The following is a 281,573-nucleotide window of genomic DNA, read 5'->3' on the forward strand; positions in this document are numbered from 1 at the left end:
ACAAAGTAGTCACAGGGAGGCTCCTGCTTCAATAGGAGCATCATCATTAGTGGGATGAAGGACGATGCTTAACCCTTTTCCCCTGCACTGTTTTCTCAATCTTAAAATTGTGTCTTTGTGCTTTCCTCAGGTGCTATTAACCTTACTTTTTTGCTGGGGGAGAGTGGAAATAATGCAGGCCACAAATACCTCCGTGTAAATTGAGGTTCATCGATCAAATAATTCTTGGAGAAATATTGATTTAAAAAAGAGAGAAGCAAATGAAGGGGCAGAATTTACCAGAATGAAGCTGAACGAGGCAGAGGATTGTCTATGATTAGAACTAGATGATCTGCTGTAGTATAGTAATAAGAGTGTTGCATTGTCAGTATATATTACGTCAGCTTCTGGGTTTTCTGTTGCAATCGTCACATATACTTGTTGGAGATATCCTGACTTGACACGCCTTTTGATCTGTCAAGTCCCATGACATGTAATTTGCACAAAATGGAACTAAAGCTATTATTGATTCTGGCCATTATTTCACACACCAGCCCTACCTGTTCTTTCAGCGGGTTATCAGTCCAAGATCTCTCTGGGACAGACAAGGAAACCCATGCATTAAGACTTTGGAAGGCATTCTAAGAGTATTTAACTGGCGGGTGTGTTTATTTATTTTATGTATTTATTAGATTTATGCTCTGCACCTTCCCCCAAAGGAACCCAGGGAGGTTTTGTTAAACATATGGAAAAATAAACATACGGGGTTGGTGTCACGTGTACCTTTATTCCTTGGTTGTGCATACAAACTGTACATTAGGCCTGACACTCAACCAAGTCTGTGGGTATTCTGTTTTTGCTAATAAAGAGTTAACTCAGTCTTTGAACTGTGCGATTACTAACCAACACACTCCTGTGGCCTGATCCAGGAGGGCTTTTCTTATGTTCTTAAGCTGAATTGGTTTGGGGTTTTCTGAATGGGAGTCGAATGTCTGGAGATAAAATTATTTCCAAGGTAAACTGGTGTCAGGGCTTCAGATTCCACAACTACCTTGTATTTAATTTTGTGGCTGCTGCTTGTCTTCAACTGCACTCCTAGAAAAGCAGCAAAGCAGCATCCGAGAGGCTCTCTCCCTGATATGATAGTTGTCAGCGGGAAGGAAGCGTCTCCCCTGCCCCCAGCTGTGGGGGAGTTTTCAAAGACGCAGCTGAAAATGATAAGAGCCTGGCCAGAACTGTAACTCTTGATCCCTCTGTCCATAACATGCATAAGATTGGTTAGCAAGAAACCCATCCTTAAGAAAGCTTGTGCCGTACTAACCGTTGGGGAGTCGATGATGTAACATTTTGCAAGACCAGGCTAACAACAGCTGCCCTGGAATTCATTTCTGTATTCTCTTTGGGGAAAAAACACCAAAGCACTTTACAGTTCTGATCACCTGGATCAGATTAATTCCAGGGTAGCCGTTTTAGCTGCTGAGTCTTGCAGAAAGGAAAAACGGTGGCATTGCATCGTATAGACCAATAGCTGTCACACTTCAGAGGGAAGGAAGCTGCGATGCCAAAAATGTTAACTCCCTGCCTCATTCAAAAATGACTCAGGAAGAAAAAGGGAGGGAAGGTTAGGAGAGATAACTGGCAAAATATACTGAAGCGCTGTGTGGATTTCAACCTCCTGAAGAAACAGCAAGGCTTCATTTTTTGCTTCTCATTTTTTGCTTCTCATGACTGTTGCACTAACAGTCCGAAGGCTCTCAAGCAGTTTTGCACTCAAAACACTTTTCTGTATGGGCACCATCTAATCACAGTTGCTAAACTTCTGCGGTTAGTGATATACACCCTTGAATTAATTACTTTAATTAAAAAACAAAACCCTAGTCATCAAGCAAGATATTCAAGATGTAAGGAGTTTTCTTCAGGTGTTTGTTTACTAACAATATTTATATGCTGCCCAATGACAAAGCTGGGATATAACAGAGAGGCCACAATAAACAGTAAACTGTTGGCTATTGTGGGAAGTAGTAATTGGTCATTCTAAGTGGAGCTTTGGCCTGATCTAACAGGGCTCTTTCTTTCTTTCTTTCTTTCTTTCTTTCTTTCTTTCTTTCTTTCTTTCTCCTCCCAGCTTTGATGATGCCTACCATTCTAAATGGTCCACTGAGTAATGGACCATTTAGTTTAACAGCTAAACTGGTTTCTCTATCAGTTATTTCAGTCTGACTCATAGAAGCCCAAATAAATTTAATACATAAGAAACCACATACATTTTTCACAATCCAGCGCAGAGTAAGGCACATGTAAGCCTGTTGATATCAGAGTGACTTGTATGTGTTAAACAATAACATTTGTTAACATTTTATGAGAAGGATCTCACTGTTTCATTTATAATACTATTTCATTTGTTTCATTCTGCTCTCTGTCCTTCCCATATGGGATGTCAGGCATAGCAATACAAGAGACAGGGTCTTGGTGGTGGTGATGCACTGATTGTGGAATTCCTTCCCAGCAGAAATTCACTCAAGTTCCCCTAATCCCCTTCTTATGGTGGATAGTAAAGACTTTTAAAAATCAAGCCAGCTTCCAAATCAGTGACCTGCTATGTGCGTTAATAAAGTGTTAATACTGTTGCCTCTCATTGTTTTAATTCTTGCAGGCAGTGTGCATTTATTTATAAAATCATTTATATATTGGTTTGCAGCCCTCAAGGCAGTTTACAACATGGTTGCATTGATATTTTTATTTTTGAATTCATAAGTTTCTGCCTATGACTTGGATCTCAAGCAAAAGGGGAGGGAAGCACAAGGGGAAACAGGCACTGTTTTAGAAGCTTCTTCACCTCTTAAAGCAGATATTCAGGAGCAAGAAAGGGATGCAGGGGGAGAAGGAGACTTACGGTAGTTAAAGTTGCCTCCATCTTCTTCTGCTGGTGGGAGCGTTCTGTGAGCAAACCTCTGCTCGGGCAGCATTCCTTCCAATGGGCATAAACTCAGGGTCCCAACTATTACCCTGTTATTCTGAATTTTATTTATTGTAAATTGATTTGGCTATCATCTTAATTGATAAGTAGTGTACAAATATTAAATAGACTAATCCAAGTAGCCCAGCAAATAAAATACAAGCTGCCTTCCTGGCCTGCCTGTGGGCTTTGCAGAAGAGTCTAGTTGACCACTTTGCGAAACAGTATGTTGGGCTTCAGCAGGGATGCGGGTGGCGCTGTGGGTTAAACCACAGAGCCTAGGGCTTGCCGATCAGAAAGTCGGCTGTTGAAATCCCCGTGGCGGGGTGAGCTCCCATTGCTCGGTCCCTGCTCCTGCCAACCTAGCAGTTCAAAAGCACGTCAAAGTGCAAGTAGATAAATAGGTACCGCTCCAGCAGGAAGGTAAACGGCGTTTCCGTGTGCTGCTCTGGTTCGCCAGAAGCAGCTTAGTCATGCTGGCCGCATGACCCAGAAGCTGTACGCCGGCTCCCTCGGCCAATAAAGCAAGATGAGTGCTGCAACCCCAGAGTTGGTCACGCCTGGACCTAATGGTCAGGGTTCCCTTTACCTTTACCTATGTTGGGCTTGATAGACTCCTGGCTCTGGTGCATGGGTCAGTCTCTCTGCTGAAACTATTTATGCAAGTAGATAAATAGGCACTGCTGTAACAGGAAGGTAAACAGTGTTTCCATGCGCTCTGGCACTTGTCATGGTGTCCCGTTGTGGCAGAAGCGGTTTAGTCATGCTGTCTGCCTGCGGACAAACACCAGCTCCCTTGGCCTGAAAGCAAAATGAGTACCGCACCCCATAGTGGCCTTTGACTGGACTTAACTGTCCAGGGGCCCTTTACCTTTACCTTTTACCTATTTTAGAATGAAGAGTTGATCCGCTACACCAGTTCTTCCTTTTTGCCAACTTTTTTTTTTTTGGCCTGTTTTTGTAACTGTTGGGAAAGGCAACGTCACCCTGAGCCAGCCAACATGCTATTTAAATTAGTAAACAAGGTTGCAATTTGCAATACAAACAGGACAAACCTATGCACGTTTGCTTAGAAGCAAGTATCATTGTGCCTATGGGGTTAACTCCCTATTTACTTGTGTGCTTGGGCTTATAGCCCAACTTAGAAAGAATTTTTAAGAAATAAGGCTTAAATTGAAAGGCATATAATTCTCAGTGACACAGAGGACTGGTTATTTGTCTATCCCTTTTGCAGCTAGGCTTCTGTGTATCTGAAGAATACAAAATCTTTACATTTTAATAAATTATTCTTAATGTGCAGTGAACATCCACATTTTTATTTTATCTGATGAAGAGGTCTGTGCTTCTCACATACTTATATATTCCTTTAGTGAGAAAATGTTGCCATAATAAAAGGGACATGACAGATGCATAAAGAGATATTAAAAAGACAGAAGATTTCTGGGAATTGGGAAGGACAAGTGACTGAATTAAGCCTAGATTTTCAAATTTTGAAAAGCTTCACTATACGGGGGTGGGAGGGAAATAAGCTTGCTACATGACAGTGTTGATTTTGGAAACATCTAAGCTTTCTGTTTGTTTTACCTTTGCTATTCTTGGCTTGAACAATCACTGAATAACATTTACTCTCATGTTGCTGTAGAGCAGGGGTGGGGGCTAAATGCAGCCCCCTATGGCTGAAGGTTCCCCACCCATGCTATACAGAATACAAGCAGGAAACAAACAAACAAACAAACAAACAAACAAACAAACAAACAGAAAAGGCTTTTACCACAAAAGCTTGTTCAATAGATGTTGTGTATTGCAACAGCTTCCCTTCCACATTCGCCCCAAACAGCAGTTGTGAACCAAACTTGTCCATTAGCGTAAAGAGTTATGAAACTCTATTTCAAGATCAATTTGCCTAGAGCACATGTAAGGAATACATAATTACTCAGTGATACAATTTCAAACATCTGCTTTATATGAAGCAATGACAAAATGAGTTACGTAAGTGCTGAGCTAGATGGGACTGCAACAGATTTAAGTATTTAAACACTAATCTGCCCAAGTCATGTAGGTTCCGTGATTCCATTCATTGTCGAAAAAGGGGTGGGAGCCTATGCAAAAGAGAAAGAGGGGCACAGGACCCTAATATTGAAAGTGTGCTTGGTTGGAAGAAACACACTGGGGGTAGGGGGAAGGTGCAGCAAAGTGAAGTGGTCTACACTCCTTACTTCTTGGTACTACAATAGACTCTTACTCTCCAATTCTGGTGTGATTTGAGCACACCAAATTGGTGTTTGCAATTAAATCTGTGTTCACATCCATCTGACCATCATGTTTAGTTTGACCCCAAGTTTATGCAACTAATTCCTTTACCATACCAAGGTGCAACATTTCCTTATAATGCAGAATTTGTAGGTGGGTTTAAAGAAGAGCCACCCCAAGTGCGCTGAAGCAGAATCCCCCCCCCCCCACGTAGGTTATGTTTTGCAATTCAAACTTAATTGAACATCTTATCAAGCTTTGCCAGTCCTTTAAAAAAAAGCATTTGCTGGCACCTTTTGTAAAGAGAAAGTAAATTACACAAGGATGCATTTATTTATTTTACCCATTTACCTTCAGATGAGACCATATTGACAAGGTACCCATCAAAGTCAGATTTGTCCAGAATTGTAGTGGTAAAGGCCTGGCAATCCTGTTGAACTATCAAATCCACATTTGCTACTGGAATTTTAGTATCATTAAGGCCAGAAGGAAATAAGTCATGTGTTCACACTACTAGTTTACTATCTGGCTGGCTAAAAAAAAAAAATTGGCAAAAAATAGCGAGGTAAATATACATGTGTCCTATGTTTAACACTCTATTTATTTAGTAGTAGCAGCCATTACATATGACTTTTTGTATAATTATTACTCATTTGTTGGGTAGGATCCAATCATCTTCTCTTCCTCATCTTCTGCAAAGGGAAGGGCTATCACATTCTTGCAGCATCTACCAATCATTTGTGTGCACAGATAGTTCTAGCAGCAAGTAAGCTATTCCTGTCATTGCTTCCATTTTCTTTTCTAAAACTCTAAGAAGTAGTAATCTTAACATAGCCCTTCTTTTATTGCAAAGCATTAGAGCATGAGGCAAGTACATTTTCATAGCTTTATTGCCTTCCATTTTCTTCTCGACACAATCGCCATCTACTACAAAGAAGCAGATTTTGTTTGCAATTGTGACACAGAGGCAAGAGGTGGAATAGCATGCTTTAGTTCATTTGTACCTTGATGCAGAGTAATCCAGGACAAATGTCTTAATGTGAGAAGTGTTCCGAGGACATTTGGTTTAATTGGCATCTAGGGAAGGCCATTCTTATCTCACTAACATGAATGAGCAGCCCCCTCCTGATGGCAGTGGACCTGGATTGGGTCCAAGATTCCTGTATCTCAATATTAATCAAGAAAAAAACTGCTGCAATGAGAGCTACATCATCCTTTCTGTTCTTACCACAAAAGTGGGCAGGGGAGGGAGATGGGGTGAGAATAAGGGGTTGCAAAAAACACACACACACACCCTTTATAGTATTCTAAATTTTCAGTGGTTGCATCAAATAAACTAGAATGTACACATTCCAAGAACAAAACTACAAAATGCACAAGAGGATTTCCGAGCCTGGAAGAATGTTGCTGGCAAACAAAGGGACTGAGTTGCATTCAGAGACTTTTGTAACCAGCTCTTTGCATCGCACAGCCCAGGTTTAGTCCCAACCCCCATACTCCCTCACCCACCTCGTGAAGGCTTCACAGAAGAGGAAACAATCGATCATATATACAGCAAGTGGGAACACTAAACCACTCTAGTGCAAAGATGACAGAACACAGAATTTCTTTTTCATATAAAAGTCTACCACGTTTATTCAATACAGACATATTAAAGACAAGTCCTGAAAACCAGGAACACAACTCCAACACTCCGTTACGAAGTGTATATATATTTTTATATTTTGTCAACAGCCGCTTCTGCTGATTGAGCCATTGAGGTTCTGTGTGTATTTATTCATTTTTATTTTTTTGCTTTTAATTTTAAAAAGCTCATTTTTTAGCTACCTTCTGTGAACAATGTGCCTCTTCGCCCTCAGCCTCTCACTGCATGTTAGCCAACCACTTTCTAGCATGAATATTCACATTTTTAAACGGCTACATACAGCCGCAAAACAGATTTATGTAAAAGATAAAAATGGTGAAAACCCCGAGTCTCCAAAAAGAGAATTTACACATAATGCAAATGGTTCCAGTTGAGACAATCCAAAACAAGAGGCAACGTTTCTTTTCTCTCTTTTTTGTACGAGGATTGACTCACAAGGGAAATTTGGGGATCATAGACGGTGTAAAAGAGGCAAACCAAATACCCTTGGCTGGGCAGAGCCCCAGAGATTTGCTTATGACTGGCGGGGAGTGGGGGGGAGATTTCTTAGAAAGACGGCTGTAACATGACCTCCTTTCTCAGAATCCTGTTTGTAGGGAGAGGAGGAGCTTTAAGAGAGAGGAAAAAAAAGGGGGGGGGGGAGAGAAAAGCACAACAACTCGGATGGCAACGTGTGCGTCCTCAGGAGACTCCCAGCCGTTACAAAACACACAGGGTTCGCCCACAGCCCAGTCAAAACAAGCTCGGATAGGATTACGATCTCCAACTGCCTGGGGAACGCAACATGAACAAACAGAGCCTGGACGGGGAAGGCAGAAAGGGGTGACCTTGGCAGAAAAGGGTGGGGGGCGCAGCTCTTCAAACCAATTCATATTTGCATTCAATAGTGTACTGGCTCCACCCTCCCTTTCCAATAGAAAACATCTGACATGCCTTTACTGTTCAGCACCCCTCGCCCGCCCCCCCTCAAGCAACACACCGGCGTGTGCGTAAAAATGATTCCACACTAGATAATGCCATGCGGGATGGTCCCTTTTTTTTTTTGCTCGCCCCCCTCTCCAAAAAAGAGCAGGCTACTGCGGCGGTGGGGCACAAGCGTTCAGACGGAAAGCACAAATCCTGGCGCAGGAGGCAGATTCGGGTCATCTTGGCTGGCTCTTAGCTGGTCGACGGGAAAGGCTGCGAGGGCAACCGTCCAGGGCTGCATAGCACCACAATTTTCTTAATAAAGAGAGAACAGTGAGTCAGTAGCAGCCGTGGCTCCGTCCATAACGTCGAGCTACAAAGAATAATAATCGTTCAGTGTCTCGTAGCAAATAGACAAGTCTGCTTCAAGTATATACGGCGCTGCCTCCATAATCCGCGTCTGGGGATTTGCAGTCGCACCTCGTTGCCGTCGCGTTTGGCCTCTCCCCCCCCCCCCGCCCGCCATAAATCCCTGTGTGTAGCGGAGAGGGAAAAGGTGCAAAGCCTCTTCCCATAGTCTGCCCCAAGAGAGGGGGTCTGTCGGCGATCGGGAGGGCACGGCTGCATCCCGGACGGGCAGGGTGGGGGCGTCAGGGCCGGGGCTGCAAAGCGGAGACGCCGTACGCCGAGGCTGCCGCCGAGTCTCCTTCTCCGCTGCTGCTGTGGCAGCAGCAGCTGCCGGTGGACGAAGCCGAGCCGGGGGATGCGGTGGCGGAGGAGGCCTCGGCCGGCGCCGTCGAGGGCGCCGTGGCCGCCAGCTGCAGCCGCCGGACGGCTTCTTTGATGAGGTTGCCGGACAGGATGAGTTCCTGGAGGAGGCGGTGCGGGTCGTCGTCCTCGTCGTCGTCGTCCTCGTCGCCCGCCGACAGCCGAGAGTGCCGCTGGCGCTGCTTCTTCCCGGCGCTCCGCAGCCAGCCCCGTCCGCACCGCTGCTTGGCCACCCGAGGGCTGCTCTCGCGGACGGCGGCGCTGGGCGGGGACGGAGGCGGCAGCAGCAGCAGCGACGCCGGGGACAGCGCGTGGGGCGGCCGGGGGTGGGGGTGGTGCAGCGAGGCTAAGAAGCCGAGCCCCCTCGGGGACGAGTAGGGGGCCGCCCGGTCGCGGCCCTGGCGCTTGGGGGCCAGGCGAGGGGCAGGCGGCGCGCGGCGCTGGGCGCTCAGCTGCAGCACCTCGCCCAGCTTGGCCACCAGCGCGTCCACTTCCTTGGAGCCGCTGCTCGCCCCGACGGCGCCGCCCGGCAGCGACACGGCGTGCTCCAGCAGCAGGAAGCGCTCTGTGCCCGCCCGCCGGCAAGGCATGGCAGCAGCCGGCTCCGCTTTCCTTTCCTCCGCTTGGCGCGCACGCTGCCGCCGCCTCCGCTGCTCGTTCAGCAGCTACCAATGAGGCGCCCTCTCCGCTCGCTCGCTCGCTCGCTCTCAAAACGCTGTTGTTGCTGCTGCGGTTGGTTTGTAAACAATGGGTGACGCGTCCGCGGGCGCGTCCAACTGCTACGGAAGCGAGGGGGGAGCTCCGGCCCTGTTTGCCCACCTCGGCGGCCGTCGCTTCGCAGCCCGGACGGTACGGGGGGGGGGCAGGCTAGTCGCAGCAAGGACAGGCACGAAGGTGTCAGTGTGCGGGAGCGTGTGGTTTTATTACCCCCTCAGACACACCCCTGTACTGTGCGCTCAGGTGGACTCGTCCGCTTTTTCAAACGCCGGCCTGTACAGTAGGGAGGCAGGGAGGAGGCGGGGCTGGCGTGACCGCCGCGGAGTCAGTGAGGTCAGAGCTCGACATGGCAACAAACCAGGCGGCGCGCGTACTCGCACGCGCACGCGCAGAGCCGGCCACGCGCTCGAGACCTGCGGCGGCAGCGGGGTTGGGGGAGGCCGTTAGGTGAGATGCCTCAGTGGCCGCGCTCGCCCAGCCAAATGCCTGTGAGAGCCCACCAAGCAGAGCATGAGCGCATGAGCCGTGGAGGTTAGAGCATAGCCGTCGGGCTAGTAGCCCCTGAGGTGGTGGCGGCCGGCACTGCCTTCCCGGGAGAGCGAGTTCCATATCTCAGGGCTGTCTCCACACTGACTGGCAGCGGCTGGTCAGGATTGCAGGCCAGGGGTCTCTCCTAGCCGGACCTGGATTTGACCCTGTGAATAGTTCAGTCGGTGGTGTTGTTTAGTCGTTTAGTCGTGTCCGACTCTTCGTGACCCCCTGGACCAGAGCACGCCAGGCACTCCTGTCTTCCACTGCCTCCTGCAGTTTGGTCAGACTCATGTTGGTAGCTTCAAGAACATTGTCCAACCATCTTGTCCTCTGTCGTCCCCTTCTCCTTCCGCCCTCCATCTTTCCCAACATCAGGGTCTTTTCCAGGGAGTCTTCTCTTCTCATGAGGTGGCCAAAGTACTGGAGCCTCAGCTTCAGGATCTGTCCTTCCAGTGACCACTCAGGGCTGATTTCCTTAAGAATGGAGAGGTTTGATCTTCTTGCAGTCCATGGGACTCTCAAGAGTCTCCTCCAGCACCAGAATTCAAAAGCATCAATTCTTCGGCGATCAGCCTGCTTTATGGTCCAGCACTGACTTAGCACTGACTTCCATACATGGGAAAACCATAGTTTTAACTATACGGACCTTTGCTGGCAAGGTGATGTCTCTGCTTTTTAAGATGCTGTCTAGGTTTGTCATTGCTTTTCAGTCGGTAGAGACTCTTAATTTCAGGGTTGTGGGTTCGAGCCCCACGTTGCACATTGCAGGGGGTTGAGCTAGATGACCCTTGGTGTCCCTTCCAACTCTACAGTTCTGCTATTCTGCAGCCGTTCCTAATCCAGCACAAAGCATGCTTTTTGGGAGTGGGGAATGCTGAGTACAGTGTACGTAAAGCACGTTTGATTCACATTCCACCCACCAAACGAAGAATCCTGGAACTAGTTCACTAAGGGTGCTGGGGATTGTAGCTCTGCGAGGTATCCCCATAACTTTAAAGCACATGACAACCCCTCCCCCCACAAGAATTCTGGGAACTGTAGTTTCCCCTCTCAGAGCTACAATTTCCAGCACCCTTCAGCTCCCATAAGTCTTCAGGGTGGGGGTGGCATGTGCTTTAAATTTATGGTGTGTACTCAACCTAGATCAGATGACATGGTTCTTAAGCCGTGTAATTTGCTGCATGTGGTTTAGGCCTTCCTTATCAAGACTTTTCTGTTCTGGGCTGCTTTTGTCTTTTATCAGACTGATCATGTTTTTATGTGGCAAACTTTGTTATTTTTTTACTGTTTGTGGGCCATGTTTCTATTTTATACTTGTGTGTTTTATGTGACTTTTATTATGAGAGCGTGGTAATATTTCCCATTATTAGAAGCCACCCAGAGTAAATGCTTATGAATTAAAGGGCATGATATAAATTCTTGAATTTAAAAAATATAACTGAATGAGGCTGGTGGTTTCTGATTAATGTGCTGTCAGTGCTAGGAAGGAGGAGAGAAACCTCAGGAAACACATGAGTGTGGCAGCAATTTCCCCTCCTGTTTGCAAGGAGGATATTGACTGGGTCAAAATGCTTCTTGCAGTCCTTAACAGAGTAGTTGTGGTTGACCATAAGTGATTGTTGGTAGACCTGGATAGAACTGAAATATTCTTCTCAGTTGTCCAGGACATTTATCCTGGGTATAGGAAGTATATAATCTTATACTTTTCAGGCTTGTTGAATACTTTCTGTGTGAGGACATCCCAACTTCTCTGCTCTCCATTCTAGAGTGCAAGTAGCCCTTCTTGCTGTGGTAGGCTATCGGCAACTGGGAAAAGTTGGAATGGGTAAAATATTTTTAAAACTGAAACAACTATCTTTGCATTATCATGGTTAAATATTCAGAGCAAAATGAAATAGTTACAGACAGTTACTTTGATTCTTTTCAAAACAAAGTAGTACAGAATTAATGGTTGATTGAGCTACTGTGCTTCTTAACAAAAAAAAAAGTGATTAGGCATCATTGAAAATATGCAGGTTCCAAAGGTCTTCCAAAGACAAAGCAATCAATAAATATTTGGAAATATGGCAAGTAAGATATTTCTTATGCAGCAGGGTCATTGCATGCACAGTGTTCATGCAGCAAGATCTTATACATGTTTACTCTGAAACAAATCAGACTTAACTCAGTGAAACCCACTTCTGAGTTAGGTCTCCATAGGTCTGCAGCTTTTAATGATAAAGACCAGATAAGACCCCCTTTTATTTGCAAAAATGGAGATTGCTTTGGAAAATGAGTTTCAAACTAGGGTTGCAGATCTAAGTACCTTTTCTAGGAAGTAAGACAATGGGGTAACCTCTGAGTAAACATGGATAAATTCATGCTGCAGCTGACTTTTAGGACATGAGTTTTCACATGCAATATGTTGCTTCAACAGATAGATTGGGACCAACTATTGGGTTGCAGGCTGACCTAAGATGGGTTGGGTTACAACAGCAGCTCCATTAATATTCAAATGTATGGTTAAAAAAAGTGGTGGATTTCGAACTGCATGTTTTGAGTAAACACTTATTCAGGGTATATACATGAAGTTGTCTGAAAAAAGTGGGAGGTATATGCAGCCTTAAGTAGATGTGGAGGGGGAAGAGCATGTGTGAAGCCCTATTTGTCTCTCATATCACTTTCCAAGAAACAAATATTGAGAACAAGTTTCCTTCCTGCTTGGAATGGGTGCCATAGTTGGACCAGTCCCCAAAATGAGCTTGCTTGTGGCTCTTTAATACCTGTGTTCCTATACAACTCAGTGATATAGGCAGATGTGACTGTCTATCACATCAGGATTATGGTGATGATATTTATTGCCAACCGTTCACTAGTAGTTTCCAGAGTAGGTTACAACAAATTGAAATTAAAAACAGCAGATTTCAATCACGGGAATAGGGTGGGCCTTGCAATCACTCATCTCAGGTGTTAAAGGCCAAGGAAAGAGGTACATCTTGAGGATTTGCCAAAAGCTGCATAGTGAAGAAGCCAGATGCACCTCTGTGGGGAGGGAATTTCACAACTTTGGGGAGAATGTCATCTCCCTTTTGACTCTCTTTCTCTACAACTTTTGGATCAAAAGAAAGTAGAAATGCCGTAGCGATAGCCAGTGAAGGGCCCATCTGTCTTCCTACAAAACATACTGTTCCACGCCACCTCAGTCTCTGATTCCATGGGTTCCAGGCACTTACTCAGGGTTCATGTTTCCTTTTGGAAATGAGGCACAGCGGAGACAGTGGTGTCTTTATGATATATGGTTTATTCAACCTGAGCCTGCAATTGAGGTTGGGGGGAGTTTCACAACACTAACTCCCTAAAAGGATCTTGTTTCTCCCATAGCCGCAACCTTGGATTCAGGAAGAGATCCAGCATGGTTCTCTCTCTGTCTGTTTGCTTCTTTGCTTCTAGGTCACATCACTGCATACCCATCTCTATCAGGCTTTGTCCTTCTAACTAACCACAAGCTGGGAGAAGGGCCCCACCCATTTGCTATCTCACACACAGCCTCTTTCCTTTGTTTACTTTAATGCCCTATCACCCAGGCTATCATCTCAACACAGGAAACTGGTGTGGCTTATATTTTAACACTTTCTGGATCCATGTTAGAAGGATCTTGCATGCAGCCTACTCCCTCCCTCCCTCCTCAAACTCATAACAATACAAAAGGAACAATTCCTGCAGATATAGTCAATGGGACTATATCAGCAAGTCCATATAATCTATGCATAGATTACAAGCCATGCACTGAGTTGGTCGCAGCTCTGTTAGTTCATTCTGGAAGAATCTGGGCAATTATCCCATGGTGCCCCTACTAATGGTGTGAGAGGAAAATAAGACAAGCCTGTTTTTCATAGCCTGCCATGGCCTTTGGAGTGTCTCAGAGATGTGGGAAGTAGGATGAGGCAATCTGTTTACATAGGCCTGGAGTCCAGTCGTTAGAAGTTTCAATGCTCTGTTCAATACTGTAAATTTAGAGGGAATGTTTACATTTTTTCCTGCATATATGCTCTAGTGAAGTCTTGCCTTCAAGAGTGCCCTGACATGTTTGCAATTCCCTTTATGGCAATCTTCTGCAAGCTTCCATCTCCATTTTATTTATATTTCTGTTGCCAGATAATTCATAGTTTTCAATTCTATGGTGATATTTCTTGTCTTCTGTATGCACAAACTGTCTTTCCATCCAGCAGTGCATTGATTTACAATTTCCCCCTCCTTTGAGAACATAGCCTGCATTATCAGAGTTAGCAAAAATGACTCAACCAGACAAGTTCACTGCCTGTACAGATTATTTTTGAGAAGTCTGTAATAGAGGACAAGAACGATGCGTGTGGTGTGGTGTAATTGGAATGGCATCTCTTCAGGACACAAATACAAAACCAAGTAAACAAAAAAATTAATTAACAACAACAACAACCAAAAGCTGATTAAATTCAAGCAGTGTGCGATGAATTCATAAAATCAATTTAGTGGTCTGAGTTAGGTACATTGGGCATATTTTAAACTGTCTTGTTTATTTATCATTCAATAATAGGTAGAATACTTTCAGATATATGTTAAAGTTATGTTATATATGGATTGGTTATCATTTACCTAGCTGTCTATGTGTGGCTGCAGTTAGAGCCTCTGATCAATATTGCATTCAATTTTTTTAAAAGCATATTCTCTATTGTCCCCTATTCATAAAATGTTAAATTCTGGGATCACGCAGCCATAGAGAGCAACAAGGTTATTGTATAGGGTAGCTATTAGTTACCTGTGTGCAGAATAATGGCTTAATAAGGGGGTGGCCCCTAATGAAAATCACATTCTGTTCTTCTTCCTGCCTTGTGATTCTACAATATCACAGTCTGAGAAGAAAAAAGGAAAGGAATGTGGCAGAATGCAAAATGAAACAGAAGCTTGCAACAATTTGTACTGTAAACATCAATTTTGCCAAAGCACTTAAGGTTGCTAAGTGATAATAAAGCACTCTCCAATCACAGAGGTGCAGAATCCAAGCACACCATGATAAGGAACTTGTTTTTAACATTTTCCCCACTAAACAAATATGTGGGTGTTCAGTGGTATGCATCTGTTTGGGTGCTTCGCTTGAGAAATTTTAGGGAAGGACTGGCTTCATGGCTTGGCAAACATCTTCATTAGACCATCTAGAAACAAAAATACTTGTTTGTTTTGTCCCTGCATGTGCCTGAATTTGCAAGTTACGGTAATACTGGGTGCAGCCTGCCAAGCACCTCTTTCATTTCAGCACAGCCTCGTGCAGAATCCTTGCACAAACCTCGTAAGATCAATAGGATTGTGCAGAATCAGAGCTGGCAGATTGGGAATGGTGAGGGCACAGGACAGGCGCTCAGGAATTGTTTCCTCTCCCGCTGGGTTGCCAACTGACTGGGATGGGGACACACCTGGTCTGGCTTGGCATCGTGCCTTTAACAACAGCTTGGGGGGCTTTTCATGGCATGGAGTAAAGCACTGCCACCTAATCAAGGTCGGCACATCAGGTTCCTGTTAAAGGCAGTAAGACACTAGAGCAGATGCTGACAGAACAGTTGGCAACCCTGCTTGGAACATATTGCAGCCCATCAGGTCTGTGTATCTGTCTGCTTACGTGGTGTGAAGAAGAGAAAAATAGAGAAGGAACAGGAAATATTTTTGCTTCTTCCCTCCCAGGAGAGGAGGGGAAAGGACATCACACAGAGCCTTCTCTACCAATTACAGTACATTTCTGTGGTCACAGTCGGCATATCAGCAATACGGCTCTATGGTCTTAACCCTTACACATTCTAACTAGGAAGAATATGCATTGTTAGATTTGACTGTATATCTCCCACAAATGTCTCCATTTTTCACATCCAGCTTGTGAAATATTGGTGTGTGAGAGAGAAATTAGATATACAATCAAAAGAGGAAAATGAAACACTGTTTTTAATACAATATAAACCTACAGGTTTCAGATTTATGTATATCACTTAGTTTTTTGCCCCCCTTTAAAAAAACAAAACAAAAAAACCTACCACTAAACCTAACTTCAGCTGAGAAATTACCATGTGAAGGGGTGGAGGCAAGTGGGACTGAGTATACTAACGCTTGCCCAATCCACCCCTGTTTTCATCACCTTTCGCAGGTTGGAAGGAAAATGTTTGGAGTGGGGGAGGAGGCTCTGTGGAGGCTCCTTGTACATTTTGGAACCCCTTTCTCTGGTATCTAATTGCCCCTCATTGCTAAAATATGAAATATACATCAACTGAAAGAGAGACGGATTTACATATTCTAAAGTAAACAGGCAACTCCACACTCGTGTGCATTTGAGCCACGTATGACTATGCACATGCTCACATTGAAGTAGGACCTGGGAGACCAGGGTTCAAATCCCCACTGCTCTCGGCTTAATCTACCTCACAGGGTTGTTGTGGGGATTAATTGAGGAGGGATGATATACACCATCTTGAACTCCTTATGGGGAAGGGGAAAGGTGGGATATAAATTCAAATAAATAATCCGCCTAAGACTGACCAGCCCTTCAGATTAAGGAGTTCTTCAAAGAGACGACTGTTCTCTGACTGCTCTTCAAAATAGAGGACTGTCCTCTGTAAAGTGGAAGGCTCTGCAAATAGAAAGATAACATCTGTAGGCATTTAGATTCACACAGTGGGACGTTAATACTAAATGGTGTTAAGCCTTTCTCTGTTGTGTCAGGCCCTTATAGGTATGTATGTCTATTTTCTTTAATGTTTTATCATTACAGTTTTTCCCCTTCACATGCTGAGATAAAAAATCAGTTAGTGCTGCTTCTTTAAAAAAAAAATCAGTTAGTGCTTCTCAGGTGTTTCCCTTGATGATCTGTTAAGCAACCTGAATTATAATAAATCCTTAAAGTCGGCAATCAATAAACAAGTTAATAATGATGAATCACAGTATGTTGCTTGTGTGGTATTTAGGTTACAAGCTTAGAGATGAAAGAGACTTGTTTTGCGTGTGTTTCAAGACGGTTGTGTGCACTGAAGCACTCATTCCACACAATAATGTATCTTGTTACCTTGGCTCTTAAACTTTGTAAACACAAACTTGCATATATTAATAAAAAAATACATTCAAAAAATTCATTCTGTGAGTAAACAGAAGCCCAAGGAGTGGGGGAGAAGACATGCATTGTTGACTTTCATTCTCTTATGTACACTTTTAAAAATTTAGTTTTAAAAAAGCAGCAAGTACAATCACTTCACTAAGGTTGTCATCTCCCCTCTCCTGCAACTGGGCTCACATGTGTTTAATAATTAAATTCAATAGCTAAAGCCTTCCTAAGAAGAATATTCCCTTGCAGAAAAAACACTGTACCAGCTACATTTTCTGCCCCCAGATGTTGGATTACAACTCCCGTTATCCCTGATCATTAGTCTTCTTGGCTCTGGCTAAATGTGATTTGGAGGGCATCACATGGGGCATCCCTGAAGTCTAGTTGTATTGGGGGGAGGGGCAACATCTCAGTGGTAGAGCACATGCTTTGCAAGCAAAAAGTGCATAACCCCTCCAAATCCATGTAGAGATGGAAAAGACCATTGCCTGAAACCCTAGAGTGTGTTGTCTATCAGTAGATGATACTGAGCTGGATGGACTATGTTCTGACTCAGTAGAACGCAACTTCCCAGCTTCCTAATCATACGTCACAGTTCAGAAATGAAACGTCAGTGGCTTGTAATTCAAAGATGCTACGCATTTGTTGTCATTCGGAACATGTTGCTACCATTAAGTAACAAACAATAAATTAATTGCTCGTGTCACCTTTCCAATGCTGACTGACTGTGTTCTAATTCCATGTAGGTGGAGATGAAAAAGAAGATTGCTTTGTTCTTGAAGGCAGCTGCAGCTACTCACCTCCCAGAGGTCCAAGTGGGGAAGAAAAACTCTCTGATGTAAACAATCAAGACAAACAGTAGTTGGTGATTACATTTTTCTGCTGCCCAGGTGAAAGATGTGTAGGGTCCTTTGTGCTATTGGGAGGAATTCAGATGGAAAGAGGTCAATCAGCACAAGAAGAACCCTCATGCAGTTGATAGTTTGATTATGCACAAACCTGCAATCACAAAGCAATGACTGATGTTTGACATTCTTCAGTGGCTGCTCCTTCAGCAATTTGCCATAAGGCATTTTCACTCAAACAAGGCAGATGCAAAGTTTCAAAATACCAGTGAGCAAGGAACACCTGGAGGCAGAACCAGGTAGGTTTCCTTTATGTTGCAACTGGGCATAATCTAGCTTCTCTCAGTAACTGAGAGAACTGTTTGCATCCCAGGAGATAATCAGACTGAATTCTTACAGCTGCTTAGATGCATTTATTCTTTTGACTGGTGAAAGGGGGACAGATTGACATTGCAGCTTTTAATATACTAACCTGTTCTCTCTCAAAAAAGTTCTTTTGCCATTATTTTAAAGTTCAACCTTATTTTACAGGACTAAACTTTAAATCCCCATGCACCCACTTTTCTCAACCTCTTTCTCTGCAGGTGGGGGGCCCATGCCCAGTATTCTCTAGTGATATATTATCTGATATATTGTCGCTTATGGTCCCCTGCATTTGTTCCCACCTGCAGTTCTTACGTTTTGATAATTCAACGGTAAATTATACATGTCAAAAAGTAAAGGAAGATACTCATAAGTCAATATGGCATACATTATTTGTATACAAAAATAGTTTTAAATAGTCAAATATTTTTAATTTGTTTAGTCTATTAAGTTAAAGGTTGATAAATATATGTGTAAAGTTAAAGTAACATTTCACCATATTTTCTATGCTGTGTGTGGCAGGGGTATTGTTTTCGTTTGCTACTATGTTATATGTTTTGTGATTTTGTATTGTAAACTGCCCCGTGATCCTCTGATGAAGAGTGGTATAAAAATTTAATTAGCAACAACAACAATTTAATAATAAAGGAAAATTGTAATTGTAATTGGTAGACCTGGGTGGAGCTTGTCCATAAACAGTTGTTTCAGTAGAAAAATAAGGAAACACTTTGAATACGTGAAACAAAATAAAAAAATTCCTCCCAGTAGCACTTTAGAGACCAACTAAGTTTGTTATTGGTATGAGCTTTTGTGTACATGCACACTTCTTCAGGTACCATATGCACTGAATATCCCTTGGTCCAATCATGGTATCCAGAATGTAAGAGAACCTAAATCAGATCTCCACTGAGCCCAGCATTCTATTTGTAGCCAACCAGATGCCTCTTGAGCAGTCCACAGGTAGGGCATAAAGACAATATCCAGCAACTAGTGTACAGTACTGCCAGAGAAGATGGAGACTACATATCACCATCATGGCAAATAATAATTGATAGATCCATCCTCCATGAAATTGTCTAATTCCCCCTTTAAGACTAGTGGCTCTCAAGACCTTTGGCTCTCCAGATGTTGTTGGTCTACAGCTCCCATCTTTCCTGACCATTGACCATGCTCACTAGGGCTGATGGGAGTTGGGAGTCCAATATTATCTGGAGGGTCACATCCTCCCCATTCTTGCCATAGCACATTGGTAGCTCATGAAAAAAGTTCCAGGTTTTGCCATTGGCATATTCTGTTAAAAAGTATCAGGTAGCTGTGTAAAAGACCCTTAAATCTAGTCAGCCAGTGTCGGAAGCAGAGTGTTCAACTAATCCGGCCCATAGAGGGATCTCCGCTGGAATGAACCGGCCCAAGCAAGGTAAACCTTGCCGACCCCTGGACTGGATAGAGCAAAGTTCTTTTTCTGTCAAGTTACCTATACTGTTACCTATCTCTACTTTCTCCACACCTTGATTTTTTTAAAAAAATAAATTTCCTTCCCCCCTTCTTTGTTCACTCTGGCTACTTCAATCAGCATCAAGTTTTACTAAATTTTTGCTAGTGACCCACCTCTCTGCCTCCTGACGTTTAAGAAGGATGTCTGTATCTTATGACTGGGGAACTGAATAAAGCATCAAACTGTTGTTTGTGCCCAAACAATATATTACTGTATGAAACTGCCACTTATCTATTCCAAAGGCAACAAAGGAGGCAGCCATAATGAAAGACTGTCTTCAGGTGAAATCGGGAGACTCTTATATAATTGCACAAAAAAAGGGATGGTAAAAAATAGCAGCCACCTCATACATATTCAGCAAAATCAGTGAATCATATTCATAGCCGTGCATAAATAACATAGGTTTCCTCTGTAGCATTTCAGAGTCATTGCATTATGTAGTCTTGATGTGAGTAATTTTATCCTGTAGATTCTCTGTGTAATTGCGTAGATATTTAATAGTCTTAAAAAGTAATATATGATGACTAGCCGAATACCGTTAATTCGACTTGCCGCCCACAGTATGTCAGTCAGATCCACTCTCTCACAGCATTCAAAAGAACTTTCCCCTCTGCTAATAGCTTTTAGCAAGGGAGACCATCCACCAAGCCTTGTGGCAGAATATCTTGCGAGTGGTTTAAATAATACTAGGTGGTGGTGGTCATATCTCAAGGAAAAGTCAAGGCTAGCCCGAGGTGGGAGGGGAACATCAGCTTCTCCCCTCCAAGGCAGGTTTATTACTGGTGGCATGCAACAGAAGCACCAGCACTGAGGGTCATCTGCCATTACCCAAAATGCCCCAATGTAGCATTGCTCCAGGGCATCGTCATGGACTAGTTGGATGCCAAGGAGCGGTGGGAGGCACCAGCTGCAGAAGCCCTCAGGGAACTCCCAAGAGAAGAAAGCTCAGAGCCAGGGGATTGGTGGTGGGACAAGGAGGAGTGGTTACAGATTGGAAGGAGAAGGTGACAGGGTTAAGTGAACGGGAAGAGGCTGCAGCAGAGCACAGTTCAGACTGCGAGGCAGAAGCAGGGGCTGGGGAGGAGTGGGGTTTGGGAGAGGCGGCTGCTGAAGAAGCCAGGGAGTCTCCCGCTTCTGATGCCCTGAAAACAATGTGCATCTGTGGATGGGGAAATGTAGTGTGAACAGAAGCACTGCCCACAATCATCCCAATCATAGGAGCCAACTCTTAGGGGCTGAGGTCTCCCCATAAAATATTTGAGGAAGCCACCCCTCAAATTTGGTGAGCATTGCCATTCAAATGGTTTGTGTGCACCACATCTGCAGGGCACAGTTTAACTTGCCCCCCATATTTTATTCAAGTTGGCAGCCTTGCCCCCATTGTACCCCCTGCATGTAAAGGTAAAGGTAAAGGTACCCCTGCCCGTACGGGCCAGTCTTGACAGACTCTGGGGTTGTGCGCCCATCTCACTTAAGAGGCCAGGGGCCAGCGCTGTCCGGAGACACTTCCGGGTCACGTGGCCAGCGTGACATCGCTGCTCTGGCGAGCCAGAGCCACACACGGAAACGCCATTTACCTTCCCGCTGGTAAGCGGTCCCTATTTATCTACTTGCACCCGGAGGTGCTTTCGAACTGCTAGGTTGGCAGGCGCTGGGACCGAGCAGCGGGAGCGCACCCCGCTGCAGGGATTCGAACCGCCGACCTTTCGATCGGCAAGCCCTAGGCGCTGAGCTTTCCCTTGTGTTGAGTGTGGAAGGCCTGCAACTTTTACTCAAGGTCACTTGAGCATGTGTACAGCCCTCTGTGTGACTGCGGACCCTGATAAAGCAGGGAGTCCTTTCCTGATTGCACAAGGCATTCTTCTCAAATGTAAGTAAATGTGGTGAGTAAAAGTTCCCTGCAAAGATTCCCCTCTCAACACAAGGAAAATTGTGGACTGAGATGGTGGGAAAACATGCACAAGGATGTCAGGGTGGAGCTTGTATGCGCTTATCACACCCTTGTTCCCCACCCACAGTTTTTGTTCAGACAAATTGCTAGATACACCTGCTGACATGCCAGAAAGAAAGGAAATTATTAACTGTCAAAAGAACACCAAAATGACCCACTCGTGTTGTTATTATTTCCCCAATCACCCTATTAGGAGTTCCTCTGTTGGAGGGCTCAGTTCCAGGCATAAAGAGGGAATAATCCTGGGGATTGTGTGTCAGGCAGCTCCAGTTTAGATAGTGAGAGCATGAAATCATTGCCCGTTCCATGCCCTTTCAGTAGCAAAGGATGCTGGATTTAACATATCCATTGGAACCAGCCAGCCACTTCCTCATCTGCAGGCATCAATCTTGTCATATTCAGTCATCAGTTCTTGACTCTCTGTTGGAGGGTGTGTGTGGATTGATGGTCCTGCCTCATCTTGTTCTGTTATTGCCAACTAGGGTGACTGTGTGTCCTACTTTACAGGCCTCTGTCTGAAATGCTCTCTAAGTCACTTCCCAGTTTAAAGGTAAAGAACAGTCAATAGGCAGATCAGGGGCCTTGAGGGTGCCCTTTGAAAGTAAGCTCCTGAACAGCACTACCATGAAATATATGTCTATTTAAATTAAAATGCTCATCCAAAAACACAAAGGAGGACAAGTCTTACTCCACCCCACTTAAAGGATTAGCACCACAGTAGAGGGTAGCTTTACTACCAAAGGACTGGATTAATAAAAATGTCTTAGGCTGGCACCTAAAAACTGACAGTGATAGTGCCAGGTGTGTTTTCCTTGGAAACACATTCCACTAACAGGCTACGGATCAAGTTGATGCCATTTCTTTCTTAAGCAGCACATGGCTCATTAACCTATTTTATTATTGAAAGGGTTTTTTATTTTTAAAAATGGGTATTAGTATTTTTTCCTCTGTGCTGCTTGCCATGCTTTTTTCCTATATCAAGAATGAGCTGTTAAGGTATGCATGTATGTATGTATGTATGTATGTATGTATGTATGTATGTATTTTTTTTACCCCTGCTGCCCACTATATAGTGTTCAAGGCATCTTAAATATATATATCAAATTCATTAGTAACTGAAAATGAATAAAACACAAATTAAAAACAAACAAACATTGCTTCTAGCTGTGTGCATGAAAAACAGTTTTCGGTTGATGCCTAGATGTTCTGTGCACCATTCACTGTTTCTAGAAACGAATTACAGATGAAGTTCAAAACTAAGTAGGTTAAAAAAAGAAGAAGTTTCTGTGAGGCTTTGATTCCTCCCATTGACCCACTGATCCTTCACAAATCCCACAATGCCAAGCACTCAGATCTAGTTTCCTCTTTTGAAGCCACCAGAGCATGTTTATAGTTGTTCCCAAAAAAAGTATTAATACCCCTTGCAGTTATTTATGCTGCTTAATTTAGCAAGGACATATACAGTATGCAGAACCAGGCCAGCACACATTCATCTCTTATTATGTCACCAGGAGAGGAACTGCCTTCTGCCCATCACATTTCTCTGCTTAGTGTAAAATGATCTGGGCTTGAATGGATCATATTATGATGGCTTGCCAAGATAACAGGCATCCTTGATGGTTTTTCTCTCTCTCACCACCAGTACTTATTCCACAGAATCCCTGTGTTTGATTTTTCCACTTCCTCATACTTTTACATAAGCATTTAAAGCTGCTGTTGCTTCTAGCAAAAGGTCTCCTGGCCAAGGATGGCTTATACGGCCAGTGTGGAGAAAGTAGGCACTAGAAAACTGGACATGTACCGGAATATCTGAGTCCTTTTGTAGAAGGCAGGATCTAGACTCAATCTAACTTGAAAGCAGTATATATTGAGGACAAGCACGGATGATTCTGGACTGAGAAAAAAATGAAATTTTTGTTTTATAAACGCGTACATAGCCTTAGAATAATGAATTGTGTGCTCAAAACCAGATTCTATGCCTATCAGTGGCATGACCGAGGAACTGTGGAATACATATTACCAAGCTCAGGGCTGCCTATGGAGAGATCCATAAAAGAATTTGTGCTCACATTCGGCAACAGCCACATGGATGCTGTTAGCCCAGAGATGGAAAGAAGAAATAACCCCAACCAGAGAAGAATGGCAAATCAAGTTGATGGGCTATGCTGAAATGGCAAAATTAGCTGGGAAGCTCAGAAATCAAGAGGACAAAAACTTTTAAAAAGAATGGGAAAAGTTCACAAGACCAGTAAGCAGGTTAAAACATTAGTAGGATTTTAACCACACTTGTAAAATAACAGAAAGTATGGATAATGTGGAAGGATAAAAATTTGGACAAGTGTTGATATGCAGTTGTAAATATTATCATTAGGACCCATGGAAGGATTGGGGGGAAGTCAGGCAGTTCAGAGCAATCTCAATATTTGGATATTGAATTGTTTTTTGATGTATGCTTATATTTTTTGAAAATCAAATAAAAAAATTATATATACAGTGATACCTTGGGTTAAGTACTTAGTTCATTCTGGAGGTCCGTTCTTAACCTAAAACTGTTCTTAACCTGAAGCAGCACTTTAGCTAATGGGGCCTCCTGCTGCTGTTGTGCCACTGGAGCACAATTTCTGTTCTCATCCTGAAGCAAAGTTCTTAACCCGAGGTACTATTTCTGGGTTAGCTGAGTCTGTAACCTGAAGCATATGTAACCTGAATCATATGTAATGCAAGGTTCCATTGTATATAAAAATAATTTGTGCTCTCACGGATCCTGGAACATATAGATCTGTATTCTAGCTCTGGTACAGTTGCCACGACTTAAGAGAACCAGGCATTCCACACACCTGGTGCCCTCCAGATGTTTTAGACTATAACTCCCAACTTCGCTGACTGTTGACCATGCTGGGAAGGCACTAAGTTGTTGAAGGCTGCAATAGATTAATTAAAGCCTGCATACTTTCCGCCCAGAAATCTAGAAGAATATGTCCGTATTGCCTTTGCCTCGTGCTTTTCCAACTGGGACAAGCAGTATCATCACCCAAGATGGCATACTTCAGTGACATAACTCACCTTAGAGAGAACTGGACTTTTAACCGTTGATGGTTGGTGTTACATCATATCCCGTGATGCCATTGCTCCTGCTCATCAAGGCTTCCCTTAAATTATGTAACCCTTTTTTTCCTGTGTGATCACTCATCTCATAATACATCACACTGGTACATCTCTAAACTTCCTCCTTCCCATCTCTCCCCTGCCTCCGTATTTCACAATGACAATAAAGGATCAAACCAGATTATGGGACGTAAACTAAGAAGAAGAAGAAGAAGAAGAGTTTGGATTTGATATCCCGCTTTATCACTACCCGAAGGAGTCTCTAAGTGGCTAACATTCTCCTTTCCCTTCCTCCCCCACAACAAACACTCTGTAAGGTGAGTGGGGCTGAGAGACTTCAAAGAAGTGTGACTAGCCCAAGGTCACCCAGCAGCTACATGTGAAGAAGTGGAGACGCGAACCCGGTTCACCAGATTACGAGACTACCGCTCTTAACCACTACACCACACCACACTAAGGATGTGTCTCTCCTATGCTACTAACTACTGTATAGTTAAGCTAACCCCATACATTGGGGATCAGGTTATTATTATCAGAGTAGACATTTTTACTAGATAAAGGCAGGTTTAACCCCAGCACCTTTCTCTCTTGCTCTTAAGTGAACAGAACCTGGCAGTTTTACCTAACCTTAAGTGTTCCCGGCTCATTATGATGTGATGTGAAAAGCCAGCAAGTTCCAGTGATTATGCAATTTGGGAAGGGATTGCATATATTCCCTCGCTTGATGTTTGGAGGATTTGAGGAAGCATCTGGTCTTTCTTGTTTACTGCAGCTACATTCCCCAGGAAGTTAGATTGAAGGGCTCCTAGGAACATATTTTTAAGGAAATTCCCTTTACTTCCTGAAAATATCCAATTCAGTAACAAACATTTTGAGACTAATGTGTCATCTGCAACTAATTATTTCTGTTATGTGCTTCAGCCTGGGACACAGGAATATATAGCTATTGGGAAAACATAAGGGGCAAGGACTGTTTTCAGGTAAAGACCTGTTCCTGAGCTTCATCAAACTCATACTGTGCTCACATCCTCACGTTGCACTCAAGAGTATTACACTGCGGTCAGAACCTCACAGGAAAACTCAGCACAGCACAGAACGGAGTTAGTAAAGGGCAGAGACAACACTTTCAGTCTTACATATCTGATGTTAGGCACCTAGATCATAGAGACATAAATAAAACAGGAGAGGGGGAAATAAGGCCTTTAAATATGGCTCAAGGTACCTAAAAGGCAGCTAGTGTTAACTTACAGGTATTATTTATGGTCTGGTATGTGCTTGAATAAGTGTCAGCAGTTGCTCAAGCAAGTAGTTCAACAGCATGTTTAAAATGAGCATATTACAAGTAGACCATGTTTTTAAAAAGCATCTTTTCCCCCCAAGTCTGCTTTCCCACCCTAAAGGTATGCAGCTGAACTGCCTGCCATTGGCAATTGTTAAGTTACAGCTGGGGAAAAGTTGCAGAACTTGTCCTGATTTATGAAAAGCAGTTGGCTTTGTAAAAGTCAGGATTCCTTATGGGAGCAAACAACAGCGGCACTTTTTACAGATTGAGAAGTTACTCCCATGTTCTGGGTGCCACTCCTGTGATAACACAGCTGCTGGTTCTCCCAAACATCCTCCCATTGTTAGAGATTTTATCATATTTGTAAGGAATGCATTTTTTAAAAACCCTCAGTATCTCTTTTCAAAATGGTAATAATATCAGAAGACTGTAGATATCCATCATACCAAAACTCTTGCAGTTATGAAGTCTTGCTGCAGGTGTGCAAATGGGACAGAAAAAGGGAAGAAAAAACTATCTCTCAACAAACAGGTAGGTCAGCTATTTCAGGTCCTTTGTGGGGGCATAGAGGGTCTTTGTTAGCCTTTTAAGTCTGGTACTCGGAGCAATTGGTTCTGCTTCCTTGTTTGATGTCACAGCTTTAATACTACAGAGCACCACATAGCTTGCTTCTATGAAGCAATGGGGAAAACATTGGTCCTGCATTCCAAGGCCCATAGAAACTCCCTAATTAAATGGTCAAAACTTGGATAAACATATCAGGGGTGAAGCTTCAGCAAGAGGTTCTGTTTTACTGTGAAGAAGAAAAAGGATGCCTCTGAGCATGTGCAGTATGCCTTTCTCTTACCATGGACTACCTACCACTATGTATCTTTCATGGGTGGTGGGGGGGACTTCTAGGTTAAATGATATGGCTTGTGGCCAAACTTGGTTTCTGCTTCCTTAAAAATTATATCATCTCCCTTGCCCTCCAATCCTGTTCAGAAATCAGATATTATATATTAATTGTCCTAGATATTCCCATGCTGGGCCAGATTTGGAGTACAATTTATAACATCTCAAATCCTCACATTTTATAACTTCCTGTCCATTCACCGATACCCTGATTGAGTGATTTAACACAGCTAAAGGAACTGGAATGTCTTGTGTTCAGTATCAAATGTAAGGGCAGCTTGATCTATAAATGAGGAGGGAGAAAGAAATATTTATTTGAGAAATCAGTTTCTCCTAGTTTTGTGTAAGTGCCCCACTCTGTTTTGTTATTAAGTGACTGGTGTTTTTTCTTAATGAATGAAAATAAACTGAAAAAGCAATGACCTCTAACCAATGCAGTGCAGCACAGATGGCTCTATTTGGAACACAATGTGTTGGAAAAACAGTACAGACAACTATTACGCCACCAGCAGAAACAATGAGTCAGCTCTGCCAAGGTTGTTATGTTGGATGATAAACACAACTGACTATAGATCCAGATGTAAACAGAATTAAGTCAGAAGGCTTGTTATATCACAGACAAGGAAATGTAACATGTTGGCTCTGAGTATTACTCAGGATTGCAAACACTTTGTAAACATCTGATTATGTGGCCCCAGGTTTACTCCTATCTTCTATTTATGCAGAGTACTGAATTAATTAACATGAAAGGAGACCCAAGCTTAGCCATATTCTGTGACCCACATCACTGACCCATAAACCATGCTCTTTCCTATAGGTAGATTTCATAGATATACATAGATACAGATGAGTGCTTTGCCAACATAATATCATGTGAAATTTCTCCATTGCATGGAAGAAACAGATATTTAACTTGTAATGCTGAGTGGCCCACAATTATTGTTATCTGCACAGCTCTAAGGGCAGCTACGATCCACTAAGGCGGCAATCCTAATCTCACTTTCCTTGAAGTAAGCCCTAGTGAATTCAGTAGGACTTACTCTGAGTAGTCATGGTTAGGACTGCAGCCTAAGTTTTTGACCACACAAAATGGACAGAGGCCAGTAAAATTATGTGACATCATTGCCTAATACAATAATTTTGTATTTTCTTATTCTTCCATGGCCAAACTCCTCCTAGTTTTTTTTTAGGTGTTATATGGAACTGATGAAGGAGATAATGGATTAACCCAGAAAATCTGAAAAACCAGACAGTTTAGGGTGGAGAGAGATGGAAATACAGATAAAGGTAACTTGGTAAAGGCTATGAAATGAATGAGAAAGATCATGACACTGATTTTGCATGTGTGTGAATTTGGCCTCATCTGTGCACAGAATCCTAAGCAGCTTCCAAGCAACTGAATGCTGCTGGGTCAAGGATTCATGAAATTAATGAGCACTTACCTATTATTTTTGCTGGAACTGATCTGACCTATAGGGGGAAACAAGGCTTTTCCAGCAATTTAAAGTGGAATGTAGATCAAAAGGGGACATATCTACTGCATTTGCTGCACTTGCAGTGTTGTATAGGCAAGCTTTTTTTTTTAACATCTATACACTGAACTACTTGATCACTTTGAAAGAGGCATTGTTTTCTCAAACTTCTAGCCAATATTAGAGATTATTACTGTATTGGCAGATGGCAACAGCCTAAAACGCCATGCTTGATAGTGGGACCACAAATTCAGGTTTCGTCAAGATTAATATTATTATTTATTACAATTTGTATGTTATTCTTCATCCATAGATCTCAGGGCGTTCCACAGCATATGACGATCAGTCATTATGGGGAATCCAGAACAATTTATTAGACAAAAATAAACTTTCACTGAAACTTTAAGGACTAACCTTGCTTTTTCTTTGCTTGGTATTGACATGTTTTCATACCTTTCAAAGTACAGCATTTCAGTAGGCTTTGCAATATTTATTTACAGCCTTTTCCTTGAATTTGTAGCAGACGTCTAGCCAAAAAGTAAAAATAAGTTTTTCATAATAAATTCCAGCCGTGCAAACTCCATAGCATGTGAAACTCATTATGAGATCCCCCACTCCACCTCCTCATGTGTTTTCAGTGCCATCTCACAATTCTGTTTAAAATGTAGGAAACAAAATAGAAACCATATTTCCGCCTTTTAGCCTCTCCTGTGATATTTATGTGCATTTTTGAGTGACTCTAATTCAGTTTCGAATGCACAGAAACCCAGGTTTTAAACCGACTGAGGTTGATGAAAAGGAAACTGTTAGGCATGGCAGTTAAGTGGATGCTCCATATACAGAGAAACAAGATACCGCTAGGTCAGAGGTAGGCAACCTAAGGCCAAGGGGCCGGATGCAGCCCAATCGCCTTCTCAATCCAGCCTGCAGACGGTCCGGGAATCAGCGAGTTTTTACATGAGTAGAATGTGTCCTTTTATTTTAAATGCATCTTTGGGTTATTTGTGGGGCACAGGAGTTCGTTCTCCCCCCCGCAAAAAAAATATATAGTCCGGTACCCCACAAAGTCTGAGGGACAGTGGACCGGCCCACAGCTGAAAAAGGTTGCTGACCCCTGCTCTAGGTGTAAGTTGCTAGAAACAAATAGGAACAACATCACCTCAGCCCCCTGCATATGAGCACCAAAAGTTATGCAGCTGACCACTGTTGGAAACAGTGGAGTAGGGACTGGGCTTTTGTTTGATCCAGCAAAGGAATATCTCCACATTTAATTGCATATTTATATTTACATGTCAGCCTTTACATGCTTTATATTGATGAATGAACCAATGTGCTCAGCCTAATGAATGGTTAGTTATCCATTCAGCACAATTACATATTTGTATGCTTCCCAAATTACACAACTGAAAGAGTGTTCTCTCCTACGTAAGCTAATGTTGGGTGGAGTGACTTTTACAGTGGGAGAAACCTCTTATGTGAAGGGAAGTCAAGCTGCAGCAGTAGTGATGTCAAACATTCAAGAGTACTAATCAAAGCAGTTTTGAAGACACGAGACATATCTTGGCCTGCCCTTCAAAACAGGTTGAGGGAGGAATTCCCTTACATATGAACATATGGAACAAAACCTCAAAGTCTTCTGATATTAGGGCAAGACTGTTTCTGAAGGGGGCAGTTTGGAGGAGAGGGGCAGTGGAAAGAAAGGGGACTCCCTTGCTACCTTATTCACTGTTTTTCTCCACATGGTTCCAGGTGTATGTGTGTTACTCTGATGTCAGGACCATGGAGAGTCAGACAGGCAGACCCACACACGGTTCATTGGAAGGGCCAAAGAAGAGTATTGTTATGAATTTGGGTGGGGGTAGGCTGTATGCCGAGATCCTTCTAACCTCTGAATCCAGAAAGTGTTAAAATATAAGCCTGGATAGGTTCCTGTTGAGGTGATCACTTGAGTGATGGGCCATTAAGGAGAAGGGGCTCTGTGTGAGACAGCACATGGGTGGGGGGTGCAAGATGGCAAATGGGTGGGACCACTTCCTCAACTTGCGGATAGTTAGAAAGAAAAAGTCAGGGTGGAGGGCAGAGAGTTTGGGGCAGTGATGCAAACTAGAAGAAAAAGCTACAAGCTGGAGAGAGGGAGAGAGAACAATGCTTGGTTTCTGTTTTAATCCAAGACTGCGACTATGGGAGATGAAAGCCCTCCATTGTAGGCTTAGGTTGTATAAATGTGTAAATAAGCCATATATATATATATATATATATATATATATATATATATATATATATAGATGCCACAATCTCTGTTGTGTCTCGTTCCAAAGGAAACATGAGCCCTGGGTAAGTGCCTGGAATATTGCACTGCTCGGAAATTGGGGTGGTCTGCAACAGTATGTAGTTCAGGTCAACCTGAAGTCAAGGTCTGGAACCCAAGATCAGAGAACCCACAGACAGATTTGCAGTTGGGGAGCGTGTTCTTGCACTCAGCTTCCACTTGTGAGCTTCCCCTGGGCATCTGGCTGACCACTGTGAGAACAGATGCTAGATAGGCCTTTCGCCTGAACTTTTTACGTTCTTGAATTCAAGTCAAGTTCCAAAAAGGGCAAGGTAAGGTGTAGGAATCTCAAGAGCAACTGTTGCATTTGACAAATTCCACAGAATGAGGAACCAGGCCTGAGGCAACAGTTGTTGCTCAAAAATGGATAAAGGAGGTCAAAAAGGGGCACATATTTGCATAAAAACTGCCTTTGCTAATTTACATGAATAGATGCAAAAATGTAGCAACTGTTTTGTCAGGGTGGGGAAAACCTGTACAGTACTATAAAAACCTGTACAGTGGTACCTTGGTTTAAGAACATCTTAGTTTGTGAACAACTTGGATTAAGAACGCTGCAAACCCGGAAGTAGGTGTTTTGGTTTGTGAACTTTGTTTTGAATACGAACATGTTTCGCTTCCTGTTGAGTGTGTTCCATTTGTAAATTGAGTCCCCCGCTTCTATGGGAAAGCACGCTTTGGTTTAAGAACGCTTTGGTTTAAGAACAGACTTTCAGAACGGATTAGGTTCGTAAACCAAGGTAACACTGCAATGCACTTTCTGTAATAAGAGGGGCTTGTCCTGATGTCCTTGGCCAAAAATATCTCCTTCCCTTATTTGTGTGAACTACCAAGATATGCCAGCTGGATGCTGAGTTCCATTCCAGAGATGGTTACACTTTCGTGTTTATATATAAAGTTCATAGAATGATTAACAGCACAGTCCTATAAATGTCTAAGAAATAAGTGCAACTGAGTTGAATGGGTCTTATTCCCAGGTAAGTGGGTGCAAGACTGCAGCCTTAGGGCCCAGCGGGATAAAAAGGTGCTCTTTAAATGGTTCTCTTTAACTGGTATTGTTTGTGGTAGGGAGAAGACACAGTCTTGAATGAAAGCTGGTTCACACTTCATCCTGCTTCCAGAGATCACAAGAGTTTTCTCAAGACATTTCTAAATATATCCTAGCGCTAATTAGAGTTATGGCTGAACTGTAGAATTGCAATATTTTAAACATACCAAGTAGGTTTCTAGATCTTTTAGATTTTAAGCCTTGGGTTCATCCCTCACCCAATCTCTCTTTCTTTCAAATTTCCCATCCCCCCAGGTTTATTTAATGTTGGTTCAAAATTTATAGGTCTTTTTTAAAAAGGGATGTCCTGTAATTATGATACTGACTTCTTCATTCCCAGACTTAAACCAAATACTTCTAGCAAATGAAAGACTGCAATATGTCTGCCACTTTCAGAAGTATATGTGGCACCATTGAATTCCATGGTGTGATGTACCGGTGTGTGTGTGTGTTGGGGTGAATTTGTTATCAACTGGTCTGTTTTGAATTGGAAAACATGTCAGGCTACAGGTGCTTAAATTGGGTTGTCATGTACTCTACTTTACCAAAGACAGTCCTCTCTTTGAAGGCACCCTTTCTTTCAAAGAGTGCCCATTCAAAGTTCATCTTAAGAATAAAAATTAATAAGGACCAGGTGCCTGGCAGGTGCCCACCAACTGAGTTAGCACAGGTCACCTGCTCTGGCTTCCCCACTTTGGTGAGATGTATTTCTATTCAAATTATAGTATTTACTTCTAAATTTGCACATTTGCTCACATGATTAGCCACTAGGCTATACCAGGACCAGTTTCCTTAGCTACTGAGCAAAATTGGTCACAATAACACCCACCCAGCTCAAGCCATATCCTGCAATAATAAACTTGTTTGTTTATTTACCAGATTTTTATCCCATCTTTTCATCAAAAAGCTCAAATTGGCAGACATAGTTTCCTCTTCCCAGGTTTATTCTCACAACAACCCTATGAGGCAGGTTAGGCTGGGTAGCTCAAGGTCACCAAGATAATTTTGTGGCTGAGTGAGGATTTGAACTCTGGTCCCCCAGGCTGTAGACCAATACTAACCACTACACCACACTGACTTTCTGAAATGCAAAATATGAAGGCTGGGGCACTGGAATATGCCGTTCATTATAACAAAGACTGTCATATGCTGATCTGGTAATTGCCCAGTGTTGGAAGCATGATGCAGAAGTACGGTGCACAACTGCTGATGGTTGCACTAGCGAAAGGTTGCCCTTATGCTCCAAAAGTTCAACCCTGACATTTACATTTAATAAAAATCGGAAGAATACAGTAAACTGCCCCTGGGACTTGGACTTAATCCCAACATTACTAATGAGAAGGATGGGACACCTTTGCAGCTCATTAACGCAGAATCACAGTTTCATTCCTGGAATCAAGTCCAAACTGCAGCATAGTTGGCCATAAAACTATATGACACAGAAGCTCCTGAGGGTTTTGTGCTCCATGAACTCAGGATGCACAGTTCAGAAGCCACTTGTTCAGGCCTGCTCTGTTATTTGTTTAACAAGCCAGAGAATGTGACTATTTCAGATCTTTTAACATTAATTCTACCCTTGGCTGGTCCTGTGAAAACTGTTTTATGACTGCGCAGTGCAGCCTAAGCTAGATGTGAGGTGGGAGATCTGTGATGCCCAAAGCATTTTTCTCTATTAATTGAAGATCAAGGAAGCAGCACTCTTGAGAGAAAGTACTTAACCCTTTCCTCCTGAACCCCTCACTCTCCCCTCTCCCTTGAAGCTAATGTTAGATTCACAGAGATTGGGGGGGGGGAGACAAACAGAAGCAGAGATCTGGTATGGTGTAGTGGTTAAAGTGTCGGGCTAGGACCTGGGAGACCAGGGTTCAAATCTCCACTCAGCTCACTGGGTGACCTTGCGCCAGTCACTGCTTCTCAGAATGACCTGCTTTACAAAGTTGCTGTGAGTATTAAATGAGAAGGGGGAGAACCTTGAGCTTATTGGAGGGAAGGTAGGATATGAATGCCAATAATAAATAAGTACGGTAGATAGATAAATAAATAAATAGTAGCAGCACACTGCTAAAAGGAAGGTGGGCTTCATTTTAGTAGTGCATTGCTGCCTGCAAGGTTCTTTGAAGTCCTGACTTTGGGATTTCAAAGTGTGATGTTATTTGTGATGTCACTTGATTGACAGGTGGGAGGTCCCACCCACATGTCAAATTTGGCCTGCAGAGCCAAAATGGTTCCTCACCTCACCAAAGGCAGGGCTAATGTGTGGTGTGAGCAACGGCTAAGTTTAGATCAGCATAGCTGCCTGCATTTTTGGCCTTGAGGAGTTTGGGGCCCAAACCAGTAGTCTGGAGTCTGGACTGAATGACAAACCAGGAGGCAGGATCAAGAACCAAGCCGGAAACTGGGCCCTAAGGATACAGGAACACAAAGGCTTACCTGGAACAAGGGTGGTCTGTGATAGTCCCTCCTGTCTAGGTAAATCCAGCCTGGGTGGGCAGGATTAGTGCAGGGCCTAGGCAGACATTGCATCATACAGTCCAGTGGTTCACTGATCAGGGCTGCTGCACACAGACGCAGAGTTCTCAGTTCAAGCCCTGACGCCACTGTGCCACCATAGATTCTCAACAGTATGGGCACATAAGAACATAAGAATCACCTTGCTTGATCAGATCAAGGCCCTCTCTAGTCCATCATCCGGTTTCCACTAACAGTCAGCCAGATCCTCCTGACGGTGTCACACCAGGACCAGAGCTAGCCAAACTCTGAACTAGGGAGAGATGCAGTTTTAATTGCATCGACGAGAGAACCTCACCTACTGAGACAGGATTGGGCATTACAATAATTACACTGCTTTAATAAAACGGAGTGAAGTGTCAGCTTCACTGACACACTGAAAGGCGTTAATGGAATCCTATCATAACAAATAAGGGTCTTTATTGCATTATGCAATGGCACATCGCAAAATGGTAGCACTTCTTCATGGGGAGCATGACATTCTAAGTGAAAAGTGGGAACAGCGCCAGATGTAGATGTTTTTCATGTAGCTGGCATGAGGATGACAGATTTCCTTTTAAATTCACCTTGTTCTTCTTTCCAAAGGACTCATTTCAGTTAGCCACCCTCCCTCACGCCAGTGCTATTGTGAAAAGAGTGGCGTTCCGATTCTTAGAAACTTAGGCCCTAAACATCCTGGAATGGCTTGTTACCATGGTATCTTTGGTCTTGATAACTCTTACAAGGTCAGGCAAAACAAACAAACATACCGTAACAGTTATTTCTAATTTTTCTCTTCTGTGTTAGCTGGACGTGTACCAAACTGCCTGTGTGTTGTCGTTGGTTACAGAAGAAGTTCTGAAACATCCCCCTCCCCTACGACAACTTGAAATTTGCTGAGAGAATTGGTGGACCCATTAATGACTTTGCTATGTAGCATAGAATGTTGTAGCATACATTGTGATGCACTGTGCTATATGCTGTGTGACTTTTAATTGCATTTAATTGCTTCATATATGTATGTGTTTGTATATATACACACACACATTTTTGTATTCCATAAAGTACAAATGTTAATACAATAAAATACAAGCCAGTGCGGTTCAGCAGTTGGAGTGTTGGACCCTGGGAGGCCAGGGTTCAAATTACCACTCAGCAATGAAGCTCACTTGGTGACCTTGGGCCAGTCACTGCCTCTCGTCCTAACCAACCTCATAAGGTTGTTCTGAGGATAAAACTGGAAGTGAGGAACGCATGTACACCACCTTGAGTATCTTGGAGGAAAAGTTGGTATATAAATGAGGTTAATAAATAAATTAATTAATTCAATCTAAGGTATTAGGGAGTGGATACACATTATTGTTTCACCATAGGCTGTGAACCAGGACACATGGCGTTTTTTAAAATGTGACAACAGTCCTCCTGGATGGCTGCAGGGGTGTTGCTAGATATTTAAAAGACTTGGCACACAAGTCAGAGATTTGCCTCTGAGCAAATTAAGTTAGCAGGTAGCTGTGGTCTCAGTGGTGCTACCCAGTCACCCTGTAAGCACAGATTTTTCAAAAATTTAAGGGACAATTTTCAGACATTACCAGGTCTGGGCTTCCCATAGGCATTTGGTTAGCTACTATGAGAACAAGATGCTAGACCAGGGGTCAGCAAACTTTTTCAGCAGGGGGCTGGTCCACTGTCCCTCAGACCTTGTGGGGGGCTGGACTATATTTTGAGGGGGGGGGATGAACAAATTCCTATGCCCCACAAATAACCCAGAGATGCATTTTAAATAAAAGCACACATTCTACTCATGTAAAAACATGCGGATTCCCAGACCGTCCATGGGCCGGATTGAGAAGGCGATTGGGCTGCATCTGGCTCCTGGGCCTTAGTTTGCCTACTACTACTACTACTAATAATAATAATTTTTATTTATACCCCGCCCTCCCCAGCCAAGGCCGGGCTCAGGGCGGCTAACAAGCAATAATAAAAGCAAGTTGAATGAATACAACCATGTGCTAGACTACTATATTTACTCAAATCTAACACTCACTTTTTTGGCCAAATTACATTGCGAAAATTAAGGTGTGCATTAGATTAAATGGCACATTTACATTCGCCAGTGAATACTTTTTTTGGTTTCAAGGTTCTGAAAATTAAGGTGCACATTAGATTTGATGGCACATTATTCAAGTAAATATGGTAGATGTTACTATGCTTCTTTGTGGGTGGGGATTAAGAGAGTACTTCTGTTATACCTGTTTTATACAGAATGGGGTTGTTTGTTTCTTTTTAAAACCCCAGGCCCAAAGCTTTCTGCTACTGACTTAAACAGATTCTTATTTTTCAAAAAAGAAAAGAAACTGAAAAAGTGACCTTTATCAAAACAGATAAGTACTGCAAATGGAAGCAATATATTACAGTATCAAGAGTGCTGTCACCATTCAGGAATATGAGATAAATCAGAGCTCTTATATAACACAAAATGGAACAATAAACACTTCAACAGATTTATTGTGTGTAGATGCTCCAATAAAAGGATTGTTGAAAGTTGTAAAAGGGCTAAACATTAATGGGAAAGATATCTTAAATAATGTTATTGCACAAAGGGAAAGAATACTAACTATGAGAGAGGGCACTCATTATTTGCCATCCTTTTACAACACCAGGAGGATCATGGGGTTGATTTTCTAGGAAACACACAATATATGTTCAGTCATCACCAAAACTGCTTCATATGTCAGGTTTGGTGCTCATGGAATTGCTTTTTGCAAGGTACAGTGCTGATTAGTGGTGTGATGACCTGCTAGTGTACGACTGTCTTCTAGGCACATTAACCCAAGTCTGGGGTTCTATTTTGAACCCCAAACCATCTTGGAATGCAAACAAAGTGATGTTCAGCTTGAAAGAAGAAAAGCAATAAAAAATAAATCAGAAACAACAACAAAAAGGAATGCACAAGAAATTGGCTCCTCGAGGATGCACCTATGACACATTCTTCTCTGGGGCTGTTAACAAGCAGAACCTGCACTCTTGTTCAGAGTTCTGGCCAGCCATTTTTAAAGATATTCCTTTTAAGGTATCTGTTAAGATATTCCATTCAGCCATCCCAGCCCCCATTTTTCTTCCCCCTTTCCTTCCCCACCAGTCAGCAAACATTCCATGGCTGCTGAACATTCTCAGCCCCCCCTGGAACGTTTTGGGGGCTCTCCTCCTGAAGCTTCTTCCTAAAGATTTTGGTACTTCTGCAAACTGTAAGGTTCCCCTGAGCATAAAGGATGCTTCCCTCTCTTGTGTGGCTGGTGCCATTTTGGCTGCTTAAACTTGCAGAACAAGCTGAAGCAGGTGCCTAAGGGCACACTCTGCCCTGGCATGTCTCTTTCCCGGATAAAGGCATCACAGCCCTCTCCACCCATGGAGCCATTCATGGAAGTTCCTCCATAAGGGCTGAACTACAACTTACGTCAAGCACTTTTTTCATTCAATAAGAATAACTTTAAAAACGCCTCCAACCCTGGCCACTTCCTTTTTCAAGAAAAAGCAGGCATGTGTCTTCTACACAATCCAAACAGGGAGCAAAGCATGTGGATAGGAGGGGGTTAACTATTTACTACTCCCTGTACTGGTTTCACGACAACTTGGCTGCTGTTTGCCCCCCAAACCCCAGCCCGAAATCACCTGAATCACTTGAGGGCCATGGTTGCTTTTTCTTGCAAAGGTAAAGAGGCCAGTGGTAAGAAAACCTTTTTAAAAAGTGTTCAACACAAACATTTAGTTAGACCTTAGACATAGGCATTTACTCTTCTGAGATTCAAAGTATGCCCAAACTCTCCATCATGCCCATGCTTACATGGTTCTATGTGGGATTGTCCTTTGTTAAGAATGTAACAAAGAACTTGGCTTTATCAAAATTCCTTTGTGTTGTAGATGTACTTAAGAGGTGCCTTAGGTAAAGCTAAAGGGACCCCTGACCATTAGGTCCAGTCGTAGCCGACTCTGGGGTTGCAGCCCTCATCTCGCTTTATTGGCTGAGGGAGCCGGAGTACAGCTTCCGGGTCATGGGGCCAGCATGACTAAGCCGCTTCTGGAGAATCAGAGCAGTGCACGGAAACACCGTTTACCTTCCCGCCGGAGCGGTACCTATTTATCTACTTGCACTTTGATGTGCTTTAGAACTGCTAGGTTGGCAGGAGCAGGGACCGAGCAACGGGAGCTCACCCCATCATGGGAATTCAAACCGCCAACCTTCTGATCGGCAAGCCCTAGACTCTGTGGTTTAACCCACAGTGCCACCCGTGTCCCTAAGATGTGCCTTAGGTCATCTTAAATAGCTCTTGAATATAGGGCCACGACCACAGCTCAGTGGGAAAGCATCTACTTTGCATGCAAGAATCAGAGTGTCCCAAGTTTAATTCCCAGCATCTCCAGGTATGGCTGGGAGTGTCTTTGTCTGAGAACCTTGGAGAGCCACTGCCAGTCGGTAGACTATGCTGAGCTTGATTGGCTCAATAGTCTGACTCAGTGTAAAGCAGTTCCCTAGGTTCTTATGGTTCCTATCACTTGCAAATTTGCCTCAATGGCTTATGCAAATGGGTTTCTTTATTCCTGGGGAATATTTGCTGCTGTGCCTCTGGTGGCAAAATATCTTGAGCTGGCCCTGTGTTCCGAGGACAAACCTGGATGCAGGAATCAAGAATCTTACTCATTGTTGCATCACCCTTGGGAACATTACATGAACAACTTACGCCTATTTTGCTTTCTCAGATGGGTACTTTAATTGACAGTGGCTAACTGTTTCATAATTTTAGGCTTGTTCTACACTCATGGGGGTTTCCCACCCCATCTATACTTTCAAACTTACTTCCTTAATTTTCCTTTCAAATCCAGGAATGAGATGGCCCAGATTTTTTACCCAGTAAAAGCCTTCATAAGGAATTTCCAATAGCATTTGGATGTTGGACATTAGTACCTCCTGAAAATCATCTGTTTTGTAAATGTACTGCCTGTAAATCTAGCACTGCCTTTCAAAGATTAGCAATTCCGCAGAAAAAAGTGAGTAATTTTATTACCTCAGTCATTTGGTTTTCAATACACTACAAAGACTCTGGAGAACAAAGGTCAAGGAGCAATCAGTGCTTTATTGTGCAACAATACTACTAAAAGTGAAACAGATAAATGAAAGCAGATTACCTGAACTGTTGTGTACTGAATGTACTGTAACTGTTGTACGCTGAGATTCCCCACAGGAATCTGGTTGGCCACAGTGAAAACAGGATGCTGGACTAGATGGACCATTGACCTGATCCTCTTCTTATGTTCTTATATAAACCTTGGTAGCAGACAGCTACTTTAAGAAGGATGTGCAGAGTCTTGGTGCTGGCTGATCCTGGTGGCAAGGCACCTACTGTTACTTTCTAATGTGGGCTGCCAGCAAGTGCCACATAATTGCCATCAACATCCCTTCAATAGACCCTAGGTGGGCAGGGTGCCCGCGGGGGTGCTGTCACTTGGGATTCCACTGCCTGAGGCAACCTCCTCAGTCCACCTCATGGGTGAGCCAGCCCTGTGGAAGGGCAAATTGTGCTTTGATTTCAGCTACTTTGAAAGGGAGAGAAGGGATGCTGGATCCTCCCGTCAACCTCGAGTGGACAATCTCAGTGGAGGCAGCTGCCAGATGAGAGAAGGCTACTCAGGAGGCAACTGCAGCTGATCAGGAGCCTGAACAAGAGGGTACACTATGGGAGCAGGCCCACCTACCCCAGAGGTGCGCACATTTACAATCTCAACATTCTCACAAAAGCTAGAGAGTCTCATCATTAAAAGCTCAGTGGGCAGGCTGTGGTTATTATTAGGACATCTTCTTTGATTCCATCCAGTTCTGAACATCTTGCCTGATCCCTGAACTCCTGAATTGTGACTCGTGAACTCTGCTTCCAAGCCTGTACAGTTGTTGTTGTTGTTGTTTAGTCGTTTAGTCGTGTCCGACTCTTCGTGACCCCATGGACCAGAGAACGCCAGGCACTCCTGTCCTCCACTGCCCCCCGCAGCTTGGTCAGACTCATGCTGGTAACCTCGAAAACACTATCCAACCATCTCGTCCTCTGTCGCCCCCTTCTCCTTGTGCCCTCCATCTTTCCCAACATCAGGGTCTTCTCCAGGGAGTCTTCTCTTCTCATGAGGTGGCCAAAGTACTGGAGCCTCAGCTTCACAATCTGTCCTTCCAGTGAGCACTCAGGGCTGATTTCCTTCAGAATGGAGAGGTTTGATCTTCTTGCAGTCCATGGGACTCTCAAGTTACTTGCCTGAATAAATATTTCCTCCTTACTTACATGTAAGAGCCTCTGTGTGTGTGTGTTGGGTGTGGGAGGGTGTGTCTTGGGAGGGATTGTGATTCCCTCCAAAGGTGCATTAATTTTGTGGAGGATGGGGAGTGACAGATATAAAGGCGATGCTATTTGGAAATGGAGGGACAATAGTTCAGTGGCAAATCACACACCTACCTTGCAGAAGGGGCTGGGTTATAAAAGAGGATCAAGCAGTAGGAAATAGGAAAGGCCTCTCCCCCTGGGTGTGGCAGACAGTCAATATTTGGTTGGACAGACAGCGGGTATATCATTTAAGATTTTTATATTGAACATTACACTAATTCAACTAACTAAATTAAAAACCACACATTCTCATTTTAAAAATCAGTTTTGAGGCCATGTGTTGCTTTCAAGATATTTGCAATCCATACAGTCAAGCAAAGATTTGATACTATTGTGTGCTATTAATCAGTAACCAGAATTACTATTGTGCTTGTCCTCAGTGTGATGCTTTCAATCCATACTAATTCTGGATCCTGCCATCCACAAGGGTGCGTGTGAACACTTGATATCCATTTCAAAACTCTTCCTTTGATTAGGTTATCCATAGCTTTTCTTCCCTGTACTTGCCCCAGGCAAATGAAGTAAGAAATGCTGATTGCGATCTAGATATATGCTTAATCACAATGACATGGGTAGGTGTGAATACTCCACCCCACCCCACCCCCCTAACTACTGTGGGGTAATGCAGAATCAATCTACAATGAGCTTTTATTTTCAGCATAAAACCAATTCATCAAAAAGCCTTTGCAGGGGCAAAAATATGTGCAGTAGATCTTGATTGTGTATGGACTATGTGGGGGGGGGGGGAGAGTACTTGATTTCCATAGATTCTGGAATAAAATGTTGCATGAATGCAAACTATCTGCAAACGGGAGTAAATGAATGATCACTTTCAAAACTTGCACCAATTCCTTAGAGGCGCCTTGGTGGAAATTCTCAAAAAGTACCTTCCCCTGACTCTCACTTGCCAGATTGCAACTTTCCATGTCTGAGTAATTTAATGAAAAAGAAAGTGATTGGCAGAACGGGTCAAAACATTCCATTCACTCTTTCTGTGATCTTTAGGGCAGGAGCAACCTGTTCAAATTATGAATGTGAAGTTATATAAACCTGGGAGGGCTGAGAACATGTCTAAACCTATTATCTGATGCTGATGTGTACAGGGAACAGAAGCACAGCAACTAAATCCTATCACAAAGCCTTGATCTCAAGGTCCTCCTGTCCTAGTAACAGTGTAAATATTTGGCATTCACATAATGAACGCGGCACATTAGTGATGTTCACAGAGATGAAATAATATGCATGAGATCTACTCATGGTACATTCGTTTATTTTATTACAATGGGTTTCCAAAGATACCACAAGAATGACTGTCCTTCAACGCCCTCTTAATTATCTGTGTGTAAGTCATACAAAAACCAGTGGCAAAATTAACAAGCCTACTTGTAATCCTCCTTGGGGAAAATAATAAGCTCAAACATGAAGGAATTTTCCATTGTCACTTCTTCAGACAATACCAAATCTGGGCTGTTTCATGCATTACAAGGAAGGCAGAAAAGACGAAGTGTGTTTCCATACATGACGCTAAGAATCATGGGTGTAGCCAGAGGGAGGCTATGGGAACAGCTGCCCCCCATCAAGTGAATAAATAAAAATACTTAACTAAAAGTAGAAATAATCAGAATATTTGAAATTGAAATGTTTGCTGAGGTCTTTTACCCTACCACAAAAAGGCTCTGCTCATCTCTCTTGCTCAGCCATGCACCACTTGTACCACAGAGGTCATTCAGTACCTTGCAGAGAGAAAAGACCTGGCTAAGGTCAATGTGATGACAGGAGAGCGTCTTAACGGGCTGTGCTTACTGTGTGTGCACAGAAAAACTGCATTGGAAAAAGGAGGAATTTGAGAAGGAAGTGGCGAAAAGATTTTCAGCAAAATCCAAGAAATCTGGTTTTAGTTTAGATTTTTTTAAAAAAACAACACACCAATAAGAAGAAAAAAGGCATGCTCTTTGTAATTTTGCAAAACTGGTGAAAAGATTTTCAGCAAATCCAAGAAAACTTGTTTTAGTTTAGATTTTTAAAAAATAAGATGTTCTTTGTAATTTTGCAAAATATACTCCGCACGAAAGGTACTCCCTGTTGTTAATTGTTTATTTAACTTCCTCGTTTTCAGATGACTGAAGGTTTTGACAGATTTTTCTGAGCACTTGGGGTCTAAAGAAAGTAATTTAAACAACTGTTGTTGAGACATTTCATTCTGAATCTGCTAAACAGAGGCAGACAGAGGATGATGAGTGGTTGTCCTGCCCCTGCTAACATAACTCCTGGCTACACCCATGCTTAAAATGCTTTGTGCCTTTTCCTTGATCTATAATGCAAATGTTAAAGCTATGTTGGGTAGTATCCCACAAATGCGTCCCATCAGCACAAGGATTTGCACTTCTTCAGTGGAATGTGTCTCTTTCTCCTCCACCTGTATGTACCTCGTGCCCTCCCCAGATCTGTTCCAAAGGGGCTGGAGGAACTCCTCAAGATTTGAGGGGCAAGGGGGAGAGGGGGAATGTTCCATTGTGCAAACATAAATCCTTGCGCTGTTGGGATGCATTAGTTGGATGCTACCTGTTATCCTTGTTCATTTATGCATAGATGGCTCAGTTTTGCTTGTTGTTCAGGAGGTGAAGGCTTGGTCCACACCAATCAGGTGTATGGTCACTGACTGTCTACATCCAGTGCTGACATCAGTGGTCCACATGAGGACCTGCTAGCCAGACAGCAACTGCATGTTTGCATGGTGCAGAATTAGCCACCTTCTTCCTCCCCTGGTGTTTTTCTTGTCCCTTGATCTCTATGCAGAAGGAGCAGGTGGATCCCACCAGTGAACCATACCCTCTGCCACCACTAGTTTTCACTTCTCACATTGCTGCTCAAACCTCTCAGATCCCAACAGAATCTCTTTGCGTGGTGATGATGAGCCAGACCAGAGGATTAGCTGAGTGCTTCCAGCCCACTGTTATGAAAAAGGTGTCAGTTTGTGAATGGATGATTGATAAAAAAAGAAACACGTTGCATCGTGAATTTGATATTGAACAACCATTTGTTGGCACCTAGCAGTTTAAATAGTTATACTTAGCATTTACAGGCAGCTCGTATATCCACAGCAGTGACCAGAGGAATGACCATTAGGAGGAGTGCAGGGAGAAGACATGTCATGGCGCACCTGTAGCAGCAAAACCAGACACCTTCATCTGCCCCTCCTGCAATAAAACATGTCTTTCCCGTGTCGGTCTCTACAGCCACAGCAGAAACTGTAACTGTCCAATGGTTTGACTTTACTCCTTAAGGCTCACTCTTCCATTGTCTCCTGAGACAGACAGATGCCAACAACATAGTGTTTGTATGTTCTTCATAATGGCTTTTAATTTATTTTTGGACTTCTTATTGATAGTAGTGCATCATTTTCAGATTAGGCAGTACACCACTCCGGGTGCTTTTAGCAGGCAAGTTGATATTATTGATAACACCACAATATGAGAAGAGGATGTTATCCCCATATTGTGGATGCTTGCCAAAGGAAACCTAGAACTATATAATTAGAAGGGATTTTGGAGGTCATCAGGTCCAAATGACTACAGCAGAATCCTCTGCATGTTTACTCAGAAGTGAGTGCCACTCTGTTCAGTAGGACTTCCTTCTGCATAAGTGTGCATAGGCTTGCACTCCTACTGAGTTCATAGTAAAGGTGAGATTTAAAACAGAAGTGCCCTAATTTGTAGTGCAGATTCTTAGTCATTAGACTTCAGAAGCTTTCCTGACTCTTGTTCAACTGTCAGGTTCTGTGTCATACATCCAATTGCTCTCTTCTGTTAATTATTACGGGAATTGCTGTCAAAGCTAAGAACAATTGTAGGTAGCAACAATCCATTTATGGCACGAGAAGCAGGAAGCAAAATATTGTGAATCATCTCTCCGGCAAGTTTACACGCGATAGGCAAAGAATGCACCTACAGCCGGAAATTTCCCAGGAGAAAGCTTTTATGCAACAGGGCGGCTTTGCATCATTCCAACCCAGTTCTCATAATATTTACAAAGGGCAAACATCTGTACCTGTCATTTCACCCACTTTCTTGCTCTCCCAATTCTTTCCTATTATCACTTAACTTGAGGATCCTGTGAGGATAACAACAACAAAAACATCAAATGTAAGCCGATCTCAGGTGCCATGTTGACCGTGATTCAGAAAGTGTGGAAATAATATGCATTTCCTGCCTAGTGCTCCCAAAGCCACACCTTGATTTATTGACCCACTTTTACTTCTCAGAAATTACACAAGATTTCCTAAGCTGCCTGAAAACTGGGTGTCTACATCCTGTAGGATTATTTCAAAACAGCAGCTGCCTCATGGCCCTTTCTAATGTTATAGGTGCCCCCAAAGTATGTGGGGACAGGACTGAGTGCCCACCAATCTTGATGGGCTGGGCCCCGCCAGCGGAAGGCCTCTCTACAGTGATGAAGGGCAACACCGGGCCTCCACGCAGTGGCAGAGGGCCCCTCCAGGCTTTGCAGCCTCCTCCTGATGCATGTGACATCACGTGTGTGTTGCAGTGTGACTTCACGCTCATGCAACAAGCCCCCCATGTTGGGCTGAACTGGGCACATATGCTTGCAGTGATTTCCCACACCAATGGGCTGACAAGATCCATACCAAGTTGGTGTTGTAGCACCCTGCTTGTGGTTAACGCTTAGCTGGATTGAAATATTCAAGGCAGCAATAGAGAAATTAAAATAATAATTTATTTGTCAGACAAATAAATATGAGGCACAGTGGTATATGGTTACCAAGCTCTGGCCTGGCCTCCTGCCATTCTGGCCAGCACTTATATTTCCTTAATCCAGCCCCCTTGCTCCTCCTGTGGCTGCCTCTGTCCAATCAGCCTGGTTGAAATTCCTATTGGTTGTTTGCTAGAACCAATCACAAAAGATACACCCATTTCCTTCTGCCCTTTTATGGGAAACAAAAAGCTATATATTCTTCTATCTATAAATGACAAATAAGTAGTAATATATCTTACATGTGTCTCAACAAGGAACCTTAATTACCAGCTCACCTCTTGCCCTCCTTGCCCTATTGCCCTCCAAAACAAATGGTTAATCTTAAATTTTTATCTTAAACAGATGTCAAGGATCATCATTGAAAGATCTCCTTCCTTTGGAGGTCTCTAAACAAAAGCTTGACAACCATATGTGTGCTCTAATGATGTTTCCTGCTTGGCAGGGGGGGCTGGGCTGGTGGCTGATGGCCCCTGTGATCTCTTCCAACTATATGAAATAAGAATCTAGCATAAGGATTTAACATTTCTTAGTTTCTAAATCCTTTACCTAATTACATTTAAGCCAATATATTTAATACATAACATAAATAACATTTTAAAAGGAAAAGAAATCTTAAAAGGATCTCAGTTTAAGAAAGAAACAACTTTAGAAAAAGACTTCCCAAAATACTCTCTTCCTTTCTGCCAGCCAGTTGCCTTTTTCACTGCTCTTGACCTTTCAACCTTAGGAAAATATGGCTCAAGTTTAATGGGAGGCACATGGCTTTATTTTACTATTTACCCACTCTTAATTATGTTTATCTCTGCTTTTTTTTTATCTTCTATAATATGTAGGGTCAGTGTCCTCGCTCTCAGCCTGTAATTCCCTTTTTGACTTTGAGAATTGTTTTCTGCTATAAATCAGGGGGGCCCCCTTGTCTAGGAGGAAAAACATTGCCAAGATTCTTAGGCAGCTGGTCTTCTGCCTGGCATAAACATTTGAAAATCTTTAAGCTCATTTTAAAATACAGGCCCTGATCAAAAAATATAAGCTTTGATAAAAATGCAGGCTTATGATTAGATGCCTCAGTGTCACCAATGCTGAGACATTAGGTGCTCCCATGCATTTACATTTTTAAAAGGATCGTTGAGTGGCTGGTTATACATAAAATGTTATGTAGGAATTTGCAATTCACCTACAGTGGTACCTCGGGTTAAGTACTTAATTCGTTCCAGAGGTCCGTTCTTAACCTGAAACTGTTCTTAACCTGAAGCACCTCTTTAGCTAATGGGGCCTCCTGCTGCCGCTGCGCCGCCGGAGCACGATTTCTGTTCTCATCCTGAAGCAAGGTTCTTAACCTAAAACACAATTTCTGGGTTAGCAGAGTCTGTAACCTGAAGCGTATGTAACCTGAAGCATATGTAACCCGAGGTACCACTGTACTTAAAATGTTTGTATCCTGTATGCCTGACTGTTTTATGTCTGACTTTTATCCATCACATATTGCCTATTTCTTTTAAATTTGCTTTCTTCGATGTGGTGAGGCCTACACCACATCCTGTGGAACTTTAGCTTTCAATACTTTTCTTAGACTGACATTCTCTCACACCTCATACTTGGAATGAATGGGTCGGCAAGCACACAAACATGTCACTCTCTTGATGACTATATTAAAAACTGTTGACTGAATCCGGCCTAGATTTCTCTCTGACACATAAGCTCCTCTTTCCCCCTTCCCCAAAAATATCAGGGCTTGGTCACATGGTGTGCTTTGAACCAGAACATTCAGGTTTGTTTATTTAAAGCATTTTGGCCCACTCCAGAGAGGCTTAGAAGTAAGTAGTAAGAGTTCTGCCCTTGGACTTACAACCTAAGGAAACATGACACATAAGGAAAAAAGGATGAGGAGGGAGAACAAAAGAAGCAAGATTATGCACCACTTCTAATGTGTCACACCTTATAAAGACCAACTGGGACTGAACCTGTTCAGGTTGCCTAATGGGAAAGGCTGCCACCAAGTGACAGTTAACGGGTAGCTAGTCTCACATCAGAGGCAATAGAATAGCCCTGCTTTGCCTCTCTGCAGAGTGCTGGAAGTCAGGGAATTAGGTTGTCCAGCTTTTGTCAAAGCAGGGAACTTGAACATCAGAATCTGCCTTATGCTGACTCCATCCAGCTCAGCACTGTCTATATTGACAGGCAGTGACTCCCCAGAGCTTTCTCCAGGAATTGAACCTGGGACCTTCTGCATGCAAAGCAGATGTTCTACCACAGAGCTGCAGTGCTTTCCCATCCATAGAAGAGCTGCCAGCAAACACCAACAGACTTCTTAACACCAATTCACCTATCTGCACCAGGTGGAATTTTTTTTATTCTGATAAAGTAGGGTGTGCAGCATCTCCTGATAGACCTTGGGGGAGTTGCAGTAGATGCCAAGATTGTCTAACCACCAAAATACTTCATTAGGTTGCCATAATAGAAAAAGCAGGAGTTTGGGTGGGTGGAACCATGAGGGGATTGTGCAAAAAGTATCCTGTTCCTTGACCCTAAATGTATATCCAATCCACTTGGCTGCCCCAATCCACTTTTTCGTATCTCGTTTAGGTTGGTGGTAGTAAAAACCCAAAGTAAGCTGAAATCTGCCTCTCTATGCTGTAAAGGCTTCATGATGAGGCCTGCTGTTCTGAACAATTAGGAGGTTTTGCTCTGCAGTATCTGGGTTACCATGTTCCCTCATTTTAATAGGAGTTGGGGGTGGCTGACAACAAGCAACAAAGGAGCAGCTTCTGTCCTTTTCCTCTTGACATTTAAAAGCTGCATGGTCAGCTAGGAAGAGCCTTTTCTCCTTTGTTGACTCCACCCTTAATAGATGAAGTCCCTGCCTTCTGCAAAGGATTGTTTTTGGAGGATGAGGGGTACATATCAGTACCAAGAGATGCTCTGAAAGCTGATAGGCTTTGATGACTACAGGGTCAGTCCAGCAGCTCCCTGCTCTTGCTTAAGCAGCCATCCAGATCTGCTCCAAATCCACCATGTTGTTCTTGTCACAGAACCTCCTTGAATCCTTGAACAAAGCTTAGTCCTTTCCCAATTGAACTACTTTCTGTGCTGGCTCAGGGAGGGCCCCCCCCCCAGTTGATGGGTATTGCTATCAAAAAGAACATTGGAGGGCCCAAAGTTGCCTTGGCCCCTAGGAACCGATGCCTATGTACAGCGGCCAACCCACATTTGCCTCTGGCTGCACCCATGAGTGGCCTGTCCCATTTTGCTGCCTGAGGCAAAATGGGAATTGTTGCCTCATGCCCCCACCCCCTGTGCTCCCCAACTTCTGCATCTGGAATGTCTTGGCTGTCACCAAACTTGGCGAGAGCCAGCGTCTTCCACAAAGCATTGCCACTCGGCTTCTCCGTCCGGGGATGGGGGAAATGAATGGCTACGTTGCACACGTGTTCTTCTGGTGGTGGAAGCACTGGGGCCTCTTGCACTACCATTACCTGAGGCAGGTGCTTCACCCTGCCTCATGAGTGGGCCGGCTCTAGCCCTGCCCACCACTGGCGTGCAGCTCCGGGAATCTCGCCCGCAAGGAAACGCAGCCCATCCCTGCTTCTGTTAATAAAGAGGGAGAGAGACGGAGATAGAGAGACAGAGCTGCTTATCTATGTGTGCTAGTAGGAATCAGTTGAGTGCCATGGATACTTGAATGGTAACCTGTCTCCTGCTTTTCCCCATTCTGCTTTCTACTGTGATATTTTGAATACAAAGGTGGGAAGGGAAGAGCAGCAACCATGCCCTCTAGAGGCACAAGGGTTTCTTGCAGCCTTTGGCATTTTGGAGGGTTTCTATGAAATCATCAACAAAAGCCACATCATTTTTTGTCATGATGACAGCAAATGTATATTTTATTATATCATGCATGTACTTATGCATAAATATGTATGCGTGCTTGAATATTCTTGGCCAACTTTACTGGATATAGCCATACGCATAGTGTTTTGCGGAAATAATTAAATGAGGGTGCGGGAAAATGGTCCATAGGTTACCAGGCATAATACAGAAACAAGTTTTAAATAAACAGCCAAGGTCCAAATGAATCAAAACAACATTCTCAAGTTTGGACAATGTAGTTCGTTTAAGTATGTAGATATCTGAAACATAGGAAGCTGCTTTCTACTGAGTCAGACTATTGGTCTATTTAGCTCAATACTGTCACACTGACTGGCAGCAGCTTTCCAGGCTTTCAGGCAGGAGTCCTTTCCAGCCCCACCTGGTGATGCTGTGAATTGGACCTGGAACCTTCAACATGCAAAGCGGTTGCTCTTCCCATTTACTCCAAGGCAAAACTGCACCAGCTTCACTTGGTTTTACCCCCTGGTAAGTGTGAATGGGATTGTAGCCTGAATCATGTGGAAGCACTTAGAGCCCTGTGCCTCCCAAAATGTTACTTTCTCTCATTTAAATAGGAGACTAAACAAAGTTATACATGAACTGAAATGCCATAAACAGTTACTGCAGCAACATCTTCCTGAGGATAATTTATTTCAGATTTAAGAAGGGGAGGGCCAAGATTCTCAGAAAGGTTTAAATGCCCTTCCTTGGATATACCCAAGATCACAAGGCAGCAAAGAAGTGTGTTTTCTCTGTTGATGTGTTTGCATTGGTATGCCCCATATTAATGATAGCAGTGTTACCAACGCAGGACAAACAGGAACTCTTCCCCAACATCATCACAATGGGATTTGTGCTTTGGGCATGTATGACTACTAATGGGGTTTTGGACTGGGCAGGGAGGGTGAGGAAATGGTTCATAAGCCCTGCTCAGCCATGAAGTTTAAGAAGAATCCTGGTGGATCTCTAACAAAAGACCCATCTCAGTCCAGCATCCAGATGCTTATGGGAAGCCCAAAAGCAGAATCATAAAATCAGAGTTGGAAGGGACCGTTGAGGATAATCTAGTCTCACCCCCTGCAATGCAGGAATATGCAGCTGTCCTGTATGGGGATCAAGCCTGTGACCTTGGCATTAACAGCAGCACCATGCTCTAACCAGGCGAGTTACTCAAGAGCAACAATACTCTCCTGATCCTCTTACCTGATCATCTTTCGTCAACCATTCTTTCAGAGCATCAGAGAATTGTAGAGTTGGAAGGTACCTCGAGGGTCCTGTGCAATACAGGAATCACAGCCAAAGCATCCCTGACAGATGGTCACCCAACCTCCAATGAATAAGAGTCCACCACTTTCCAAGGGAGTTGGTTCCACTGTCAAACAGTTCTTACTGTCAGAAAGTTCTCCTTACTCTGTTTAGTCTGAATCCCCTTTCTTGTAATTTGGATCCATTGGTTCGGGTCCTGCCCTCTGGAGCAGGAGAAAACAAGCTTGCTCCATCTTCCATGTGACAGCCTTTCAGATATCTGATAGCCTACCTCACAGAGTTGTTGTCAGCCTGGATAAAATTGGAGGCAGGAGGAAGGACCTTGCATGCTATTCTGAACTCCTTAGAGAGAATATGGGATAACAAGTTAAAAAAATAAATAAAGGGAAAGCCCTTTGTTCACCAGCAATAAATACTTGGCCTCAGAGATACGGAAGCAATGGGTTAGCTACAATAATTACATGGGGTGGTTCCCCTGATATGAACTAATTAAGAAATCTGCTTCAGTGGAAAGGCATTGTAATGAGAATTATAAACACCACATTTACAAATGCTTATATTGTGCATTCTGAAGCATGCAGAGTCAGCTTTCTTTCCAAAAAGCAAGAAGGGTGGGTCTTGGCTCAGTGTTAGAGCATTGGCTTTGCATGCAGAACATCTCAATTCAACCCCCAGCATCTCCAGGTAGGTCTGGGAGAGGACCCTACCTAAATATCTTGGGAGTCACTGTCAATACTGAGCTAGAGCAGGGTTTCCCAAACTTGGGTCTCCAACTATTTTTGGACTACTGTTCCCAGCATCCCTGACCACTGGTTGTAGTCCAAGACCAGCTGGAAACCCAGGTTTGGGAAACCGTGAGCTAGAGGGACTAATGGTCTGACTCAGTGTAAGCTGTGTGGCTGCATACAAGCCATACATTGAAAGCAAATCCCTCACCCAAAAAATCCTGGGAACTATCTTGTTAAGAATGTTGGGGACTGTAGCTCTGTGTGGGGTAAGATACTGTTCCCATGATTCTTTGGAGGGTGGGGGAATGTGTTTTAAATTTGTCTGAAAGAAAAATAAAGTAAAGTGACAAGGAGTCCTGAAGAATAAGACGCTGATAATGGCAGAAGCGTTTGTGGGCCAGAGTCCACTTTTTCAGATGTGCAGCAGACAAACAGAGCAAGGGGGAAAGGTCTGTACAGAGCCAAACAGAAGCAAGATTGGGTGAAAAAACCGGGTAAAGGAATCTATTAGTGGGGGTGACCCGCTCCAGACTGGCAAAGCAAGATATAAAGCACAAATGAAGACCTAACTAGCAGCAGTCTCTCTGTGGTGAGCTAGCACTCCCCTTCTCTATTCCAAGTCAGATAGTGCCAAATCTGCATATGAATTCTGATTCAGTGGCTTCAAGCTAGGGTCTCCCTTTGAAGCATTTTGCTGCTGAAGTATGGCAACTTTCAAGCCTGCCACTGAATGCCCAAAGAGACTGAAATGATTCACCATTGTTTTCTGAGCAGTACTCTACTGAGTGAGACTGCTGAGCAATGGAATTCATATGCAAATCTGACACTATCAAAGATGCTTCGAATAGAGACTGGGAGTGACTAGCTCACCATAGAAGGTTATTGTCCCTTGTTAGGCATTCATGTACACTAATGATCGCGCTTTGCCAATTCATTCATTACCTGTTGGGAGAGTGGGTCACACACCAACTTCAATAGAATCTTTTAGCCCCTTTCCTGGCTCTTGTCTGCTAAGTAATAGCTCCTTTGCACTGCTAAGCCTTCTGGCCTCCCTTTTTAATAATTTCCCCCTCCTCATGCATCTTACAAAGTGGGCTTTTATGTCATGGTACATTTGTTAGTTTTTAAGGTGCCAAAGCACTCCTTTTTGCTTTTGCTTCAGCTGCTGCAGTGCCAAAGATTAACATAGTTGGCCTTTAAATGGAGGGAATGTGATCTGTATACATTAGCTTTGAGAGGTAAATTGTATGCAGTTATTTACTATAACAGTTCTGTGCTGCTTTTCACATCAAATCTGCAGGCAGTGTACAATAACTTTAAAAGCATAAACACCAGCATTAACACAGCAAAATATGTAGGAATCTCAACACATACTTCCCCACCCAAATTGAAACCATACCAGACCCTGCTTAGCTTTACAAATGTGTTAGCAATTGTATTGCTGTGGTTAATGGGAGCTGCTGCAAACTCAATGTTGTTAGAAAAGTGGAATACATAGATTAAATTATGAGAGAAACTTCTATGAACTTTCTCCAAACCATGTATAGTATCTTATACACTGCCACTTCCCTCCTAAACTGAAAAGCATCAACTGTTGCAACTTTTCCTCAGAAGAGAGTTGCACGAGCCCCTTGATCATTTTGGTTGCTGTCTTCTGAACCTAGTCCTAGACAGACAACTTCTCTTTTTAGACTAACTAGGCAGTTCACAAAGAGTGTCATATACTGTACAGTGGTACCTCAGGTTAAGTACTTAATTCGTTCCGGAGGTCCGTACTTAACCTGAAACTGTTCTTAACCTGAAGCACTACTTTAGCTAATGGGGCCTCCTGCTGCTGCCGCGCCGCCGGAACACGATTTCTGTTCTCAACCTGAAGCAAAGTTCTTAACATGAAGCACTATTTCTGGGTTAGCGGAGTCTGTAACCTGAAGCGTATGTAACCTGAGGTACCACTGTATAGTCAAAGAGCCCTGTGAGTTGGAACTACAATACCAGAGTTTGAATCCCTGCTCACTATTGAAGCTCATTGAGTGATCCTGAGCCAATCAACAACTTTTATAGCCTAATCTTGTTGTAAAATGGGGCTTGTTGTAAAATGGGGTGACTTGGATGAACTGTCTTAGGTGGAGGTTAGGAATGTGAAATACTAAATGCAAATGTGTTTCTTAAAAATAATAATGATGTGAGCATAGGTTTAGTCCTGAGACTTAAATTGTAGTAACAGGAGACAGGAACAAATCTCATCCTACACAGTGGAGAATTCGCTTCCTAGCCTGCAATTGTGCGTGCGGATGAACCTGCATTAACATCATAAGCAATACAGAGCAAAAGAGAGGCTGGGAAGCCTTTGTTCCGCGCTTAGCACCAAAGGCTGGCACCAGGGCGGAAGTCGTGCGCGGAGACGCGTCTCTGCCTCGGTACGCGCCCGAAATACGCGCCTCCTGCTCCCTCGATCCCCGAGCAGGACGTTCCGCTTCCGCCTTGAAGGGGGAAAAGAGAGAGATGCTGGCTGGGCGAGAGGGACGCTGACGGGAAGCGAGAGGCCGCCTCTTCTGCAGCCCGAGCGGGGCGTGTGGGGCTCGAGTGCGGCCGGGCGCGGGGGAAAGAAGGAACGGGAGACCCCGGCCAGCCCCTGAGCTCCGGAGAGGCCGGCTCCACACCTCCGGGGGCTCGTTCGTGGCGGCAGCAGCGGCGGCTGGAGATGGAGAAGGAAGGTGGGCGCTTGGGACGTGCCGCGCGCTTCCCTTTCTCCTTCCCAGGCCCCCCACCCACCCCTCTCGCCCTGGGGCTGCGGGGCTCCGCGGCCGGGCTGGAGGAAGGCGCTGCGGGTTTAGATTAGGAGGGGCGTGGATGTGTGTCGGGCTCACTGAAATGCAAGAAGGAATGTGGGCGCTGGGAAGCCGAAGGGGTCGTGGGGACAGAGTTAGGAGGGTGAGGACGACCAGGTGGGCATTTAGCTCCCCTTCGTCCCTGTACAAGTGAGTGTGTATGTGGATTTTTTTTTTCTCCCTCTCTCTTTTGGCTTCTCAGTTTCTGCAAACAATTGTGACACAGGTAAAACCAGGTTTTTCGAAATGCAGGTGACAAAACTAAGCGGTTGGTTTTTTCAAGGAATGTGCTTTGCCTGTTAAGGAGTTCTCTGGACAGGAAGCACTTGGGGGGAAAGCGAAATCTGCAGGCGCCCAACAGGGGTGTGTGATGGTTATGGTGCTCTCTGCGTTATATGGGATTCTTGTGCGTCTTCCTACACGGAAGAGCTTTCTGTGTGAGGAGGTAAAACCCATGTTTGTTTTAATGGGCTTTCGTACTCGTTTGCTTCCATCTTCCGTGCCTTTGTAAAGTTTTGAAAAGTCTAAACCGCCGGTATGGTTTGATGGGACCCTCAGGGTGGCTTCCGATGAAACAAGGTTTAAGCAAGATTGTATTAAATGCACAGATAAACAACATATCTTGTACCAAAGTTGGCTGGTATAGACATTTGAAGTCGTGAGACAAAATTATATTAACAGCCCTCTATCTGGTTCTTGTTTGAAAGAAAGAACGACATATGTCAGCTCAGCAAGATCTTGCCTTTCCATCTCCAGCGGTTGTTGCAACAAAAATATTGTTGCACCAACCTTGTGAAACAGAAGCAAGATGGCCTGCCAGATCTATTGATGAAAGAGAAGTCCTGCTCTTTAGCTTCTGGCAAAGATAGGACTCTGAGCTCTCCCAGCACCCCCTTGGACCAAGGCTGTTTTGAGTTAGGTTTAAAGCGCGGTTAGAAAATCTCTGGCCTGGGACCGAAATGGCTGGCTCTCAGGACTCCCTGCAGGCTGCACACCCACCCTGGCCACACTGTTAACCAGCCCTGCTTTGCACCTTCCTTAAAGAGTTTTTGCCAGGTTGGGATGTGTCCTTGAACTCTTGCTTGCCTGTGTGGAGGATAGAGAGGGGTTGTGAGCATATGTGGAAACTACCCTACCTTACAAAGGTCAAATTTACACCCAGAGGAGAATGTGGGCCTCGGACTGAAATCAGTTCCCCTGGTTTAAAGGTTGAAACTGGTGCTTTGCATTGTGTCAGGAAGCCAATTGGAAGCCAGTGCCAGATCTCCTAGCATGGTTGTACTGTGCTCTCAATGGCTGATAATGAATGGGCCACCACATTTTGAATTAACTGAAGTTTCTGAACAGTTTTCAATGACAGTTCAATGTAGAGTGCATTGTAGTACCCCAGCCTGGGAGTTACTAAAGTGCTTGTGTATGTCTTAAGTATCATGTGACATCCCTACCTAAAAATATGTGCCCCAAATAATCTCACAATATTTAACCACACTCATATCTATAAGGACAATTCTATAAACTAATGTAAAAACAGAAACTTTCATTTAACACACCACCAGATTTTTATACAATGGTACCCGTTGCTTGGTCCCAGCTCCTGCCAACCTAGCAGTTTGAAAGCACGTCAAAGTGCAAGTAGATAGATAGGTACCGCTCTGGCAGGAAGGTAAACAGTGTTTCAGTGCGCTGCTCTGGTTCGCCAGAAGCGGCTTAGTTATGCTGGCCACATGACCCGGAAGCTGTACGCCGGCTCCCTCGGCCAGTAAAGTGAGATGAATGCCGCAACCCCAGAGTCGTCCGCGACTGGACCTAATGGTCAGGGGTCCCTTTACCTTTACCATGGTTTACGAACTTAATCCGTTCCGGAAGTCCATTCTTAAACCAAAGCGTTCTTAAACCTAGGCTTGCTTTCCCTACTGAGGCCTCCTGCTGCCAGTGCCCTTCCACCGTTCGGCTTCTGAGGCAAAGCTTGCTAACCGGAACACTTTCTTCCGGTTTTGCAGAGTTCGTTTTCCGAATAGTTCGTGACTGAGGTACCACTGTATTTGGCTTACTGTTATCTTCCTTTTCCCTTTCCTTCAATTAGATGAACAGAATTTGGTCTAAGCTACATGACCTAGACATAATATTATTAAGTTTTTTTTCATTCTTTGAAGCATACTGTCTTGAAGTTATAATAATTTTGTGGAACATACTTCTGGGTGACAGGTTCAACATACGTATAGATGATGAGAGTTTTCCATGTGGCTCAAATACAACAGTGGTCTTTGCAATATAAAAAACTCAGATGCAGTACATGTGCTCAGTCAAATGTTAACTTTTGTCTAATAAGCTAAACCTACCTGAGCAGTTAAAGTCTATGCACTTTGCAAGCATCCTCCAAATGAGCGTGCATTAAAGAAAAAAGACTAGTGGTGGCCTGTTACCCTAACACTGTTATCCTTGAAGCACTGGCTTGGTTATATCATGCTTGTTTTAAGGTAGTTGAGCAATTGGCACCAAGAGAAACTTTTATTTATTATTGCCGTCATTGCAAGCTGGTGTATTTTTCATTGACATATTGCTTGTATGTCATTTTGCAATATGTTTAATGTGCCCTGTTCCCCAGTCTGCATCGACCATCATACACACCTGCAGTCATAAACCATCTGCCCTCTTCCACCTCCCATTTCTGTTACTCACCCACTCTTCTCCCTCCCCAACCTGGAAAAGGATTAAGTGGGGTGGGACAGTGACCTTAAGCAACTGTTGTTTTTGCACCCTTGGACAATCTCCTTATCTCCTTTACAGATACTTATTTTTGAAAGGAAACTTAACATTTTGCTTTAGATATGACCTTATCACATCACAATATTCTTGGCTTTGTTGCACAACGTAGTGCTGCTCATATCAGGTTTGTTTGGTATTGTGAATGTGTTTACCTTCAAAGATCAGTATATAGTATTTTAGATATCCTAAATATCTGGACAGACCAGCTCAGAATTCAGAATGTCATTTGCATCTCTGAAAATCTCAAAAATTCTGGATAAGGGACTACAATGCTGACTGAGTTCATCTAGATTGTTCTTAGTGATTGCAGATGAGTGAGATTTTTATCTTCTCTGTGGAAAGAGGTTTGTAACGTTTATTGGGCTTCATGAGCCTGACAAACTTGTTTCATAAGAACGCATGAAGAGCCTGCTGAATTTGGCCAAGACCCACAGAGTCTTGTGGCCCCATCCATACATGTAAAGCAGTATCATACCGCTTTAAACAGTCAAGGCTTCCCCCAAAGAATCCTGGGAACTGTAGTTTTTTTTAAAGGGTGCTGAGAAACTTTAGTAACTACTGTTCCCCTTAGAGAGCTAACTATTCCCAGAGTTCCCTGGGGTTGATTGTTAAACCACTTTGGGAATCTTAGCTCTGTGATGGGAATAGGGATCTCCTAAGAGCTCTCAGCAGGGACGCAGGTGGCACTGTGGGTTAAACCACAGAGCCTAGGACTTGCCGATTAGAAGGTCGGCCCCGCGATAGGGTGAGCTCCCATTGCTCAGTCCCTGCTCCTGCCAACCTAGCAGTTCGAAAGCACGTCAAAGTGCAAGTAGATAAATAGGTACCACTCCAGTGGGAAGGTATACGGCGTTTCTGTGCGCTGCTCTGGTCCGCCAGAAGCGGCTTAGTCATGCTGGCCACATGACCTGGAAGCTGTCTGCGGACAAACGCCGGCTCCCTCGGCCAATAAAGCGAGATGAGCCCCGCAAACCCAGAGTCGGTCACGACTTGACCTATGGTCATGGGTATCTTTACCTTCTTTTAAGAACTCTCAGCACCCTTAACAAATTACATTTCCCAGGATTCTTTGGGGGAAGCCATGATTGTTTAAATTAATATGATACTGTTTTAAATGTATAGTGAGGATGGGGCCTTGTATCCTGGTTGCAGCAATGAATAGCCAGGTGCTTCTTGGAAAACCTTGTTTTTTCCAAGGATCTGGTATTCAGAAGTGTTTCACCCCTGGAGATGTGGAGATTCCATTTAGGTATTGTAAAGGTAAAGGTAAAGGGACCCCTGACCATTAGGTCCAGTCGTGACCGACTCTGGGGTTGCGGTGCTCATCTCGCTTTATTGGCCAAGGGAACTGGCGTACAGCTTCTGGGTCATGTAGCCAGCATGACTAAGCAGCTTCTGGTGAACCAGAGCAGCGCACGGAAACGCCGTTTACCTTCCCGCCGGAGTGGTACCTATTTATCTACTTGTATTTTGACGTGCTTTCGAACTGCTAGGTTGGCAGGAGCAGGGACCGAGCAACGGGAGCTCACCCCGTCACGGGGCCGATCTTCTGATCGGCAAGTCCTAGGCTCTGTGGTTTAACCCACAGCACCACCTGCGTCCCTCAGGTATTGTAGGTTGTGGTTCATAGCTTCTAGTCCCCTCCCCTGCCCCCATAATGGGGGTCCTTTGAAATGCTAACCATCCTAATTATGTGTCAGAATGGAAAATCCTAGACCTATTTTTAGCACTTAACCTTGCTCAACTTTCCCTTTCACCTTGGTAAAATATATTCAGGAGTGAAAACAATAATTTCCTTGTTTTTAAAGCAGCAGGAAACTAAACAGAAGCAGTTTGCTTGTGTGTTTTGGTCACAGTTCAGCAGTCTGGAAAATCAACATATACGTCATTTAGCTGACTTCCTCTGTGTTACAGTGTGGGTGTTTTAATGCTTTTTATTTAGACCTTCCTGTTATAAATAAGGTTTTGAAGCTCAACTGTGTGAAAAAACGTTAATTTGCATAGTCTTGTCTGTGTGTGGTAAAATAACCAGTGGTATAGAGCTGTAGTGTTCAAAGCTGTACCTTTTTTAAAAATAGATTACTTACCTGCCCTTTACCACAAGGTCCCAGGGCAGTTTACAACAAAAAAAGGCACAATGATAAAACAAAGAAAATAGATACAATGGTGAAACCAGAAAAGTATAAAAATAACTAAAAAACAGCTTCACATATAAAAATAGTTTAAAAGTGTTCCAGAACAGATACAGTCTGGAATATTGATCTCTACTTAGTTAAGAGTCTCTCTCTGACACACAGGTATTTGCAAGAGGTCTTCTCATAGGAGATCACAAGTAGAATCTGTAAGAAAATGTTGTAGTGGGGAGCTGTTCTGGGTTCTGGCCATTTCATCCCCCCTGCCTTGATTTTCAGTCCCCCTCCCCAACAACAGTCAGTGTCTACTGAGCATGTTCAGTCCTCGTTGGGCCCTTTTTGGGAATTCTCCCCAATTTAGGGGTCCCCTCCCCAAAAAAACCCAGTTCTTTGAAAATACTTTTTCTTGTGAATGTGTTGGTGGGAGTTTGTAGGAGTGTCAGTGGGCAGAAGTCTTGTGTCTGAAGACTCCTGCCAATTCCTTCCCCCCTTTCCCTCCCCATGTACTTAATTTCTGGCCTTGGAATCTGGATGAATTAAAGACAGGTTAAAATCAGCCAAGGAAGCGATAGTAATTGGCAGAGGAGAATTGGCACAGCAGGAGAAGGGTTAAAACATCTGCCTGCAACTGCCCTCACTCTGCACTTGCCTTATGATACCTATTATTTGTTATTTTGCAATTTGTTTATTAACGGGATTGTTCCTTGGTCCTCTTCAGTGCTATGGAAAGTGGTCCACTTGGGCCTCCCAGGTTAGGGAGTTCCACAATATGGGCACTAAAACTGAAAATGCGGCCTAGGACCCACGTACCTACGGGACCGCCTCTCCTGCTATGCCCTGCGGAGGACCTTAAGGTCCACAAATAACAACACTTTGGAGGTCCCGAGCCTCAAGGAGGTTAGATTAGTTTCAACTAGAGCCAGGGCCTTTTCAGCTCTGGCCCCAACGTGGTGGAACGCTCTGTCACAAGAGACTAGGGCCCTGCAGGACTTGACATCTTTCCGCAGGGCCTGCAAGACAGAGCTGTTCCACCTGGCCTTTGGTTTGGACTCGGTCTGACCCATGTTTCCCTCCCCTTATGATTTATGAGGCTGCATTTTAAATTGCATTTTAACCTGTATTTTAAATTGGTTTCCCCTCCCCTTTCTTTCCCCCCTCTCTTTCCCCCCTATTATGTTGTTACTGTGATTTTATTGGTGTTGGCTGCCCTGAGCCCGGCTCTGGCTGGGGAGGGTGGGGTATAAATAAAATTTATTATTACTATTAAAATGCCAGCCAGCCTTCTGTTGATGTCAGTGAGATGCAAAGCAGGGCCTCTGACTGTGATGGTGGGTGGGCTGGCTCCTTATGTAGGAAGGCTGCCCTTTGAATACCCTGAGCACAGACAGTTCACTGGGCTGACGCTTGCCATTGTTCAGCATTATGCTAATATATGGGCACCACACCTAATTAGAAAACTTAATGAGACACAATCCTTTTTGGAAGAAGTCCCACTGAGTTCCATGGGACTTGTTCCCAGATAAGAGAGAGAATGTGTATTTGTAGGATTGCAGCCCAATAATAACTTCTGGCTCTGTTGTCAGGAGCTGCAGATCTGAAGCAGAGAAAGAAGCTGAACAGTACAGAAGCTGAAGGAAAAGCTCCTGAAGAAAACGACGAGGAAACGAAAAAGTCAAAAAAATCTCCAAGATGTAAGTTGTACCCTTCTTTTTTTAACGTGGCGCTCTACTTCTTTCATTGTAAAATCATGTATATGGGTTAAGATTTTCTCTGTGTTGCAAATTCACTTTGCAATTCTTCTGTTGCACCACGTGAGACCAGCAGGGAAAACACATATGATCTAACCTCTTAAACTAGTAAATGATATTTGATTTCCAGTAATTGACTGCTAGTTTTGGGCTAGCAGTCAACTACTGCAAGTGTGGACCATTTTGTCTCTTCTCCATGGAACGACTGCCAAGCAAAAGGCTAGCCTACCTTAGCAGTTGACTCTGCAGTTCATGCTGGTGTCACAGTTACTCTTCTGCAAAGCAGTCACGTTTGTGCATCGCTTCCTTTGCCTACAGCCGTACTGCTGATGGGCCATCTACGTGAGAAATGTACAGTAGCTAGAAACGGATTCAGTTTATGCTTTTCCCTAAAGAACTCTGAGAACTGCAGTTTCCCCTTAAATAATGCTCCAGTTCAGTCTGGGTGGCAAGCTCTGTCTTCAGTGAGAGAAGCTTTCTTGGTTAAAGTTCTTCTGCCCATTTCAGCAGCTTACAGAGTGGTGGAAATGGTGGTTCTGATGGAGCATCTAAACTGGAGTCCGTAGAGTTGGAGGGTGATGATGTGACTTCCTCAGGCCACAGAGTCTGTTGACAGAATGGACTCCTTCTGTGCTGGAGGTTCTGGGGCATGGGAAACCAGTGTGTCTCGCCCCTGTGAACAGTTCTCTGTTCTTCCTTCAATTCTTCCTCCAAGTCCTCATCCCCCAAAGAGGGGAAGGTCATGGCACTGGAAGGCTTAGAGTAGGACACACTCCTCAGGAAGCTAGATAGGAAAAACAGCAACAGGAAATTCCAGATTGAACTATATATAATGACTAAAGTATATACAGTGGTACCTCGGGTTACATACGCTTCAGGTTACATACGCTTCAGGTTACAGACTCCACTAAACCAGAAATAGTGCTTCAGGTTAAGAACTTTGCTTCAGGATAAGAAGAGAAATTGTGCTCCGGCGGCGCGGCAGCAGCAGGAGGCCCCATTAGCTAAAGTGGTGCTTCAGGTTAAGAACAGTTTCAGGTTAAGAACAGACCTCCGGAACGAATTAAGTACTTAACCTGAGGTACCACTGTAATGGCACTATCCACACAGTGGCCTGTAGCTTCTGTGTGTTGTTGGAAACTCTTGATCAGGTCACTGGACCTGGCTGATAAAAGAATACGGGATTAGGGGGACCATTGGTTTGGCCTTGAAAGCTTTGTTCTTTGTGCTCAAGACCTAGACCTTTCTGGTGGCTTCATGTGACGTTCCTAACATTCCTTTACAGATGTCTTCATTCCACGTTTCGCAAAGCTTTTCTTTGGCTGTCTTGCAGCAGTCATAAGTGGAATGATGTATGCCATGTACCTTTCGACATACCATGAGCGCAAATTCTGGTTCTCTGGCAGGCCGGTAAGGAAATAGAATCATAATTACAAACAATACGGAAAACGCTCTACCTTTACCTTATTCAGAAGAGAGGAGCCTCTAGCTCTTGGGCTGAATGTGGCCTTCTCAGCCTTTCTGTCTGGCCCTCAGAACTTCCCTAGCCCATGTCCCCTTTCCCCCCTTCTCCGCACCCTTTATTGGGCTGGTCTGAACTTGAAGTGTGATAAAACATCTTGCTTACTAGGACGGGTGGGTACAGACACCTTTCTCTACTGGAAAAGGGCTGCTACCAGATGGAATACCAGTATCAAGCCAGTTAGGCTGTCATTCTGAAAGAACATAAAGGCAGCTCTTTATAGCTCATAGATACTCCAGATTAATTCCCATTATTGTGGTGAACAAGTGTGCTGTTGCAATTGCCAGAAGCTGCAACTGGAGTTTTGTGCTGCCCCAGGTCTTTTCCATTGAAATATTTTTCACAGCCTCTGTGCAAGGAGGAGGTGTTTTTTGTTCTTTTGCTGTGTTTTACTGTTGGCTTTTAAATCTTGTTAACATTTTGTAGTGAGCCATTCGTGGAAGTTCCTTGACAAATAGCTCAATAAATCTTATAACTATTATTGGGTGATATCCAACATTCATCAATAGAGCAGACCCATTGAAATTGTTGGACTTGTCTGCACTCAGTTTGCTGTGAGTATGGCTTAGTTGAATATCACCCATTATTGCTGTTAGGATTATTATTAATGAATGGAAATGACACCCCAGTCGAACTTCCCCCATGATTTATTAAAGATGTATCCTTTCTCATTGGATGGTTGTGTCATCCAGGCAAATGAATATAAAATGAGAATATGATTTTGGTTTTTTGATTTTGGTTTTCTAGGAGCTTGAACGAGAAATCACATTTCAGGGTGATGGTGCCATTTACTACTCATTTTACAAAGACTTATTAAGAGCTCCCTCCTTTAAAAGAGGTAAGACACATACATTTACTAAATAGCAAGTGAGACAAAATCAGAAAAGATAGTACTGAGTAGCTTCTTGGGATGGACGAGAGAAAGCGTGTAAGCTATCAGACTCCACAAAGCTGTTGCACAGGCTTATGTAACTCCGTTTGCACATCTTCTTATCAACGCAAATTTGGTTCATCAAAGCTTCCACTTGTGTATTATATCTCTTGTTCTCTGGGATAATGTATTTCTAATCTTATTAGGCCTAGTGGTCTGAAAACCCTAACCCAGTGGTCAGGCAAAGGAGAACTATGGACCTGATCTGTTCCCCTACAGGAGACAGCTGAGAATCCCCTGTGAGCCGCAGAACTTCACTCCACCATCAAAAGCTCTTTTCCCTGGATTGTGCTGCTAGCTGTAGAGTAGAGCAGGGCCTGTGCTGCTAATGAATTGTAAATAAAGAGCTAGATTTCAGGAATGGCGTAATGAAGCTTGCACACTGTCCCGTCCAAGGAGCTGCAGTGTTCACTGCATAGTGGCAAAGCCAGAGGCTGCCTATCAAATTCATCAGCAGGCAAATGCAGGCTTTGTAGCAGGACTAGTTCTGGAAGGGAGTTACTAGCCTCCCAAGCAAATGGATGTAGATGCTCTCCAATACATCTGTCTAACCTTGCTTGTTATGTTATGAGATGGCATCTAGCAGCTTTTCACAAAGCACAATATCCCTGAAATCCTAAAGGCTATTCCTATATTTCACTCCATGGAGATGCCCTACGCAATTGCAAGTAGGCTCCGCAGTAGTCCTGTTCAAGCATTTAGGGAATGGCAACACAAGTAGCGGATTTTGCAGGCACATATCAGTCCTGCCTATGGTGTTCCATCTATTCCATCCACCTCCAATCTTCTCTTGTTCGGCAGGAAGGTCTGCATTCAACTGATCATTCTTAGAAGCCTCCCAATAACTGGGAATACTGTGCCATCTGTGGTCCCAATTGCAAGGAGCCTTCAGAGCCTGCTCAGCCGAATACCCTTTGGACTTTCCTACTCAGTGCGGGAAGGGTGGGGCTGCTCATGCAAGGGCATTGGGGGGCGAGACTAGTTGGCCTGGTCTCAACTCATGTAGATGTTCCATTCTTAGGCATGACTCCTGAACAGGGCCCAAGTTGCAGAGACCAAACATGGTAGAACTCTTCCTTTTGTTGATCTTGAGAAATTGCATATATAATGCTGGCTTCCCTTCCTCCCACCCAAATCTCATTCTCAGGCGTTAATCAATTAACCCACGACAACAGGACGCTCTCTCTGAAGACCATGAATGTCGTGCGGCAAATGACGTTGTATCCAGAATTGATCGCCAGCCTCTTATACCAAGCATCTGGCAGTGAAGTATGCTTTGCCCCCTCTTGTTTCTTTACAGTCCTGGGGGATAAGTAGTTGGGAAGTGTGCTGCCCTAAAAGCAAGCAACTTGTTTTCCTCCAGAGCGTTATTTGTGCATCCAGACGCTCAACGGATATGTGGTGAGCTGACGGAGGACTGCTACACTGTGCACTGAGGGTTCTCTGTGAGCACAGAGAAAGTGCAACCTCCTCTGCGTGTAATCAGCCCCTTAGTTGAGACCTGGGGGTGGGGTCTCAGTTAATGGAAGCACCCCTAAGAGTAGCTTGAGGAGTGTAAGGAAGTCCATATCTTATATTTTGAAAAGCTGAAAGCTGCATGGCTGTAATTTACTGCTATGAGGGATCTCAATGACCCATGCAAATAGCCTTTGCCTTTGCTCTTATAAAGGGGTTCGTGTTTTGTGGCAACAATAAGGAGCTGCTGCTACTCCCCACCCCCGGTTATTATCTTCCAGCCCATCAGCTTCATGGTCTTCTCTTTCCATTTGTGAATTTCAAACGGTGCTTTATTGTTGTAACTCAGCTGCTAGTATTGCGTGTTCGAAAATATTTATGTCTTTAATTTTCAGGAGGTTATTGAGCCAGTATATTTTTACATTGGTATAGTATTTGGACTGCAGGGGATCTATGTGACTGCGTTGTTCGTAACCAGCTGGCTAATGAGTGGCACTTGGCTGGCAGGGATGCTGACTGTTGTCTGGTTCATTATTAACAGGTAAAGCAAATCTTTACTACCCACCCCGTAATTTGCTGTTCTTTCCCTGCCTTGAACTGAACAAGCAACTGTATTCCTAATTCTTTCTTTTCCTTTTCCCTTCTACGCTATTTCCAAAGGGAACTTTTATGAAAGTTTCTAGTTGCTGATGTATAACACTGCCAGGAAAGGTTCATTCTGTAACTGGAAATATTATAAGAGCGGGAAATGGATCATGTGAATAATAATTGGTTATGGCCTTTCTATTTCACACACACACACACACACACACACACACACACACACCATACTTTTTGTCCTGTGGTTTTTGTTGGTTACATTTGCATGTTGGGCTTTAAATGTCTGGAAAGTGTCCTGAAGCCCATCGTACGAAATTCTCTGTGGAGAGGTTATAGGCATATGGATTCCTGATGGAGCTTGTCGCTTTCCATATGCCGTTATGACTGGGCAAGGTATTTAATTCTTGTATATGTAGTTTATACTCCGATTTGTGGCTATACTTTGTGCTGTTTTGTTGTTTGTAAAATCAAATATATACACCTGAGAGGGAAAGAACCCATTGCATAGACCATTGCTTTTGCAGTATTGCTGTTTAAAATTTAGAAATCGAAATGTTATTGTAAAAGCTCATTGTCCTTGCTTTCATTAGAGTATGCTTCTATTTGTAGAAGGCAGTCTTTCCCAACCAGGTCTTTTGGCCTGCAGCACCATTCAGGCCTATTGGCCATGCTGCCTGGACCCAATATGTGTTGTAATCTAGAGGGCACCAGGTTGGGTTAGGGTGAAAAATGACATCTAGAATTAAATAGCAAGGCTATTAATGATCAGTCGCCCAAAAGTTCTAATCACTGAAAACTCCAAGGCTCTTCATTATGGTCAGTGACTAATATTCAGAAAAAAAGTCATACAAATGAATATATAAAAGAATACCAAACAAAACAAAATAGAGAACCATTACAATAAAAACAAAATAGAGAACCATAAGTGTCATACTATAAAATGCCCGGCACCGAGAACAAAATTATCAATTTGCTAAAATTAGTCTCTGGAGAGTTTTACACGCAGCAGCACAATATTGAGCCATCCTGGAACAGATGGATGTGTTCTTATCAGAAAGGAGTAAAATAGCATGAAATGCATCCAGTCGCCCTGGGAATTTCAGTTTAAAATGGGTCAATGAAAATCATGCATATCACGATAGAAGGAGCAATATGTAAGAACACCAGTTATCGATTCTACCTCTCCAGATTTGCAGGGACATTTACATTGACCACAGGGGATTTTTTAGAACTTCCCTTCCAAAACTGCCAATCGCTTAAGGCTTTATTGCTGTTACATTGTTTCTGTCAAGAGCAATAGTCAAGCCTATATTTATGTTCTAAAGTAACCTGTATATTTTAATGGGTTGTCCCTGTATGTTTTCCAGGGCAGATACAACAAAAATAGACTATTCTATCCCGTCAAGAGAAAATTGGGCATTGCCATATTTTGCTTGTCAAGTAGCAGCTCTTACTGGCTATTTAAAGAACAACATAAATCCTTCTGCTGAGGTAAGATGAAGATGTTTTCAGTCAAAATATAATAGTATAAATAGGCTGATCAGATTTGAGAACCTTGATCCAATAAACCATTTTGGGCCAGGGGCTGAATGTGGCCCTGCAGGCTTCTGTGTTTGGCCCTCTGAACTCTCCCCAGACCACACCCCCTCCATAAACACACTTTCTTACCGGCATTCCTTCACATCTTGAGTACTTTTGCCTGGCTGGCATGTGTCCTTAAACCCCAATAATGCATTATTGTTTCTGTGGATGGAGGATAAGAGAGGAGTGTTCATACCATAAAGGTAAAGGGACCCCTGACCATTAGGTCCAGTCGTGGCCGACTCTGGGGTTGCGGCGCTCATCTCGCTTTATTGGCCGAGGGAGCCGGCGTACAGCTTTCGGGTCACATGGCCAGCATGACTAAGCCTCTTCTGGCGAACCAGAGCAGCGCATGGAAACGCCGTTTACCTTCCTGCCGGAGCAGTACCTATTTATTTACTTGCACTTTTGACGTGCTTTCAAACTGCTAGGTTGGCAGGAGCAGGGACCGAGCAACGGGAGCTCACCCCGTCGCGGGGATTCGAACTGCCAACCTTCTGATTGGCAAGTCCTAGGCTCTGTGGTTTAACCCACAGCACCACCCGTGTCCCTGTTCATACCATACGAAGGTTTAAATTTACATGCATTGCTCCACCCACTCCCCTGGCCCAATCCAGCGCTACCATGTGGCCCACGGGAAATTGCCCAGAGGCAAATGCAGCCTTTTGGCTGGAAAGGGTGCCCCAACCCTGCTTTTAAAAAATGAGATGGTTTTGCCTAAGGTAAAATGTAACGGACCAAAAAAAATAAAAAATAAAAATTCATTTTCCAGAACTGTTAAGGCCTCTTCTTCTTGCTACTATCATATTCAGAATAAAAATGCATTCAAGAGGATTGTACGTTTTAAGATGGAATGCCAGTTACTGTTACTATATATTTTTTCCAATCTTGGCTTGTATGAAAATAAGTACACAGTGATTAAGATGACTTCCCTTTCAATTCCCCCAGAGGTTTTGCTACCTGTTGGTGAGTGCTTCAACCTACACGTTCATGATGATGTGGGAGTACAGTCACTATCTGCTGTTTGTCCAGGCTGTGTCTCTCTTCCTGTTGGACACTGTGGGTTTCACGCAGACGGAGAAGGTATTTTGGCACTTGAAACTTACTAATTTTAATACCAGTTTAATTGCTCTTCCCCTCTCTTTTTGCCTGCCTTCTAAACCCACGAACTGTTTATGTGTGCCTGCTAACAGGCACAGATAAAAGCTGGCAGAAAAAGTTTAAATATAGAGGACGGTTGTTTCTTGCAGCCGTGATCGCCTGTTGCTTTGAGGGTCAATACCTTTTTGCTTTTCCCTTCCGCAGGTACATGAAGTGTATAAGGTCTACCTGTTTTCTCTCTTTCTGGGATACATGTTACAGTTTGAGAATCCAGCTCTGTTAGTGTCTCCACTCCTCAGCCTTGTCGCAGCGGTGCTGCTGGCAAAATACCTCCAGGTAATAACTGGGAAATCATTCGGTGGTTTTACCTCTGACTGTACTGCTGTTTCTCTCTCTCTCTCTCTCTCTCTCTCTCTCTCTCTCTCTCGCAGAGGTAGTGAATCTTTTTAAACCTGAGGTCTGTGTCCCACCATGGACAACCTTTCATGGTCGCTTTGTCATGGACGGGCTGGATACAGTGGAATGGTGGGAGGAACCAACTGGGGAACCCCCCAAGGGAAAAAAGCCCAGAGCCCAGGGATTGGTGTTGAGACAACAATGAGTGGTCAGAGGGAGAAGAGGCAGCAGACTGGGAGAAGGGTGTGTCAGAAGCTGAAGAGGTAACAGGATTTAGTGAGCAGCAAAAGCTTGTGGCAGAGAGAAGTCTAGAATCAGAAGCAAGAGAGGATGGAGGCCAAGAGGCGGAGATGTGTTAGGCTGGTGAAGAAGCCAGGATGTTTCCACCTCCAGCTGCGACAAGCTCCCCTCCCCCTTGGTTTCACAGAACCAGGAGAGGTATGAAGCGGAAGGAGCAAAGGCAGGCATGCCGGCGTAATCTCAGATGGCTTGGGAAAGACCCGGGAAAGGAGGAGACTTAGGCAGCCGTGGGAAGGCAGGGACCTTCAGAAGAGTTGCTGTGGTCATTAGGCCTGGCACTACTGAGCAACTCCTGACATCTCTGCATGTAGGGCATGAAAGGCCCAAAGTGGGTGGAGTCTGAGGCAAAAGTGGGTGGAGCAACCTAAGTAGGATGCATCCCAGCCATGAAAAGGGCAGAGTGTTCTGTAACACGACACATCTCTCAGTGCAGGCAAGCAAGGTCAGGGACACATTCCACTCAGGCAGAAGCGTTTGAGGAAAGAGTGGAGAAGGGCAGGCAAGGGCTGTGTTTTGGGAAGTAGGGGGTGGACGTGGCCTGAGTGGGTTCTGAGAGGCCTGGAGGGCTCCATTTGACCCACAGGCCTGATGTTCCCTGACTCCCTCCTCTATAAGAGCCAGTGTGGTGTAGTGGTTAAGAGCAGTAGACTCGTAATCTGGTGAACCGGGTTCGCGTCCCCGCTCCTCCACATGCAGCTGCTGGGTGACCTTGGGCCAGTCACACTTCTCTGAAGTCTCTCAGCCCCACTCACCTCACAGAGGATATCAAGTCCAAACCCCCCTTCTTCTTCTTCTTCTTCTTCTTCTTCTTCTTCTTCTTCTTCTTCTTCTTCTATAAAGTTAATACTTTCTTGTCTGTTTTTTAGATGAATACAAAAAAGGGGACGCTTCTTTCAAGGATGCTGAATGTCATTTACTTTTATTTGGTATTCACAATAACAGTGACTTTGAATTTTGTAGTGAAGGTAAGATTTATTTATTTATTTTTTAATAAATCATACAGGATAATGAAAGCATTTGTTTTTGGATGTTAGTTGCCAAGGGAAATAATAATAATCTCGAAATTCCTCTTCCTGCTGTGCTTTTTCTTTTTCTTAACCCATCTTTTGAAACTCTCAACGTGGCTAATCTTCCAGTAGAAGATGCGATGCTGCTAACTGAAAGATTGTTTATCTCTCGCGGCTGCAAATGTTTGTCAGATGTAGCAACAATCTGTTTTAAAAGTGTGGTGCTAACACACAATTTCCTTTCTGTTTGTTTTGCAGACTTTTATTCCCCATAAAGAAAATGAACATTTAATGAAAGTGCTTGAAGTAAAATTGGGTTTAAACATTACTAAGTAAGTCTGAAGTGATATTTTGTAAAATGCAAGGAGTTGTACATTACGATCACTGGAGGAGAGCATAGCGTCTATTTGAGAATCTTATCAGCTCTAACCCAGTGGCAGCTGTCCAGGATCACTAGCAGAGCTTTACACACTGAGACGGGGGGGGGGGAGTACTTGTTATTATTTGATTTTCAGTATCTTAGGGAAGGTTGATGAAAATGCCAGCCAATGTGCAGCTGTTGTGAAAGACAAATTCAGTGTTGGGAATCATTTGAAAATAAAGCTGTCGATACTGTAATGCGACCACATTTGGAAAACTGTATACTGTTCTGGTTGCTGCACTTCTAAAGAGATATTGTAGAGCTTTAAAAAGTGCAGAAAAAGGCAGTCAAAACGGGCTGGAGCAACTGGAAAGGTTACAGCATTTGGAGCTCTGTAGCTTTTTTTAAAAAAAAACACAAGGGAACGGGGACATGATAGAGGTGCGTAAAATTCTGTGTGGCACTTGGAGAAAGTGGATAGAGTTTTTTCTTCCTCTCAGGATACTAGAAGCTGGGGTAATCCAATGGAGTTGAACGATAGCTGTTCCAAACAGAAGGAAGTGCTTTTTCACACAACACAATAAGCTATGGAGTTCTCTACCATAGGATTTGGTGAACGCCAGCAATTTGGTGAACAGGTGTTTAACAGGTGTTTAGAAGAGCATATGGAGGATAAGGCCAACGTAGCTGCTGTCTGCCACCTCCAGGATCAGAGGCAGTATGGCTCTACATACCTGTTGCTGCTGCCACTTAACTGGGAGGGAGAAGGGGAGGCAGGCACAGTGGCAGGAGCACCAGATAAGATTCACGTGGTGCAAAAGCACCAGCGGAGCCATTCTGCCTAGAAAGCAGCACTGCCCTTGCTTCTGGGCTTCCCATAGACATCTGATTGGCCACCATGGGAGCAAAGTGCTGGAGCAGACAAGTCTTTGGTCTGATCCAGCAACTGGGTGATTACCTATATTAGAAAATGAAATTGATAGGGCTTATACTGACTGGCTAAGCTCATGACTGCCCCCCCCTTTTGCAATTTATAGGAACTTCACAATCAACTGGCTGCTTTGTCAAGAGTCCCTTCAGACACCATCCCAAGACTTCTTTCTGCGACTCACTCAGTCCTCACTATTGCCTTTCTACATTTTAGTGCTAATCATTTGCCTCGTGTCTGTTGGCCAGGCCACCTTCAGGAGAATTAGGTAAGGTAACTTCTCTCTGTTCTCAACCGCGTGGTCTGTAGCTTGTTTATGACCTTACGTGTTAGTTGCTGCATGTAATGGCAGCCAGTAGACCAGGAGGTACCTGAGGGGGAAGGGGACTTTGAACCAGGTTTCAGACTTGTGGGACAGGGAGAAATCATCAGCAGAGAATGAGGGTGAAGGGGAGAGGCTTGAGGTAGCCACAGACATGGATAGAGAAGGAGCAGGGACTGTGTTTTCTCTGCAATACAGTCCTAGTTCAGCTCCTCCCCCCCCCCAACTCTCAGTGCAGGAATTAAGGATTGAGAAAAGGCTAGAACAATTAAGGTGAGTCGCAGCGTAAAAATGCAATGAGGGAGGTATAAATAAAGGGGAGAGAGCACAGAACTTTAGCTTCTGCGACTGACGTGCTTATCTGACGAGTGTGCTCTGTGCTGACTCCTTGGTTACTGAGCAAAAAAGTTAATTACTGCAAGCACTGTGCCTGGTTCCGCTTACAATGGCGGACGAAAGATGGAGGGGCTTTTCTGGCAGCCTGACAGGTTGGTGAAGAGTTACAGGTGTCTCCCCCTCCTGCTGTGACAGTCTCCCAGAACCAGAAGAGGTATGAAAAGGGTGGAGGAGAGGTTGGCTTCATGCAGGCACAGTGTCTGATTGATTGCTTGGGGAAAACCCTGGAGAGGAGGGACTTTCAGTCTCGGCATCTGATCCATGGGGCAAGACTTAAGAGTTTTGGGCTGCTTTGCTCCATAGGTATGACGCTCTGCCAAATCTTTGCAGATCGTGTTCTTGCTAAAAAAAAAAGTTAACTTCAACTTGCATGGTGTGATTTAATGCAAGCTTACTTCTGACAGATGAGCATAAGGAAGAGCCCCATCTTGGGGCTTGATATGGACTGCTTAGTTGTCAACGGACTCTGTGGTTTTTCTTTGTCTTCCACATGCTGCAGTGGTGAACCAGTCAATGACACAGCGAAGCTTGAGGGCGGGAGGATTGGAGAAAGGCCAGAGGTTGTGTACCATGTACTTCACACACTTTCGCTGGGATTGCTTGCAATGATGATGGAAGGGTGAGTTTGCCTAGGTTTGTTTTCCCTGGAAGTGGCAAGGAATTACTCTTAACCTGTTTTCGTTTCTTTCTGGGTGGGGATGGAGGAACTCTTTCAGACAAAATATGTGCTTGGATCAAAATGGGCTTCAGTTGCAGAATCAGATTTTAATGCAGAATAGGGCTATCTGCACCTTAGGAAACAGAGGCAAGAAGACCCCTCGGACAACCTCGCATTGCATGATTGAATAGGATTCTTATGGGTCTGCGAGGACCATTATGTACTCCTGCACCTTCTATGAAAGCAGCTTCAAATGCCTATTTTGGATGCCTCAAACAGGCTTAGAAATGGGTTTGAGTCTAAAGAAAGCCCACACAGAAGTAGTTTGTTGGAGGACGCAGAGAAATTGCTGTAGGTTTCTTTGCAGTCTTCGACGGTGTCTTCTTGAGTTCTAGATGTTTACAAAGCTTTTCGTGAAGGCACTCGGAGATGGTAGTGGGATTGGATGCTGTTGCAATCTCCCTTGAACAATGTATGTAGCAACTCATCTCTTTATGGATTTGCGTGGTGGTTTTCTAGAATGAAGTACGTGTGGACTCCCTATGTTTGCATGATTGCTGCGTTCGGTGTCTGCTCTCCAGAGCTCTGGATGACTCTATTCAAGTGGCTCCGACTGAAGGCTGTGCATCCTATTTTGCTGGTGAGTTCCTAGTTCTAGGTAATTGTATCCATGGAGGAGCTGTGTGCATGCCTGCTCCGCCCCCAGCCTTTCCCCCACTGCATGGGGGAGAAAGCCTGAAGGGGAATGATAAGCATGTGCAGCGGAATCTGCTTTCAGTTGTCCCCAATGATCAGGAACCCTGCACACTGGCTACAGTGCCTGTTCCATGACAGTTATCTCTGGTCCTGGCATAATGTAAGTATAGGATTGCTTTGTTAAGCTGATTAACCAACAGTACAGTGGTACCTCGGTTTACGAACTTAATTCATTCCGGAAGTCCGTTCTTCCACCAAAGCATTCTTAAACCGAGGCACGCTTTCCCTACTGAGGCCTCCCGCTGCCGGTGCCCTTCCACCGTTCGCCTTCCATTCACCTTCCGGGGCAAAGTTCGCTAACTGGAACACCTACTTCCAGTTTTGTGGAGTTCGTTCACTGAATAGTTCGTTAACAGGGCTGTTCGTAGACCGAGGTACAACGGTAGTATTTAGAAGTTTTCAGTGCAATCCTGTACACGCCTACTCAAGGTAAGTCCCATTGAATCCAATGGGTCTTCCCTCCCTGCAAATGTGTGTATATTACTGCAGTCCCAACGAGTGAACTGTAGTGATAAGAAAGTATCTGTGCTTGCATTGTTGAGGACTTAGAAGAGCAAATCTTTTATGGTGTGTCTTATTGATATTTCAGGCTCTTATCCTGAGTATGGCAGTTCCAGCTATCATAGGCTTCAGCTTGTGGAAAGAGGTAAGATAATATGGTGCTCTCATTATTACTAACAGCAGTCAGCATTATGCAGTTGGAGTATTGGTTGAAGGGGTCTCGACGAGGGTGAGCAGGTAGTTCATTTTCATGCTCGTGCAGTTCTCCAAATTCTCCATATATTGCTGTGTTTTGAGATAGGCTTTTCCAACATATCTCCTTGGCCAGAAATCCACAGCTAAAATGGCAGCAGCAAAAGTGTATGGCCACTAGGTAGCACTGTGAGTCTCAAATGCAGGCTTGGTTGGTTTGCTAAAGTAAATAAATAGAAATAAAAATGAATCTAGCCCGGTGATGAGGAACTCCTAAGAAAAACGAACACTTTATATTAACCAAACATTTTATTAATAAATTGTGGATAATTTTGTTGGGAGTATTTGAGTCAAAGGGATTCCATTTTTCTTTTACTAATGCATTATGAAGAATAAAATGGATTCAATGTTTGTCCACTCTGATGGAAGCTAGCCTAATGGTGTAGCGAAGGGCTCTTGAGCATTAATGCTGCTGCAATTTGATAGTAAAGCTAGAAAGGTGGTTTTTAGTCTGCTCTCCTGCATTATTTAAAGTTCTGTAATTTGTTTTCCCACAGTTCATAGCCTTGGTGCTTCCTTTTAGTTTTTTCCTAGGATAATGGCAGAACTTTCAGAACTGCAGGAGTTTTATGACCCTGACACAGTCGGACTCATGACCTGGATCAAGTAAGCCATCCCGTTTTGTGTACTTTTTGGTGTTCCGCCTTAGCGCAGGATATTTTTTGTAACCTAAGCTGCCGTCAGTGCAGCGGTTGTTTCCCTTGCACATGCCTCTAGCCAAGCTCCATGTGGCCTTGCCACTCACCTTTTTGGGTTTGCACTCGTGTCTGTTGCCCGGTTGAAGAAACCTTGGTGAATTGAATGTGTGTGTTTTAACCCATCTAGATTGCATGTTTTGCTATTGGCAGCATTACAGCTGTGCAGGAAACCGTTCCTGTTGATTCCTCTATTGCGCAGCCTGGAGTGGTGTGATGTGTTGCGGCACCATTTATCTTTTGCCTTAGACAGCTAGATGTCTTAGACTGACCTTGCCTTCACTGCTGCATTTTGCACCAGCTGAAGTTTGCAAATACTTTTCAGAGGCAACCACACACAGAGTGCCGTAAAGGTAAAGGGACCCCTGACCATTAGGTCCAGTCGTGACCGACTCTGGGGTTGCGGCACTCATCTCGCTTTATTGGCCGAGGGAGCCGGCTTACAGCTTCCGGGTCATGTAGCCAGCATAACTAAGCCGCTTCTGGTGAACCAGAGCAGCGCACGGAAACGCCGTTTACCTTCCCGCCAGAGCGGTGCCTATTTATCTACTTGCACTTTGACGTGCTTTCGAACTACTAGGTTGGCAGGAGCAGGGGCCGAGCAACAGGAGCTCACCCCGTCGCAGGGATTTGAACCGCCGACCTTCTGATCGGCAAGTCCTAGGCTCTGTGGTTTAACCCACAGCACCACCTGCGTCCCTACAGAGTGCCTTATCATGCTCTAATCCTCATAGAACTAAAGAGTGGTGACTGTGGCTCAATACACCCTCTCTAAGAACAGGCGCCTTGAGGACTGCACTCTTAAGCTGTGGAAGAACACCCCTGGCCGTAGCTGCTATGTGGGAGCACAGCCAGGTCCCAAGAGCATTTTCAGGCTGTACTATATAATTTTATAGAATTACATAAGTGAGGACATGGTTTGTCGTCCCCCCCCCCCCCCCCACAGAAGACAGGCTCCTATTGCTGCTGTGTTTGCTGGCAGTCCGCAGCTGATGGGCACGATCAAGTTGTGCACTGGCTGGATGGTGACCAATCTGCCCCTGTATAATGAGGAGGACCTGCAAAAGAGGAATGAGAATGTGAGTCATCTTTGCTTTGTACTGTTTTTAAAGGGCTTCTCGCGTTTTGTAGTGTACTTCGAAATCTTTAGCTGGGGATAATGTTGCTGTTATTCCCATTCCATAGGCAGGAAATGGAAGCTGAAACTTGCTCATGTATTTTGAATACAAGCTGAGAAAATTAGAAAGTTAAGTTCACTGAAATCAACAGAAATTTAAACTCCACACTGTATTATTGTTGCTGATGATTCTTCCAAGTGGAAATAAAAACCATTTAACTCAGTGGGGTCTGGTGTAGGTCTGTGTAGGATTCAGGAGTAAAACTCACTGATTTTTAAAGGTAAAGGTAAAGGTACCCCTGCCCGTACGGGCCAGTCTTGACAGACTCTGGGGTTGTGCGCCCATCTCACTTAAGAGGCCAGGGGCCAGCGCTGTCCGGAGACACTTCCGGGTCACGTGGCCAGCGTGACATCGCTGCTCTGGCGAGCCAGAGCCGCACACGGAAACGCCGTTTACCTTCCCGCTGGTAAGCGGTCCCTATTTATCTACTTGCACCCGGAGGTGCTTTCGAACTGCTAGGTTGGCAGGCGCTGGGACCGAGCAGCGGGAGCGCACCCCGCCGCAGGGATTCAAACCGCCGACCTTTCGATCGGCAAGTCCTAGGCGCTGAGGCTTTAACCTTTAGCGCCACCTGCGTCCCAATCACTGATTTTTACCATGTGCCTAATTTACACTCGATTGCACTCTTTGTTTCCTGGCCTTAGTGGCTCTGACCCAAATATCTTTGTGGAGTTCAGTCTATATTTTTTTGCCTCTAGTTCCAATGTGGAAGTTGATCAGCCGTTTCACCCCTATAGAGAAGGATTCTTGAGGGCGACTGCTTTTGTTTGACACATGATGAAAAGTCTTGTTTAAAATTCTTGCATTAGAATTGTATTCCCCCCTCCAATAATTAATGAATAAGGTTTTTAAATTTCGATTGCACATTTGAATCCTACAGATTTTTCAGATCTATTCCAAAAGATCAGCTGAAGATATTTACAAGATACTCACGTCATACAAAGCCACCTATTTGGTTATAGAGGATTCCATTTGCAATGAGGTGGGGCCTGTGAGGGGATGCCGGGTCAAAGACTTACTGGATATTGCCAACGGCCATGTAAGTAGCACCTTGAGCTTCTGTCAAAATTCTTTTGCAAGTTTCCTTTTAGAAGGTACAAAGTTTCCTGGAGGGCTTTATACTACATTCAGTTTAAGTGTTTAATGGGTAGGCAAACTAAGGCCCAGGGGCCGGATCTGGCCCAATCGCTTTCTAAATCCGGCCCACGGACGGTCCGGAAATCAGCATGTTTTTACATAAGTAGAATATGCCCTTTTATTTAAAATGCATCACTGGGTTATTTGTGGGGCATAGAAATTCATTCATCCCCCCCCCCAAAAAAAATAGTCTGGCCCCCCACAAGGTCTGAGGGACAGTGTACTGGCCCCCTGCTGAAAAAGTTTGCTGACAGCGTTTGCTTGCTTGTTAGAAGGAAGTCCCACTGTATTCAATATTACTGACTTACAAATGTGTCCATAGGATTTCAGCCTGTTTCTTCACTTACACAAGTGCCTAATTTCCATAGGGGTAACTCTGTTAGTCTCTTGCAGCAAAAACACGAGCTAAAGACTAACCAGTTCATAATGGAAAAGATTTCATGAGTCTGCTGGACATCAGACTTGTTAAGTGTTAGGAAAATGAAACGTCAGAGGGAGACTGTGAAATTGCAGAATTAAAATTCATTCAGTGCTATTACTTGGGGACTAAATTGGCACAATGTATTTATGTCACACTTTGTGGGTTAATCGGATTACCCATGCCAGAGTGTCTGTTATCTTCAACACAACTACTTTTCGTTTAACGGCCACTGATAAGAATGTAATTATAACAACCTGTACTTTTATGTATTTCATTTCTTTCTGACTTCACTCATTACACCCTCAAACCATGTTTATACACCTAGAGTTTCCTGCCACAAAATGTGTTGCTGGCCACTGCTGTAGGTTGCTTTAGAAGGGAATTAGACAAATTCGGGGAAGATGGGTTTATCAACATCTAATAGCCACAGGGATGTGGTTCAACAAAGCAGAGCTATTGGCCTCATGTCCTACTTATAGGTTTTCCAGAAGTCTGATGGATCTTTGGTCTGATCTGTCATGACTCTTTTTCTGTAGGTATGGAGTAGCTATTTGACCATCACAACAGCATTCACGGAGTACAAGGGCCTCAAAGGCAGTGGTCAAGAACCACCTTGCCTGGGCTGTTGTGGTTCAAAGAGCCAGTGTGGTGTAGTGGTTAAGAGTGGTAGTCTCGTAATCTGGGGAACCGGGTTCGATTCCCCGCTCCTCCACATGCAGCTGCTGGGTGACCTTGGGCCAGTCACACTTCTTTGAAGTCTCTCAACCCCACTCACCTCACAGAGTGTTTGTTGTGGGGGAGGAAGGGAAAGGAGATTGTTAGCCGCTTTGAGACTCCTTAAAGGGAGTGAAAGGTGGGATATCAAATCCAAACTCTTCTTCTTCTTCAATAATTTGTGAGGAAGGGGTGTGCACAAACTTCTATTTCTGATTTCTGTCTTTCATGCTTTATCAATTAGAAACCGATTATGTCTCCAAAGCCATGCACATGGGTCCAATCTCATGCTGATCAACTCAAATCTTTTTTTTTTTATAGGTTAGACTGAGTCAGAGATGTTTTTTAAATGCACACTCTTTTTGTTCATTTCTTCCTTATCCAGATTAATGATAAAATATATTTCGCTTGTTGCTACTGCAGGACTGGGTAACTTCATTCAGTGCTAATAATCCCTTCAGGCAGAATATGGTTATTTGAATATTATTCATCACAGAATAATTGAGTTGGAAGGGTCATCTAGTCCAACCCCCTCCAATGCAGGAATCTCAACTAGGTCATACATGACACAGGTAGCTTGCATTGAATTTTCTCACATGGGATAATAGATTCCGTGCTGTTAACGAGTGGCTCCTACATTCTACAATATACTTTTAGAAAGAATTGTTGCTCTAACAAATGAAATGTTCCTCTCTCCCTTTCTCCAGTGCAGCTAGACTAGTGTTGTTGACAGTTTCTCGGATCGTGAAATTAAAAATCAGTTAATGTCAGTCCTTTGTATGCACTGAATTAATATACACATTTTCCTTGTTTCTCCCCAGGTGTATTATGAAGAAAACGACAGCTATGGCTACTCTAAATATGGACGGTTTTGTCAGGAGATCAAAATGAACTATTCTCCGTACGTGAACTACTTCACTCGAGTATACTGGAACAGATCCTATTACGTATACAAAATCAACACTGTGATATCCTTCCAGTCCTGAGATGCCATTTTGAAGACTGACTTGAGTTGGCAGAATTCCTAAATGGGAAGAGGTCATTTATGAACATACTTTTTTATATCCCATATACAGTATAAACACACACACACACACACACACACACACACACACACACACACCTTGAGAACATGCAAAACGGTACCTGACTGGAATACTGCAGACAGACTACAGAACAGCGAAAGCGAGAGATGCTGCAAGGCCATGCGAGTAGAATATGGACTGTCTTCCATATTTTAAAATACCTCTACCCAGCTTTTCCAGTTTTAACCTTATTTTAATGTGCATTGATTTTCCCCCCCATTGTTTATAGCAACTGCTGCCTTTAAGTAGTTTTATTTACTTGGTTAAATATAAAAAAAGGAACATGTAAACCTTCTGGGCATGATCCTGAAGCTATGCATATTTATCTGGGGTTGTGGGAGGATATTCAGTCCTTTTTGGAGCTGCAGGTTCCCACCAAAATTTTTTAATGAATGGAAGTGGAGCAGGAGGGTTTGGAGATTGCTGGAAATTATTCGGGTTGGGTGGGGTATGAGTTGTATACAGGGTATTGCTTGGCTGAGATTGATTCTTGTTAATCATGGTTGGTAGCTATGATCTGCTTTCTGGCAGATCTGTCATTGATCTTCAATGGGGCACAATTTTATCCTACATTTGTTGAAAGACTATATCCTAAGAAGGTAGCACACAGTGGACTACACGTCTTTAAAAAAGAAATCAGTGTCCCAAATAAGAGTTTACTCTTAATATGTACAATTTTCTTTGAAATGTGTAGATGTGTTTTAGGAATATACATCCAATATTATGATGGAGACCTTCTAATTGTTTCAAATATACAATTTAGTCCCTAAACAAGAGAGGGCTTGGAGAGGTTTGACTTAACTATTTTGCAGAACTGTGCGTCTGCTTAAATATGATGGATGGGGTTAATCACTTTGATCTGGTTTTATAGCCTTGTTAAAAGTTATTTCTCGAATTGGATTTTAAAAACCACACACTGAAGACCAAGCTGATAACTTTGGGTTGAGTTGTTTAAAAAAATTTAAATATTGTTATGGGACCTTAGCAATTTCTCTTCATGTATTTATGCTGTTCTTGGTAATCTTCTTTACTTTTCTGTGTGTCCCCTCCCCCCATCCCTCTGAGTTTGATATTTATGGTCTTTCAAAAACAACAACCCTGAAGAGTTTTGTTTTTTAAAAGTGTAAGCTGTGAGAGCATTCCTTCTGTGCTTCACGGAAAGCCTTCTATCCACTGACTAGAACTGAAATTCCAGATGTTGGCATTTTCATTCAAGGTACACAAACATGAGAATAACCAGGCAAAGCAGATTTAGTATGTGTATATTTTATTACACACGTCATGTGTGGTGCTCATTGCTGCCTATTTTATGCAGGACCAACAACTTGGTTGTAATATTTTGAAGAGGAATTCATTATGAAGAATTCCAGCTCATAGAACTTAAAATCATATTGGTGTTATGATTTCTGAGAGGGTATATATTGTACTGCTGAGTGATTGGATGTAAAATGCCTTATGACAGTAGCCTTGAGATTCATTCACTTCGACAATGTCTGTATCCGTGAGGTTTTGTTTTAATGCCGCAGTCATTCTCTGTGTTCCTTTACAAATGCAATTATGCCTCTACATTGGAAAAAAAAATCTGATGCTGCACTAAATTGCATCAGACGCACTTACCTTGAATTTACTGCAAGGGAATTTACGTTTCAATACTGTTTTGTACTGACTGAAGGGCTGCCCGTTTTGACATGTTTCCGGCATCAAATACTCCACCTCCCTTCACCAGGCACTGCCGTGGCGTAATCACCTTTGATTTCTATGAGGCTTCCATGGAAATAGATGCATGTCATGCAGTAACATCAATATGTCTGGCCAGCTCTAATACAATATCATTAATGGAGGTAAACCAGCAACCTCTATGGTAGTCTCTAATGTTCATGAATTCCACTCCTAACTATTGCACTTCTGCGCTGGCTGAATCACTTCAGCCCTAACAGTCTTGCTCAAAATGCAGTTATATCTCCGCTTCTGAAACGGGCTCCTTTTGAGTATTTACTCTAGTGCTGAGTAACTTTGAGCTTGTCCACACAGTTGAAGATGAGCTTGTTTTCCAGCCTGAAATTTTGTTTTATATGTTGTTTTGAGCATACAGCGCAAACACGCCCTTACCCCTGATTTTTAAGTTGTGATGTTGCTTACCCATATCCCATTCCTCATGCTTGAAGAGAAATGAAATCCGATAGCTCTTAAGTTCCAGAAACTTACTACAGCAACAAGGGGTGGAAAGTGCCGCTCTGTTAACAGAGATGGAGGTACTCTACCTGGAAGTCCCCTGCATGCCTGTAGAGAAGAGGGAAACAGGACACGGTGGGAACAAGCATGTATTCCTCCCCACAGTAGCCAATGGGAAGGTAGAGGGAAAAAGCTACCCCTTGCCCTGTCCATGGCACAATCTCAGGACAATGGATGAGGACAGCTGCTATTCTCCCTGCCGCAAATATGCAGTAGGATTGCCCTGTTTTGTAAGCTTTCTCTGTGAGTTGTGGGACCTTTTGAAATCAGATTTGCAGCTGTGGAAGGAAGAGGTGGTGGCTCTCATGGCCTCTGGTTAGATAAAACCTTCACAAACCGTGATAGTGCTTTTTCCCCATAGAGAAAAAAGTAGCAAAAAAAGTAAAACTGCAAATCTAATGTTGGTTATTGGACTAGCTGTTGAATAGCCAGAAGTGGGAGGTAAATGAGGTCTTTTTATTTTTATTAGTTGTGCAAAATGCAGCATTTTCCTAACATTCCCTGAAGACTTTGAAGGTGGTATTTAGAAAGCTTAAACAAAAAAAATTCCTTCCAGTAGCACCTTAAAGACCAACTAAGTTAGTTCTTGGTATGAGCTTTCGTGTGCATGCACAAGCATCACTCTAATTAAGTGCTTTTCGGGCATAACCTGTTATGGTTCTAATGAATGGAGAAATAACTAGTCCTTTAAAAAAGAAAAGCATTCAAACCTCTTGCTGTCGATGTTGCAGTCCAGTTGGAACATGTGCCTTGTTAACCTTTTTTTTTATTAAAGAAACAAACTCTAACCTCTGCACATTTTGTTGATTCTTTTTATGTCTAAAATCCACAGTTGAATTTCAGTAGGGACAAATGTCGGGTTCTACACTTAGGCAAGAAGAACTAGCTGCACAAATATAAGATGGGGGACACCTGGATTGCCGGTAGTATAAGTGAAAAGGACCCTAGGGGTCTTAGTAGACCACAAGCTTAACGTAACAGTGTGATGCAGCAGCAAAAAAAGCTGCCGCTATTCTAGACTGCATCAACTGGAGTATAGTGTCCTAATCAAGGGATGTAATAGTAGCACTCTATTCTGCCTCGGTCAGACCACACCTGGAGTACTGTGTCCAGTTCTGGGCACCACAATTCAAGAAGGATATTGACAAACTAGAATGTGGCAGAGGAGGGCAGCCAAGATGATTAAGGGTCTGGAAACCAAGCCTTAGAGGGAATAGTTGAGGGAACTGGGTATGCTTAGCCTGGAAAAGAGGATACTGAGAGAAGATATGATAGCCTTCTTCAAGTATCTAAAGGGCTGTCACGTGGAGGAAGCATGTTTTCTCCTGCTCCAGAGGGTAGGACTGGAAACAACAGATTAATTTACAAGAAAGGAGATTCCGACTAAACATCAGGAAGAACTTTCTGACAATAAGAGCTGTTTGACAGTGGAATGGACTCCCATGAAAGGTGATTGACTCTCCTTCCAGGAAGGTACATATTCTGGTTGATGCAGCCTGAGCCATAACCTGAGACTTCTGCATTGAAGGTGCTGATGCGCTTTTCGCTTCAAGCCCATAGCTGTCAACTTTCAGATTTGAAAATAAGGGATCAGCAGCCTCGAAAATAAGGGATATCTAACAATCCGGGATAGCAGCGGGAAACGGCGCTGGAATAAGAGAATTTCTCGCAAAAAAGGGAAGGTTGACAGCTATGTTCAAGCCCCTCTTGGTTCTAGGAGAAAGCGGCGCGGGGGAAGGTGGCCTACGGACCCGTCTCTTGGCTGAACTTTCTCCTCTTCTGCGACATCTGGCGCGCTTTCCCCTGTCTCAAGTCTGCCCTGACTCTTCCTCCCGCCTTGCGGGCGGCATCACCCCCCCCCCAAAATCACTGGTCATCGCTTCTGCGAGAGTGACCTTACGCACAGAATCTGCAAACACGTATCTGTTTGGAGAAAGCGCGGGCCGTTTTATCACACCATCGACCCACACGGAACAAGTTTCTAGGCAAACGCGCTCCTCCTCCGCTCATCCAATGGGCGGCTCTTGCGCGGAGGGCGGCGCGTCCGTCCCGTCCATCCCTCCACGTGGAGTCGGCGGTGCTGGCGCGCAGTCTCGGGCTGCTGGAGAACTTGCCCCGTCTCCGGGAATCGCTCGGCGCCGCACCGAGGGGGAGAATGAGGGACTCGCCGGCCGGGGCCCGCCGATGGCTCCTCTTCCTCTGGCTGGCGGCCGGCTCGGGCGGCTCCCCGGGCCGCTGGCCCGCCTCGCCGCGCGCGCTCTGCTTCTATGGGCAGGTGCCCGAGAACAGCCCTCCGGGGACGCGGGTGCAAGGGCTGCGGGTGCCGCTGCGGAGGCTGCTGCCGCGGGCGCCGACTCCGGGAGCCGCCTGGGCCCTGGAGGGCGACGGCGCCTCGCACTTCGCCCTGCAGCTGCTCCCGCCCGGGGCTCCCCGTCGGCGGCCGGCGCTGCTGCTGCTTTTGCGCACGGCCGAGCGCTTGGACCGGGAGGCGCGTCCGCGCTACAGCCTGTCGCTGACGGGCCCCTCGAGGGCGGCGCTGCTGCTCCGGCTGCGGGTGCTGGACCGCAACGACCACCGGCCTCGCTTCCCGCCGGGCCCCGCGCCGCCCCTCGAGGTGGACGAGCTGGCGCCGCTGGGCTCCGAGGTGGCGCGCCTGCGCGCCCTGGACGCCGACGAAGGCGCCAACGCGCGCCTCACCTACGGCTCGTGGCCCGGCGCCTCCGAGCCGGGCCGCCGCCTCTTCGTGGTGCCGCGCAGCGGGCAGGTGCTCACCGTGGGCTCCCTGCTGGGCCTGCGCCGCCTCAGCCTCTGGGTCTCGGCCCAGGACCACGGGCTGCCCCGGCCCTTGCGCAGCCCCGCCAGGCGCCTGGAGCTGGCCGTCAGGAAGAGGACGACGACGACGGCCGCGGTCCAAGGCGCTGCTCCGTCGCCGCGCAAGGCTCGCGCCCTGGCCGCCTCCTCCAGCCCCAGCTACAAAGTCCGCGTCCCCGTCGGGGCGCCTGCGGGGGAGCTCATCTTCACCGTCCCGGACACCCGCTACCAGGAGGCCGGCGGCAGCTGGTTCGAGATGGTCTCTCCGGCCGCGGCGGGGGCTTTCCCGGTGGAGCTGGACAGGGGCTCCGGCCGACTGTCCCTCGTCCGGCAGCTGGAGAGGGGAGGCCGGACGGAGGTGGTGGTCAAGGTGCATCGGATAGACGGGCAAGGTGAGGCTGCCTCACAGGTGGGAAGCCTGCTAAGTCGTGGGGGTCTCTGAGCAGGTGCGGAGCCGATGCAGTGACATCTTAGGGGTTTTAATAAAAACAACAGGTATAATAAGCCAGTCCTTGTACTCAAAGTATACCTTTTGGGGTTGTCCACACAGAAATTTAAGGTAAACGTCACAGCGATGCAATAAGATTGAGAATAATGAAACCATCTAACTATCTAAATGCAGCATATTCTAAAATGCTTGGGCTTGATGCTGAAGGGAACACAGTGTTAAGTGCCAGATGTGTGTTGTGTGGTAAATTGTCCCATGTGGAGCCGGTCAGAGAACTGCTTTGCCACTAAGGCTGTTCCAGTTGCATAAGCAGCCCAAATGATTTCTTGGGATAGCAATGTTTTTGTGGTGCTGTGGGAACAACACTGAAGCAGCATGTAGACTGAAAGATTGGTGCCTTCATTCATGTGATTATTTCAAAAAGGATGCTGGAGTTCACAGGCTCATTCCCTTTTTAATTATTTTGATTTAAAGCATATATTGACTTGTGTGGGGGATTGCATACCTTAGAAATGCATCAAGTCTGTAAATAAACCTACTGAGCAGAAATTCTGCCTCCTAATTCTTCAGACTTGTGATACAGCTACTCTCCATAGATGAGACTTGTGTAATGCTTCAAAGTACACATCGTGCTCAAGTGTTTGTAATTTTGCTCAGCCTTTTTCTCAAATGAAAATGGTCACAGGTCTGGTGGATGGGAAGGAGGTGATTCACTCTTTATCCTTGGGCCATTTCTCCTGATGGGAAAAGTACACAATCCTTTCATGTTTTCCCTTTGGGGAGAAAAAGGACATGGGAGAGCAATATTTGATTAGAAAAATGGTTTGAGAGGCTCTTCCACCTCCCTCATTTCTTTGTTTGAGATTGCAGCCTCCAGATTGCTGCTTCTTATTTTAAAAGAAAAAAGTCAGGACAGGTAAACACAATGTCACGCTGTTTGATCCCAGGTGGCAGACGTTTTGATTTTTCTTCAACTTTGTATTTTATAGTTTAGCTGTGTGAGTTCATCATTTGTAAAGATTTCAGCAGTTTGGCGCAGAATATTGAGTTATGGTGCAAACATTCACAAGCAAACAAGACATGCTGAAGCACATTTCAAGCTGTACATCCTATTATCCTTGGCAAACTGTGTGTGGACTAAGGGATCCTTCCTAACCAGTGTGAAAATGGTTGCTTGTTTGCACAAAACTACAGTTATTTCAAATATGCTGTTTGCTTTTGAATAAATGCAGCTTCCTTTCTAAAGAGAGACGTCATTAAACAGGTGCAGCCGCAATATCAGAAAGTGCAGTATTGATATTCATTGTTTACATTCCTTGATTGCAACCCCCCCACCCCACCAGTGAAAGCATAGTAATTCAGCCTCTTGAGAATCTTGTTTCTTTTTTTCTGGAAAAAAATTAAGTTTCTAGTCTTCAAAACTTCTAAGATGGAACTGACTGTAGTGGAGCAAGTCCCTTTATTATCACTAACCAAAATGTCACAAAAAGCGCACAAGCTCTTTGAGTCCAGCAAAACTCTTTATCATGCTGGATATTAAGCAAAATGGGAAGGACGGGGAGCGGTGATAAGAGAGCTTGTTTGATTTTGAAGCCATGGTGTCTGGATTTTCAGTAGTACACCTTCCTTCTCTAAGTAGAGGCAAGTGCCCATATCAGGGATAGCAAATTTTCTGCCCTCCAGATGTTACTGAACTACAACTTGCCCGTTGACTGTGCTGTCTGGGGCGCCTGGGATTTACTCTTGTTATCTACATGCAGGTGGTACTGTCATAGAGATTGAACATATTTAGATACACTTTGTATATGTGTTCTAAAGCTTCCTCTTTGTTTCCCATCCCTGGACTTCAGTGTAAGTTGAGGTTTCACACTCACAAGGGCTAACAACACATTTATTTATTTTTGGTCATATGAAGAAGCCAGATGTGTTCTCAAGCTGCTAACCTTGTGCCTGTTGCAGCAGGGATGGGTAGCCTGTAGCTCTCCAGATATAGCAGGGTCAATGGCTAGGGATAATGGGAGTTGTATCTGGAGGGCCACACTGAGCTGTGGAGCCTCTCCAAGTGGCTTAGTTTCCATCTCATATGACTCTTTCCATTGACGTAATCTAGACAGTGTCTTAGTGCAGGTTTGATGCAACAACATCCAGATCTTTCCCATGCTTACAGTGTACATTTCTGTTTGCAAATGTCATGGATGAGAACATGGTAACAGAGGTCAGGCCATTTCTCCATCTGGCCCAGTATTGTCCTCTCTGGCATCAGAGTCACAGGCAGATGCTCTTTCCCACCAGCTGCTACTTGATCTCAGGGGCTGAACCTGGGACCTTCTCCATTCAAAACAGCAACAGAGAACCTCTGGCTCTCCAGGTGTTCCTAGGTTCCAATTCTTACTAGACCCAACCACCATGGCCAACGATCGTAGATGATTGCAGTTGTGATCCAAGAGGGTGACAGGATCCTCACTTCCTATTGTAAACCGCATGCTCTACTACATCCCTTGAATATTTTAAATAGCTATTTTTAACTGTGCTTATGGATGATTTTAGGGACGCGGGTGGCGCTGTGGGTTAAACCACAGACCCTAGGACTGCTAATCAGAAGGTTGGTGGTTTGGGTCCCCGCAACGGGGTGAGCTCCTGTTGCTCGGTCCCTGCTCCTGCCAACCTGGCAGTTTGAAAGCACGTCAAAGTGCAAGTAGATAAATAGGTACCACTCTGGCAGGAAGGTAAACGGCGTTTCCGTGCGCTGCTCTGGTTTGTCAGAAGTGGCTTAGTCATGCTGGCCACATGATCCAGAAGCTGTACGCCGGCTCCTTCGGCCAATAAAGTGAGATGAGCGTCGCAACCCCAGAGTCGGCCACGACTGGACCTAATGGTCAGGGGTCCCTTTACCTTTACCTATGGACGATTTTACTGTTTGGTTCTTTTTGCAAACAGCTTTGAGTTTTTCTTCCTACAACCAAGTGGTGTCTAAATTTTATGAAATGTATAAATAATAAGATATTGAGCTGCGCTTCGCCTCCGTGCCAGCCCCTCAAACGATTTAGTCCCATCCACCTCCACTGCATTAAAAGTCCAGACAAGGGTTTTTGTGCAGGCTTGATCTAGGTTATTAAGTTAAAAGCAGGCAAACCGATGAAAGGTATTGCTGTGTTAACTTGTGAAGCCAACTGCACAACCAGCGTGCTGCTCTTCTGCATTGTTGTTCTTTAAAAAGAGCTTATTATGATCTCTGCCATGATCCTCTTTGCAAAGCTGTGTTCTGCTTCATCCTGTGCCCAATAACAATATCGACAAGACAAAACGCCTCGGGGTGGAAATAATTCCAGTGATCATGTAGGACAAGGTCATAGCCGCACTTCCTTTAGAGCAGCTGTTCAAAATTAAATTACATTTGGAAATCTTCAAAATAAAACATGCTGGAAAAATGTCTGTGGGGTTGCTTATAACTGTTAAGCAGTTCCGGTAACTATTACGTTTTACAATGCACTCGGAAGAATTGGCAAAAACCAACCCATTGGTGGCTCTTGCGATGGTGCAATACTGTGGAAGTCCAAGCTTGACCCATATGTATTTCATGACTGCATGGAGCAAACAGCCCTTTACCAACATCCATTATGTGGACTATAAAGATGAGGAAGGAAATGTAAAGAGAATTCTGTAATTTTTTTAGTGCCGTTCATTTGAGTAGGATTACACTTAAACAGACAGTACAAAGTTGCCCTGTGTGGTTGTTACTTATTTATTAGACTTCTTGATCCCTCGCTACCCAGAGGTCTCCGAACGATTCACAGCACATTTAAAAACAAAGTATAAATAAGCTATATAATGAAAATGGAATAAAGCAACTCCCATAATAACCACATGTTGAGGAAATTATCTCTCAACTTCAATTTCCTACCTATAAAATGGAAATACACCTAGTGCATAGAATTCTTTAAGGATAAACTAGTTCAGGCAATGTTATTGCCCACCATGGATATTACGAAAAAGTAGGTTTGATGCTTTGCTGTCTCCGGTTTCGTTATTTTGTGTGCTATTCTCATAGTCTTTTAAGGTTTGTGTACATTGCTCTGTCATCTCAGAACACCCCCAGTCATGAATGGGCATAAACTTTCTATGCCTCCTTGTCCCTGGGAGTCTAATTTAGTCTGTGGGGGTCCCAATTAGCAAAGTAAACAGATAATTACAAAAGCCAATTTAATCTCCAAATTAGTCTAAATTTTTAAAGATAGGAAAATACAAAATCCATTAAATTCCCAGGACTGCTTCTTTGTACTGGTCGTTATTGCTTTCCTTTTCTTCCAGAATAAATCCATCCTTTGTGTCCTTTCCCTTGATCTTGCTGAGGCTCTTGGTGTCTGCCCTACTTGAGAGACAAAGTGACCATAAGCTGCATATTGAACCCTGCCGCAGGTTTATGAAAGCAAAGAAAAGCACCTTTTGTGAGCGTTTGAGAGGAGTTCCAAGGGTTCCCATCTCCTTATTTCTTAGCAAAATGGAAAGGCTAAAAGAGCAGGGTGTAAAAAAGGGAAAAAAGCTATATGTTCTGTATTTCTGAAGGGTGGCTGCTGACTGTCCTTTAACACTCTGTATAACAAATCAACTCATATTATGTGTAACATTTATCATAGAGCCTATAACAGATGTTCTCTGAGTGTTAAAAGTGTGTATTCTAAGAAATGCACTTTTCAGATAGACAAAAATAGTAAATACCATGACCACCATCAAAGACAGAGTTAAGTGCAATGAAAACCGATTTGAATTAAAATGGAACTAAATTAAAAATGGTCCGCATTCTGTCAGAGGAATTTAATTTTCATCAGTTCACCCAGAAGTTACAGGAACGACTTCAGAGATATTTTTGAACTATTTCAGTGAATTGTTCCAAGTACTGGCAGTACCTCACATGATGAAGGAAATATATGTCTCTTCTTTAAGCAGCTTACATTTATTCTTGATTTGTATACTTTTGGAATAAGTTGGTGGGATGAAGGTGTAGCAGCAGTGGTTTGCATTCAGTTTTCAACACTTATTTTGGGCTGAGTAAACTTGCCCAGACCAGGCCCGTGTGGTTTAGGTAGGTAGTAATACCCCACCCCCCTGCACTCTTCGGTATCAGTTTGGCTTAAACATCCTGCTGATTTTGTGTCTTGCCAGATCGCTGTCTTGTGGTGACAGATCGGTATTGACAAATGGCTTGGCTGTAACATCAAGCTGTTTATTTCAACGGAACAAAACGTTGTGTGGTCATATTGATTCAGCACTAGCTGAATGCTTTCGTATTTCTGATCTTTCTTTTTTTTGTAGGCGGGGGCTTGGTTGAAAATCAGGAGCCAGGGAGGCACATTTCGTAGTCTGTAAAATGCTTGTCTGATGTAGCACTGATGTTAAGTATTTGGGTACTTCTGGATTTTTGGCTAATAGTATGTAACATTCTAAATGCAAGAAGGTAATTTGGTTGGCTTTTGTTCCATTTGAAAAGCATGTCTGGAGCACAAACCACAGGAATTGTTTCTTCACCAAAAGCCCCGTCAACACAATCATCAAAGTTGGCAGCATTGTGTAAGTAGCCAGCCAGAGTTAGAAACTCAGCTATATAAGCTAGACTCCTTAAACCAGGGTTACAGTCACCAAAATGGAATGCCTAGTTGCCATTTCAGGGCCAGACAGCTTTGAAAGTCATATTTTTCAGTACGACTTTTTGGTTCCTGAAATTCATTCTGACCATGCAGATAAAATATAATGGATAGAATTCTCCAGCATGTGTTGCTAGTGCGTGAAAACAGTCAAGATCCAAGGCGTGGCACCTCCAGATGGTGAAGACATCAGGTGCTATCCTGGTGCCTGGGCATCTTCACTTGGTCGCAAGTGGCCGATAGCCAGGTGCAAAGTGCACCTGGTGCCTGGCGAATTTTGAACGATGTAGCCAGCCGCCAGTAAAGTATGGAAACCAAACTTGTGCGAGTGCATCTGGAATTATTAAAAGCCATTGTCAAGCAAAGGTGGTTGTCTCTTTCTAAGTGGCTTTAGTTAATCAAGTCAACCTCAGTAAGGCCTCTTTTTAATCAAGTAAGTTAAATCTCTTAGCCTCAGTTTTCTTTTACAGATAGGTAGCCGTGTTGGTCTGCCATAGTCAAAACAAAATAAAAAAAATCCTTCCAGTAGCACCTTAAAGACCAACTAAGTTAGTTCTTGGTATGAGCTTTTGTGTGCATGCACACTTCTTCAGATATGTATCTGAAGAGGTGTGCATGCACACAAAAGCTCATACCAAGAACTAACCTCAGTTTTCTTGTCAGTGTTAAGTTGTGGGTTGACATAGCAGACGACACAGCGATTTCTCCAAAGCAGCTCTTTATTTTGTAAGTTGGAACAGAACTAACTGAGGAGCTCAGTCAGCCTGCTTATATAGAGCTACAGAACAATTGTAACTGTTGCAACATTCTAAAACTATCCAATCACTGAACGTCACTTTTCGATCCTTCATTTGCATACAAAACTATTCAATCGCTGAACGTCACTTTTCGATCCTTCATTTGCATAACTATCTACAGTATCCCCCTGCTGGCCCAGGGTGAGAACTTCAGTACATAACAGTTAGTGCCTATAAAACAGTGCTTTTCATGTAATTATAATACTCCTTTGTTCAGTTTTGGATACAAAGATGCAGTGGTCTCTCATTGGGGCTCCATCCAGACCCAAACCTGCTTGGCATTAGCAAGATGGCCAACAGCTCCCATCATGTCTGATTGTTGGCCATGTTAGCCAAAGACCATTATCCATTGCAAGATGGTTTTGAAGGTGAATTATATTTATTTATTTCATAAAATTTACATACCGCTTGATTGTAAAAACAAAGCAGAACACCCCAGATGGGTTTACACAAAAAAGAGGGTTTAAAGGAGGGCTGCAAGGCATTTGAGATGCTGACAATGCTACAGAAAACTGGTGAAGCTCCAGTTCTTTGTGCCGAATCCATACCTACTCTTTGCTTGAGCAGAAGTTAAAACTAATCAAGGTCCAGATAGCGTTTTCTGTTGGTGTGCCCTGTTCGCTGGCCAGGTTTTAGAGTTCATTGGTTTCATAAAGCAGTGCTGGATTTAGGACAGTGCAGGAGGTTTCCCCAAGTCGAGGGAGCACAAAATAATAAATGAATTATTGTGATAATAAGAAATATTTTTTTGGGGGGGCTGCCAAATTTTGTCCTCACTCAGGGCACCATATTAGCAAAGTCCTTCCCTGCAGAATGGCTCAAGTTCAAACATAAGCCAGTTTGCATCGATTGCTATGGCTTGTTATCCTCTGGCTATTAAGTGACCTATGTGCAAATTAGTGGGTGAGCTCCGTGAGTGGTTTCTGAGAGCTTGTTTGTATGCTGTAATGATGGGCTTAATGCCTTGTGGGGTTTTTGCATTGCAGTGGGATTATAAATCTGTCACTTATTAACTTTGGAAGGTGGTGGACTCTCCTTCATTGGAGGTTTTTAAGCAAAGTTTGGCCATCAGTCATGGGTGCTTTAATTGAGAGTCCTGCATTGGACTAGATGACCATCTGGTTCCCTTCCAGCTCTACAATTCTGTGAGCAACTGGGAGGTTGTTAGAAGCTCATCCTACACTCGAGTAGGACCCTGGCAGAGACACATGCCCGATGGCATGTTGTCTCCCTCCTGGTCGACCGGGAGCTTCATAAGCATTCTTCAGCCCAAACATCACAGTGACCGGTGCCAACAGACACTAGCACACTTAGGGATCTGCAGAGTCTTCGCAACTTGCGTGACAGACCTCAGCATTTTGGCTAATCTACTTTATTTACATATAAACACACACGGAGCACTGCAACATGGCTCCCTCTCTCTCTAGCATCAGACAGCAAAGAGTAAAAACAAAGGACAATAGTCCCACTTCACAGAACACAGTAACACAAACATCCTGTCTCCGTCACTTCCCACTCTGTGGAGTCAAAATATATACCGTCATGCAAAAGACAAAAATCCCATGACTGTAATCATGGAGCAGGAATTGTAACAGTTCTCACCCCCCCCCCCAAAAAAAAATCCCACCGTTGGTTTTGATATTCCTTGAAACAGTCCCTATTCTGATCAAAATAAAAACAGAGTGGGGCTTTCAGGAAGGAGTATAGGTGGGAAAGAATTCAGCACTCACTCCCTGCCTACCCCATTTCCTTACAAAATTATTTTTCTTACACGTGCAGTTTATAGTTATTCAGTAGCTAACTATCTTCTGTGCATGCTAAGATGCCCACTGAAATACATGGGGTACTTCCTAGAATCCAAAGGAAAGCATTAAACCAAGACAAAGGATTCTTATCACACCATTTGTGTTAATTAGCTGTCCAATTAATTAGCCAAGATATTGGTGCTATATATGACTGTTCCTGACAAATGATTTTTTGTGCTGTCACAGGTGTTAATACAACCATCTTTGCAGTTAACCACTAATCTTCTGCTGTAAAGGGTTGAAGATGTGCCTGCTGAACTTAAGCTCTAATTATTACTGACAGCTCCCACCTTATCATGTTCTCCTGCCAGCTAAGAGTAGGGCTAGGCGATACCTGGTTCTCAACATCACAATATATAACCAGTTAAATATATTGATACCACAGTATATATCTATGGTAGCGGAGGGCCTTGCTGGGCCTCCCTGCGCCTCTCTGTGTAAGCTCCCAAATTCTTATTTACTTATTTTAACTTTTTCTGTATCCCTTGCAGACCATGACTGGTATTTGTGCCGCGTGGTGATTATAGCTGTTGAAGAGGAACTCATCTCTTGGGAAATGTATCCGTACCCCTATTTGGCACGTGTTGATCCTGACGCTCGAGCAGGCACATCAGTCTATCAACTTGTTGCCCATTACAGTGGTAATGAAAATTCTAGTGTTGGGATATCCTATGCTCTGGTTGCAGGTAAATAGGTGCTGCTTTCTGTCTGAAATGAATTTTGCCTCTTTTTATTTTGAAACCCATTGATGCACTGCCAGGATTCAAGCCCTGACCCACTAGGGTGCTTTGAATATTTCAACTTTCCAATTCAAAAAATGGGTGGTGCTAAAAAGTAACGTGTCTGGGGAAATTCAAAAGATAGTTGGGTTAATATAATTTAGTTTGGCTTGGCAAGTAAAATGTTTGCAAAATTGCATAGAAATCATTAAAATGATTGCCAAGTACTTGCAGTTATAGTAAGTATTTATTTGTTTGTTTTTATTTATATTTATATTTTTCTTCTTATTTTATTTAGCATTACCTGACATTTTCAGTAGGTAAAATTAAAACTCATAGGTTTTCCAAAAGCAGCTTATGTGCATCTTCATCAAATGCAGATTTACCAAGCTAAATATTGTCCAGTCACAAAAATAATAGCAGATTTGAATTCATCACACCCAAAACCATATTTTCAAAACCCTTCATTGAAGAAATTTGCAAAAATTAAGTTTCACCCCTTAAAATGACACACTCTACTGACCCACCTCTGGAGATTAAACTGCCCCAGATAGTTTCTTTTTGGCAGACTTAAAAAGCCTTTGTTACGTTGCGTTGATTATGCATATTTTAATTGAAAAGTGACTAAGGGATTGCATCTTTACCGCCTCATTTTATGTCCCCACCTCAACAAACCCCACTGCAGCCACAGCCAAACTACTTTCTGTGCTGAGTCCTAGATTACCGGGTAGTTTGAAGCGTCAGTGCTCTGCAAATGGTCTTTTCTCCCCCTACTGCTGTTGCTTTCCCTTATAATTTACTTTCCCTTCTTATGCCCTTCATTCTTCTGTGCTATGTGCTTGGTAGAAGCAGCAGAGCAGATAGCGTAAGGTAGTCAAGTGAGGTAAATTGGTTAGGGACTTGCTTGATTTAATCGCTAGTGCCAAACCACTTTGCATAAATGGGATTTTTAATTGGCTCAGAGTGTACACAGGAATGTGTGCAGGTTCTGCTCTTTCCTGTGCCACTGGTGTGTGCAGGAGACAATGGCAGCTCATGTGTGCTACTAACTTTGGCCCAGGGATAGGAACAGAATTCCTGTTCAGAATACTGATGGTGGCATCTCAAAGTCTTCCTTCCCAGGCATAATAAGTGGAGCACCAAGTTTGGCGGATATGCTAAGCCGGGGTCAGCAAACTTTTTCAGCAGGGGGCCGGTCTGCTGTCCCTCAGACCTTGTGGGGGGCCAGACTATATTTTTTGTGGGGGAAATGCCCCACAACGCCCCACAAATAACCCAGAGATGCATTTTAAACAAAAGCACACATTCTATTCATGTAAAAATACGCTGATTCCCAGACCGTCTGTGGGCCAGACTTAGAAGGCGATTGGGCCGGATCCGGCCCCTGGGCCTTAGTTTGCCTACCCATGTGCTAAGCCATACTGCTTGCTGGTTTAGATGTCACTCATCCATCAAAAGAACCTTATTCTGTCCACTGCAGTGTGTAAGGGTCAGTGTTGGTGGGAAATAGTAATGGGAAAGAAATTTGTGTAAGTGAGGAGCTTGGTGCTAAAAGGTAACAACACCTCTTTTCATAATTTTTTGTACTCCTTTCACTCAACAGGTGGTGAGGAACGATTTGATATAGATATGGACACAGGGGTCATATTGACAACTGGCTTGCCTTTAACTCTGAACCAGGAGTATGTGGTCACCGTGCTGGCCATTGATGAATATGGCAGCAAAAGCCCATACGCTTACATCTCTATCCTGGCTGGCTCCAGGCCTCCTCAGTTCACAAATATGTCCTACAGTGTGTTTGTTCCAGAAAATACTCCAGCGAATGAAAAGTAAGTAGTGAATTAATGTCCTGCTGTACTAAAAGACTGTGTCGTAGATACTTACGCACGTTACATAAACATAAAAAGCTTGCATTGTAAAACCAAAATATATTTTCAGTGTGTAGTTGGGTCTAGCTTGCTCTACTGGGGCGACCCTTGATGGCTGCTTTGAAGCTTTATCAGGTGAAAAATGTGGAAATCTGCTTCTTGATGTGAATGGGTCAACAGGAGCATGCTACAGCTCTAGTAGCTTCCTGTTGTTTTCTGAGCCCAGTTTGTGTCTGCAGAAACCTAATGGCCACATTAGACAGAACACCAGGCCATTAGCTACGGTTGAGCAAATCGTCCTTTGCACAATCTGCATGGTGGTGCGCACAGCCCTGCAATTCCTGCTTTGCTCCTCCTTTGCTTGAAGCAAACCACGCAGCAGCTGGCTTAGCATTGATGTCCCAACCACCTCCCCAATTGTGGTTTGTTTGGGAGAAACAGATCACTGTTTGTTTGGTGAGGGACAAACCATAGGTGCTGGTAATTGTTAAGCCAGCTGCCTCTGTGGTTTGTTTTCCCACCCAACTAGGGGAAGAGCAAAGTGGGAGCAGCCTAATTTGAAGTCTAATTTCAGGAGTTATTTTTAAATCCATGTACTGAAAGTGTAAAAATGAAATTTGCAAGGAGAAACTGGTAACTTGGCAAGGGATCTTGGTTCACCTCTGCCTACCCAGGATTAACAAGCTGTCTCTTGGTTAATCTTTCCTTTTCAGAGTGGCTGTTATTGAAGCAGTCTCCTTCCAAAGCCAGCCTCTCTCTTACACTCTGCTGATGAATCCCAGTGGCCTGTTCAGCATGGACCCAGAGACCGGCATGCTAAGCCTGACTCATACGGTGGACTACGAGAGCGAGCATCACCTCTATCATTTTTTAGTTAAAGCAATGGAAGCCGAGAGTTTGCTCAGCAGCGTCACTGAGGTAGAGCCAGGGTTTTCCTTTCCGTACTTGGTGATCTGTTCATTTCAATATAGGGGGGTTGCATGTTAAGATCATTACACAGAGCATATCGAAATACCAGTCCTCCAATGTCAGCCCTAAAAGTTTGGCTATTGAATCAGAACCCCAAATGGATTTTTTTTAAAAAAGGCATTAGCGCTTGTGTAAGGGGATTTCCCTTTCTCCACCCATGCATGCCCCATGGGCTACCCCGGGACACGGGTGGTGCTGTGGTCTAAACCACTGAGCCTCTTGGGCTTGCCAATCAGAAGGTCGGTGGTTCTAATCCTCACAACGGAGTGAGCTCCTGTTGCTCTGTCCCAGCTCCTGTCAACCTAGCAGTTCGAAAGCATGCAAGTAGATAAATAGGTACCTCTGTGACGGGAAGGGAAACAGTGTTTCCGTGAGCTCTGGTTTCCATCAAGGTGTCCTGTTGCACCAGAAGTGGTTTAGTCATGCCAACCACATGACCTAGAAAGCTGTCTGTGGACAAACGACGGCTCCCTCAGCCTGAAAGCAAAATGAGTGCCGCAACCCCATAGTCACCTTTGACTGGACTTAACCATCCAGGGGTCCTTTACCTTTACCTTTACACCCCATGCCATTCCCAAATCTGCTCTGAAGGGTTGAGGGAACCCCCTGGAACAGATTTAGGAAACTTGGAGATAGGAGTGGGGGGGTGATCCATCCAGTGCATGGATTTCTCCTTGTGCAGTGGAGCAGTCTGCTTAATGCTATGTTGAATAGCATGAACAACAACAATAATAAACAGAAACAAAGGGTGCCTATTTTTCAGTACATGGTTCCCAAAATCTGGATGCCTGAGGTGATGTGTTCATCAGTTCCTTATTGTTTGGTTTATCCGCTGCCTCATAATCTGTGTTGTTTTTTTAAGTTCAGTTCTTTATATTTTTAGATCTAAAATATAATTTGTTTAATTACCTTTTCATGTAAGACCATTGAAATGGCCATAGCCCAATGGTAGAGCATCTGCTTTGCATGGGGAAGGTCCCAGGCTCAAAATCCAGTGTCTCCAGATAGGACTGGGAGAGACCACTGTGTGAAACCCTGGAGAGAGCCTCTGCCAGTCAGTGTAGACAGTACTGGGCTAGATGGACCAATGGTCAGGCTCAATATAGAGCAGATACCTAGAATTGTTTAATTATCTAAGTTATGTAAGCCACCTTGAGTGGTCGCTTTAGAACCAGAACTCCAGGATGTACATTTTCCAGGGACTATGGAAAATGGAATGAATTTCTCTTGACAAAGAAATATGCATGTGATCAGATATCATGTAACTAAGCATTTCTCTTCTGTCCCCTTGTAGGTCATAGTTCATATCACGGATGAAAACGACTGCTCTCCTGAATTTCAGCAATCTATTTATAGCCGAGAAAGCATTCTTGAATCAATCCCTATAGGCACCTCTTTATTGCAAGGTAAACCAGAGCCATCATTCCCCTGCCTGTCTTTGCAAAGCGCCACATGGTGAGCCGAGGACTGCAGGTGAACTACTTTAAGCAGAGATGGGTGCAGCCCTTACTCACAAGAGTCTCTGTCCCTGCTCGGGCAGCTAGTACGAAAGTGGGCACATGTGCCTCTTCCATGGTCCTGGGATGGAGCACTGGGGACCCTCCTCCCCACCCTCAGAGCCCTTCCCAGATTCCAACAACATTCTGTCCAGCTCCGGACTTCCATCTTCCTTCCCGCTACAGCCAGGCGGGGTGCGAGGTGTGTGGGGGCTCAGCAGACATCTGTACTAGCCTCCTATACCTCCTCATCTTCCTCCAGAGCCTCTCATTCTGGGGTTGAGCCTGATGGTGTAGTCATGACACTTGGAAAGAATACATCCATGTATAATAAGATTTCATTCTGGCATTCTGCTTATTCACCCCCCCCCCTTTATTATCACACTTCGAACAAATAAGCAGTCACTATTATATTTTGCTTTTTTTAAAAAAAAAACCTGTTGCTGAATATTTGGACAGCTCTTGGTCTCGTGCCCTCAGTATCTTGAATGAATACTCAAAGGTCAGTGAGTTTCCATCCTCTTAATTGCACTGGGGATTCTGAAAAAAGTGTTTGCTCCCACAGGGCTTTACAACGTGTTTTCTCCCTGTTGGCAAGTTGTGAATACATCTTTCTTGGGTGTTAGAAACAGCACAGAACAGCTCTTCTACTTCCTGTCATGTTTGTATCCGCAGTGCAAACACCAGCTTTTTGCTAGGTTGCGTTTGGCAGACTGTGATGGTCCCCTTCCAGCCACTGTGGGCCCCCTGCCTTCTGATGGGAGGGTGTTTCCTGCTAACACAGAGTGTAGCCCTCTGTTCACTCTCCCGCTTTAAAGACCAGCTGCCACCAGACAAGGTTTTAATTATTTCCACGAGGCTACCCCTTACCAATCAGCTTCCAAATTTACCTGGGCTCCTGTCTGAATCATTATTACTATTGGTACTAATTCCTTTATTTTTTGCTCTTCACTCTAAGGTCCCAGAAAGTGTTTGTTTGTCTGAGCAGTTCTTTGTTAATTACTGAAACTTGTGTTGACTAGTCTTCTGTATTGTGACCCAGCTCATCTGTCCTCATTGTTTTCACCCTTTTAAACATTCCTGGCTGCAGTTCTTGCAGCGGACTGTGACTCTGGATCCAACGCTGAGATCCTCTACTTCATTCAGAGTGCGGATTTTTCCATCACGCCCGAGGGTGTCGTCAATTCCAATCAGCGGCTGGACTATGAGCGAGCCAACCACATGTATGAGTTTGTGGTCATTGCCGTGGACAAAGGGCATCCTCCTCGGACAGGGACGGCATCCGTGCGCATTCGCTTGACAAATGTGAATGATGAAACCCCAGTGTTCTCCCAATCAGTGTAAGCAGAGCTGCAGTCTTCCTTTGCGGTGCTACCGCTCCTGCATTGCAGATATGCTGTGTAATCTTATTGTGCCCGTCAGAATGGTTGTTAGATCCTAACCCTCAGCTGTCTTAAACTGACCTGCAGAAACTAATGCAATGTTATGAAGGTGCATTGCACAAAATAGCTGCAATATCTGATTTTTTGGACCATCAGGATATGTAAAAATATGGCACTGCTTTTAAAAAACGATGTACAAATAATTCTAGCATCGCACAAAGTCCACATGCTATAAGCCAAAATTCTCCTTTCCTAAAGAGCTGTTTAGTCACAAAGTGAAATCAGGCCAAATTATTATTATTATTATTATTATTATTATTATATTTATTTATTTATACCCCGCCCATCTGGCTGGGTTTCCCCAGCCACTCTGGGCGGCTTCCAACAGAACACTAAAATACAATAACCTATTAAACATTAAAAGCCCGAGAAGGCCCTCTGTCTAGTTCCCTGCAACTTGGCTTCTTGTATCGAGGGAGCCGCCAGAGGGCCCTCGGCGCTGCACCTCAGTGTCCAGGCAGAATGATGGATAGCAGGGCTGTGCAAACACCATGCCTATAAAATACATTTATTCCTGCAAAGAATCCTGGGAACTGTTGTTTGTTAAAGGTGCTGGGAATTGTAGCTCTCTGAGGGGTAAATTGACAGTTCTGTGGATTTTGTGGGGGAAGCCAAGTATTTTCATTTTATGGTGTATCAATCTGCTTGCCCACCTAGCCCCAGAGGCATTGCTAGGTGCTTAGTGCCATAACACGCACTTACATACGATTTACATATGTGGGGGTGTTTTTTTGGGGGTGTAAATATGCCTCTGGGAAATTAAGGTGGTGGCTGGGAGTTTCACCAGCACTGTGCTTTGCTATATGCCCAGCCCACTCTGTACGAAGTTTAAAAAAACTGTGCAATGTTGTTTAATAGGAAATTGTTGAGTGAGTTAGGAATTAGAATGCATTTATTCTTTCCTTACATCAGTTACAGAACTTTCCTCTCAGAAGATGCAGGCCCTGGTACATTAGTGGCTACCATCCACGCAAAAGATCCTGATGGAGATGGAGTGCTGTACTTAATTACGGGTGGGAACGAAGAAGGCAATTTTGAATTGGATAGCCATAAAGGTAAGGAAAGAGATGCTAAATGTTAGTCTATTGTATTTTCTTCCGCACCGTAGGCATTGCCTGTACAGTATTGATAAACCTAAATAGGAAAATCCTTGCAAATATGTGCAGGCTGCTCATTGTTTCAGTATAGCTTTCCTGGCAATGCCAGAATAAATTGGATTTATTCATTTATTATAAATTGTAATGTTTATTTGTGTAGCCAAAGCCATTCAAAAGTACAAGTTAAAATATATTACACAGCTAAAATAGTTATAAAAACCAGGCATTCTGTCAAATAGACAATCGCTCCACTGATGAATTTGCCTGATCATCTCCACAAACATTTCCCTTTAGAAGTGTCACTCTAAAGATAAAACAAGCCACCTTTTCCAGAAATCTATGGGGACCTATCGTTCTCACATTTAAGACCCTTATGTCCTGTAAAGAGAGATGCCTTTTCCTTTTCCTTTTTGGTAACTCCACCTCCCTCCCTACTCCTGAATCCAGGTATACTTAATTTTATTTTGCTTTCTTTTTTTGATCTTCAATCTTCTGAATCCAGGTATCCTCAGACTTCGCAGAAACCCCCTGCCTAAACTGAAAAGCCCGCAGTATGTTCTAAATATCTCGGCCATAGATGACAATTCCTCGGGGGGACCACGATCTCTCAGCAGCTTTGCAGAAGTCGTGGTGGAAATAAATGACATTAACAACAACAAGCCTGTTTTCAGGGAGGTGAGTTGACTTGCTGCCCCATTCGTGTGTTTTTAATTTTTTTATGTAGCAGCAGAATTGTTAGTAGTTTTGACTTCTGCTTGTCAAACTTGCAGGATGTGGTATTCTCTACGCTTGGCTGCTGCTGATTTTGAAAAGTTCAAACCTGTAAAGTTCCGTCCAGTTTTAAGTCCGTCTTTGAAGTCTCCCTAAATAACTTGTGCTTTAAACTTTCTCTCTTCCTTTCAGATGAATGTCTCTGACTCCTTCTGCTTTATCTTGCACTTAATTTGGTTGCCAGCGTACTGTGCCTTACATGATAACGGATTTCTGAAGTTGCTCAAGTTAACTTGCTGATTTCTTGTATTTCAGTGTGCTTACTACAGTGACAGTACCTGGGTTCTAGAGAACCAGCCTCCAGGAACCTACGTTCTGCAGGTGGAAGCCTACGATGCAGACTTTGGAGTGAATGGAGAAGTGAAGTATGGCCTCATGCACAGAGATGGAGCTTCACCGGGCTTCAGTATTGATCCTGATTCAGGTAAGAATTGCCTTTCATAGTCTGGCTAGCCCAGAATTCTTTTTTCTTTTCTTTTTACAATAATTTTTATTAGTTTTCGTTTACAACAATCCAATGATAGCTTCATTATAACAATGCCAAATTATAATGCAATTACTAATCCCAATCATTCAGATGCCAAATTATATAATTCAGGTGGCCTCCCATGTGCTAAAATGGATGGTTTGATGATTTACTTCGTTTCTGCGTTCCAAAATCTTATTCATCTCAGTTACGCTCCAGTCAAAATAACAATCCCCTATACAGCAACTGCAATATTAACGACATCCATTCGTCTTGACACATTAAATGTTTTATACACCTATAGTTGAAGCATTCACACTACATCCTTATTCCTCCTGTGTGTGACAATTATTCTGTCCGTGGTGTTCCTTCCTGTCCTTGTAAAATATTATGTCTTATCTTTTCCCAGCCATTGCTGCTCTCCATCATGTCTTGGGCGGAGCTAATATCCCATTGTTCTTTCAGAAGGTCTCCATTCTCAAATGCCGGGCGAGCCAGATCCTGCATAATCAGAAAGTGTTAACTCCATAGCCTGTTCCCCTCTTACTATAGGAACATGGGGAACTGCTTTATACAGAGTCAGACCACTGGTCCATGTAGCTCAGCAATGTCTGCCCTGACTGCCAGGGCCTGTCCAGGATTTCACATGGCTGGGATCTCTCCCAGCCCTTACCTGGAGACACCTGGGACCTTCTAGATGCAAAGCAGGTGCTCCACCCACTGAGCTCTACAGCTCTCCCTATATGGGAGGCACTTGCACTAGAGTGCTTCTGAAGACTGTTTGTTTGCTCATGCTTTCTCTGGCTAAGTAATTGGCCCATTGACCCTGACACTGCTCCTGACATTATATTCATATTTGTGAAAGGGGTGGTGGTGGTGGTGATTATTGTTTTGTTTTTGCTTTAACTAGTTATCTTGTGCTTTTATAATGTATTTTTATCTTGTGAACTGCCCTGAGATTTTATGTATATTTTAATACAGTGGTACCTCTGGTTACGTACTTAATTCGTTCTGGAGGTCCGTTCTTAATCGGAAACTGTTCTTAACCTGAAGCACCACTTTAGCTAATGGGGCCTCCCGCTGCTGCTGCACCGCCGTCGTGTGATTTCTGTTCTCATCCTGAAGCAAAGTTCTTAACCCGAGGTATTATTTCTGGGTTAGCAGAGTCTGTAACCTGAAGTGTATGTAACCCGAAGTACCACTGTATTCATTTTATTTTGCATAGATTTTTTTTTAACATTTTAGTGCTTGCTATAAATGCTGCAGGACCCTTGGATGGGAAATTGTCTATAAACTATTGTTATGAAATAAAGCAATAAATTATATCTTCAAATTTAAATGGAGATGAACCATTTGAAGGGGTGATGGGGGGTGTTAAATACCCCTCTCCTCCCTGCCAATCCCATTGGAAATAGTTTTTCTTCATCTAAACTGGTTGTTGGTCTACTGTCACTTGCTTTTAAGTGTATATCCTTGTACTTATTTCAAGCCTCATGGTATTGTGCTTCTAAATAATGATGAAAAATTATTTGGGTGCACAAGTATTTACTGAATTTTTGTTTTCAGACTCTCGATGCATTTCAAGCTGGCTACTCATCTTCTGCTTATTTCAGCAGAAGCTCATGGTGCATTCTGTAGTTACATTATTTTTTTTAAATAGCCCTTTACCCTGAAGAAGAGAGAAATTGGGTCAAAACACATTGGGAGTTGGGCAATTTCTTCAGTAAATGTTTGTATACCGACTTCCGGTTGAGCCCGATCCCAGCACAAGCGGGGATTTTTCCGCTTGGAGAATCCCGGGCTTTCCGAAGGAAAAGGGGGTGCTACAGGGCACAGTAGCCCCCGAAAATACTCTCTGGTGGGTGTCCAGGAGTTCTGGTTCCTGCGGATGCCGGAACGCTGACCGTCTGGCCGTCAGGTAACTCCTGTTTGGAGCGAAGAGAACGGCGGGCAGGGAAGCGGGCTGAAGGGAAGGCATTGCTGCCTTCGGAGAGCGAAGCCCCGAGCTTGCAGGGAAAGTGCTCAATTCTCAAAAATCATAAGAAATTCGGACCTAATTTGTAAAAAAGGATTGATTTGGCTAAAGGAATGATCCGGATTAAAAAGCTAAAACTACGGAGGTCAGCCGTCTTCTGAAATCAGCTCAGACGCAGAACTGTAAGCAGAGCTGGAAACGGGAAGTGAGTTGCCGCTAGCGGCTTTGATCTTTCTCCTCCTTTTTAAACTTTTAAAAGTAACTCTCTGAGAAGTAGCTGTGGAAAAATAACAAAGTTAAAAGGGGGAGGAGGGCTGGAATTTTGAAAGTCCTCGAAGATACAAAGAGTTGAATTGGAAGGAGCCTGTGAATAATCCAAGCTTTACTTTTGGAATATCTACGCAACAGAGCTCCAGACTCCATTGTTACTATTTATAGAGCTGTGTTTCTTGTTGGGAAATAAAAGGAGAGAAGGTAATATTTGGATGCCACTTCGGCTGGATTCTTTTCTGTTTTTTGTCTTGGAAGGACTGAAATTAGGTAATTGGTAATATTTTTATTATTTGGAATAGGGGAAATTTAAACTATAAAGTCACCAAAACTTTTTATATTACAACATAATATATGAGACTTAGAACCCTGTGGTCAAACAGGGAATTACAACTTGTTTTTCTGTTCTGGCTTGTTGTTTTTTTTCTTCTGTTTTTTTTTCTTGCCAGGCTGCTTTACTGGTGGCTGATTTTACAGTGGCTGGAACTGCTTCTAAACGTGGGTGGTTTTTGTTTTCTTTTTTAATGTAAATTTATGGACTGATTGGATACAACAAATTTAATTGGCTAGATATAGAATATCTAAATTAAAATTTTGGATACAGATAGGTAGCCGTGTTGGTCTGCCATAGTCAAAACAAAAAAAATTCCTTCCAGTAGCACCTTAAAGACCAACTAAGTTAGTTCTTGGTATGAGCTTTCGTGTATCTGAAGAAGTGTGCATGCACACGAAAGCTCATACCAAGAACTAACTTAGTTGGTCTTTAAGGTGCTACTGGAAGGAATTTTTTTTGTTTTTAAAATTTTGGACTTATGGAAGGTTTTTGTGGATTATATTTTCCCCAAATATAGAAACTGTCTAAAGTATTTTTATTTGGCTTTAAAATCGTTTTTATTTGGAATTGGAATTTCTTCTATTTTTTTTTCTTATACTCCTTACAACTTTGGATTTATTTCTGCAAGAATTTACGTATGGTCAATACAGTAATGGACTAATATCTTTCCACCCAAATTTTTATGTGTGGCCTGCTCCTATCGCAGGTTTTGGAAGTTTTATTTTACATTTTTGGATTGATTCAGGTGGGAGTCTTCGTGAGACATAATTCAAACACAATTACTATAATTGGATACAGTGGATTATAATTCTCATGAATGGATTACAATCTTATAATTGGCTATAATTCTTTTTATTTATCGTGATTCATCTGTTCTGGATTATTTTGGACTTTGGCTCTTTGCTACCCTCAGTTAATTGGAAATAGCCTAATTGGTGGCAGAAGAGATCATTAAGGATTAGCCTAATTGGTGGCAAGAAGCTATACGGGCCATACCATTTTTCCCTCACTATCATCTCCCAGTGGAACTAAGAATTCTGAATTAGGAACTGTCAAAAATTTTGAATTTGGAACTGTTTAGTGACTTCTACCCTCCTTTGGTTAGATCTGCTGGCTCTACCCTTCCTGGTCTGGAGAGGGAGTTAATATACTTTTGCTATCTGCTGTGATTTGATATTATCAGAAGGTTGGTTGTTATGATCTGAAATTTATTGTTGGTTGTAAATAGATACATTGGAAAAATGAAAAAAGCGAGTGAAGGAACACCAGCGGACAGGAAAGGGTCGAAACAGGAGTCAGAGTTTAAAGCGGAAATTTTGAGAATGTTTGCAGAAATTAAACAAAGTGAAAAGAATTTAGAAACTAAATTAGAACATGTGGACAATAGAATTGGTAAAATGGATAAAAAAAATAGATGAAACAGTTAATGAACTTAAAGGTCAAATAAAAGATGTATCTAACACAAAAATTAGAGGAAGGGTGGAAGAAAACGAAAATGGAAATGAAGGAGATGAAAAGAGAGGAAGAGAAAATGAAAACAGGTATGTCAGAGATGAATAAAACCCAGGAGGAAGTTTTGGATGCGATCGCAATGAACGATCTGAGACAGAGAGAATGCAGTTTGAGGCTGAGAGCCATTCCGGAGACACAGGGAGAGAATATTAAGGAGAAACTGATAAAAGAGTTGGCTCAATGGTTAGAGATAGAACCAGAAGAGGTTGCAAAAACAATTCAAAATGCATTCAGAATGAGAGTAAGATCAGCAAAAACACAGAAATTTCCAGGAGATTGTTTAATAACATTTAAGGACAGAGACATGAGAAATCTGATATTACAAAGGAACAGAGAAAAAAAAATTAAATATTGAAGGAAGTTACATTATTATCTTTAAAGACATTCCAATAAGACTACTGAAATGAAGAGACCCATACAAAGCTTTTGTCCAAATTCTTAAGAGAAATAACATAGAATTCAGATGGGAATTCCCTGAAGGAATTTCCTTCTTCTATAAAAGTAAGAAATATAGACTGACAAGCCCAGAAGAGACAAGTAAGTGGTGGTGTAGTGGTTAAGAGCGGTAGTCTCCTAATCTGGGGAACCGGGTTTGCGTCTCCGCTCCTCCACATGCAGCTGCTGGGTGACCTTGGGCCAGTCACACTTCTGTGAAGTCTCTCAGCCCCACTCACCTCACAGAGTGTTTGTTGTGGGGGAGGAAGGGAAAGGAGAATGTTAGCCGCTTTGAGACTCCTGAAGGGGAGTGAAAGGCGGGATATCAAATCCAAACTCTTCTTCTTCTTCTTCTTCCTGAGAAAATATAAGGAATTAAGAGCAGAAGAAGATGAAGAAAAAGGAGCTGTGGGAGGAGTAGGAGCAGGAGGAGTGAATCTTAAAGATGATGAAGAGGAGAATGGAAAAGAGACAGAAGAAGAAGTGGAAGAGGAACAAGAAGAAGAAGATGGAAAAACAGATGGACTATAAATAGTAACAAAATCCCTTATTTAATTAAGAGGTCATAATGGCACTAAATTTTTTGAATTGGAACATTAATGGAATGAATGATAGGAATAAAAGGAACAAAATTGAACAATGTTTAAAAAGGAAAAATTTGGATATAATTTGCCTACAAGAAACTCATGTGGCGAGAAAACATAGGAAAGTTTTGATCAACAAAAGATTGGTAAACGAATTTATTTCTTCTGACAAGAGTAAGAAGAGAGGGGTTGTATTATATGTAAGGAATAAAATTGAAGCTCAACAAATTTTTAAAGATGAAGAAGGAAGAGTCATCGCAGTCCAGATTCAATGGCAAGGGGAAAAAATAATAATTGTCAGGAACTGTGCACCAAATGGAAACAAAACTGACTTTTTTAAAAATTTGGAAGAAAAGCTGTTCGAATATATAGACCAAAAGATTATAATAATGGGAGACATGAATGGTGTGGTGTCAATGGAAATGGACAGACTAAGAGCAGCAGGACTTAGCAAAGAAGGGAAATTACCAAAGACATTTTTTTCAATGATAAAAAACTGCAATTTAATTGATATTTGGAGATTGAGACACCTACTGGAAAAACAATTTACATTCTACTCAGACCCAAATCAGTCATTGTCGAGAATTGATCAAATATGGGTCTCAAATGAATTAACTACAAGAATCAGGCAAATAGAAATTCAACCTAGAGTAATTTCAGATCATAATCCAATAAAACTTGAATTACAAGGAAACGAAGAAAGATCGAAAAAAGTTCAGATGGAGAATGAATGATTATCTTCTAGATGATCAAAAAATTGTTGAGAAAGCCCAAAAGAATCTGATGGACTATTTTGTAAATAATTCTAACAAGGGTACGAAAATGAATACAGTATGGGATGCCAGCAATGCGGTTATGAGAGGATTTTTCATCCAGCAGAATGCAGTCAGAAATAAAAGCAGAGAAAAAGGAAAGAAGGAAATTTTAAGACAAATAATGGAAAACGAACAAAAATTAGTTAAGAAACCGAATAATGATAAAGCAAAACAGAATATAAAGGCTCTGCAAACTCAATTTGCGATGATAATCAACAAAGAAGTAGAATGGAATATAAAAAGAATGAGACAAAGGAACTTTGAATCGGCTAACAAATCAGGCAAATGGCTGGCATGGCAAATTAAGAAAAGAAAAGAACAGAATACAATCAACAAAATCATCGTGGAGGGAGAAGAAATAGTCCAAAAGGTATTAAAAAAGGATTCTTGGACTTTTACAGACATCTATATAAAAGAACAGAGAAGAACAATATGAGGAAGATAGAAAGATATCTAAGTCAAAAAAAAAGGTGCATAAGATCCCGACAGAAAAAAAAGATAAGCTGAACGCCCCAATAGAAATTGATGAAATAAAAGAGACTATAAAAGAATTTCAAAAAGGGAAAGCTCCGGGACCAGATGGATTTACAGCAAGTTACTATAAAGAAATGAAACACATCCTGTCAATACCGTTGAAAGAAGTTATGGATAATATTCTTAAGGAAAGAGAAATCCCAGAAACATGGAAAGAAGCATTTATTACTTTTATTCCAAAACAAGACTCTGATTTGACACAAGTTAAAAACTATAGGCCTATTTCATTGTTAAATACAGATTACAAAATCTTTGCAAGTATTTTAGCAAAGAGGATTAAAAAATATTACAATAAGTTATTCATAAGGATCAAGCGGGTTTCCTACCCAGCAGACAGACGAAAGACAATGTAAGGAATATAATCAATATTTTGGAATATCTGACTGCCAGGAATGAGAAACAAGCTATGTTAATATTTGTGGATGCAGAAAAGGCCTTTGATAATATATCTTGGGATTTTATGTTAAAAAATTTAGAATATATGGAGGTGGGTAAGGAATTCCTCAATGGAATAAAGGCAATATATACCAAACAGAAAGCTAAATTAATTGTTAATAATGTGATTACGGAAGAAATAGGGATAACCAAGGGTACACGACAAGGGTGTCCACTTTCGCCACTGTTATTCATCATTGTCCTGGAAGTCTTTCTAAAATCAATAAGGGAAAATGAGGTAATAAAAGGGGTTGCAGTAGGCCTGAATGAATATAAGGTTAAAGCCTTTGCCGATGATCTGGTTCTAACGGTGGAGGAACCTTTGGAAAGTGTTAAAAACATACTTATAAGGTGGAAATATTTTGTCAAGTGGCAGGGTTCATATTGAATAAGAAAAAGACTAAAATAATTGCTAAGAACATGGAGCAAGAGATGATAGGAATAATGCAACAACAAATAGGTATAGAAGTGGTGAAGAAGGTGAAATATTTGGGTATTTGGATAACCCCTAAGAATATTGATTTGTATCAGAATAATTATATACCAGTGTGGAATGGAATAAAGAAAGATCTGGAGGTGTGGGGACGAATGAAGTTATCGTTGTGGGGAAGAATTTCAACGATAAAGATGAGCGTGCTGCCAAAACTGTTATTTTTGTTTCAGACAATTCCAATAATGAAAGGGACTATGACCTTTAAAGAATGGCAAAGAGTAATTTCAAGGTATATCTGGCAGGGTAAGAAGCCAAGAATTCAATTTAAGTTACTAACAGATGCTAAAGAGAGAGGAGGCTTCGCCCTGCCAGACCTGAAATTATATTATGAAGCTTCATGTCTCTGTTGGTTAAAGGAATGGGTAAAATTAGAAAACACAACAAATATACATTTGTTAAGAAACCAGAGGCCTTTCTTTTAGGGATTATAGGAAATGAAATAAATAGAAAGGATTGTAAACTTTTCCAATATGCAGTAACAGTGGCAAGAATATTACTGGCCCAGAACTGGAAACAAGAACAAGTACCAACATTGGAGGAGTGGAGAATGAAGCTGATGGACTATGCAGAGCTTGATAAACTAACAGGGAAGATCAGATATCTACGAGATCAAAAGTTCATTGAGGACTGGGGAAAGTTAGTGGAATATTGGGAATGCATAAGTGACAATGAAATAACGTTAGTGGCATTTAAAGAAGCTCTGTAAAAACCTAAGAAATATTGTAAAAAAGAAAAATAGGTGTGGAAGGGTTTGTTAGAAGGCAATAGTTAATTTAGGAAATGTGTAATCAAAAAGTTTAATTCGGATGATTGTCAGAGAGGCTGAAGGAAGTCCAAAAACGAGAAAATTTGTTAAAGTTGTAATGTGGTGTGATATGTATTTTTCATGATGAAAATCAATAAAAAATATTATAAAAAAAATGTTTGTATACCATCTAAGCTATTTTGTGAGACACAACAAAAATAAATTGCAGAGTGGAAGAAAAAGGGAGCTTCTCTGTGCAGGCAAACATTACAAGGGATAAGCTTTTATTAAGCCTGAACGGTGGGAGTGAGTTGCTGCAGACTTGTGAAAACGTCTGATTAAAGCCAGCGGTGATCCTGCTGACTCTTTGATAGTAATGTGTCTGTTTAGGTGTTATCGTTTCGACTCGGCGTTTTGACCGAGAGAAACAGAAGGAGTATACGCTCTCTGTGACAGCTACAGATCAAGCTCAGGAGCCACTGATTGGAGTGTGTCAAATCACCATCTTCATTGCTGATATGAATGACAACGATCCAAAGTTCGAGAACAGCCGCTATCAATGTGAGTAGGCACAAACTGTTGTTGCACTGTGAGAGTTGATTTAAGTTTGCGAAGTGTGTGTTGAGCCCAGAAGCCTTCAGTTAGATTCCTTCTCTGTAGGGCTTTAAGATGGCATAAATTTCCTTTCAAACCCATGTTCATCACATGCAGCAATATTTCCGTTCCACTGCATTTCAGTTTCTGGCAAAAAGTTATCATTACATTATTCCACACCATTTGTTCCAGTTCAAAGGCCATTCATTTCATTGTATAAGAAATGCAAGGCAAATGGGAAGGGGGATAACATCATGAAATACATGTTGTTTGTGTTACGTATCATTTGCAAATAGGGGTGGGGGGGTGCAGAAGCAAATTCCAATTGTATTCAATGGATTGATTTCCATTCTTGGCACGGGACGATTGAGTGAATGTTGGCAATTTCCGCTTCTGTTTTTATTGGAATTCTGCAACATCTCTGACTGTGGCTTATAATCACCTCACCTGTGTGAGCAGCAGTGCAGAAGCCAGCTATGCTAAAGCTATGTGAAGACTGCTTTGTATGGGGAAATGTACATTTCTGGTCACTGGCCTAGGTGGGTTACTTGTTAGGAAGAAAACGTATGCTGCCTTAGGTTCCAAGATGAAAGAAAGGTGGGAAGTAAATAAACATCATCTTAATTTTATTATTTATATGCTGCCCATCTGACTGGGTTGCCCCAGCCACTCTGGATGGCTTCCAGCAAAATATAAAAACAATATAACATCAAACATTAAAAAACGTCTCTATACAGGACTGCCTTCAGATGTCTTCTAAAGGTTAAATAGTTACTCATCTCCTTGACATCTGATGGGAGAGCATTCTACAGGGTGGGTGCCACTACCCAGAAGGCCCTCTGCCTGGTTCCCTGTAACTTCACTTCTCACAGTAAGGGAACCACCAGAAGGCCCTCAGAGCTGGATCTCAGTGTCTGGGGGTGGAGACACTCCTTCAGGTATATTTAGGGCTTTAAAGCTCAGCGCCAACACTTTGAATTGTGCTTGGAAACATACTGGAAGCCAATGTAGATCCTTTAGGACTGGTGTTCTATGGTCCTGGCGGTTGCTGCCACTCACCAGTCTAGCTGCCACGTTCTGGATTAGTTGTAGCTTCCGAGTCACCTTCAAAGGTAGCCCCACGTAGAGCGCATTGCAGTAGTCCAAGTGGGAGATAATCAGAGCGTGTAGCACTTTGGCGAGGCAGTGCACAAACAGGTAAGGTCTCCTCCGGCGTACCAAATGGAGCTGGTAGGCGGCTGCCATGGACACAGAATTGGCCTACATCTCCATGGGCAGCTGTGAGTCCAAAATGACCCCCCTGTGGCTGTCCGCAGATGTTAATCCATTAGGTCAAGTTGGACTCTGCCCCCCAACCTCATTCTGTCCTTAGCCAGCCCCTACCTGCTTGCCTTCATACATACAGTCAGTCAAAGGGTAGCTTTACCTGTTGTTGCCTCTGGCTCCACCTACCGTTGGTCCCTTGCCTCCTGCCTTACCAGCCACATCAGGCACAAGTTGTCACTGGGCTAAATATTGCTTCCAGGATCAGAGGCAACAATGCCTCTGAGTAGAAGTCCATTGGGGAGAAACAGCAGGAAGAGGTTATTGCCATAATGTCCTGCTTCTGTGCTTCTTAAAGAGGCATCTGGTTGACCACTAAGATAGAGGATGCTGGACTAGATCCGGCAGGGCCTTCCTTGCATTTTTATGTGCCGTGATTGCCATCACTGAAATGCCACTTTAACTAGGCCAGGGCATGTTTAGAATGAACTCTGTGCTTCCATCTTTCCAAAGACTTCCTTCGTGAAGACACTCCAGTGGGGACAAGTTTCCTCCATGCTGCAGCTCATGATGATGACCAGGGGGTAAACGCCGCCATCACGTACTCCATGTTGCCGCAGGAGCCAGAATACTTCCAAGTCAGCCCCAGCACAGGCTGGGTGTACGTGAATCTCGTAATCTCCCAGGTATGCTTCTGCATACAGCAGAGCTTTCCAAACTGTGTGCCGTGACACATTAGTGTGTTGGCTCCGTGTGTAGGTGTGTCACATGACCGCTCTCCATGCTCCTCCCAGAGCTGGAAAGGGGTCAGTTTAACCTCCGGTTTGCTGCTAAAACTGAACTGCTCTGTCGCGAAATGATGCATGTCTTAAAAAGTATGTCACCGGCATGAAAAATTTGGAAAGCTCTAGCTTACAGAATATAATCTGGCAGGAGGAATACTTGCTGCACCTGCTTTTTTTCAGCCTTTGTTCTAGCAAACAAGCATTTGTGTTTTGGTGAATGGCTGCTAAAAATTCTTTTGCAGACGTTTCAGATCACAAGATACATCGTGGCCACAGATGGAGGGAACCGGAGCAGCACGGTGGAACTGACTGTCACTGTAACGAACACACTTAATCAGTCGCCGCAGTGGGAGAAAAGTGCCTATTTGGTCACGATCCCAGAGAGCACGATTCGAGACACCAAGATAGTGGTATGCTTTAAAAATAAAATTGGAAACGTATTTGTTTCAGGATAAAAGGAAGTTGGTTTACACTGAGTGGTGCCCAGAACTGGGCACAAAATAGAGCGGGACTATTAGTATCTCACTTTTCCTCCAAGGAGCTCAAGATGGTGTACATGGTTCTTCTCTGTGAGTCATGGTCCCTCCCCTAATTGTTCTGAAATTATGCAGACAAGTCTTGCCCCTATTGGACACCGGTATCCACAAATGAATCCATATGTCTGCATCTCTGATGATTTTTTTTTGTTTTAAGAAGAATTGGCTCCTTTTGCTCCACAGCTCATTTCTGTTCTTCCTTGGGTATGGATTCCTGTGTGAAATGTGCGGCAGTAATTTGAACATCCTTCCCCAGGCTTTCCAGACATTTTGAAGTACAATTCCCATCATCCCTGACCACCAGTTTTGCTGACTGGGGCTAATGTGAGGTGTGTTCCAAAACATCTGCAGAATTTGAGGGTTGGTTATTATTACCAGAAAAGCAGAGCTCTGATGCCATGGGCCGTTGGCCGCAATAGTATCATCTGCATTTTGATTCTTAAGGATCAAGGTGGCCCATGTAAATGCATCTCCCCACTGAATGGTGTTCCTGGTTATTCCTTTTCCTAGACTATCAAAGCAACGTCCCCACTTGATGACCCAAGGGTTACCTATAGCCTGGAGGAGGGCCAGGTTCCGGAGACAAACATGCCTGTCCGCTTCTACCTCAAACCAAACAGAGCAGATGGGTCTGCTTCACTTCTGGTTGCTGAACCTCTTGACTTTGAGACCACCAAGTTCTTTGCACTGACTATCAAGGCTCAGAATGTAGCTACAATTCCATTGGCATCTTTCACCACGGTTTGTGTTAATGTCACAGGTTGGTTATCCGTTTATTAATATCGGCATATCAAACTGAAATTCCAAGTACTTGATGTCAGCGAACCATGTATTGCTAAATCTGCCTTTTTGTTCCGCAGACGTCAATGATAACGTCCCGTTCTTCACATCTTCTACTTACGAGGTTTCTGTACCTGAGGGAGCAGCGGTTGGTACCTCTGTTGTGCAGGTTCTTGCTACGGATTCAGACTCGGGACTCCACGGAGAGGTTCGTTGTTACCTTTCCCTTTACTGATAACTAGTGAGAAAATGCAACATGCGATTCTGTATCCCCAAACTTTCTGGGTGGTGGTCAGCAAAGTCTTGCTCAGAGACTCAAGACCCTAACTTTTTGTACTGCAGTGGAACCTCGGTTTTCTAATGTAATCCGTTCCGGAAGTCCGTTTGACTTCCGAAACGTTCGAAAACCGAGGATCAGTGGGTTGGCTGGAAAGTCAGTGGGGAAAAAAATAATGAAAAATGCACCTTGGAAGCCGTTCGGCTTCCGAGGCGCGTTCGAAAATAGAAGCATTCACTTCCGGGTTTTCAGCGTTCGGCTTCTGAAATGTTCGGCACCCAAGACGTTCAAAAACCGAGGTTTGACTGTAATAGCCTCCTGAAGTAGGAAGTTACAGTATACATATTCTTTTCAACTGGCGCCACATGCCATCTCTTGCATGTGTTAAAACATGTGGATGCCAATATGCATTAAAGCACTTGTGTAGACTGTACATCATTTAAGACAAAAATGGAAGAATTATTATTTAATGCCAAAGGTTGCATTCTTCTCAGGGGTAATTTGTTAAGGGCTGCATGCTGGCAGTGGGTGAGACCATCTCTTTCCTGTCTCTGTCCTTCCCTTCTGTCTCTCTCTGTCCTTCCTTTCCCCTTTCTCACCCTCTTCTTTTCATGGGAGAAATATATTAACTCTGGCTAGAGCCTGAACTGATCGCTTACTCTTAACCTCATGTTAGTGTATTGTAGGGGACCCTTGGATGTCTGTGCTGACACTCCCCCCCCCCACTTTGTGCTGAGTGGATGGGCCTGTGAGCCTCCATTTTAACTTCCCACGATGCCTCTGAGGTCGCATTACTCAGGGACATTGTGGCAAATTAAAACGGGGACTTTATGCTACTCAGATTTGATAGCAGAAGTGTTGTTGCCATCTGCAGGGCTTATTGGCATGAGAGGACACTTTGCTGAGGGCAGCCTCAGACCTTGAAGCCGTTCTCACATTACTCAATAATCAACGGCAACCAACAGCAGATTCACAAACATAGGAATGTCAGATTCTCCAATGCAAAGATTTAAAGACCAGTGTGTGAATCTAAATTGCAGCAATCGGTGAGAGTCCTGAATTGTTCAGTCGTTGACTTGCTTCAAAGGTTATGCCCTCTGTGGCAAGTCCTCACAGCTGTTCAAACTGTAGAGCAGCGGTTCTCAACCTGTGGGTCCCCAGATGTTGTTGGACTACAACTCCCATCATCCCTGAGCTCTGGCCTTGCTAGCTAGGGATGATGGGAGTTGTAGTCCAACAGCATCTGGGGACCCACAGGTTGAGAAAGGCTGCTCCTAGAGGGTAGAAAACCACAGTCCACATATTTTTGGCTATACTGTGGCTACACAGACCTTTCCCTTCCACACAAACGGTGCTGTTACCTAACTTTCTGTAAGTGCTACAAATGGCATAGGTCTGTGACTGTTGAATATTTATGGCCTTGGAGCTGAACTAAGTTAGATGTCTTGAGAGTGGTTGTGTTCCTGTTTCTGAGTTGTTACGAAGATGGGATAGAGTATAAAGCCCACTCCTATGTTCTTCAATTGCAGGTCCACTATTCAATACTGAAGGACGCTAGTGAAGATTACCAATACTTCAACATTGATTCCAAGTTGGGAGTCATTTCTACCCAGGCATCTTTTGACAGAGAGAAGAGAGGATCTTACTTGATTGAAGTTCATTCCCAGGATTCTTCTGAATCAGCCAGGCCTGGTTTATATGGGCAGCCTAACACAGGTAAACTTCAGTGGGTTTAAAAAAGAACATATAGAGGTTCCTGTGGGTCAAAAGAGGGTTCAGAATGATGTGCTGCCGTTGTGGTCGCCTGAGCCTCCAAAGCCAAATAGCTGATTATTTGCTTTTCAGATACAGCGTATGTGAGGATTTTAATTAGCGACATAAATGACAATGCCCCTGCTTTCCTGCATTCAGTGTATGAAATTAATATAGATGAAGACGAGGATGTTGGGTATGCATTTTTGACGGCAACAGCTGATGACAAAGATGAAGGTACACAAACACAGGTTTATTTTATGTGTTGTACAGTCTTGACTGAAACCTCTCTAATTTGGAAGCAGTAGTGAGACTATGGCAGGCTGCTCCAGAAGATGAGGTGACAACTGTCCTGTCTTCAAAGGAGCTTTTTCTATATATGGTACAGGAACAGGTTTATAGAATGTGGAATAAAACAGTAATGGCAAAAATTGCATGTCATGTACTTTTCAAAATACGACTATTTGGAAACTAGCTTTATTCAGACCTTTGTTAATGTTCTGTAAAGAGAACCGGGATATTTTTTTTAAGCATTTCTCATAAGCTCATTATATCCACCCATTATTTTTTTTTTAATGGAAAGTAGATTCGGACCTTTTGAGTTAGAATATAGCCAAGCTAAAAGTTTTTGGCTAGTATCTCACATGTGTTAGTATCTTCGTCTGGCACGCTTACATTCCCAAAGTTTTTTATTTAAATAGGATGGATCATAATTTTGGACTGATACCATCAAGAGTTAGTTAAAATAACAAAGTGACTTGTTATTTTCGTGCCGGAATTGTTATTTATAGGGCAAAATTCTGCTATTAAATTGGAGGACTTACTGCATTTTTTGCTAATTGCCGTTAACGAACTGTAGTCCAAAGGTGGAAAGCTTTGGAAAGTCTAAATATTGCTGCTTGGTATTAAAATGTCTGGACAGTTGCAGTCTCAGAAAAGATTACCGTACATGCAATGCACAAGTTCTGCAAGGCGGAAAAAACCCGCAAACCTTCTGTGCCACTGGGGATGAAACTGTATTTTGTATATTTCTGACCATAATACACAAAGACACTTAACAGCACTTGCTGTAGATATTTGGAAGCCTTGTACTCTTTATGGTGCTATTCTCTTTTCACAGAACATATCGCACTGTCGTGTCAGTAGCAGTTCCTATTTGTACATGACTCCTAAATTGGGACAGTTTTCTGTTGTTTGGTCTTTATGCCTACTGCATTAGAATAAAATGCAAAGTAATAATAATGACATAAAAGAGAGGTACCTAGCCTCTGGATTCGCTTTAGAGTCTTGCTATACATGCAGTTTACTTTGGAAGTAGGCATGCATGACGCTTTTACATTTTGGGTTGGATCCAAGCATATGATGCAATCCTAACCTTGTCTACTCAGAACTAAGCCCTATTAAATTCTGCAGGGCTTACTTCTAAGTTAGTGGGGTTAGAACTGAAGCCTTAGTCCAGGCATAGGCAAACTCAACCCTCCAGATGTTTTGGGACTACAATTCCCATCATCCCTGACCACAGGTCATTAGCTAGGGATCATGGGAGTTGTAGTCCCAAAACATCTGGAGGGCCAAGTTTGCCTATGCCTGCATTAGTCATACTGAGAGTAAACCCATTGAACCACATGGCTCTTAAGTCAGTTGATTTCAATGGGTCTACTCTTAAGCAACACTAAGCCTGGATCTAAAATTTTCTTGTTTTTAAAAAAATTCTTCTGAAAGTAATGTTGGGATAGACCCTAGTGCTCAGAGATCTCCCGGGCTGTGATAAGGATAATATGGTAGCAACCTCGTGTTTTTAGGATCTAACGCCAAGCTCAGATATCAGATCACTTCAGGAAATGAGCGAGGAGATTTTTACGTGGAACCTGAGATGGGAACTCTGTTGATTGCCCAGTGTCTTGACTATGAACAAGAACAGCATTATGAGCTTCAGCTGGTAGCTTCTGATGGAAAATGGGAGAACCACACCCTTGTTATCATCAATGTAGTCAATAAGAATGATGAAGCCCCTGTCTTCTCCCAGGACGAGTACCACAGCAGTGTCTTGGAGGAACTTACTGATCTGCCGGTAACTGTTTTACGGGTAAGCAGGGTAAATCTGGGTTCAAAAATTATACAAATGACGCTAGTGGAAAATTCCAGCAACTTAAAAGAATTGCAATCCTTGAAATCAAAGCATATTCCCTCAGTTTTGAGGAGCTTCGTTGGGTTTATTCTCCATAGTAAGTGTGGGTTTGCACTTAGGATTGCAGCCTAATTCAAGTAATGTGAATTTCTGGATACTAACTGTACATTTACACCATGTCATCGTTGTTTGGTTTCTGTCAGACTTCATAGTGATCTCAGCTGCTTACAATACAGCTGTCATGTTTGGGCTTTTATTTTTATTATTTCAATGTATGCATCGCCTGTCCAGAAAATAGTGTGCAAAGTGATTAAGAACAAACAAAGTATAACGTAAAACAAACAAAACATTGTCAAATATAAACCGATGTACGAGACAAGGTTTAAAAAAAAACCCAGATCAATGAAACAGCCAGTTAAAAGCAGCAGGAAAAAACCCCAGGTGAGCTTGATGGCTAAAAACCTTTCTAAATAACGTATCTGTTGTCAGAAGACCACCCGTGGGGGGCACTCAACAGGCCTCCGTAGGAAGGGAATTCCAAAATTTAGGTGTTTGGTGCTTAACCTTTGTGCTTGCTTTCAGGTTTCTGCAACTGACCCTGATCAGGAAGCTGACGAGAGTGCCCTCCGCTACTCCTTGCACGGTCAGGGTGCCCAAGCGGAGTTCACTATCAGTGAGTACACAGGCGAGATCACTGCAAATGAGAAGCTGGACCGGGAAAAGCGGTCCGTGTGGCGCTTCCTTGTTCTTGCTACCGATGAGGATGGGGAGGGTCTAACGGGCTTCGCCGACGTCATCATTGACGTGACGGACGTGAACGACAACCCACCTCTTTTCCTTTGCGCCTCGGACGGTTGCTTTATGGGGCAAATTCCAGAAGACGCCCCCGCTGACTCCACCGTCATGGAGATGTCGGCGGTAGACCTTGATGACCCCAGAGCTGGGAAGAATGCCGTGTTAACCTACAGTATTATTCAGAACGTCCAAAACGAGATTAACCTCAACCTCTTCTCAGTTAACCCAGCTACTGGCACCATCTACACTGTGTTGGGATCCTTAGACAGGGAGAAAGAAGACCGGTACCTGGTGGTGGTTGAGGCGAAAGATGGAGGAGGCCTGACTGGAACAGGGACTGCCACTATTTTGGTCACTGACGTAAATGACCACACGCCAACCTTCACGCAAAAGATCTACACGGCCTTTGTCTCCGAGGGCGCAAGCCTCAGCGCTGAGGTTGCTGTGGTGTCAGCTACTGATGGGGATGAAGGAGAAAACGCTGTGGTGGCTTTCAGCATCGTAGGTGGAGATGAGGACCACAAATTCTTTATTGAGACGGACAAAGCAGACGAACGCGGTATAATTCGACTGAGGAAGCGGATAGATTTCGAGAAACCCCACGAGAGGGTGTTTAACTTGACCGTAAAAGCAGAGGACCTGGATTTTTCCAGCATAGCTCACTGTGTCATCTACGTGGAGGACTCCAATGACCACGCTCCTCTGTTTTACCCACAATTCTATGAGGTAGCAGGTCTGGCTGAAGACGTCCCCCTCGGAACTAAAGTCGTCCAGGTTATTGCTGTCGATTTAGATTCTGGGCTGAATGGACGGTTCTCTTACCGCCTGCTAAATAAGTCGGACCCAAATGGGAAGTTCTCTGTGGCTACTGATGGCTGGGTCCTTGTGGCAGGTCTTCTGGATTATGAAACTGTGGCACAGTACCAACTCGTGGTCATCGCTACAGATATGGGACAGCCTCCTTTGAGCGGCAGTGCCACAGTCCTCGTGGCTCTCCAGGATGTAAACGACAACGGACCCGAGTTTGAGGCGCAGTACAACCCAGTGGTTTGGGAAAACACTCCTTCTCCTCAGATTGTCCAGATGAACGATACCTCGACGCTTTTGTACGCTAAGGACAGGGACAGCCCAGCAAACGGGGCGCCTTTCTCCTTTCACTTACTGAGCGACTTTGGCAGCGTGACTTATTTTAATTTGCAGGACTTCAGCAACGGGAGTGCAATGCTAACTGCATTGCACACATTTGACAGGGAGGTGCACAAGGTATTTGAACTGCGGATTCTCATTGCTGACAGCGGGAGCCCTCCCATGAGCTCAACCAACACATTGACCGTGAATATCGGAGACCGAAATGACCACCCTCATGCTGCTGGCTTCATGGAGTGCCTCATCTACAGCTACAACGGTAAGCTGATGGTGATGAAGCTGGCTTCCATGCTTAAAGGAGACTGCCTTATTCCAGGTCATGTTTTGTACATCTACCTTGGTATTGTCTACTCAAACTGGCAGCAGCTCTGCAGGGTCTCAGGCTCATTTTTCCAACCAGCTGATCCTTAAAAAATACAAAAAAACCCAGAAACTCTGATGCCAGGGGTTGAACATGAGACCTTCTTCATGCAGAGTATGTGACTTGCCACAAAGTTATCTATGGTCATGCCTGTATTCTGCATTCTTGTGGCCTGCATTCCCTGTTCATTGTTTCAGAACACCTTGGGTGAACATTAGGATGCATACAGAGGGGTTCTTGGTGAATCCCCTCCCAGCTTTACATCTCCAATTGGGTTTACCTTGATGAGTCCTTCCCAAAGATTTACGGGTTGTAAATTTGGGTGCATTTGGGGGAAGGAGTAAAAATAGTACTGAAGGAAGTCAGGTAAGTTGAATGGGTTCCTTCGTGCAGTGTCTTCCAAAGTCTGTTCTGGCGAATGCCCAACAGCTTGCCTACTACCATCAATCTTCCCCTTAAATCACATGGCAGTAGTGATTGTCACGTCCATCAGGCTGTTATGCAAGCAGAGACTGGCACCTGCTGTGTTGTTTGGCATTCTGGCTATCTATCCTTACTAAAAAGAATATGTTTAGCCCTTCTTTTTAAGAGAAGTGTGAATGAGTGCAAACCAGGCTTGGGGAACCTTCTGCTCATGGGTCTAATTAGGTCCCAATTTGGCCCATGAGGCTGTTTTCCCTTAACCCACACCCACTTCCCTTTACACCTGACATCATGTGTGATAATCGGCTGATGGGTGGTGTTTCAATACACCATGCTCTTTGCAAGATTGCCCCATCACCTGGCATAACCGTCTTGTCAAGTGACTGACAGGTCAAATTTGATTGACTGTCACATTTGGCCCACGAGAGTTAGAGGAGAGAAGGATCTGGGCTGCTTCACAGATCTAATTCTAGTGCATGTTGAAATCCTGATATGGGACCAATGATCCATGTGTGGAAAGCACTTTGAAGTTGCAGGGTGTTTTGTTGATTTCCCCCACCAGCTGCAGAGCATGCTAAAACTTCTGAAAAGCCACTCCAGATGGTGAGAGGACTTTACATGGGGGGGGGAGGGGCTGGAACTGGCACATCCCTCCCCCCAGTGCATGGATCATTCCTCAGTGGTTGAGCTCATGCATTGCATGCAGAAGGTCATAGGTACAATCCCTGGCATCTTCAGGTAGGGCTGAGAAAGACTTCTATTGTCTGAAATTGTGGAGAGCAATGGTGAGTCAGTGTAGAGAATAGTGAGAGCAGTGGTCCGACTAGGCATAAAGCAGGTCCCTCTGCTCTTCCCTAGGAATTGTTAGGTCCAAGCTTCAGGTGGCATAGGAGCCTGAACAAGAATTTTGGTGATTGGTGAGCTTGGCATAGTTCCCATGTTCCTTACCTGGCTGGTTTCTGAGTCTCCGTATTTCCTTTTCTGAGACATTCCCTTCACTTAAAAAACCTGGGTTTCTAAAACAGGTGCCTGCTATAAGCAGGCATATGCATTTTTTTCTTGATTGTCTCAATTCACTAAACTTGACTTTCCTTGGTTCACCTTGGAACAAGAGTTTTCTTGCCCCAAATTTTGTTTTTGTAGGCATACAGCCTAGGTGTGTGTCAGCTTGCAGGTGTTGATATCTTGCACTGATATCTCAACAGCACAACATACTTCCAGAATAGTTGAAAAGCAAACATGATAGGAGAATAAAATGAATAGTAATTTTTTACACTTGCAGAATGCCTTCTCACATTTACGTAAGTAGTAGATTTTCTTCTCTCCCCCCCCCTTTTTCTTCTCTTTTTGAAAGGTATCCTACCCACAACTGTATTGGGTCAGATTCATGCCCCAGACAACGATGACTGGGACCACAAGACATATCACTTTGAAGGGAAAGCACCCAGGTAAATGTCAAGTTTTTATGTTTTTGAAAATAGCTCTCTCTTAATGAGAGAGTCGAGTATCAGAAACGGGTAGCTGTTCTGAAAACTAATGCAGTATAGCTTCACAGAACACATGGGCTGCATTCACACATCATACTAAATCAGGGTTGCCAACATGGTGGCTGATACCTCTGAGCACCCACACAAACGCACACATTACCCCCTTTGTCTTAAGGTGCTAAGAGTGGTTTCTATTTTCTACCTTAAGAACAACATAGAGCTGAAGAAGGAAGTTGGAGGAGGGGACTCTCTTCCCCACTTCCTCTTTCAGCTCTATGTGTTTTCAAGGCCCAGATGGATTCTGCTGAATCTGACTTTTACCCAGCTCTTAGAAATGTAAAATGTATGCACACTTTATTTCTGGGTTTTGTTTTGTTTTAAAGGTAGGGGAGTAACCAAAGGCATAGTGCCCACTTGCCCAAAAATCTAATTGTGTCTGTGGACCTAAAAATGTTGGCAAAGGTGGACATAGGAAAACATTTTCGGCTATCATTATTAAGACTATTGAGGAGATTTCTAGATATAAATTGCTGGGCCCGCTTACCAGCGGGAAGGTAAACGGCGTTTCCGTGTGCGGCTCTGGCTCACCAGAGCAGCGATGTCACGCTGGCCACGTGACCCGGAAGTGTCTCCGGACAGCGCTGGCCCCTGGCCTCTTAAGTGAGATGGGCGCACAACCCCAGAGTCTGTCAAGACTGGCCCGTACGGGCAGGGGTACCTTTACCTTTACCTTTTATGCTTCACTTATGGGGCAATTTGCACAAGACAATGTAATCTACCTATTAAAAAATTAATATTATGTGCGCCCCAGACTTCAAACTATGAGAGATTTCAGGGGTGCAAATATGGGCCACAGGTTTGGTTTCTTTCGAAGGAAAGTCCTTAAGAGATGATGTGTGTTTTTGCAGTGCACTAATATGCAAATTTCATACTTCAAGGTGATTTGGGAAGGGCAGGAGTCCCCAAAAGGTGGTGTGCCACTGCCCAGAAACAGAGGCATTGCCACTCACCGATAAGTCGGGGCGGCTGGGGGGAGCAGTGAGGTGGTTGATGCTGTGCAGACACATCAGCAGGAATGCTGGACTGGCTTTTCCACTGGGTCCACAGAGCGCGGGTTGCTTACTTCCTTTCCCTCCAGGAGTGCAGTAAGTTAGCTGCCAGGAGGTCAGGTGCATGAGTGCCACCCTTTCTAACTTACTGCTCCTGGACAAATTTATTTTAAGGATCAACAAGCGAGCATAACCACTTATGCTGGGGAGCAGATAAATTTACAAGAGGGTAAATTCACATGAAATGCAACGAGCCAACACAGCAATGAAAATCAAGCAGATGATGTGAATGCATGCATTTGTTGTTATTTCATTTAACAAAATTTATACACCACTTAAGTCAACAGAGAGCTCTAGCCACAATATGATTGGGTGATACCATGAATGGTTTTCTCCTCTCAGGTATTTTATCCTGAATGACAATTCTGGCTTACTAAGTATCAAAGAAGGAACTCCTTCAGGAACGTATGACATAAGAGTGAAAGTTACAGATGGCATCTGGCCTGATGTGGTCTCCACTGTAAGGGTGGTTGTGAAAGAAATCAAGGAAGAAGCTGCCCACAATGCAGGATCTATCCGTATAAGAGGTAAATGATGAGTTGTAAGCATCTTCTGGAGATCAGTTAGCATTGTTGAGACTCCTGAATGCCCACCAAGGCCTGCGACTGAGTCACTAAGGACTCATGACCAGGGGTATCAAAGTTTGCAATGTAATAGGTTCAAGAGGGTATCATTGTTCTCTTGGTGGAAGGTTGTTGACCCAGGGCCCAGAAGAATGATATTCTAGGACAGGGGTGGGGAACCTTTTCTGGCTGGAGCGCCCGATCTTTATCAACCTGACCTCTGGCGGGCCAATGTTGACAGGGTGGGCTGGACCTCTGACATGTCAATCACCTGACATTATGGCGGCATCCAGTGATGCTTTCCCTTTGCAAAAGCCTCTTTGAAGTGGCTAATGCAGGCACGTTGCTTCAAAGGATGCTTTTGCACAGGGCTGGAGCTCCCCCACCCCTGGTATAGAAGACAGAAAGTGATATCTCACTGTCAGCAACCTTCCCTGGTTGGATTCCAGCACAAGCTAACTCAACTGGCCCCCAGTATCAGTAGGAGAAGAGCGGTCTGCACCCTCAAATGCTGCCATGACTAGTGATGGGGAACACTGTCAATTATGGTTTCTGTCAAGTTCCCATTTTTTCCATTCTCATTTTCAAATCGGTTTGCCACTCCTTTTTAACAAAACTTTCTTACAAAAATTCACCAGCATTTTAGGGTACATTTTTCTATACTTGTGTTTGTATGCAATTTTGTCTAAACTGCAAAGCAGTTTACCTAATAAGAGTGCATTTTTATGCAAACATTACCCTGGTTTATGCATTTTGTATACATCACTTGACTAGAAAGCTGCATTGCAAAATTCAGAGAAGTGTGAATTTCAAACGATGGCTGTGTTTCAGGTCGTGATTTTTTTCCTGTGCGTGCAAAATTTGGCATGTCCACCTTTACATATGAACTGAATCAAATATCTCCCCCATACCTAGTCATGGCATCCCCCAAAACCAGGATTTCAGGTCAGTTTAATAGCCCAAAGTTTCCTGCAACATGTCTTGCCCCTTGGTAGAGGCCACCGGTAACCATGGAATACCAAGATGTTGGTAAAGTAGTATGTGTTTAAAAAAATTAAGGTTTAGGTGTGAGATTGGATAAATTTTCAAGGGATGAATTCCTATTAACTTTCTGGAAGTGGTCTTGCCTTTTAGAGAGGAGATGCCTGAAGGTTTTTATTTCACCGTTGCTTCAGTGTCAGGCTTGGAAATTTGCGTGTGTATATATATTTACAGATATCACTGCAGAGGATTTTATATATCAGTCATCTGAGAGTGAAAGTAAGTACAACCAAATGAAGAAGCTTTTTTCAGAAATCATACCAGCCCAACTTGAAAATGTCCACATCTTCAGTGTCTTGAACAGCCCAGGCAAAACACAAGGAGTAGATGTATGGTTTGCAATTCATGGATCACCCTATTACAAAGCAGAAAAACTTAACGGAAATGTCGCTGTGTCCAAAGCACGGGTAAGTGGTGTTTGTTTGTCATACCCCCCACCCTAACAACTTGCAATTCTAGGCAACATTTTTAATGAAGTCTCTACAGAACCTATCTGATGGAATCTTTGTGGATTTCCTTCTAAATTTTATTCCAGATTTTGAGAGTGCAATTTTGCATGGGAAACACACGGCAGCTACTTCATGATCAAACAGGTTTGAAGATAGTCTTTCCCCCAAAGAACTCCACTCTGCAGGGGGAGTGGACCTGTTGAGATGCCCCACCTGTGGGGACTGGTGGAATCTGATGGTTTCCTAAACACCTGGTGGTGTGCAGGCAAAAAAAAAAAAATGGGGGGGAGGGGGCAGCTGGAGCACAGGTAGTGTAAATCCCAGTCTGAACCTCAGGATATACAGTCGTACCTCCGAAGTCGAATGGATCTGTTCCAAAAGTCTGTCCGGCTTCCAAAACGTTTGGAAACCAAGGTGCGGCTTCTGATTGGCTGCAGGAAGCTCCTGCAGCCAATCTGAAGCCGTGGAACCCATGTTGGATGTTCGGGTTCCAAAGAACGTTTGCAAACTGGAACACTCACTTCCGGGTTTGCAGTGTTTGGGAGTCAAAAGGTTCGAGTCATAAGGCATTCGACTTCCAAGGTATGACTGTATTGCCGTTCTTACCGTTGGGCGATGATAGCAGGAAAAGCCATCCAGCAAAACTTTTCCAAGTGGTGAGTGGACTCTTGCTATGTGGCCAAGAGAGTGTTGCTCTTATGTCCTCAGAAGCCTGCTGTAACGATTTTACAGATTTCTAAATGCAATAAGAAATAAAAAATTCCTGAGGGACAAAATGGCTCAAGAGTCACACAGAGCTGGACATCACAGTTATAGCTTGCCCAGTGAACGGACAGTTTCAGTTATTGGAGTGGGGAAGCTGCTTGGAGAAGCAAGGCCATTAACCTGCCCCCTTTCCTGTCTTGGCTTCTTAGAGCTGGCTGAAGGAGACTTCACAGGGTGGGTCCAGTGGGTTATTGGAGGAGAGCTGATGGTAGTTGTTGTCCAAAACATCCGGAGGGTACCAGGGTTGCTGAAAGCTGCCCATTGGGTTTAATCTAATTCAGTCCAGACTTTTTAAGAACAAATACATTGCAGGGCCCTGCTTGCTATGAGACAACTGCAGCAGAGCCCCAAAGGTATCATTTGTGAAGGCACCTGTAGAGTCTTCAAAGAGGTGTTTTTAGTCTAGTTCTCTTGTGCATTTGGGGTTCCTTTAAAAAAAAAAAAAAATGCTGAAAACTAGGTCTAACCCACAACAGCTGGAAACCATCCTGAATATCAGCATCACACAAGTTGGCATAGATGAGTGTGCAACTGAAAACTGCTCTCATAGCGCCGGATGCACCAGCAAAAATGAATTCAGTGCTCTTCCCACGATTACTTCTTCCGGGAATGTTTTGCTGGCCTCCATTACAGTACTGAGCAGTGCCCAGTGTACTTGCGAAGCTCGGGAGAGAAAGCACCATTCTTGTTCCTCCTACCGGATCAATCCATGCTTTAATGGTGGCACCTGTACAGACACAGACCTGGGCTACAGGTTAGTAGATTGGCTCATGGTTGAGTTGTGTTGTTGTTTTTAAAAAGTGCCAACCTTTATGTGGGGATGGGGAACTGGATCATGGTAGAGCTCCAGATTCGAAAGTGGCCAACCCTCTGCAGGCCTCTTTTGACAGGCGGGGGGGCGGGGGGCGGGGCCACTCAACTGCCAATCACATGACATCATATAAAGCCTTGCGATTTGAAAGGCTGCAAAGGAAGAATGGGCTCCCCCTCCTTCCGTTGCTGTCACAGCTTGAAGGTTTGCCTCACGAACTTCCCGCTCCTGACATCAAAGTGTGGAAAATGTGGGCGCGGTTGACACACAGTGACCTGGTGACCTGGCCTTAGAGACCGGACAAGTCTCAAGAGGCTTTATAGTGAAGAAATGTTCAAGGCGGATTACAAAAATTCCAACAATAAAGGAAATAGCATTCACAGATTATATACTCGGGTCCCCTTATATGCTAATAACCAATTCTAACGTAGCTGAAACAACACCATTTGCACACAAGAGGGAAGTATCTTGAAGCTTGGGAGAATCCCAGGTTTTGCAGAATTATACATCTTTGACCCCAGACATGTTTCTGAAATGGCTTCATGGCTGTCATATTTTTCCAAGACACAAGATGGCAATGTTGGGCTTTGCAGTTAAATATCTATGGTTTCAAGCTTAAGAATAGCTCCTCTTGCCTCCCCGTCAACTCTTTCCTACAACCAATGAATAGAAGTGGACCCATTATATCTGAAAGGAAATTATTCCCCTGCAAAAAATGCTTTGGGTTTTTGTCTCCTTTCTCCGCCTGAAACATTGTCTGCATCTCTTGAGTACTTCTCACTGTACAGTGAACTTTCCCATTTCTTTATTTGTGGATGTCCATTAGGCCCTTTAGAGACACTTATACCAAAGAATTTAGAAGAATTTTGTTTTGTTAGGTTTAGTGTGTGTATGTAGGAGATATATACCACCTTCCTTCTGAGGAACTCAAGGCAGTGTACATAGTCCCACCCCCATCCCCTCCTTTTTAATCCTCACAACAACACACTGAAGTACATAATTCTGAGAAATAACGGCTATTTCAGGGTCATCCATTGAGCTTAACGGCTGAGGAGAATTCTTCCCTGCCCTCATCTGACACCATAACCCAAGGTGGGGAACCTGTGGCCCTCTAAATGTCACTGGACTACAACTCCCATCACCCCTGCTCATTAGCCAAGCCACCCATCTTAGTGGCCCTCACTGCCTCCTGCTGGAGTGAGTTACATAGTTTAACTATGTGCTGTGTGAAGAAACTCCATCTGTACGTTACTACTACTAACAATAATCTTGAAAAAGGGGGGGGGTTGTTGCCTGCCCTTCACCAGAAGATCTCGAGGCGGGTTAAGTAATGTACAAATAATATACTAAAATCAGTTTAAACAACTAACTATCAGGAAGAATAAGGTGAGTCCTAGAAACCATTCTTCCGGTGGCAAAGGGTAGCTGCTATGCTCTCTGACTTGCAATGTCTGCCGGCCTAGGGGTAGAGAGAGGGGCAGGAATAACACGTCAGTTTATTTCTGCAGCTGCAAGTGCCCCATGGCTTTCCATGGGCCTGAATGCCAGCAGACACAGCACACCTTCCGAGGACACGGATATGCCTGGTTCCCGACCCTCAAGCCTTGCTTTCAGAGCCGTATCTCGCTGGATTTCATTACCGAAGCAGCCAATGGACTTCTGCTTTACAACGGGCCCATGACACGCCTGAAGCCGGGGGAAGCAGAGGATTTCATTGCCCTAGGTGAAAGATTTCTGTTTCTCTCCTTCTGTACTACTGGATCATAAAGCAGGGGTTGGGAACCATCCCCCATCCCCCCGGCATTCCCTCAGGGCCACATGCTAGTGATGGGTAGGGCCAGAGGCAAAATGGGTAGAGCAGTGGAAGTGATTCCAAAGGCCTCTGGACTATGACAGTACAGACACTGAGGTCCAGCTCCAAGGGCCTTCTGGCGGTTCCCTCACTGTGAGAAGTGAAGTTTAAAAGGAACAAGGCAGAGGCCCTTCTTGGTAGCGGCACCCGCCCTGTGGAACACCCTCCCACCAGATGTCAAGGAGATAAACAACTGCACAACTTTCTGAAGACATCTGAAGGCAGCCCTGCATAGGGAAGTTTTTAATGCTTGATATTTGTTTGCCGTGTTTTATTCTGTTGGAAGCTGCCCAGAATGGCTGGGACAACCCAGTCAGTTGGGCGGGGTATAAATAATAAACTTATTATTATTATTTCTCATTTTGCTCTCTATACCTAAGGTATATTCCTCTTCCAACTGTATTTATACTGGACTCATAGAATTGGAAGAGATCGCAAGGGTCATCTAGTCCAAGCCTCGCAGTGCAGGAATCTTTTGCCCAACGTGGGGCTCAAACTCACGCCATGTGAGATTAAGAGTCTCATTCTCTACCAACTGAGCTATCTCAGCTGAGGGCATGCAAAGCCAGGAGCGGCTTGACTGGTGGGGTGCAGCCACAGGAATAGCCTCCCTGCAGTAGCATCACTGCTACTTCTAGGTAGGGCGAGGCAGCAGCAAGGTCAGGGCTGCACGGATGCACTGGTGGAGCCAACTGAGCAGTCCTGCTGGTGCATCCTCTAAGTCGCATCCCCCTTCCCCCACTCCTGGTAAGCGACACCGACGCTTCTCCTTGGGAGGCTGTTGCTGTGGCCAACTCCTCTTCCACTGGGCAAGCTCCTCCTGCATGAAGGTAATGTGAGTTCTTGTAGTCTTGGATCAGGCATGCCCAAACTCAGGCCTCCAGATGTTTTTGGGACTACAACTTCCATCATCCCTGACCACTGGTCCTGTAAGTTAGGGATGATGGGAGTTGTTGTCCCAAAACATCTGGAGGGCCGAGTTTGGGGATGCTTGTCTTAGATGGTACAAAAGAAGTGCATGTCAACAAGGATCAAGCGAAATACAGAATCATAATTCTCAAGGAAGAAAACCACCCAATATGCTTTTCTCTTTCATTAAACAGAGCTCTCGGAGGGCGTTCCATTGCTAACTTTGAGCCATGGCTCGGGGGCACTGCTTCTGCAGCTGTCGGAGAAAGTCAACGTCGCTGATCGGCGCTGGCATAACATAAACATAATCAACGATGGAAAGGCAAGTGTAAAGCTTACCCCAAAAGGACTCTAGAAGTTTTTGAGCTTTCACACTCAATCTTTATTTGAGCATAGATTTTTTTTAAATGTTAGTTTATCCTGAATGGAAGTCACATTTGTAGAGTAACTAAGGGAGGAAATTAGATTTGTGATTAGATGCTACATGGGTAGATGCATTTTTTTCTCAGGTGGAATAATTTGGTTGGGGAATTGGCACAGGGGGCAGGAGAGACGAGTCTCCAGTGCTCCAGCTCCAATCTGAGTCAACATAAATATATTTTCCACTTTAGAAAGTACAGCTGATCTTGGACCACTGCGTAAATGTCTCTGTTATGAACAGCGTCGGTGCCCTGCAGGGAGTGTCGAGGGCAGATAAATCTGCCTGTAAGGTTTCTTCTGAGACTCCAGGAAGTGAGAGGTAAAATACTGGAAGTATAAGCTTTGACTGGTAGATCAATCAACTTGAGTTTAGATTGGTTAATTGATGCAGGCCAATTTGAATTGGTAGGGCCGTGCGCTAAGTCAGCAAATTTCATTACGCCGCAAGACATGCAGGTTAGTGACTTGTTTAAAGATAGCCTTTGATTCTTTGGGCCACTTCAGACATCATACTGTTCAGTTGTCAACAACCTGCCTTCTGTTTGGGGTTCTTAGTTTAGCTACCGTTCCAAGGATCCTTTGGGGGGGAGCCATGTGCTTTAAATGCATGGTGTGTACACAGCCATAGTCTGAATCCATGGAGAGCTGCTGCCTGTCAGTGTTGGCAGCTAGATGAACCAGCGGTCTGACTCAGTATAGGGCATCTTCCTGTGTTCCACACTGAGAGCCAGTGTGGTGTAGTGGTTAAGAGCGGTAGACTCATAATTTGGTGAACCGGGTTCGCTTCCCTGCTCCTCCACATGCAGCTGCTGGGTGACCTTGGCCCAGTCACACTTTCTCAGCCCCACTCAACTCACAGAGTGTTTGTTGTGGAGGAGGAAGGGAAAGGAGAATGTTAGCCGCTTTGAGACTCCTTCGGGTAGTGATAAAACGGGATATCAAATCCAAACTCCTCCTCCTCTTCTTCTTCTTCTTCGTCTTCCTTTCCTCAAAGGCTAGCAGATATCCTTATCTAGGTTGGCTGTAGGTTTATTAGAACTGTGGGGTGTGTTTTGCTTTTTTGCTTTCTACCTTTCTAATTCTCTTGCTGTTGGTAGATTTCTCAACGTTCACCAGCCTCTCCAGCTGGGTGGAGTGAAGAAGGCCCAGCCCTACCATACGTCACAAAAGCATTTCAGAGGGTTTGTTGGCTGCATCCGGAATGTTGTCCTCGATAGCCAGGTAAGACCATCAAGGCATCGCACATTCTCCCCCAGCTCCCTGCCATCCCATTCTACCTGCAGCTGCTTACTGCCGTTCTTCTTGCTTATCTATTTTTCTATAGGTATACAATTTAGAGCATCCTGCAGAGTCCTGGAACAGTGCACCAGGCTGCTCTCTGACTGACGGGCTGTGCCAGAAATCTGGTGTGTCTTCCTGTGGCACCCATGGCAAATGCATTGGTGACTGGGGCTCTTTTAACTGCGACTGTTTCACTGGCTACACAGGAGCAAGATGTGACAAAGGTTCGGTTTGCATTGTGGGGGAAATCTCAGTAATCCCAAGGAAAAGACTCTGGCAACAAGGCAGTGGACTCATCACGGAGTAGAGTTGGTTCCGGTTTTGATTTTAATGAGATGGATTTGTTAGTTTTTCCGTTAGGAGTGCATTTTGTGCCATGCTCCCACCCCTAATTTTGTGTATTTTTTACTTAAGCGCTGCATAATCTATTCTGCTTCCATAACAAGGAATAGGGACTTTCGGTAAATGGAGTGTGGAGGTGCTGAGTACTAGATACAATTTTGTCCCTAACCAAAATAAAATGCAAGCTAATATTTTTAGTCAATAAATGTGTTGTGTTTATGCCTGCCAGCTTAGTAGAACACCTTCCTGCAGTAATGTAGTTGGCTGTGGTCCACAAAACCTTGTGCCCTAATAAAGTCTCTTTGATTTTAATAAAATATACACTCATAGTAGACACTTAGGAAGTAAAAGGGAGGTGGGAAAGTCCAAATTATTACAGTATGACCTTAGTCTGTCCTTTCACATTTAGCTCTTCCAGAATGGACTTTTGGAAAGGATAGTTGGATTCACTATGAACTGAAAACGCTGTTTAATGCATACCACACACGTGTCCAACTTGCAGTACGCACAAGGATGTCCTTCTGCACTCTTCTCAGTATGGCATCTTCGGATGGAAGCGGATACATTAGAGTGGAGGTAAACAGTTAATCCACTGTTTTTCCATGAACACTTTTATTTTAATTTTTAAAAAAAACAACCAGCAATTACAGGAGCAGAAAATAAAATTAAGTAAAAGTAAGTGTCACATCATACATTGATGTTAAGGAAAAGACAAACCAGATTTCCCTCATCAGTGCTGGTAGAGAATAATTTGCATCAGTTCCAAAAGGGCAAGAAATAAAGCATAAAAACAATCTGGGTCTTTTGACCCATTGGAGACCTTTAAATTGTGGGTAATCCTCTCTGAAATGGATAGTTCTATAACAACGTGTTAACTATAAGGCCTTCAGTGTTTTCTACCTTTCATAGAATCATCATAGAGTTGGAAGGGACCCTGAGTATCATCTATTCTAGCCCTCTGCAATGCAGGAATATGCAGCTGTCCCTTACGGGGATTGAACCTGCAACCTTGGCTTCAGTCACCACCGTGCTCTAACCAGCTGAGCTGTCCAGCTGCCTTTGTGCTATTGAGATTCTGGCTGCAGCCAGCATCCATCTGTCAAGCACAAATTGCATACATGACCATCCCAGATACTTAACAAAGAAAGTTGCTTTTTCATATTACATAATTCTACAGCTGTTTTCTCCTGTGACTATGTTAGACACAACACAACAATTATTATTTTTTTAATTTCCCAGTTAAATGGGTTTCCAGTTAAAAAGTTGCATTTTCTGAAAAGTTTCTTTAATCTTTTAAAAACTTAATTGGAGCAGAGCACTTTTCCCACTGCAAAGAACAACAGTTTGCTCCCATGAAACACTCAGATCTTTTAAGTATGCTGTATGTGTCTTCCGTAAGATTATATATCAATACCATGCTTCTCATGTCTCCATGCAGGTAATTGGTGGACATTTTGGTGTGAGATTCAATTTGGGAGACAAAGACCACACGCTTCAGTTAAGCACTGTGCACATAGACAACGGTCAGTGGGTTGAACTAGCCTTACAGCGGTATCACAATGAATTTTATTTGCGTATCAATGATGGTGGAGGCGATCATGAGACTTCGGCCATTCTGGGATCGAGCGGACAGTTTGAAATTAATTTGGCAAGCATTGTGCTCGGAAACCGCCTTGCTAACGGTTCAGAAAGTGATTTCCAAGGTAGGTGGTGTGTCTGATGGACTCGGAAAATTTGAAAACCAGTAAAAATTGCTCATGTCCTTTGTAGAACCACTAAGGATGTGCAGCTCAGAACTTCCTCCAGAGGGTAGCAGCACTGGGCATTTCCCAAGACCAGAAATGGGCCCACTAATTTAACAGTACTACCAGTTCTGGATTGTACAGCATATCTAAGAAGATCAGGAGCAGCTTATAAGAATTTGCACCACCCATTTCTTCCATGTTTGGGGCCCCCACTGAAAATGCCTTCCACCCTAGGAAGCCATTCATTTAAAAAATATTTATCATCATCATCAACGTTTCTCCCCATAACTGTGGCTTTTTCCGTGTTGTATCAATGGAATGCAATTGTAACGGGTAATAGGTGTTGCGCTTTTACTGCTTGTTCAATAGCAATGGAATAACCTTTCAAGATGGTGCATTGCAAAGTGGTTCTCATTGTCTCCGCCCATTTCTCTGTTATGGGACAGCTTTGCACTGTGCTGTACTTGACAAGATTAGCAGTTTTCTGCATCGCTGCGCCAGCATGATGCTCCTGACTTGAGTGACATCCAGGGTTCACTGAACATCGGTGCAATGCACTATCACCACTTCTGATGTCGCACTACACTCCGGTTAAAGGAGGACCGTTTACAACGAAGCTCACTTAAGCCTCTCTTCCTTCTGGTGCCCCCTGCAGGCTGTATGAGGGATGTCCGCCTGAATGGCCAGCCTCTTCTTGTGGATGGCAAAAGCACTGAATACAGCTTCATTGTGGAGCAGCAGGGCATCACAATAGGTTGCCATTCCAGCTCTTGCAGCAGCCAGCCCTGTTACAGCCCTTTCCACTGCGTAGACCTTTGGAGGAAGTATGAGTGCAGGTATATATACCCTGGTCTTGCTTTGTTCTCATTTCCTTTTGAATTCTTTTTCCTTTTGTAAAATCAACTGGTTGGCCACGGTGAGAACAGAATGCCAGCCTAGGTGGCCCATTGGGCTGATCCACCAAGGGTCTTCTCTTGGAAGGAAACAAGCCAGCAGTAACCCTACTGTCAGGGAACTGCCATCGGAGCCAAAGGAGGAGAGAGGGCTCCAGAGGGATGCCGGAGAGGGTCCCAGTAGGGAGAGAGGCAGCCCATCCACTGGGGAAGGAAATCAGCGTAGCACCAGTGGAGAAGGGGGGCAGATGGGGGAATCGGAGAAAAGGCTCCTGGACTCCTCGCCGGAGACCAGCGGGGAGAGCACGGGTCCTCCGCTGCCCACACCCTCCCTGCGCAGAAGACTTCCGCACAGGGAGAGTAGGAGGCGACTGGGCGTCAAAGAACTTCTTTGCTGGAAGAAGTTCAAGAAACGCCCACTGACGGATTCTGCCAGTGACTGAGACAGCCATGAGTGCAAGGCTGTCCAGAGGGAAAGGGTTCAACCAGGCAACCTAGCCAGGAGTGGCGGCAACTTACGCATGAGCAACCCCCTTATAACCATTACACCTACCATATGTAGCACCCGAATGTAAATGTCCCTTGTTAAGTCTTTTTGCCGCAACACCAATGTGCATGAGTTACTGCCCACAGACAAGAAAGGAACCTCGCCACCTGCACCCAGAGAGCTTTGCATTTTTGCTTTAGTTGGGAGATGGGACTAGCTTACTTTCTGGGACATCATCTGTTCCCGAGAACATTTCCTGCCGTCGTTCCAGATTTTGTGATAACCGTTCTAACTCGTCTGTAGAGGGCATAAACATTGATGCAGGAGCAGGCAAGCACTGGCTTAAGGGGGCTAGAGAGCATTGCACCACTTTCGAAAAATCACTCCGTTCCCATCCCTTGCTTTTAGAGGGGCACCAAGTAGTCCAGGGTCCTTATTGGCCTGCACACATCACCAAGGGACCACAGGAAGTGTTGCCTCTGGTCCATCATTTCAGGAGCACAGCCACACATGATAGGTGCTCCTCCCAGGCGATCTGTTTATTCTGCATTGATCCTGCTTTGCTTGCACAAAGCTTACGCTGTGTCTGGCCTTCATTGAGCATGCATTCCGATTCATTTACATGGCAGTTCTGTAACAATGAACAGTCACACTGCTTTGCTCATGGAGTGTTAACACATTTTCCTGCTAACCCCACAACTTTCAGTGCATTTTCCCCATCAGAGTCCATTTGCCGTTCCTATTAATTGGGTTTGTTGCGCTAGGGCATGGGTAGGCAAACTAAGGCCTGGAGCCCGGATCCAGCCCAATCGCCTTCTAAATCCAGCCCGCGGATGGTCCGGGAATCAGCGTGTTTTTACACGAGTAGAATGTGTCCGTTTATTTAAAATGCATCTCTAGGTTATTTGTGGGGCATAGGAACTCCTTCCTTTTTTTTCTTCAAAATATAGTCAGCCCCCCCCCCCCCCCAAATGTCTGAGGGACAGTGGACTGGCCCCCTGCTGAGACAGTTTGTTGAGCTCTGCACTAGGGCAATAGAGTGCCCCTATCTACTTTAATTATGCAAACCTGAATTTCTGGTAGAGTGGTACCTCGGGTTACATACGCTTCAGGTTACAGACTCTGCTAACCCAGAAATATTACCTCGGGTTAAGAACTTTGCTTCAGGATGAGAACAGAAATCGTGCGGCGGCAGCAGGAGGCCCCATTAGCTAAAGTGGTACTTCAGGTTAAGAACAGTTTTAGTTTAAGAACAGATTTCCAGAATGAATTAAGTACTTAACCCAAGGTATCACTGTGTATGCTTGAATCCCTCCCGCAAAATAGTGGAGCCTGGAGACATCCAGAGACAAAAGCAGCTTAGGTGGGACCCAAAAGGTACCTGCCGTTATTTCAGCCACTGGTTCTGCTCACTCCCCTAAAGGAACTTGTGGGTCCCCAAAATGGATGCTTATCAAATTGCCCTGGAAAGGGATTTCTGATCGTTCCTTTGCATTTATAAACATTGCAAAATAACAGGGCGGCTTCATGTTTTATCTCTTTTATGAAAACGGTGGGTTTCTCTTCATCCAGGTGCCCAGCTGGCAAAGTGGAAGTGATGGATAATCTCACGGGCCTGAAACAGTGCACATCGTCGCCCTGCGGGCACTGGAACTGCAGGAATGGAGGCACCTGTGTGGCCCAGTCCCGAGACAAGTACGTCTGCCAGTGCCCTGAAGGTTATAAAGGGAAATGGTGTGAAGTTGGCCCCGTGAAAGCAGGAAGACCCGTGGGGCTCAGCTCTGGTTCCATCTTGGCTATCAGCATGTGCCTGCTTGTTTTTCTAGGTAGGAAAGTTTCACCTCTCTTGTGCTACATCTTAATACTGTATTGAAATGAGGACGCTTAGCAACGCCTCTGCCTTCCTGTACTGCTTTAACAACTGTTAGTAAAAGATACTCCATGGAGATCTGGCTACATTCTTCCTTCCTTTCCCTCACCCCAGTTCTTCCCATCTCCCCATCTATGTCTTCAGTAGTTCTTGGTCAAGATTGGCACACGTGCTAGACAAAACGGAAGCTTATCTACATTGTTTTGAATATATATGGCAGGCCTAGTCCCACTGCTCCTCTGTGCACCCCGTAAAATTCCCTGCCCTGGTGCTCAGATCAGCATTGGGCAACTGGGTCCAGGACCTGGCATTTACATCGGACCTCAGAATGCTGCTATGTTGGGCTCTGTGGGCAACTACTGTAGGGAAAGAAAGGGCCACTGGGTGTGATTCTACTCCCCTGCTGTGTGCATTTGGATAAGAGCTGAGCAGTCTTGCTAAAGCTGGTTGTGTACCCAGGGCTCCCCTTCTGTGTTCAGTGGAGCTCCACAGATGCATGGGGCTTGGCAGTGGGAGATCCCTCACTTGAACCTCCAAGGCTGCCTCCCTGCATTTAACCCTGTGCTTAGGACTTTGAAAACCGAAATGCAAAACTGAGCTCAGCTTTGAATGAATTGTTAACTCGGGAAGGATAAAAATGAGCCCGAGGATCATGTACATTGCCTGGAGGAAAGGCAGGAAATAAACCAAAATAAAAGACTCCTTCAAATAAAGAGTCAGCTTGGATGGTGATATTTCTGCTGATACAAGCACAAGCTATTTACTCATGTTTTTGCAGCCCCTTCGCTTCTCTCTTTGGATGTGGGAGGAGCCAGGCTGGATCAGAGCCTATCTGCCAAGCATCCTGCTTTCCACAGCAGCTAGCCAGATGCCTGTGGAAAGTACACAAGATGAGGGCAATTGCTCTCTCCCACTGTTGTTCCCCAAAGACTAGTATACAGAGACATGCAGAGTCTCACCCTGGAAGTAACATATAGCTATAGCAACTATTACAGGTAACTATTGAACAAGCCAAGATATATTAAACCAGATTCAAACTGTGATTTAATATCCTGACTTGTTCTGAAGCTGGCACCAATAGTTTCATGATTTAGATGAAATGGGAAACTCTGGTTATTGACAGACTTCCTCATTTCATCGTGGTTTGCAGCAAGGGGAGAGGAAGGAAGGGGCTGCAGGCATGAGTAAAAGGCTCATGCACCTCAGCTTAAGTCAAGATACGAGCATACAAATGCGGCCGCTGTGTACATGTCTCAGAAAAGTAATGACTCAATTTATAATACCACTTTAATCTTCATTAAAACAGTGTTTTACTTACTTTGGGTATCTTATTTACTCAGGATTGGTGAAAGGCCAGAGACTGGCCAAAATGCCCTCTATTTAAATGTCCTAGTGGATTCCTGTAGGTAAGTAAAATACCCTTTTAATGAAGCTTGATGTTAAGATATAGATGATTCATTACACTCCTGAAAAATGTACTTTTGTTTAATTGACCCTTAAATTAAAACACGGAATTTCCTCCATACGAATATAAACCTTAAATGCTTTGCTTTTCTTCTTTATGAATTGTATACAGCTATGCTCTGCAGGTTGAAGGCTGCTCATAACCAATGTTTCTTTTTTCTTTCTTTTTCCTTCCTCAGGTTTATTAGTTTCCTATACTGTGTGGAGTCAGTGGGGGAGATCAAGGTTTCGGAAAGGAGGAATTTACCACATCCCTGAGGAACACGAAAGCTGGGAAGATGTTAGAGAAAACATCTTCAATTATAATGAGGAGGGTGGAGGGGAGCATGACCTGGTATGGTTTTGCATGACCTGGTATGGCATCACAACAGCATTTTAAATTCCTTAATAGGCCAGATTCAAATATGCATCAGAGAAATAAAAAAGAAGTAAACATTTTGAAGGCATGATTGCGAACTGTTTTGTCAGGGGAAAAGTTTGGTAAATGAAATACTTAACCATAGCTAAAGCATAATGCTGTCCATGTTTACTCAAAAGTAAGCCCCACTGTGTTCGGTGGGGATTACTCCCTAGTGTGCAGGTTTAGGACTGCATAAAATTAATATTTATTTATTGCTTTCAAGTTTTGTTTACAAAGCAGTTTACAATATGAATAAGGGTGGGGGGGGAGATGAAGAAAAGAAGAGTGAATATAGGGGGAAAGATAATCAGGGGTAAAAGACATAACCCCCCCCCCCAAAAAAAAAATTACTCTCCAGACAAGAATTATCATTGCAAAGAATATTTGTGCTTCCAGTTTTTTTTAATTAGTTTTTATTACTGTTTTGGTGTCACAAAACAAATCTTAGTTACATTCTTACAAAACTGGAAGAGATTAGAAATTACAGTTGCATAATGCAGCCACTGCCAACCTGTATGCAGCTTACCTGACCAGGTACTGAAGTCCATCCTTTATAAGCCTCTTGCTGCGAGGTTCCAAATGGAACAGTTTAATTGACTAGCAAAGCATGGGCTGTGGGTTTGATACAGGAAGTATGCCATGAAAGTTTAAAAAACCAAAACTAGGAGGCTGGGAATGGGTGGGTCAGTGAGGAAATAAGTGTCACAACCACTTCCAGAATTGTAATGGGAAAGAGATGTTGCCTTTGTGATAAGACCCTCTTTGCCCTTGATTTTATCCCTGATGCCTATCCCTCAAATATTCTCATTGATTTAAAGAAACCCAGGCCCTGACTTCTTAGCATCCTGGACCACATTCACCTGCCCAGACGTATTTGTCTGAGGTAAACATTTGAGTTCCCATAGACCTCCCTTATGTTTCACGTCTCTCCCCTTTTTGTCATTGCCACTTTCCTTTAGGGTGGTTCACATGAACCCCTCCACATGGAAGGGATCATCATAGGGCCTTACCTGTCACTGCGACGTTCCCCATGTTCAGTTGAAATTGGAAGTTCTACCTGTGTACATCTGTATGTGGGTACAACTCTTCCTGATGCCACTGAACACACAGATGTTACAGAGTGTGGTGGTAGTATCGCACAACTGTGCTAGCCCACACAGACCCTCCATGTAGTCCTTTACTGTACGGAGACATGTGAATTCCCCTTTGAGTACTCCAGGGCTGGCTCAGGGGATGATGAGGTGTGCTTCTGAGGAGGCTTCAAGATGGCCCATCATCCCACCATTCTCCTTTTGTATGGAGCCCTCCCCCTCCCAGTGGCAGCACGAGAGGATTCTCAGTTTGCGTGACCTGCTTCTTCCAGGTTAAGAGGGCCAGGGTTGCCTTGTCTGAGCGCCCCCCAAAATCCAAGAGCCGAGTCTGGAGTACTCGCAAATTTTATTGGTCGCCACATTTAAAAGAAGAGATAAAACTGAATACAGTACTTTCAGCTGAGGCTAAACCAACTCTGAGTACAAAAGGTACTTGACACTGTCTCTCCTGTCTTGTGTTTAATATTAATTAGCATTAACTTCTTGAAAAACTGGCGTTGTGCATTTTAACTGTGTTGTTTCTCTGGAATCAGCCAGAGGTCTTGCTCTAGGACTGCCGTTTTGCCAAAATGTTCTCTGAAAGCTTTTTCATATAATAAAAATTTCTTAGAGCTTGATCTTCATGTGGGGAAAACTATATACACTGTAAATTAAGAAGTCTGGCATGAGTGGTTCTCCCCAACCATCAACACATGAAGTTTGAGTGTATGTTCATTGGCTAGTAAGTCTGTGGACCTACAGAAGGGAGGCAGAAATCTTTAAGAAATTTTGTATGACCTGACCTTGATTGTATGTAGAAGTGTGTATTTGGTGGGTGGGGCTAGTGGTTAATATGTGAAGCACTGCCACTTATTTGACTGAGTTTTTGAGAATCAGTGTGATTCAGTAGATAAAGCAGCCTTTCCCAAACCAGTTCTTTCCTGATGTTTTGGACCACAAGTCCCATCACATGTGACCATCAGCCATGCTGGCTGGGGCTGATGGGAGTTGGAGTCCAACAGCTTCTGGAGGCCACCATATTGGGGAAGGCTCAAATGAAGAGATGGACTTGGATCTGTAAAACACCCAATGCAAAGTCCTCCTTCCTCTACCATGGTCTGAATGTGGCCTTGAGCAAGTCCACCATCTCACTACCATGGTCACCATTTGTCAAACAGGACAAATAGTGACTGACCTCCCAGGGCATTGGGATAGAAAAAAGAATAAAGACTTGAAAGTGATGAAAAGTGTGATAAAATAATTAAAGGTAGTAATTTTATTTACTTAATGTTTCCTTTCCATTTCCTCCCCAGAGTGCTTATAATATAGATGCATTGAAGCAACCTCTACAAAGTATACCTCATCTTTCCTCAGGAAACACTGCTTCACTCCTCAGATCACATTCTGGACCACAAAGAAACCCACTTGTGAATCACGCATGCCTGAAAGAATCTTCTTCTTTGGTCCCAGACCTCAAATATTATGTGTCTCAAATACAACAGGATGCAGACAAAGATTTGCAGAGCCTTCCAGCTGATACTGTGCAAGTTTATTGCCAAGAGTGCCAACACTCTTTGAGTGGAAGCTTGCATTCCTTGGACCTCTCCAGCATAGAGGAAGATCTAAATTATAATTACCTCCAAGAATGGGGACCAAAGTTTGTAAGGTTAAAAGAGCTCTGTGAACTTCCAACTGAACAGTTGTAAAATGTGGGAGACAGGAACCTAGCACATTGCTGTGTGATGGATCCTACTCCTAGGAGAGCACACTTCAAAAACATTTTTGTATTTTATTTAACAATCCAATTTTGGTTCTATTTATTCATGCTGGTTATTTGGGAACAGTAGTGTGGTTGATCTCCTCACCTTCCCTTAAATTATCTGTATACAATATTTTAGTGTCTGTTGTACAAATAACGTTAGAGGGATATTTGTTGTGAAGCTTTGAAATGAAGGAATTCTGTAGCACTGAAGAGTAGCCTTTAAAGTACCTGTAACGTGTGAATCTTTAGTAGTATTCTAGATGTGCGAGTAAATTTCTGTCATATTGTATTACCGTATTTAATCCTCTTAATGCTAAATGTTTTGTGTAGATATTGTAAAATACATTTGTTTACTTGTCCCTCTCTTTTTGTACTTGGGCGTCAATAAAATCTTCACTCATTTTTCTAAATAAGGGGAAGAAAATAACAGTTGGACGGCAGCAGGAACCACAAATAAAATGTAGAATTAGTATAGAATTAACCTACAGCTCCCCATGGCCATATGGGAAGCACTTCTTTGGGTGGTGGGTCTGATGCTGTTGGGCTTGCCTGTGCCAAAGCATTGTTCCTTCTAGAGTCTCCCCCCCATAAGTTTGGATGCTAATTAGGTTGATTCCCATGTGAGAGCCAGAAGGAAGCAGAAGGGGTATGTATGTGACTAACCCAGATTCTTGCAGAGATATGGAGTGCTGCGGAATGGCCAGCTGGTGAGAACATACAAGCCATAACTTCTTTGGTGATCACTCATGGCCGAGTATGATTGTCTTCCATGAACACAATCTTAACAGTGAGTCCGTAAGTGACTGTAGAGGCAAATTCTGGTTCCACACGTCCTTCCACAGTGGGGACATTGGTTTCTGACCGGGAATTGATCGCGGTGAGGCTTTGCCAAATGTGACTTTCTCTTAGCTCTTTTCTCCTTTTCACTCTTGAGTTTATGCTTTTTCTAAGTCCATGACACCTTTGGTAAAGGCTGTTCTCCGATTGGAGCGCTTGCATGCCAGTGCTTCCCAATTATCAGTGTTTATACCGCATTTTTAAAAGATTTGCCTTGAGAGAGTCCTTAAACCTCTTTTGCTGACCACCGGCATTACACTTTTCATTTTTAAGTTTGGAATAGAGTAGTTTCCATTGACACATACAGAGGATGCTTGATGGGTGGGAATATGGTATTGAGCTCACCTGTTGTGCTGAGCAGTTCACTTGGAGGAAAGAGGGAAAATTAGAAAAAGGCTGCAGGTACCTGGGTCAGAGAGAGCAGATGGCAAACCACTGTTACCAGGGTCCTGGGGAAGTGTGGTGGGCAATAAATGAGGGAGTGGACGTTTGTAAACTCTGCTCAGCCTCTCGCCCACCTGTCGGTGCTGTTGCTCAACGTCAGCTCAGCCCACTATAAAAATCCGCGATTGGATGGTGGATGACACAGCTGATCCGTATATTTGCAATCAGGCGGTGTAGAAATGATAAGACAAATCCCTGCAACTTCTCTCAAGGGAGCGGAGCAGCGGCCTGAACCTCGCGCCAAGATAATGCGCAGGATTCCACAGTCTTAAACACACACACGCATAAGTGCTCCAGCTCCCCCCAGGATTAACAACCCATTAAACCTTTTCACCCGCCGCACAGCTGCCCTGGGAGAAGCTCTACCGGTTGAATTTCTGCTGCTCGCCGCGCACGTGCGCGCTCCGTGGTCCTCCTGGGTGGAATCCAGCGCGAGCGAGCGAGCGAGCAAGCAAACAAAAGGCACTAAGCTTAGGCGAGCGGCCACGGAGGCGGAGCCAGCCGGAAAGCGACGAATCGCTTTCCGAGCCCGGCCTGCCGCCGCTTCTCGATTGGCCGGAATCCAACAATCGGGGCGGAGCAAAAGCCCGGCCGGCTGGCTTTCCGTCCCTCCCCTTTCCCCGAGGCAAGGCGGGCGGGATAAGAGCAAGAGGCGCAGGCGGCGGCCATTTTGGTTGGTGGAGGTAAGAGGAGGAGGCGGACGCATTTGCCTGTAACAGGTCAGAGGCAAAGGTGAGGAGGGCGAAGGGGCTGCCGCGTCGCTGGGCTCCAGTGGGGAGGGGCGGAGGGGGTGCTCTGAAGGGATGGGATGTTTAAATAGGTGGGGTGCGGTCTTGCAAAATAAAAGGGATGCAAGGGAGGAGGCGCTGTAGTATGTGGTGCCGCAGGACCCGCAGTGTGTCGCTTTGCACCGCTGCCGTGGCCCCTCCAAAACGGGGTCTGGATGCAGGAATGGTTTGCCCCCGGCGTATGTGAGATGCAATCAATGCAACAGGGTGGTAGCCAACACACACCTGAAAGGTGACGCTTCTATGCAAAGCTCACTGTTTGCAACATTTGCAACGTTTCTACGTGTATCCGTGTCAGCTGATAATAACAGCTCTAGTGCTCATGGTGAAGACAGCTCCGGTGCACAAAAGCAAAGGCCTCAATGAAATCCTTTTTTTTAAAAAAATAGTCACTTCATGTATGTTTTTTAATGAGGGACTCTCTGTTGGTTTTCATGTAAGGATGCAGATGAAATGGAAATGGAGCCTAATGAGAAGCGTATCATGTTGTGAACAGCCCCTGAGATCTGTGGATGTTGGGCTCAGACCAATCAATCAATAGCTATTTGTTTGTTTTGCATTTTATTTATTTTGCATTTGTTTTGATGGTTCTGGAGTGTATTGCTTTGGTGCAAGGTTTTACAAACAAGAGATCCGTTCCTGCTCACCCCGGATCCCCATTTGTTGTGTTTGTGTTGTGGATCTCAGTGAGGATTAGATACTCTGCAGTCGTAGGAATATATTGCATTGTATGGAGCAGCCACGTTCTGTTATGATGTTGCTTTTAAATCTGGTGCAGCTGCTGGCCCAGCAAATGCTTGAAGAAAGGGAAAGAAACTTCAGAGAAGAAGATGAGTGCAGAAGCTGCTGACCGAGAGGCTGTCACTTCAAGTCGACCTTGCACACCTCCCCAAACATCCTGGTTTGAGTTTTTGCTAGAGGAGTCTCTGCTGGACAAACATCTGAAAAAAGTTTCGCCTGGTTAGTAATATCAAAAAATCTACAGAGAACAAGAGAGCTTGACTGTGTTGTTTCTGCTGGAATGGTTAGGATTCTCCTTGGTTCTATGTATAGGAATTCTTTTGTTGTGAGCTAAATTTGTTACTTGTCATTTGAATGTGGCTGTACAGTTAAGTTGCTTAAATCCCATTGAAATCAATGGCATTTTAGCTTAAGGGAATGCCACATATTATGAATGTGTGCTTGTGTTTAGCAAAAATGTATAAAAGGTATCGTATTGAATAGAAATAGGGCAAACATTTGCAAGCACATATCATAAACATAGCCACGGTTGGTTACAGTGTTCATTTGGTGGTAGACCTGAGTTTGTGTCTGTGTGATGTGTGAAAGGGCCATAAATGCAGGGTTGTAATCTTCATCAATATTAAATAATCAAACAAGTTTGTTTTCTCTAAATAAAAAATCATGGCTGTGCGTTCATCCTGGAAAGAATGCTGTTTGCTTTGTATTGGTTACCTCTTTTTCTCTAGTATTTTCATCCAGATCAAACTTTTCCAAACCTGTCTTTTCTGCCCAGTAGATCCCTCACCTGTTCAGCTAATCATTCAGTTTTTGGAGCAGGCTTCCAAACCTTTGGTGAATGAGCAGAATCAGGTCCAGCCTCCACCTGATAACAAGAGAAACCGCATTTTAAAATTGCTTGCTCTGAAAGTTGCAGCACATTTAAAGTGGGATTTGGATGTACTGGAGAAAAGGTATCAGTGGACTTCTTGGTTAATGTTGTTAACATATAATCAACGGGGAACTTGCAGCTCTTGGGAATTGTAGTCCAGAAACATCTTATTATCCCCCACCATTAGCCATACTGTCTTGGGCTGATGGGAGTTGTAGTCCAACATCATCTGGAGGGTCCCAGGGTTTAGACAGCATTCATTTTTTTAAAAAAAAAAATTACATCTGTTGTGCACGTTCTCTCTGATTTTTATTGTTTTTGTTGTCTTAGAGGAGCACATGCCAATACAAATGTATGCTTTAAAAAGTACCTACAATGCTATATTAATAATTATTAATCATGATTCAGCAAGCCTGCTGAAAGTAAACAAGTCTGGTCAGCGCCTGTATGGGAGAACACTTGGAAACCTGATGTATGCTACCTTAAGTTGTACAGTGGTACCTCGGGTACAGACTCCACTAAACCAGAAACAATACCTCGGGTTAAGAACTTTGCTTCAGGATGAGAACAGAAATTGCGTGGTGGCGGCGTGGCGGCAGGTCCCATTAGCTAAAATGGTACCTCAGGATAAGAACAGTATCAGGTTAAGAACGGACCTCCAGAACGAATTAAGTTCTTAACCCGAGGTACCACTGTTTTGCTTTAAGGAAGTTTTGTAACGAAGTACCATTCTGTAACTTTAGCAATCCTTGGTCTTTTATTCAGCTTATCGGTTCCTGTATTGAACATGCTGCTGAATGAACTGCTGTGCATTAGTAAGGTTCCTCCAGGAACTAAGCATGTAGATGTGGACCTTGCCAGTTTACCTCCAACCACAGCAATGGCAATACTACTCTACAATAGATGGTGAGAACGTCATTGTTTGAGTGTCATTGATGTAATTCAAATATGGAGACAAAGTGTTAAGATTAAATTAATCTTGATTATATTGCTTAAACTAAGCTGGTCTAATTCAATAGTCCTATGACAAAAATGTTGTATGCACATTGGTTTGCAGTTTTCTTTGAGATTTAAACCAGCAGTTGTAATAAATCATTATTTTCAATGTGTATGTAGATCGCTAACTATAACATTATTTTGTAACTTACATAAAAGATCAAGGAAAATTATAGGGATATACTGTCAAGTTATTGAATTGGAGGAGAGGTTGACCACAATCCCATTTTAAATATGGTGTAGAGTCTTAGATCTGTTTGTTGCCATTTTTCGTGGGTGGGGCATATGCAATCATGGATAAAGTTTCACATATTTTTCCTTGTAAAATAGCTTTTTGATACATAGGAGCCATGCAAGAAAAAAGTTGGCAACTTCATGTGCAATACTATACATGATATTTTTTGGAATCAGATAGGCTGTTGGTGCTTTTTGATAACTTGTGACTCTGTCACACTTTGAGTGCTGTTTTAATGTAGCACAAACTTTTGTTTGAAGCTGAAATAATGGATAGAGCAGATATTTATTTATTTATTTATTTATACATACATACATACATACATACATACCCACCCTGCCCTCCCCGGCCAGAGCTGGGCTCAGGTCGGCTAATACCAGTAAAATTACAGTAAAAACATAATGGGGGGAAAAAACCATTTAAAAATCAGTTTGCTTCCATGACTGAACTCTATGCTTATCTCTTAACTTTCTTTTAATAGGGCTATTAGGACCATAGTCAAAAGCAGTTTTCCTGTCAAACAAGTGAAACCTGGTCCACCTCAGTTAAATGTGTAAGTTTGTGCATTTGTTTCAGACCCTTACAAGCAATATATTAATCAACTTAACTCTAATTTTAGCAAGACACAGAAGTGGTTTAACATCATAGATCATTACAATAAATATTGTTCAGCCGTTAAATATTATTGTTGGTTACACGGTCAATTGAAACTTTACTGTATTTTTTTTTAAAAGGGTTTGTGTGTGTGTGTGTGCGTGCGTGCGTGCGTGCTGGTAAACTTTTTTTTTAAAAAAAGAACCCTGCCACTGAATTCATTGTAGCTGAGAATAGGTTCTGGTCCTATTAGAGCAAATTATATTCAGAAAACAAAAAAAAAACTTGTTTTTTTAAATTCAAAAGATGTAAGCTGTTTTGGAAATCTAAATATAGGGGCATCCATTTAATATTGCTTTGAATGGTACGCTCATTGTTGCTTTTGCCTTTTTTATTTAGAATGAATCAGATTCAGCAAGAAAAGGAAGTAACAGAAAATATCCTGAAAGTAGTAAGTGCCTTTTTCTTTGCTAGATGTGAATGTGAGTGGATTGAGGTATTTAAAGAAAAAATGTGGAACTTTGGATCAATGTACTGAATTTAAATCCTTCCTGGATAAATATGGCCCCTGGTAATTTTCTTTTCTTTTCAATAGTATTTTTGCCATAGCATATATTCCAAACATTCTCATGCTCATAAAAACCATGAGTGAAAATTAAGATATGAGTGTATTAACGCAGCAACTCCTCTTGCTTTATTGGAGACATTTATTGGCTATAAATTTTTGCCCAACCCATGACTGTGTAAATAACTGCTTTAAGAGTTCCTTGCAAGAATACTATGTGTGGGTCCATTTTGTATAAATATGTTGCCATTCTGGCCTGTTTTACCACATTTCTCAGTCTCTTCACATTTAAAGTAATTATGTTGGTGTCAGTACTCATTCTGACAGATGGTTATTAATTACCCCGCCCCACATTAAGTTGTTCTGTAAAGTTATTATCATTATGGCAGATAGCAGTGAGCGACTGCCGTCGCTGTGCAGGCGATGTCAGCAAAGCAGGTTCTTGAACACTAGTTTCTAAGATTTCCTGTGCTAAGGATCTACAGTTCAGAGTCCCTGATCCATGCCGCTATTAAGTGTCCTGTATACAGTCATACCTCGGGTTACAGACGCTTCAGGTTGTGGTTTTTTTGTGTGTGTGTGTTTTTTTGGGTTACGGACCGCCGAAACCAGGAAGTACCGGAATGGGTTACTTCTGGGTTTCGGCGGCTGCGCATGTGCAGAAGTGCTAAATCGCGCTTTGCGCATGCACAGAAGTGCCGAATGGCAACCCACGCATGCGCAGACACGCCACTGTGGGTTGTGAAGCCTGCGGGTTGCGAACGTGCATCCCGCACTGATCACGTTTGCAACCCGAGCATCCACTGTACTATACGCAGTTGCTGCATCTTCTGTGCGGACAGATGTGCTGTTACGTCTGCTGCTAAGTCCTTCACCCAAGTTTCTGGGTGAATCAGTGCAGCAAAATGAGCAACTCCAACAAGCAGTGATGCTACTGCCTTATGTGGTGAACCCAATTCCTGATCCTCAAGCTCCCTCATTGAGAGCCAGGCTGATGTTGTGACCATTCCTGCCTCACTAACGTTCCCCCCCCCCCTGACTCAGAGATGTCGCTTGCCGAAGGGGACTGGAGTTTGCTTGTGTTGTTTCGTATTTTGATGAATAGTTCCTTGTGTGAGGTGGTATTGAGGATAATGGGTTTTTGTGAAGACTCCTTGGATTGAAAATTGATTGGGTATGTTGTAGGAATTTTGAACTCTGCAAAAATCTTTAAGAGACTGGATTTCAAAAGTTCAAGCCTTCCGATAATCCCTTGTTGCTCTTCCATTGGGAGGTCTTTAAAAGAGCATTTCAAATTCTCCTCCCAGTTGCAGTCGTCTTTGGTTAAATTTTCTGATTCCAGGCAGTTGATCAGATCCTCGGGGGGGGGGGGGGCGTTGCTTTGGCTATTTTGAATTCTCCTTATTGGTGTCATCTTATTGTTGTTGTTGTGATGGCCAGCTGCTTTAGGGTTATTTAATAATGGCAATATAGTCAAATTTAAAAAAAAGCTTGTGTTGGAAAAACTCGCATAGCGGTCAACATAGGCTTGGCACATGGTAACATTGTCAGGATACTGGGACTCCTGAAAGATAGTAAAACTTTCTGTGTTTGTTTGGGGCAGATCAGAGACTCCACATTAACCAGGTATATATGACCGGCTTGCTCCCCTAATAAAGACCTCATGTGTCTTTTAGCTGATAGAAAGGTGTACCAAGGTAGGAATCTCCCTTTATAGGTACATATCGTGAGGCTGACTTGGTTTGCTTGCAGCACTAAATGTTGCTGCTCTTACATTCCACTGCCAGACTTCTGGCTTGAGTTCTCTCAAGGTTTGGGACTCAATTTTTTGGTTTATCTCCTTAGCTCGTGGGGCGTTAGAGGAGGTACCTTTGAAACCCTGTGACAACTCGAGTAGATCTCCGTATTGAGTGTCCGCTTGACCTTACTGATCAAAATATCCATTTTGGAATGTAGTTTGACAAATCAATTGTTTTAGCTGTCATTAAAATCAGCTCAGCTGGGTTCTCCTGTGTAGCACTCAGGTTCGTCTCAGCCTTCTGGGATTCTGAATTTGCCTTATTATGATGGCTGTTGGGCTCCCTGATAATGCTGATAGGATCTTCATATGAATCTCCATGTACTTCAGCTAGCACTGCAAAGCGATTGTGAAAGGGGACTTGTGCAGACGTAGCAAGACATGTTGAGGGGGAGGGGGAAATCCTGATCTTAGAGTGTTTAGCTGTGGGAGGGGGTAAGAAGTCCTCAATTTCTTTAAAACGTTTGTTTGCCCCCCTGATCATCCTTCCCGCCAGTTAGTGTGCCAGACTGGTCAGAGGGCGATTGAAAATTACAGAGCAGCCGGCTTAATTAAGCATAGGTTTACTCTAGAAACACTATTGTTGTTTTTGAGTGAGTTGAACCTCCCGCAGCCTCTTATCAGCATTAATAGTTGAAGCGGCTGGGGCGTGTTTTGACTACTGCCGGCTTTATCTTCCAAGAATACTGAATAATTTCCTTTCAGGGAGGCCTATACTTCAGACAGCTGGGATGCGGGTGGTGCTGTGGTCTAAACCACCGAGCCTTGGGCTTGCCGATCAAAAGGTTGGCGATTCGAATCCCTGCGACAGGGTGAGCTCCTGTTGCTTGGTCCCAGCTCCTGCCAACCTAGCAGCTCGAAAGCACCCCCAAAAATGCAAGTAGATTAATAGGTACCACTCTGGTGGGAAGGTAAACGGCATTTCCGTGTGCTGCTCTGGTTTCGCCAGAAGCGGCTTAGTCATGCTGGCCACATGACCCAGAAAAACTGCGGAGCAGACCAACACCGGCTCCCTTGGCCTGTAAAGCGAGATGAGTGCTGTAACCCCAGAGTCGTTTGCGACTGGACTTAACTGTCGGGGGTCCCTTTACCTTTACCTTTACCTTTACACTTCAGACAACTGTAAGTCTGCATATAGGCTGAATGTAAACTCCCCCCTCTGGATTATCATGCAGCTACTGTCTTCAGTTCAGTTAGTTAGCTAATGTAGATAACAATTAAGATTTTAAGGAGGTTTTCTCACCGCTGCTGTATCGTAGTCGCCATCTTTCTTGTAATTTTCCTGTGACCCTGTTGGTGCCCTCTTATTTGTGGTCTAATTCCGGGTCCATGTTATAAGAAAGAGTCTGTTCAAGGAGGTCGTGGTGGAGAACCTCTGACCCACAGGCCTAATTTGGCCTGCCAGGTCATTTTGGCTAAGTCATTCCCACCTGCTCCTACACCTTGTGTCATATACGATGTCAGGTATGGGATAGATAAAAACCTGTCTCAGGGATTAGCTGATTGGCAGTGTCTGTAAAACCCTATGCAAAGCGCTGTGTGAATAGTGCTTTAAAGGGGGCTTCTGGAGGTGACTTTGGGCTAAAAGATCACCTGGCGTCATTTGTGAGGTCAGTTGATGGACCCGTCAAACTCTACCTGGAAGGGGGTGGGACACATAATGATCTGGTCTGCCGGACAGATACAGCTCCCCACCCCGAAGGAAATTTTCTGATGTATGTGTATTGTGGTGCAAGGAACTAGGCCACAAAAGCACAGGAAGAAAGAGCCAGGCTTACTGGTCTTATTCACTCATTCATTCATATTTTTATTTATTTATTAAAAATATTTGCCACCCTTCATCACAAGATGTCAGGGCAGTTCACAGAATAAAATACAAGATAAAAGCACAAGTAAATAATTGAAACAAAAGCAACAATAATCTTCTCTTCTCACAGGCGCATTTAAAGTTGGTGTATAATTTTAATCAGCCAAAACCTGGTTGAAAATTGTGATTGAATTCAGTAGGACTTGCTTCTGGGTGAGCATGTTTCGGACTGTGGTGTTACTTCTGAAGTGTGCAAGCTAATCTGAACCGGAAGCAAATTAAAGGGTTATTGTTTGGGGTTAACTAAGTCAGTAAGATCCTATGCTGCTTATGGAGTAAAGGAGAACTTTAAGCTAAATATTCTAAATATAATGAACACATTGAATAATAAGTGGCAATAATAACTGGATACATACATTTCTTTGGGTCGTTACAGCTAAAAGAACAGGCTGCTGATTCCATTCTGGTCTTAGAAGGAGCACTCAAATTAAATAAAGATCTTTATATTCACACAATACGGACTCTAGATTTGCTAGCCATGGAACCTGGTGCGGTTAATGGAGAAACAGAGAGTTCCACAGCGGGATTCAACATCAGTGCTGAGGAACTGCAGTGTCAGGTATGTCTGACATTTTGCCTGAAAACATAGCTGCTGAAATGTGGTGGTGGTGCTTATGATGCAATTCATGGTGCCTCAAAGCACCACTTTTATTCTATATTCAAGCTTCCTTGATTTACCTGTGGCTTCTAAGCTTATATACATTTTATGAAATAATTAAATATGAAATATCACTTGAATGTGTATTAAACTTCAAAGTGGTTTACAAAAAGTAAGCTTCAAATTTGGAGTCTCACAATTATCTCTAGGCCTCTGTTCCTTTCCCAATTATTACTAAATTCAATTTGGATATTTTCCAATTGTTGGAAATAGAAGGAAAACACATATTTAAGCAAATATGTACCACAGAGTCTTCAACACTCTGAGCATAGTCAACCATTTCCTTCAAGCTTTTCTCAAAGATTGTGGCGGACACAGAGATTTTATATATCTACCATAGTTTTGTTTGTTTGGATAATTTATATCCTGCACTTTCAACATAGATTTATGTTCCCACAGTGTAAGAAACAAAAAGTATAATTTTGAAAGAAATGCTGCTTGTTTGTGTTTCAGGTCTGCTACGATTTAGGTGCCATCTATTTTCAGCAAGGTTCCACAGATTCTGCTCTTTATGGAAATGCCAGAGAGAAATTTTTTAGAACCAAGGAACTGATTTCGAAGGTAAGTCATTCAACAATAGATAACTCATTTCAGTTTGTGCATGTGTAACCAAATATTTCACATTCATGCAATGCGATCTAGTGTTCACTTTAACTAGATATATCCTGTGAGCTATTTGGGTTTACCTATTTGGGTTTTCTGATCCTTTGTCTTAAGTACAAGAAAACTGAGTTTTCCATTGCAACATGTAATGACCCCATTCAAACATGCAATGCATAATGTATATACATTTAGGAAATGATTTCATCATATATAGCCTTTGAAGACATTTGTCTTAAATAATGAATTATTTTAAAGTTACTGATACAAATTGGATATTTCTTACAGATTGGCTCTTCTCTTCATTGCATCATAGATGAAAAAAGGTTAGCTGGTTACTGCCAAGCTTGTGGAGTTCTTGCACCTTCTGACAATACTTCACAGCCATCAACTCCTTACAGTCAAATCCATAGCTGTTTAAGATCTGGCAATTATCAGGTAAAGCTTGAATTGCACATCATGTGATCCTTATATTAGTCTGCTTGTTTATTCCTCAAGTAAGGTAAAAAGGTAAACAATAAATGACCCCTAGGTGGTTAAGTCCAGTCAAAGGCAACTACGGGGTACGGCGCTCATCTTGCTTTTCAGGTTGAGGGAGCCGGTGTTTGTCCACAGGCAGCTTTCCAGGTCATGTGGCCAGCATGACTAAACCACATCTGGTGCAACTGAACACCGTGACAGAAGCCAGAACGCATGGAAACGCTGTTTACCTTCCCACCGCAGCAGTACCTATTTATCTACTTGCACTGGCAGAATATTATTAAGTAGAATGCTGTATATAAGAATTGTTATTCTCTTGAGAATCAAAACCGGATAGAACCAAAGCTGTCTCTCTTTTAATTTTGTATTGTAATCAATTGGTTACATAAATAACAAAAAAAAGTTCATTATACTTTTAAAACCTTTTCATATTCTGATTTTCACAGCACGCTTTATATATTGACATGTTTTTAAGTTCAAAACAATGAAAAATAACATTTCACATCTGTATAAGTTAAGTTAATATCGGTATAAGTTGAGTTGTTGTTGCAGTATCCAGTAAACCGGTTCCAGTTAACTTTGAAACTATTCCGTCTTGCCATATATTGTCAAACTGATTCATCTTCTCTCTGCATGTACTTCAGGAACTAGTGAAGATTTTCCTTGAAGATAACCGAACACCCAGTTTACCTGTTCAGTTCAGGCAATCAGTTCTCAGGGAACTCTCCCAGAAAGCTCAACAAGGGTGAGAAATAACTTGAATGAATCATTCCGATGCACATGTTGCTTAACAGTTAAGGCCAGGCAGAAGGTATAGATTTCCGAGCGGTTGGCTTGGTCCAGTTCCAAGCCAACTGGTACTTTCAGCCCATGGTTGACAACTTAAAACTCCAAGGTAATTTGGCCTGATTTGCTTGTAGTTCACATTATTTTTAAAATGTTGAATTACTTGCTTTTCATTATTAGAACAGCATTTCAAGCAGGAATTCAATAATCCTAGGTGTCTGGTCCCTACTATTCCCTTAGTGTGAAAAGAATTAAAATGTTTCATTGGTTCAGTGCAGGGCTAACTTGTAAGCATTCAAAATGCATTTGACGAATTCCACCCCCCCCCCCAGGTTTGAAGCATAAGCTTTCTGTCTTTATTTCTTACAAAAAAGAGTTAAGAAGCTGTATTTTATGTTGCCTCATTGAGGAACATCTCTGGGTTATTTGTGGGGCATAGGAATTTGTTCATTTCCCGCCCCCGCCCCCCCAAAATATACTCCGGCCCACCACATGGTCTGAGGGACGGTGGACCAGCCCACGGCTGGAAAAGGTTGCTGACCCCTGGTGTATATCTATCCACAGTCCTGATGCCACATTCATAATCTCTGTCTTCTATCCTGATGATAAATGGGCTTTGAGATTTTTTACCATTCAAATGCATAAATTTTATGAAATAAACCAAACAAGCAAACAAACAAGAGAATGGCTGGAATGCGAAGGATGAATTGTTTGCCCCATATCTTACTGTCCATCATCAATACCTTTTTCAAACTTGCTTCTGCAGTAGCCCCTTCTGGGCACTCAAGCTGCATTCTGGAGTGTAAGAACTGTCCCTTGTGTGCTTTTATGTGCTTTTCTTCTAACAGCGTGTGAACTTTCCGTATTTTTCTAGGAATGATGTCTTGGAAGAAATATGTTTCAAGGTGTGTGTGTGCAACAGTGTTTGTGATGTAATGCAAGGCCGACCAGTCGGTGTCCACTTTAACCAGCTGTTTCTTAGACCCACCAAAGAAAAAATAGACTTTCTCTTAGAGGTATGGCATTGTCCTTAGTTTTAGGCATATCTGCTTAAACTATTTTCTAAGCTGCTTTTCAATGTTGCATCTGAATTAATGGGTACTACTTACTTTTAAAATATGTGTTACTTAGTTTTGTGGCTATGAAATCATTAGCCTGTTCAGTTATGGTATTGGGTAGAAGATTGGTTGACTAGATACATCTCCTTACCGTTTAATTATTGGTTAGAGTTATCAGACAATTGAGTGTATACACTTAACTGCTTCCGAAGGTACACAACCAGCATGTGGGAGCCACAATACACAGTATGTTTTCAGATTGTCCTCACCCAAATGAACGTCTTTACTAATGTTATGAATGTGAAAAGGTTATCTGCTGGCTAGCTTTAAATCTACCTTGACAACTACTTCAGGTCAATATCTGCTCTTTCATGGGGTTGATTCAGACATTCAGTAGCATGCAGGGCTGCATTTGTGTCGAGGTGCTGTTCTCATGAACCACCAAATCCATCTGGGCTCTTACAACATTTTATACAGTTGTTATTAAAATGTTTTTTCCTCAGTGGCTAGCATGATATCTTTATTACTCCTCTTGCATACTCTTGAGGGACCTTATGAAAATGTCTATTTTCTGAAGGAGTATATGCAATATGAAAAAAAAATTAAATGTGTGTGCTTTTAAATGTGTGTTTTTGTTTTAAGCAAGCTTACTTAATTTTTCACTGAAGCTCAATTCAGTGTTTCGACTTTGCAGGTATGTTCAAAATCAATACAAGTAGAAAGTGCTTCAGAATCCTCAAAAAGGAAAATGGCCTATTTTCTGAAGTAAGTATGCAATATTAGATTACTTGCAGTCCTCCTTAAAAAGTTGATTAGTATCTTTCATTCAGGGAAGTAGTTAAGTGCTAAGTATATCAGGTCCTAAGATATCATTGGTACCAAGGAAGAAACAACATAATAGTGTTTGTCTGTAAGCTAAATAGCCCTCAGACGTTTTCTCAGCTTCAACTAATTCCCACATGTGCCACTTCTAAAAGGTGGGGTGATAACTGCTGGTGTAATTCGTGGTCAAACCTAAGCTAAATAACTCTTACGTAGAATGCTTTTTGTTCATTGCCATGATCCACTCTAGGTAGGTGATTCAAAAGGCAGTTGTAATTAAAACCTGCTGATTTCCTTAGCCATTGCTACACAAGAGACCAGTGTCTCAACAGCTATCCTTCTCATGTGGTCAGTAGGATACCTGGCATGATTCACTGTAAGTGCAGTGATTAGTGAATAGCCCTTGTTTAAAAACATACTTGAATGAATTTTCCAAATGTCATGCCACTACAAACTACACAAAGTGCTGCAATTTCTCTTTCTGCTAATCTTTGCTTAATGAGACCTTTGATTTTTTTTTACAGAAATCTCTGTTTGGGTTTGGAAGACCTCCAACTTGTCTTCATGATTTCCTCCCATGAGCTCTTCATAGCATTGCTGAAAGATGATGAACGAAAGCTGCTTATTGATCAAATGAGGAAAAGGTCGCCTCGAGTCAACTTAGGCACTAAGCCTATAACTTCATTTTATGATATTCCAGGTTATTTTCCCACCCTCCCACTTAAAAATATTCATAGATAGCTTTTTTCTGAAGACAAATGACAGTCCTGCAGTAAGTTAAGCCCTGAGCAAAGAAGTAATCGGCTTATGCAACAAGTTGCTATAGTATGTGTTTTGGCAGTTATTGTAAATTCCTGTTAGCCATCATAGATGACTAACATTGCAATCTGCATATTCACAAGCCATGCACTTCTGACTACCAAGTGCTAGGGGTTCCAGCTCAATATGGGATATCAACAGGCCTGCAGTTCACTACTCAATCTGCGGTAGTTATCTCCCTGGCAAGCATCTGAGTGAAAAATCAAAACTGCACACCTGTAGCCAGTAGAGGACTGTTGCTTGCTGCACTCTGGCTTGAAAGAGTTGAGATAATGGGACTAGCCGCTGCTTGGTTGTGAAGATTGTTGTGACGTGGGGTTTGTGATTTCAGCTGTCTTGACATAATATGCTGGAGACAGTTCTCTAGTAACACTTCTTTATTAAAGCAACAAGACTGGGGCCTGAGGAGGGGAGAGCTACATTTATAGGGACAGGGAACTAGCTAGAAGGGATACATTTTGGAGGGAACAATATCAGGCAATCACAGTCCTGCCTTTTGGAGGCAACCAATAAGACAGAGGATCCAAATACAGCAGCTTAAATGAACCAATAGTAGCTGTACCCTCTGGAACCAAAAGGCAGTTACTTTACCCTAATGCAATTACAGACAATAATAATACAGATATAAAATCCTTTGACTCAATACACAACAAAGATGGTGTTATTGTCTTTTGCTTTAAGGGCTACTGGCCCTTCAGGGCAGAAATGAGAGTGGTAGAACCAAGCATGCAATCTCTCAAGGAGCTCCTGGGAGCAGGAAAGAGATCTTTCTGCTTGCCTTCCGAGCTTCATTCAGGGAGGCACAGAATTGGACTTACGTGGCTTTCTGAGCTGCAGCTAGGATGACCCATATTTACTTGGGAGTTGAGTTGGAGAGCTTAGAGCAGGAGAGAGGCATCATCGTGGGCATTATGTGAAACAGTGGGATATTGCTGTCATGCAGTATTTCTGAGACTGAGATTCTCTTTGAGACTGTTTATCGAGCCCAAGAGTCTATTCGTTTATTGTTGTAACCCAGTGCAGAAATTTCATTTTCCCCATCTTGAAAAGGATGACTGAATACAGTGTGGACGTGTGGTTGGTTGGTTGGTAGGTAGGGAGGTAGGTACAGAAGTGTAACGTTTTTAGGGAATCCAAAATTAATGTGTCCTGAGGGCTATGACTACAAAGAGTCTTGATGCCCCCTGAAGGTTTCTGTGTATGTCTGTGTCTATGTATGGCAGTGACATTAGCACTGTACATTCAAACATTTATATGGTGGATAGCATTGATTAAAGTGATTTCGTTTTGGTGTAAAATAAAAGCATCTTTAGTGGATCCATCTTATCTTAGAAATGTTAATCTTTTGTCTGTTGCCTCCAGTTAGTTATAGCTTGGTTCAGGGAAAACTCAATATAATAAATTGCTCATTGACCTCCGTGATACTTTCTCTTCCAGCCTCAGCAAGTGTGAATATTGGTCAGCTTGAACATCAGCTTATATTATCAGCTGATCCCTGGAGGATCCGCCAAATTTTAATTGAATTGCATGGCATGACATCAGAACGCCAGTTCTGGACAGTTTCTAACAAGGTACTTTTAATTTTTTTACTACCGTATTTTTCCGTTTATAAGACACCCCCATGTATAAGATGACCCCTATTTGGGGGGACTAAATTTAAAGAAAATGAGGGGAGATGGCCCAAAGTTGTTGAGCTTTTTTTAGGGGGAATTGCATGAGCACAATCACCCCAGTAAGGCTGTTGCTAGGGGTTGGCAAAGTGGGCGGCCGCTCCCCACACACCACTGCAGGCAGAGTAAGCTCCTTAGAGCACACGCTTCCCACAGCAGCATGGGGGAGGGAATTGCGCACCCACCAACCAGCTGGCAGGCTGCGTTATCTGTGTATAGGACAACCCCAGTTTTTTGAGATGATTCTTGAGTCAAAAAACCTCGTCTAAGACATGGAAAAATACGGAAAATTGTTTAAATGTGAGCTATATTACAGTTATTGATTTCTGTGTTGTTGCTTTTTCTTAGTGGGAAGTGCCAAATGTTTACGGCAATGTAATCCTAGGGATCAAAGATAATTTGACCAGGGATTTGGTCTACATCCTTATGGCAAAGGGGCTACACTGCAGTACAGTCAAGGTGAGGTAATCATTATCTTGCTAATAAGAATCTTGCCAATTACCATTATGGAATGCTACTAATAACTATTACTAGGACTGAGTATTATGTTGTTGGAGATTAAGCATGTGGGTTTTTTTAAAAAAAGATGGTTCCACTTTCCTATTCGTCGTGGTTGTTCCCTTCACTGCGATTTCCAGTGTCTTGGTCTTAGGGCCCAAATGGCATATTTGAGTTGCACATAAAGCCACCAGCGTTATGACAGGGAAGTGTGGCTGACTGTTGTAATTTTAGGCTGTGCGCCTAATTTGCTCCATGTTCCTTTTGCCTGAAGACTGCTGGCCTTTCAAGTGGGGTGGGATAGGTTTGTGGATGGGTTTCCCACTGTATATCAGCGATAGGTGCTCTGGAATTGTTCTGCCTTTTCTGGGCAGATCTGTTCTCACAACTGAGAAAGAGGCATAGCTGGCTCCATAGCCTGCATTGCTGCGCAGAGCAAGGCAATTATGAGCATGAAAACATTGTGCTCCATGCAATGTTTAGATATTTTAAAACATACTACTTTGACTTTCCTTATTTTCTATGGGTTGATTTCAGTTTCTGTGGTTCAAAGTAATAATTTCAAAAGCCTACTAGCCCTTTAAGACAGGATGGAGATAGTCATGTGATAGACAGTCACGATGCAGCACAGTGATCTTCATAGGGTATGGGGGCATGGACACCATTGATTTTTATCCCAGCCTTCTTAGCAGCAACCAAAATCATGAGTGTGGAATTTAATTATTCCCTTTGCCTCCACCAAAACAAACCACCACTTTAGCAAGCATATTGCATTATGTGCTTCTGTAGGCTAAATGTTTTATTACAGGACTCTGGACTTTTTGTTGTAGTACAGTGGTACCTCGGGTTACATACGCTTCAGGTTATATACGCTTCAGGTTACACACTCCGCTAACCCAGAAATAGTGCTTCAGGTTAAGAAGTTTGCTTCAGGATAAGAACAGAAATTGGGCTCCGGCGGCACGGCGGCGGCAGGAGGACCCATTAGCTAAAGTGGTGCTTCAGGTTAAGAACAGTTTCAGGTTAAGAACGGACCTCCGGAACGAATTAAGTACTTAACCCGAGGTACCACTGTACATGAATGTAGCAACTGTCATCGTCTCCCCAAAAAACCCCCACTCTACGTGCAACTAGAAGAGAAATAGGCAAACTCCTCACACTGTTTTTTTTTTTTTTAAAATTATTATTATTACAGGATTTTGTCCATGCAAAACAGCTTTTTGCCGCTTGCCTTGAACTTGTGACAGAGTTTTCTCCAAAGCTCCGCCAAGTCATGCTGAACGAGGTGCTACTTTTGGACATTTATTCCCATGAAGCAGGAGCAGGGCTTTTGGGAGAAACACCCCCCTCTAACCTGATCAGCAGAGTTCGAGGTTACTTAGAAATGAGGGTTCCTGGTAAGAATGCTTGGCTAATTATGTGAGAAAACTTCTTCAGAAGCTTAGGATCAAGGATCAGAGGAGGGGACATACTCCACAACTGATAGATATTAGCTTGTAATCCGAGTGAATGATTTTATTTGTATTCTCCAATCCTGGTGCTTGGGAGAAAGATGTCAACAGGAAGCTGAAGTAACATTGATGCACTTCAATCTTTATTGCTGTCAATTTTAATTATATTTAAATGTTTTAACTGATTTTAGCTTCTTAATGATAATTTTAATGTTTCTTGTAAACAAACGGCTTAGAGGTTTGACTGCAATAACGCGGTATATAAATTTCCTCAAAGAAATAAACACGGTATGCTTGTAAACATATAAGATGTTAAAAGTATCTAATCAGTTGCTCTTTAAAAATATTGTTTTAGATATTCCACTTCGACAAGTTGTAGCAGAGGAATGCGTTGCCTTTTTGTTGAATTGGAGGGAGAATGAGTACTTAACGATGCAAGTTCCTCTCCCACTGGTTCAAACCAATCCTTACGTGAAGGTAAGGCATGTTTTGGAACTGACTACCAATGCATTTGAAATTGTATAAATCCTAAGCTGTCTCCAGACCTTACCTGTTATTCTGTTCAAATTCTTCCCAAATTAATGGAACTTTATTTTTCAACAACATTTGCTTTAACTCGTCTAGATATAGATATAGATTGCATATAGATATAGATACAGTGGTGCCCCGCAAGACGAACGCCTCGCAAGACGGAAAACCCGCTAGACGAAAGGGTTTTCCGTTTTGGAGGCGCTTCGCAAAACGAATTTCCCTATGGGCTTGCTTGGCAAGACAAAAATGTCTTGCGAGTTCCTGCGGTTTTTCCCCCCTTTCCCCCCCTTTTCCTAAGCCGCTAAGCCGCTTTTCAGCTGATCCGCTGATAAGCCGCTTAACAGCTGATCGCTAAAAGCCGCTAAACCGCTAATAGCGCTAATCCGCTAAGCTGTCAATGGGCTTGCTTCGCAAGACGAAAAAACCGCTATACGAAGAGCCTCACGGAACGGATTAATTTCGTCTTGCGAGGCACCACTGTACACCCGTACATATACATATACATACCATATTTTTTGCTCCATAAGACACACTTTATCCCTCCTAAAAAGTAAGGGGAAATGTGTGTGTGTCTTATGGAGCGAATGCAGGTGGGAGGCTCTGCTCAGTGCTCCCTTTAAAGAGCCGCTTGGAGTGTGTGTGCGGCTCTTTTCCGCAAGGTGGGAGAAGGGACTGACGGACTGCCCTCTGTCCCTTCCCACACCTGGTAAAGCCAGCAAGAGCCGCTGCCGGGCTCTGCTCAGCGGTCCCTTGTAAGGGCCCCCTTTCATCCCTCATCCCGCTTTGCTGGGAAGCCAGCAGAAGAAGAGGCGCTGTGCAGCTATCGCTCTTGCTCTGCTGGCTTCAGTGAGAGCTACGCAGCTTGCTCTGCTGGCTTCTCAGTGAAGCGGGAGGAGGGATGGAAAGGTTTAAAGCAAGAAAAGCGAGAGCTGCTTACATGCTCTGCGCAGAATATTTTATTTCTTGCTTTCCCCCTCTAAAAACTGGGTGCGTCTTATGGTCAGGTGTGTCTTAGGGAGAAAAAAATACGGTACACACAGTGCTTTTTTCTAAAATAATGTTTAGGGGTGCTCTCATTTTGACTCAAGAAAATCACCATTTGATAGTTCAAATTGGGAAACAAAAACAGTAAATGGACAAAAGTACAAAGATTCACAAAATGTGGTATGTGCTAAACTTGTTGAAATTCTAAATTCCAGAAGCACGTGTTATATGAGGTGTAAGAGTTTGGCTGCTGCCAGGAAAGAGTAAAACATTCTGGACATGCACAAGCAACTTTGGGTTTCCCCGAAGTAGGTCTCTGGGTTGTGTAGCTGAGGATTTCATTGCCAGATTTGATTTCCTAGCTGTCACCAGGCATAGATTGCTGGAAAAAGAAACAGCGTGCCTTGAGAGCTTTCAAAGACTGACTGTTCCTTCTTGGTGGTGTGTTTTGCTTAGCTTGGACAGCTTTTGGCTGCCACATGTAAAGATCTTCCTGGACCCAAAGAAAGTAGACGGGCAGCGAAGGACCTTTGGGAGGTGGTTGTACAGATCTGCAGTGTAACCAACCAACACAAACGAGGGAATGATGGCAGAGTGAGCTTAATAAAGCAGAGAGACTCAACGTTGGGCATAATGTACAGGTAAGTTGCTATAGTTTTTTTAAAAAATACAACTCAAAGCCAAAATAGGTGTCTTCTGAACATGGGTGTACCTGTAGCCAACATTAGGAAGAGCTACAACATTGCTCCAACCCTAAATTGATTCTAATTAAATTAATTATTGCATAGGATTCATTGAATACATGGGTGGGGAGGGGAAAGAGTAAACTGGCCTGCTTATTTGAGCCCCTTGAGAGTTTATAGCACCCTTTTCTGGGGTTGAAGATATACTTCAGCATTTTGGTTCAGGTCTGATGGTTGATTGTACATTGTAGTTCCTGTTGCATTAAAATTTGCTTTTAAAACCTTTTACAAATAAATGGAATAAATATAAATAATGAATTCCTTTAAATAATTGATAACAGTAACCACATGTCTTCTATTATTTAGGAGTGAGCTGCTCTCTTTTATCAAAAAGTTGCGGGTGAGTTTGGAGTTAAAGTTTTTGCAATGGACTAACCCAGTAAAAAAACCAATTGTAGCAGGAAAATATTTTGCAGGCGGATATTATCTTTCTCTTGAGAAATGTGTTATTTCCTCATCCTTCGTTCAAAGGGAGTTGTAACAGGAGATGCATTCCCCTTTGTCAGGATGAGTTTGCCAAATTCCAGATAGATGCTAGAATAAATGTAATAAACTGAAGCAAATCAATCAAACTCCAGAGAGATGGGTGACTACTTCTGTGTGCTCAGTGGACAGTCCCCTTTTTCAAATTGACTCTATTGTTTAGGTTGCTTGTTTTATTATTGATTTAACAAAGAGGCTGCCTTTGACTCCACAAACTGAGAAATACATAGAATGAAAATTACAGAATCACAGAATTGTAGAGTTGGAAGGGACCCAGAGAATCATCTAGGAATATGCAGCTGTACCATCTGGGGATCAAACCTGCAACATTTGCATTATCAGACCATGTTCTGAGCTATCCAGGCTTAGCTATATATTGTATATTACCAATAATATGCACCAGACTTTCTAGAAACAACAGGGCAGTGGTAGGAAACAAGCTCCCAGTTCTGAATAGAAGGAATACTACTAGCCCAACCCTAAACATGCAGCTGGCCATATAAATGTTTGCTATGGTGTGGCCCTACAGATAAATAGCTTGGGTAACTTACTTAAGAATTGCTACTTAAATATATTTTTGCAAGTAATTGCAAGAATGCCTGTTCTGTACAGTGCCATATTTTAAAATGTTGGTGAGATTTGGAAAGACAGTCGTTTTAATCAAGTGTGCGTTGTAGGCCATGCAGCTTTTAAAAAAATTTAGACTTGAGAAATGCAAAGAGTGACATGCATCTCTTGCAAAATGGCCTTAACCTGTGTGTGAAGTTGTATAATTTTCTACGACATGTAATATCCTTATCAGTAATCTAAGAGGCTATATATATAGATTTCGTTTCAAAGTTGTATAAGCATTTTGAAAGTTTGCGAAGAAAAACTGGATTTCCCTGACACTGAAAAGAAGTATTGTATCATGTACTTTTGTTTTTCCGCTATAGGAGCCTCTAGTTTTGACAACAATATTATCTTTGTTTGTCAAGCTTCATAATGTTCGGGTAAGTGCAGTACTCTTCTTATCATAAATATTTGACTTTGATGTCTGCCTCTCGGACTCATTTACCATATCATATTCTTTCCTCTTCTAGGAAGACATTGTGAATGATATTACTGCAGAACATATTTCTATTTGGCCATCATCCATTCCTAAGTAAGAAAATTGTTTTTGCTCCAATTATAATTGTGAAATGTGCTTTTCTGGGGATCTGCAGATTGCTTCTTGGTCCTGAGTGTCTTGTTTCAAGGGTTATCTATGTGTTACCGTATTTTTTGCTCCTTGAGACGCACTTTTTTCCTCCTAAAAAGTAAGGGGAAGAGTCCGTGCATCTTGTGGAGCGAACGTGTGGTCGATAGCTGGCTCCCTTTCTGGCCCCGCCCCCTTGCCCAGGCCTCCATTGTTGAATGTTCTGCTGACTCGCTGATTAGATTATCTGTCAGGAAACTGTAGAAAAGGCTCCCTTTCCTTTCCTAAAGAAGCTGCAGAACTGTGAATTGAACCCCATAAAACAGGATTTTTTTCCCTTTGCAAAGCACAACAACTTTGAGCTGATGCTCAAAAAAGGGGGCTTTTCCCCTTTGCAAAAGAAGCTGCACAACTGTGAGCTGATCCCCCCCAAAATAGGGCTTTCCCTTTCCTCCTCTAAAAACTAGGTGCGTCTTATGGTCAGGCGCGCCTTATGGTGCGAAAACTACGGCAATTCTAATTACAGTCTTTCAGGAACAACTCTGCGCCTTGCATTATAAAGAATAAAAAGGCTTTTCTGTCAATTATGCAAGGAACTACACCTCCCATTCTGTTTTCCCCGGAGAGAGCAATGCTTGTTTGTTAAATCCAGAATATTTAGGGCTTGATGCCTTTTGGTTGTGCTTGACTAAGTAGTCTCATGTGTTAACAAGCCTTTCTTAAAGCTTATGTGACAGCGGGTGATGCCTGAGGAGGACTCTGGGTTTGTTAGGGGAATTGGATAATGATCAGCCTGGAGAGACTATGACAAATGAATGTATATGGAATGTTATGGGGCAATTCCCCATCCTTCCTAGAGTGGCTCAAGCCAGTTTTGGCAGTGCATCATGTAGGATGGTAGCTGTACATCTTTAAGACTGGAGCCAGTATAACACCAATAATGGAATCCCTGTCTGCTCTGTGTATCTCCTGGTTGAGGTGTTTTGTTGGAATGGCTGTGAAATGCATTCTGAACAGTTGGAAAGAGAGTTATTTAATCCTGGCTGATAATGGTGAGGGAGAATAGGAGAATTAATGAAGTGGAAAACTGCACATGACTTCTTTCCTGTGTTGACTGAGATTGTCTTCTTCTTCAGATGTACACACCACCCATCTTCAAAAGATCTCAGGGCACTTCACAAAATACAATATAAAAGCACAAATAATTAGTTGAAACAGAAACAAAAAAAATCAATAACCCCCCCCCTTTCCACAAACACATTTAAAAGGCTGTACAATATTAATCAGAAAAGACCTTTTCTCATGTTGCCACCCTCTGTGGCAGAGGCACACAAAGAAGGGCCTCAGATGATGAATTCAGAGTCTGGGTCAGTTTATATGGGGAGAGGTAGTCCTTGAGGTATTGCAGTCCTGAGCCATTTAGGGCTTTATAGGTCAAAACCAACACTTGGGCCCAGAAATGAAATGGCAGCCAGTGCAGTCAGGCCAGGATCAGTGTAATATGCTCAAACCAACTTGCCCTGGTGAGCAACCTGGCTGCCAAATTCTGCACCAGCTGCAGACAAAAATGAAGTGGCTCATGCTGCAGCCTGGCTGTAACACTCTTTCTTCTTCCTGATCACACTTAAAATGCCCAAGTGGTGGTATTTCTGTGATCCCGGGGTACTTTAATCATACACAGGAAATGTGTTTAAAAAGTGCATGACGATGTGAGAGTTTAATTACGTCTTTAAAATTTAAGCGCTACGCTTTCAATTTAAAAGTAGGTGACGAATGTTATAAAACGTTTTGTCTTTTCAGCTTGCAGTCAGTGGATTTTGAAGCTGTAGCTGTTACTATCAAAGAGTTGGTCAGTTATGCACTGACTGTAAATTCAAATAATCACTTCTGGTTAATCATTCAAGCAGATATTTATTTTGGTAAGTTGAATGAACTTCTTCCTCTCACTCTTTCATTTGTGTTGCTGGCTGTCTTCACACACACACACACACACACACACACACACACACACACACACACACATCTTGTTATATAAGATATAAGGAAAGATTTGGTGAATAATAGTTTTTGAGACTCCTCCAGAAGCAATGCCTGGAATCGCAAGTGGGGCGTTCTGTCTCATGAGTAGTCATTCTTCTTGTAGAGCAGCTTCAAAAATAAAAGGTTTAATTTCACTGCAGACAGGTGGTGGTGTAGTGACAATAAAGGTTTATTATTTATTATTATTATAAAAGGTTTGTAGCTGCACTTTCATGCAGAAAGGAATCTTCTTCCTCCACAGCTAGTACAGAAATGTAGGCTTACTAGACCAGGCTTCCTCAAACTCGGCCCTCCAGATGTTTTTGGCCTACAACTCCCATGACCCCTAGCTAGCAGGACCTGTGGTCAGGGATGATGGGAGGGCCCAGTTTGAGGAAGCCTGGACTAGACGCTTAGCTGAAAATTTGTTTTTTATCCTTGCTTCCTTAGTTGCCATAATAAATACTAACTACTACTGTCTTCAGTTAATCTTACCTACTGCATGCTGTTTCAAAAGAGTCAGGATAGAAATTGAAATAAATGCTTAGTGAATTAGCGTGGCATTTACTGCTTGTGTTTTTATTGCTCTCTCCCCAATGCAGCAACCAATCAGTACTCTGCTGCTCTTCACTACTACCTTCAAGCAGGAGCTGTGTGTTCGGATTTCTTTACCAAAATGGTACCGCCAGATGTATATACAGATCAGGTGAGTTACATGTCAGCGAACAAGCAAAAGATGTTCCGCTTCAACATAAAACAGGGCTCTGATTTTCAAAGTTTGATAACACAAGTTCAGTCGATGGGTTTCCCTAGGCTCTCAGCAGTTCCAGAGCCAAAGAAATCTAGTAAACCAGAAGCCTGTAGAAATTCATGTTGAGCAAAAGGATAATTGATATAGTTGCCAGATATATTTGCTCTGTTACTTTATTATTTCTAGCTTCAGCCAAAAAAAGTAGCAGGCTAAGTGCTTTGTGGAGGGGTTAGGTGTATCTGGAGTATCAGATGATTATCTCAGATGATTGGATACATTATAGACTTACTAAAAATGGTATATCCATTTCTCTTCAGGTGATAAAACGAATGATAAAATGTTGTTCTCTGCTCAACTGCCATACGCAGGTAAGGCATATATCCGCTATGTACCTAGAAACAAGTCCTACCAATATAAGTCTGCTAGAATAAAAAGCAGACTTGTATAGTATAATATATATTGCAGTATAATATAAATGAAATATGAGCCTCCCTTATCAGGAGTTAGTTACATTTTACCAACTCTCAATTTTTCTAGGTAGCCATTTTGTGCCAGTTTCTTAGAGAAATAGATTATAAAACTGCATTTAAAGCACTTCAGGAGCAAAACAGGTAAGCAAGGTTTTAAATTTCCACATACTGTGCATTTGAATGCACTGACATACATTAACTAAAGATTTCTTTCTTAGCCATGATGCAATGGACTCCTATTATGACTACATCTGGGATATTACCATCTTGGAATACTTGACATGTATCCTTTTATAAAAACAGCCACATGGGATTGGTTTGAAAACCAGGGTGGCTTATACTGTTGAATTGTGATCACAGAAGGATCCTTTCCATCAAAGTATATAAACGTCACTTTATTTTTCCTGCTGTATGATTCCACGATTCTATTTTGTTGTATTTATGACATTTTTAAATGGTTTATTTTACTAAGATGAAAAAGATAATAAAGCAGAACTTCCATTTGTAGGAGTATTTAATAATTGTGAGAGGCTAAAGGATCTGAAAACTGTCTATATAAAGTCCTGCTCATTGTATTTCTAGGTTTCCTTAATTGTATTTCAGACCTTCATCATAAGCGAGGGGAGACAGACAAGAAACAAATAGCAGTAAGTTGCTGTTTAAGTTTCTTTTCTAGACTTAATAGTACCTCCCTTTTGCTACTATGTGCTTTCTTCTGTGCAGCCATTACATAAACAATATGCATTGCATATAAAACATTGAAATGATTCTCAGAACTTGCATATTGCCAGTACTAACTTATGTTGATGCTTGTTTCAATACTTAGATTAAAGCTATTGGGCAGACTGAGCTGAATTCCAGTAATCCAGAAGAAGTGCTACAGCTTGCTGCTCAAAGACGGAAAAAGAAGTTCCTTCAAGCAATGGCAAAGCTTTACTTTTAGAGCACCATTTCTAAGAGAGCGAGATAAAAGATGGCAGCTGCAAGTTATTTCCAACACTTTATTAACGCATAAGACCTTTTTTTTTTTTTTTTACAAATTTATAAACATACTGTGTGGCATTTTCCTATTTAGAAAACTTAAAAATTCTTCCTTTCTTTTTACAAGATTATACAGAAGCAGGTTAGCTTTTGTAATGCAAGCTGGCATAAAGAGGGACAGTAAACTACCTTGGACAGAGCATGACTCTCCCTAGTACTTAAGCTGTTGCAGAACAGTCTTAACTTCACCTGCTTGTTTTTTCACCCTTGCTTTGTGGCAGCTTTTCTTGTATAAAAGGAAAGATAGCACCTCATGAGGAAAGAGGTAGTATGTGACATTTATTCACGGTAAAGCAGGTGTTGTTCCAGTTACATGCTGGTTGCTTAAGTTGCCTGCTGATTTTAGAAGTAGTTTCAATGTTTAACTGCAGCCTCTTCTTACCCCCACTTTCCTATGCCAATGCTTAAAACCAGTTTCACCTTATCTCATAACTATACTACACAAGTATAGTAGCAAGATTGATCTCCCAGTAGCAGTTACACTGCTATGCAGGCTTCTAAAATCTGACTAATGCTGTTGAGTGTAGAAGTTGACTGTACAATGTGCTATCAACAGAAGTCAGCAGAATATATCTCAAGTTCATACATAGCTAAACCACTGACACACTCACCCACAGGTATCAAAAAACTCAGTTACTTGAGGCCATTCAACAGGTTAAAAATGTGTAGTTCATTCTGCTGAACAGTTAAATTCATAGTCTGTTCTTTACTGGGCTGCAAAGTCAGTAAAGTTGCATGTGAGCTTCTTTTTGATAGTCTTCCCAACCACTTGTCAAGTGTAAAAAGTCCAGGATGTATTTTCCAACAGTCTTACAATATTGTTCAGGTTGGCACACACTCCTGTTGTGCAGGGATTTCATTTTTCAGAACTCTTGGGTGGGGTGATTATTCCTCCTGTAGACACCGGTGATAGCTGGCCTGGTGCTGCAACAGCTACTTCATAGTTGACTTCATCCTATTCAATTAATATTTAAATTAGTGCACCAAATGGTAAACCAAGCAATTTCTGCTTTGCTATTCCCCTATGGTTCAGAGCACATTCCTTCATGAGAGAGTTTTTGCCTATGGACTCAAAGTCAGAAAATTGCTCCCTTGTATATAGTCCCTATATAGTCCCCCTTTCCTTGAAAAGGAACTGGTACAGCTAGGGTGCCCTCTCCTCACCTCATGGTCTGCATCTTTCATGCAAATGGCATTTACTTGACACACAAGAATTTCCTTCCTTTTTCTTCATGGAGGTAAGGGGATCCCTACCCCATTGCCCTTAAACAACCCTAGTGACTGGTCAAAATAGCCCTGTTGGATCAAGCCAGTAGCCCACCTAGTCTGAGTTGGGGGCACATTGGTTCTGTTTACAGTATGTCTGTCTACTGATAAAAGACCAACTGTACTACTGCTCCAACACAGCTTATTTCTTATTGTGTTCATGTATTTAAAACTAGATTTATCTTTATACATTAGTTTTACTTTCTAATGCAACTATATTAATTGCCAAAAATGTACATCACTGTCTTTACAGCCCTAGTCAGTATGGACATGGTCAGGGATGATGGGTCTTTTAAAACATGAAACACTCTAAGGGTCAGAGGTTTGTCCTGGACAAGCTCAAGTGGAGAAGGAAGCAGCTGGATCTGGCCCAGAACTTACTAGCTCCTGACCTTGAATCAATTTCTTTAAACATCTCTGTAGTGCTATACAAATATGTCTTGCCAGCCCAAATAACTTTTACACTGGAAGTGGGCAAGATATGTGACATTACTTAAACACTCAGAGGTACAACATGAAACTCAGAGTGGGAGAAACAACTCACCAGCATGTCCAAGTAGTTTGTGTGCGTTTGTATATTATGCCTGTCTTCTGCTGCAATTTTCTTAAAATTCTTTAGTTTCACTGGTGATTTTTTTGCAACCTTAAGAAACGGTTTTAGCCACTCTACACATTCTGCAATACTGTCCCACTCCAAGCCTAATAATAAAAGAGAAATTTTTAGTCGAGGTCATCATAATGCGTATTCACTGCTCTACAACATACATGAGCTACACTTGATATTTTACATAAACAGTTGGACAGAATGTAAATAAAATTACATGATTACAAATAAAAGCCTTTAAGTATTTATATGGCACTTTGCGTATATTACTAAGCCAATAATGCTAGAACAAATCTATTGGAACAGTGGCTTGTTCCAGGCCAACTACTGAGTTCATGGCAGAGGCAAGATTTTCAGTTTCATTATTGGCCATCAGTTTCAGACTCAAGGCAACCTCAAAACTAGAAAACAACAGTCATGAACCCCTTGGTTTCACCACTACAGTGGTGCCCCGCAAGACGAATGCCTCGCAAGACGGAAAACCCGCTAGACGAAAGGGTTTTCCGTTTTGGAGGTGCTTCGCAAAACGAATTTCCTATGGGCTTGCTTCGCAAGACGAAAATGCCTTGCAAGTTCCTGCGGGTTTTTTCCCTCCCCCCCACTTTTTCTAAGCCGCTTAACAGCTGATCCGCTAAGCCGTTTAACAGCTGATCCGCTAAGCCGCTTAACAGCTGATCCGCTAAGCCCCTAAGCCGCTAATAGCGCTAATCCGCTAATGGGCTTGCTTCGCAAGGTGAAGAGGCTCGCGGAAAGGATTCTTTTCGTCTTGCGAGGCACCACTGTACTGTGCATTTCTGAAACTTTGAACCTTGTGCAGAGTTTAATATGCCTTGTTTCAGATATAAACAGCCACAGCCCAGCGAAGCTACATGAGCATAAGTGCAAGATATTACCAAATATTATTTCCAAGATAGTGGCTGGTGTGCTGGCAAGAGGATCTAGCAATTTTTATTCCTATTGCAAAGGGATAAAGTAGTACCCAGCATGTCCAAGGATAACTCCTAATAGACTCTGCAGATAAAACGCCCTCTTGTTTCTCATTAATCTTATCATGCGTGGAGTAATCACAGTTTGCACATGGAGGAGAGAAATGGAACAGAACAGGATGAAGAGACGTTGTGTAAAAGACAGGAAAAATCCCATTGTTTGGGTAGGCAATTTTTAAATGTGCCCAGGGATAAAGTGAGAGGTAACCCTAGAATTCAAAATTTAATGTAGCACGATTAAATGCGAGAAAGCTCAAGGGGCAGCAGAGTTATGAGAAAGCATGAGCTAAGGGCAGAAGTGGAAGGGAGGAAAAAGAGGGAAAATTAGCCTATTGAGAAGTACACAGACACAATTTGTGAGCAGGCTCCGTAACTAACCCTCCAGAGAGTGAGAACTACCCCTTTCAATCCTGAGCCAACAGCCCCCTAAACCACAATATCGGGTAACACACCAGTGATACAATATTGTTGAGGAGCCCTGCTAGTACTTTATTTCTAAAATAAAAAGGTAGCCAGACAGTTTATGCCAGTTTGCATGCCCACATATTTATGTGCCACGTTGCATGCCCACATATTTATTGCAGCCTCAGACATCTTACAATAGCTAGGACATGAAAACCTGAGTAACAACAAAAAAGATGCTCCATCCTACCTGAGACTCTTGTAACTACATGTACTGAGGTATAGTGACAGAGTGCAGCCGCCGCCAATATTCTATACTGGAAATCCAAAGAATTGACATCTAGAATACATAGATCTAAAAGCTGCAAGGAAGGAAAACCCACATTTTTTAGTATAAATACGTGGTTATAACCAATCTCATATTTGATAGCTAATCACTACAAGCTGAAGTAACTCACTGAATCAGAGTTGGAAGGGATGCTGAAGCTCATCTAATCCAATCCCCTGCAATGCAGGAATCTCAACTAAAGCATCCATGATGGGTGGCTGCTTGTCCATTGCTTGGATTATGAGGGTGCAAGATTACAAATAATGCCTGTCGGTTGCTTAGTTTAGGAATAGCACCAGTTTTACTAAGTTTATGTTACTTGAGCTGATACACGGAGGTTCCTCATAACACTTAAGACTCTTGTGTCTGAGTAGGGCTATCCAAAGGACAAATTAATTTAATAAAATCCAGATGTTAAAAATATTTTAACTGAATTAAGATCAAATGTATTTGGAAAACATTTGCAAGCTAGTCTCACATAATCATCGAGTCCTCAAGATCAACACTGCACTGATGCTAGCTCATGAGATTCCTCATCACATTTTAGAATCCAAACCAATTGTCTTATGTATCCACTCGCCAAGAGCTCAATGTGCTGCACTAAAGGTTTCTTATCTTATAATTTGTTTGCAAGCCAGCACTGCTTTGAATCATCCAGAGACCAGGTGAACTGGGTACCTCCATGTATTTTGAAGCGGGGGTGGGGGTGGGGGTTATATCATACAGGCTTTATAACCAATGCAACAAGCATGTTCTCTTATTCTGCATTTTACTGTATTACAATGCAATATATAAGAAAAGCTCGAATTAAAATACAATTAAAAATAATACAGCATCTAGCACAATTGCTCCAACAGGCAAAAAAATCATTTACGTGGTCTGCCAAGACCCTCCACAATTTTCAAGTCGGCTGTGGGAGACCACCGCTGGAGACAGCTGTACTGAAGAAATTTCCATCACTTGATTCTTTCCCTGTACCTCAATGCCATCTTCCTGGTGTTCAAACATGAACCCTGCAAGTTGTCTCCCTGAGCTGAAATCCTGCATCTATATATCTGTATGGTGCTCTTATGCACCAGATGTGCTGGAATAGGAACTTACCTGTGCTATTTCAATAAACTTTTCCTGAGAATACTGAGGTAGCAGCACCTTGGGGACATCTTTCAGAGCATCCACTTGGAGATAAAGGTTCAGCCAAGAGATGATCGTTACTGGGCACAGCTCCCACTTTAGAGCCTACATGTGTGTGAACATCATAACAAAGGCTTTAGGGCATGATGCCTACATCTACAAACTTAGCAAGTAAACTTTTATTCACGCAGCCCAAAACCCTGCACAAGTTCTCACACAGCAGCGTGCAGATCTGTTTCTGCACTGTATCACTGACGCGTCAGGGAGAACAGTTCTCTATTTTTTCCTTCTCCCGAACTATGCTCAGCATTCTTTGTGTAGAATGAAGCAGAATTCAAGTTGTAAGCCCTCCCCTCATGCCATCCTATGATACAGAAATCCACTTGGTCTCTTCATCTACTGCTCTGCAAGACTAAACCCTTGCACAATGCCCTAAATCAGGAATAGAGAGCCTGTGTTGCCCTCTAGATGTTGCTGGATTCCAACTCCCATCAACACATCTGGAGGGCCACAGATTCCCCATTCCTGCCTGAAAAGATGTACAAGATCCCAGTGCCCTCTCCTGGTACTGGCAACAAACCACCTTTGATTAAGCGCTCCCATTCTGAGAATGCCAAGCAAAACCAGTTCTTATGTAAAATCAAGTAAAGTTGCTCAAGTCACAGGCAATTCTCTTATCCCAGAGGGTACTGTTAGAGCATTCCAGGATGTATACACTGGCATGAGATGTTAGCTGCTTTATACATAGCTCCAACTCTTCCCAGCCCTGAGAAGGTGGTTAAGAAATATCTTAAAATGGATCCACTCTTTTCATAGAGTGTATCCAAGCAGCTTTCAAAGTACACATCAGGGTCAGATTCCAGATTTTGGAGACACTGCTAAGAAATAAATACTATCTGCTCTGCCTAAGAAGCCAATAGAGTAGGAGGAGGCAATATGATCACCCCCCCCCGATGTTTTGGACTTCAATTTCCATCAGGAGCAGCCAGCATGGCCAATGGTCAGAGTAATAGGAATTGCACTTAAAACATCTGGAAGGCACCATGTTAGCTACCTATCCAATAGATTAATTTCTAGGATGCAGACTCTTAAATATGTGCTGAAATGGTCAGCATCTTCATTTTATTACCTTTAATATAATGAGCTCCATTCTTATAATATCATCTTCACTACAAGCACCATCAGTAACATAGGCAAATTCCTGTAGTTTGGGAGCATAAATCTCCTTAAAGGAAGAAGAAAAAGACAGAATGTTAGAACAAACCACAGCAAATCCAACAGGGCTTACAGACTTGTTGATCCATTCTCCTACAACCCTATTCTGCATACCACAGCTATTTCAATTTCACAAATTAGATTCAGATGCTTTTAGGCTCCTGTTACCACCCATGGGAGAGCAGCCATTAGCATGCCAACTTATAGGCTCAGCTGCAAATCCTCGCTTCCATGTAGGAGTGGGCAAGCAGTTGAAAAAGCAAAGAGCCAAGCACTTGCTGAGATAGATCCTCAGCCACTACGGTTATGCACTGATCCCCACACATCAAGAAGAAACTTCACAGAAGTGGCACTACTGTGCAAAGTCTCATATCATGAGCCCACTGGCAACGCCATGAAATCCTAAGGCCAATTGCACAGGACAGTCCAAAAGCTTCTTCACTGAACCACTGTCACTTGCCCAGGTCTGACTTGCAAAGCACCACTGTCACAAAGCAGGAGTCAGAGGTGAAATTTGAAGCCAGACCATTAGAACCAAGTCCTTTACCATGTCCCCAACCTAAGCTGTGCTTGAGATCTTTAGGGATCTCATCAGTTGCCAGCTTAATTGAAAAATTTTAAGATGTACAGGCCCGGCCCATAGAGTGCATTAAAAGATGGTGAAGTTTACAACGAATGTTGCATCATTCAAATGATGTTGACATGTTTGGCCTGCTAGGCATACATATTAGTGCTCTTCTTTTAGCAAGTCTTAGCAAAAGCCAGTGTGGCAGTGGTTGGAGTTTCTGACTAGAATTGGGAGTAAAAAGATAAAGGTAAAGGACCCCTGACAGTTAAGTCCAGTCGCAAACGACTCGGGGGTTGCAGCGCTCATCTCGCTTTACTGGCTGAGGGAGCCGACGTTTGTCTGCAGACAGTTTTTCTGGGTCATGTGGCCAGCATGACTATGCTGCTTCTAGTGAAACCAGAGCAGCGCATGAAAACGCCGTTTACTTTCCCGCTGGAGCGGTACCTATCTACTTGCACTTTGACGTGCTTTTGAACTGCTAGGTTGGCAGAAGCTGGGACTGAACAACGAACCACCGACCTTCCAATCAGCAAGCCCTAGGCTCAGTGGTTTAGACCACAGCGCCACCCTTGGGAGTACCAGGATTCAAACCCCCATTCAGTTCACTGCAGGAGCTTACACCAATCACCTCCTCTCAGCTTAACAGGGTTGTTGTGGGAATAAAATGGGGAAAACGATGCAGGTCACCTTGAGGTTCTTGGTGAAAAGGCAAGTTGTAAAGCAGACAGGATACAAAATAAAGTGTTCAGTCTCAGCTAAGTATTAGGAAACTCCCAGCCTTCAGTTACTGAGGGATGCATTTCCCCGTGATCAGAATCCTAGTAAGAACTCTGAGGGTTAAGAACATAGGCAGCTATTTGCTAATGGCAATTAGGGCTATCATTTGTGAGCACACACACACTTCCAAGAGCTGCTATATCAGTGTGAAAACTCTGCAACTCAGACCTTCCATTTTCCTCAGTAATAAGCCAAGCTACTTTAATCAAAAGAAAAAGACCCGTTTCTTTCTCAGCTGCTATACTGGGATGGGCCTTTGTCTGGAAAAGACATGCAGCACAATTATGGGTTTAAAATGCTATATTGTCAACGGTAGAATAGTTTCACTGACAGCTACATACCTCAAGCTTGGAAGCAATGAACAGGGCTGTAATTCCTATGAGCTGAAGCATGGTTTTGTTTAAATTCTTCTGAGTCAGCATGAATCTGTCAAAAAAGTCTTGTGCCAAGTAGAAAGTTTCCCTATGGAGCGTGTATACTTCACATACCTGTTACAGAATAAGCTTTGTTTAATCACAGTCACTATACTACAAACAGTGAGACAAAACATTTTTTTAAAGTTGTAACGCAGCAAGGGATATATTTATGCCTATGTTTTTGTTGTGCCTATTTATCAGGGGTTAGCAACCTAAGGCCCATGGGCTGGAAGCAGCCCGTGAATGTCGTTTGACCGGCCCATGAGCCACCCCCAAACCGAGCTACCAGTGCAGTGTGGGGACTCACTTCCACGGCACTGAAAATCGCATCTGTGCAGATGCTGAAAATCACGTCTGCGCATGTGCAGATGCCGAAAATCGCGGGTGTGGGTGCTCATGCGCATACACAATCCGGCCCAGGCAAGATAAACCTTGCTGACCCCTACTATATATTGATACGCTGACTATCCTTGTGAGCTGCTTTCAGCACAATTTGGAAAAGCAGAATATAAACAAGCTTAATACTTAAAGAGGGGGAGGAAGCTCTCTGGGTCAGTCTTGCTATTTCTCAGGACTGTCCTTTATACACACATTACATTTATAAGTTCAATACTCACCTCCAGAAGCCAGTCCAATAGGATTGATCTCATGTGCGGCTGCAAGTTGGAGTGTAGAGATGTGAAATGCTTACAGTGAGAATATTTGTTCTCCTTTTTGAGAATGTTGAACCAGACATCTTTAGAATTTCCCCAGCTAAAATCAAAGACAGACATTTTAAATTCCAGATTATTTTTAAAAAGACATAAAATACGTGGTCTCAGCAAAAATTGGACTTCAATGGGATGAAGCCAAATGCTTGGATTTAGTGCATTCAATGTATTATTTCTAGTCTCCAGACTCTAATGACCTTTTCCAAAGGGGTTCTACTCGAAGCCTGTTTGGATTTGATGAAACATATCTGCCAAATAATTTTTTAAAAAAAAAAATCTGAGGTAGAACAGTTAAAGAAAAGTCCATTTGCCTTCAGACTACATATGATGCAGATGGCTGTATCTGACTTTTCAGACTTTAAAGGGAGCTGAAGGGGTGGGAGAACATTTCTTTATAGCATTTTAGCCCCTCTCAGCTGAAAGGTCTCACAGCATGGCTACTTACTACTCCCAACAAGATAAGAAATTGAGGTAGTATTCCTGGGATGAGGCTTCAATCCTTCACCCCTGCACCATTTCTATGATTTAATTATGCCAATGACAAGCATAATAAAAGGTGCTTGCTCTTCCCTTCAACTGCTGCCCCTGATCAAATGGAGTTGCTTTGAGGTTTGTAAATCCAATCAAAGATGGTCAGTGTTGCATGCCTTCAAGGGCAAAAGCTGAAAAGAGGTAGATATTACTCAGTAATCAACTCACTCTGCTTTTAAGTGACTATAGAGACTTGTCAGAAGACAATAAGTTTTCAACAACTGCTTCAAATTATTGTCATTTTGTCATTAAGCAAAACTAACAAGTTTTCCGTCAGGTAAGTTGAAAAATGATTTTTCTGACTGACAACAATGAATGACTATTAGGACTACAAGGTTGACAATTGGGCAGTTTCAGAATAATGGAACTTACACAATTTCTGCTCAATTTCACTCAAGCAGGGCAGGGAGAGAGAAAAGACATGGCAACCAACACATACCGTACTTCTCCGTCTATAAGACGAGGATTTTTTATTTTAAAATTAGCTTTAAAATTAGCCCTCGTCTTATACTTGGGTAGTGCAGGGGGGGTTATGTGATTGGTCGCAGCCGTGAGCAGGAGATTCACAGTGGTGATAGTGTGAGTGTGATTGGAAGCTGTGAGAAGGGCTGTTGGTGATTGGCTGCTGCTGCGACAATAGGGCAGCCATTCGGCGGCTGCGTGTCTTCAGCAACGCATGCGATCGTCAGCAGCGGGTGAGCGATTTCCAGCAATCCCCCCCCCCAAAAAAAAGGTAAACAACTCTGAGCAATCCTCCCCATTTTCTTAATTTGGAGTCCCCCAAAATAGGGGACGTCTTATACATGGGGGCATCTTATAGACGGAAAAATATAGTATAGGTGCTTCACTTTACTATATGCATGAATGTGTTGTTCCCAACCATGCCACCTTCTCGTAGTCCAGTCTTCCCCAATTTGATGCCCTTCAGATGTTTCAAACTACAATTCCCATGAGTTCCCCCATTATTGATTAAATTTGTATACCACCTTTCATCCAAAGATCACAGAGTGGTTCACAATGTAAAAATATGAGAACAAAAAACACATAATAGAACAAAAACAAATCAATAACCCTCTTCCCCCAAACCTATTTCAAAGGCCATAAAATATTCACAGCATGGTAATCAACACTTTCACCTGGTGCCTAAAGATGTGTAGTGAAAGCACCAGGTGAGCCACCCAGGGGAAAACATTCCACAAATGGGGAGCTACAACAGAAATGGCCCATTCCTGTGTTGCCACCCTCCGGGCCTCTCGTGGAGGGGGCCCACAAAGGGCCTCGTATGATAATCGCAGAGTCCAGATATGTTTATATGGGGAGAGGCGGTGTATATGGGGAGGTAGCACATCTAAGTTGGAGGGCACTGTACTGAGGAAGACTATTCTAGTCAGTGCAGTTCCAAAAAGTTAGCAGTACAAGAGACTACACAGCAACAATACTTGCAGAAATGATCTTAAAACATTTTTCATAGAATGCCAGATTTATATGCAATTTCCATCAAACACAGATGACACCTTGAAATATAATTTGTCCATCAAAATTTCACAGCTCGCATATTGCCCTTGATGATAGGCAAAGCATTCAGACCAAGGACTAAAACAAGACTGTTTTATTAGTGGTGTTATTCAATGTGTTTTCTATATGCCACTAGCTCCAAGTCAAAGACTACCCACCAATACAAATTGGTGAAACACAGGGGTTTTGCACTACATTCGCTCTGCTTAACATATCAAAGTATAGCAGCATCACAATTGCTTTTGGTTATAAGTTACCTAAGTTCCGGTAAAGGTGATGGATTTATGAAGAGGTTTCTGAACCTGTATTTTTTGAATCTGGAAAAGTCAGTGGTTGTTGCTTCTTTGTGAGGAGTTTCTATTATGATACAAGGGGAGATGCCGCCTGATATTGTAGATGGCCAACAACTCTACAAATGAGATATTAAGAACTAGCATGAGAAAAATACATACAACACCAAGCAAGATAGTTTATGAGTAGCAGAATTTGTCACAGCCTTTTGAAACCTTTTCACTGTCACATAGAATAGATCATCAACCAGCTAATGTTTACTAGGCCTTGCAAATCAAATCCCAAAGCATTTTATCCAAACCCTTGCAGCAGTAAGACATTAGGTGTGATATTGGGAAGGGACATAATTAACACTATACATTCCTGGAAGTTGAAAGTTAGTTTTTCGGTGGTGAAATATTCATTGAACACAAACTGCAGCAGCTAACACAACAAAATGAATACAAATCACACACTATGCAGCTGGAGTCATTAATTCTCCCTTATGCTTTCCCTGAAAAAAAGTGAAGAACCTCCTGCTCACAAGGGACACCACGTTAACAGTCTAAACTCTCACACATACTGAAGAACGCAGACCAGCTTAGTTAAAAATCAATGGTTACGCAGGTCATTATTACCTTAATTTCATACTGATGTCTCATGTTGATCTCTTCTGTTCTCGTGGGGTCCTTTGGAAAACAGACACAGATTCACCTTGATTAAGAGCAAAGCAGCAACCAAGCGAAGCCAAATTCTCCTGGTACATCAAGGGCTCCCTCAATTTCAAATCCCTCCCTCAAAAATAGGAGCATTAAAGCCATCAGTGCACAACTATTCATTTTTGAAAGTCATTTATTGGCAACATATGCACAACCACCAATCACAGCTATTAAACAGTGATAATTCAAACACTTGCCCTAACCAAAAAAAGGGATAACAGAGGAAACATTATGCAAGTAGCAGAATGCTCTTAATAACATCCAACATCATACAAAAAATAACAGGCATAGTGGTCTTGCTGCTCAGATCCTTCACAGATTATGCCAGAATTCTTAAAAAGTGATATGCAAAGTGAGCCAGGACGAGGTTTAAAATCTTCCCTGACAAAGTGCTGCTTAGTGTCAGCCACCAACCACCACCCCTTCCCTTGACTTGGCAGTGTGGACAGGCAGCAACAGAGCTGTGATCTGTGGCAGATGCCTGCAAACCACAGAAACAAGGAGCTGCTTTCGTTATTGTGGAAAATATAAAATGTTGGGGAAGCTCCACACAAACCAAAATTGGGATGGGATGGGGGAAGAAGCTGACCAAGGATCAACATCAGCAGCCTCTTGGCTACCACTTGAGAGTAAAAGGTAAAGGTAAAGGTACCCCTGCCCGTACGGGCCAGTCTTGACAGACTCTGGGGTTGTGCGCCCATCTCACTTAAGAGGCCAGGGGCCAGCGCTGTCCGGAGACACTTCCGGGTCACGTGGCCAGCGTGACATCGCTGCTCTGGCCAGAGCCAGAGCCAGAGCCGCACACGGAAACGCCGTTTACCTTCCCGCTGGTAAGCGGTCCCTATTTATCTACTTGCACCCGGAGGTGCTTTCGAACTGCTAGGTTGGCAGGCGCTGGGACCGAGCAGCGGGAGCGCACCCCGCCGCAGGGATTCGAACCGCCGACCTTTCGATCGGCAAGCCCTAGGCGCTGAGGCTTTAACCCACAGCGCCACCTGCGTCCCACCCACTTGAGAGTGCCAGGTGCCAATGTCAGCTTTATTTACAAATATGGGTGTGGGGTTCACCTAACAAATCCCATCTACAGAAGGCCTGCTCAAAGGCTTCCACAATGGGGCTTCCTTCTCCTCCCCTCATGTACTGTACGTCCCTGAAATTGGCTCTAGAGTGGGTGGGAGAACCCCTAGAACAGTGCACCACTGTCCCATCTGGCAAGTTGATATGCTTGCACAGACGGAACATTTGTAATAGTGTGATGCTGAATTCCACCCATTATCTCTACATTTCAGATGCGAGGATGAGGCCAAGAAAAAGGTGGTTTTACCAATATCAGTGCTGTGAATTCTTGTCTCAGGTGGAACAAGACAATCCTGCTCCTATTCTTAACCACATCTGGCTCCAGGAGACTGTTTCAATTCCTACTTACCTGCATTGCTTTCCTTTTTCTGTTCTGAAGAGACTCTGGCAGCTGCAGTTCTTGAGGGGACGTATCCTGGCAGGGCTGGTGCAGCTTGGCTTGTAAACGACTACTGTGGAAGTGTAAATACATTTTCCCATCAAGACAGCAGCAGAGAGCATTGCTATACATACACTGTGGCCCCTTAAAGACTAACCATTTTTATGATGGCATATATTTATGGGCCGCAGTCAGACTGTATACAGCTAGCATATTATAAAAGTGATGTTACCTGCGCCTTGACATCTTATTAGGATTCCAGATAGTTGCCTGCAAATGATAGAAGACTATAGGTTAACCCAAAGTACATACAAAGTGCTGTTTAGCTCATGGCTTAAATCAAGCTGGACCATTGGTCCATTTGGCTCAGTACTGTCTACACTGACTGGCAGTGGCTCTCCAGGTGTTCAGGCAGGGCTGTCTCCTAGCACTACCAGGACATGCTGGGGATTGAATGTGTAAAGCAGATACTGTACCACTGAGCTACAGTCCTTCCCCTCAAATTAAGTCCAGCTCCCAGTGTGTGCATGCCTGCTGCCTAAACCCCAAAGATATTTCCAGAAATTAGCAGAGACCAAGAACATCAAAATGGCAACTGCCCAACATCGTGGGCAAGGCATTTTTATGTACAGCCAGGAGCCTACAAGTGTTCCACAGGGAGGCAGGCACCTGTTACCTCGTGACAACCCTGCACTTGGAACAGGAAATCTGGGCAAACTGCCCACATTAGTCATGTTCAAGTCCCTGAAAAACCCTGCACACCTGAATTAAGGGAAGTGAACTGGCAGTACATTACCCCTCTTAGTAAGGGTGGTCTGTGTCAATTCCCTACATCTCAGCTCAAAGCAACAGTTCTTTACACACACAAAACTGAAGGTCACCCTTTCTCATCATCCATGTGCTCACTGGTCAATTTCAGGTTCAACCAGCTTCCATCTGCTGCCTCCCAGCATCAATGCCAGTAGCCATTTTGTTCCACTTCATGCCTTGCTCCAGGCACCATTCCATTTGCTTCCTCAGAGAACTCTGCTATGAGCATGTAGTCCCAAGGTAAGATTTGCCAACTTGCAAGTTTTGTACCCCCATCAATCATAAGCAGTGCTGGTTTGCATATTTCGCAAATATGTATGTCCCATGCGCTCAGAATCAAACCCCATACATAGCATTTTCAGGAACAGAGACTACTTGCATGTGTATAAACAGCTATTACCGTACATGAATATAGTTTACACACCCAAATCCTATGTGCAAGGAGATTGCCAAGCTTTACAGTACTTTCACTAGGATCTTATCACTTATGATGACTTGTTGCGAAGATACACATTTTGTTTCGAGTGAACTAAGTAAACCACAAAGACTCGAGCTGCCCCCTCCTCTTTCTGCCATTTGTTCTCCCCGCTCCCTGCCAAGCGGGAAGGGCGGGGGGCAGCAGCTTCAGGAGCCCCCACCCCACCCCCAAGCTGCCGAGCCAGCTATACGCGGCTCTCCGGCCCGCGCCAATTTACAGAAAGCGGGTAAATGCAGGAGGCGGCAACAGCAGGCTGGACTCTGCCACCACCCTCCATCCAGCATGCGGGTGAAACTCCCGCTGGCCCTAAGAGGGTGAAACCTAAAAAATAATAATGAAGAAAAGAGCACAGTGTTTTTTAAAAAGTGGGGGAGCGATACCGGCGGGAGTTTTTTTTGGGGGGGGGGCGGGCAAGAGCGCGCTCTCTCTCTTTAAGAAAAGCATTTCCCGCCTACACTTACACATGCCCCTATATATTGGGGTTGCAAAAGAGGAAATGTTACAGGGGGGGTGCACGGGATAGGAGTAGAAACCCCGATTGCTCCCCCCCTCCTTGCATCAAGACAGCAAGAGAGGGAAAGACCCACAAGCATAGCCCCCTCCCCAGCCAAGAAGCGCCCCCCTCTCTTCCCGCCGTACCCCTATAAATCGAGTCCGGAGCCAAAGCGGGGGGCTTCTGCCGGACGGACCCCGCACCCCAACCTGCCTCTCCCGCCTTCCAGCCCAACAGGGGAGGGGAAAGATCCCTTCCGCCGCCCGAAGCACACCTTTTCCTCTGTGAAGACCCCCCCCCCCGCAGAAACCCCCGAAGGGTCAGGGGACGAAAGACGGAGGCAAGTGCTCTCGGGGCAGCCCGGGAAGCCACCAGGCGGGCTCCCCGCCCCCCGCCCCGGAGGAGGGAGTCGCTCTCCCTCCAAAAAAGCCTCACACGCCCAGCAAGGGCAGGCCGACCCAGCCAGTTCCCAGACCACACCGACGAGAGGAACAGGTTTGCCGGGGGTGGGGCGGGGGTGCAAAGGGTCCCCCATAGGGAGACCCCCATCGCCCCCACCCCCAAAAAGGCAGAGACGCCCTAGGAAAAACCGGGAGCAACTCCCCCCCACAATGTGCTGCAGGGGAGACACCTCACTTTCCCGCCTCGCCACCCCCCGCCTCGGCCCCCGAGAGGCCCCCCCGGGCCGGATGGGTGGGGGATCCCCGCTCTTTCCTCGCCGCCGCCTCATTCTCCCTCCAAAAAAAGCCCGGCCGGCGAGCTGGGAGGGCGGGCATCCCGCCTTCTGGCTCCGCTTCCTTCTCCAGCCGGCGCTGGAGCCCTGACGCCCGCTGCCTCCCCCCCTCAGCGCTTTTCTGGGGCAGCCCCCTAAGCAGCGCCCCGGCACCCTCAGCCCCCCAGCCCCCTCCTCGCCAGGACATTCACCACACGCAGGGAGGGGGGAATTTTAAAAAAGCCATATAGGCCGAAAGCAGCAGGGCGCGAGCAGCCCTCGCCCGCCATCCAGCCCTTTCCCGAGCATTGCCGCCCTCCCGCCCCATAGAGAAGACCCCCCAAGACCGCACCTCAGCCGCCGCTGCCGCCCAAACCTGGACTGTTCTCAGCTGGCGCCGGCGCCAAGGCGCTTATATAGGGCGCCGCCTGCGCATGCGCCGGCCTGGGTCCCAGCTCAGCCCTCTCGTCGCCGCCTGCAGTTCCCGGGCTGCGAGTTCTCCCGCCCGACCGCCCCGGAACCCCGAGGTGGAAGGCGCCCGACCCCGCGTTGCAAAAAGGACGAACCTCGCGGATTCCCAGCCGCGGACAGACGTTAGGAACCCCCGGCTCATTCCTGCTGGGGTTTTTTTTTCCCTCGGAGGGGGAAACACTACTAAATATATATATATATATACACACACACACCCCCCCCAAAATATACTATATGCAATGACAGCAGGGCAGCTTTTTAGGCACGTCCGGTGCACGCTCCCGCGCGGCGCCCAACCATACCCGCGCCCCGTCCGTCTTCTCTCCCCCGCCCCCGGGAGGGGACATTGCGTAAGAGTGTCCCCTGAGGAGGACGTCCCGCTTCCCCCGCCAGTCCCGCCAAATGCTCGCTCGCCTCCGAGGCCGGCCTCCTGCTAGTAGATGGCAACCGGCTGTGCCCGCGACTGGGAGACGCGACGGGGCTTTTGCAAGAGCTTGACCCGGTGATCGTGGGTTCTCCGGGGCCGTGGGTGCCATGCAGTGCGCATGGATGGCCCCGGCCCCGAAATGTGTGGGTGCCCGGCCCCTTCATGGGGAATTGGGTGGGTGCTCGGGCACCCAGGGCCCCAAGGAGTTGGCAGCCATGGGGCTTTGACAGCCGAGGCGGGAGGGGAGAAGCCCCCAGCCAAGGCAGGTGGGGGAAGGAACCATAGCTGTCAACCTTCCCTTTTTTTGCGGGAAATTCCCTTATTCCAGCGCCGTTTCCCGCTGCTATCCCGGATTGTTAGCTATCCCGTAGACTGTCCCCAGGACAGGTGAGGCTGCTGATCCCTTATTTTCAAATCTGAAAGTTGACAGCTATGGAAGCAACCAGCCCTCCTCCCTCCCCAAACGTCCTCTCGGCCCGTTGTTGCGCGTCTCTCACATACCGACTGCACGGACAGCTCGTGAACCCTGCAAAGCCGTGTCAGCTGCGTCCCCGGGAGCCCGCGCAACCAGAATGGCTCCTGCGCCGGCCGCGACTCTCGGCCTAGCATTAGCAACACGCGCGCTTAGACAGCTCGCCACGTCGGGCTCCACCTCTGGGCGGAGCCGCGCCGCGCGCCGCGGCCAATCAGAAGGCCGAATGGCTCGGCAACGTGGACCTGTCGGCAGAATGTAAACACGGCTCGCGGGAAGCCAGGAGGAAGGCCGCTGTCAAAGATGGAGGGAGCGGGGGAGACGGTGGAAGCACCGTTAAGGGGTTCTGGACCTTCTTGCAGCGCGCAGGGCTGTGTCCAGGCTTTGGCATGTGGTCAGAACACGGGAAATGTTCGATATAATAGTGGGGGGTGGGAATTTCTCGCAGGGGGAGGAGAGAAAAAGAAAGGAAAAAGTGCTTGAGACGGTAATAGAATACGATCTATAGGTAAATAAGTCCTGTTAGTATCCTGACCAGTACTGTATACAATTATTAGTAAGTCATTATAAGGAAGTCGAGAGCTTAGGGTGAGCCCACCTAGTCCGGCAGCCTGTTCTCACAATGGCCAGGCAGATGTCTGCCTGCGGGAAGCCTTCAAGCACGACCTGAGTGAAAGAATAACCCGAGATAGCTCAATCCGTAGAGCATGAGACTCTAATCTTGAGTTACCACGCCCCTAAAATGAAATTAAAGACAAAGTATTCCAAATGCACTACCAGATTCCTTTATTGCAAGGGGCTGGATCCCTTCTAACTTGACAGTTCTATGATTCTAAGAGCACTCTCTCCTGCAGTTTCCTGCAACTGGCATTTGTTTACCAAATTTTATACAGCACTTGATTGTTGTTTTTTTAAAAACCCCTCAAAGTGGCTTGCAAAGGGAAAGGGAAAACAAACAAAACCAGGCCTTGCTCCCTAGATGTTCAAAACCAGGGGTAGGCAACCTAAGGCCCGTGGGCCGGATGCAGCCCAATCGCCTTCTCAATCCGGCCCAGGAATCAGCATGTTTTACATGAGTAGAATGTGTCCTTTTATTTAAAATGCATCTCTGGGTTATTTGTGGGGCCTGACTGGTGTTTTTGCATGAGTAGAATGTGTGCTTTTATTTAAAATACATCTCTGGGGCATAGGAATTTGTTCATTTCCCCCCAAAAAATATAGTCTGCCCCCCCCCAGGTCTGAGGGACAGTGGACCAGCCCACGGCTGAAAAAGGTTGCTGACCCCTGTTTAAAACACTTCCCAACAGTGATCATTTAAGCAAATTGAGTACTCAGACCAACTCAAAGCTAGTCTTACTCAGAACAGACTGGTTGAAGTCAATATATATTGACTAACTTAAATTCATTAATTTCAGTGTGTGTATTCCTTGAATATCACCCCAAGGCTTTTGAATGAACATTGTGCAAAATTACCATTTAGGAAATTATAATCATCTTTCCCTATATAATCCTTTCAAACTGCAGCAGCACAGTGACAAGATTGTTTCTGCATTTTCTGTTTTAACCAGCCCATGCTGGTGCTGATATCCTTTGCTTTTGATTAAATTCAGGGCTGGATTAAGACCATTAGAGGCCCTAAACACTGAAACATGGTGCCTCCCAATAGGTAATTCAAAATAAAAATAATATTAAAACATAAAATTTACATATATGCTGAGATGTAAATGCACATATGTCAGGTGCTAATGCGTTTCATCCTTGCATTATTTCAGTCTACATTAGGAGTCCGCCCCTTGGTTTTGGTGGGAATAAGTAATGAGAATACAAAAAAGGGGGAAGAACGTGTAAGGAAGTCCAACAAAGGTCAGATTTCCCCTTGAAGACCACTTTGATGCTTCAATGATTGTGCCCAAAATGATTGTGCACCAGCTAAGCCTCTTTTAGTGGTGGGACCCTTCACAGATATTAAAATCAGTTGCCAAAGATAAATGCTGGGACTGCTTCATTAATGTTTTTTTTCATATGAAAAATGATATCTTGCCCTTCTGTTGGCTATGCACCCCCCAGAACAGCTGACAGCAATTTAAACCAATCATATAATACAATAGCATTTAAAAGAGAAAGATAGAGAGAAATGGGGGTGGGAGGTGGGGTTTGCTTAAATACTGCAAGTCTGTTTCGCAGCACAAGCAGGCATTGCCAAGAGCATACGTGGATGTGAAATCCCAGAAAGGAGAAAGAAATGCCATTTATGAAGCTGTGTTGAGTCTACTGTAGCAAGACAAAAGGCATTATGGCATCCTAGGGAGTGCATAATTGGTTTAAGACAGGAGCCCTCCTGCAAATGCAATCAGTGAAAGTCTTGTCATAGTAGGATGGTGTGGATTACACCTACTGCCATCACTGTTAACTGCTTCACTGCCAATCTGTGTTAAAGAAACAGTTCCATTGTGTGCTTAAACAGCATTCAGGACTGGCAGGCGTTGCAAGCAGAGTGAATGAAGCAGAGTTCATTGAAGTACACAAAGCTGCATTGCCAAAGCCTACCCCAGCTGAGGCTGCAATCCTCAGCATACCTGTTTTCCAAAGAAGAAAAGAAATAAAAGTTCCTTAAAGCTCTGTGGAACTTGCTGCCAAATAATGTGATCAGAATCGAGGCAAAACCCTTGTGTTTTGATGTGGAGACCAAGTCCCAAATCTCTGCTTAGCGTAGAGATGCTTAAGCCTATCCGCTCTCTCAGCCTAGCCTACCCCTCAGGATCATTCTGAAGATAGAATTGAGTAACTTGGTATTTGCACTGGATATAAGATAGGAAAGAATTTTAAAGGACCAGAAAGCAGCTGGCAGATCATTTTTCTGGATAAAAACTGTAGGTGTTGCCTACCGCCTTTGGCTTGCATTTAAATGCAATGTGGGTTTTTTGTTTTGTTTTTGCCCCTCCTTTGAGATTGGCAGTGTCCTGAATTACCTGGGTCCCTTCCGGGATTCACATTCATTTTTTAAAAACAACAGCTGATTTTCACTTGAAACTGCTGGTGAAGAGGTCATTCCCATCAGAGCAATTTGCATCACTATACTAACAGAACTCAGCCTCCTGGGTGTGGCCAAAATACTACAGCAAGATGTGATCAAGGTCATCCATATTCCGTTGCCTTAGCCATAAGAAGTACATTGATGTGCAGATAAGGAGATTAGCCTGCCCAATCATAAGATAACGCTGTCAAAAATGAGCCTCTACAAGGAACTTATGATGACTCATAGCTGGGAGAGAAACAGCAACTGAAAAAGTAATCAGTGTGGCTCTGGTTCTGTTTTTAACAGCCTGTTCCAAGCTGGCGCTCTTCATACCACAGCTCCCATCAACCACAGCTGCATAGGACTGATGGGATTTGTAATCCAAAACATCTGGGGGTCACCTGGTTGCCAGAGGGCTGATTAAAAAGAAGAGCAGAAGTTTTACAAGATCATAGAATCAGCCACAGACCATCCTTGAAAGCTGGCAACAGGTGAAGAGAAAGAATAAACATGCATGCCTGAAGTATTCTTACATTAAGAAGAGGTTTAAGGCTAATTTTCAGGTGGCTTTAGGCCCTACTAGAGTTCAACTGTAGTAGGGACGCGGGTGGCGCTGTGAATTAAACCACTGAGCCTAGGGCTTGCAGATCAGGTCGGCGGTTCGAATCCCCACAACGGGGTGAGCTCCCGTTGCTCGGTCCCTGCTCCTGCCAACCTAGCAGTTCAAAAGCATGTCAAAGTGTAAGTAGATAAATAGGTACCGCTCCCGCAGGAAGGTAAATGGCGTTTCCGTGTGCTGCTCTGGTTCGCTAGAAGCAGCTCAGTCATGCTGGCCACATGACCCGGAAGCTGTACGCTGGCTCCCTTGGCCAATAAAGCGAGATGAGCTCCGCAACCCCAGAGTCAGTCATGACTGGACCTAATGGTCAGGGGTCCCTTTACCTTTACCTTACAGTTCAACTTATAAATTAAATTCTGAGTCCCACTAAGGTTGCAGTTCTAACCTACTTACCTAAGAGTCAGATCCACTGAGTACTTCGGAGTAGACATGGTTAGGAATGTGCTGTATTAGTCTCTTGACCCTGAAAAGTGTTATCTGATACCTGAGGCGTGTGTTTTCCACCCTATCCTTGTGATTGTAATCTGTTTCACCTGGTTTTAGTTTTTAATTGTTGTACTCTGCCCAGGGACCTACAGGTGAAGGATGCATAGTAAATGCAATGATTATGGAAACCAGGCAGCAATTTAACATTTTTGCAAAGGCCAGTGAATTCATACTGGTGTCTTTGGACAAAAGTATAAAGGATAGCAAGAAGAAGAAGAAGTGTGCATGCACACGAAAGCTCATACCAATCACAAACTTAGTTGGTCTCTAAGGTACTACAGGAAGGAATTCTTTTTAAATATTTTGTTTCAAGGATAACAATGTTAGATCTGAAATGTAGAGATAAACACACATCTTTTTATGTTTCAGTTCTACGACACCATCCTTTTCCCCCACACCCTTTTACAGGAACAGAGTATGCAAATATTCAAATACAGCATGCCTCTAAATACAAGCTGCTGCAGAGCAAAATCAGAAGAGGTATCTTGCCTTCGACGTCCTGGTGGACCTCCCAGGTGCATCTAGCTGGCTATTGTGGGAAATGAGCAGCTGAACCGAATGGGCCTGTGGTCTGATTCAGCAGGGCTCATCTCCTGTTCCTATCTCAGAATGTTAGTTTGGCATGATATAAACTTCATTAATACATTTTTAATGCCATCAATTCCGTTGGCATTTTTAAAAAAAATCAGTGTATTCAGGGTTGTGGGCCCAAGCTTGTGGTACTCTCCACCACCTGAAATTAGACAAGCACTCTCCTTGCTGAACATCAGGTGCATGACTAAGGTTTCGTTGTTCCAAGACGCATGCTAAGGTAATGTCTGGTTTTATATAAGAACCAAACCACTTGAAGCCAGTATTACAGATGGAAGCCCTTGCAAAATGACTGGGGAAATGCTTACATGTTTTTAAGTTTTCAAAGGAAGCAAGTTTTCAATGCGAGGGGGCAGACCACCTGCAGGAGCGCTACGCCACGTAGTTGGCACTATTAAGGGAATGTTCTTGCTTGCAAGCTTCAGTCAAAACAGACAGCAGGTAATGGGGTAGAAGTCCCTCCGCGCAGAGTACAAGAATATCCAGCCAAAGGCTGGCTCTGCTGGAAACCCTCATCCCTTCTGGTTTATTAGGTGTAAGGATTTCTCTCCCCTCCCAATCCTGTGGGTTTGTGCAGTCACTAACTTGCAGTGGCACACTCTGTAGAGATGTGCATTGATTTTCACAGTGAAATAAGTGAGCTCTCTTCTTCCCTTTCCATTTTCAAAGTGGGGAAAGGGGGGGGGATGGAATCCATTTAGGGCAGGCATCCCCAAACTCTGCCCTCCATGTGTTTTGGGACTACAGTTCCCATCATCCCTGACCACTGTTCCTGTTAGCTAGGGATGATGGGAGTCCTTGTCCCAAAACATATGGAGGGCAGAGTTTGGGGATGCCTGACTTAGGGCTTCCCCACCCCCCATTCATTTTCAAGTTGCTTTGCACTGGCTACATAGTCTGAAATGTGATGAATATGTGCATCTCTCTGGGGCATAGAGCGTGTGTGAAATCAAGTAAGACAAACTGTTAAGCTCTACCTTGTATGTGGATAACCCTTATGCTATGTCTGTACTGGGTGCTTTTAAAAATTGGCTGGTTCCTCATCTAGCCTTGGCCACCCTGATGTGCTTTAGATGTTTTGAATTACAGTGGTACCTCAGGTTACATACGCTTCACGTTACAGACTCTGCTAACCCAGAAATAGTGCTTCAGGTTAAGAACGTTGCTTCAGGATGAGAACAGAAATTGTGCAGCAGCGGCGCGGCAGCAGCAGGAGGCCCCATTAGCTAAAGTGGTGCTTCAGGTTAAGAACAAGTTTCAGGTTAAGAACGGACCTCCGGAACGAATTAAGTACTTAACCCGAGGTACCACTGTACAACCCCTTCAGAAGCTGCCAGCACAGTTTAAGCCATGGGTAGGCAAACTAAGGCCCGGGGGCCAGATCCGGCCCAACTGCCTTCTAAATCTGGCCCGTGGAGGGTCCGGGAATCAGCGTGTTTTTACATGAGTAGAATTTAAAATGCATCTCTGGGTTATTTGTGGGGCATAGGAATTCATTCTTCCCCCGGCCCCCAAAAAATATAGTCCGGCCCCCCACAAGGTCTGAGGGACAGTGGACTGGCCCCCTGCTGAAAAAGTTTGCTGACCCCTGGTCTAAGCTATCTGAAATGTGGCAGGTCTGATATTGTTTCTATATATGAACAAAGGCAAATCCTATGCCATTTAGGTGGGGATCACCAAAAGGTTGCAGTCTGCCGAAGATTGGATGGATCTCCCATTGAAATCAAGGCATAAAAAGAAACAAGAATAACCATCAAGAAACAAAAGGAATGCAATTAATATAAATGGAAAATGTAACTTAATATGGAATTAAATGGGAAAACAATGCCCCCCGCCCTGTATAAGCCAGATCCTATAGATGTGATGGAACATGGGGGAAATATATAAACACATTGAAGTCACATAGACAACTTGTTGCCGTTGAGCTGCTTGTTGGACATCAATCCCAGCAGATATGGGCAATGGTCAGGTATAAAGGGAGTTACAGTTCAGCAACTTCAGAAGGGCGACAGGTTCCCATCACAAAACTAAATGGTATACAGAACCAGCTGAAGTATGCACCTGCTATACTGCAATAACCATTTCCAAAGGGGTTATGTTTAATAAGTACCATAATAGCGTATCTGTCTCATTTTCTGCACAGGAAACAGATTTGCAGTAAATACTCAAGCACAAGCTACATTGAGATATTACTGTATATTGTAGAATCAGGGTGCTAGAACCTTGAATATCTAAAGAACTGCTACAAGGACAAAACAAAAATGTCTCTAGAAAGAAGCTGCCATTGGTAATGCATAGACTGATGTACAGTATTTATCCCAACAGAAATATCCCTTTTTTTAGTCTTCAAGTTCAAGTCTGCTGTATACAAGTCACTTAAAAAGGCACAGTTTTGTTTACATTACATATGAAAAAACAGTTTAAGCAAAGTTATTGAATCACCATTCAGTACAGCACAAGGCCCCCACTTTTACAAGTTAATACATTTTTTTTAAAAAAAAACCCCACACACTATATAAAAAGTCATACCTACTCACAAAACACATAGCATTAGAAAAGCAAAAAAATTCTAACAGTCCAAGACTTCCAGGCACATTATAGAACTAGTAACATAAATATGCAAGACAATTAAGAGTCAAACATAATGATGTAATGCAATCATTCCTTTCCCAATTTCCAATATTAAGAACTGAAAAGCACATATATTTGTGCAACAAGCTTGTGTGTCTACCTCAAAAAAAGATAAGCTTCCATCACTAGAAAGTTATCCAGTAAAATAATGGTAAGGAATATTTGTATATCTCAACTAGAAAGCCTAATTTCAAACGTTTGCTAACATACACAAATAAGGTGGGCAAGGTAATCTTCATTTTAATATTCCTATAAACAGGAAGGAGAATGGTTTCTGGAGACAAAAGATGAAGGCTAAGAACCTACACAGACCTATTTGCTAATACTTTATTTCAGTTAGGCAAACCTCTAAACAAGTGTACCTAGGACCACAGTCAAACACTGAAGCGTTCCTGAGTTTATAAATATGTCTGTGGTGTTTGTCCATGAAACTGAGAAAAGCTTAACAGTATTGGGTAACCACTGAAATAAGGTAAAACGTTTGTGTAACTTAAAAAAATGAACAACTGGCTGAAATTCAGGATATCCTAGTATGGAAGTAAACAGAGAAATGGCTCTGAGGAACTCCAGATGTCAAGCATTAGACTCAAATATTAGTTTGTAGACAGATGAAGACTGCCACCACATATTTCTTAAAACTTATTTGGACTAAATGGTCAAATAGACCACTTTATAGTAGAATGGTTGCTTTTTTTAACTCGTTTAAAAAAAAATAGTTAAGCTGGTAGTATTTCAAGTGAAGGCGAGTATTGGTCAAGTGATCATCTGTCTCTATACTTATATTTTATAGCCTGAGACACTGGAAATGTTTGTCGCTGTCTTTTGGGTCTAGAAGGTCCAACATACCACAATGACCCTCACTTGCATGCCTGCTTCAGGCTCTGCTCTGTGGATGAAGCTGGCTAAGCCACACTGAGCAATGGAGAAGTTGATGGGAGGAAGTCAGGTCACACAAGATTCTTTCCCTGCCCCATAGACAATTCGCTCGTCATTCAGAGTTCAATGCCATACAGTCTATCACATTTTAATAATTGTGTTCAAATGTTAACAGCAAGGGTGTGGAACCTGTGGCCCTCCAGAAGTTGCTAACCTGCAACTCCCATCAGTCCCAGCGAGGTTGGTCAACAGCCAAGAATGATGGAAGGTGTGGCCCAGCAACATCTGGCAGGTCAAAGGTTAGCCACGCCCATTAGGTTAAGAGGATATACAGTATACACAGATCGTTGCAAGTGTATGGCTGACCCTGAGTAGTTCTGTAACTGCATTTGGACTACAAAGTGATGTGTCGCCTGCTCTGCCTTGGTTAAAAAGGCCAATATAAAAACAAACCCACCCATCCATCCATCCATCATAAAAAGGTTCTAGAAAGTCATGTACAAAAACGAAAAGAGCAAACCCCCAGTCACACAAGCACTATTGTACTGATATGTTTCCGAGCCATGAATAAAATGTAGTAAAGTCATTCTGTGAGGAGCACACGGTTACAACAATGTGGTTTACAACCTAAATGTAACACTTAGTGACTGTGTAGAAATAACTGATGATCAGCCTAAGATTGATCTCACCTTCATTGCCTACACATGAAAAATACAAACAGCAAGTCAACCGATAATATTTTTTTTGAAGAAGGAAAAAACAACAACGCAAGATGCCCTCAGTAATTATACTGACGCTGGCAAGGCTGGTGAACAAACAATCCGTTGTTCTTGAGTTGCCGAGAGTAGCAATCCCTGGTGAGGTTTTGGCGACGGAGGCAGTTTCTGTTCAGATATTGTCTTTCGTTGTGTTCTTTTATCCACTGGGAAGGACGAAAACTCTTGGTCTGTTCGAGAAAGGTTGAGTGAGCAGTGATTGCTGCAAAATAGCATCGGATGTGTTGACCCCTTTCACTTTGGGCTTCTGATCTAGAATTCAAAGGAGAGAGAGGTTATGGCACAACCATTGATGGTCTGCGTGTCAAAACGCTCTGGTGACAGTGACACAAGTCAGTGTGTGCTTGTGGCTGGCACAAAGGTAGCTCTTTGTCATGTGGTAATGATCTGGTTCTGTGGGTTTAAGAATCCTGCTTAGGGGCAGCATCAAGGGTGGGCATGGCTGGGCAGCTGCCATGCCCCAGTGTGTGTCTCTCAGAGGGTGGTCTCTGCTGATCTCTGGCCCTGCTGCTGCTCCTGAGAGTAAGGAGAAGAGACCTCTACATATGCCTTTGCCTTCTCTCCTCGGGAAGGTGCTATGGATTGGGTCCAGAGGGAGAGGCAAATGAAAAGGCCCAGGGGAGCTAACATGGAGCCCTTCAGAGGTTGCTGGATGACACCTCTCATCTATCGCAGCCTGAATAGCTAAATGGTCAGGGAGGGCAGGAGATTTTTAAAAGAAATGTTGTGATGGTGGATTGGCATCACAAAATGTTTAAAACAAATACACCCTTCCAATATCCTATCCTAGTACATAAGAGAATACAGTTAAATGAATCTTGTTTATATTTTTGACTGTTTCATCTTTTTGGCACTATTCAGCAAATGAAGTGGAAGTGTGAGGTGGTCTGTTGCTGCTGGAATTACTGAATCCTTTGTTGCTTCTATGATATACAGTGGTACCTTGGGTTACAGACACTTCAGATTACATACACTTCAGGTTACAGACTCCGCTAACCCAGAAATAGTACCTCAGGTTTAGAACTTTGCTTTAGGATGAGAATAGAAATTGTGCTCTGGTGGCGCAGCAGCAGCAGGAGGCCCCATTAGCTAAAGTGGTGATTCAGGATAAGAACAGTTTCAAGTTAAGAACGGACCTCCGGAAGAATTAAGTATTTAACCTGAGGTACTACTGTATTTAGGGACGCAGGTGGCGCTGTGGGTTAAAGCCTCAGCGCCTAGGGCTTGCCGATCGAAAGGTCGGTGGTTCAAATCCCTGTGGCGGGGTGCGCTCCCGCTGCTCGGTCCCAGCGCCTGCCAACCTAGCAGTTCGAAAGCACCTCCGGGTACAAGTAGATAAATAGGGACCGCTTACCAGCGGGAAGGTAAACGGCGTTTCCGTGTGCGGCTCTGGCTCGCCAGAGCAGCGATGTCACGCTGGCCACGTGACCCGGAAGTGTCTCCGGACAGCGCTGGCCCCTGGCCTCTTAAGTGAGATGGGCGCACAACCCCAGAGTCTGTCAAGACTGGCCCGTACGGGCAGGGGTACCTTTACCTTTACTTACTACTGTATTTAATAAAATCACACCATGTTAAATATATCTTTTTTGTTATGCCTTTATGTAAACACATGAACTTTGGATTAACTATTCAGATAGGGTCCAGTTCACGGTTCTATCCTACCAATATTCTAAAGTGGAATTTTCCAAATATTTCCAGCATCTTGTAAAAATTAACTAGCTGCTAATAGAAGAAAGCTGATTAGATCCTTATTCTTGCAGTCCGTATTTTGCCCATCCAAAATATTTACTAGTGCAAGCTCCCTAGGGTGGATGGGAGATGAATTCTACAATATATGGAGGACCCTGTGCCCTGTTTCTGCTTTAGGCAAAGCGCATGCACAGATTAATGTTTGCTATTGAGTTCAATGTACGTGAATCCTCTTTGGGCTGGCGCTGGATGCATGTGGCCTGAATGCATCTGGTGGTGGACTCTTTCTTCATCATGTGAAGGTGTACTCTTGAGATAGATGGGCAGAAGTATTCTTTGTGTGTGCCTGCAAAAGGATGAATGGATGGATGGATTTATGTATGCATATATGGTCTGGAAGGGAGGGATGTGTGGTCTGAGTGTGCTTGTTAAAGAGAGGGGGACATGCATTATGTGTATGTGTGTTTTGAAAGGTAGACAGAAAGTTAAGGAGAGGAACGAAGGAGAGGAAATGGGGTTCATTAAATTAGATCAGAACATTGTAATAGGAGCATTCATGACGGGGGTGGGTAGGAAGGAGGGTGTACCATACGGAGAAGAGGAAAATCCTTGCATGTACCAAGGATAGAAAAAATCACAGGGGGAGAGGTTGGGCATATACCAAATGGGAAATGGTGGGGGAGGGAGTAGTGTCACAAATACAGAGAAAAAGTAGAAATGTACCAGTGGGAAGAATTGGGGGGGTGAGGGGAAGAGAAATAGAGAAGGAAAATGGAGCATACTAAGGAGATTAGTCATGGGATGATGTGCGGGGTGTTCTGCACATGTTTGAAAAGCTTCTTTTGCACACAGGGAGTTTTGCTAGGTGTCTTGAGCTCACCCCACCACCAACGAAGGATAACATTTCATACGTCTGAGGAAGTTGACTGTATTCCAAAATGTGCTAATTTTAAAGGAATATTTTCTCCCTAATGAACATTATTTCTGTTCTGTACAAATCAAGGAGCAAATATCTTACCTAGGATTGCTTACATCACGAGGCTCTGTCTCCTCCTCCTCTTCTTCTTCTTCTTCCTCCTCCTCCTCCTCCTCATTACCACCACAGCTTGTCTTGTTGAGGCTGTGGCGGGTATTATGGACTGCATATACAGACATGCTGGGATGCTCGATCAGAAGGTTCTCCAAGGGGCTGGTTTCCACTTTGAGAGCGGTCAGGCCACCCGCAGTGAAACATGGAGGTGGCGTAATGAACCAGCTCTCTTCCATGGGGCACGAGTCAAACTGGATAAAGCAAGATTCACTGGCATCAGCCAAACATTCCAAGGAAGGAGGCAGACAAGAGCAGACGGGTGAATTGTCCACAGGCGATGCTTTATGGATATCTTCTTCTTCTTCCTCCTCCTCCTCCACCTCCTCCTCCTCTTCAATCATTGAGAAGTTAGTACAGGTGTCTATTGGGAGTTACAACAGCCATTGAGATAGATGGGCGAGGTTGATTGACGCAGCCAGAGTTCAGATGGTTTACAATAGGTGCAAAGAATATGTCCCCCCCCTCAAGATATTGTTGGACTACAACTCCGCAAGCCTTGGCCGTTCTGGCTGCGTCTGAGAGTTGGAATTCAAGAACATCCAGAGAGCCATAGGTTCCCCAGTCTTAGTTTGCAAAGAACAAAATATCCACTATTTTATACCGCTAATGGATGGTGGGGAGACCTTTTAGGTAACAAGTGTCTAATAAATAAAATAAGCGGTTGTACTCACCTATGATTATTGTTGTCAGTGCAACTTTTTTTTAGTAGTGCTATGGAATATTCTCCCTTTCCTCCCCCCCCCCCAATACCCCCTAAATGTCTCCTGGGGTTTTCCCCAACCTCTGGAGCAGATTTGGGGATGGCGTGAGCATTCATGGGGGCAAAATCCCATTGTGCTAGCACAAGAATAGGGACACTAGTGCAATAGGCAGTGTAAAAACACAGGAATGACAAAATCTCTACACGACAGATGACAGATCTCTACACGGGATGATGATTCTCCTTCCATGAAAGAGCAGGGCATAAATGCCCACTCCTCCTCTACAGGGATAAGGATACAGGTGGCGAACATTTCGCATGGGGGTTCCAATCCCAGCCCCAATGCATAAGCATGCATTGCCCTGTTACACACACTACCCTCCTCTTCTGGGTCCAAAAGGACCCGCATGTTGGTGATAGCATGTCAACTGGTCATCGGCCGTTTTACGCTAAGGTAAGCACCTGAACCAACCCACAAATCCTTCCAGAGGCTGGGGGGTGGCTTACAGTCTACAATAACTGAACAAAGTTGGGGCAAGGGAAGGGGGAAAAGAGGAGAGATCAACCATTTATAATTACTGAGTTGTGGAAATTTGTTGGCAGTATGGAACTTGGCCCAGGAAAATGCCTTGTGATGAGGGCAAGATATTTTCCCAGCTTGAACAAGCTGTTTTTAATTTATTTTTCCCCTTACACAATTTCATGTTTAACATGAAATATTCCCTGCAATTAAAAAAAAAAAACCTTTGTAAACAGAAAATAAAGCTTGCTTCCTGATGCAGAAATTATACTGAAATGGAGATCTTACCGATAAAATCCACCAGAATCCACTCCTCCTCTTCTTTCTCGCTGAACTCTGGCTCTTGCCTGGGCAAATTATTGATTTCTCCCACAAACATATTATTCAGCCTCTGGAACATTACTAAGGCAATAACAAGACTCTGGCTGGAACGTCTTCGTATTCAAGAGTTAAGGTACAGGTTCACAATGTACTAGCCAAGGGCGCAGGTAGAAGATTAAAGTGCACAAATACTTTTATCTGCTTAGGCACAGAACATGGGGAGGCATGGCTTTCTTTGTAAACGGTTGCTACAAAATCCTGCAAAAAAGATAGGAAAAAACCAAGTCTTAATGCTACATGCACACACAGAAAACATACTGTTCAGGAGTTATTCCACACATTACATGGCAGCAACCCGTATTTGTCACTGAGCCACATGGAGCTGCAGGCACCATTATCAAGTAGATTCAATGGCACAATAAAAAGGCAGTTTCAAATTTCTATAGAGGGGAGCTGGTTCCAACGGTGTCTTCAAGTACAAAACAACCAGTGGCATTTCAAAAGCATTACAGTGGTACCTCGGGTTACATACACTTCAGGTTACAGACTCCGCTAACCGAGAAATAGTGCTTCAGGTTAAGAACTTTGCTTCAGGATGAGAACAGAATTCGTGTTCCGGTGGCGCGGCGGCAGCAGCAGGAGGCCCCATTAGCTGAAGTGGTGCTTCAGGTTAAGAACAGTTTCAGGTTAAGTACTTAACCCGAGGTACCACTGTAGTTCCATTTTTTAAAAAAGAGAAAACAATACCACTATAGAAAATCTGAGGCAACTGCAGGGCAATTAAGATTCCTCATCTCTCTCATCTTTATACTTGCCCATATAGGTGAAACCAGGCTCACGGGGTAATCAGCTCTGCCCACTGAACCATCATATTGTACTTGCCATTACCACTGCTCCATAGGTCCCCCCCCCCTTCCCAGTCCTGCCTGGAGGTGCCAGGATTTGAACCCGGGACATTCTGCATATAAAGCATGTGCTCTATCACCAAATTAGAATGCTTTCCTTCTCTCTAGTCTCCAACAGTAGTTAGTTTCCTGGAAGCGCTAGGGCTTAAGGTTGTATCTAAAGAACAGCCCGTGTTCTGGAACTCCTGGTTCTTAATCCAAATATTTTCTTCAGAGATGTTTCAACTCAGCTGCAAGGACAAACTTATCACCCTCCTTCTCACCTCTTATTAAGTGTTCTAGGGATAAGCTTTACAGAAATGAAAGTCCATCAGTTCTATAGTACCACATTCACCGTTTCAAAGATCAGCAATATCACTGTTTCCAGCAGGGGGCTCAGACGTGTAGGTTTTAAGTTAAAAGTAGCATTTCTCTGCCCGCCCCCCTTTCACTTATCAGGATAGTATTCTGCAGCGAGATTCCAGCTGCTCAGGTAGGGAGTCTCACTAGCTTATGGAAATTGTCTTAATGCTGATGACACCGAGAGAGTTCTTGTCTGCGGGCATGAGGCAGCCAGATAACGCGAAAGTAATGGCACATTATACGGTTTACGTAATCTCAGTAGACCTGATCTATGTTTCCCAAACTTACTGTAAATGGGCAGTATTAAAATGTTGAGGGAAAACCAAGTAAGAAACACACACAAAGACTGGTAGAAAGCAGAGCAATGGAACAAGGTCCAGGACAGGCTTCTTTAAGGAGGTCCGATCCCTGCCCTCTTAAGCCACCCCAATGTTTCCCAATCAGGCACCATCCTGTACACAGCACTATCTGATTCCTTATATTAATTTTCAGAGCTCCAGTGCTGGGGGCTCTTTTTCTTCAGGGCTTTTGCTACTTAGGAATTCTTTCCCAGATACACCTTGATGCACGGGGGTAGGGGGTGAGAGAAGAGAATAGAATCACCACCCATGTTCTAGGAATTTGGGTAAGCCGCCTGGAATTTCCCCCAGATCTACCTTAAATAATACTTCTCACTACCCCTTGCTTCAATTTACTTCTCCTCAAAGTCACAGGCTAGAACAGGGGTCGGCAAACTTTTTCAGCAGGGGGCCGGTCCACTGTCCCTCAGACCTTGTGGGGGGCCGGACTATATTTTGAAAAAAAGAATGAACAATTCCCTATGCCCCACAAATAACCCAGAGATGCATCTTAAATAAAAGGACACATTCTACTCATGTAAAAACATGCTGATTCCTGGACCGTCCGCGGGCCGGATTTAGAAGGTGGTTGGGCCAGATTTGGCCCCCAGGCCTTAGTTTGCCTACCCATGGGCTAGAGCGAGTGACTTTTTTTGGCGGGGTTTCGTTTACACATGGGGAGAACTGTGTGAATTGTTTAATTTTGTAGCCAACTCTGCTCTGAAGTCTCAGGGCAGAGAACAATAGATTAAAAGGCACCAACAGAACAACCAGTTAACTCCTCCACCTTTTCCCCATAAGCCCTTCAGTTTTTAACTCTGCAGCCACCCAATCATCCAAAAGCAAAAGCCTTGTAGAGAGATTCTCAGACATGAGTGGGCAGATTCAGACTGGCAGATTCTCCAGAGTCTCTCAAGGAGGGGGCACTGTCTTGAGTGGGTTATTTAGTGTTGAGCATTGTTTGCCCTTCACCCGATAGTCCCAGGGCAGAAATATGCACATTCTAAATAAAAATGAAACAGTACTATTAAAACAGCATAAAACCAAATATGCATCTGCAACATTAATTCAAATATGCAGTACACTTCAGCCCTCCACCAAAGCCTGGGCAAAGAGGTACGACTGCCTACTGCCAAAATGATACCAGTCTCAAGGCAGTGAGATGCAACTCAGAGGAGACCTCATTGCAAAGTCGAGCATCTCACTTCTGACAGCTCGCTCAAAGCTGTGCAGTAGGCAGCAGCCAGCAGGTAAATCATTTGATAAAATATTTTTTTTGCACCATTCAGGACTTTTTTTCTTGTTGATTTTCACTGCTTTCAAAGGCAGCTCCATGAAAACTGAAAACAGGTTGCAAAAGCTTGAACAATGGCTGGCTCCCCCTAATCCAATCAGCACAACTTTGGTCTGATCGACATATAGAGGAGAATGAAGTTAACAGAAGAGACTGTGCTATTTCAGGCTGCCATTAGAGGGTGCCATCTTTTTTTTAAAAAAAGTACTGTATTTGCATTTTGTTTTTTGTTACCACTGAGACAGAAACAGACACCAATTAAGAGGAGACACAGATATGTTGAAAGACAGGGAAAAAATGGCCATGAAGAATGGACTGCAAATCAAATGATATTTACAATAAACAAAGTGAAGGATTAAAAAAAATGATTCCTGACCTGTGTGCAGTTTGAAGTGGTATTGTTAATTTTACCATGGAAGAATTCTACTACCACATTCCACTACATGGGTGGGCAATGTCTTAAAGAGAACTTAGAAGTTTGAAACTGCCTACCGTAAGAGCTGAAAAGCAATCATGCAAGCATTCTCCATCCACCCACCCACAACCATCTCCAAAAGCCCTCGGAAGCCTATCGGAATGCTCAGAGGTTGCATCAGACAAATGCTCGGAGGTTGCATCAAATGTGAAATGTACTTGCAAAGCAAAACAAATGCAAGTCCAGAACAGTTGGCCAAAGACTAGAGCCTTCTGTGGAAAAATAAATACTTGTGAAACTTTAAAACACACCGGGGGGGGGGCAACTAACTTCCTTGCCCCACAAAGCATCAGGAACTCCTATTGGAAAGTTGCACAGGAGAAGGCCCACTATACTCAGTGGGGAGGAGCCATGAAGTCTGATCAGCAGCTGCATGCAAAAGCAGAAGGTCCCAGCTTTGTTCTGGTGGCATCTCCAGGTAAAGCTATAAAAGATCCCCATCTAAAAACCCTGGGGAGCTGCTGCCAATCAGTGCAGACACTGGGTGGACCAATGGGCAGGGGTCTCAAACTGTAGTCAGTCAACCAGAGCTTTATCCAGGTTGTCCACAGTGTGGATCTGTGGTTGTGCCCATACTGTATTGATTTTTTATTGCTGCTTTTACATTTTACTGCATTGCAATCTGAATTCTGTAAATCATAATACCATACGAAGCAATTAAACTGCAATTAAGAATAATAAGTCATCTAGCACGACACATCACAATTACTACAAACAGGCAGAGAAATCTTGAGTGGTCTGCCAGTTTTCAAGTGATCTATGGCACAGTGTGTGTGTGTGTGTGTGTGTGTGTGTGTGTGTAAAATTTGGGAAGCACTGCCAAAGGTACCTTCCTAACTGTAGTTACGTAAGGAGTGACTTACACAACTGCTTATCCACAGGGGGTGCTGTGTGTGTGTTATAGGAACCAACTCCTAGGAGCTGAGGTCCCTTTGGGGGCCCCATAAAATATTTCAGGGGGTCAGGGCACTGTCATTCAAATGGTATGTGCGAGCCACATCTTGTGATCAATTATGTAGGGCAGGGCTTACCTGGGCCCCCCAATATTTTATTTAAGTTGGCACCCCTGGGGGCGGGGTTGTGAGTGTTTACCAGATCGCATAGCTTGTTCTTGTCTGTTCATGTATATTGGGCTTCAGGATGGGGCCTCGGCAGGTATCGGGCCTCGGGGTGTCGACCCGGATTGCCCCCCTCTCCCCTCCCTTGGCGGCCGTGAGTCACCAGTTCCTGGTTTGTTTTGATCGCGCAAGTTGCCTCTTCCCCGGGCGGCGCCGCTTGGCTGCTCCGGCGAGGTTAGTCACACACCTGAACCCGACTCAACTTCGGAGTCCAAGATCCGCCCCGACGGGAAGAGACGGAAGCCTTACACCAAGGGAAGGGCGGTCTCTCGGCACTGTCAACAAAACAGGATATGCGGGAGGCGGGGGGGGGGGGGAAGCAACCCGATCCCTTTCCAGCCCCCTTGGGCGGATCAGGCAACCCCAGCTCCTCCTCGGCCTCAGTCCCCCCACTCCCTCTCCAGGGGGCGGGCAAGGACAGAGAGACAAAAGGGAGGGGGAGTTGCTCCAACCGCAAGGCCGGGTAGAAAGCGGGGAGAGGAAGCGGAGGGCATCCACAAGGCGCGTGGATCGGCTGCACTGCCTGGGCAGTTGGCTTGGAAAGGACATCTCCAAGGCCGGAGAGCTCTCTGTCCACGCCCCACGGCCCTGGCCGCAGGACGACCTTCACCCCCGCCCTTTAGGGGGAAAAGGGAGGTCCCCTGCTCTCCGCCCGCCCAGATCAGCGCCGGACTCCACCCTGCGCCTCCCTCGCCAGCAGTTTGAAACTCCGCTCCGGAGACGGAGCGCGCAGGGCAGGCGGGCAAACGCGCGCGCCCTCCTCCGCGGGTACATAAAGTTTGTCCGCGCCGGATTATTATTCCGCAGGAGCGCGCGCGGAACGGTGCCGGGATCCACGCGCGCGCCCGCAATTGATATTGAAAAGGGGATCCCGAGCCCCGATCCTACAGATCTGGCGATAGTAAGGTTGAAGGATGCGATCCTATGCGAGCTCACATCGGGATAAAATCACTTGGCACCGAGCACTCACAGGAGCCGTTTATTTGAAATAAAAAGTCGCACCGAAATCAGTGGGGCTCTCCTTTCAAGTTAGTATGTTAGGGATAGTGTTTTATTTTATTTTTTAAAAAACTACTAATTTATATATAACGGGCTATGGGCTAGACTGCTAGATCTCACGAAAATAAGAGTTAATTCCGCGAATTTTAATAAAACAACCCCACCACCATCACCAAACGAAAACACCCCTTAAGGTACTCGAGAGAACAAGTTATAAGGCGCTTTTTCTTTTCTTTTCTTTTCTTTACGATCTCAGCCTCAGAAGAAACCCGCAGCAGGCTTAACCAGGAAGTAGGAACAACTGAATTTTGCGGGGCTCGCTTCCAGGGAAGCGGCTTCGCTGGCTGCGAGGCTGCTTGGCAAAACTACGCCACAAGTGGTTTGTGAGCAGCCCAGTCGGAAGGCGCTGCCGAGCGACGGACAAAGCTGGGAGGAGGATCGCGCAGTAATTTACCTTTAAGGAAGTAGAGCCGGGGGGGGGGGGAGGAAGAGAAGAGAAGACTTTGAGAGTTAGTTCTCCCTGCATGAACTCCGGTGTTATTCGCCCCCCTCCCCGCATCTCTGCATACAACTTTGCAGAGGGACGAGACGGACCCTTCCCAGAAAGCGGAACGCAGGAAAGGGCCAGTGGGTAAGCGATTCTGCCCAGCAGCCAGATATATAAATATACTAAACTTTATAGGCGGAGGAGATGGTGGGAATCCCCCGTGCCCAGTTCTTAAAATAGACCAGATTTCCTTTTCTCTCCCTCCCCCCCTTGGCCGCATCCAAACGGAACGCGCACCCAACGCCAAGAATATCGCGCCTAAGGTCACTTGTGGCCAAAAAACACCCACACGCACCCGGTACAAAGGACGCCCGCAGCCCTTCACTCACCGTCCGCAAAGCAGCCGGGCAAATCCGGAGCCTGGACGGCGGCGGAGTGAGGTAGATGGCGGGGAGGCTGCTCCTGCGGGCGCCCCGAGCCCTGTTGCACCGGCCAGTCTGCGCTCCCCGCAGAGCCTTTTGTTGTTATAGAATCCGGCGAACAGCTGATCGGCAGCGCCCGCCCCCTCGCCCCGCCCCGCCCGCCTCTTTTGCCTCGACGTTCCCACCCCGCGGCGCGCTGCTAGCAGGGGGCGCGCGAAGGAAGGCAAAGGGGGCGGGCCGCCCAGCCGCGCCTGCACCAATTGGGAGCCCCGCGGTGCTCCGGGACGCGCCGGGACAGGCTGTCACTAACGCACGTGACGCGGCTCTGCGAGCTGCGGAGCCAGACGAGGCGGCCTGCAGCGTCCGGGGTAGCGAGCCCGTGCAACAAAAGGAAGGCAGCGAGAAGGAGAAGCAGAGAATAGGAGAGCTGGGGAAGGAAGAGGAGGAGAAGGGGTGCGCGGAACGAAATGTGGAGAGAGGTGGGGGGAGGGAGAGGGATGGCCCAAGTGGAAAAATACAAGAGAAGTTGGGCAAGGTGCGGGGAAAGAGCCTGGAAATGCACAGCCCTCGTTTATTGCCACCCTCTCGTCTTCAGAAGAATACCCAGTTCCCACCCCGGGGACGGGGGAACATGAAGGGAGCCGAGGAGACGGCATTCTGACCAAAGTGCCAGACCACTTTGGAAAGTCCCCTGCACGCAAGTGTCTCCACACAATTTTTCCACCCTGTTTTGACCAAGAGAGAGAGAAGGCATGCTCAATTTGGAAGTGAGCAAGGTCTTGAAGTATTCGGAACACACACACTTGCACCCATGCACCCCAATTATTCAGGGCCTGATGTTAAGTATGTTTTTCTACAAGCCATTTGCAGCAATACCACAATATATTTTGATGCCTGGGACTGAAAATCCAGTGGTTAAAAATAATGGAGTAGGAGTTATTTGGGTGCCCATTAATGAGACCCCCCCCCAGAACTGTCAGCTAAGGCTGAATATCTTGGCAAACCCTTGCAAAAGGAGTTCTGTAGCACTAAATCAAAAGCCTGCATTTCCTTCATGCATGTGTCCTAGATGTGTACACTGGCTGGTGTGGCCTACCATCTCACTCCCGCAGGGATAACTCTTAGTATTTGAAAGCCCTGTATAACCCAAGAGGGTTGTGGCCAAGGAATGAAACTTATTCATGTCTGTTTCGTTCTGGTTTGGGTTCAGCTGTGACTTAAGGTCTTTCACTTTGGTTCATGCCAACAAAGTTCCTCACATTGGGACTCTGCTGGTCTAAATGGCAAGCTTTTTGTAAAACAACTAACTCCCTCTCAAGTGTATGCTAGTATATAAAAGTGGGGACTGCAGTAATAGGTTGCAGTGTGTTTCCAACTCCTCTAACAGGAATACTCCTTTTCAGGGCTCTAACTGGTGTGGAACAGGAGCCTTGTAGTCCTGTTTGTGATTTGCAGAGAAGGTAAAGATTAAAGTGTTGGCGTGGGGGGCGGGGAGAGAAGGGAAAATTACATTGAAGTATATTCAGAATTAAAAGGAGGCGATTTGAAGATGGGGAATAGGATTGGGTAGGAGAGCTATATTTGTGATGCAACAAGTTGCAGATGTGATGAGAAAATAAAATAATACTACTTGATACATGTTATTTTGATGCAGTAGGTTTTTTTGTTTTTTGTTTAAATGTAGAGAAATATTACTGTGTAAGTACAGTCCACCAAGGAACGTATGCAGAAGTCCAGTTGACAAGAAAGCAAATGGCAACTCGGGCAGGAGAAAATTCTTGTGCTTTGCAGCCAAAGTCTGCAGGGAAGAAAGAGAAAGCAAGAAAGGGGTCATATAAGGACACTCAATATAGGTTTTTGCTTCCTCTTTTATAAAAAAGTGGAAAGCTAAGGGCAATTTTTCTAGAGTTAGTTTCCTGGTTTGCTTGCATGGTGTTTACATGTCCTTTTGTTCATCCTACAGTTTTCGATACATTTTCCAATCACTTTTGAAACCACAGAAGACTGTTGTCAGGGACTCAGCGGGAGCGCAGGGAGGAGAGGAGATGGAAAGCGAGGGGGAGCAATCCGAGGGCAGCGTAGGAGAATATGACAGCAGCTCGATAGATTCCATGAGCCTCTCCAGCGAATCGGAAGATTCACAGAAGGGGGCGCCGATGGGCAGGACAAGGGGCGACCCAAGGGGGACACCCCAGAAGCAAGGGGCCAGCGGGGACTCCCAGAGCAGCAGTTGCAAATCAGGACCAGCTTCCCCACCAGAGCGTAGTGGGGGGGAGGAGTTCCAGGTGTCAGAGCCCACACATGCACCACCAGCGAGAGAAGATGAGTCAGGGTGGACCACGCCTCCATCAGAGAGCGAGTTAACGGTTAAGAGGAAAGTTGCAGGCTGGGCGCGCGCGCCAAGTTCAAAGGTACAGGCGAGCGGCACAGAAGGTAGCCCGGATAGGGAACCAGGTCCTAAAGCCCGCCGGAAGGAGGGGCAAGAATCGTCAGGATCAGCGTCAGAGGAGTCCAGGAAGGATGAGACCCTAGCGGGCAGGAGGACCCAGAGGAGAAAGGAATTTAGGAAGAGGTGGAGCAAAGCGAGAGTCTTAAACTGGTGTGGAGGGGGAGGAGACTCAGACAGGACTTCGCCGGTCTAAGGTCGGGACGTAGAGCTGCACGCTGCGGCTTTAAAATGGAGACTGAATCTCAATAAAGACTTTTGTACATAACTACAGCCTAGCGTTGGTCCTCTGTGAGCTGGGACCTGGAGGCAGCTCTGACAGTAAGTCCTGTCTCGGATTTCAAAGAACCTCGCAACGTGAGAGGACGCAGCGAGGGGCGAAGATTGGTGCTTCGCGAGCTCACAAAAGCAGCACAAGATGACTACAGAAGAACGACTGGCAGCTTTGCAAGAAGCAGTGGTACAACTTAACGCAGAAATACGAGCGGCAAGGAGGAGAGAAGAGGAATCAGATGCTGTCTGCAAGGATCTGCAAAACAGGTTGGAAATGTTGACTAAACAGGGGCCACCGGCAGCCAAATCCGAAGGGATCGGGCTCGGGAAGAGAGGGGGGAGCCTGGTGTCGCATTTCGATGGGAGTCTGCAGCAATATCCTAACTTCAGAGCAGACGTAGTTTTTGCGCTAAAGTTGCTGGAGAAGGACTTTAGAGATGAGCAGGAGAAAGTAGGCTTCATACTAACGCATCTCCATGGAGAAGCTAAAGCGTGGTTGCGCAATCTGTGGAGAGATAATGATCCAGCCCTCCAAAACGCAAAAGCCTTCATTAAGGCGATGGACGCTTGTTTTTTATCAGAGATAGATGTGGATGTCGCTAGAAGAGAGATTCACGGTCTGAAACAAGGCAGAGCCACTGTAAGGCAATATCATTCCCGCTTTTTTGCATTGGTCAACGCGCTGGGATGGGAAAAGGACTCAGCGTCCGTCAGGGACCTGTTCTGGGAGGGGCTCAACGGGGCTGTGAAAGACGAAATCGCAAGGGGGGAGAGGCCACGGAGCACTCAAGAAGTGGTCCAGAAGGCGCTGACGATTGGGGTGCGGCTGGAAGAACGTCCCTGGAGCAAAGATGAAGGGCGTTGGGGACGCACGCCAGCAAGGGCACCTCCTTTCTTTCCCAGAGACTCAGCGCGCGCTCAATCCACGCCTCCACTGGGAGGGGGAGAGGAGCCGATGGAGATAGGTGGTGCCAAGGCTCAGTCAGCGACCAGAGCCCTCACACCAGGAGCAGCCAAGGTGAAGCCTCCTAGAGGGAACAGGAAGTGTTACATCTGCGAAAGTGCTCAGCATATGGCAAAAGAGTGCCCCCAGAGGCTCCACAAGCACAATGCAGCCTCAGCAAAAGTAACAGAAGCAGTTCAGCAGAGGGAACCGCAGCAGGGAAACGACGAAGTCTGGCTGGAAGCAGAGCCGCTGGGGCCCAGCCAGACGAATCAGTAAAGCAGTCCCCAGGAATCTTACAGCCCACAGACCCCCTCCCGCCCAAACCAGTGGTGCAGCTCACCGCAACACTCCAGCTTCCCAATGGGCTCACCATGGAAGTGCCTATTACCATTGACTCTGGTAGCAATGCAGACTTTATGGGGGTGGATTTCATCAAGCAACATAGCATAGCGCTCCTGCCTGCCACGATGCCCCTGAAAGTAGTGACAGTCGATGGAAGAGAATTGCTGGGGGGACAGGTGGTACAGCAAACGCCGCCAATGGTGATGCGCATTGGAAATCACCGCGAAGTCATCAGCTTCAACGTCACCCAACTGTCAGACACGCCCATAGTGTTGGGCATGAGCTGGTTGGACAGGCACAGCCCGGCATTGGCATGGTACCAGCGTAAATTGACCTTCTGCTCCTCCTACTGCTCAGAACATTGCATCATGACTAACCAGGAGGACGAGGGGCAAGAGGATGACCCACAGCTACAACTGGGCATGCTGCAAGCGGTACCCGACAAGTACAAGGCGTTTTTGGAGGTCTTCTGCGAGAAGGAAGCGGACAAGCTGCCTCCCCACAGACCCTACGACTGCAAGATTGACCTCCTGCCGGGGGCAACGCTGCCGACCGGAAAACTGTACTCCATGTCTGAAGACGAACTGCAAGAGCTCAGGGAGTTCATAGATCACAATTTGAAGCGGGGATTCATCCGAGAATCCAAAGCAGTGGGGGGCAGTCCTGTGTTCTTTGTGAAGAAGAAGGACACGCCCCAGAAGAGGCTTGTAGTTGATTTCAGAATTTTAAATTCGAAAACCAAGCCCACGGCTTTCCCGATGCCCAAGATCGACGACTTGCTCGCGACGGTGAGGAAGGGACGCATCTTCACCAAGCTGGATCTACGAGGGGCGTACAATCTTATACGCATGCGGGAGGGCGACGAGTGGAAGACGGCCATGTTCACGCCCTTGGGCACCTATGAGTATAGGGTTATGCCCTTCGGTTTACAAAATGGCTCCCACTGCTTCCAAGCATTCATGCATCACGTGTTAGCGGGGCTCCTCTACAAGAAGTGTGTCTGCTTCCTGGACGACATTCTGATCTTCTCGGAATCGCAGGAGGCTCACGAGGGAGATGTCAAGGAAGTCCTGCAAAGACTACGGGAGCACAGGCTTTACGCCAAGCTGGAGAAATGCCAGTTCGACATGACGGAGGTGGATTTCCTGGGCTACAAGCTGTCCGACAAGGGAATCGCCATGGACAGTGCCAAGGTACGATCAGTACTGGACTGGAAGAGCCCGCGCAATCGGAAGGAGGTCCAGAGGTTTGTCGGCTTTGCTAACTTTTATCGCAAGTTCATCAAGGGTTTCGCTATGCAGACGGCGGCCATCACGGACACCCTCAGCTCCAAGAAGAAGAAGTTCATCTGGACGGAGCAGGCGGAGCAGTCCTTTCAGAAACTCAAGCGTCTTTTTGCTTCCGAGGAACAACTGCTGCATGTGAACCCCAGCAAGCCCATGAGGGTGGAGACGGATGCCTCCGACAGAGCCGTGGGGGCAGTCCTGTTGCAGCGAGACCCGCAAGGGGATTGGAGGCCGTGTGCTTTCTACTCCAGGAAACTCAGCAAGTCGGAGCAGAACTACACCATCTGGGACAGAGAGTTGCTGGCCATTCATGCAGCATTCAAGGCGTGGCGGCACTTCCTCATCGGAGCCAAACACACGGTGCAAGTTCGCACGGACCATAAGAACCTGGAGTACTGGCGCACGGCGCGGTTCCTGAACCAGAGACACATCCGCTGGGCGGAGTTCTTTGCGGATTTCGACTTCAGGATAGAATATATCCCCGGAGACAACAACGTCATGGCTGATGCGCTATCCAGGAAGCCGCAGTATCTGGAGGAAGCAGCACCGGTAGCGGCCAAACACATTTTCGCACCCAAGGCGTGGGCATGCGCTTCTGCCACAGTAGACCTGGAAGCGATACGGCGCGAGCTGCTAACAGATTCCTTCGCGCGCTCCAAGATGGAGGAGGTGCGCAGCGGCACGGCAAAGGACGACGAGTTCCAGATACGCGACGGACTGCTCCTCCGCAAGGGGGCCATCTACGTACCGGGAGATGAACTCCGCGCGACAGTACTGCAACAGCTACACGACGCACCCAGCGCCGGACATTTCGGCAAGGAAAAGACAGTGGAATTAGTAGCCAGAGACTTTTGGTGGCCCAAGATGCGGGGAGAAGTCGCGGATTACGTCACGAGGTGCGACACCTGCCAAAGGGCCAAGCCAGTACACAGACCGCCGGCGGGACTGTTAGAACCGCTACAGACCCCGTCCGAACCGTGGGAGAGGGTAGCCTTGGACTTTGTCACTGACCTGCCCAGCTCGAGGGGCAAAACAGCAGTACTCGTGGTAGTCGACATGTTCACCAAGATGGCGCACTTCATTCCTTGCGCGAAGGTGGCCACAGCGGAACAGACAGCCAAGCTGTTCATAGACCACGTGTTCAAGGTGCACGGCCTGCCACGGTCTATCCTGTCCGACAGGGGGCGCCAGTTCATCTCGAGTTTCTGGCGGAAGCTGATGGGAATCCTGAACGTCAAGGTCAACCTAGCGTCGGCAAGACACCCGCAGACCAACGGACAAGCGGAGAGGGTCAACGCCGTCATGCAGCAGTACCTGAGATGTTACGCCAACCAGCAGCCCTCGACCTGGGTGGACTATCTGCCCCTGGCCGAGTTTGCCTACAACAACACACAACACGTGTCCACGGGGGTGACACCGTTTTTTGCCAACCACGGGCGACATCCCAGGACCTTCCCGGGCTTAGAGAAAGAGGGGGAGGGGGAGCCACAGGGAGCTGAGGCATTGGCAGAGGAGTTACAGGAGGTCCATGAACAGCTCCGTAGACAGTTAGACCTAGCAAAACACGTATACAAGATGCAAGCAGACAAACACAGAAGAGTGGGGGAGGACATACGGGTAGGGGACTGGGTCTGGTTAGCGGCCCAGGCAGTGCCGGCCAGATCCTTAGCTAAGAAGAAGCTAGGACACAAGCAGTTGGGCCCTTACCTAGTCGAGGCACAGATCAACCCAGTGGCTTTCCGTTTGACACTACCGGAGGGTTCCAGAATGCACCCGGTCTTTCATAGATCGGTGCTAACGCCCTACAAGGCACCTCACAGGTTTCAGGAGCCAGGAACAGCTCCCAGTCCGCTTAGAGATGCACCCATGACAGGGGGGTCGCCGAGGGCGGGGCCACTCAACGAGGTGACGGAGATTTTGGACTCGAGATGGGGGGAAGAGGGCGTCGAATATCTCATCGCAAGGGAAGGTGCCCCGGCCAGCGCCAACAGCTGGGTGCCGTACTATGCGGTGGAGGAGCACTACCTCAAAGACGAGTTCCACGCACTCTTCCCACACAGGCCCATGCCGGAGGATTATTTTGATGAATATCTTTTCACCCCCACACTCTCAGCCAGTACGTTTCAGGGGTTCTCCTCGGCTGAGGAGACGGTTCCAGGCACTACCTCGCCGGAGGGGTCGGTCTCAGACTTGGGTGCGGAGCGCTCTTATTGGTGGGACACTCAACCCGAGGAGGAGTGGCGCAGGAGACTGCTCAGAGGGCACTGGCACGCAGACTACCCAGAGGAAATGGGGGAACAAGGGGGCATGGACGGGTTGGGGGAGGATCCTGGTTTCGAGCACGCCGGCAACGAGATGGAAGCGGAGGAGAGCGACGTCGATGTACCCGTCACGGACTGGCAGCATGCCAGGGGGGAAGACCGGTATCCGGCAGGCACCCCCATAGCATTGGAGCACCCGGAACCCACGCCAGAAGAGGGGGAGGGGGGAAGGGGGGGCTTCGAGGGGGGGATGGATGTCAGGGACTCAGCGGGAGCGCAGGGAGGAGAGGAGATGGAAAGCGAGGGGGAGCAATCCGAGGGCAGCGTAGGAGAATATGACAGCAGCTCGATAGATTCCATGAGCCTCTCCAGCGAATCGGAAGATTCACAGAAGGGGGCGCCGATGGGCAGGACAAGGGGCGACCCAAGGGGGACACCCCAGAAGCAAGGGGCCAGCGGGGACTCCCAGAGCAGCAGTTGCAAATCAGGACCAGCTTCCCCACCAGAGCGTAGTGGGGGGGAGGAGTTCCAGGTGTCAGAGCCCACACATGCACCACCAGCGAGAGAAGATGAGTCAGGGTGGACCACGCCTCCATCAGAGAGCGAGTTAACGGTTAAGAGGAAAGTTGCAGGCTGGGCGCGCGCGCCAAGTTCAAAGGTACAGGCGAGCGGCACAGAAGGTAGCCCGGATAGGGAACCAGGTCCTAAAGCCCGCCGGAAGGAGGGGCAAGAATCGTCAGGATCAGCGTCAGAGGAGTCCAGGAAGGATGAGACCCTAGCGGGCAGGAGGACCCAGAGGAGAAAGGAATTTAGGAAGAGGTGGAGCAAAGCGAGAGTCTTAAACTGGTGTGGAGGGGGAGGAGACTCAGACAGGACTTCGCCGGTCTAAGGTCGGGACGTAGAGCTGCACGCTGCGGCTTTAAAATGGAGACTGAATCTCAATAAAGACTTTTGTACATAACTACAGCCTAGCGTTGGTCCTCTGTGAGCTGGGACCTGGAGGCAGCTCTGACAACTGTGTTTTTTAAAAAAATTAAAAAGTGGATTCTCTCTGTAGCACTAAGTAGCACATCCCATCAGCACAAGGATTTCTACTTGTGCAGTGGAATGCCTCCCCTCCCTTCTCCCTGCACACCCTTAAATCTGTACTGGGTTTCTCCCCAACCTTTCAGAGCAGATGGGCGGGGGGGGGGGGAGTACGTGGGGAAAGGAGAAGGGAAGGTTCATTGTGCAAGCAGAGATCCTTGCACTGTCGGAACTCAGTAGTATATTGCCCAGTGGATTTGTTGCAGTTGGATGACAGAGTGCTTCAGTCCACTTTAATTTCATAAACCTAGTGCTCTGGTATGTGCTTAACTCTCTACTGCAGAATATTGATGGTCTGGTGACCTCCTCGGGTAGCTTCCCATGTACAGTAATAGCTTCTGAGTCTCCAGCTCTTGTGCTGGTAAGCCTCTTGTCCAGGAAGAGAGAGAACCATGAAGAGACATGTCTGAGATAAGGAGGCTATTCCTGCAGAACAGAGGCAATGATGTGATTTATAGCTTTTCAGTTTGCATTATATGTGGCTGGTGCAGATGTGGAAATTCATCCTACATCTGCAAAACAACAACAACAACAACATCCAAAGCATGCAAAATCTAGAGCAGCTCCAAAAGGGAATCTTTAGGCCCAAACATAACTGCTGCCTTTTTCTTCTTCAGGAAACCTTGCATGTTCTATCTGACTGGCCAGAGAAACAGGTTTGGTGGGTCCTGTGAGGTGATGTAGTGACTTAATTAGACCAAATTGCATCTAATCAATCTGTGAACTCCTCCCTGCTCCCTGTGAGCTGTTGTTATACAGTAGAGAGGATGCAGGGCTTAAGAGACATCACACCAAATCCTTGGTTAGCCAAAACCTTGGTTACCCTGAGTGGTAAGCCACCAGGTTTCAGCTCCTCCTACCTCACAGGGGTGCTGTGAGGATTAATATTATAGAACACCTTTTGCAAATAGGTCCGATAACCTGCCGCCCCTGGTCTCTGAGCTGCCTCCCCACCCCAGAGAAAGGTGCCTTCTCACACTGCACCACAGGGGTCTGGGAAGAGGATTCCCCAGTCTTACTGGCCCAACAGAGACTGGCCAAAGGTGAACATGAGGCCAACACCTTACCTTGGGAGGCAGCAGCAGGTGCTGTTGGGCCTGCAAGGTGGAATGACTCTCAGTTTCCAGGCAGGCTTTGAACACAGCAAGCACAAGAAAGGCCAACACAGCGCTGGCCTCACACTTGCCTGTCCATTCCCAACAGCAAGGGCTGGCGGACTGGCTGGCTCAGCTCCCTTGCCCGCTTGCTTGCTTACTCCAAGGCTGCCTCAGCTCCTGGCAACCAGCACCCTCTGGTCAGCCCCAGAGGCAACATTTGCCTGTGGAACTTGTAGCCAGGGCTGCTGCAGCAAACAGCTGTGCAAGCCTTTGGGAGGCAGAGACGCAAGATCACATCAGAGGAGGGAGGGAAGGAAAGAGGGACAGAGGCCAGTGTTGCCTGTGGTACCCCAACCATCATTCAAGGCACCCCAGGGTGCCATGGCACACTGGTTGAAAACCACTGTCATAATAAATGGGCAGCCTAATTCTATGCACGCTAAAGGTAAAGGTAAAGGGACCCCTGACCATTAGGTCCAGTTGTGACCGACTCTGGGGTTGCGGCGCTCATCTCGCTTTATTGGCTGAGGGAGCCGGCATACAGCTTCTGGGTCATGTGGCCAGCATGACTAAGCCGCTTCTGGTGAACCAGAGCAGGGCACGGAAACGTGTTTACCTTCCTACTGGAGCGGTACCTATTTATCTACTTGCACTGCGTGCTTCCAAACTGCTAGGTTGGCAGGAGCTGGGACTGAACAATGGGAGCTCACTCCGTTGCAGGGATTCGAGCCACCAACCTTCTGATTGGCAAGTCCTAGGCTCTGTGGTTTAACCCACAGTGCCACCCACATCCCTGCGTGCTTACTCAGACACAAATCCAACTGAATTCAATGGGACTTACTCCCAAGTAAGTATTATAGGAGAATACAGCCTTTACTCAGCTGTAGCAGCAGTAGTAACTGCTACATCACTTAAGGCTGAATTTCCATTTCTATTCCGATGTAGTAACAGTGTTCTCTTAACTTTACCTGGTGTCACAGTGATCTACTTGAATGCTAAAAATCTTTTTTGAGTGCTATTGAAGAAGACTGAAACAAATATAGGACAAAGCATTTAGGAGGTCGCTTTGCAGTTTTGCTGGTAGGAACAAACTAAGATTAAACACCACATTTTAAAAGACAGTTCATTTTAAGAAATGACCTGACCTGGTAACTTGAGATTTTGCCTTCAGGCCTCTTTGCTCCAGAGCTGCAGTTCTTTCTCTGTATTTGCCTCTGCTATCAACAATCTATACATATATTTATTTATTGTTTTATTGTATGTTAGGAAATTAGAACCATATCCAGTCCCTTTATTAATAACAGAAGATCATTGACATTGGCTTCAACCATGTTGGCATCCGTCTGTCTCAGGAGACAACGGAGTGCATGTCCAGGGGTGAAGTCAAAGAGCTGCGTCATCAGCACTGAAGTGACCTCCCTGGGATGCAAGCCTGGGCAGTGTGTATGGAGGTCCTGGGATGTCCAGACGACAAGACCCCCCCCCCTTCGGCCTCACTGATGTGGTCCAGAGGAAAGCAGAGGAAAGCAGAGCAATGCGTTTGACACCAGCTTGGCCACAGGAGTTGCTGGAAGAAGGTGTACAATGCCCCATCCAGCTGCCTTAGGGACTCCACTCCACTCTTACGGTGACAATATTAGCAGCTTCTCTGCTCACAAGTCTTAGATTCCAAGTTGGGTATTCAAAATGCAATCCAGGAGACTTTTTAGTCAATGTGCCTAGTGAGACGTACTAGCAGGTACCCCCAAGCAGGACAGTATTATACATCTAAAGCACATTACTTTCCCGAAGGACTAAACTGTCGGGGCCTAAATTGTTAAGGGTGCTGCCATTTGTAGCTCTGTAATCTACAGTTTCCAGGATTCTTTGGCGGAACCCATGTGCTTTCAATGTATGGGTTGTATACCGTCTTATACCCTGTGCGTGCGCATCTCTACAGTCTGCTCCAATATGTGCATTTTTCAGTCCCTTTCTTCCTGCCTATTTGGGGATGATTACCCTTGAAAAGGGACGCAGGTGGCGCTGTGGGTTAAAGCCTCAGTGCCTAGGACTTGCCGATCGAAAGGTCGGCGGTTCGGATCCCTGCGGCGGGGTGCGCTCCCACTGCTCGGTCCCAGCGCCTGCCAACCTAGCAGTTCGAAAGCATCTCCGGGTGCAAGTAGATAAATAGGGACCGCTTACCAGCGGGAAGGTAAACGGCGTTTCCATGTGCGGCTCTGGCTCGCCAGAGCAGCGATGTCACACTGGCCACGTGACCCGGAAGTGTCTCCGGACAGCGCTGGCCCCTGGCCTCTTAAGTGAGATGGGCGCACAACCCCAGAGTCTGTCAAGACTGGCCCGTACGGGCAGGGGTACCTTTACCTTTTACTTTACCCTTGAAAAGCCAGGGCTGACACACTGATAGTGCGCAATCTCCGGACAACACCACCACCATCCCCACTTAAAAAACTCCAACAACCTTGGAAGTGATGACATCCACACCACAAAAATAAAAAAGCAACTCTGCTCTTGACCACACCTGTCTTTGTCAAAAGAATGCAAAGTAGTTTGCTGTTGATGCAGAAGTAGGCTAGAACACAGAAAGGGAGTGGTTTGAAGTTCAATGAAACATAATAATAAAATAGCAGCTAGCAGAAGGGCAGCATTTTTGGAACGCAGTAAGTGGCCTTATACAAGAGCAGAGTATTTACCCATTTAGCCCAGTATTGTCTACTTCTGATGGGCAGCTGCTCTTGGGCGGTCTCGGGTTACAGGACTTTCCCATAACCTGCTACCTGATCCTTTGAACTGGAGACGCCAGGATAAGACCCAGGACCTTCCAAGCATGTGCTCTACAACAGAGCTAGGCTCCTCCTTATTTAAAAATATACATACTACAGGAAATGGTGCAGGGAAAGGGAAAGGAGAGTTCCACAGCATCACATTACTCATTGTAAAGTTTTAATAGCTGCCTAAGAGCAAGAGGCCAAGGCGCATACCTAAGTTCAGTCAGGAGCTCATTCCCTGACTACATGGACTGCTCCAACAGGGCACACTGTTTAACATGTATTTGTGGTGTTCACTATGTGGTTCTGCTGCCTCTGTGACACAGGGGCTGGTGGTGGCACATGGCCTGCTTCTCTAAGAAGGTGACAGTGGCTTGTGCCGTCAGCTCAACCTGGTGCTGTTGTTGCAGCTACCCATAGATATGGACATTGTTGGGACTGGCAGGGGGTGAGCCAGAGGATACAATGTGGAGACAGTGCCTCTCTGGCACTGCCCCATAAGTCCATACTGCTGTGGAGATCTTTGGTTGTGATGCTACTTGCCCCAGTTCTCCCCTGTGGACTATCATGCTGATTGCGTACTCTGGCCTCAGGCCCATCCAGTACACATGCCACCAGCTGACCCCCCAGGCAACACAGAAATCTCTCCTACTGCTTTCTGTCACCTTGGCCTTATGCCCCTACTGTGCCCCACTGCCTAGGTCTGCTCCAGGACCCACTGCTGAGCATGCCCCACATGGCCTGAGTTCTGTCCCACCCTGCGTCCCCCACCCCTTGGCCTCCCACCAGTATTGTGGTTGCAATATCCAGAGAGCATTATTATGGTTGGCAAGTAAAGCAGTTTCCTGGATAAAGCCCAGCCTTCCCCATGTTCCAGCCTTCTGGCTGGTGCAGGTGTAACAGGTAGGTTCACATACAGTTCCTCATATTTATGGGCACAAACTGCTGGATAATATTTTCTGATGCTGCTGTGAGCTTTGTCCTTCTAAAGGCAACATGTTTATCCAAGTCATACAGAAGACACTCTCTCTTGGCACATCCTCATCGTGGACATGAATCAGCAGTCCAGACATCTATTTCTCTCTCATTTCATCATATACGTATTGGGAAATAAAGGAGATAATGATCTGAGCTTTCCACTGTGTACATTACATTAAGTTTTTGGCTACAGGGGTATTTGCATATTGCCCTTTAAGTGTGGTAGATTAGACAATTACCAAGGAGTCTACTTGGAAACCAGGATATCTGGATTTAGTGCAGTTAAACATTTCCTGTGTAATTGTAGCAGGTTGATGCCCCAAATTGCTCAGGAGAAAGGGGATAGCCACCATTACCCAGCTTGATCTGGGCATAGAGGCAATCCAATTCCAATATTGTGGCTTCCTTCCCATTAAAAGTGGCCATGTGAACAGAATGTGACATCACTGACATGCAGAGTTTGCTGGAGCTCTTAATCCACAGATTGTAATGATCTGTCCCATTTTTAGCAGGATTACTTCAGCAGACCTCTGGTGCCAATGTTCGAATCATTAGAAATTACCTCAGCAGGCCCTCACTGGGAAAATGTCCAGTGGGACTTAAGAGGGTAAATGGCGCTCTGAGGAACCAGTATGTCCATCAGAATGCAATTGCCTCAGAAAAGCGGTTGTCAGCCTGTGTGCCAATAAATAAATGGTATGTGTCTCCTCAAGGTTAACTAGAGCCAGTCCTACCATTAGGCAAAATGAGGCAGCCATCAAATGAGACAGCAGATGCTAGGGGCTGGCAGCAGTAATTCCTCATGGGTAAATGTGGCGCCCCCTCCCCAAAAAGAAGGGAGGGTGGAACAAAGCATGCACAAACCCATAGAATACGCAGTACAGATATTGACCTCTGGCTCCACCTCAGTGATTTGGGTTTGGGGGACCATATAGGTAGAGAAAACAGGCAGCACGCTAGTGTGGATTATATATGCTCTACCTATTGATCTAGAATAAAATATTATTTTAAGCCCAATTTTGTGCAACTTGACCTGGAAGGGAGGACACACCATTTCCTACTTGACTTTAGGCAGCAAAATATATTGGACCCACGCTGAGATAAAAGTGTTTTAGGTCTCTCAGCATGTATCATTTCAAGGTTCTCATTTGAAAATGCCCCATACATACTCCATGTGTAAATTTATAATCTCTGAGAGAAGGCAAGAGAAAAACCTGCAACATGTCTGGACATGACTTCTGATGGTGAGAAGGTGGGGCTTTAGAATTCTGCATCTCTTTTGACCCCTTTCCAGGATAAACAGAAGCAAACTGAATTATGATAAAGCAATAAAAATGCAGGTGTATTTAATTTGTATAATATACAGTGGTACCTCGGGTTACAAACACCTTGGGTTACAGACACTTCAGGTTACAAACTCCGCTAACCTGGAAGTAGTACCTCGGGTTAAGAACTTGGCCCCAGGATGAGAACGGAAATCATGCGGCGGCTGCACAGCAGCAGTGGGAGGCCCCATTTAGCGAAAGCGCACCTCAGGTTAAGAACAGTTTCAGGTTAAGAACAGACCTCCGGAACGGATTACCGTAAGTTTGTAACCAGAGGTACCACTGTATAGAGAATGCCCAGCTATGTGTCATTCCCTGATGCAAACTGAATTATGATAAAGCAAGAAAAATGCAGATGTATTTAATTTGTATAATATATAAAGAGTGCCCATCTGTGTGTCGTTCCCTGATGCAAAATGGGCACAGATTTTGTTCTAAAGTACAGAGACTATTGAGGCTTACGTGAATCCTTATCAAGTCATATTCAAAGAGGCAAAGAGGGGAAGGCATGGTAGAAGAAATTCTGCCCAAGATGGCTGCCTGAAGGTGGATTTTATGACCATACACAATAAGTTGGACTGTTGGTCCAGCAAGCTCAGTGTCATCCACACAGAATGGCAGCAGATCAGCAGTGTTTCAGAGTTTTTCCTACGCTTAATGGAAAATGTCAGTGGTTGAACCTTGGACTTTTTGCATACAAAAGATATATTCTGCTACTGAACTACACCCCTTGTAGCCAATGCCTTTTCTGATCAACTTAAGTTAATATGTGATGACGGAAACCAACATTACTGAGACAGGGAATTTTGCCTTGGCAGACAGGAGTGGATTTATTTTATTTTATGTCTGGCTGGTGTTACTTTGATTTCCAGCTGCTGCATAGTAGTAAAGGTCTGCACTATGTCTGGTATTTCAGGGAATACACCTGGGGAGGTCACAACTTGTACTTCTGGAATGACAAGATCAACTCTCTCTTGTCTGTCTGTCAAAATTTGCCAGTACAGAAGGTGGTTTTTTTGGTCAAACTGAAAATAACTGTTCTGTCCAAACTGAAAATCTATGTAATGCAAAGTTGTATAGTGGAAAATTTTGAGCTGCCTGCTGGAGCTCGTCATTTCAGCCTTCACAGCCACAATCCCAAGGAAAGTATAAAATGCAGGCCCAGCTGGGTCCATCAACCCTACCCAAAAAGAGCAGCAGTGCATAACATAATGCCAAATCTATGGCATGACTTCAATTCTGATGCGTAGTTTCATATGAACGTAAGACAAGCCAGCTAGATGAGGCCAATGGTCCATCTAGGCCACCATCCTGTTCTCACAGTGGCTGATCAGATGCCCATAGGAAGCCCACAAGCAGGACATAAGTGCAACAGCACTCTGCCCCCCAGAGATACCCAGCAGTGGAGGTAGAACATAGCTATCATGACTAGTAGCCATTTTCTGGGAATACACTCAACTGCATTCAGTGGCGCCTTGTTTTGGCTGCATACATCTGTCTTGTAAACCACCGCTTTAACAAGAGATCTTCAGGCAGGTGAAATGCAACCCTTGGCTTTTCATTAGATATACAAATAAGTGTCACCATTTAAACTGTGAGCATTAAGGAGGATCTACCCCCCCCCTGCTTCATTAGTTTTCTTAGGATGCTTGATTGTCACTTTTTTCAGACAGAATGCAATTTCATACCAGCAGATTCAGCTCACACAGTTAAAGTGGGCTTGATGCTTTTTGTGCAACAAACTTGCTTCCAACCCTCCCTCCCCCCCCCTATATTTTTATTTTTTGCAATATGGAAAGTGATGGGAAAATGCACTGGAAATGGTAGGGAACAATTGCTTGTGATGTAAATTCCCCATAAATGAATCAGAACAATTGTTCAATAAACAGTTGGACTTTGCATAACCTCCCCACAAACTTTGCGCAAACAAATCAGGGTGAACGCTCAATAAACAGGTTATCTGGAAGTGACCTTATTCTCAGACTTTCTCCATTCAATTAAAGCAAAACCTGAATGCCTCATTCACTTGTCAGAGCAAGGAGTCTATAGATTAACCTGGCACTCCAGCCGATGACATCACCACTCCTTGCTCTGAAAACATCTGAGAGCCGCACTCCTCTGCATTCCCTTCTACTATAACCACTAATGCAGTGAAACTGCGTACAGTACTGTATATGCTTGTGCATCTTGAACATGAATTTGTTCAAGGAATCCGTACTTCTGTACAAGTTCTAGAAGAGCCACATTCCGAGAGCTGGAGCCAGCCATAAGATTTTCCTTTTCTGCCTTGAAACCTCTCCAGCATATATTGAGGTAGCCTTTGGAATTCTGAACAGCCCCACGATTCAGTCAAGAAAGAAATGCATTTACAGAAGGGCACTCTTGACTGTATGGAATATTTGACAATATCTGAGTGCAATCAAATAATAGCAGGTCAATTGGGCTGGCATGCTGACCCTAGACGGCTTCCAATCCATTCATTGTATACGATTGATCTGGGAGTGACTTATGGCCCACCACAGTGGAGCTGTCAAGTCTAATAAGCGAGCAAAGCCATCTGACTGCACTGCTGAAGACAAATGGTTTGCACCTAGTAGGCAGGCTGTCATTCAAGTTTTTACTGGAGATAATAATGGAACTAAGGCTTGAACCCATAATGCACCAGGGTTATTTTCCATGCCTTTAGTAGGAATCAATACATTGTGACAGAAGTATTTTGCAATTGAAGTCTTGCAGGGTGCTCTGCCACAAATCCTTCCTGGACAGCTTTTGGAGCTGTGCTTAATGCTAGTTTAGCCAGAGAATTCACACAAGCTAAAATAATGCCAAAAGCATTGTGATTTTTCCTGGACAACACAGAATTTCAGCACTCAGGAAATTTTTATACACAAAGTTTGGATTCTATTCCCCTAATTGGTCTTAATGTTGACAAAAATGTATCACCTATTGGACCAGCTCCAGCATTGCGCAGGCCCCATGTAAAGTGCTCTCTGGTGGGCCCGGTATTACATTGGGCTTATCTGATAGTGGCAACAACAGCAGTACTCCAGACTGGGGCAGAGGGCTATGAGTTGCTGTTTGAATTTCCCACAATGCCCAGGAACCTCAGTAATGCTATTGCAGGGAACTTAAAATAGAGTCTAGCCAACTCAGCAGTGTGAAATGGGGAGCCCTGAGGCAGGCAGGCGTCAGCTCTGGTGGGGCCTGCTACTTTAGGATGGCAGGTGCCCACATCAGGTTTGCATCTATTTTTCTTCTTCATTAACAGAATTCACATGTGGAGCAAAGAAAGCTTCTTAGTGTCTCAAGTGAAACATACGTGAATGAAAACAACCACCACATTAGAGTCAGTATGTTATGGTTGGCTCCCTACTTTCTAGTTTCTTCACCCACCCTTTAGTCTCTACTGTTCATTGGGTAAGTTGTCAAGTTTATTAAACAGATCACTCCACTTTCAGAGAAAGAAGATAAATTCCAGGGCTCCTTAATAGTTCAGGGAATTTCCATGCAAGCACATTCCACAGCTGGGAGGAGAGAGAGCTGGGCTAGACAGAGAGAGAGAGAGAGCTATCACTGCAACAAAGGAAGGGTACCTTACATGACCACTTTGTGAGTAACTGTACTATCATACTGCTCTTTGCATGCTGCTTTTCAAAACCAAAAAAAGCCAAAGCAGCTCACAGTCAAGAGGTTACATATGAAAAATATCAGAAAACACCATCAAAATCCTGTTATTAAAATTGCATGTTAAAGAAATTAAAAATCTGAAACTATCACATACTGGGGTTGTGGTTAGAGTGCTGGACTAGGATGAGGGAGATCTGGCTTCAAATCCCCCATTCAGCTACGTACTTTGAGCCAGGCACTCTCTCTCATCTTAAGCTCCCCTACAGGGTTGTTGGGAGGTTAACATGTGGACAATGTACACCACCCTGAGATCCCTGGAGGAAAGGTAGGATATATAAATGTAATAAATAACACAATCAAATCTCAAAAGTGACCCCATTCCCCACTTTCTCCATCACATCAGATCCATCACACAAATCGGCCTCCAAATCTCCAGCTGTTCTCTGGCCTCAGCTTATAGCAGCAGAGGGTGTGTGTGTGTGTGTGTGTGAGAGAGAGAGAGAGAGAGACAGACAGACAGACAGACAGACAGACAGACAATCCCCCCTCAGCCCTGTTCAGTTCAGATGCTTACCCCTGCTTTTCTCACTAACAGGCTTGGAGTAAAACAGCTGTTCCCAGAGTCACTGCTCAGATGAGAGGGCCAACTCCTCCCAGTTTCTTGCAATGGTCTTCACTAACACAGGCTAGCAGCCACTGGCAAGCCAACCTGCTTAGGCACAAACAGGAGGTGCCAAACACTCAAAAAGTGGTCGGTTGCAATAGAGTTCCTCAGTCAACCCTGCTCCCCACTGCCTAAAATGAGCAAAGAAACTCATACGTCTACTGGTTCAATCAGTTTGGTCTAACTCACTCTAAATAATAACAAAGCATACAGACTCCAGTTGCCGAATTGTACCTTAAAATGAATGCTTTTGCAATATTGCTCATGTGGATACCAAACACTATTTCCGTGAAATGTGTTTGATATATTTACAGCTGTTTTTCTTTTACCTATACAGTGGTACCTCGGGTTACATACGCTTCAGGTTACATACGCTTCAGGTTACAGACTCTGCTAACCCAGAAATATTACCTCTGGTTAAGAACTTTGCTTCAGGATGAGAACAGAAATTGTGCTCCGGTGGCACATCAGCAACAGGACGCCCCATTAGCTAAAGTGGTGCTTCAGGTTAAGAACAGCTTCAGGTTAAGAACGGACCTCCGGAACGAATTAAGTACTTAACCCGAGATACCACTGTATATTATTGATTGGTTTACGGTTCTTGTGAGCTGCTTTGAGCATCGGTTGGAAAAGTGGCTTATAAATTAACTTGATGATGCTTGGCGACTTCTTAATTCATGTTACTTAAGTTGCCCTTCAGACAAAAACATGTTTGAATTATTTTCTATACAGATGGCTTCCATGCAAGAGCAAAGTAATGTCTGAACAAATCCAAAATCCTCCTGTGGATTCATTCTCTGCATTTATATACATTCTAAAAACGGGTGGGGGAGAGAAGAAAAATAGATATGGTCCAAGAGGATTCGAAGACTTTTTAGCTTGGGTGCCCAGAATAAACACTGACAAATTGAAATGGCGGTGTGGCCAGAAAACTCTTATTGTGGATACTAAAAGTTGTGTATGCACAGGTGGGAGTTTCCAGCTGTTTCCCCCACACCCAGCCAAGCAGACAAACCAATTTTCAGTTACAGATAGGTAGCCGTGTTGGTCTGCCATAGTCAAAACAAAATAAAAGAAAAAAATTCCTTCCAGTAGCACCTTAAAGACCAACTAATTAGTTGGTCTTTAAGGTGCTACTGGAAGGAATTTTTTTCTTTTATTTTGTTTAAACCACATTTTCGACTTGCATGTTTAAAACAGTTTGCAGTGTTCCAAATCTAAACCAAGATAACTAGCTGCTTAAAGGATTATTTTTTTCCTGCTGCTGCATCTCTTTTGTGCACAACTGATGTGTTTACAAGTTGACTACAGTAGACTCTTAACATTCTGATAAAACAGTTGTGTTTTTTTTTAAAAAACACAGCAGCAACAACAACCCACAAAATTCTAATCACCGGCTTATGTGCAGTGGGCATGGATCAGTTTCATCCAGAATGGTAGTTCATAGTACACACACTGTAGGTTATTGTTAACACATGCACATTGTGGCCACGTTGTTACAAAGAAAGGTAAAAAGTTTAGGATCATAATTTACCATGGTGAAAACACAGACTATTCACTGTACATGCTAGGACTGTTGCAAACCCCAGAGATTTCAGTCTTGCACTGCCAACTTGTTTGGCACTTTCTCTAGATGTGAGGCTACAAAATATCATGCTTTTCCCACACAAAAGAGGTTGCAGAAGAATTCTGTATTTTTTGAGGTAGGCCAGAATACATTTTGGGAATGGTGATGCTTTCCCGTCTTTTCTGGTTCCACAGATGTCCTATATGTTCTTTCTGTAAACTGCTTTGAGGTGGGTTTTTTAAAAAAACAATCATGAAGTAAATTTTATAAGAATTTTTTTTTTAGAAAAACACTGAATACCTAATAGTTTTGGCAGATTCCCAGTCAGATTGGGAAATAGTCATTGTGTACACACACTCATATAAACATAGCATAGGGAGGCTGATGGGATTTTCTTTTCCTGTGTAGCCCAAGTCAGTGAACTGGAATAAACAATCATTGACAGCCTAGAGTCTCTCTCTTGAACACATGCATTGTGATGGAAGATTTTTAGAAAACCCTTTTTTGGAATGAAGTTTTTCTCTATGTGCATATTTTAGGCTTGCAGTCCGTTGTGCTCAATTGTGCTTACTTTCGAGTAGATATATATATATATATATAGTTGCACTGTTAAACACACATTTTAAAGAAATAAAAATTCAGCTGTTGTGTACATTTTTTGTTTTTGTTTTTTTGAAGATCATTTTGGAATGATCTTTGGGAAGATCATTCAGGTTGAACCTACAGAAAAGTAAATAAACACTATTCTTCCTGGATATACTCACAACCTATACTTTGTCTGTTCCAGATGCCAGGATGAAAAGACCCAGCTGCCTCCAGGTGCCTCCAGACCACTGAGGTTTCATTGGTGCTTTAATACTGTATTTATGGTCCTATTTAGCAGTATTTTTTTATGATTTTGCTGTTATCATCATGTGAACCACCCTGGTAATTTCTAAACTGAACTGTGGTACAGTATGTATATTTATAAATCATATTAAAATGTATTTTTAATAGGTTGGGGGCAATTCAGATGATACCCATGGGTTCTTTCCAACACTATGATCCTGTGACTGCTAGAATCTACAAAAGGAAACCTGGTGAAACAGTCCGACTAGATCCTTTGTTAAGCTAACCAGTTAAGTCCTGCCATTTGCATGTCCAAAGAGGTTGCCCTGTTGCCATAGAGACAAATGGATAGGTCTTTTCCCACTTCACCTGGCTGGTCATCAGAACAATAAGCCAAGGGACTGTACTGCTGCTTCACTGTGACCCATCTCTCCTCCCTAGGAGAGTTCATTCATTTATTCATGATTTGGCTGTTGGGGCAAAGAAGGAATAGGAAACTTCCTTTCCATAAACTTCCTTAAGTACACTTATTATAGAACTGAAGCCAGAGTACTTCAGGAAAACGACCTTTATCTTATTGTGCAGGTAAGTTGACTGTGTAGTGCCCTTAAATGCTCAAAATGTCCTATAGGGCTCTCTGAATGGATTTGTATACTTCAGTGTCTCTAGCTGTTTTTGGACTACAGTTCCCATGATCCCTTACTACTGGTCCTGCTAGCTAGGGATGGTGGGAGTTGTAGTTCAAAAACTGATAGGCGACCCAAGTTTGGGAAACACTGGTATACATGAAAGCACTATTATCTGACTTGGCAGCAAAGATATTTATAGTCAGCGAATCTTTTCAGAATGCTTGGTCTCCCTCTGTCCACTTTAATATGAACTATAATATGGATTGATAAATGTATGTCATTTTACCGTACATTAAAGCAGGGAAGGGAGAGGAGAGCTGTGGCTCTTTAGAGGTTGTTGGGACTCCAGTTTCCACCAGTCTCAGCCAGTAGTCAGGGATGACCAGATTTGTAGCTTAGCATCTTCATGGCCACAGGTTCCCCACCTCAGATAGATAGATAGATAGATAGATAGATAGATAGATATGTGCGCCTTTTTGCAAAAACACACCTGTTTAATTTCTGTGTGTCAAGCTACTTTTTCTGTGTGTCAAGCTACTGTTTCTGTGTGTCAAGCTACTGTTAAAGGCACAGGCCTTAAACAGTTGGCAACCTTATACAAGTTATGCGGAATCACTGCACTGCCTGTTTGCATAAGAGCTCAAATAATGCCTTTAGGGCCTGATGCAGTGGCCATAAAAATCAATGGCAGGAATATCTCAGAATGTTTTTTTCTGAAAATAGCCTTACCTTAACATGAAGTTTGGCCTACAGTTAAGGAGAGTTGAGGGTGGAGAAACAAGTAGGTGGAGCCTTTCTGGACAATGGATATAAATCTTTCCCCATCATTTCCTGTTGAATTTCTGCCAATATATTTGTGCTCTCATCAACATTGCTTTGTGTTTCATCACACTGTTTGTTACGTACATTTAAGGTTTAATGGTCACAATCCCTCCTCTTTGAATTTCATTTCCTATGGACCTCACTGCTTGTCTATTTCCCTCTCCCCTCACACACACCCCCTCACCTGTCAACTTAGAATAACACCATGCATTTGATGAAGTGGACTCTAGTCTACAAAAGCTTATGCCGTAACACATTTGTCACTCTTTAAGGTGACATTGGATTTTTTGCTGGTTTTTGCTTTTTACGCAGTTAAAGACTCTTTTCTTCTTTATTTTTTAAAAGGAAGCATTAACCATGATCCATTTTCAATTGTCCATTAAGCAGTGCCTCCTGACTGTGAAACAATTAACCTTTATTCGAGGGGGACACAGCTGTGTGTGGAATCTGCTTCTCCGTTCCATTGGACACCTGTTTCCATTACATTTATTACCATCCCTGCAGAGTTGCAACAACTAGATTGCTGTGGACAGAACTTCTCTGATTCCCATAAAGGCAACATTAACAGAGGCAAGCTGGCCAGGAAGACAAGCAGCTTATTCTGCTAAAGATTGTACATACATTCCTGTTGGCTGAGGAGCAGACAGCTGTTTTATGGTTTAAAAGGGCTGGTATTACTCCACCTGATCTGTTTTGCTTCACCCTCACACACCCCAACATCCACACCTGTATGAGTTTATTTTGTATTTCCAATATTTTCTAGAATCTTCTCTCCAGCTCATATAAAGGACTTGCCCTTGGCCAGAGTTGGAAACTGAAAGGGGAAAGGGGAATCACTGTGTGTTGTCTAATCCATGGGTAGGCAAATTAAGGCCCGGGGGCTGGATCTGGACCAATTGCCTTATAAATCTGGCCCGCTGACGGTCCAGGAATCAGCATGTTTTTACATGAGTAGAATGTGTCCTTTTATTTAAAATGCATCTCTGGGTTATTTGTGGGGCCTGCCTGGTGTTTTAACATGAGTAGAATGTGTGCTTTTATTTAAAATGCATCTCTGGGTTATTTGTGGGGCATAGGAATTCATTCATCCCCCCCCCAAAAAAATATAGTCTGGCCCCCCACAAGCTCTGAGGGACAGTGGACTGGCCCCCTGCTGAAAAAGTTTGCTGCCCCCTGATCTAATCCAAGTAGAAGAGACAATGAGAAACACTTGACTTCTGGACAGAGGTGCCAACTTGCGCCAAAGATTGAGAGTCCGGTTGACATCACACATGCGTCATGTGACGTCACATGGCATTTTGGGAGGAGCCAGGGGACGAAGCCAAAAGCAGTGGCCATTGGCTCCTTTTCTCTCATGATCAGCAGCCTTCCATGGCAGAAGGAGCAGCAGCTGGCCACTGAAGCAGTGCTTGGCCTCCTCCACCCCCTGAAGTAAGGGGACACTGGGGTGGCAGCCCAATGAGCCTGCCTGGAGCAAGTCTATGGGAGGGACATTTATTCTTCCAGATCTGGACTAAAGAAGTGCCACTGATGGGATGTGCCCACAGCGTGGAAGAGACCTGTGTGTTCCTTCCCTGTTCCACTGACATCCCATCCTTTACTCTGTCCTGCTTTAGGCATTTTGCCACTATGACAGCGTAGAATTTTGCATTCTGATGGTGTATTTGCTTATTCAGTTCAAAAAAATTCTTCCATAAAATTTATACACCTGAAAGCGGTTTGCAAAAGATAAAATCAGTAAGGTCAATTAAAAGATACAACCCTATTTTAAAACATACAATCATTAAATTACCAAAACATTGGTAGCAGCGCACCCACCAAATCCTATTGTCCCTTAGCCAGCACATCACTAGTACACTGCGATCCTGTGCACTTACCTGAGAGTAAGCTTGTTCATCAAACATTAGTAGAACAACTGCTGGGTTGCAGTGTTGTTTTATGCTTAAGGCACTCTGGTAGTTTCAGCAGAAGAGAGGCCAATAAACAATTTAAAGAAATAAAACAGAAAGACATTTAATAAGCTCCCTGCAAAAGAAGGAAAGGCCATTTTTAATATTTTCTTTTTCATTCATTAGTACAGTGACACACCAGATCTATACACACAGAGAGAGATTTTACCTTTAACCCCCCTGGTTAAAACTGGTCCTCAGCCAAAGTTTTAGTGGGCTGATCTAACAATTAAAACTTGCAGTTTTACTTCCAGGGATTTTAGCAAACACCAGTAGTGTAGCTGTGGCAAAATCAGGAATGCACTGTTAAGGCAGAAGTGGCAGCTTGGGAAAGGTGTTAGGCAAAATGCTCTTCAGAGTCAAGCCTTCCCTTGTGGCTTAATTTAAAGCATTAGCAGTGAAACCTGAAAAAGTGAAAGCAGCAAATATTAAATTGTAAATAACAGGCAGACTGTGGTGTAAGCAGATGTAATTGCCAGACTCACAAGGACAGCAAACATCGTCCCGCTATCAGAACAAACTCAGCTGTTAATGGTGCTGCCAGGTCAAAATACACCACAGTATCTGAAATGGAGGGCCTGTGTATAGACTTAGCATGAACATATTGTACTTGAGCTGGAACAAAGATACCGTTTTCTAGATCTCTGAGTAATAAACAGAAGGTGATGTACACATGCAGCTTCTATAGGTAAAGTAGAACACAAGTTCTATGTAAAGAATCAGAGTTAATGCAAAGCTATAAAGTCCACAGAAGACGTTATTAAAAATAACACAGATTGTCATCATCTGAAATTTTTTTAATTTTTTTTTTTTTTTTACATACAGCATTACTTTTCCCTTTCCCTTTTTGTTTTTAGTCTGAGAATTCACCAGTTAGTTATAGGAAGAAGAGAGAGTACAGAAAGAAAAATAAAATGAAACATAAAATTAACCTGACTTGCTGCTAACACCCATAGCCCCAACTTCACTCTAAAAATACTGAAAGGTGGGGGAAACCAGGAAGGCTCATCTCACAGAAATGGCTGTGAATAGTACATGTACAGTTTGTTCCATCACTTTATTTCCAAGAGGACTAGACCTACTTTAAAAAAGGGGGGGAGGAGCTCAGAGTCTGGGGGTCCAGCTGACTGAAGGCTTGCAGTACATCCCTACAGTCTGTGTACCCACTTCTCAGTGGTCCTACTTCATAGGCCCAGGTTCAAATCATGTGCATGGCCAGGGGGGCAGCTGCCCCCCTAAATCAATAAAAATAAAAACCAATACAAATATAAGGTTCTGCCCCACCCCCAACAAAAGCCTACCCCACCAACAAAAATCCTAGCTACGTCCATGGTTCAAATCCATACTTTTTTCCTTTATTTCAATATTTATAGGCCACTTTTCAGGGCAAAGCAAGGAAGCTGACATCATAATACAATAATAAAATACAACCTCACATTTCAATAAAAATAAGCAGTTAAAGCAGTGCTGGCATTACAAATTCTGAAACAGTTTCAAAAACGCTGCACAACAAATCCTTCAAGCAAAAAATGCAACCTGAAATGATGAGACTTCTAAAACTCATTTAAAAGCCTGGACGGATGGGGCCTGCCTCAACCTGTATTTTCCTTGAACTGCTTACCCATTTGTAGCATGGAAGAAAAGTTAAGGCAAGAGTGACATGTTCTGGTTGGCTGGGCAGCCTGATTTGGAGCCGTTTCTTTAAAGGCTTTGCACAAGTAAATAGTGACATGGTAGGTTGCATTGAAAATAAAAGATAAGCAATATTGTTTGGTTGGCACTTGCACTTGATATCGATCATGAAATGCGTTTCAGTATCTTATGTATGAAAACAAAGCGTCTTTCTTCATGCTGAAGGTATTGGGTTTCATTCTGGAAGGGCACCAGTAGAGTTTCCCCAGGACAATAAAGATGAAAGCAAAAATATATTCACAGCTATCCATTTTTTAATGCTGTATTCCAGGGGCAATAGCAGACAGGTTGGCGGCAGTGGTGGTGGAAGAAAGTTACCAAATGTCTAGGGTCCTGGGCTCCCTCAGGTTTCACATGTACACAGGACGGCCATACTTAACACAATGTTTCACTCACATTTGTGACTTTAAGGATGCTGAGAGTTGGAGGCCCAATTCCCCTCACAGAGCTACAGTTCCCAATTCCTTGGGAAGAGGGACTGATTGTTGAACCACTTTGTGAGGGGGCTAAAAACCCCCACATAAAATAATACCGCGTTTTCTCTTTCTGGAGCTTTTGATACTAATTTCAATTCCATGGGAACAATACTGATTTCCTAAAACCCCCATTAAAAAAAAAGTTGAGATCACTAGAAAAGCATATACTGTATCCTGGAACATTATGATTTACACTTGCATCCATTCTCCCTCTCCATCATTTTGGCAGGTGTTAAAAATTATTATGAACTCCTTAATGAGGGTTCATCCTTGTTACAACATGTACAAAGTGCCTAGCTTCTGAAGAGGAGCTTTACAAAAAAAAAGAAAAAAAAGACACAATGCCTTTACATATGATAATGTCTATTATTTTGAGAAGGGTAAAGAGCATTCTGCCTTTCTCCCCCATTACTATAGCAACAGACATCTGTGAGTAATAGCTCTTTTAACTGTGTCAATTAGGCTTACATAAGAGTATTTTAATGACAAAAAGCCTGTGCAAAGTGCAGTCTAAGGTCTGGCAGAAAGAAAACTTCACACTCCAAGTGTTAAAAAAAACCCTTGCCCCAACTTCCATGTGCAATAATTGCCATGTTCTGCATTCGTTAGCTACGGTTCACTGACGTGTTGTAGCTTTCCATTAAAATCTGGAAGTCCGTTTGCTTCTCAGGCTCCGGGAGATGGAGCAAGCACTTGTTACGTGTCTTCTATAAAAAGACAACAGTATTAGGGGGTGGGGAGGAGAGATGGCAGGCATGCCATGCCAGGTGGCTGTGCTATGCCAGGGCTATTACCACCATAACATAAACTCTCTTCAGGAGTTAGGACTCCCCACAGAAGTAGCATCATGTGGAGGAGAGCTGGGGTGAGTTGTGCCAAGAAGCTCTGCCTCCCAATGCCACCCCACCCTGAGCTGGAGGGCAAAGGTGTGAGAAAGGGAGCCTCCTCTACTTGTATAGAGACCTATAACACAATTTAAAGTCCTGGAAGGCCATAGCTCTCTTGGTAGGGCATGTTGTAAACAAAAATCTGCCCTTTTTTCCCTTATGGGGTATCCAAGAGCCCATAGAGAGCCCTTATGTAGGTTCCCTATTGGTAGGAGAAAAAAACAGAGGCCAACCAGAGAATATTGAGAAGCAAAGCCAACCAGAGAATATTGAGAAGCAAAGCAGCTGGTAAGCCTGATCTTTATTCATCTGTTGCAACAGGGTCCTCGCTCACCACACACAGGAGGGAGGAGGAACCCAGAACAATGGCACGGAAGGCCTTATATAGACATTTTAAATTCCCTGCCTTGGAGCTCAAGACCACCCCTCCATACATCATACCTACATCACAGAAGGGGTGTAACCTAAGACCACCCCCCAGATATAGCATACCAACAGCACAGAAAAGGCAGTCTACAGCAGAAATCTGAGTGACTTGTTTATCTCGTCTGACAGGTTACCTGTTTAATGGTCACTTGATTGGATTGCCTGGGGAGCCTGGCCAGCCTTTTGTAATGATAAATACTTAGTTCATGAGCCAGGTCACAGGCTCACACCCTATTCATATCTTAAATGTGCCCTTAAGACAGGATTTGTGAAAGGAAAAGACAATGGGGAGGTTTTCCACTTTGACCTTGAGGAGAAATAATTGAGGTCAATTTGTTCAGGACTTTTTTTCTGTGGGGTTTTCAGACATGTGGTTTATATATTTATGTACATGTTTGCTTGGTACATTTATGAACATTTATTATCTATCTAAGACCTTAAAATTCTTATTACAGCCACAAAGATGCCACACGTTTATTTAACATGACGGGAGAATGCCTGGGATTTTACTGCTGCCGATTACCCAGAACGGAACAGGAAAGCTGGTTTGAAATGAAAAACAGGCATGCTCATTCTGCCCGTTTATCATCAGTGGACAGTAAAGCCTTTCACACACTTTGTGTGTGCTTCTCCCTTGCTCATGCTATGTCCATGTATGATCATGGCTGCATACATAACATTGGTGCTTTTTTTCTGGGGGTACGCATACCCCCTAAACATTTTGTGAATCTAAGTTTGGCCTCATTGAGGGGCAGTATTTCAGACTTCTGGGTTAGCGCCTCTGGCAATGGTGGAATTCCTCTGATCGGGAGGAATTTACTCCGTGGAAACAGGGTCTGGCCGCCACAGCGAAGGCGGAGACCCACTAAAAATCACAGGCGGGAGAAGCCTGTGAACCTGGGATTCAGCTGGCACCTTTTGCGCCTCCCCTACTCGCGGGGAGACCCGGTTTCGGGGATCCGGAGCAACGTAGGGTGAGCGGCGCGGTGCTTCGAATTGATTGCTTCTTTCACGGAGTGAAGCCGCATTGCTGTTGCCGGAGAGCACTGACTTTTTCCTGTGGACAATTCGATTTTAAACAACTACCCGTGAGTAGAACGGAAAATTGGATCTATAAATGTCTTAATTTGGTACCGAAACGGGAAGGTTTCAAACAGGAAGTCCGCCTTCCCCTTTTGTAAATAGATTGAAGCAAAGACGCTGCAAGCTATGGTCTTGGAAAGTCTTCCGCAAAGGATTAAACTTCCATCGATTAAAACTATTAAACCCCCCTTGGAAGCAGGAGAAGAGGGGGGAAATTTTGGATCGTGCAAGCCTGCAGGAGAGAGTGATGAAAATTAAATCACCACCGCTCTGAACCCGGAAAGGGGCTGCCAGTACGATTGACGTTTTGAAGTTCATTGGCTGTGAATAGAACGTATCTTGACAGTTAGCTAAATAAGAGAAATATATTGTTTCCATTGTCCTCTTCTGCATTTAAAAAGGAGGAAAAGTAACTGAAAATTTAAACTATATTTACTGTTTGAACTGTGCTTAAAAGGATTGACACAAATAGAAACTGTTTCCCTCTAGAGGGAGCCTTTGAAACTGTTATAAGAGCTGAGCTGGGGGAATCAGCTGCAAGATAAGAGACTGTGAGAATCAGGGATTGACCTTGGACTATTTGAGAATGTCGACAGAAGAAGCTTTAGTGATTGCATTATGCAAGATAAGTCACTCGTTGGAACAACTCGATAAGAAGACAGATGTTATGACTACTAAAATTGATAACTTGGGACAAAAAGTGACTAATTTGGGACAAAAAGTGAACATCAATACAGAAATTATTCAGGATCTGATACAGGAATCTACTTTGACAGGGCAAATTGTCAAGAAGGCGAAGGAGAAAGTTGCTGTTGTTGAACCTAAAGTAATACAAGTGGGAGCCCCAGCCTTACAGAGGCAAATTGAGGACTATAAGTTGAGGCCTTTTATGATTGAATTTAGAAAAAGTCAGATTTTGAGGATCGGAGCCCTGCCTGGACTAGAGAAGTAAAGTTGGATAGATCCCTTCATGCAGGGATTTACTGACTTTTGGGATTTGGACTTGGGTCGTGAGGAGATTGGAGCTGTGGGGGCCTTTAGATTTGGAGGAATTTTGAAACATGTCCTGAAATACCTTATGGATTTTAGATTTAACCATGGAGATTTGGTTGACCTGTCGAGAAGGAATAAAAGCATTGCTAGGTTGGAGCTTCCCCGAGATCTGCTCTTCAGTATCAAAGGAAGGAAAATAAGAACAAGATCAGTAGAAGACAAAGTAAAGTGCATGTATAAATATGAAGAAGACCTGCAGAAGGGACTTGGAAAAGAGTTAAAAGCCTCGGACAGAAGATCACCAGGTTGATGGACTATTTGGAATTGACGAATGACTGGCAGTATCCGAGACCAAGGGGAAGAGATGGTGGAAGAAGATTGGAAAAAGTTTAAAGTTTATTTTTAGAAATAGAAATATTGTAAAATTACTGAGTGTTAGAAAAATGTTGGAATGAAATCTTATGGCTTTAGTAGAAATGTTATAAGGAGTTAAGCATAAATAAGCATTATAGTATTAATGGAAAATAAGGGTAAAAATAAGTTAAGATATTTATATGACAGAAAATAGAGAAAGATGGAAAGGAATTGCTGAAACAATTAACAGAAGTGGAATACAAAAAGGGAGGTGAGAGGAGGTCGATGAAACAAGGGTATGAAAGATAGAGTACTGAAATGGTATGATGTATGTTTTTAAATTGTTTTTGTTTTGTTTTGTTTAGGTCAATGTGTCAATGTTGTGTTTTGTATTGTTTATATATTGTATTGTATTGTTTTTTCCCTTTCTTGTTTTTTTTTCTTTTTTTCTTTTTTCTTCTCTTTCTTTTTTGTAAGTTTTAAAAGTAATAATTTTTTTATTTTTTTTTTAAAAAAGAGGGGCAGTATTTCATTATGAGTAGGAAAATGAGAGTACCCCTAAACATTTTTTAGAAATAAAGCACTGCATAACATATATTTAAAGGACATACCCACCCACGCCCCAAATTCCTGTGGACTGTAGTTTACCCCTCACAGAGCTACAATTCCTAGCACCTTTAACTAAAGTTCCCAGGATCCTTTGAGAGGAAGGAAATGTGCTTCAAATGTACAGTTGTGTAAGCAGCCCACAGCCATGATCATTTTACAGCTGTGCTTGCATGGTTGAAACCAGTCTTCATTTACAAGCTTCTCATAAACAGGCAGGCCTCCAAAACAATACAAGCTTCAACCACGCATATTTTGTGTGAGACGCTGCATTGTTTTTACCAAAATATAATTTACCTTTGAAGAATGTCAGACATCAAATTATTGTTTTATGATTGATATATTATATCGTGCTTGAATACCAAAGGATTTAGTTTTAGTTGTTTCAGTTGTTTGGATTACAGTACTTTTTTTTTTCTAGATAGAACATCCTGGAACAAAGAGGTCTGTTAACCTTTTAAAGGACTACTGACTCATACTTTTACAGTACATAACAGCTATATAACCATAATGCTTTGTAACAACATTCTTCGTCCCTGAGGAAATTAAAGTACATCATGGACTAACATATTAATCTGAGAAGTCATATATAACTGGAATGCTACTGTCTCATCTTGTTTTAACAAAACTAATAGCTTTATTAGGGAGCTGAAGACAATTTAAACCAGAAAGAGGAATGTAGCTGAGGTAAAATATAACTTCCGGGTGCAAGTTTGTTTTGCATTCAGATTCACTGAGATGTCTTGAGAACAATATTATTATTATTATAACATTTATTATCTTCATCATAATTACTGCTCTATCGCTGTGTGCTGCCTCCTACAGAGCATGAGAGGAGAGGACTGTGTCCCATGGGGTTTACAATCAATAATTTGATACAGTGGTGGTGTAAACAAGGAAGCAATGTGTTATTTTGGTTGACATACTGAACGTAGTGCTATAAAAAGAGCCTTGAAAAACCCATCTAGGATATCTAGGGAAGCTTCTCCGCCCCACTGATCATGCTGATGGCTCTTTTTTGAACCTTTTCCAGCTCTACAATATCCTTTTAGAGGTGAGGCAGAACTTTATTTATTTGAAGTATTTACGTATCAGTTATTAATAATAGTAGGGTGGTGCTGTGGGTTAAACTACTGTGCCGCTTGGGCTTGCTGATCGAAAGGTCGGCGGTTCGAATCCCCGCGATGGGGTGAGCTCCCGTTGTTTGGTCCTGCCAACCTAGCAGTTTGAAAGCACACAGTGCAAGTAGATAAATAGGTACTGCTGAGGCGGGAAGGTAAACAGTATTTCCGTGCACTGCTCTGCTTTTGCCAGAAGCAGCTTAGTCATGCTAGCCACGTGACCCGGAAAATCTGTCTGCAGAAGCAGACAAACGCCGTCTCCCTCGCCCTTTAAAGTGAGATGAGCGCCACAATCGCAGAGTCGTTCGCGACTGGACTTAATTGTCAGGGTTTCCCGTTATCTTTACCTTTACCTATTAACAATACCAAGCAGTGTACATAAAATTACAAAAAAACAGCAAACAATTCAAACAATAAAGGCTACCTGGATGCTACCTTAAAATGCCCGCTGAAATAAAAAAATATTGGTCACACCCAAAGTTCAGCAAGTAGGGTGCCTGTCTAATCTCAACTGGGAGGATGTTCTAGTAGTTACAAGTGGTGCTCCTGAGCCATGAAATATCACCAAGAGAGACGGTACACAGTATTCCAAGTGCAGTTGCACCACGGATTTTTATGCTGGCATTATGATTTTGACTGTTTCGTTTTCAATATTTTTCCTAATGATCCCTAGCATGCCAATCTGTCTCTTTCACAGCTGCCGACTACAACCCCAAGCTCTTGTTCTAGGCCCCATTAGTGTGTATGTCAAGTTATCAGATTTTTTTTTGTCCCAATATGCATCAGTTTGCACTTTCTTACACAGTCTGGAAAGATCCTTTTGGGGTTATCTGCAATACTTTTCTGTTTTAGGCATCCTAAACAATCTGGTATCATGAGCAGAGTTGGCTTTCTCACGGCTCACACCAAATCCCAGTAAATTAATGAACTTCTTAGCAGAATGCTAGTATTGCTGACAGAGGAGTCAGCCTCATGCACAGTGCAAATACTGCTTAGGTTACTGCAACAGCACACTGCAAGCAACATTATACAGCCTGACTTTAGCCAAGATGAAGAAAGAAATGGGAAGACTGAGAAGAAGTTGCTTAGCTTGGACAGAGAAACAAGCAAGCTTTAAACAACTGGCAAGATGCCTTGTAGCACCTCCTCTGTTGGAGCAGACTAATCACACTTTCAGTAATTAATGCATGGATCCAATTCCCATGTTCTCATTAGTCTGCCATATTTTCTTACTAGCCTGCTGAGTAGCTAGTAGCCAGCATTTTCATGCTACTCTGCAACCAGGATGGAAACACAAATAGCCAAATGTGGCCTTCTTCCAAGTAGGTTGCCAAAAGACAGATAAAACAGAAAAATGAGTTTCCTTTTCTCCATGGCCAGCATTGAAGGCTAGTGGACTAACAGAGAGGACGGATGAAGAGATCCATGCTCCACTGGACAGTATACTTGGCCCATGGTTACCAGGCAAGTTTTTTTAATTCAAGGCTGCAAATCCTATACACATTTCCTGAGGCTACATCTCCCCAGGCTCAAATGGGACTTACTTCTGTGTAGACATGTGCACGAGAGCAGGGTCAAGACAGCTAGTCCAGTTTTCTGGCCTTCTCATCAAGGTACCCTGAAAAGCATCTGAAGAACCCTATCGTTCCTAGGAAAAACAATTTGAAAAACAATGCCATAGAAATTAAAAGCTAGGTTTCATTGACTAAGGGTTAATGGTTTTATCTTTACCTCTGTCTATACGTTTGTGTTTGGCTCAGAAATGATCCTGTTAAAAATGAAGTGTCTGGTAACACCTTAAAAAAGAACGTGTTTATTAGATAATACCAATTCAAGGTGATTGTGTTGACATACAAAATCCTAAACAACTTGGGCCTCAAATAACTAAAGGAGTGCCTCTTCCAATCTTCTTCTCTGGCGACCAATCAGAGCAAAGTAAGATTGTCTTTCATGAACATGGTTTTAACAGTGAGTCCGTAAGTGAATGTAGGGGCCAATTCTGGAACCACGTGTCCTTCCACAGTGGGGACATAGGTTTCCAGGCAGGAGCTGATCACGGTGAGGGTTTGTCAAACATGACTTTCTCTTAGCTCTTTTCTCCTTTTCACCCTGAGTTTATGCTTTTTCCAAGTCCATGACACCTTTGGTAAAGGCTGTTCTCTGACTGGAACGCTCACAGGCCAGTGTTTCCCAATTATCAGTGCTTATGTTACATTTTTAAAGATTTGCTTTGAGAGCATTTTTAAACCTCTTTTGTTGTCCACTGGTATTTCGCTTTCCACTCCTGAGTTGGGAATAGAGTAGTTGTTTTGGAAGCTATTCCAATACAGACCTGCAAGGATTACCCTGCTAGCAGTTCTGATGCTATGCGAAGTTTTGTGAGAGGGCCTTTTCTGTGGTGGCCCCCAAACTGCAGAATGCCCTCCCATCTGAGGCATATTTGGCTTCCTCATTGTATATAATCAGTATCAGGTCACAGAACTGTAGAGTTGGAAGGGAACACAAGGCTCATCTAGTCCAACTCCCTGCAATGCAGGGGTCCTTCGGCCAGTGTAGGGTTCGAACCCATAACCCTGAGATTAAGAGTGCCATGCTCTACTGACTGAGCTATCCAGGTCAAGATGCATCTTTCCACACAAAATTTTGGGTGCTGACAAAATTTTGTACTGAGCTGTATGTAACCCGCTTGGGGCCTCACGATGGGAGTGCAAGCTATAAATAAGTAAATAAAATTGTGGCACAAGCTTTTGTGGAGTCTTACTGTGTAACTGTCCAAACTTAATAACCTCTGTTGGGGGCTCTGTAATACCAAAATACTATCAAACTGGTTTCAGTTGGTTGCCAATGGTGGAGGATCAAGCGAGGGGGTGGGGGGGACGACAAAACAAAAGGGGCAGAGGAGTTGCTTGGCTTAATGTTTCCAATTCAAGCATTGACCTATATTGACCTGCTTCCTGGGCCTAAAAGCACACTTTCCCTTTCTGGTGAAAAAAGATTTACTTCCCCGTGGCTTTTAATCGTCAATCTCCCAGCAGTCCTCTGTTTTTTTCCTTTAAGGCGTTCAATAATTTGTCTGTTTCAGCAGCACCCACAGAGTCGCCATAAATCACTGTTTACTTAAATGCTTTCTTCTCCCCACTGGGATGTCTAAGGGTGTTTTGTCATCAGTGCATTTAGGTTATCGAGCCTCCCCTCCCCACCCTTGCGCACAGTTTGGAGGGCCATTCACAATGCTCACTCAGCAGAGCATAATGCTTGGGATCTCATACTAGTATTTTTTTAACAATGCTGAGAAAGGCTTTAAAAACACCAGTTAGTAGAAATCTATGTTAGGTGGAGAAGGGAGGGGGGAGAGTGCGTGGGTGGATTAAGTTTCGGATATGAAAAAGAAGGTTCAGTAAGTACCAGGACTGCAGTGCTGAATAAAGAATCTGCTAGAATATTCTCAATAGCTCAGTACATTTCCTGCTACAACATTTTCACACACACGTCGACTTGAAAGTAAATTCCATTGAGTTCCCAGTAATTGGCTTTAGGATTGCAGCACTAGGCTGTGCATATTTCAAAATTTATTCTAGTTCTAGTGTACTCTTACTACTGGTGTTCATGCGACATTAGCCACAATCCATATGTATCCTGTAGTTTCTTGAAAAACACCGCAATTCGGTGCATTTTCCTTCAAACCAGCTTCCATCTGATTTGAAAACATAAGCTGTGGTTAAGCTGAGGTGTGTACATTTGAGACACCTGTAGCGTGTGTGCAGATGACAACAATATGCACAGACGACTGCTTCACTGAATAGTTTTGGGTGCTTGCATGGGGAAATCAAATGACATAATGTGCATTGAGTGAAGACATCCCTGCCCCCTCTCCTGTGTGACTTCAAAGGCAACGTGGGCGAAACGCCCTTGCTACATTTTAATCAGCTAATGCGCACTTAGCCTTAGTTGACTTAAAAAGTGCCCTTAAGGAATCACATTAATAAAAGCTAAATTTTTTAGCCTGTATCATTTATCTGAATTAAACAAATATGCATGTATGTGCTTAATTAATCTCTTTCAGTGAGTGGTGCACATGGCTTTGGAAATCGTGATTGAGCCCCCTCGCCCCAGCTTGCAGCGAACTCCCTCACCTATCTTTTGAAAGGATACTTATGAACATAAGTAAAGTCCTGCATGATCAGATGAAAGACCTGTCTCATCCAGCTGCTTCTTACAGTGAGCAGCCAGATGGCTCTGGAAAGCCCACAGGCAGGACCTGAGACCAATAGCTCTCATCCGCTGTTGCTCTCCAGCAACTGCTATGCAAAGACAGAATCACAGGACTGTAGACTTGAAAGGGACCAAGAGGGTCAAACTAGTTCAAGCCCCTGAAATACAGGAATCTTTTGCCCAACAGGGGGTTCAAACCCAGGACTCTGAGTTTAAGAGTCTCATGCTCTACCGACTGAGCGATCGCCATATAGTCACCATGGACAGGAAGTAGCCTTTGATAGTCTGATCTGCCATGAATATTGTCCAATCCCCTTTTAAAGCCATCTAAATTGGTAGCAAATTCCGTAGTTGAACCATGTAGTGTGCGAAGATGCTTTTCCTTTGATCAATCCTGAATCTCACACAATTCGGCTTCATCAGATGACATCATCTGGGAGAAAGACACCTCTCCACCCACTTTGGGGAACGGCCGTAGTTCACTGGTAGAGCATCTTTTTTTGCATACAAAAGATGCCAGGCTCAATTCCTTGGTATCCCCAGATAGGGCTGCGGAGCCACTGCCAGTCAGAGCTGACAATACTAAAAAAGGTAAAGGACCCCTGGACAGCTGAGTCCAGTCAAAAGCGACTATCGGGTACGGTGCTCATCTTGCTTCAGGCCAAGGGAGCCGGCATTTGTCCACAGACAGCTTTTCGGCTCATGTGGCCAACATGACTAAACATCCACTGGTGCATGGAGGACCGTGACGAGTGCCAGAGCGCACGGAAGCGCTGTTTGCCTTCCCGCCACAGGGGTACCAGTTTATCTACTTGCACCAGTATGCTTTTGAACTGCAAGGTTGGCAGAAGCTGGGACAGAGCAATGGGAGCTCACCACCATCAAGCAGACTGAAACTACCAACCTTCCGATCGGCAAGCCCAAGAGGCTCAGCGATTTAGACTACAGAGCCTCCTGCGTCCCTTTAACAATACTGAGCTAGATGGACCAATAGTCTGGCTCAGCATAAGGCAGCTTCCAATGTTCACTTCCCCTTACTATGCATAATTTTATACACCTCTACCCTTACTCACCCTTTTCCTGATCTCAAACGCCACGTACCCTTTCCTGGTAAGGGAGATGTTTCAGCCCCATGATCACTATGGCAGGCCTTTCCTGCTCCATCTCCATCTCCAAAATGTTGCTGTAGGCTGGGTGGTTAGCCTGGATGTCATATTTGGGGTTGCATATACTGTATTGTGGTTTTGTATTTATAAGATGGGTTTCTGCAGAAACAGACTACAGTACTACACTGGTAAATCCAGTCTCTGTGGCTCTAGCCAAGATTGTTAAGCATCTCTTTACAAGACTAAACAGTTCAGGGCTAAATGAAACAGAATTTCAGCCCTCCCTTGGCTGGAGGTCATGTCACTGGCGAGTGAAAGAGGACATCTGGAGCCAGTCCTGTCTTGGACTGGCCTGGGAAGAGTCCCTGCCTGGACTTTCTCTCCATGCTTCATCAAAAGATATGACTTTGGGACCCGCTTGGAAACCTAAAAGGAGAGCAAGATCTGTGCTAATGCTGGGGACCATTGCTTCTTATGCTCAGTCTGAATATGTGTCTAAGTAAAACTCGTGTCACAAAGACACCACCCTCTCCAGTGACCTTCATTCTAAGGAAGCTGAACCTTTAATATGAGCTGGCGTCCTTGAAATCTCTCACTGCTTCGAGATTAGGAGGCACCTAACAAAAATGATTCTGAGATGCAACCACCAGAACTATACACAGTATTCCAAGTGTGATCATGCCAGAAATTTATATACAGTTATTAAGATTGTGGTAAGTTTTATATTTTGATCTCTTTACTAATGATTCCTGGCATGGCATTTCCCTTTTTCACATTGCCTGTTGATAGGAATTTTGAGGTCTTAGATATATGTTGAATGTTCATAAGTGTACCAACCAAGCACATACATAGATCAGCACAGGAAGACCTACCTGAAACCATTTTGATTCCTAAACTGAGCAAATGTTTTCTCTGCAAGGTCAAAGTGGGAAACTCCCCATTGCCTCTTTCCTCACAAATCCTATCTTAAGGGCACATTTAAGATATGAATAGGGTGTGAGCCTGTGACCTGGCCCAGGAACTAAGTATTTATCATTACAAAAGACTGGCCAGGCTCCCCAGGTAATCCAATCAAGTGACCATTAAACAGGTAACCTGGCAGAAGGAGGTAAACAAAGCACTCAGATTTCCTGTAGACCACCCTTTCTGTGATGTAGGTATGAGGTATGTGGGGGTGGGTCTTGGGTTACACCCCTTCTGTGATGTATGTATGATGTATGGAGGGGTGGTCTTGAGCTCCAGGGCAGGGAATTTAAAATGTCTATATAAGGCCTTGCATGCCATTGTTCTGGGTTCCTCCTCCTTTCCTGTGTGTGAGGGGAGCACCCTGTTGCAACAGATCAATAAAGATCAGACTTACTAGTTGCTTTGCTTCTCAATATTCTCTGGCTGTTATTTTCTCCTACCAATAGGGAACCTATGTAAGGACTCTATATGGGTTCTTGGATACCCCATAAGGAAAAAAGGGCAGATTTTGTTTAAACACCTGGCATAACTTTTTTCAAGCTAGCCACCATTACCTCAAGATCACTTTCCTGATCAGTCACTGCTGACACACACCACCCGTGATTATGTGTATTTATGGATTTCTGCCCCACTCTCCATCACTTTACACCTGCATAAATCCTTTGGAGTTCTTTACAATCCCCATATTTTTTACCAAATTGTTTGGTGTCACCAGCAGCAAACCTGGCCTCACTTCTCAACCCCAAGCCTCAGTCATTCATGAACTAGTTAAAAACCTGTGCTGCTTCCAGACTCACTATTTTGTAGGTGGGGTTCAATCATTTACCAGCAAATTTACACTGTGCAGTTCAGGTAAATTTGACTCTCTTGTGCAAGAACCACTGCATTCAGCTAACAAATGACACTTTCTGAAATAACACAATACAGTACACCGTTTCGCTGCGCTTTGCAAAACTGTACTGATATATATTTGTCTAAGCAGGACTTTTAAGCTGGAATCCTACAGACACCTAGGGGAAAAGTTCCACTGAACCTAACAATGCTGACTTCTCAACAGACATGCAAAGGATTGTTCTGTTTTGGTATACACAGTCCTTCCTGTAGAAGCACATAGCCTTGCGTACTTTTCCCTGTTGGAAGAGTTTGTGTTGTTTGGCTAGATCACCTGCAAATATTTATGCAAAACTTTTATAATACATGATACCAGGTGCAAGATAAGCAAGCATTAACAGTATTAACAATGAATACATTTGCATCAAACACAGGCAGAATGACTCTTATCTCATTAGAACCTGTGTAAATGCCACTCATGTGCTCTCTTTAATTCCATCTGCTGTTTATGCCATGTCACCCCAGGCAACAAGAGGGAACAAAACAGCATATCTTTCACTTGCTGCACTCCTGTGGAGAGTGACAGGAAGAAAAATAATGTTAAAAGTCAGATTTATTTATTTAAAAAACCTCCCCCAAAATGTTTTCATGTGATTCCCATTAGTTGAGGCTGTCACAACAATTAACATTATAGCCATGATTCCCAAACTTTCTCAGTTTGCAGAGCACCTGGATAGCATAGTGCTCTCTGCAAAACACCAAGAATATTCTTTAATGTCATCTTTCATACTAAGAACAATGTTAATAGTAGATAATATGATGTCATATTATATTATGGTCATACTATTATATATTAAGATATAGTATGAAAAAATGAGATTGGGGGGGGGGGGAATAAATCTAGCCATTAGCTATTTTTTCTGCTGATTGGGAAAAGCCAATCTCTGCCTGATTTTAGTGGTGAAACACCTCAGTGTTCTGTGGGATCAGAATTTGGGAACCAGCGTGGGATAAAATAACTTCTTACATCACAATATGGCAGTAAAACATCTCTGCCCTGCCCTCCTGCAGGGTTGTGTCATCCACACGATGTTTCCCTCAAACAACACCTGTCTCAATGTTTTCCCTCTGTAAATTCAGGTTTACTCATCTTCCCACGTCCCCTACTTCCTCTATGCTTACAATTATTTTCCAGCATCGTTCATATTTCCAACACGGTCCTGAATGGGGTCTTATTTTATATTCCTCCGATTTGGACAAAACCAGAAAATTGTACAAACAAAGTGCATTAAAAAATTTCTGCACCAGTTATTGCAGCAGTTAAAAAAAACCCATGTGTGCTAAAAATTTACAATCGCTAGGAACATAGTCTTATATTCTTTTGATCCCTTAAATTTTCACAAAACCAGAAAAATGCACTTTTTTTTTTACAGTTGCCTGACTATGTGCTTTTGCACACTTCCTGGGTGGGTTTAAAAAACAAAACAAAACTCAAAGTGTGCAAGCAGCTATCCGCACACATACACTTCCAGTAGTCATACAACATAAAAAAATCAACAAATTAGAATGCAGAGACAAATACAAAAGAGAAGTATGAGTTGCTCCTCATATACAGGTTCAAATAGGTGCAGGTGAGGACTACTCTGGTCTAATTCTGTGGAGGGTAAATGAATTAACAGCTCAACAATGCTTTAATGTGGACAAGTCCACACACAATCTCAGGTGGTACGGAGTTCATTTTAGGTGCCAGGGAAATATATATTTATTATTCTCCCAGGCCTTAATATTTTTTAAATATGTCATCCATGTCACCTGAGGCAGTAGGCAGAATAATTCATTTTATTCTAGTCTCTGCAGAAGAAGGGCAATTTGGGCGTTTCTTAGCTTTTGCAGCTGGACTGAGTTTTTCAGGACTGGTTGCTAAGGTTTTCATTTGTGTCTGGCTACGTGAGATTTTATGGCTGGATTTTATTGTTATATTATTGCCAGGTTGGCTTTTATTGATTTATGGTTTTATAGAGTTGTTGCATGGTTTGTTTTAATTTTGTCTGTTTTGCTGTGTAGATCATGTAGAGAATATTTTCCATGAGGCAACTTAGAAGTTGAATACATAAAATAAAACGATGAAGCTTTAGGCTGGAAGAAGTGCTAGCGCAGTCTTTTCAAACCTGGGACCCTTCAGATGGTTTGGACTACAGCTCCACGAGGCCCAGCCAGCATGTTCAAAACATCTGGAGGGCACCAAGTTGGAGAAGGTTGTGCTAAGATATCTGAAAGGGGATGTTTGATTTGAGGTGTCTCAAGGCTTAAACTGAGGTGCACTTTATTTTTATGCATTGGCTTGGGGCCAACATATATTAAATCTAACATGAATCTTTCGACTGTGTTCTGATGGCAGGAATGAATGATTTGGTTGGGTTTGGTCCAAAATTTACTTTGGGCAGTGGTACGTGAATGTCAGTCCCTTATCCATGCTGCTCATACACCTTTGCCTTGGCAAAACATGCAATACAGCACACATGCCATCCATTGGAATAATTGTTTTCTGGAGCACTGCTGGGAAGTCTTATATCACCCCTGTGATGTGTGTGGGCAGTTAATATGCTTAGAATAAACTGGCAGGAACATTCTGTGACATGCAGGAAGCAGCAACTGATGACAAAAGGAATGTTATGCCAGTATCATCATTTTACAGCCCTTCTCAATTTATTGAAATAAGGTGAATTTAGGAATAGTTTTACTTTAATATAAAGAAAAATATTTCAGTGTCCATCCTTTGTTTAATAGTGCAGCCCCTATGCATGTCTACACAGGAGAGGAGTAAGTCCCATTGGATTCAATGGAGCTAACTTCCAAAACACATGCAAAGGATTGCAATGTCTGATGTGTGCGTGTTAAATGTAACATGGAAAATTTAGTATGGAACATGGAAAATAAGATCAGGAGTTCTTAGCAAAGCACATTGGCAACTGGATACATTCGGAGATTACCTAAATTCAGTAGGGAATTGGGAGAATGCTAACATCTGATTCCACTGTGGATGAGTAGCTCCTGTGTCTGAGAAACCGATCAGCTGCCAACCCTGGAAGGAGCAGGTTTGCAATTTGGGGATGCTTCTGAATCCAGCTCTGTCACTGGAGGCTCAAATAGTGCCTTTGACCAACTGTGGTTGGTTCGACAGCTTACAGCCATTCCTGGACCAGGAAAACCTTGCCACACTAGTTCATGCGTTGGTTACTGGATTACTGCAATGAGCTCTATGTGGGGCTTCCCTTGTACTTGATCCAGAAGCTGCAATTGGTACCGACTGCCACAGCACAACCGCTGACAGGAGTGAGGCCTTGTCAGCGTATAACACCCATGCTCAGAGATCTGCTCTGTTTTTTAATTTGCTACTGAGCCAGGTTCAAGGTGTAACTACAGTATTAGTATATAAAGCTCTTAACAACTTGGGGCCAGTTTACCCATGCGATAACAATCCTATATGCACCCACAGCGATTGGCAGAACCGGCATTCCTACAGGTGCCACATAATACCCGTTCCGCATTTGTAAGAACTTGATCGTTTAATGCAGCTGTGACGCGGGATGCGGGGCACCCGCTGGGACACAGGTGGCACTGTGGTCTAAACCACTGAGCCTCTTGGGCTTGCTGATCAGAAGGTCAGCAGTTCGAATCCCCGTGACGGGGTGAGCTCCCGTTGCTCTGTCCCAGCTCCTGCCAACCTAGCAGTTTGAAAGCATACCAGTGCAAGTAGATAAATAGGTACTGCTGAGGCGGGAAGGTAAATGGCGTTTCTATGTGCTCTGGCTTCCGTCATGGTGTCCCACTGAGCCAGAAGTGGTTAGTCATGCTAGCCACATGACCCGGAAAGCTGTCTGTGGACAAACACCAGCTCCCTCGGCCTGAAAGCAAGATGAGTGCCGCACCCCATAGTCGCCTTTGACTGGACTTAACCATCCAGGGGTCCTTTACCCTTCCCCTAATGCAGCTGTGCCTACACTTTGGAACTCCCTGCCTATTGAGATCAAGCAGGCGCCTCTTCATTGTACTGTTTTGGGCACCTGCTAAAACATTCCTGTTTAGACAAGCCTACCCAGATCCTTAGAAAGTTGAGGTGATTTTAACCTGCTTTTGCATTTTAACGTCTGCATACAGTGGTACCTCGGGTTAAGTACTTAATTCGTTCCGGAGATCCGTTCTTAACCTGAAACTGTTCTTAACCTGAAGCACCACTTTAGCTAATGGTGCCTCCTGCTGCCACCGCGCCGCCGGAGCACGATTTCTGTTCTCATCCTGAAGCAAAGTTCTTAACCTGAAGCCCTATTTCTGGGTTAGCAGATTCTGTAACCTGAAGGGTATGTAACCTGAAGCGTATGTAACCCGAGGTACCACTGTATTTTAAAGTATAGCTGTAAATTTATCTTGATGGTATTGTTTTATCTTTTTGTAAACCACCTTGAGGCAGGGTTTTTTTTTTAACAGTCAAACTGCACATAAATTTTATGAAATCAATAGAAATGTGATGCCAATCATTTAGCAGCGCAATCCTATATTATGCATGTCAACTCAGAGGTACCTCATGAGAAGAGAAGACTCCCTGGAAAAGACCCTGATGTTGGGAAAGATGGAGGACACAAGGAGAAGGGGACGACAGAGGACGAGATGGCTGGATAGTGTTCTCGAAGTTACCAGCATGAGTTTGACCAAACTGCGGGAGGCAGTGAAAGACAAGAGTGCCTGGCGTGCTCTGGTCCATGGGGTCACGAACAGTTGGACACAACTAAACGACTCTGGCCCTTTAAGTACGTAAAGCAGCGAAGGCGGGACTTAGTCTGGCGCTGATTAACAGGAGGGGGCGGAGCTGCCCAGCGGAGCGTCCGATTGGTCGGCGCAAGGAGAAGGCCCGGGAGAATCCCGCTCTGATTGACAGGCGGGGCGGGGCTTGAGCAGAATGGCGGCGGCCGTGGCTGCAGTGGCAGCGGCGGCTCTGGGCCGAGGGCTGCGCCCGTCTCCCTCCGCCTGGCAGCTCCGAGGTCCGCTCGCAGGCCGCAGCCGGCTGCTCTGCCCCACCGCCTGCGGAGGGGGCGCGCCGGCTGCGGCCGCTGCCTCTCACCAGTCGGGGGCAGGGGAAGGCGAGCGCTACTGCATGGAGCTGCTGCGGTGAGTCGCTGCAAAGAGCTTTTCCCCGCCCAGATTCCTCCTACTCGCGGCTCGGATTTTTCGTTTCGGATTATTTTGGAGACGCTGCGATGATATGTTGGTGCATGTGTGCTGTTGGTGCATATGATATGTGCCGCGCATTCGGCGCCTCTCGGTGGCCCCGGGAGGATTTTCGACCTTTGGCTGCGATCATGTGAAAAGAGGGAGACCCGTGTACATTCTTTCCTTGGGGGTTACCTCTAGCGGAGCACATGGTGTCTCCTCCTCCAACCCACCCCAATTTTATCTAGCCTGGTGCCTTCAGGATGTGCTGGATGGGCCTGGTGGGAATTAATATTTATTTTCCATTTGTTCTCTCCCAGGAGTGAAAAGGTGGGGGAACATGGTTCTGTCCGCTTCTCCTTTAATCTTCACAACGATTCTGAGAGCCAGTGACAGGCTCAAGGTCACCCAGCCAGCTTCATGGCAGAGGGGGGATTTGAACCCTGGGCTTCCGCGGGTCCTAGTCTGACACTCTAACTATTAGGACACACTGGCTGGCTTCCCAAACTGTGGATTACTGCAGTGAATACACTTTATGCAGGCCTCCTTTTTAAAAGCAGTCGATGGGGACAGCAAGATGGGGGATCATGTTATGCTCACCTTCGAAAGCAATGTGCTGGCTGTTAGTGAGCTGCTGGGCCCAGTTCAGGGTCAACATCTGGAGGGCACCAGGTTGGCGATGGCTGCCTTGGAACAACTTTGTGAGTTGGGTTAGCCTGGCAGCTGCTGCTGACTGACCCAAGCTCACTTACTGAGCTCCATGGCTAAGTGGAGATCTGAAACTGGGTTCCCCCTGTACTTGTATGACACCGTAATCCTTACTTCAGAAGTCATTTAATAAAGTTTGTTGCTCTGTGAAGAGCCTTGTCAGAAGTTCTTTGCTCTCTGGTGGATCCTGCACCTGAACTAACCTACCAGACAGTGAGATTGATAGAGAAGGGGAGTATCTCAGTGGTCGAGCCATCTGCCTTGCATGCAGAAGGTCCCGAATTCAATCTTCAGCGTCTCCAGGTAGGGCTGCAAGACCCTGGCACGAAATCCTGACTCAGAAAGAAACAGCTTCCCATGTTCTTATGAACAAAGGCAGGCACAGCTTTTCTCTAGAATCAAAGTTTTCAAAGCACGTACAGCAGAATGAGATTGCAAAATGCTGGCTTGAGGCTGGCTGATTTAGGGTGAAGCAAGTTGCTACTTATGTAATTGATTGTTATAGCAGTTTTACTCCCTGGGGGAGGTGTTTGTGGAATTTTCCAGCTTGGCTGCCAAAATTACTTGGGCAGCCTTGGATTATTCACCTTGACTTTGGGGTCTAGTGGCCGTGAGCCATTTTGCTGTTCTGTCTCATGTTGCAAAAGGCAGGAGGCTTCAGTGCTGAAGTGGTAGAATGAACTGCCATCATGCCATACTGCAGGTAGAGGAGTTGTATATGACAGGCATGTCCAACTCCCAAGAGACTGATCTACTCCCAGTATAAAAAAAACTGACAGTGATCTACCCATTGTTATTGGGGGGAGGAGGAGCGTGCGTGGGGTGGGTGGATTGCTCAGAATTGCTTTTTTAAGGAAGGAAGTGCCCAGAGTTATTGAGGATTGCACAGAGGATTTCACAGAGTTTTTTTAGCTCCCCCCCCATAACTTTTTGTACACGATAAGGATCCTTTGATCTGCCAGGATCAGCTGGGGATCTACCGGTAGATCATGATCTGCTGGTTGGACATCCCTGGTATATGATCGCTGCTGCTGCTTTTTAGTGATGCTCTATAACTAGAAAACCAGTATTGCTAGTTCAGTGGTGCATGATACGCTTTCAAGTGATTCCCCAAACCATGATGGAAATAATTATGGAGTGAGAGGAAAATGCCCAATCCTGTCACACCGCTGATTTTTTATAGTATTGGGAACCCCTGACGTTGCATAGCACAGCAGCCCAGAGTTAAGCATTGGTGGTGTAAAAGTCTACTATGAGTGTGCACTGCTCCTTTTATAGAGTACAAGAGGTTCCTGCCCTCTGGAACTTCCAGTCTGAAAACTGATACAGGGGAGACAGAAAAGGGAGAAGAAAGCAGAGGTAACTGGGAGAAGAATATGTTTTTTCAATGCTGAAAGAGCAGGAGCAAAGGTTTTCGGCAGCATTATATTGGGATAGGACAGTATAGAGATACTGTAAGAACAAAGAGTTTCTGCTGGCCCCTGGACTGAACAGGAAGCCAGTCTAGGGATTGAAAGAGGAGCATATGCTTTTCGGGCAGAAGCTCCCAGGTCCAATTCCCAGCATCTCCAGGTAGGGTTGAAAGAGACTCCTTGAAACTGTGGAATGCTGCTGCCGGTCAGTGTAGACAATAATAAGTTAAATGGACCAATAGTCTCCTTTGGTATAAGACCACTTCCTGTATTCTCAAGGGTTGACTGAATGGTAGTGTTCTAGGCAGGAGCGGTTGGATGGGGAATATAACTGCAAACATCTCCATGGGTTTTAAGTTTAAACCACAAATTCTCCCACAGTGGGTTTGTTTGCGAATGTATGTGTGGGTGGTCATGACAGGAAGAGTGCTTGAAATTGCATCATGCATTCCCTGAACTGGGGACAATTTGTATTTCCTTCACTTTTGTTTAAATGAGCTTGTGACAGAACATAACACTTGTATCTATGTTTGTTTTCCTCTCTAGGAAACGTGACTATGAAGGGTTCCTCTGTTCGTTACTGTTGCCTGCAGAGTGCCGTCGCTCTGCTTTCGCTCTGAGGGCCTTCAATGTAGAGCTAGCCCAGGCAGGTATTAAATTATACATTAGTAAAATGTTGGATCCTTTCTTTAAAAGTGACATTTAAATTTGCCTTTTTTCCAGTTCCATGTTACACTGATCTGTTCAGTGAACTTTCCATAATGTACCCCACATCTCTTTGAGTGGCTGCAGCAAGGGTAGCCTACATGATGTTGTGGACCACAATTCCCATTGGCCATTCTGGCTGCGAGTCGGAGTTCACAACATCTGGACTGCACCATGTTGACTGTCCCTTTGTAATGTCTAAAATCTTTGTTTTGTGCAGTGCCAGCTTGATTGTGCGGTGAATAAACATAGCAGGTGGCACTCAAGGAATTGGGTATAATCAAAGAAAGATATCTTGGCTTGATTATTTTAAGATCAATAAATTGCAGCAATTATTCACTAACAACATAACGTTGCTGCTGTTCCAGATTAAAGAATCCGTAACTCAGAAGACAATCGGCTTGATGAGAATACAGTTTTGGAGGCAGGCTGTGGAAGACATGTATCATGACAACCCACCACAACAACCAGTTGCTGTAGAGCTGTGGAAGGTAAGAAGTATATATGTGTACTACAAATCACGTGTGTTTGCCATTCTTTTCATCTCCCAGGACATGCTGTTTGCAAACCAGCCATTTTTGATGCACTTGGTCTAAGCAGCTTGAATTCAAGGTGATTCAGATGTTTTAAAGAGGAAATGTAAGCACGGCTGCAGTTTGAGTGGGAATTTTGGTATTTCCTTGCATTGGAAAGTCATGGGAAGATTAGGCCAGGCATTATAACTGACCTGTAAAGCTCAGCATTCTTCAGTGAGATACCCTGGGGCCTCTTTGTTTCAAGCATCTAAACCAAGGGCAGTGCGCCACTGGCCCACAAGCCAAATCCAGGCCCACCAAGTCAATGGTGGCATTGGCAGTGCTGAATGAAATCCCCCACCTCACGCTTACCTTCAGTCATTGAGAGCCCTGAGAAACAGCAAGGAATCATTTGCCGCAGGTTGGGGTGCAATTTCTTCTTTCTGGGGCCCTTCAATCTGCTCTCGATGGCAGCAGGTAGAGGAGAGGTGCTTTGTTCAGGGCTGGAAATGGTAAATCGGGTCAGAGGCTGGTGGGTACCGTATTTTTCGTCCCATAGGACGCTCCGTCCCATAGGACGCACCTAGTTTTTTGGGGGGGAAATAAAGGAAAAAATTTTTTCCTTTATTTCCCCCCCCAAAGCAGGTTGGGGAAACCGAACCAGGTCGAGGAAGAAGCGGGATGGCGGCGCTGCGCCTCCCTGCTGTCCCCCGAGCTTGTGGGGCTGGCCGATGTCTGCCCGGCGCGAGGGGCGCTCTGCTTCAGGGCGCCCTGCCCACCGGGCGGCAGGCTGCTATCTGCAGCGTGGGGAGCCCTGTGGGGAACTCCTGTAGGGCTCCCCACGCTGCGGATGTATGCCCGGCGCGAGGGGCGCTCTGCCTCAGGGTGCGCCGGGCGGCAGGCTGCTATCTGCAGCGTGGGGAGCCCTGCGGATGTGTTCCCGAAGCGCCGGGCGCTCTGCTTTCAGGGCGCCCGACGCTCCGGGAAGCAGGCTGCTATCCGCAGCGTGGGGAGCCCTGTGGGGAACTCCCGCAGGGCTGCCTAGGTTGCGGATGTGTTCCCAAAGCCTGGAGAGCAAGAGGGGTCGGTGCGTACCGACCCTCTCGCTCTCCAAGCTTCAGCGAAAGCCTGCATTCACCCCATAGGACGCACCCAGATTTCCCCTTCATTTTTGGAGGGGGAAAAGTGCGTCCTATAGGGCGAAAAATACGGTAATTCCATGGGGCTTAGCAGGATGGTTTAATACCTTTCCACCCAGCCCAGGGCTGCGATGTGGAGTAAAATGCTACTACCACTGCCACCCCACCTGTTCCTCTGCTGATCAGTGAATACTCTTGTCAGGGAACTGCCATCGGAAGAACAGGTGGTGGGAGGGCTCCAGGAGGATAGAAGAGATTCAGCAGCAGAAGAGGGAACCAGTAGGGGGGGAGCAGGAGCTTCCAGGGACAGGAAGTCGGAGGGGAGGCTCTGGGACACTTCCAGCGAGAACAGTGAGGAGGTATCAAGGCCCCCTTTAGCGACCCCCACCCCTCGCCGGAAGCTGTCACGCAGGGAATCTAGGAGACGCGTTTCCGTCAAGCAGCTTTTATGCTGGAAACGTTTCCGCAAGCGCCCACTGTCGGATTCGACCAGTGACTGACGGAGCCATGTCCAAGGGCTCCGCTCAAGGCAGAGCTTTGCTACGTTAAGCAAACTCCAAGGGACTAACCCTTTTACGCACAAGTAGCTCATTGTCCCATCACAACTCTGTTTGGTGTGTGTTTGCTTTGATGTGTGCGAGTGTGGTGTGGCCACACCTGCAGCTAGAATCTGCCCCAGTGGGGTTGCAATGCCTGCAAATCCACTCATCAGTGGTGAATGTCATTGGTGAGCAGAATGCCCTTCCCAAAGGCTGGCTTAGTTTGTTCCCCAATGTGATTCCCAGAAATTTCAGAGGAACAGTAAAAAAACTGCCTTCTACCAAGCCAGACCCTCTAACACCACAGTGGCAGCAATTCATGAGGGTCTTCAGACAGAAATCTTTCCCAGTCCTACCTGGGGATAGAACTTGGGCTCTGATGCCTGTGTTTTGCCATAGAGCTATGGCTTTTGCAACCAAATTACAAAACACAGATGTGAATATATTTTATTGAAATCAATATGACCTCCACCTGGTGCGTTTTAGGAGATTAACGCTGTATTTCTAAGCATTCTTTATTGACAGTCACCCAGTTGTTTTTAAAGAAAAATGAAACTTGCTTCCTAGTAAATTATTTTAGATGTCAATATACAGTGTTTTAAAGCCAATGTTGTGCTAGAAAGCAATTACTATAAAAGCTGGCCATATTGCTTTTTAAATGTATGTAATGGTATTAAAGTCAAGAATAAGAGAAGAATAATCAGATCTGTAAGAGTGATCAAATCTTCAGTGCAGAATGCTTTTATTGGTTAGATATTCAAGTTTCCATACTATTTTGTGGGTAAAGGCAGATGTGGTGTGAAAAAAGATGTTGTATTGTGTCCCTCAACTACAAGGTGAGCTTGGCTCCACAACTTAAATGGCATATATATATACCAGCAAATCAGGCATTAGTTTTGGGTTTCACACAATGCTCTCCCCACTATGCCTCTGGCAGACTTCCTGTCTTTTAGTGTGAATGCTTGCCTGCCTGTCCATTAATCTTGATTTTATTTTTAAGTACACCTTTTTGTTTAAAGGCATAACTGATATAGGGGTGCAAAGGGCCAGTTGTTCATATGAGGAGGGTTTGGCCAGTCGGCAGAGTACTCTTGAAAAGTACAAAAGGTTTTCTTCCCTGCTCCCCAGCAGAGGTTGACCCTGGAGAGGAATGTGCGTGCTTTGGATTAATTTTCAGAGAAGGCATTTCCAGAGCAACCACTCTCCCCCCCCCCCATTTATCTATTTATTACATTTATATATTGCCTGTCATCAAACGATCTCAGGGCGGTTTGCAAGATAAAAACAAGGTAAAAGCACAAATAAATAATCAAAACCGAAGCAACAGAACAGTAACCCCAAAGGCCTGGTTGAAGAAGGACACCCCCTCCCCAATTAAACTCCTTCCTTTTCTCCAAAGATCTCTGGTATGTACATAAGTATCCCTCCCCTTTTATGCACACAAGAACCGTATGAGGTAGTAGATTGGGCTGAGATACACAAACTTATGGAATATGCAGAAATGGCGAAACTTACCGGAAGAATAAGAAATCAAGATAACAAACTTTTTATAAAAGACTGGAAATGGTTTGTTTAATATTTACAGATAACTTTTTAAACAGATAAAAACACTGGCAGGATTGCTGTTATAGCCGGCAGTTACATAAGCGTATATATTTAAAGAAGATAAATTAATGAGGAAGAAAAGTTAATTTGGATAGGCAGAACATATTAAAAAATAAATTTAAGGAACCGCAGAAATAGGGGGAAGGAAGGCAAGTTTTAAAATGTCAAAATGATTGTAAAATCAGTGAAATGTATATATCTGAAAAATATAAATAATGTTTTGGGTTTTTTTAAAAAAAAATAGATTAGGCTGAGAGACGGTGGGTGGCCCAAGGTCATGGCCGAGTAGGGACTCAAACCTGGATCTTTCTTGTTCTAATCCAACACTCTAACCACTATACCAGGCTGCTGCATGTGCCATGCAGTGTACACGTTTCAACAGATGGCAGAATGCTTATTGTTCTCTCCAGTCCTTGGTGTCTCCCTCCAGGAAGGGACGTGCATAATTTTGCCAAGTTCCTTTTCAATGGCTTCCTCATGAGCTTGGCTCTTGTTCCCTGATTCCCTTTCCAAGTCCAGTCCAGCTTGTTTACTATACTTTTTCTTTCTTTCTTTCTTTTTTTTGCTTGGCTCTTGTTCCCTGATTCCCTTTCCAAGTCCAGTACAGCTTGTTTACTATACTTTTTCTTTCTTTCTTTCTTTCTTTTTTTTGCTATGGACTTGTCCAGACTTGTTTTTCTGAGTGCCCCTTATAGATGAGTCATAACTTTATTCTTTTGTGAGTCAGAGAGGGAAGAGAGTCTCTCAGAAGAGTGGTGTTATTCAAGCAATTAACATTTCTGCTGCTGCTGCACAGATTGCGCACCATATTTTCACTACTCGGCACGTGTTATTGATAAGAAATTTATTGTTTAGTCAAAGTATTTACTGTGCAGTGGGGCCAATTCTTCCTCCAAGCTGGTTGGCGTACCAGACTTCATACACTACTAAATTGGGTGTAATTCGCGTTTTTCTGGCACATACATGATTTTTTAAAAATAAAAAATAAAAATAATCTATCTGCTTGCCAGTCTTTATTCTGTCATTCCCAGCATTTATTTTCAAGATTTATACTTAGCCTTTTGATCAAATCATCTCCAATGCATCTCAAAGCAGATTACATTTTCCTTCTTCTCAAATGATTACATTGTGTTCCATCATTTCCAGGCAATCAAGAGGCAAAAGTTAACCAAAAGGTGGCTTATGAAGATTATTGATGAAAGGGTAAGTTTTTTCCCCATTTAAAATATTCATCCATGTGAGCTTTTCTTCTACTTGATTCTCTGCCCAGAAACCCTGTGGGAAACAAAATACCCCCCTCCATATAGGAATAAAGTTTTCTTACAGGATTTTTCATTATACTAAGAGCATATTTACACTTGAGTTACAGTCATTGCATTGTATCCAGCTCTGCTTTTCTACTTGTGCAATGGAACATCCCTTCCCCCCACCTCACACCCTCCAAATTTGCTCTGGAGCTGTGGTTCCCAATGTGGGGCACATGCCCCACAGGGGGGCAATTTGATTTTTAAAGGGGGCAATTTGGAAGCTTGTTTAGACCAAGTTAATGGCCTTTTAGGCTTCCTCCACGTGAACAGGAGTTAACTTTTTGAATAATAAGAATTATATGTCATGGCGGGGGGAGCATCAGGATTTTAGAGATGCTTAGGTGGGGCATGGCCAAAAAAAGGTTGGGACCCACTGGTTTTGGTGGTGCATTGGGACAGGAAGGAGAAGTCCTGTTGTGGAATTGGAACTCTGTTAGGCAACATTAGATACGACCCATTATTCCCCCCCCCAGGGGAGCCCTAAACTGCAGTGAGAGCTATGATTAGTTTCAAATTAAGCCAGCCTCAAACCATGGCTGTGTTCATACATAACAACAAGCCAAACTTCTTGGCGTATTGTGATGTTTATTGGGAATGAGCAGCATGCTGGTGCACACTGCCTGTTTGCTCCTGTTCTGCTTCTCTCCTGTAACGAACAGGATAAAACGAACCAGGAAGCCTTGACTTCCCATTTCGTCTGAAGCAGGGATTGCGGTTTGTTGCTCTTTATTCGCTATTTTTCCTTGATGAGAGTTTGCTTTGATACCAGCAATTCATTCAACCAACTTAGCCCAGTGTTAGGAAACGTTTTGCTTTCTGTGTTCAAACTCCTAGGAAAAGAATATGGACGATAGAGCCTATCGGGATATCGGTGAGCTTGAAGCATATGCTGAAAACACCCAAAGCGCTATCCTTTATCTGACGTTGGAAATGCTTGGTAAGCGCCTCTTTAGTTACCTTGTCTGTTAATAGCCTTTTATCAATGGGTGCAGAATCCTGGGGACTGTAGCTTACAAGTCCCAACACCCTAACAAACTACAGTTCCCAGGATTCTCTGGGGCAAGCCATGTGCTTTAGATATATAGTGCGGATATAAAGCTTGTGAGGCATTTCAACATTGTTTGAAAAATTGGCTTATACAGTGGTACCTTGGGTTACAGACGCTTCAGGACTCTGCTAACCCAGAAATAGTATCTCGGGTTAAGAACTTTGCTTCAGGATGAGAACAGAAATCATGCTCCAGCGGTGCGGCGGCAGCGGGAGGCCCCATTAGCTAAAGTGGTGCTTCAGGTTAAGAACAGTTTCAGGTTAAGAACGGACCTCCAGAACGGATTAAGTTCTTAACCCGAGGTACCAGTGTATATAGACTTGGTGTTGACGCTTGCAATTTCACACAGCACTATAATCACAACAGTTGCAGTTAGCACGAGAGAAATATGGTACAACAAATTCAGCCTCTGCTTTTGGAGCCACCTTGCTCATAATTTTTCAGTTGTCTTGTAGGTACTCATATTTCTCATTGCTTACACAGAGAACCTAATTCCTGCTGTAGCAAAGGAAGGGGTTGAGCTCTTGGTTTATGAGCCTACCATTGTCCTAGGCATTGCCCAGTACAGTGGTAAATCAAGCACTGGGATAAAACGTTTTGTCTTTACTGTCAGGTCATAAGGGCAGTCTTTGGAGACTAGCTCTAGTATTTACTATCAATACAAAATGAGAGTCTTTCTTTGTGTTGAAAATATTCTAATATTAATGCTGAAATGAGATTTGCCCATCTGGCTCAGTATTGTCTGTTCCAGGGTTTCCCAAATTTGAGCCTCCAGCTGTTGTTGAACTACAACTCCCGTCATCCCTGGCTAGCTGGACCAGTGGTCAAGGATGATGGGAGGTGCTCCAACAACAGCTGGAGACCCAAGTTTCTGTTTTGATGGGCAGCAGCTGTCCAGGGCCTTGGGCAAAGGCCTCTCCCATCATCTGCCATCTGATCATTTTAGTCTGAGCTACCAGAAATTAATCCTGAGACCTCCTGCATACAAAGCATGTGATCTGTCCCCAAGCTGTGTTACTTTGCCAACAGTGGGATTGCATTCCACCTTGGCAAACACAATTTTCCAAACCTGCATTTTCTTAGATCTTGCAAACCTGGGACAGGGTGCATCCTTTGTATTTTTTTTTTTATATATATAATATTTATTAAGATTTTGCATAATAAAACAAATATCACAGTTAGAAAAAACAAAACAAAACAAAGAGACAATCAAAAATAACACAATCCAGAAATACAAAAAATAGAGATTATCAAAAGAAAAAGAACAAAAAATAAAGAAAAAATTATTTCTTACTTGCTATCTTTATAACCCTCTTTCCTGACTTCCTCACATCTCCCTTTTCTGTCTTCCTCTTTACACAATCAGGTTCAGCAATTCCCTACAGGGTGCATCCTTTGTATGGCAGAATTGCTGGGTGAGGGAACAGCTGAGCATTGCTCCACACTGAACTTCCTAACAAATGATTCCCACTAAGCAAACGTAGAGAAGGGAAACCTCGCGTTTGCCCTATAACGTGCAGTTCTGTCCTCGGACAGCTACTGTTTTAACGTTGCTTGTGGCTTGAGTTGTGCTTTGCAGCTAATCGTGTGTACTTGGAAGTAAGTCCCCACTGGGTGCAGTGGAACATATAATCACAGAATGGTAGAGTTTTAAGGGATCCCGGGGGTCATCTGGTCCAACCGCCTGCAATGCAAGAATCTCAACCTGTGGTCTCCCATCCTGGTTGAAACCATATTGGACCCTGCTTAGCTTTGCAAATGGGCTGAACGTGCATGCCTTCCAGTAACTCTGCTCAGGATTTCATTCACAGGGTGGATTTGATCTTATGTTTCTGCAAGGACAGGTGTGAAGGACCTCCATGCCGACCACGCTGCCAGTCACATCGGGAAAGCGCAAGGCATTGTAACCTGCTTAAGAGCAACTCCCTTCCATGCTAGCAGAGGGAAGGTGTTTCTGCCCATGGACATATGTATGCTGGTAAGGCGATACAGCTGGGATCCAAACTCATAGCAGTAATCACAACTGCATTTTTTCCTCCAGACTCTTAACAGTAGGGCTTGTTGAATTTTTCAACTTTCACATTCCAACAATGAGAGGTGCTAAAAAGTTTGTAACATCACTTGAGAATCCAAAATATATTTTGGTTACATTAATATAATTTCATTTTGCCTGGTAAATAAAATGCACATAAAAATGATTAAAAATGATTGCCAAGTACTTGCAGTTTAATAATAATAATAATAATAATAATAATAATAATAATAATAATAATTTATTTATACTCCACCCGCCCTGGCCAAGACTGGGCTCAGGGCGGCTAACATCAGGTTTAAAAACAGGATTAAAATACAACTTAAAATGCAGCCTCATTTCAGTGGAGGTATAGATTAATATTATTTTTTGTTTCTATTTTATACATATTTTATATTACCTGACACTTTCAGAAGATAAAATTCTTTGGCTTTCCGAGAGCAGTTTATTTGCTTCTTAATCAAACATAGACTTAGCACACTAAAAGTTCTCCAGTCACAAAGATAATAGAATATTTGAATTCCCCACACCCCACACTGAAGAAATTTGCAAAAATTAAGTTTCACCCTTAAGATGACATGTGCTACTGTAACAGCATCTGTATTTGATCAGGACATTGTTGTAAAATTTGATGGCTTATTAGCATGCATTTCCATTATCATACATTCCAGAATCGTTTCTTTCTTGAAAAGGGCTTCTCTCAGTCACGTGGCTCGACTCTGTTCTGATAATGAGCAGGAAATAACTGAAAGGCTTATTACCTAATCTTTGGAACAAAGTGCTTCTTGATGATACGTTGCTGATTTCTGTGGAGTGCAATGTTACCTGTTGAGAGGGATGGGGTGAGCTCCTGTTGCTCAGTCCCTGCTCCTGCCCACCTAGCAGTTTGAAAGCACATCAAAGTGCAAGTAGATAAATAGGTACCGCTCGGGCGGGAAGGTAAACGGCGTTTCCGTGTGCCGCTCTGGTTCGCCAGAAGCGGCTTAGTCATGCTGGAGACATGACCCAGAAGCTGTATGCCAGCTCCCTCAGCCAATAAAGCGAGATGAGCGCCACAACCCCAGAGTCGGTCACAACTGGACCTAATGGTCAGGGGTCCCTTTACCTTTACCAACGTACCTACTCTTGAGGAGCTTACAACCTGAAATTTGACACAGAAAAACTACAGAGGAAGGGAAAGCAGAGGGAAACAGGGTGGCAAGATGTGACAGTTTCAGTTAAACATGTGGTTTGGCTTTGTCACAGCCTAGTAAAATGATGTGTACTGTGGCACCATTCACATAACAAAAAACTATCTTGGAGATATTGACATTTTCAAAAGTGAGGGTCTGTGGCTTGGCCTTTGAAAAACAGAGGGAGTCCACAGCAATGGGGAACCACTGGCCTAGTACAATAAAGAGCCCACAGTTGCCTCCAGTTCCCGCCCCGTAGTTTGCTTAAAGGCCATGGAGGAAGGGGAGCTGCTGTCTCTGCAGTCCAGCCAGGAATGTGGGCTGGTAGCCTCTTAGTAGGCTAGATTTCAAAGGCACTTGTACCCAAAGGGTGCCAGTTTCCATACTGGCCATGCAGGAGGTATAGAACGGTCTGTCCCTTTTCTGTCAACCCACTCACTTGTCTGAATGGAATTCCGTAGTTTCCTGCAGGAGCCAGGTGCTTTGTTAAATACACAACTGGCCTCCGTCACAGTGTGACCCTGGGTAACAGGAAGCCTCTGTTGTAACTTACACTCGAGGGTGGGGAGGTTTGGCTTGTTTCTTGGAGTGACTGGCGCACGTTTATTATTAATAATAATTCAATTTATATCCCACCCTTCTTCCCAAACAGCCCAAACACACCACTGAAACAATATCATTAAAAATGTTCCAAGAACAGTTTTAAAACAATCACATTCTCTCAGCCAGCAACTTCAGGGCTGTCGGGAACCATGCCTTTCAGCCATCAGATACCTGAGTAAATGAATATGTTTTTAAATTCCCCCTGAAAGGCAATAATGGGTAAGACAGATGGGCCTCACCAGGGTAGGGCAATGCCGCAAGTGAGGAACCACTACAGTGGTACCTTGGGTTACAGATGCTTCAGGTTACAGATGCTTCAGGTTACAGACTCCGCTAACCCAGAAATAGTACCTCGGGTTAAGAACTTTGCTTCAGGATGAGAACAGAAATTGTGCAGCAGCAGTGCGGTGGCAGCAGGAGGCCCCATTAGCTAAAGTGGTACCTCAGGTTAAGAACAGTTTCAGGTTAAGAACGGACCTCCAGAACGAATTGAGTTCTTAACCCGAGGTACCACTTTACTGAGGAATTCCTGTCATGGGACAACACCAGCAGGGCAACCCCAGAAGGCCTCATCTGTTGATCCAAGATGGTTAATACTGGGGAAGGCACTCTGTTAGAGACTATGTTCCCAAGCTGTTTAGGGCATTATATGTTAGCGCTAATGCATTGAATTGGGCCCACTAGGCCAGGGGTGTCCAACCGGTCAACTGCGATCGACTGGTCAATCCCCAGGAGGTTTGAATCGATCGTGGTCGATTGCGGGCTCTTTTTCCTTTGCGGGGGGAAAAGAGGATCCGGCCCTGCCCTCTCACCCCGTCCTCGATTCACACATGATCCCTAGAATGGAAGACACAGTTTTTGCTGGGAGGCTGTTTGTTTCCTGATCGATATTTTGGTGAGCGACTTTTCCCTTTCCCCCCTAAAGAAAGCTCAACATTTTAGAACTGACCCTCTAAAAAAGGTCATCAACTTTGTCCTGAACCCCCCCAAAAGGGGCAGATCACCGCCAGGTTTTTGTCTGTGAGTAGATCGCAGTCTCTTGGGAGCTGGACGTCCCTGCACAAGGCCACACAGCCATCAGGCTGCCCCACTTCCTCTGTCAAATGCCCCCTCTCTTTAAAAAATGGTGGCTGACTAGTGCCTTGAAGCATTTATTTTTGCTTTGCTATTTTTGCCTGACCAGAAGCAGGTAGAATGATATTTCTGTACAGGGTATGCAAAGCCTGAGGGAGTTTCATGAGGGAGGAAGAGTATGGGATCATGTGCTGACACGATGTGATTTAAAGTGCCAAATTAAAAATGATAATTGTGCTGCAATTGTGTAGGCAGGCCATTCCTAATTTATTTACCAGAAATGTTTTTAACTTGTGTTGTTTTCTCCTCCTCACCCCCTTCCTGGTGTATTAGCATGGTGTTTCGCAAGAGGATTTCATCAGGCGTAATCAGGAGAAGAAAATGAGGGATGTAATATATGACATTGCCAGTCAAGCACACGTTCATCTGGAGCACGTGAGTTTCTGCCCTTTTTCCTGATATCTCCGTAAGAATATTATTGTAAACAATGACTGTGCAAAACAATTCCTCCCTTTAGACGTTCGTAGCATCCAGCATTTTAATGGTAGACGGTATAGCCTTTGGTTGTTGGTGGCTTTGAGCCGATGGCTCCCACCCTGTTTGCCTAGGATGGGACTGAAAAATGAGCTTTGAATGTGATCAGAAGTCTTATATGAATATTTTATGATATTCTATATTTTATGATAGGGTGCCATGGAAATATTTTCATAAATGTTCATGCTTTTAAAAAAGTGTGGTGGAATCCACACACATATAAAAACGCTGTGAAAAACTGCTTTTTTCACTGAATTTGGCATAGCTCACTGTCGCCATCTAGCGTCACATTTATATATTGCACTTTACAGCGCATTTAAAACGTTTTATTTGCAGCCGTATAGCTGAGTCCCAGTGTTTAAGTGAGCCGCTTCCATTTGAAGAAAAAGCAGCCTTCGAGCCCCAATTCAGAGTATTCAAGTAACCTGGGGAAAATAGTCCCCTCCCTGACTGCTATTTGTTCCCAGAGGTGCTGTTTTGCTGGAAACAACCCCTTTAGGGGCTAATAGCAGTTGGGTTGGGGGGCGGTCAAGAGATTTTTGATGCATCGCTTTGTTCCAGATCAGGGCCCCCATGGATGCTTTCCCTTCAAAATTATAAATGCCCAGTATAATTACATGTTTTTAAAAGCACGAACGACACAGCCTGTAACTTGGCCCCTGCAAAAGTGACATCTGCTCAGATACTTTTCCTGGGGATGCATCCGAAAACCTGCTTCTGCTAGCAGCTGGTGCTGTCTTGCAGTTCAGCCCAGGTGGTCTCCCTGATTAGTGCTGTCACTTTCAGGTTTTGCGAAGCCAATGGAAAGAGGCATGGGCTTTCTCGTGCCCCTCTTGGTGCCTGCGCTGTCATTAACAAACTGAGCGAGACAAAACACAGCAAAAGGGAAGGAGCTGTAACTGGCGTGGGCAGCATAGCCCAAACCACAAGGCCCATTTCTTTTTGTTCTGCGGTCTCTGCTCGTCCTGTTTGACAGTAATGCGATGCGCTGTGGACAGGGCCTTTTGTTGAAGAATCAGCTGGCACTTTTGTTGGATGCCCCCGTCTCCACTTGCAAGCTGCTCTGCTGCCGATTCCGCGGTTGGACGAAGGCTCCTTTCTCAGCAAACCATTAAATAAATTGGCATCCTCTCTCGTCCCAGCCCTGTTCCTCACCCACCAACACAGACAAAGGCGATAGCTGGGTATAATCCATAATACATAAAGGATATGTATTAATTCTGTTGAGAATGGATGAAAAAAAATGATTTACAATGAGTGAGCTTTGAAGGGTCAGTTCATGTTTCTGGTAACACAGGCAAGATTGGACTGTATTTTCAGGCAATATACTGAGCTGTAACCAGATTGAAATTATTGACTGTTGTAAATGCAAATTAAACTAAATTGATGAGTGCCTGCAAAGCTTGATGAAAGTTGCTGTTCTAGTGAATCTTCATTTATGGCCAGCAGAGGGCAAAATGAACCTTCTGTCTAAGATGATTCAGATTTTCTTTCAGTTTGATGTCCTCAGAATTGCAGACTTAACCCTGGGAAATGTTGTAACTCCTGCTAGCATCCTGATGTAGTTCTGTGTGTCTCTTGATTGATTAACATCCATCTATGTTTGCAAAGTGGAATAATGTACTCTCTGCCAGACCTTCAAATTCAATTAACTACCATACTTTTCTGTGCATAACATGCCCCTGTGTATAAAACACCCCCTATTTCTGGGGGACTCAAAATTTAAGAAAATTATTGTTGAGCTTTTTTAAGGAGGATTGCCCACAGTTTTTGAGCTTTTTTGGGGGGGCGGAGTTGTTGAGCTTTTTTCGGGGGAAATGCCAAAAATTGCTCAGCTGCCAGACCGACAATGCTGCTCGCACACATCGACAAAGCAACCTATCTTCTGTCCCAACACTGAAAAAAGCAGCAAAAGGCCCACTCATTTGACACAGCAACAGCCAATCAAAAACCGCCCTTGCAGCAGCCACCAATAACAATCTCCAACTCACAGCAGCAGCCAATCCCACAGCCCCACAATGCACTTGTATAAGACAACCCCTAATTTTGAACATGATTTTTGATTAAAAAAACATAGTCTTATACATGGAAAAGTATGGTATTAATTTCATTCGATCTCTTTACACTGGTTTTTCCTCCAAAAAAAAGAAGGGGGGGGAGGCCAAAGCAGTTCACAATACTTTACCCCAAACAAATATAACAATATTGGAAATGGCAAATTGACTAGGGATGCTTGAACAGTTTGATTTCTGTGAATTCCTTGGGGCTTGGACGTAGTCTTTTTGATGGTGCTTTATCAATGACAGTAATGACTGGCCATCTTTTAGCTTTGACATGCTAAATATTCCTGTTGTTGGAGAACTTGGCCTACAAAGGGATTCTTAGAAACCAAGCAAGTCATTGTTACTTGATATTCAGATTTTGTTTAAGTTATTGGTGGAAACACATATACCGTATTTTTCGCTCTATAAAACGCACCAGACCACAAGACGCACCTAGTTTTTGGAGGAGGAAAACAAGAAAAAAAAATATTTTGAATCCCAGAAGCCAGAACAGCAAGAGGGGTTGCTGCGCAGTGAAAGCAGCAATCCCTCCTGCTGTTCTGGCTTCTGGGATAGCTGTGCAGCCTGCATTCGCTCTACTGGCACATTTCCCCTTACTTTTTAGGAGGGAAAAAGTGAGTCTTATAGAGCAAAAAATATGGTATATTTAACTGCATTTGCAATCCAAATGACACTGAAATATTTACTTCAGCCATGCAAATAATCTGTGGAGTCCATTGCTCTGCCAGTTGCTTCCCACTCTTTCTTGTTGTTTGTTGCATATCTTGTTGCCTGTAACATATCCTTCCTGCCCACACACCACAACCTAGTCATTCATGCTTCTTCAGCTGCCTGGACAGCTGAAATAGTCTTCTTCTGTGTTCCAGCACAGAAATAGCAATGCAGTGCTGTGAAGCCTCTGTATGCTCTCCTGTCCAGCATCCATTGGAACATGGGAGAGAGCATGCAGTATTATGGCTATGCTCTTTTGCCCTGACATTTGGCTGCTTCTGTCAGTCTTGCAAGATGGGCATTTAAGGAGAAAATACCATGCTCTTTTTAGCTTGGCCTAGTGGGTGTGTTGGAATTTGGTTACTTACCTGAGCCACTGTTGTTGTTGTTTAGTCATTTAGTCGTGTCCAACTCTTCGTGATCCCCTGGACCAGAGCACACCAGGCACTCCTGTCTTCCACTGCCTCCCGCAGTTTGGTCAGGCTCATGTTTGTAGCTTCGAGAACACTATGCAACCATCTCATCCTCTGTTGTCCCCTTCTCCTTGTGCCCTCCATCTTTCCCAACATCAGGGTCTTTTCCAGGGAGTCTTCTCTTCTCATGAAGAGGTATTGGAGCCTCAGCTTCAGGATCTGTCCTTCCATTGAGCACTCAGGGCTGATTTCCTTCAGAATGGATACGTTTGATCTTCTTGCAGTCCATGGGACTCTCAAGAGTCTCCTCCAGCACCATAATTCACTGCCACTGAGTCGGGCGCAAATGGCACCTCTGTCTTATTGCATTACTTAATGGGCTCGTCTTATACCTGGGTTGCAGCTGATGTGTGAAACATATTCTTGTTTTGGTTGTAAACCTTCAAGGCAACTCCAAATCAAGCAAAAGTGTTTGGTGGTTGGTCCTCAGTTAGAGCTTGAGAGTAGTGCAATTCTTGGTCATGTTTTTTGTGATGACCAATGCATTAATACAATATAAAACTTCCTTTTACATCTAGTAACACAGTTAAGACTGTGAATCAACAACTTTGATCATGCATGGATCAGACATTGGCCTATTTCATTGTTCAAAGCTTGGATTGTCACCACAGCACTAATAGAACTAAACTGTTGTTGATGTTGTTGTTGTTAGATGAGTGGGATGTAGCTCAGAGCATCTGCTTTGCATACAGGAGGTCCCAGGTTCAGTTCCTGGTATTCTCAGCTACTGCTGTGAAGGACTCCTGCCTGAAATTAAAAAAAAAATATTATTTATATGCTGCCCATCTGACTGGGTTGCCTTAGCCATTCTGGGCAGCTTCCCACAAAAATTAAAAATACATTAAAAACTTCCCTTTACAGGGCTGCCTTCTGATGTCTTCTAAAAGTCATATTGTTGTTTATCTGTTTGACATCTGATGGGAGTGTGTTCAACAGGACGGGTGCCACTACCAGGAAGGCCCTCTGCCTGGTTCCCTGTAACCTCACCTCTCGCAGTGAGGGAGCCATCAGAAGGCCCTCAGAGCTGGACCTCAGTGTCTGGGCTGAAAGCCTGGAGAATTACTGTCAGTCAGTGTAAACAATACTGAGCTCAATGTTCTAATGGTGTGCGACGACTTCCTGTGTTTCTATAGTGATGGCATAGTCCAGAGAAGAGGGGAAATCTACAGGAACATGTTTCTGGCAGTCAAAAGGTTACAGAGAGTGTAAAGAAGCACAGTTAGATTTTGCAGGGACTGTGGCGTGTTTTCCCAGGTCTGCTGTTACATTTTGATGTACATGATAAACCTGATTGTGCGTGGCATGACAGTGCCCAGTTCATGAAAAATCTTGCTGTGTGCTCAGTATTTTAAATTGCCTCTTGAAATCTAATGTGCTTTTTCTGTCTGTCTGCAGGCTAGGTCCTTCAGGAAGAATGTTCCTGTTAAAGCATTTCCTGCCTTTCTCTATACCGTAAGTGGGGCTACTGCATTTTTACCCCCTTGAAAATAGCTTGGATCAGCAATGGGCAATATGGATCTCTCCCTGAATACTTCAAGAAAGGTTGGGGTGCTGCTTGTAATCTGGGTGGCTCTGTTCCCTCCCAAGTGTGCCCAAGGCCTTCTTTGAAATTTAGAGCTCCTGTTTCTTAGATGCACATAGGAAATTGATGTGTTCTGCAGTGCTGCTTCTGATAGCGTCATTCTCTCTATAGCCATTGTTCGGGCTGTGGGTGCTGTTGGTTTTGTAACAAGAATGGCACCACTTTTGCACAAGAGGGAGGAAACCACAGGCTTTGAGTATCCCAGGGTTTGCAAAAGTACAAAATCTCTTGGGGGTGTGGGGAAGCTAAAGAGGGTGGAACGGAGACAAAAAAATCCCAATGAAGACTGAGCATACTCAGTGGATGCCCAGCACAACATGGGGGGAGGGGTAGGACAGAAAACCAAGAGGGGTGGTGGTGGAAGAAAAGTATTGAATATCTTGATCAGGTACACTCTACACTGCCAAAATTTTGTTGCAGGCTTGGCTTTTGACATCTTAATTTTCATCAGTGTGGTATTTTTATTTGGCACTGATCACTATAAATGGATGTTTCATCTGTTGCTGCTGTTAATCTCTTGTCCTTTCACTTTAGTAATAATAATAATAATAATAATAATAATATCCCTTTCTTTTCCAGGCTGCTCTTGAGGATTATTTGAATAAAATACAGAAAGTTGACTTTGATATATTTCATCCAAGTTTGCACAGGAAGAGTACTTTACTACCTTTGCATTTGTATATTAGATCCTGGAAAAAAACATATTAAAGTGTATTCGACATGAGATCTGAGTCTTTCTGGTTATTGTTGGCTAAGTTTTAGCCTCACTCACCTTGCAGGTTGCTCTAAGTGACATACATAATGGTTTTTCACCCTCTTCTCCTTCCCTGCCCACTGTTAACACTCACAACAACCATGTTAGGAGAATTAGACTGATCTAGTATCACAGAGTAAACTTATTGGCTAAACCAGAATTTGAACCCAGGTCTCCCCATTGATGTCCACCACTCATCACTACACCACACTGGCTGGGCTTCTAGGTTAGACTGATCGCTGGCAGGGGAGCCAATTCCTAGGGGCCCACAGGCGCCCACAAACTTTTTCCTGGCATATGTGCTGCTTATGTTGAACACCCTGGATAGCTATTTGTTTATTTAAATCGTGTCTTGCCTTTCCTTTTGTGGCTAGCAACAGATAAAAACAAAATCACAAAAATGACTAAAAACAAGATTTTAAAAAAGAGACAACTTCTGGAGAAGCTGCCAAAACATTGGGATGTACCACTTATGTGCGTTGGACTTCTCCTGAGGTAGCTGCTTTCACAGACAGGGCATTTGGAAGTAATGCAAAACGTTCCAATCAGACAGTGGATAAAAGTCCCCCAAATGGGATTGCTAAATTTATTTAACAGTGAAAACAAATATCTTAAAAGTAAACCCTTAATTGAGCATTTGCTGATGGCTGTGCAACCATCTGTCAGAAGGTTGTTAAAGAGGAGGACAAGAGGGGAGCCTTCTCAAACATTTAACTTGAACAATATGTCGGTCACATTCTTCAATTGACTCTTAACAGCCACATTATGCCTTTTAACTGTTTCCTCAGTGCAAACAATGCAGGAGTTCATGAGCACTGACAGTCACATGACTCCTCTTTAAAGACGTTTCTCTTGACATCTACGGGGTTTGTTCTTCTGAATTTTACGGCAATATATAATCTCTTATTTTTCTCTACCCAGGGTGTGTCTGCTGAGTATGGCTTACATGTCTGTAGAAACCAGAGCTAAATGAGTGCTTGGATATTCATATATGACTAACCTAATGTGATCTTCCTAATGGTGAAACAATGTTTTGCATCATTCTTTACAATGTAACGGTATAGAAGTAAGGAAAGTACTGTACTTTTGGATGTAAATGCCTAGGTATTTGTTGGTGTAATTGTGGAAGAATGAAGCACTGCATCATCAATTTGATTCACTAGTCTTAATTAGAAGTTGGGGTGATATTTTTTAGAAACCAAAATAATCTCAATAAAACACCATTGGCAGCCACTGGTCAGGATAATTGTGTCATAGTAACCTGGTTTGCTCGGCAAAGTAAGCCAAACAAATGAAAAGAAACATTTATTTTTTTTGAAAGCCCTCTGGCTTATTGGGACTGCATGAATGTGTGGGCTCCTGGAGAGGGGCTCACAGATGCAGGTCTATTTTATTCTAATGCCGTGCTGAGCTAAGCCAGGGTTTGACTTAGCTTGCTGTCCAAACCCAGGCTTGTGGTTAAGCTCTGTCCTCACTAACCATGAGCTGAAGCCAAGGGGAGGGGGGAAACTTGCTCTCCTGGTTCAGGAGTAAAAAAAGACTGGGAAAAGGAGCAAAGCAGCTGTGAGCTCCTCTCCAGCAGCCTGCATGTGGCCTACTATGTTGAGCGAACCAAGCCAATGTGCCTCTAACCTGTATTGCGGTATTTGGGAATCTCCACTGCCTTGTGCATCACCTTGAACATTTCCATCCATTCAAAAAAGTTATCCTGCTGTTTGCAATTCCCAGGTGGTCTTAACGTAGGAAGCTGCCTAATACTGAATCAAACCATTGGTCCTTCTAGCTAAGAGCTTGAGACAGGACTCTCTCCCGAGTCTACCCGGAGATGCCCAGGGACCTTTTGCATGCCAAGCATGTGTTCTGCCAACAAAGCACATCCATCTCCAATCCAGGCATTCACCAGAGCCAGGCCTGCAGAGCTTTGCCACCTGTTCCATCATGTGTGTTTAGGCCAAACTTCTTCAGAAGTTGTGGGATTCCAAGTCCCACCAGCTCTGGCCAGAATAGCAAATGGTTCAAGCAAGGTATTGGGAATTGTAGTTCAACAACTTCTGGCACACCACAGGCTCCCCAGCACTTGACTACACCATAACCTGGCCATGGTCCATATCTTATTTACAAAACTATATATATGGAGAGTAATTTCTTTCCTCCTCCTAAATGGACTGGGCTGGAAGCTTCTTGGGACCAAGTGGACTTGCTCCTGCAGCAAGGCTGCCCCTTCTTCAAATGTAAGCTACCCATAGTGAGTTGAAGGTAGTGTCACAATAGGAGGGGCGGAGGGAAGAATTGGTGCCCTTGCATCTTGCAAATGAGCAGTAGTACACTGTTGGTAGCAAAGCCCCAGATGCACAACATATCTCAGTTCTGTATAACACAATTCACCCAGTCATCTATCTGTTTCTCCACGTTACTTCTTTGTAGCTATCGTTGAGTTGCTGAATGAAATTCTGCATGTAATCCCCCTCTCGCCTCCCCCCCCCCACTTTAATCAGGATTAATCCCCACAGCTGCTTTGTTGTGTAACAGCATCCAGTGCTTTTAGTGAACAACGTGCCACATAATGAATTTGTCTAAGCGGAAGATCCTACTGCAGTTTCAATCAGAGGGCCTATTGCACCGAAGGAAACTTGGAAAATCCCAAAATAACAACTTAATGTGAAGGCCATTACAAGCTGCGCTTTGGGGACCAGTGCTTTAATGCATTGTTGCATAATTATTTGTATCTCATTGAAATGGCTAATTACAGGAGTTATTTGACTACTTATTCTACGTTGTTTGGAATGTGCTAATCCTGGTTGATTTGTGAGGAAGAGCTTTCCTGACATTCTGGAATAGCGAGGGCCCCAGCTGGATTGATTTCCCACTCTTCAAGTGTCTATAGTGAAAAGAAAAAAATGTAAATTTGCAGTGCGATCCTATGCATATTCACTATACTCATTTATTTGGGAGCAACTTTCTTTGAACTCAGTGGGATGTATAGCAGTATCCCCTGTGCATCCACTAGGCAAGTCTCACCGGGGCTCATAGGTGCACAGGAATGTGCTTCTTTCATGTGGCACACCGCTAGTTTGAAAGAGGATTTATTCTGAAGGATGCCATTGGCACCCTGCTATCAAGCCACGTGTGCATTTTGGTCTCTCTAAAGGACTGTTTTTTAATGTTGTTAGAATCATAGAATCATAGAGTTGGAAGAGACCACAAGGGCCATCGAGTCCAACCCCCTGCCAAGCAGGAAACACCATCAGAGCACTCCTGACATATGGTTGTCAAGCCTCTGCTTAAAGACCTCCAAAGAAGGAGACTCCACTACACTCCTTGGCAGCAAATTCCACTGTTGAACAGCTCTTACTGTCAGGAAGTTCTTTCTAATGTTTAGGTGGAATCTTCTTTCTTGTAGTTTGGAACCATTGCTCCGTGTCCGCTTCTCTGGAGCAGCAGAAAACAACCTTTCTCCCTCCTCTATGTGACATCCTTTTATATATTTGAACATGGCTATCATATCACCCCTTAACCTCCTCTTCTCCAGGCTAAACATGCCCAGCTCCCTTAGCCGTTCCTCATAAGGCATCGTTTCCAGGCCTTTGACCATTTTGGTTGCCCTCCTCTGGACACGTTCCAGTTTGTCAGTGTCCTTCTTGAACTGTGGTGCCCAGAACTGGACACAGTACTCCAGGTGAGGTCTGACCAGAGCAGAATACAGTGGCACGATTACTTCCCTTGATCTAGATGCTATACTCCTATTGATGTAGCCCATTGTTGATCTCTTCAATATCATTAACAATATTGCCAGCAGAAGCAAGTACTTCCTTAGCTGTTATTTTAACTTCAGAACAGTTTAAAACTTTTTTGGCTGGTCCACGTTGTTGAACTTTTTATTATTATTTAAGTATAGTTGTTGTTTTTGTCCAAAATCACTTTCAAAATGATTTTAGATGAGAAAATGCATTGGGCTAGAAATTAACCCTGTATCATTTTCTTTCCCCCCAATGCAGGCTCACAAATAGGTGGGTCATATTATAATCCTTGCAAATTGGTTGGGTAAAGGTAAAGTACCCCTGACAGTTAAGTCCAGTTGCGAACGACTCTAGGGTTGCGGCGCTCATCTTGCTTTACTGGCCGAGGGAGCCGGCGTACAGCTTCCGGGTCATGTCGCCAGCATGACTAAGCCGCTTCTGGCGAAACCAGAGCAGCGCACGGAGACACCCTTTACCTTCCCGCCGGAGTGGTACCTATTTATCTACTTGCACTTTGATGTGCTTTCAAACTGCTAGGTTGGCAGGAGCAATGGGACCGAGCAATGGGAGCTCACCCCATCGTGGGGATTCGAACCACCAACCTTCCAATTGGCAAGTCCTAGGCTCAGTGGTTTAGACCACAGCGCCACCTGTGTCCCTTAGATTGGTTGGGATTGTAGTGTAAATATTAAAATTTATTTAATAGATGACATCAGTGCATGTTGCAGGTCTAGTGGTAGCTAAATCTGGAAAGGTGTTCCATAGAGGTTTGTAAAAAATACTCCAAACATGAAACTACAGGTGTCCCAATGCTTTGACTGCACCAGATATGATTTAGGCCCCTTCACTTTGCTTTCAGTATACTCCTCCTGCTGGCTTGGGAAGCAGTGTACACATGACTGTTAGCCACAATCCACGCCTATCTTGTTTCTTATGAAATACTCTTTCCCTCAAAACCAACATTGTTCCAAATTGAGAAAAGGAATGACCTACCTGCATTCTAAACTTGTAATGTGTACACAGCTTGCAAAACGCAAGCTGGCATGCATTTTATTGGTGAAGAGTGAGAATTTTACAGAACAGCAAATTAAGCATTTAGATTACACTCCTACTCGGTGTAACAATAATCTCCAACCTTTCTCTTACAATGTGGAGGTCTAGCTTTTAACCCAGAAGTGGAACATGGGTTCCATCTTATTCCGCCCCTCCCCCCCAATATATGCTTACCCTTCCTTGTGGTTCGCTACCGCTGTTTTCATGGTAGAGGCTACAGTAGCAGTAGTAAAGCATGTTGTATGCGTGTAGGAAAAGTTTGTTCACTGGCATCTCTAGTTAACAGAAAAATCTGAAAGACCTGTGGTACACTAAGTCGGACACTAAGTACATATTTTCTGGGACGCAGGTGGCGCTGTGGGTTAAAGCCTCAGCGCCTAGGGCTTGCCGATCGAAAGGTCGGCGGTTCGAATCCCTGCGGCGGGGTGCGCTCCCGCTGCTCGGTCCCAGCGCCTGCCAACCTAGCAGTTCGAAAGCACCTCCGGGTGCAAGTAGATAAATAGGGACCGCTTACCAGCGGGAAGGTAAACGGCGTTTCCGTGTGCGGCTCTGGCTCTGGCTCTGGCTCTGGCCAGAGCAGCGATGTCACGCTGGCCACGTGACCCGGAAGTGTCTCCGGACAGCGCTGGCCCCTGGCCTCTTAAGTGAGATGGGCACACAACCCCAGAGTCTGTCAAGACTGGCCTGTACGGGCAGGGGTACCTTTACCTTTACCTTTTAAGTACATATTAGAGATGGCAAAGTGTCTGAGATGTATAAGGTAGCTTTTTAGGCTTTTGCTTGTCTTTCTGTTAAACTTTAACAACTTTTAACAAGGAATTGATGTGATGGGTGTGGTTCTGCTACTGGTGTAACACAGCTGAGATCAAGGTGAGACCCAGTGGCTGTTCAAAACCCACCAGTGACGAATGCTGTGAGAGATAAGTCTGATGAATTACTAGCATGCTGTGCTGGTCATCAGGGAGGCAGCTTTGACTGTCTTTGATAAAGCATGGGGTAGTTATTTTATTGGAGAGGCAAATGTCCAAGATGCCGGGTGCAAGTTTTTCAGTGATGCAGGCCTCTTCCTCTTTCACTTGTGCTCCAAGCAAAAATAAAAAGTATGATATGGCCAGCCTACTTTTTAAAATCACGGGGGTTAGGAAATTTAACCAGGGACAATGATAAGTGGATGCTGTCCTTCCAGTTACATGATCACTCATAAATGAAGCATAACAAATTGCAACAGGGCAAGGTGGTGAGAAAATTAAGCCAGGAAGTATACACTTACTTTTAAAAAAGGCTCAGCCTTACTGGGTTAGCATTGGGCTGTGCATGTAAAATCAAATACGTTGCTTTGACAGCTTATGCCTGACAGCTAATTTTGTATAAAGGTAAAGGGACCCCTGACCATTAGGTCCAGTCATGACCGACTCTGGGGTTGCGGCACTCATCTCACTTTATTGGCCAAGGGAGCCGGCGTATAGCTTCTGGGTCATGTGGCCAGCATGACCAAGCCACTTCTGGCGAACCAGAGCAGCACACGGAAACACCGTTTACCTTAACACAAAAGCCTACTTCCAACATTGTGAAAACACTAGCTGGTGCAAGAGAATAATCATATCACTTGTTCTGTGAAACTACACACACAGATTACCTCGCTTGGGAACAATGTGAGCTGCAAACCAACAATACAGTGGTACCTTGGGTTAAGTACTTAATTTGTTCCGGAGGTCCGTTCTTAACCTGAAACTGTTCTTAACCTGAAGCACCTCTTTAGCTAATGGGGCCTCCTGCTGCCGCCGCGCCGCCTGAGCACGATTTCTGTTCTCATCCTGAAGCAAAGTTCTTAACCTGAGGTACTATTTCTGGGTTAGCGGAGTCTGTAACCTGAAGCGTCTGTAACCTGAAGCGTATGTAACCTGAGGTACCACTGTATCTGGAGGGCCAGAGGCTAGATGCTGCTGAGCTGCAAGCACAAACAGCGTGACTCTGTAGAATTGCAGCTTTCTGTGTGCTCCTACCCTCCATAAAACTAGCTTGGCTTGAGAAATAAATGGTGGAAGGTATGTGGATCCTATATAATACTGAGGGAAAGCAGACAAAACACTCTAGTGCTAATGGAGAACATTTAGCAGGTGCATAAAATCCAACTATAGGAAGATATGTAGCTGCAAAAGACAAAAGGAGCGTCTCTGTTGTGATGTCAGGAAGCAAATGTGGTGTGGTAATCAGAGGAGAGGGAGAGAATGCTGAGAAATAAGTACCGTAAACAGGATGTAAGCAGTTACAACAGCTTGCAATCACCATGTGCAATTATATGGTCATAGAGGTCATATGGTAATATGCTAAAACCCAGTAGTGTACTCAGGCATTGCCTCTCATTTTGCATACAGTATGCTTGGGGGGGGGGGGGAGGAAATGCCATGACAATCTTATCATATTCAACAACAGAGCTGGGAGATTGGAAGGTGTGCTGCTCTACCCGCAAATAAAACATTCTTCTTTTCCGAGAGTGATGTATAGAACTCCCATTAGATTAGATTGCATTGTAGGCAGCATGTGACAGGTGAGGATGTATCTCCTTAGTTCATTCATTAACTCGTCAGCCCCTTCTGTTCGAGTGAGTCAGCCAGCCCACTCCACTTCCTCTGGCAACGCTGTCATCGTCCATCTCTTTCCCTCCCCTGGAGCCACATATGTAAAATCCTCTGTGCTTTCTCTATTAGCAGTATTTAATTAAAACATGCATTTGGAAAGTAAAAACATTTGATTATCTTCAGCACAATACTATCCTTTTCTTTAAAAATATATACCGCATTTTTCGCTCTATAGGATGCACCCGACCATAAGACGCACCTAGTTTTAGAGGGGGAGAACAAGAAAAAAACACTATCCCTCTCTGCGCAGCGCCCCTTCAGGGAAGCGGCAGGAGAAACTGAGCCCCTGCCATTTCTCTTCCCGCTTCTGAAGGGGCGCTGCACAGAGAGGAAAAACTGTGCAGCGCCTCTCTAGCGAAGCAAAGCCTGGAGAGCAAGAGGGATCGGTGTGCACCTACCCCTCTCGCTCTCCTGGCTTCAGCGAAAGGTTGGTGCACTCCAACCCCTCTCACTCTCCAGGCTTTAGGGATAGCCGCCTGAAGCCTCCCAAGCACGGCGGGGGCACTCCCACTGCGCTTCGGAGGCTTTGTGTTGCTTTTGCTGAAGCCATGGAGCCTGTATTCGCTCTGTAAGACGCACACACATTTCCCCTTAATTTTTGGAGGGGAAAAAGTGCGTCTTATAGAGCGAAAAATACGGTATATGATGGTTTTGATCTTCATTACAGCACAGTCATACTGATGTTGGTAACCAGGAAACCCACTTTAAGTGAACTCAAGGTTTACATTACACCAGGAATGGGGCACCTCCACCAAGCCCTGCAAGGAGGAAAAGAAGTACAGTGGTACCTTGGCTGTCAAACTTAATCCGCTCTGGCAGTCCATTCGACTCCCAAAACGGTTCGAAAACCAAGGCGCGGCTTCCGATTGGCTGCAGGGGCTTCCTGCACTCAAGCAGAAGCCGCGTCGGATGTTTGGCTTCCGAAAAACGTTCGCAAACCGAAACACTTCTGGGTTTGCGGCGTTCGGGAGCCGATTTGTTCGGGAGCCAAGCTGTTCGAGAACCAAGGTACCACTGTATGTCTTTTTAATTTTTGGTTCTCCCAGCCCCACCGGCCACCACTGAAACTAGAGCGGCCAAATAGGAATCCAACCATTATTTATTTTGTATATTTATTAAATTTCTATACTGCCCTTCACCTGAGGATCACAGGGTGGTTTACAACATAAAAGCACAAAAATACACAACGTAGCAGCAAACAAAAACAGATCCCCCCCCCCAAGTTAAAAGGCCATAGTTTAATTAGCCAGAGGCTTGAGAGAAGAGGAATGTTTTTGCCTGACACCTAAAGATGTGTAACAGAGGCTGCAGGTGAGCTTCCCTGGGGAGAGCAGAACTACTGCAGAAAAGGCCTGTTCTTGTGTTGCCACCCTCTGGACCTCTCATGGAGGAGGAACACAAAAAAGGGCCTCAGATTATGATTGCAGAGTCTGGGTCAGTTCATATGGGGAAAGGCAATGCCTTAGGTATCGTGGTCCTGAGCCATTTAAGGCTTTATAGGTCGAAATCAGCACTTTGAACTGGGTCTGGAATCTAATTGACAGCCAGTGTAGTTGGGCAAGGATTGGCGTTATATGCTCAAAGTGTCTTGCCTCAGTGAACCTGCCTGCTGAATTTACAACACCTGAAGTTTCTGAACCGTCTTCAGAGGCAGCCCCACGTATGATGCGCTGCAGTAATCTAACCTAGAGGTTACCGGAGCATAGACAACAGATAGGGTTGGGGCTGGCTACTATATTAAGGAAGGTGAAGTATAAATTACAGGCCTTTTGGGAAAACCCATGTATATTCAAAATATTTTGTATGTTCACAACGGGACACAATTTCGTCTTCTCCCAGTCAAGTACCTTCCATGAAATCCCTTAAGGTGGTTTGGATGGATTTATTTATTTTTTGATGTAGGGACAGGGCAGGGCATGTGGCATTTGAACCCACAACCACTTGTACGAAATGTGAGGACCATGACCTTACAATTGATGAGGACATGAGGCACTGGAGTGTGCAAGGTAGGCCAAAATGGACAATTGTATCTGTACACTTAGCTATGAATTTGTTCAGGGGTGCCATGCTAGCAAAATGTTTGGACATCACTTCTGTTTGTGGTACAGCTTTTGGAATTGAGTGTGCTGGCTATACCATGAAAGCGTGACATTAATTTTATAGAAGAAGGATGGAAGTGTCTGTATGTGTATGCATTTGAGGAGCTGTTGTTACATGATGCAGAAAGGTGCACCTGAACAGTGTATTCTTAGCACATGTCATCATAGTATAATAATATGCTCAACCATCCATCTTCACTCAGCTGAGACTGTCACCCTTCAACAAGCATGCGAGGAATGCAAGAATACAGGGGTAGGGGAGTAATTAAGACATAATTGCTCATTTTCTAGTGACTAAAAGATGCCAATGCTACTTGGCATATTTGTTTACAGAACCAGTCAAGACAATTCATACTGTTAAAAGGGCTCCATTCTCAGATTTAAATGTCTGGCTGCTTCCCTGGAAACATAATTCAAGACGTTTCCTCAACAGATGTTCTCTGTCCTAAAACTTAGGTAAATGTGCTTTCGTATATCTTATGTCCCACTGCACAATTTAACAAAAGCACAATTTGGGCTGCATGCATCTGAAGAAAAAGACAAATATGTTTCTGAACCAGCTAAATTGTTCAGTGTTGTGTGCCTTACACTAGGGATGGAGAACCTGTGGTCCTCCAGATGTTGTAGGTCTACTCTTATATTGGGGGAGTCCATGCCGTCAATGATATGGAAGATCTTTGGTTCGGAAATGTACAGTAGCTCACAAACTGTTGTCTTGTTGCCTGTTGCAGAAGAGAGGACAGGTACTGTGTTTTTCTCAGACTGGGCCTCTGGATTTTGAAATGAGAGGGAAGGATGGATAAATGACTACTATTCAAACTATGCTAGAATGGCCTATAGTGTGAATAATATACAAAGTTAGATACATACAGTGGTAAGTTCTTTGGAGCTCATCAGTTGCAGCAACACAAAGCGAAGTTTATTTTTCAAATTCACGTTTCAAAGAAAGCTTTGCTTTTATATCTCATTCTTGCCGTTTGTAGTTGTTTTCCATTGGGTTAGGTGCATCTATGCTGAGCTTTCCATAGTCCTTTGTACAGGTCGGATTAAGTTTTTTAATGCTTGGGAGGTTTTCCTTTTAACTTCTCTGAACTGCTTGTGTTGTTTTTTTTCTGGGCTTTGGCCTACAGGCAGTTTTGAATAAGTTTAATTTTTATGTTGCTTTCCCCTTCTCCTTATTTAATTTATTCCCTGTAAAGATTTCACCCCTCTATTTTTAAATATTCTCATTTTCCACTGAATTATTTTTTCTTGGGTCTTATATTGGGCTGATTTATATTGGGCTGATTTATACAAAATTTCACATGGGGATCAACCTGTTTTCCTTAACCTTTATTTCTATCTGCTATGCAGCATACAGTGTATAAACCTTAACTAGAAGGTTGTTGGAGTTTAGGTGGGTTGGTGGTTGGGGTGCATTTAATTTTAATCATGCATGCTGCAATCTTACATAAAAGCTACTTTACCTGATTGCTTCACATTTTCTCCCGCAATCACTGTGTTCCAATTTTTGCCTCTTGTATACACAGCTTCTTATATTTTCTCTTATCCCAAATTTAATTCATGTAAAATGTTATTTTGATTTTCCTTTGACGTTATTTGTGGACTATGCTTACATCTTTTACATACTAAATTGCATTCACTGGTCTTCTATTGCTAACTGAAATCCATTTAGACAGTTTACCTCTGTACATAACTCCCTTGTTTACTGGGACAAATTATGAACCTCACATTCAAACTCCCAACTCCCATTGCCCCTGATTACTGGCCATATTGGCTGAGGTTCATGGTAGCTGGAGTCCATAACATCTGACAGGGCACAGTTTCCCTTTTAATCTTAGTCTATCCTGTTTGGATCCAGATCTGAGAGAGGTGTATGGGAGTTATCGCTATGCCAACCCCGAGACATAAATTAGGCTAAAAGATTGGGATTGGCACAAGGCTATCTGGTGAGCTGTATGAACCAAGGAAACGGGATTTTCCCAATCTGTCTGTCTTTCATGAAGGGGGAAAATCATACAAGCAACGAGGCAGTGTGCATAGAATGTATAACCTACCATAAAGAGAATTTTAGCTACACTGCAATTGGAAAAACCAACTGCATAGGAAACAAGAGTGCATCCTGTATACAGTGTCATACTACACACATATGTTTACATACATTTGTTTTTAGATTTACACTCACATGTGGTTTGCATCTTATTCATGTCAAAGTACTTTCCCTGTAAGAATTTTTTTTTGGTTTTTTGGTGCACCTTTAGACAAATGCCAGCAGTTGGAAGTGTGGACGTTTGAGAAGCTAATTGGATTGTTCTAAATTCAGACCTGTTTGTCTTTTCTTCTTCTAACCAAACACCATATGTGTGCCTGCTGAACATATTCTTCCTGAGAGACTATGCTCATTTTTCTAGGATGTTATGAAAATATTTCTAAGGAAACAGAAGGCATACAGAACCAGTAACCCACCACACTCTTTTCGCCAATCATTTCCCCTTCTGTCCAAAGGCCCTTTATATCGTTATCAGTGATGGGGCGACCTGTGGCTTTGCAGATGAGGGTGGAATCCAAGTCCTATCAGCCTCAACCAGCATGGCCATTGGTCAGGGTTGAGGACCAGGGCAGGAGATACATTAGCTGAAGCCTTCTCACAGATTTAGAGCATTGAAATACATTAGGAGCAGTAGCATGTATGGGCGAGAAAGTTCTACTGACAATGTTATTGATATAGGCTGAGTTTGGAAATGTGACATAAATTGTTGATTGGGATAATTCGTGTGACTTCTTGAGCTCATTTCTGAG

General features: G+C 44.1%; 7 protein-coding genes and 1 long non-coding RNA gene across 26 annotated transcripts; 4 read left to right on the top strand and 4 right to left on the bottom strand.

Moving 5' to 3' along the window:
* Positions 1-6,789: 6,789 nt before the first annotated feature.
* On the bottom strand, positions 6,790-9,515 carry LOC307220725 (GSK-3-binding protein-like). The gene has a single exon (XM_079984764.1). It carries the CDS (start codon positions 9,092-9,094, stop codon positions 8,387-8,389), a length of 708 nt encoding a protein of 235 aa, XP_079840890.1. The 5' UTR covers positions 9,095-9,515; the 3' UTR covers positions 6,790-8,386.
* Positions 9,516-9,737: 222 nt separating this feature from the next.
* Positions 9,738-81,968, top strand: DPY19L4 (dpy-19 like 4). Of its 5 annotated transcripts, none has more exons than XM_079984720.1 (20): positions 9,738-9,752; positions 17,592-17,989; positions 60,479-60,586; positions 61,929-62,053; positions 62,913-63,003; positions 64,244-64,365; positions 64,947-65,092; positions 66,519-66,642; positions 67,681-67,815; positions 68,038-68,169; positions 69,396-69,494; positions 69,795-69,868; positions 70,935-71,092; positions 72,036-72,162; positions 72,721-72,841; positions 73,547-73,603; positions 74,234-74,316; positions 75,352-75,484; positions 76,464-76,622; positions 78,677-81,968. In XM_079984720.1, exons 2-20 carry the CDS (start codon positions 17,938-17,940, stop codon positions 78,839-78,841), a joined length of 2,211 nt encoding a protein of 736 aa, XP_079840846.1. In that variant the 5' UTR covers positions 9,738-9,752; positions 17,592-17,937; the 3' UTR covers positions 78,842-81,968. The 5 variants fall into 5 exon arrangements, with proteins under 5 accessions (XP_079840846.1, XP_079840845.1, XP_079840844.1 ...); XM_079984719.1 differs by lacking the exon at positions 9,738-9,752 and adding an exon at positions 15,956-15,973; XM_079984718.1 differs by lacking the exons at positions 9,738-9,752; positions 17,592-17,989 and adding an exon at positions 26,279-26,417 and having other exon boundaries at positions 70,935-71,093; positions 72,043-72,162.
* A 934-nt stretch (positions 81,969-82,902) lies between these two features.
* LOC307220697 (neural-cadherin-like) lies at positions 82,903-141,551 on the top strand. Of its 8 annotated transcripts, none has more exons than XR_013841052.1 (34): positions 82,908-84,375; positions 93,164-93,358; positions 94,995-95,220; positions 95,973-96,177; positions 97,523-97,634; positions 98,815-99,064; positions 100,079-100,221; positions 100,766-100,938; positions 101,290-101,458; positions 110,023-110,193; positions 112,003-112,175; positions 112,517-112,684; positions 113,321-113,570; positions 113,671-113,798; positions 115,397-115,583; positions 115,713-115,856; positions 117,422-117,705; positions 118,330-119,947; positions 121,827-121,920; positions 123,411-123,595; positions 124,847-125,079; positions 126,363-126,640; positions 128,206-128,420; positions 129,653-129,784; positions 130,074-130,197; positions 130,976-131,099; positions 131,203-131,383; positions 131,911-132,077; positions 132,940-133,204; positions 133,902-134,082; positions 136,199-136,452; positions 138,140-138,314; positions 139,724-139,880; positions 140,744-140,875. XR_013841052.1 is itself a non-coding variant. In XM_079984703.1 (34 exons), exons 1-34 carry the CDS (start codon positions 83,328-83,330, stop codon positions 140,752-140,754), a joined length of 8,400 nt encoding a protein of 2,799 aa, XP_079840829.1. In that variant the 5' UTR covers positions 82,908-83,327; the 3' UTR covers positions 140,755-140,882. The 8 variants fall into 8 exon arrangements, 7 of the variants coding, with proteins under 7 accessions (XP_079840833.1, XP_079840832.1, XP_079840829.1 ...); XM_079984703.1 differs by having other exon boundaries at positions 138,140-138,294; positions 140,744-140,882; XM_079984704.1 differs by having other exon boundaries at positions 138,140-138,240; positions 140,744-140,882.
* Positions 141,552-143,081: 1,530 nt separating this feature from the next.
* INTS8 (integrator complex subunit 8) lies at positions 143,082-168,109 on the top strand. 4 transcript variants are annotated; one of them, XM_079984711.1, is made up of 28 exons: positions 143,082-143,205; positions 144,040-144,221; positions 144,778-144,955; positions 145,639-145,779; positions 146,586-146,657; positions 147,098-147,149; positions 151,305-151,487; positions 152,040-152,147; positions 152,475-152,624; positions 153,311-153,411; positions 154,327-154,468; positions 155,205-155,275; positions 155,857-156,032; positions 157,589-157,722; positions 158,170-158,280; positions 159,515-159,716; positions 160,126-160,247; positions 161,742-161,926; positions 162,335-162,368; positions 163,447-163,503; positions 163,594-163,655; positions 165,489-165,607; positions 166,310-166,413; positions 166,776-166,826; positions 166,996-167,069; positions 167,147-167,211; positions 167,532-167,575; positions 167,755-168,109. In XM_079984711.1, exons 2-28 carry the CDS (start codon positions 144,092-144,094, stop codon positions 167,869-167,871), a joined length of 2,985 nt encoding a protein of 994 aa, XP_079840837.1. In that variant the 5' UTR covers positions 143,082-143,205; positions 144,040-144,091; the 3' UTR covers positions 167,872-168,109. The 4 variants fall into 4 exon arrangements, with proteins under 4 accessions (XP_079840837.1, XP_079840838.1, XP_079840835.1 ...); XM_079984712.1 differs by having other exon boundaries at positions 143,135-143,156; XM_079984709.1 differs by lacking the exon at positions 143,082-143,205 and adding an exon at positions 143,283-143,493.
* On the bottom strand, positions 168,064-183,782 carry CCNE2 (cyclin E2). Its single transcript, XM_079984750.1, has 12 exons — positions 183,709-183,782; positions 181,096-181,133; positions 180,834-180,936; positions 179,327-179,377; positions 178,676-178,827; positions 176,280-176,415; positions 175,588-175,734; positions 173,816-173,911; positions 172,657-172,791; positions 171,478-171,589; positions 169,780-169,934; positions 168,064-168,924 (listed from the first exon to the last, which is right to left on the bottom strand). The coding sequence occupies exons 2-12, from the start codon at positions 181,107-181,109 to the stop codon at positions 168,826-168,828; spliced, it is 1,200 nt and encodes a 399-aa protein (XP_079840876.1). The 5' UTR covers positions 181,110-181,133; positions 183,709-183,782; the 3' UTR covers positions 168,064-168,825.
* A 7,733-nt stretch (positions 183,783-191,515) lies between these two features.
* TP53INP1 (tumor protein p53 inducible nuclear protein 1) lies at positions 191,516-204,546 on the bottom strand. 4 transcript variants are annotated; one of them, XM_079984759.1, is made up of 5 exons: positions 202,701-202,806; positions 201,666-201,764; positions 198,009-198,299; positions 196,429-196,861; positions 191,516-193,973 (listed from the first exon to the last, which is right to left on the bottom strand). In XM_079984759.1, the coding sequence occupies exons 3-5, from the start codon at positions 198,118-198,120 to the stop codon at positions 193,724-193,726; spliced, it is 795 nt and encodes a 264-aa protein (XP_079840885.1). In that variant the 5' UTR covers positions 198,121-198,299; positions 201,666-201,764; positions 202,701-202,806; the 3' UTR covers positions 191,516-193,723. The 4 variants fall into 4 exon arrangements, with proteins under 4 accessions (XP_079840885.1, XP_079840883.1, XP_079840884.1 ...); XM_079984757.1 differs by lacking the exons at positions 201,666-201,764; positions 202,701-202,806 and adding an exon at positions 204,389-204,546; XM_079984758.1 differs by lacking the exons at positions 201,666-201,764; positions 202,701-202,806 and adding an exon at positions 204,355-204,524.
* A 1,515-nt stretch (positions 204,547-206,061) lies between these two features.
* LOC307220737 lies at positions 206,062-230,209 on the bottom strand. Its single transcript, XR_013841067.1, has 3 exons — positions 229,241-230,209; positions 223,079-223,167; positions 206,062-206,219 (listed from the first exon to the last, which is right to left on the bottom strand). It is a non-coding gene; the product is annotated as an uncharacterized lncRNA (long non-coding RNA).
* Positions 230,210-249,004: 18,795 nt separating this feature from the next.
* NDUFAF6 (NADH:ubiquinone oxidoreductase complex assembly factor 6) lies at positions 249,005-269,216 on the top strand. 2 transcript variants are annotated; one of them, XM_079984767.1, is made up of 9 exons: positions 249,005-249,228; positions 251,937-252,036; positions 252,464-252,586; positions 257,040-257,096; positions 258,035-258,137; positions 260,093-260,226; positions 263,463-263,564; positions 268,306-268,362; positions 269,072-269,216. In XM_079984767.1, the coding sequence occupies exons 1-9, from the start codon at positions 249,020-249,022 to the stop codon at positions 269,198-269,200; spliced, it is 1,014 nt and encodes a 337-aa protein (XP_079840893.1). In that variant the 5' UTR covers positions 249,005-249,019; the 3' UTR covers positions 269,201-269,216. The 2 variants fall into 2 exon arrangements, with proteins under 2 accessions (XP_079840893.1, XP_079840892.1); XM_079984766.1 differs by lacking the exon at positions 249,005-249,228 and having other exon boundaries at positions 251,937-252,040.
* Positions 269,217-281,573: the final 12,357 nt, after the last annotated feature.

Source organism: Podarcis cretensis, assembly GCF_951804945.1.
Source record: "Podarcis cretensis genome assembly, chromosome: 7".
Classification (NCBI taxonomy): Eukaryota; Metazoa; Chordata; class Lepidosauria; order Squamata; family Lacertidae; genus Podarcis; species Podarcis cretensis.

Excerpts from the sequence above, each read along its gene's own strand:
- LOC307220725 (XM_079984764.1), bottom strand. The coding sequence starts at position 9,094 with ATGCCTTGCCGGCGGGCGGGCACAGAGCGCTTCCTGCTGCTGGAGCAC.
- DPY19L4 (XM_079984717.1), top strand. The coding sequence starts at position 26,294 with ATGGTAATAATATCAGAAGACTGTAGATATCCATCATACCAAAACTCT. Across the intron at positions 62,054-62,912 it reads TCTGGTTCTCTGGCAGGCCG|GAGCTTGAACGAGAAATCAC; the intron begins GTAAGGAAATAG and ends TTGGTTTTCTAG. Across the intron at positions 63,004-64,243 it reads AGCTCCCTCCTTTAAAAGAG|GCGTTAATCAATTAACCCAC; the intron begins GTAAGACACATA and ends TCTCATTCTCAG.
- LOC307220697 (XM_079984701.1), top strand. The coding sequence starts at position 83,328 with ATGAGGGACTCGCCGGCCGGGGCCCGCCGATGGCTCCTCTTCCTCTGG. Across the intron at positions 112,685-113,320 it reads TTCGAGACACCAAGATAGTG|ACTATCAAAGCAACGTCCCC; the intron begins GTATGCTTTAAA and ends TCCTTTTCCTAG. Across the intron at positions 134,083-136,198 it reads TGGAGGAAGTATGAGTGCAG|GTGCCCAGCTGGCAAAGTGG; the intron begins GTATATATACCC and ends CTCTTCATCCAG.
- CCNE2 (XM_079984750.1), bottom strand. Across the intron at positions 179,378-180,833 it reads GAAAAAGGAAAGCAATGCAG|GACCCCACGAGAACAGAAGA; the intron begins GTAAGTAGGAAT and ends TGTTTTCCAAAG. Across the intron at positions 178,828-179,326 it reads GACATCAGTATGAAATTAAG|AGTTGTTGGCCATCTACAAT; the intron begins GTAATAATGACC and ends TCTCATTTGTAG.
- INTS8 (XM_079984709.1), top strand. The coding sequence starts at position 143,417 with ATGCAGGAATGGTTTGCCCCCGGCGTATGTGAGATGCAATCAATGCAA. Across the intron at positions 167,212-167,531 it reads CATCTTGGAATACTTGACAT|ACCTTCATCATAAGCGAGGG; the intron begins GTATCCTTTTAT and ends ATTGTATTTCAG. Across the intron at positions 167,576-167,754 it reads CAGACAAGAAACAAATAGCA|ATTAAAGCTATTGGGCAGAC; the intron begins GTAAGTTGCTGT and ends TTCAATACTTAG.
- TP53INP1 (XM_079984757.1), bottom strand. The coding sequence starts at position 198,120 with ATGTTCCAGAGGCTGAATAATATGTTTGTGGGAGAAATCAATAATTTG. Across the intron at positions 196,862-198,008 it reads GATTCTGGTGGATTTTATCG|ACACCTGTACTAACTTCTCA; the intron begins GTAAGATCTCCA and ends AACTCCCAATAG. Across the intron at positions 193,974-196,428 it reads CGTGATGTAAGCAATCCTAG|ATCAGAAGCCCAAAGTGAAA; the intron begins GTAAGATATTTG and ends TTTGAATTCTAG.
- NDUFAF6 (XM_079984767.1), top strand. The coding sequence starts at position 249,020 with ATGGCGGCGGCCGTGGCTGCAGTGGCAGCGGCGGCTCTGGGCCGAGGG. Across the intron at positions 257,097-258,034 it reads TGAAGATTATTGATGAAAGG|GAAAAGAATATGGACGATAG; the intron begins GTAAGTTTTTTC and ends TCAAACTCCTAG. Across the intron at positions 258,138-260,092 it reads TCTGACGTTGGAAATGCTTG|GTGTGAAGGACCTCCATGCC; the intron begins GTAAGCGCCTCT and ends CTGCAAGGACAG.